Source organism: Macaca mulatta, chromosome 12, assembly GCF_049350105.2.
Source record: "Macaca mulatta isolate MMU2019108-1 chromosome 12, T2T-MMU8v2.0, whole genome shotgun sequence".
NCBI classification, from domain to species: domain Eukaryota; kingdom Metazoa; phylum Chordata; class Mammalia; order Primates; family Cercopithecidae; genus Macaca; species Macaca mulatta.
Genome location: NC_133417.1, coordinates 77974020 through 78262377, shown reverse-complemented (window position 1 = coordinate 78262377; position 288358 = coordinate 77974020). Strand labels below are relative to the sequence as shown.

General features: G+C 40.2%; 3 protein-coding genes across 11 annotated transcripts in view; 1 reads left to right on the top strand and 2 right to left on the bottom strand.

Annotated features, from left to right (window-relative positions):
• The window catches only part of CDCA7 (cell division cycle associated 7), a 14758-nt gene extending 2105 nt beyond the window's left edge, over positions 1-12653 (bottom strand). The window contains exons 1-9 of one of the 2 annotated variants that reach the window (XM_001086843.4): positions 12275-12434; positions 8429-8554; positions 7775-8011; positions 3766-4002; positions 3331-3408; positions 2190-2384; positions 1583-1723; positions 742-891; positions 1-45 (exon numbers count right to left, since the gene is read on the bottom strand). The exon at positions 1-45 is cut by the window's left edge and continues 92 nt beyond it. In XM_001086843.4, coding sequence (XP_001086843.1) covers positions 1-45; positions 742-891; positions 1583-1723; positions 2190-2384; positions 3331-3408; positions 3766-4002; positions 7775-8011; positions 8429-8554; positions 12275-12295 — 1230 coding nt within the window. In that variant the 5' untranslated portion in view covers positions 12296-12434. Of the gene's footprint in view, positions 46-741; positions 892-1582; positions 1724-2189; positions 2385-3330; positions 3409-3765; positions 4003-7774; positions 8012-8428; positions 8555-12274 lie in introns of both variants that reach the window. The other variant, XM_015110388.3, reaches the window with a different exon arrangement.
• A 78833-nt stretch (positions 12654-91486) lies between these two features.
• On the bottom strand, positions 91487-285741 carry MAP3K20 (mitogen-activated protein kinase kinase kinase 20). 5 transcript variants are annotated; one of them, XM_001086798.5, is made up of 20 exons: positions 285588-285741; positions 269661-269853; positions 188420-188507; positions 178512-178613; positions 173406-173471; positions 169827-169855; positions 169574-169711; positions 162590-162676; positions 156815-156889; positions 150784-150890; positions 143627-143762; positions 130801-130845; positions 128299-128329; positions 128062-128201; positions 121857-121919; positions 120783-120875; positions 100512-100628; positions 98158-98232; positions 95440-95590; positions 91487-92980 (listed from the first exon to the last, which is right to left on the bottom strand). In XM_001086798.5, exons 2-20 carry the CDS (start codon positions 269817-269819, stop codon positions 92280-92282), a joined length of 2403 nt encoding a protein of 800 aa, XP_001086798.4. In that variant the 5' UTR covers positions 269820-269853; positions 285588-285741; the 3' UTR covers positions 91487-92279. The 5 variants fall into 5 exon arrangements, with proteins under 5 accessions (XP_001086798.4, XP_014965870.2, XP_014965871.2 ...); XM_015110384.3 differs by lacking the exon at positions 285588-285741 and adding an exon at positions 270026-270369; XM_015110385.3 differs by lacking the exons at positions 269661-269853; positions 285588-285741 and adding an exon at positions 269384-269587.
• Positions 284246-286983, top strand: LOC114671358 (uncharacterized). Of its 4 annotated transcripts, none has more exons than XM_077957214.1 (3): positions 284248-284409; positions 284676-284762; positions 285034-286607. In XM_077957214.1, exon 3 carries the CDS (start codon positions 285049-285051, stop codon positions 285982-285984), a length of 936 nt encoding a protein of 311 aa, XP_077813340.1. In that variant the 5' UTR covers positions 284248-284409; positions 284676-284762; positions 285034-285048; the 3' UTR covers positions 285985-286607. The 4 variants fall into 4 exon arrangements, with proteins under 4 accessions (XP_028686676.1, XP_077813340.1, XP_077813338.1 ...); XM_077957212.1 differs by having other exon boundaries at positions 284251-284409; positions 284981-286983; XM_028830843.2 differs by having other exon boundaries at positions 284246-284409; positions 284676-286983.
• The last annotated feature ends 1375 nt before the right edge of the window (positions 286984-288358 follow it).

Genomic DNA, 288358 nt, shown 5'->3' with positions numbered 1-288358 from the left:
GAAACTGCAGTTGCAGATTCCTCGACAAGGCGGGCAACGCCAGTTCTGAAGGAGGATTGTCAAACGGCACAATTCAGTTAAACCTTACCTCCCCACCAACTTATCTACATTACATTTAACCCCTTCTTTACGGTTAAAAATTTATATGATTAATATGCATTAGTCATGCCTGATGCTTCCTTCCAGCAGTGGAAGTTACAAGCAGCTACCAGGAATAAATGGAGCAGCAACTTCCCAGGGACAGTTCAGACCTGAGTATGGTGGAAGCGGCTCATGCCTATGCAGCACCATCACTCTGAATTCATTTGTGTTCTGAATTAAGAGCACCCTGGAATGGGGGTGGTGCCTCAAACCTGTAATCCCGGCACTTTAGGAGGCTGAGGCGGGTGGATCACGAGGTCAAGAGATCAAGACCATCCTGGCCAACGTGGTGAAACCCCGTCTCTACTAAAAATACAAAAATTAGCTGGGTATGGTGGCTTGCACCTATAGTCCCAGCTACTTGGCAGGCTGAGGCAGGATAATCGCTTGAACCCAGGAGGCAGAGGTTGCAGTGAGCTGAGATCACAACACTGCACTCCAGCCTGGCAACAGAATGCGACTCCATCTAAAAAAAAAAAAAAAAAAAGAGCATCCCGTAACAGAAAGGGCTCCACCCCTTCACCAATGCCTTTTTCTGGCCTCATCACAGTTTGTGATTGACCTTCAAGCCCACAGGACCAACCCCTGGCAGGCACCTACCGGATCCAGTAGAGCATCCCTGACCTCTTCACCATAACGGTTTCGAAGGCAGGGGCCGCAGAACTGGCCTCGAACGCCCCAGCAGTCTGGGTTTCTGCAGTTTGTTTTGGTATCAATAGTCTTCTGACGGCATTGATGACAAGTAGAGCCCTACAAATAAGCAATTAAGAAAAAACAAAAAACAAAAAGCCACTGCTTTTTAACAGAGAAAATGGCATATTTACAGAATGTCCCTCTTCGTAGTATAGTCTTACATTTTGTCTGTCAATCTCTGTATACACATGTACATGCCAGGGTATGAAAAATAACTCAACCAGGTGCAGTGGCTCACACCTGTAATCCCAGCATTCTGGGAGGCTGAGGAGAGTGGATCGCTTGAGCCAAGGAGTTTGAGACCAGCCTGGGCAACATGGCAAAACCCCATCTCCACTAAAAACATAAAACTTGGCCTGGTGTGGTAAAACCACTTTCCTTTAAGAAAAGGTCTTATTAAAAAATAACCTACCCAAATCCATTTTTATCTTCGGTGCACCACCACACCCCAGCACCTAGCTATGTATACACACATAATAGATATGCAATAAATATATGTTGAATGAATTGATTTCTAAATTAGGAGAAAAGATTTACCACGACTACAGACTTACTAAGCAGATAATTCCACTGTGAAAGAGGGCTAAATCCCAGGGATACTTAAAACTTTTCCTTCCTTGTGTGAAAAAAACATATAGGCACAGATTTCACATGCTAAGCCCTTTAGACCCTGGGCAACACTTAGGGACAGAAGCTCTCTTCCTCTCACAGATGTTTACATTCTCAGGTGTAATTGAGAGGCTCTCACCAGTGAACGGTTATATATCTTCTCTCGAGAGTTGCTGCAGATGTTCTCCAACTCTTCCTCTGTAATTTCTTCCACTGGGCGAATTATATGCGGAAGGGTCATGGATGATCTGGAGCGACGACTTCTGGGCAGGTCATCTTCCTGCATCACGAAGAATACAAAACACAGAGCTTAAAAACTGAAAAACTGATTGAAAGAGATTCAAAACTGAGAACTAGAGATTCAAATATGAAACAGAGATTCAAAACTGGCTCTCCCCAGCTCTGAATCTCAGATACTTGACTTGTAATTTCTTCTCACGAACTTCAACCTGGAAATCTCTCCTAGAGCTAATGGTAGAAAAACTGGCCATATGCTTACTGTAGCCATAACTGGACATTTTGGAAACGATGCCTGCAATTAAGAAGAGATGAAGAAAACCCAATTCTCACCTGCTAATAAAATTACCAAGTAAGCTTATGTGACGTTTACAATTGTGAATGGTTAGAGAAAAACATTTACTATGGAACTCCTGGTGTTGAGGATGTGTGTGTACCTGCGCTGTGTACGATGCCAGGCCTACTGAAGATGAGAATCAGAAGAGCAAGTACCAATGCAAAGAACTCACGTTCATGTAGCCATCCATGGTCTTCCTCTTTCTCACCAACATGTACTTATCCTCTTCCTCCTCCTCCTCCATGGGTAGAGCGTCAAGGGACCCGAGGATCCGGGACCTTGACCTGGTAAGAGGACGAGCTCTCCGTTCGGGGTTTCTCCTGGAAGCAACACCCGGGAATGTACGCCTTCGCGGTCTCCTCGATTGCTAAACAAAGCACGCATAAGGGAATCCATTTATTCCACAATAAAGAGAAGTAGTACTTTGGGGAATTCATACCTTCTCCTTAAGGATGTTTTAAGTAAAGAGAGCTCTATTTTTTCATTTTCTTTGTCATTTACATCATGCATGGCAAAATGAGCCTAAAACCTATATGGCTATCTTTATTTTGCTTTTGTAACACCAAGCCCAGTTTCTTTCAACTTGAGAGATGAGCTATTTATTCTTTTACTTAATGAAGATGTAAGAAATGATCTTCTCTTCTAAAAAAAAATGTTTTCTCTGATGTCTCTTGACCCTGTAGAAACACATTCAGTTTCTACATTGCACAATAGAGGGATATCTGTATGGTTTCCCTCTTTCCATCTTTCCTTTCCTCAGGGGAAGGCAGGAAAAAGAAATCTTTTCTATCACAGCAGACACACCAAATCTCCCTGAGTTGTAGAATTCTTCAGAATGCAATTGTATGATACCCAGCTATGACTTGATAAGAAATTGTGATTTTCTTATTCTATTTTCATTCTCCAATTTTAAAAACATCTATTGCACATCTACCATGTAGGAGGAATGTGCTCACACTGGAGAAGAGAAAAAAATTTTTGATCTCCATTACCTGCCCATGAGGGCAGGTAATTAGTCTAGTTGACTAATTAGTCTAGTTGACTAATTACCTAGTGAGGGGCTTAGTCTAGTTGGGAAGGAAAGAAATAACCAATCAAAAGGGGTTTAGTGCCACAGGAGCACAGCAAGGAGAGACCAAACTACCCAGGATTCAAGGAGGATCATCCAGAGATCTGTCAGGGGGTTTCCTCTAGGTCCCCTTCGTTTGTCTAGAAGGCCACACAAATAAAGAAATTAGATTTTTAAATACAACACAGATCTACCTTACGTGTGCCAAAAACACTACTGTATATAAACAAGGACTGGGACTTACTGAGTCGGAGCCTGGGAGGGGATGTCTTCCAGGGAACGAGCCAGGGAAGCTTTCTAATTCAGACATGAGTTTTGCAAGCTAAAAAGGGAGAAAATTAAACTGATATCATTGGCTTAGAATAACTGCTGAAAATGAGCAACTAACTTCTTGAAAATACTGAAGTACATCTCCTGGTTTGAAATCTGAAAGTAAGTTGACACATTCAAAGTTTCTGATTTCCCCTATACACTTAACCAGGCCTTTAACAGATTACAAAAAAGGAGTTCAGGGAAGGAAACACATTTTGAGGCACACATTGAAGACTTCACAGGTAAACAAAAGTAACTTTTTATTCATGTAACAGAAAAAAATAACTTTTTTGTGTGATAGAACAGATTTAAGCAATGAGTCGCTTAGAGAGGAAAAATTAATTCTAACACAAAGTCAGATACCTACCATTGCTTTGTTTTGCTTTATATTTAAAGCCCTTTTCTCCAAAAAATTCATGCCACTTTCATCTTCTGAATCGGAGTTGGAATCAGTCACAGAATTCTCTGAGGGCTGGGGGGACTCTGCTTTTTTGTTGGTTGCTCCCCTAGTACTTCGTGCTGGAAACTTCATCGCCACCCTGAGAGGTCCAGAGTGCCTGCACTGGCTGCGGGTCCTACAGCCTTCCCGAACTGACTGCAGCCTCTAATCACAACAATGGAGTCATTAGGACTTGATCAGCAGACAAGCTTCATCAGTATGACTACAAAGTCCCTTCTGAACGAGACACTTGTCTGAAATGAATTTTAACTGAACATTGACACCTCTGGGTAACAAAATCAGGAACTACAAAGAGTACAACAATCAACAGAATGCAGTTTAATTCCATGCAGCCTATCTGGACCACACTGCTATAAGCTATTTTCACAGTCCCTAGGCCTGTGGGTCTGAGCCTTTTTTTTAAATGTTAAAATTCCTACCACCTACTTTTCATTTCTTTAAAAACAGATCTTTATGTATTTTAAAAGAATTCTGACAAGAACAAATGTGTTCTCCTGGCTGGGTGCAGTGGCTCACATCTGTAATCCCAGCACTTTGGGAGGCCAAGGCGGGTGAAACACTCGAGCCCAGGAGTTCGAGACCAGCCTGGGCAACATGGTGAAACCCCATCTCTGCCAAAAAAAATACAAAAATTAGCTGGGCATGGTGGCGCACGCCTGTGGTCCCAGCTACTTGGAAGGCTGAGGTGGGAGAATGGCTTGAACCCAAGTGGCAGAGGCTCAGTGAGCCGTGTTCGTGCTACTGTACGCCAGGCCTGGGTGACAGAGCCAGACCCTGTCTTGAGGGAAAAAAAAAAAAAGGGGGGGAAAAAAATGTGTTCCCCTATAAATATGGCCTCAATGTTGATGGCAATATTAAATTATATTAACATATCTCAATTTTCTACTTTACAAAATCATATAATAAAATATACGTAAGATTTATCATGTTAACCATTTCTAAGTGCACAGGTCAATGGCATTAAATACATGCACATTGTTGTGCAGCCATCACCACCATCCATCTCCAGAATGTTATCATCTTCTCCAACTAGAACTCCCTCATACCCATTAAACAGTAATTCCCCATTCCCTCTTTCCCTCCGCCCCTGGCAACCATCATCCTATTTTCTGTCTATAAATTTGACTTCTCTAGGTACTTCTCTAATCTACTTTCAGAAGCTCAAAATAAAAATATTTCCAGATTCCAAAAGTAATATAGGTTTTCATCATTAAAAATTTATCCAAATTAGCCATAGGGTAATATAAATCAAAATCACAATGAGAGGCCAGGCGCAGTGGCTCACGCCTATAATCCCAGTGCTTTGGGAGGCCGGGGCAGGCAGATCACCTGACATCAGGAGTTGGACACCAGCCTGGCCAGCATGGTGAAACCCCATCTCTACTAAAAATACAAAAATTAGCCAGGCACAGTGACACACGCCTGTAATCCCAGTTACTTGGGAGGCTGAGGCAAGAAAATCGCTTGAACCCAGGAGGCGGAGGTTGCGGTGAGCTGAGATCATGCCACTGCACTCCAGTCTGGGCTACAGAGCAAGACTCCGTCTCCAAAAAAAACAAAAACAAAAACAATAACAAAACAACAACAACAAAAAAACCCACACACAAAACATAATGAGACACCAACCACTTCATAGTAGAGCTAAAAAGCAAAAGAAGGCCGGGTATGGTGGCTCACATCTGTAATCCCAGCACTTTGGGAGGCTGAGATGGGCAGATCACCTGAGGTCAGGAGTTCGAGACCAGCCTGGCCAAGACGGCAAAACCCCGTCTCTACTAAAAATATAAAAAATTAGTCGGGTGTGGTGGCACGCGCCTGTAGTCCCAGCTACTTGGAGGCTGAGACACAAGAATCGCTTGAACCCAGGAGGCGGAGATTGTGGTGAGCCAAAATTGTGCCACTGTACTCCAGCCTGGGTGACAGAGTGAGACTCTGTCTCAAAAAAAAAAAAAAAAAAAGCAAAAGGAAAATTAAAAAAACTATTAGCAAAAATTTGGAGAAATTGTAACCCTCACACACTGCTGGTAGGAATGTAAACTGGTATAGCCACTTTGTCTATTTCTCAAAAGGTTAAACAGTTACTACATGAACCACAATTCTACTCCTATGTACATACCTAAGAGTATATATCTACACAAAAACTTGTACACGAATGTTCACAGTAGCATTATTCATAATAGCCAAAAAAGTGCAAACAACCCACTTATCCATCAACTGATGAATGGGTAAATCAAATGTGGTTGATTTACACAACAGAATATTCTGCAATAAAATGAACTAACACATGCCACAACATAATAAACCTTGAAATCATTATCCTAAGTGAAAGAAGCCAGTCGCAAAAGACCACATATCATGATTCAATTTATATGAAATATCCACAACAGGCTAATCTATGACAGCAGAAAGCAGACTGATGGTTGCCAGGAGCTAGAGGTGTTGGGAAGGAATAAGGAGTGACTGTTAATGGGTACAGAGTCATTTTTCGGGGTCATAAAGGTACTCCAAAATTGACTGTGGTAATGGTTGCAGGTAAAAAAAAAAGAGAGAAGAAAAAATATCACCCATAAAGTCCCTGAATTTCACCTATAAAGACCCAGTTTTAACACTAAAATATTTATTAAGGCCAGCAAAGTGGCTCATGGCTGTAATCCCAGTACTTTTGGAGGCCAAGACGGAAGGATTGCTTGGGCCCAAGAGTTCGAGAACAGCCTGAGCAACAAAGTGAGCCCACATCTCTACAAAAAATTTTTTAAAGTTCCCAGGCAGGGTGGCACATGCCTGTAATCTCAGTTACTGGGTAGGCTGAGGAGGGAGAATCACTTAAGCCCAGGAGGTGGAGGCTGCAGTGAGCCATGATCGCACCACTTACTCCAGCCTGATTGACAGTGCAAGACCCTGTCTCAAAAAAGTCTTACATGCCCACAAACAGCTTTTTGTACTTTTAGTGTCCACGGATTTAGAGAGTACAAAACAACAAAAACCTTTCATGAGTTCCTACCAATTATAATGAATTGGCATTTTACTAATCATGACAGTATCTTCAAAGAACTGAAACACTGCCCAGAAATTATTCAGGCTATTGACAATGTTTGTGTCACACGCAGATCTGCAGACTGGCCCCTCTGCAACAAACTCCAGTAAGCACTGATTTGGACCAAAACACTCCTTGGCCAGGTAGACTGCCACTTGTATCAATGTTACTCAAACCATGATCCTCAGGCAGTGGATCCATGTCAGACCAGTGAGTTGAAGAGCATGCACCTGATTATCAGTAAATGCACTGCTTCCTTTGTCGAGAAAGTCTTTGGAATGAGAGAATGTGCATAGAATTAAACAGTACGCTCAGAAAGAGTGGGACCAAGGCACAGCACAACAGTGGCAGCAGCAGTTAAAGGAAGGTAGCGTGCATAGGAAAAGCCAACCAAGGAGCAAAAGTAGCAGCAGGCAGGGCCCTCAATGTCATTATCTGCAATGGCGCTCCTGCACATAAGTTATCACAGGTTTTCAAGATGCAGCCACAGATCTACTATGAGACCAACATTTATCAAAGGTCTGCTCTATGACAGGCACTAGGGCTGGGCACTTGAACTTAAATGCAAATGTAGATAATATTTAGGACTAGTGTGCTTCCTGATTAGGCTGGATTTTTGTGGTAATGAAAATCTGGAGATTGGCCAATTTTATCTTACCAGTTTCCAAATTTTCAGAGCCTACAAAATGTTCATGATTTATAAGTCCAGCTACATTAGTAAACACTGCTCTAAGACATGAAGAAAATACTCAAAATTTTAAAAAGGTCAACAAAGGCTGTTGGCATGACTAAAATCAAAATCGTAAGAAAAAATTTTTTAAAAATATGTCATGCCTCTAAATGTATCTTACTTCTTGAAACTGGTGAAATTCTCAAACTCACCATTCCATCTTGTATCTCACTCTCTGAGAAACCGCAAAAGGATTCATCGTCAGAGTCGGCATGAAAAATACTGGCCAGTTCGTTAGTGACATCTGGCCTTGGTTTCTGTAAAAATCCACAATGGTCTAATACATCTTGCACCTCACTTTCTGAAAAGCCGCAGAAAGATTCATTATCAGAGTCCTCATAAAAAACATTTGCCAGTTCTTCACTGATATCTGACCTGAATTTAGGTTTCTGTAAAATAAATAAATAAATGTGGTTGTGCATTTTTTTTCTTTTTCAAGAACCAATTTTCCATAAACCGTGCAGAGAGCAAATCACATTTACAAGTGCACTACAAGAGAACAGCTTTTGTTACAAAGAAAAATGGTTCAGAGGTTTACAAATGATTTCTGAGTTGTTATGGCAAATCATCATGCATGTTAGGTTAGGCGACATTTCAAAAGGATAGAATAAGTAGCTAATCTACCTCCAACAATTACTACCTAGAACCACAGCAAAAAGTGAAATGAAATTATAGTGCATACTGTATTTTCATAACGGCTGTATAGAAATGTAGGCAAAAAGCAAGCAGTTTTAATCACGCACAAAGCATCTGGGGCATTTTGAGCACTGCAGACTCAATTCTGTTTATTCTCAGGCAGCACTTACCGTGTTTGCAAAATTATCGGAAGCAAAGCTGTCACAACTGTCATCAGAGGATGACGAGGTTTCCATGGAAATCAACTTCACATATCTGAATTTCTTTAAGTTCTTCTTTACTCTGAGATCTTTCTGCTGCAAATGGAAATAGCAACCCTATTAAGCATGATGCTTACTTTATTTAACTAAAGACATCATTTTTTTGGTTTAGTAGGTTCAAAGAGCACAGAGTAGATATGTCCATTTATCATACCCTACATAGAAAAGGAAGTTTGTCAACTGCTACAAAAAACCTTTTCTTTCTTCTTTTTGTAAGAAGCAGGATCTCGCTCTGTCATCCAGGCTAAAGCGCAGTGGTGAGATCATGGCTTACTGCAACCTGGAACTCCTGAGCTCAAGCAAGCCTCCTGTCTCAGCCTCCTGAGTAGACAGGACTACAGGCATGTGCCACCATGCCCAGCTAACTTATTTTATTTTTTTAGAGATGGGGTCTTGCTATGTTGCCCAGGTTGGCCTCAAACTCCTGGACTCAAGCGATCCTCTCACCTGAGCCTCCCAAAGTGCTTGGATTACAGGCATTAGCCACTGTACCTGGACCCAAAAATCTTTAAAACCAGGTCAAATTCTTTTTTTTTTTTTTTTTTTTTTTGGAGACAGAGGCTCGCTCTGTTGCCCAGACTGGGGTGCAGTGGTGCGATCTTGGCTCACTGCAAGCTCCGCCTCCTGGATTCATGCCATTCTCCTGCCTCAGCCCTCCGAGTAGCTGGGACTACAGGCGAGTAGCTGGGACTACAGGCGTCCGCCACCACGCCCAGCTAATTTTTTGTATTTTTAGTAGAAACGGAGTTTCACCGTGTTAGCCAGGATGGTCTCGATCTCCTGACCTAGAGATCCGCCCGCCTCAGCCTCCCAAAGTGCTGGGATTACCGGGGTGAGCCACCGCGCCCGGCCAAAACCAGGTCAAATTCTAAGAAGGGATCCCTTGGCAGGAAAATTATAAAGACATTTATCAATTTTTTCAAACATCTGTAGAGCTACCTCTCAACCCACCTTTATAAGCCCCTAATCTTCAGCTCTTAGCATTATACTGAGCTCCACAGGAGTTTTTAATGCTAAACTCCTAAAACCCAACCTGTTTTTTTTTTTTAAATTAAACTATACTTCTAAAAGGAAATTTCAAAAGTACAAAATGGCAGAAAGATTTTCTCCCTCAGCCAAAATCAAGCTAATGAGGTATTTTTTGTAAGCTTTGGGCTATGTACTGTGATGCTAATTTCACAAACTACAAAAACTGGGCAGGACCTCTACTTCAAGATGGCAGGCTTCCAAGCAGGCCCCATTCCAATCAAGAGGGCTATCCTGATTTCCACACAAGTCTTTAAAAAGCAAATACATCACACCCTTCAACAGATGGTACAAGGAGCCAAGTTAAAGGTCAAACAGCACTCCAAATGCAGGTGGGATACCTGATTCCATTTTAGCACTCTATTACTTGAGGCTGTCATTCAGCTCTTTCTGCTGTCCCTTTGCTATACAAGACTTAAGTTTTTAAAAGTCCTTTTATAAAGTGCAAATTACTTATATAGAAATGCTTCATTCATTCATAAATACTGAACAGCCTGGCACCGCTCTCAGAAAATGCAATTGGCATCTATCTTGTGTAAAAAAGGATAGCGGTTTGTCATTTCTTAACATTTAACGAGATTTCTTAAGTGTTGCTTTAGGTCCTGTATTTTTATTCTCTTAAATGGGGCCATGGAATAGCAGAAGTGATTCCTTATACTGAAAACTTTGAAAGGGCAAGCTCTGCTACAGATTCTACAAAATATGCTAAGATGTAAGATGTCAGGTGACCAGAACGCTGTTGCCCTCCTTCTTTGCCTAACATTATGCATTTCAGTCTCTTGAAAATACATGAGGGCACTCCCAACATCCCTATACCCCTAAGTAAACTCTGTTCAATCATCTTAGGAAGTTTTTGTCTTTTGCCTTTTTAACAAGGCAGGACAATGTGTAAAGGGTAGAGCTACTAAATATAAAGGTTAGGTGTGTGTGTAGGAGGGTGGCGCACACCTGTAATCCCAGCGCTTTGGGAAGCCAAGGTGGGAGGATCACTGGAGCCCACGAGTTTGAGACCAGCCTGGGGAACATGGTGAATCTCCGTTTCTACTAAAAATACAAAAATCAGCCGAGTGTGGCGGTGCGCACATGTAGTCCCAGTTACTTGGGAGGCTGAGGTGGGAAGACTGCTTGAGGCCGGTAGGCTGCAGTGAGCCGTGATTGTGCCACTGCACTCCAGCCTGGGACACAATGAATGTTGGGAACTGAAAAGGATCTCAGATCCCATTTTCCAGATAAGGAAATTGAAGGCCCCAGGAAGGTGTAATAGACTGCAAGATCACAGGGGCAGAAACAGCAGTACTCCTCGCATTACTGCAGGAATTACCATCTTTTATTCATCAATCTACCTGCAAGCAGTCAGAGGCCCCAGACAGCCTCAAAGGCGGCGTTCTATTGGGTGCTGTCCGAGAAATACATGCTGAGTTTTAACAAGTCAGCACAAGCCAAGAGTTATTTACCAGGCAAATGTATCTTTGGAGGAAAAGCCACAAAAGAGCAGCAAGGCAAACAGTCAAGATGGAGATGAACTTCTTTGGCAGGTAATAACTAATACCATTTATAGTAGTTTTTCGTGCCAGGCACTATGTTAAGTACGCTTTCAGGTCAGGTTTAATTCTTTGCAACATAGGTGCTATCGTTATTCTCACTTAGCCAATGAGGAAACTGAGGCTCAGGAAGGCGAAATGGATTACTGAAGTCCCATGGTGACTCAAATTTGAACCCAGGTACGTCAGGTTCCAAGACCAGCTACACATGGTTTTCTACATCCGAAAAGCCAATGCTCAGCTCCACCGGGGCGGCCACTCAGCCCTGAAACCACGCCTCATCGCACCCACCCCCGCGAACCTGTCCTCCCCCGCGTGGGTCCCAAACCCCTGATACTTATTTTAAACGTGTCATTGTCTTCCGTTTCACCCAACCCCCACTCTTCTACCCTCTCCAGGAGCCCGACCCTACGTTCTGGCTTCCGTTAGAGCAAAAAGTAACGTTCCATTCAGAGCAACGTCCTGCAGCTAAGAGTAAGGCTAGAGGGTTGGGGGTTGGGGGTTGGGGGTGGGGGTGGAGGAAGTGGGAAACGAGCAAATGGTCGGCGAACGGTTTGGCCCACCAAGCCCTTTAAATGCACTTAACCACCGCCCGGTACTACCGTCGCTTCCCACTGCGTGCGCAAGCCAAGTTCTAAGAGACCGGTTCGAAAGACCTTAACGATCCAACGCACTGGCCCTCAGCGGTTAGAAACGGACGCGGCTTTTGCCGGGAGGGGTGCGCGCCCAAGGGCCACCCACTTAGCGTGGGTATAGACGCGGCGAGCCACGCACTGGCTCCGAGTTGTGTGCGGAAAAAGGATGGGCCGCCGCAGGACAAACTCCTAGGGGGCAAGCAGGCCGGCTCTGCCCGGCAGGCACAATCGGGACCGGCCAGCCCTCCCGGCCGGTGTACGGCCTTTGGCGGGCGCACGTGCCTAGGGCTTTCCAGCGCTGCCAGCCGTCCTGCAAACGACTCAAGTCTCCACGCCGCCCGCACTTCGGATGCGCACGCCGCGCAGGAACGTCCCCATGGCCCTCAGTTATTATAGGTGCACTAAATCGGGGGCTTGCCCAAGCGGGCAACGCCTAGGCAGGCCACCAGTTGAAAGGCAGCGCTAGGCTGCGGAGTTGGAGAGGGTCGGCCCGCGCCCGCCTGCGTCCAGCACCCACCGCGCCCGCCCCTCGGGTTAGCCCGCCCAGCCCTCACCGGCACGCGGCGAGCGTCCATGCTGGTGGCGGGTGCCCAGGTCGGCGCTTGGAGCAGGGAGAGCGGAGCAGCAGCGCGGTCAGCGGTCCCACAGCAGGAGGAGCAGCATCAGCGCGGCCTGCAGGCGGGGCACGCCGACCCGGGCCCGGAGGGGCGGGGCTCGGGCTGTCTTTCCCGCGTTGGGACACAGGTCCTGAAAGCTGTGGTAACGGCCAGACTCGGCGCAAGATTAGGTGATCCCCTGGAAAAAACATGACCTCCCTATATATTCTGACCTAAAAGGATAGCCTTGGCTACTCCTAAAATCCCTTTGAGAAAGGGGCGCTTTAGGGGCTACAGAGACCACTCTCCTTACGCAGCTGTACGGTCCTGAGCGAGTGGCGCGAAAATGGTTCGTATTGCCCCGGGGTTTTCTGGCTGATTTGCATGAATTCTCGTAGTGGCGGAGGAAAAGTGGAGTCTCGGGGGTAAAGGAGAGCAGTGCGAGGGTGGCGCGGGTCACGCACCATGGCTTTTACCACTTTCATTGCTGCATGCGGTTTACAAGATTTAAAAACTCATAGAATCCAGCACGAACTCCACTCTTCATAATCCAATTCACCGCCCCTGGATGTAACCTCTTATCTGGGAACCACACCATTATCTGAAGCAATAAAAATAGTTAAATCCTGATCTTTCTTTCCAAAAAGCACAGGAAGCCGACTTGTTTTATATTAGACTTGTGGTTTTCAAAGTAGAAGAAAAGCCGCAGCCGCTTGATGAAGACATCTATAATATAGTTAACCTTTAACGATTATCTGTTGGGGATAGAAACTAAAGATTTAACAATTGTGGCTTGATGACCTTTTCTGTCTTCAGAATTGAGAACTACCCTGAGTCAGTGCGAACGGGAAACACTTTTCATTGCCCTTTTAACCAAACTTAGCATTACAACGAAATAATGAAATAAAGTGAGGCTTTTTGTGTGTGTGAAGAGCAAAAAACTTGCTTCTAGAAGAAAAAGTAAATTTAGTTTCTTTAGAAGACACTAATTATACTCTCAACATTTAAAACAAGCGCTTGAAATAAAAACATTCGCATTTCCCACCTCATTTCAAAACTTTTCTCTGGGGAATAATTAATTCCTTCGCAGTAGGAGTGTGCATGGACATACTGTGTTCCTTTCTGGGTATACTGAATACAAAAATTGAGCAAGTAAATAATGCCCGAGGACGATGGATTGGAAGGAGTCTTCCTGCCTTTCTTAAATACACCTACCCAGTGATTACTCTGCCACTGTGCGAGGGACAAATAGCTCAAGGTCTAGAAGGTGAGTGCCAGGAGGAGAGGCTATTGGTGGGTGGTGAAATTACAGAATTACAGAGCCCTCAGTAAGTATTTGTTGAATGAATAAACATTTGGGAATGTAATTTTGTGCCACTAAAACTAAATATATGAGAATTTGGAATTACTAGACCCATGAAGCAGGGGAAGATTAAGTCACTTTGTGAAAGGCTCTGATAGGGAAATTTTTAGTCTTCTTCCTGGGGGCACAAGAAAATAATTTGGTGTATGTGTGTTTTAAGGATAAGATCTCTGGTCTATTCCTCTTTTTAGTAATCAGGAAAATGCAAATTAAAACAAGTGTTACTAGAAAGGAGTCTCGATCTAGACCCCAAGAGAGGGTTCTTGGATCTTGCGCAAGAAAGAATTCAGGACAAGTCCGTAAAGCGAAAAAGCAAGTTTATTAAGAAAGTAAAGAAATAAAAGAATGGCTACACCATAGACAGAGCCGCCTGAGGGCTGCTGGTTGCCCATTTTTATGGTTATTTCTTGATTATATGCTAAACAAGGGGTGGATTCATGCCTCCCCTTTTTAGACCATATAGGGGAACTTCCTGATGTTACCATGGCATTTGTAAACTGACATGATGCTGGTGGGAGTGTAGCAGTGAAGACGACCAGAGGTCACTCTCCTCACCATCTTGGTTTTGGCTAGCTTCTTTACTGCAGCCTGTTTTATCAGCAAGGTCTTTATGACCTGTCTGCTGACCTCCTACCTCATCCTGTAACATAGATAACATAGAATGCCTTAACCTCCTGGGAATGCAGCCCAGCAGGTCTCAAGGCTTATTTTACCCAGCTCCTATTCAAGATGGAGTTGCTCTGGTTCAAATGCCTGTAACACAGGAGATACAATTTCACTCAGACTGGCAAAACTTAAAGAGCCTGATGAGACCAGATACTGTTAAGAATATGAGAAACTCCCACAATGATGTTAGTAATGTAAATGTTTAACTTTTCAGAACAATTTGGGAATAGAGGCATACCTCATTTTATTGCACTATGCTTAAAATTAAAGGTTTGTGGCAACCCTACGTATAGCAAGCCTATCAGTGCCATGTTTCCAAAAGCGCATGCTCATTTAGTGTCATTTGGTAATTCTTGCAATATTTCACCTTTTTCATTATTTTTATATCCATAGTGGTGATCTATAATCAGTGATCTTTGCTATTACTGTTGTCATAATTTTGAGGAGTCACAAATTGTACCCATATAAGATGACAGACTTCATCAATAAATGTTGTATGTGCTCTGACTGCTCCACTGACCAACCATCCTGTCTCTCTATCTCTCCTTATCCCCCCCCCCCAGTCACTGAGATAGAACAATATTGAAATTAGGCCAGTTAATAACTCTACAATGGTCTCTAAGTATTGAAATGAAAAGAAGAGTCACATATCTCTCACTTTAAATCAAAAGCTAGAAATGATTACGCTTAGTGAGGAAGGCATGTTGAAAGCAGAGATAAGAAGAAAGCTAGACCTCTTGTGCCAAACAACCAAGTTGTGAATGCAAAAGAAAAGTTCCTGAAGGAAATTAAAAGTGCTACTCCAGTGAACACACCAACGATAAGAAAGCAAAACAGCCTTGTTGCCGACATGCAGAACATTTAAGTGGTCTGGAGAGATCAAACCAGCCACAACATTCCCTTAAGCTAAAACCTAATCCACAGTAAAGCCCTAACTCTCTTCAAACTCTGTGAAGACTGAGAGAGGTGAGGAAACTGCAGAAGAAAAGTTGAAAGCTAGCAGAGGTCGATTCACAAGGTTTAAGGGAAAAAGCCATCTCTATAACATAAAAGTACAAGGTGAAGTAGCAAATTATTCAGAAGACCTGGCTAAGATAATTGATGAAGGTGGCTACACTAAACAAAAGATATTCGAAGTAGACAAAACAGCTTTCTGTTGGAAGAAGATGCCATCCAGGCTTTCATAGCTAGAGAGAAGTCAATGTCTGACTTTAAAGCTTCAAAGGACAGGCGGACCCTCTTGTTAGGAATGAATGCAGCTGGTAACCTTAAGTTGAAGCCATTGATCATTTACCATTCCAAATTCTTAATTCCTTAAGAATTATGCGACATCTACTCTGCCTGTGTTCTATAAACAGAACAACAAAGCCTGAATGACAGCACATCTGTTTACAGCGTAGTTTGCTGAATATTTTAAGCCCACTGTTGAGACCTGCTCAGAAGAAAAGATTCTTTTCAAAATATTACTGCTCATTGACAGTGCCCCTATTCACCCAAGAGCTCTAACGGAGATTGATGAATGTTTTCTTGCCTGGTAACACAGCATCCACTCTGCAGTTTGTGGATCAGGCAGTAATTTTAACTTTGAAGTCTTATTATTTAAGAAATACATTTCATGGCCGGGCGCAGTGGCTCACACCTGTAATCCCAACACTTTAGGAGGCCAAGACAGGAGGATCACGAGGTCAGGAGATCGAGCAAGTAAATAATGCCTGAGGACACAGGCATCCTGGCTAACAGGGTGAAACCTGTCTCCACTAAAAATACAAAAAATTAGCCGGGTGTGGTGGCGGGCACCTGTAGTCCTAGCTACTCGGGAGGCTGGGGCAGGAGAATGGCGTGAACCCAGAAGGCAGAGCTTGCAGTGAGGCGAGATCGCGCTACTGCACTCCAGCCTGGGCGACAGAGCCAGATTCCGTCTCAAAAAAAAAAAAAAAAAAATAGAAATATATTTCATAAGTCTATAGCTGCTGTAGATAGTGATTCCTCTGATGGATCTGAACAGAGTCCATTGAAAACCTTCTGAAAAGGATTCATCATTCTAGATACTGTTAAGAAACTTGTGATTCAAGAAGTTTACATTCTAGTAGGAGAGCAGAAGTAAACAACAACAAAAAAAATAGTTTCAGGTGTGCTAACTTCTGCAAAGAAAAATAAAAGCAAGGTGAAAGCTAAAGACAGGACAAGGGGATAGAAAATGAAAGAGGTACAAATTTAAATAAGAGAAACAGGAAAGGCTTCTCTGAGAAGGTGACACCTGATGAGGAACATGAACAAAGTCAGGAAGGAAGCTACAGGAAGAAGAGGAAAGTGCTGGTTTCAGGCACAGTGCACAGCTGGCCCAAAGGCTGTAAGGCAGTGCACAGCAAGGCACACTACAGAAAGCCAGGCAAAGAGGGAGAGAGCCCAGATCACGTGGGACCTTCTTGGCTATAGGAAGAACTTTGAATTTATTCCAGATATAATGGGAAGTCATTGAAGGATTCTGAGAAAAAGAAAGACCCAATCCGACCCCATGGACTGTGTGGGTCGTAAACTGAAGGAGAGCCAAGAGTGAAAGCTGGGGGATACCTATGGGCTCCTGTAGAAGAAAATGATGGCTTGGACTGGGATAGCTGTGGGGTCAGATGAAGTCAGATTTAAGATATACTATTATTATAAAAGTTAGAGCTAATTGGACTTGAGGGATGGATGGTTCATTCATATTAGCATTATGTACCACAGTAAAATACTGCAGTCAGCATGCCCCTCAGAAGGGAAATGGATACATGAACAGTGGTATATTTGTACAATGGAATCTGAACAGTAGTTCAAATGAATGGCATAGCTTACTGGCATCATTGTAGAGAAATCTTAACAGTGTTCAATGAAAAAGCAAATAGCAAAAGTATCTGTAAAGTGTACCCTTTATGCAAATTTTAGAAACACAAAACATACCTAAGTTGTGAGAGTATGAAAACCTAGACAAGCAGAAGAGGACAGAAGTTAACTTAAGGTGGAAAAGATGGAGGAAAGAGGCAAGGGTGGGGCCTTTGATTCTATTATTAATGCTTCTTTTCTTTTTCTTTTTTTTTTAAAGGCTAGGTCTTGCTATGTTGCCCAGGCTGGAGTGCAGTGGTGTGATCATAGCACATTACAGCCTCCGACTCCTGGCCTCAAGTGATCTTCCCACTTCAGCCTCCCACATAGCTGGGACTATGGGTTGCGCACCACCACCCAGCTATCACTAATGCTGTTAAATTAAGTTTAGCCTAAAGCCGCCTCCTTACATATTTTAAGTTCAGCCTAAAGGCTTCTCCATACATAATGAACTGTAACCCAACTGGATGTATAAACAGACTAACCCACTCTTGTACCAACCACCAAGTTTTGGCCAATCAAGGGTGACCAACTGTTTAAGCTGTACTCAAATAAGGCAAACCCTGAGCTGTAACCAATCCAGCTGTTTGTGTAATTCACTTCTGTTTTCTGTACCTCACTTTTCTTTTTCTGTTCATAAATCTTTTTCCACCATGAAGCTGCTCTAGAGCCTCTCTGAACCTACTCTGGTTCAGGGGATCCCCGATTTGCAATTCTTTGCTCCATTAAACTGCTAAATTTAATTTGTCTAAGGTCAGTGCTTTAACAGTGCTTTCTTGAAAAATAAAAACCATGAGAAGCAAATATGGCAAATTGTTAAATGTGGCAAATGCCAGTGATTAGTACATGGGTGTCTTTTACACGTTTACTTCCTGTGCTTTTTTTTTCTTTTCTTTTTTTTTTTTTTGTAACTGAAACATTTAATAATTTAAAAATGTTTAAGTTTTGGAGAGTTTGTTCTGCCAATCAATATCAATATATTTGTTGTATTAAATATGCAGTTCCTATAAATAGGAATGCAAGTTTGTCTTGCAATTTTAGGTGCCTCATAAAGGTTTTAAGTCATTGTATTAATCACACACTGGTAAATATTTTCATTTTAAATGAAAGACACAAAATGAATAAGCATGGAAAAATCAGTGTTCAGGGAAAGATGATGGCACAGGCCACAGCAAAAGGTAAAAGGAAATGACATTTTATAAGCATGTACTTATACAGACAGTATTTGATATGAGGGTTGTTAATACAACAGGTACTTAGTAAATACTTATTATATTTATAAGTATTATTTGTATGAGTTAATTTAATTATTGTTTAAGTTCCAGGGTAAATGTGCAGGATGTAATGTGCAGGTTTGTTACACAGGAAAATCTGTGCCATGGGTGGTTTGCTGCACCTAGCAACCCATCACCTAAGCATTAAGCCCAGCATGCATTAGCTATTTTTCCAACTAAAGTGGTTGTAGGTGGAATTTTATTTTTACATTTTTTCTTTTTTGAGACAGGGTCTCACTTTCACCTAGGCTGGAGTGCAGTGGCATGATCATGGCTCACTGCAGCCTCAACTTCCTGGGCTCAGGCAGTCCACCTACATCAGCCTCCCAAGTAGCTGGGACCACAGATGTAGGCCACCACCTCTGGCTAATTTTTCTATTTTTTGTAGAGATGGGGGTTTTGTCATGTTGCTCAGACTGGTCTCGAACTCCTGGGCTCAAACAATTTGCCTGCCCTGGCCCCTCAAAGTGCTGGGATTTCAAGCATGAGCCACCGTCCCCAGCCCTGGAATTTTAAATCTTCAAAATATTCTAAAATATCAATCTCCTGTTAAAGAGCTTTGCATTCCCTGGGCTACTACAAACTTTAAGAATTCTGTGTTTCCCTATACCTTTTATTCCCCTTGCACAAAGAATTCCATTTCCTATCATTAAGTTTGAAACTTGACCGTGAGGTTCAGAGCACTTGTATAATGAGGTAAGCTAAAGTCAAACTTTAACTCAGAATGATTGGTTTTCAGACAAAGAATGCAACCGCTAATAGCATGTATCATTTTTAGATGAGATTTCAAAACAATGCTTATGTTTCATGTGCTGCTCTCAGTCCCACACACCCATCTCTCAGGCAGTATAACATGAACCCAAACACCCCTGTAAACCAGAGACCTTCAATAGACCGGATACCCCTGGAGACAAAGGGCTGGAGCAATTTCACTGTGTTTGTGGATATAGACAGGTTGCAGTCTGTCAGGTCACAAATCTCTCTTTTAAATAACCCCTAATTACAGATTTACCTCTCCAGTGCCTGCTTTCAGAATGCATAAAGGCAATATAGCTAAAAGGCCTAAAGTTAGGCTTCAATTGATGAAAGCCACTCTGTTGGAGGGCCCAGCCCATTATCACCCTGGCTGTTTGATTCACAAATGCTGGCTCTCCAAGCCATATTGATATGTTTGTTTTTCATTGTACATCAACATTGTTTTAAGTAGATCAGTTTGCTGACATCTGACACCTGATTAGAAAAAGGAATATGGAAAAATGAATGCAAATCTGACCATTTTTGGCAAGAAGAAATATTTGTTTTTCTGTGGATGAACATTGTCTATTGTGAAATATATTAACTGCTAGTGTTAAAACATCATTGAACACTTTGCACAAGAGAAAGTCAAGCTTTGATTACTGAATCAGTCAGTTCCAACACTATGGAAGCTGAATTACAGCCAAAACCTAATTCGGCTTACTTCTTACACAATTTCCCTGTCACTTGTTCACCTTTCCATAATTTCTTTTTTCCATTTGGCAAAGTTTTTGTCTGTTTTTATGCAATAATTTTTCATTTGTTTTTAGTTTGATCATTTTTCTCTCTGGAAACACCCAAAAAAAGGTGTTAAAAGTCTCTGTTCATTGCGTAGGCAACTTATTCTAAATTGTCCTAGTTGTGAATTATATAAATCATTTATTTCTTCTTCAGATCTGTTCCTTTTAAGCAACTCTTTGGAAAGAGAATTGCTGCAGAGAGAAGAACTTCATTAACTAAAAGGAGACTTAGGGCTCATTTGTAGGTTGTTTAATTTCTGAAGTAAACCAATGCAAGATATTGGTAGGGGGTCCCAGGGAAGAGACTAATCTGTATATTGTCCTATCAACCTAGAATTCAAAACTAGTCCCCCAGCAGGCCTCAAAAGTTAAACATAGGGCCAGGCCAAGTGGCTCATGCCTGTAATCCCAACACTTCGGTAGGCTAGGTGGGTGGATCACCTGAGGTCAAGAGTTCGAGACCAGCCTGGCCAACATGGTGAAACCCCATCTCTACTAAAAATACGAAAAATTAGCTGGGCGTGGTGGCACGCACCTGTAATCCCAGCTACTCAGGAGGCTGAGGCAGGAGAACCACTTGAATCCAGGAGGTAGAGGTTGCAGTGAGCTGAGATAGCACCACTACACTCCAACTTTAACCTTGGAGACAGAGTGAGACCTTGTCTAAAGAAAAAAAAAATGAATAAAATATTGATCCTTTGAACATGGATAAAACTTAAAAATATTACACTGGGTGAAATAAGCCAAGCACAAAAGGATAAATATTACATTATTTCACTCATATGAGGTAATTGGAATAGGCAAATTCATAGAAACAGGCCAGGCAGGTTGACTCACACCTGTAATCCTGGCACTTTGGGAGGCTGAGGTGGGTGGATTACTTGAAGTCAGGTGCCGCAAAGAAGAACTGGCACTGAGACAAAGGATTTCTCAGCAAGGCAAATTTACTTTGGCAAAAGGGTGCTGCCTGCATCAGTCATGATCACAAGAGCGCACAGAACAAAGAAGAGTAGGGGTTTTTATTCCTAATGCAGATTCTAGCTCTGTGTCTTTCCCCCATTGGCTGGGGTTGGACTGCACAGTCTAAACTAGTCCTGATTGGTTAAATATTCAAACTTTCTTAGATAAGGGAGGCGTGTGATAGAGGAGAGAGGGAGAGGAGGAAGGGGTCACCTCCGGGGGACTAAAAAGCTAACCTATTCCCACATAAGGAAAGGAATGTGGACTGGGGCTTATCATATCTAGGCATATTTAGACAGGTCAATTCCCAGCAAAAGCAGGGGTGGTGGGGGGGGGCGTAGTACTTGGAATTTAGAGAATAAAGAATAGGGGAATTTGGCAAACAGTTTGAAGAGGAACATAGCTGTGTCTAACATCAGGAGTTTGAGACCAGCCTGGCCAACATGGTGAAACTCTGTCTCTACTAAAAATACAAAAAAATTAGCTGGGCATGGTGGTGCACACCTATAGTTCCAGCTACTCCAGAGGCTGAGGCATGAGAACTGCTTGGACCCAGGAGGTGGAGGTTGTAGTGAGCCAAGATCACACCACTGCACTCCAGCCCAGGTGACAGAGCACGACTGTCTCAATAAAAAAATAAAAAAATCGTAGAAACAGAAAGTGGAATACCTGTTACCTGGGACTGGGTGGAAAGTGAATGGGAAATTATTGCTTAATGGATACAAAGTTTCTGCTTGAGATGATGAAAAAGTTCTGCAAATAGATGGTGGTATGGTTGCACAACTCTGTGAATGTACTTAATGTCACTGAATTGTACACTTTAATTTAATTTTTTTTTTTCTCAAGACAGAGTCTTGCTCTCTCACCCAGGCTGGAGTGCAGTGGCACAATCTCAGCTCACTACAACCTCCATTTCCCAGGTCCAAGCAATTCTCCTGCTTTAGCCTCTCAAGTAGCTGGGATTACAGGTGTGTGCCACCACACCTGACTAATTTTTGTATTTTTAGTAGAGACAGGGTTTCACCATGTTGGTCAGGCTGGTCTCGAACTCCTGACCTGATCCACCCACCTCGGCCTCCCAAAGTGCTGGGATTATAGGCATGAGCCAGCATGCCTGGCCTGAATTGTACACTTTAGAATGGTTAACATCTACTATGTGCCCATAAAAATTAAAAAACTAAAAAGTAAAAAGTGTTTAATAAGAATGGTTAAAATGGTAAGTTATATGTTCTGTGAGGTATTTTTTGTTTTTGTTTTTTGTTTTTTGAGACAGAGTCTCACTCTGTTGCCCAGGCTGGAGTGCAGTGGTGGGATCTCGGCTCACTGCAACCTCTGCCTCCTGGGTTCAAGCAATTCTCCTACCTTAACCTCCCGAGTAGCTGGGATTACAGGCTCGCACCACCACACCCTGCTAATTTTTGCTTTTTCAGTAGAGATGAGGTTTCACCATGTTGGCCAGCCTTGTCTCAAACTCCTGACCTCAAGTGATCCACCCATCTCAGCCTCCCAAAGTGCTGGGATTACAGGCATGAGCCACCGTGCTCAGTCTGTTCTGTTTTGTATGTTTTATCACATTTTTTTTTTAAATAAAAACCTACCAGAAGTCTTGATTCCATGAGGTTTCTTTTTTTTCTTTCCTTTTTCTTTTTTCTTTTTTTTTTTTTTTTTTGACATGGAGTTTCATTCTTGTTGCCCAGGCTGAATGAAGTACAGTGGTACAATCTTGGCTCACTGCAACCTCCACCTCCCAGGTTCAAGCGATTATCCTGCCTCAGCCACCTGCGTAGCCGGGATTATAGGCGCCTGCCAACAAGCCCAGCTAATTTTTTGTATTTTTAGTAGAGATGGGGTTTCATCATGTTGGCCAGGCTTGACTTGAACTCCTGACGTCAGGCGATCCACCCGCCTCAGCGTCCCAAAGTGCTGGGATTACAGGCCTGAGCCACCGTGCCCGTTCTTTTTTTTTTTTTTTTTTTTTTTTTTTTTTTTTTTTTTTTTTTTCCGAGACAGGTTCTGGTTCTGTCACCCAGGCTAGAGTGCACTGGTGCAATCTTGGCTCACTGCAACCTCCACCTCCCGGGTTCAAGTGATTCTCCTGCCTCAGCCTCCTGAGTAGCAAGGACTACAAGCATGTGCCACCACACCTGGCTTATTTTCATCTTTTTGGTAGAGATGGGATTTCACCATGTTGCCCAGGTTGGTCTCTAATTCCTAGGCTCAAGCACTCCACCTACCTCGGCCTCCCAAGTGGTGGCTCATGCCTGAATGAGCCACCACACCTTACAGATTCCATGAGGTTTCATGGGGTCAGGTTAAAGGTATTGAGAACAAAGAGGAGAATCACATTCTCATGCCAGCCACTCCCAGCTTTCCAGAGAGGAGAAGAGATTACTGTTGGAAATGTGATAGAATTATTAACAACTTATAAAGAAATCATAGTTCACAGCTCCTTTTTGCTTTAATAGTGTGTAAAGATTGCATTTTTTTTTTTTTTTTTTTTTGAGACAGTCTTGCTTTGTCACCCAGGCTGGAGTGCAGTGGCACGATCTTGGCTCACTGCAACCTCCACCTCCTGGGTTCAAGTTATTCTCCTGCCTCAGCCTCCTGAGTAGCTGGGACTACAGGCATGTGCCACCACACCCGGTTACTTTTTTGTGTTTTTAGTAGAGACGGGGTTTCACCATGTTAGCCAGGATGGTCCCGATCGCTTGACCTTGTGATCTGCACAAGGTCGGCCTCCCAAAGTGCTGGGATTACAGGCGTGAACCACTGCACCTGGCCAACATTGCAGTTTTTTAAAATAGCGATAAAAATGTTTCACTATTATGACACATAATCTCTATACCCATAAAGATGTATTCACTTCTTGGGCCATCAGGAAGAAATGTGATGAAAACATTCAGAATTGTCAACTGGCCCACATGCACAGAGATCCAACCCTGGGAGAACTAGCATCCCTGTCCCTTGGTGGGTGTCACCTAGCATGAGGGAAATAAGCTATAGGATACTCAGGCTGAGTTAGGTTCCTCCTGGAACACCTAGGAATATCTGGCCCAAAGAAAGATGGTTTGTTTGTTTCAGACAGAGTCCCATTCTTTCGCCCAGGCTGGAGTGCAGTGGCAAGATCTCAGCTCACTGCAACCTCCGCCTCCTGGGTTCAAGCAATTCTGCCTCAATCTCCCAGGTAGCTGGGATTACAGTGACATGATCTTGGCTCACTGTAACCTCTGCCTCCTGGGTTCAAGTGATTCTCCTGCCTCATCCTCCCAAGTAGATATGATTACAGGTGCCTGCCACCACACCTGGCTGATTTTTTGTATTTTTAGTAGATACGGGGCTTCGCCATGTTGGCCACACTGGTCTCGAACTCCTGACCTCAGGTGATCCATCAGCTTCGGCCTCCTAAAGTGCTGGGATTACAGGCATGGGCCACCGCGCCTGGCCAGAAAGGTTTTGAAGTGGCACACAATGATCTGCTCAAATGGTCTCCCAATGGGCTGGGTGGAACTTATCCCTCCTGGGGTTGTAACTAAGAATGGGCTGCTCCCTTGGGGATTAAATGAAAGAATTGTAAAAATGGGGGGAAGGCTTTTTCTGTCTCAGCAAGACTAGAAACTGCAATTACAAGTGTCATCAAACAGACCCTCATTGATGACTGAGGGCGTGATGAGGTGACATGAGTAATAACAGCAAGGCACTTTGCCCATGACGACCACCAGGCAGTGGAGCAGAAAAGAGGCACTAACAGGTTTCACAAGGACAATCTAATGGCAAGCAAGGAGATCACAGGTGTCTCTTGAGCTAGAATTTGAAAGGCTTAAGGAGTTTGGGTTTCATCCTGAAGGCAATAGGGTTATGAGCAAAGGAACAATATAATACAATTTGCATTTTAGAAAAATAACTTTGGCAGCCAGAGAAGACTGTCCTGTAAGAGGGCAAGAATGGAGGCTGGGAAAACAGAAAGCGATTCCAGCAATCCAGACAAGAAATGATGAGGGCCTAAATTAACCTTCTTTGGATGGGATTAAAGGGGCGGCAGAACATGAAACTGGACATAAGAGATATTAAGAAAGTCAGAGGGAACGAGAATATAACCAGTGGGAGAAGAGTACAAAATGGCACAATTAACAGAGATTTAGAGTGGTGTCATAAAAGAAAAAGAATCTCACTCATGTCCTCGAGAAACAAGCCAATGAACTACATTCCTAATGCCACATGAGTTTGGAGATATATTTTTTTAAATGTGTGAAAAACTGAAAACCATGTATATGATTCCAATAATCGAATCAAAGTTAGAAGTAAAAGGACAACATTGGTCTTCAACTGGAATGATATAATTACTAGGGTGATCAAGTATAAGGAAGACCCCGTGTTAGTGGATTTACTCTGTCTGTACTGTTCGCTCCACGCCCAGTGCTTTGCTAACATAAATTCACTTAAGGCAGGAGAAAACAGGATCTAGTTTTCTAGAGGCAAGACTCAGTGAGCTGAGCTCATCCCTACAGTACTTTAATTCTTAGAAATTTATTTATTTTTATTTATTTATTTTTTGAGATGGAGTTTCGCTCTTGTTGCTCAGGCTGGAGTGCAGTGGCACGATCTCGGCTCACCACAACCTTGGCTTCCCAGGTTCAAGTGATTCTCCTGCCTCAGCCTCCCAAGTAGCTGGGATTACAGGCATGCATCACCATGCCCAGCTGATTTTTTTGTATTTTTAGTAGAGACAGAGTTTCTCCATGTTGGCCAGGCTGGTCTCGAACTCCTGACCTCAGATGATCCGCCTACCTTGGCCTCCCAAAGTGCTGGGATTACAGGCGTGAGCCACTGCACTCGGCCTAGTAATTTATCTTTTAATTTCCTCATTCATTTAATAGGTACTTGATATACTTTACCCTTTTTTTTTTTTTTTTTTTTTTGAGATGGAGTCTCAGTCTGTCTCCCAGGCTGGAGTACAATGGCACAATCTCGCATCACTGCAACCTCCATCTCCTGGGTTCAAGCGATTCTCCTGCATCAGCCTCCCGAATAGCTGGGATTACAGGCATCCACCACCACGCCCAGCTAATTTTTGTATTTTTAGCAGAGACTGGGGTTCACCATGTTGGTCAGGCTGGTCTCGAACTCCTGACCTCAGGTGATCCACCCACCTTGGCCTCCCAAAGTGCTGGGATTACAGGTGCAAGCCACCACGTCCGACTACTTTACTCTTTAATTAACATACTTCAATACATATTTAAATAATAAATACTTAAATAATATGTCAGCAGTGTTGACATAAGTACCATTTAGTCCATAGGTTGTATGGCAAGAAGGAATTGGAGCAGAACTTGGATGTTGTCAAGAGGTTATGTACTCTGAGACTGAAAAACATACTTTATTATTGCCCCATGATATCATCTCTCGATACAGTACCTGGCTTTGATTTTAGGAGACTTTTTTCTTTCTTACTTTTTTTTTTTTTTTTTTTGGAGACACAGTTTCACTCTGTTGCCCAGGCTGGAGTGCAGTGGCATAATCTCGGCTCACTGCAACCTCTGCCTCCCAGGTTCAAGCAATTCTCCTGCCTCAGTCTCCCAAGTAGCTGGGACTGCAGGCATGTGCCACCATGCCCAGTTAATTTTTGTATTTTTACTAGAGACTAAGTTTTGCCATGTTGCCCAGGCTGGTCTCGAACTCCTAACCTCAAGTGATCTGCCCACCTCGGCCTCCCAGAGTGCTGGGATTACAAGCATGAGTGACCACACCTGGCCTAGGAGCCTTTTTTCTTTTGGAACAGGAGCGTGAGCTTATAATTAGAAAAGTATATTTGAATTATATTGGCCTAGGGCTACTTTGGAACTATAGAATGAGAAAACATGTGTTTATCAGACTTGATAATAATAGCTAAAATATATTGAGCACTGCATTCATGCCAGAGATGTACTCATTTTATCCTAATGCCAATTTGTGAGGTAGCCTTGGATTATTACTTAGGAATAAGTACACTGAGACACAGCGAGATTAACTTGTCCAAGTTCGTAAAACATGTGATAAGTGGCAGAGCTACTTTTCTAGCTCAGGCGGAGTCTACATTCTTTACCATTGTACTGAGCGGGACAGCATCTGAATACCCATCCCTGGCAGCTTAAGCACTGCATTTGACACCATGTGGTACTGCTCCCCTACTTCCAGTCACCAAAGATTGGACGCCTGATGACATAGGCACTGCTGATTCAGAAACACACACACACATGCATAACGTGAACTAAGCCAGTCATTTTCCTTCTCTTGGCTTCATTAATCTCTTCTAATACCAAGAGATAATGCTGGTCAATGGTAAGATTAAAGGTAAAACCATGCCCTGGTTTTATGGCAGACCAAAACCTGCTGTGAGCCAACTTATGAGGAAGCAGAAAAGGCACAGTGGCCAGGAAAGAGGCTGGGTTGCTTAGGACAGCATTAAGAACTACTCAAAACCTGGGAAAATTAGGAGCTGTAACAACTGTTTCCATCAGTCATGAATCCTAGTTGGAAACTGGTAAGGCCTAGCTGTTCTAGTGATTGTCTTTCAGAGTGAGGGTCTGAAAGATCTCGTCCAGTTTGTCACCAGTGTTATGAGGGCATCTCTAGCATTCCCTGCCATGCTGTTTCTGTTTGGACATCTCTTTTTTAGGTGAGAGACTGGAAGCCTGGCTATGGTGTTACATGAGTATCCTAGGGCTGCCATAGCAAATTCCTGTCAACTTAGTGGCTTAAACGATAGCAATTTATTCTCTCAGAGTTCTGGAAACCAGAAATCTGAAGTCAAGGTGTTGGCAGGGCTGTGCTCCCTCCACGGGCTCTAGAAGAGATTCCACCCCTTTCCTTTTCCAGCTTCTATGGCTGATCACATGCCTTGACTGGTGGCTGCTTACTCCAGTTTCTGCCTCTGTATTCACAGAGCCTTCTCCTCTGTGTCTGTGTCTTCTCCTCCTGTGTCTCTTATAAGGACATATGTCATTGGATTTGGGGCCCACCTTGGTAATACAGGATGATCTCATCTCAGGGTCCTTAATTTAATTAATCTGTAAAAACTCCTCCAAATAAGGCCACATTCACAGCAGCTTAGCATTAAGACATGGACATATATATTTTCAGGGGCTGCTATTCCACCTATTCCAGGTCGTGGGTGTGGTGTGGTGCCACTGTTTTTCTAAAAGCCTAAGGAAAGACAAAGGAGAGTGATACACTTTCAGGTTTCTGTCAGTGTTTCTTTTGTGTAATGAACTCTATGGGTTGGGGCCCATGAAATTCTGGAAGGATTGCTAGAGAAAGTATCCGCCCACAATATTCTGCATGTTTTATGTCTGAAGCATGGGGAAAGCCTTTACAAACAATTTGATTAACTCTTGCCAGGGTTAATTTTGGGGACTCCCAGAAAGATAAAATAATAAGAAAAAAAGCTGAAATCCTGCCATTTGACCAGTGAAAGCTACTGATCTAGTGGACTTAGAAACCTCCCTGAGGTTTCTATCCAAATACAATAGGGAACAATTGTGGCACCATCCCTACCCCCATCAGCAAAAGTCAAGAAGCCTAAACTTCCACTCAAGAGATACCATAACAAGGTATCCCAACACCCAACCCCAAAGGGTTGTTGTCAGAGAGGGACAAGCAGATAGCTGAGAGTTTCATCTCTGCTGGCCAGTAAGAGGGACCTTCCCCTCTCCATGGTGTCAGTGGAGACCATGTAGGGAGCCTGGACTTCCAGCCCCTTCCAGCACTAATGAGGCACCCTTTGCCATTCCTGCCAGGGTGGTATCAGAGGGTCTAGTGAAGAGTCAGAACTTTGACCACTGTCTAGCAGTAATTAGGTCACTCCCACCAAGGTGTCAGTGGAGACCACATGGGGAACTGAGGCAGAAGGAGCCTGCTCCCTTCAGGTCTCAATGGTGGCCAAGTAGAGAACATGGACGTGTACCTCTACCTGTCGTAAAGAGGCATCATCATCACACATATCTCCCCTACCACAATAGTGTCAGAAAAAGCCATCTAAAACAAAAAGTTTAGATAAAATCGAGAGTCTCAGAACATAATACAAAATGTCTAGGTTCCAATGAAAAATTACTCATCATGCCAAAAACTAGAAAGATCTCTGTCTTAGCTTAGGCTGCCATAACAAAATACCATAGACTGGGTAGGTTAAATAACAGGAATTTATTTCTCACAGTTCTGGAGACTGGAAGTCCAAGATCAGGGTGCCAGCAGGGTCTAGTGAGGGTCCTCTCCTTGGATTCCTGTGTCCTCACACAGCCTTTCTTTGGTGCACAAGGGTGGAGAGAGGGAGAGAGGAAGCAAGCTGTCTAATATCTCTTCTTTTAAGAGTGCCAGCCCCGGCCGGGCGCGGTGGCTCAAGCCTGTAATCCCAGCACTTTGGGAGTCCGAGGCGGGCGGATCACAAGGTCAGGAGATCGAGACCACAGTGAAACCCCGTCTCTAAAAATACAAAAAATTAGCGGGGCGCGGTGACGGGTGCCTGTAGTCCTAGCTACTCAGGAGGCTGAGGCAGGAGAATGGCGTGAACCCAGGAGGCGGAGCTTGCAGTGAGCCGAGATCGCGCCACTGCACTCCAGCCTGGGCAACAGCGTGAGACTCCGTCTCAAAAAAAAAAAAAAAAAAAAAAAAAAAAAGAGTGCCAGCCCCATAATAAGAATTCCACACTTATGACCCCCCAAAGTCCCCATCTCCCAAGCATTATCACACTGGGGCTTAGGACTTCAACATATAAATTTGTCGGGAACACAGTTTGGTCCATAGCAACCTCAAACCAGTGAAAAAAGACAATCAATATATGCCAGCACCAAAATGAGAGAGACATTAGCATTATTTCACAAAATTTTAAAGCAGCCATGATAAAAAATGTTTCAGCCAGACATGGTGGCATGCACCTGAAGTCCCAACTACTTGGGAGGCTGAGGTAGAACTGCTTGAGCCCAAGAGTTCAAGACCAGCCTGGGCAACACAGTCAGACCCCCTCTCAAAAAACAAAACAGTTGGCTCATGCCTGTAATCCCAGCACTGGAGGAGGCCAAGGGGGGAGGACTGCTTGAGCCCAGCAGTTCAAGACTAGTTTAGGCAACATAGAAAGACCTTGTCTCTATAAACAATTAAAAAATTAGCTGGGTATAGTAGTGCATGCCTATGGTCACAGCTACTGGGGAGGCTGAGGTGGGAGGATTGCTTCAGCCTGGGCATTTGAGGCTGTGGTGAGCTATGATGCCACTGCAATCCATCCTAGACAACAGAGAAAGACCTCATCTCGAAGAAGAGGAAGAAGGAGAAGGAGGAGGAGGAGGACAATGACCCAACTGAAATATTAAAATTTAAAATTTAAAAATACAATAACTGAAATTAAAAGGTAACTGAAATTAACAGCAGAAAGGAGTGAACTGGAAGATAATGCAATAGAAATTAATATGAATAGCAGAGAGAACATAGCCTAAAAAAAAGAAAGAAAGTCAAACAGGGACCTGTGGATTATAATAAAGTATCTAATATTAGTATCATTAGAATCCTATAAGCACAAGCAAAAGATGATTGAGAAAGTACTCAACAAAATAATGGCTAAAAGCTTTCCAAATTTGTCAAGGGGCATAAATTCATAGATTTAAGAAGCTGGGCATGGCTGGGCATCTTGACCCATACCTGTAATTCCAGTGCTTTGGGAGGCCAAGGCAGGAGGAGCACTTGAGGCCAGGAGTTCAAGACCAGCCTGGGCAACATAGTGAGGCCCATTCTCAAAAAATCAAAAAATGGCATTATGGCACATGCCTGTAGTCCCAGTTACTTGGGAAACTGAGGCAGAAGGATCACTTAAGCCCAGGAGTTTGAGGCTACAGTGAACTATGATTGCACCATTGCACTCCAACCTGGGCAAAACACGAGAACCTATCTCCAAAAAAAATAAAATAAGGTAAGACAAAATTAGACTTAAAAAATTAAATATATTTTTTAAAAAGCTTAACAAACCCCAAAAAAGATAAACTCAAAAAACCATACCAAGGATCAGGCATGGTGGCTCATGCTCATAATCCCAGCACTTTTGGAGGCTGAGGCAGGAAAATCCCAGGAGTTTGAGACCAGCGTGGGCAACATAAAGAGACTCTGTCTGTAAAAAACAAACAAACCATAATGAGATATATAATAATTAAACTAAAGGCAAAGAAAAATCTTGAAAGCAGTCAAAGTAAAATAATACCTTATCAATAAGGGAAACAATTAAAATGATAGTGTACTTCTTATCAGAAAGCATGGAGGCCAGAAGGAAGTGGCACGATATTTTTTCAGTGCTAAAAAAGAAAACTGTTGATATGGTTTGGGTGGGGACACAGCTGAACCATAGCATCTTGAATTCCCACATGTTGTGGGAGGGACCTGATGGGAGGTAATTGAATCATGGGGGCAAGTCTTTCCCGTGCTGTTCTCACGATAGTGAATAAGTCTCACAAGACCTGATGGTTTTAAAAAGAGGAATTCCCCTGCACAAGCTTTCTCTCTTTGCCTGCTGCCATCCATGTAAGACGTGACTTGCTTCTCCTTGCCTTCTGCCATCATTGTGAGGCTTCCCCAGCCACGTGGAACTGTAAGTCCAATTAAACCTCATTATTTTATAAATCGCCAGTGTCAGGTATATCTTTATCAGCAGTGTGAAAATGGACTAATACAACTGTCAACTCAGAACTTTATACCCAGCGAAACCATATCTTTCAGAAATGAAGAAGAAACCAAAACATTCTCTGATTAGAAAAAAAAAAAAAAAAACAGAAAAATTTGTAGTCAACAGACCTACTCTCAAAAGAATGGCTAAAAAACGTTCTCTGAACAGAAAGGAAATGACAAAAGAGGAAACTTTGAGACATCAAGAAGGAAGAAATAACATATTAAGGAAAAGTAAGGATAAATAAGGCTTTTCTTCTCTTAAGTTTTGTAAATTATGTTTGATGATCGAAGCAAAATTTACAACAATGGCTGATGTAGTTCCAAATGTATGCAAAGGATATACTTAAGACAATTATATTACAAGCAGGGGAGGGCAAAGGGATATAAAGATGTAAGGTTTTATACTGTCCTTGAACTAGTAAAATGAAAACACTAGTAGACTGTGATAAGTTATGTATTCATAATGTAATATCTAAAGCAAATACTTAAAAAGCTACACAAAGAGATACACTCAAAAACACATTAGGGCCGGGCGCGGTGGCTCAAGCCTGTAATCCCAGCACTTTGGGAGGCCGAGACGGGCGGATCACGAGGTCGGGAGATCGAGACCATCCTGGTTAACACGGTGAAACCCCGTCTCTACTAAAAAATACAAAAAACTAGCCGGGCGAGGTGGCGGGCGCCTGTAGTCCCAGCTACTCAGGAGGCTGAGGCAGGAGAATGGCGTGAACCCGGGAGGCGGAGCTTGCAGTGAGCTGAGATCCGGCCACTGCACTCCAGCCTGGGTGACAGAGCGAGACTCCGTCTCAAAAAAAAAAAAAAAAAAAAAAAAAAAACCACATTAGAAGTCTAAAAAACACATGGAAGTCTAAAAAATGTTCAAGCAACCCACAGGAAGGCACATAAATAGAGAAATGAACAAAAAGAAAAGAGAAAAACAGAAAATAAAATAATGAAATGGCTGACACATTGTTTCTCAGCCTTTTGGCTAGATCAAGTATAAAATGGCAGACTTAATCCATTATGTTTAATTAATTAATTAATTTTTTGAGACAGCATCTCTCTCTCTCTGTTGCCCAGACTGGAGTGCAGTGGTGCAATCACAGCTCACTGCAGACTCAACTTCCTGGGCTCAAGCAATCCTTCCACCTCAGCCTCCAAATTAGCTGGACCACAGGTGTGCACCCCCATATCCAGCTAATTTTTTATTTTTTGTAGAGATGGGGTCTCACTGTGTTGCCCAGGATGGTCTGGAACTCCTAGGCTCATGCAATCCTCCTGTCTCAGCCTCCCAAAGTGCTGGGATTACAGGTGTAAGCCACTGCACCTGGCCAGAGTTAATCTTTAGCATATTAAGAATTACATTAATATAAATGGTCTAAATATATCAACTAAAGGACAGAGATTGCAGAGTGGATTTTTTAAAAATATGACCCAAGTATATGCTATCTATAAAAAGTGTATTTCATATATAATAATGTTAGATGAAAAAGATATTATACAAGCATTAATTTTAAAATATAAGAGTGCTACATCAGTATCAAATAAAGCAGAACTCAGAGTAAAGAAAATTAACAAAGATAGAGAGGGACATTTTATAATGGCAAATCAGTCACTCTACCAATAAAACACAGTAATCTTTTTTGTTTAGACAAGGTCTCACTCTGTCGTCCAGGCTGGAGTTCAGTGGCATGATCTCAACTCACTACAACCTTCACCTTCTAGGCTCAAGTGATCTTCCCACCTCAGCCTCCCAAGTAGCTGGGACCACAGGCGTGTGCCACCATACCCAGCTAATTTTTGTATTTTGTGTAGAAACGGAGTTTTGCCATATTGCCCAGGCTGGTCTTGAACTCCTGAGCTCAAGTGATTCACCTACCTTGGCCTCCAAATTGCTGAGATTACCCATGTGAGCCACCATGCCCAGCAAAATATAGTAATCTTAAATATGTATATGGCTAAGAATAGAGCTGTAAAATGTGAGAAACAAAAACTGATAGAACTTAAAGGAGAAATAAATACATCCATAATTATAGCTGGAGACTTCAACACTCCTCTCAACAAGTAATAAAACAAGTAGACAGAAAACAAAGATATGGAAGAACTCAACATCATCAACCAATAAGAGCTAAGTAACTTTTATAGAATACCTCGCTGAATAACAGCATTATACACTCTCTTCTCAAGTGCTTAGCAAACATAAGCAGATACATCATATCATAGGTCAGAGCAACAATCCCTAAGAAAGTTGCGAAATAAAGAAATAAAAGGCATACAGGTCAAAAAGGAAGAAATAAAATTGTTTCTATTTGCAGATGACATGATTATTTATGTATAAAGTCTTAAGAAATCTATAAAAAAAGCCCCAAAACCTTTCTAGAATGAATATTTACAGCAAGATTGCAGGAAACAAGTTAATATAAAAAAATCAATTGTATTTCTATATATTAACAATTAGTACGTGGACATTGAAATTAAAAATACATTACTGGCCAGGTGTGGTGGCTCATACCTGTAATCCCAGCACATTGGAAGGCTGAGGTGGCAGGATCACCTGAGTTCAAGGCTGCAGTGAGCTATAATCACACCATCACTCTCCAGCTTGGGCGAAAGAATGAGACCCTGACTCTTAAAAATAAATAAATAAACAAATAAACAAACAAATAAATAAATAAATAATAAATAAATAAATAATACATTACCATTTACAATAGTACCAATAAAAAAGAAATAGGTGTAAGTCTAACAAAATGTGTACAGGACTTACATGTTGAAAACTACACAACGTTGTTGAGAGAAATTTAAAAATATATAAACAAATGAAAAGAAATACTGTGTTATTGGGTTAGAGATCCAATATACTAAAGATATCATTCTCAAGTTGATATACAGTTTAATACAATTCCTAGCCAAATACCAGCAAAGATTTGTAGGTATAGAAAATAAAAATCAGGCTAGGTGCGGTCACTCAAGCCAGTAATCCCAGCACTTTGGGAGGCCAAGGCAGGTAGATCACATGAGGTCAGGTGCCAAGACCAGCCTGGGCAACATAGTGAAATCCTGCCTCTATTAAAAATACAAAATTAGCCTGGCAGGCTGGCACGGGCCTGTAGTCCCAGCTACTCAGGAGACTGAGGCAGGAGAATCACTTGAACCCGAGAGGCAGAGGTTGCAGTAAGCCAAGATCACACCACTGCAATCCAGCCTGGGTGACAGAGGGAGACTCTGTATCCAAAAAAAAAAAAAAAAAGGAAGGAAGGAAGGAGGGAGGGAGGGAGGGAAAGGGGGAAGGAAGGAGGGAAGGAAGGAGGGAGGGAAGGGGGAAAGGGAGGAAGGAAGGAAGGAAAGTAGAATAGCTAAAACAATTTTTAAAAAGAATAAATGGGGCTGGGCCTGGTGGTTCAAGCCTATAAACCCAGCACTTTGGGAAGCTGAGGCAGGTGGATCACTTGAGGACAGGAGTTCGAGACCAGCCCGGCCAAAATGATGAAACCCCACCTCTACTAAAAATACAAAAAATTAGCCGGGTGTGCAGTGGCGCATCTGTAATCCCAGCTTGTTTGGTGGCTGAGTCGGGTGAATCGCTGGAACCCGGGAGGTAGAGGTTGCAGTAACTGAGATCATGGCCACTGCACTCCAGCCTGAGAGAAACAGCAAGACTCCGTCTCAGAAACAAACAAAAAGAATAAATGGAGAGAAATTGGTCTATCCAATTTTAAACTTACCATATAGCTATAGTAATCAGAATCAGAGTGTGGTATGATGAAGGGATAGACATATACATCAACGGAATTTCTGTTAAGAACCCAGAAATAGACAACCACAAATATACCTAATTGATATTTGACAAAGCTGCAAAAGCAATTCAATAAAGGAAAGACAGCCTTTTCAACAAGCAGTGCTGGAGAATTGTGCATCCATAGGCAAAAAACATGAACCTCAACCCACTTTTCACACCTTATTTGTATAAGGTCTCACTATGTTGCCTAGGCTGGTCTTGAACTTCTGGTGTCAACAATCCTCCCACCTCAGACTCCCAAAGTGCTCAGATTACTGGTTAGGCCACCATGCCTGGCCCTATAATATTCTCGAAATGGAAATGTTATAGAAATTGAGATGAGACTAGTGGTTGCCAGGAGTTAAGGAAGGCATAGAGGCAGGAGGAAAGTGGACGTGGTTATAAAAAGGCAACATGACAGATCCTTGTGGTGTTGGAAATATTCTGTGTCTTCAGTATGTCAATGTCAATATCCTGGTCATGAAGAGTTTTGCAAAATGTTACCACTGGGGAAAACTGGGTAAAGGGTACATGGGACCTCTATTACTTTTTACAATTACACATAAATCTATAATTTCCTCAACATAAAAAGTTTAATTTAAAAATGAGGCTAAGCATAAAAACACTGAACAGTTGTCTATTAAAGCCTAAAGATTCTGTCCATAAAGCAGCCCAATTTTATTTTTGCAAAGACAAATTAAATCAATATCATAAGAAGAAAAAAAACTTGTGAGATTCTGCTTCAGAAATGATGTAGAAACTTCTATGGGGCCACACTCCTGGACAAGCTCTAAAAAACAATTACCTGAAGGCACTTGACTAAAAGTAGGCAGAAACTGCAGAGAAGGTTGTAGTTGGAAGAAGGGAATGCCTTTTCACTTGAAGGCAGTCCTTAGTCCATACCAGACAGTTTGGCTAAAACTTCAGTAGAAATTTACAGTCTTGGCCAGGTGCGGTGGCTCACGCCCGTAATCCCAGCATTTTGGGAGGCTGAGACTGGCGGATCACCTGAGGTCAGGAGTTCGAGACCAGCCTGGCCATGGTGAAACCCCGTCTGCACTAAAAACACAAAAAATTAGCCAGGCATAGTGGTGCGCACCTGTAATCCCAGCTACTCGGGAGGCTGAGGCAGGAGAATCGCTTGAACCCAGGAGGCGGAAGTTGCAGTGAGCCAAGATCGCACCATTGCGCTACAGCCTGGGCAACAAGAGCGAAACTCCGTCTCAAACAAAACAAAACAAAACAAAAAAAATACAAAAAATTAGCCGGGCGTGGTAGCAGATTCCTGTAATCCTGTAATCCCAGCTACTCATGAGGCTGAGGCAGAAGAATTGCTTGAACCTTGGAGGTGGAGGTTGCAGTGAGCCAAGATCTCACCATTGCACTGCAGCCTGGGGGACAAGAGCAAAACTTCGTCTCAAAAAAAAAAAAAAAAAAAAAAAAGGAAAAGAAAAGAAATTTACAGTCTTACTGGCTTGAAGAAACAGATGACAGAATTCAAAGTGGCCACAGCAACTGGAAACTGAGGGAAAAACCTCAGAAAGGAGACAGCCACAGAGGAGTGGCCTCCAATTCTACAAAAAACCCTGCATGTAAGAATTCTGCAAAAAACCCTGCATATAAGAATTCTGCACACAACAGTGGCTCCCCTGGAGACAGTGAAAAGCCCCAGAGGCACAGGGTGCCACCTTTTACATTTCAGCTGGGCAGCAAGGTGGGTGGGCACAGTGGATGCTCACCCCTCTGCCACAGTTACAGCATTACAGGCCAAGCAGGAAGACGTCATGGCTTATGGTGTGAAAGAATCTTGATGGTTTTTACTCTAAATTTTCTAAAGTTTTCACAAATGCAATATTTTTACTTAATACTTTAAGCATATATGACACTATGACACTTTGGTTTTATTCCTCCCTTCATAATGTTTTTCTCTTAAGCCTTTTTTTTTTTTTTTTTTGCAATGACTTCCTGTTTGAAAGCATACTTTTGCTGCTTGCTGTGTTTTGGCCAGCCAGTCTCTTCTGATGGCTCTGGTGTCTCTAGCTGCATGTGTGGCCTCAGGACAGTAAAGATCTGGGTCTGGGTTTAGGGTGTGTTAGAGCCAGAATCACAGATCACAGCTTTGTGAGGGTGGACAGAGCCCTGGCAGTTCTGGCTTATAGCCAAGGTGCTGGGCATACAGGCACCCATTAAAAAGTGGATACATTTGGGGAAAGAAAAAAAAAAGAAAGAAAAAAGAATTCTGCATATAAACTCTGCTCAAATCTCTGGCTGATCTCTAAACCACATATGCAGAACATATCCAAAGAGTTCAGCCATGGATAAAAGAGCTACACAAAGATTTCAGCTGCTGCCAACTGCAAGGAAGTTTGTGTTTAGAGTCTGAGGCAGGACTAATTAACTTCCTGTTAAAACAGTCAAGACTATTTGATAGAATAGAACAGAATCTGAAATCTCTACAATGTATCATTTACAATGCCATGAATAAAATCCAAAATTACTAGACATAGGAAGAAAAAGAAATTGTAATTCATAAGCAATCATTGCAGGCTGACTAGAAGATTTCCCACATACTGAGTTAGCAAAGATTTTTAAAACAGCTATTGAAACTGTGTTCAAGAGCATAAAGGAAAATATCCTATAATTAATTTTAAAAAATAGGATATATAAACACAGAGATCACAAATATTTCAAAAAATCAAACAAATTCTAGAGCTGAGGCTGGGCATGGTGGCTCATGCCTATAATCCCAGCACTTTGGGAGGTGAAAGAGGAAAGATCACTTGAGCCTAGGAGTTCCAGACCAGTCTGGGCATTAGAGTGAGACCCTGTCTCTATTTAAAAAAAAGAAAAGAAAAGAAAAGAAAGAGAGAGAAAGAGAGAGAGAGAAAGAAAGAAAGAAGAAGAAGAGAAAGAAAGAGAGAAAGAAAGAAAGAAAGAGAGAAAGAAAGAAAGAAAGAAAGAAAGACGGAAAGAAAGAAGAAATTCTAGAGCTAAAAAATAAAAAACCAAAACAAAATATGTAATGGATGGTCTTAATAGAAGACTAGAGAGGGTATAAGAATCAGTCAACATAAAGACAGATCATTAGAAATTATGAAATTTCAGGAACAGAGAGAAAAAAGATCGGGGAGTGAAAAAGAAAGACAATAGAATTGGGGCTTAGTGACCTATGGGACAATATAAACATTTCTAACATATGAGTAATTACAGTCCTGGGAGGAAAGAATGGAATAGAAAAAATATTTGTGGAAATAACAGCTGAAAAACTTTCAAGTTTGTAGATTCAAGAAGCTCAGTGAACCCCAAGCAGAACAAATACAAAGTAAACCACATCTATAGTGTCTTTGTAAATTTTCTAAAAAGCAAGGATGAAAGAAAAATCTTAAAAACAAATTTTAAAAATCAATACATTATAAACAGGGGATTACAATACAAATGACCACTGACTTCTCATCAAAAGTATTTGTTTTTTAAGTGTTTCAAAGTGAGTGTCTTAGGTGTAATTCAATTTTAGCATACCACCAGCCAAAAACCAACCAAACAAACAAAAAACAGTTGGACATGTGTCCATGATGCCAAGCCCTTGACATAATTATTGGGAATTTATTATTTGGTCACATCCTTCAAAATAGATCAAAGAGCAAATTATTTCACAGTAGACTGACAAAAACCTAGTTGCTTAAGCAAATAAAACTGTGCCTTCAGTATATAAATAAGTATTAGCACCAGGTTGTCATATCAGCTCTTGAAAACCCAGGGTAGAAAGGATTGGTAGCAGAGAGTTTAGAAAAAAGATAGCTGATTAAATTGGATTATCATCCTGGCATCCCCTTCTTCTAATCTTTAGCCAGTGCTGTCTCCCTGGGGGCTTATTTTCTTTATATTCTTTGGATAACAGAAGTGTTAGTTTTCAGGTAATATTGACCTGATCCAGGACTAGAGTCAGATGACTTAAAAGAAAATTTTATAAGTCTCTTCAGGATCAAGATCAATGATTAAAAAAAAAAAAGAAAGGTAACAATAGAGATTTCTGAAATTGAAGTTTTCATCAGAGACATTCAAACAAATGAACTTATAGAGCTATTTTAAAGCTATCTTCACAATGGTTAGAAATAGAAAGCAAAAAATCAAATATAAAACATAAATCAGAAGTGGAATTGAGTATGTTATAGTGAATCTTACAAAATTTAACAACCTATAAGGATAAAAACATCTCAGGGGACCAAAGATAGAACCTCTTAGAATGGCTGTATTCTCAACAACCTTTCACATTAAAGTTGTAAAACCTGATTCTAACAATGGCACTGGACTGAAGGTGTTAAGCTTTTGAATTCTCAAATCTGTATTTCTTATTCTGTCTTTTCTTCCTGACTCTAGATTGACATTCACCACTGTCTCATGGTCAGAGGAAGTATGTTACTGAACAGTATTTTCCTAACTTCAGTCATTCCAGCACGGTTGTCTCATGTTTTGCCATAAGTGTACAATCCTTGTACTATTATTTACTAGTTTTCTTTAAGTTGACTCACATTTTTTACTTGTATGTAATTGAAAACCGTAGCTGCAATGAGAAAAGCAGTGCAATTAGTCATCAATAAAATTATAGAGAAATAAATGTAATATAAAACATAATTATTATGTTCTAATTAGATGTTGTTGTCTTCCAAAGTCTGACACCTGTTCTGTCTTAGATAAAACAAAAAGTATCCGATGTTAAATAACATTAACATCAGACTGAGCCTTTCTGCTTGATACAATTAGAAAGATTTTTACAGGATTAAATGAAAACTGAAAACGTAAAAAAGAAGAGAGGGAGAAGAGAAAAATGAGCATGGTCCAAAGTTGCACTCAAATATCAACAGAAAAAAAATTCTAATGTAGTATTAACAAGAATGGAGGCATGACTAGAATTGAACAGTTAAAAATATTTATACATATTCCTTGAGTCATGCTCTGTCTTCACCTCCATGTTCCCTTTGATTATTCTTTGAATAGAGAATATCATATTTGCAATGAAAGGAAGTAAATTAAAATAATCAGAACAGTGGCACTTATAAAATTCTGCAAAATGCAATAAAAAGTGCTTATATTTGGTAGAAATTCTTCTGGATAAGTTCGATTTTTTTGTTTGTCTGACAATGTACAGAATCTAATTTTCTCGAAGGGGAATTAACTATATTTACTGTGCTTTCAGATAAGTTTAATACTTCCTTTTACATTTTGAATAAGGTATATAACCATTGCAGACTTAATAAGGTTAAACTAACAACTGCTGGCAAAATTTAAACAGTTGACTTCAGATTGATCTTTATTCTACATAAATAATTTAAAAGTCATTTTATAAAGGTTATTCAACAAGAGAATTAAACGAAATCTATCAAGATTTTATTTTATTTTATTTTTTATTTTTCTTTCTCTTTTTTTGAGATGGAGTCTCACTGTGTCGCCCAGGCTGGAGTGCAATGGCGCGATCTGGGCTCACTGCAAGCTCTGCCTCCCGGGTTCACACCATTCTCCTGCCTCAGCCACGCGAATAGCAGGCACCCTCCACCACGCCTGGCTAATTTTTTGTATTTTTAGTATTTTTAGTAGAGACGGGGTTTCACCGTGTCAGCCAGGATGGTCTTGATCTTCTGGCCTCGTGGTCCACCCGCCTCAGCCTCCCAAAGTGCTGGGATTACAGGCATGAGCCACCGCACCCAGCCTAAGATTTTATTTTATTAAATACAATCTACCGAGAGGGAGGGAGAGGGAGAGGGAGAGAGACAGAGAAAGAGAGAGAGAGAAAAAAACATAAAACAACTTATTTCCAAAAGTTTACTGTGGCATATAGGGTGAAATGGAGAATTGTAATTGTTTTAAAATCTGAAATTATTTTTGTATTGTTCTAGTATAATGATATTTTAATATGAAATCCCAATTAAAATATACTGTTATTATCTCATTATAAAAAGAGAGAGAGAGCGAACTGAGGGTTCTGGTGTTGATAATCTCAGAGTAGCTAGTACTATGATAACTCTCCCACAGAAAATAATGATAAATTCTGGACAAAATGTGACCAACTATTTGAAGACACTGGAGAGGGACCGAAAGCAGGCAGAAATTAGAAGGGATTTCAAAGTTAAATTAGGGGAACCAAACTAATTTGATGGGATCTACATTTATCCATATTTTTCTATGTCTTTGCAGCCTGGGGCAGTTAGAACTCAAGCAGAAGTATGCAGTCTTATTTGCTGGAGGTGTCAAAGACTGGGATTTCAGAGCTGCAAGAGTGGCTAGAAGTCTAAAGTGAAATCTGAGAAAAAAGCCATGAAAGAGGGAGTCCCCAAATCTGCATATAAATTCCTGTCAACTAGTTGGCTGACCCCCAACCTGTGCATGTACAGAGATCATTTCAAGGGGCCCACTGGAAAGCAATAGTTGAAAGGATGAGAGAACTGAGTAGATATGCCAGCTACTATCTACTGCAGGAGAGAAAGAGTTTGAGTGCTGCATAGTTACAAGACTCAGTAAACACCGTGGTCTTTGAATAGGCTCACACTGAAAAATCATAAAATCAAGACTGCACAAGGTTAAGGTGATCTGCCAGTAACTTAATTATCTGCAGAACAAATATCAACACTCTTCAGAGAAATCTAATAGAAATCAGAGTCTACAAAATATCACCCAAGATGTCCATTATAAATATGAAATTACTAGACATGTAGAAAAACAGGAAAATTTGACCCAGACTCAAGAATAAATAAATTTGAATAAATAAAATAGTCCCCCTCCTTATCCTTGAAGGATATGTTCCCAGACCCACAGTAGTACCTAAAACCATGAATAGTACCTGCTATGGTTTGAATATGTTACCCAAAGTTCATATGTTAGAACCTTAATCCCCTGTGCAGCAGTCTTGAGAGGTGGGTCATTAAGAAAGTAATTAGGTTGTGAGAGCTCTGCTATCACGAATAAATAGTGCTGGAATGGGAGTGGGATCCTGATAGAAAGAGTAAGTTTGGCCTGATTTTCTGTTTCACTTGCTTGCTCACCATGTGATGCCTTCCACCTTGGAATGACTCTTGTCAGATGCCAGTGCCATGCTCTTGGACATTCCAGCCTCCAGAACCATGAGCCAAATAAACTTCTGTTCCTTATAAATTACCCAGTCTGTGGTATTCTGTGATAGCAGCAGAAAATGAACTAAGACAATACTTAATGTTATATATATACTCTTTTTCCTATATATAAATACCTATGATAAAGTTGAATTTATACATTAAACACATTACTCTTGTGCTTTAGGCTCATTATTAAGTAAAATAAGGACTACTTGAATGTAAGCACTGCAATACCATGACAATAGACCTGATAACCAAGACCTCTAGTAGTAGGTAGTATATATAGTGTGGATATGCTGGACAAAAGGATGATTCATTTCCCAGGCAGAATGGAGTGAGATGGTGCAAAATTTCATCAAGCCTTTGAGAATGGCATGCAATTTAAAACTTATATTGTTTATTTCTGAAATTTCCCATTTAATATTTCCAATCTTAGTTGACTGCAGGTAGCTGAAACTGTGGAAAGTGGAACTGCAGAGGAGAAGGGACAATGGTAATGGCTGAAATTTTGCCAGATTTAGTGAGACATACCACTTTACAGATATACAAAGCTGAGCAAACCCAAGCAGAATAGACACAAAGAAAACCACATTTAATCACAGTATAGTCAAACTACTGAAATCAAAGAGAAAAATAATTTCTTTCTTTTTTTTTTTTGTTTTTTGTTTTTGTTTTTGTTTTTGAGATGGAGCCTCGCTCTGTCGCTCAGGCTGGAGTGCAGTGACTTGATCTCAGCTCACTGCAACCCCCGCCTCCCAGAGTCAAGCAATTCTCCTGCCTCAGCCTCCCGAGTAGCTGGGATTACAGGTTCACACCACCACGCCCAGATAACTTTTGTATTTTTAGTAGAGACGGGGTTTCACCAATTGGCCAGGTTAGTCTCAAACTCCCGATCTCAGGTGATCTGCCCACCTCGGCCTCCCAAAGTGCTGGGATTACAGGTGTGAGCCACTGCACGTGGCTGAGAAAAAGAATTTCTTGAAAGCAGCCAGAGGAAAAGGAAAACACATTACATACAGGGGAATGACATTAAGAAGGACTGCCAGCTTCTCACCTGAAGCAATGGAGGCCAGAAGGTGATGAAACAACATCTTTAAAATGCTAGGGGAAAAAATTTCTGCCAAAAACTCAATATGGAGTGAAGGTATCATAAAAAATGGGGCATAAGGTAAGACGTTTTGAAATATCAGGGTGATAAAACTCATCAACAGTAGACATATAGTACAAAAAAATAAAGAGTTTGTCTGGCTGAAAGAAAAGACATTATATGAAATTTGGATCTACTGAGCGGAACAAAGAGAATAAGAAATGATAAATGTGCAAATAAATAGAAAAGGCTAACTCTCTTCTTTCATTCTTTCTTTCTTTAGAGACAAAGTCTCACTCTGTCACCCAGGCTGGAGTACAGTGGTGCCATTATAGCTCACTGCAGCCTTGAACTTCTTAGATCAAGTGATTCTCCTGCCTCTGCCTCCCAAAGAGCTGGGACTACTGGCACACACCACCAGCCCTGGCTAATTTTTTTTTTTATTTTGTAGACACAGGATCTGGCTATGTTGCCCAGGCTGGTCTCAAACTACTGGCCTCAAGTGATCCTCTTTTCTCAGCCTACCAAAGTGCTGGGATTATAGGCATGAGACACCATACCCTGACTTTTTTTCTTTCTTAATTTCTTTTAGAAAGCAACTGATTGCTGAAAGCAAATAATATTGTATTATGGGATTTTAACATATATAAAAAGCATATATGACAACAATAACAAAATAATGAGGAAAGTAAACAAAATTATACTATTACCAGGTTCTCAATTTTATGTGAAGTGGTGCAATATTAACTCAGAATGTACTAATAAATTAAGAATCCATATTGTAATCCCTAAAGCAAGTATGAAAATAATACAAGAGGTATAGTTAAAAAGCCAGTAGAACAACTAAGATTGAGTACTAAAAATATGTGATTTACCAGAAATAAGGATGGGAAGGAGAAACAAAGGAACAAAAAATATTTGAGACTATTGGAACTTCTACAAAACAGTAGAATTTAATTCAACATACTGATAATTATATCAGATGTAAATGTATTAAACACATCCATTAAAAGGCTGTGACTGTAGACTGAATGAAAAAGGAAGACCCAGGCCAGGCACAGTGGCTCATGCCTGTAATCCCAGCACTTTCAGAGGCCAAGGAGGGTGGATCGCCTGAGGTCAGAAGTTTGAGACCAGCCTGGTCAACATGGTAAAACCCTGTTTCTACTAAAAATACAAAAATTAGCCGGGCGTGGTGGTGTGTGCCTGTAGCCCCAGCTTCTCAGGAGGCTAGGTCAGGAGAATCGCTTGAACCCGGGAGGTGGAGGTCACAGTGAGCCGAGATTGCACCACTGCACTCCAGCCTGGGTGACAGAGTCAGACTCCATCTCAGAAAAAAAGGAAGACCCACTGTGTGCTGCCTAAAAGAGGCTCACTTTAAATGGAAAGGCATAGGTTGAAAATAAAAGGATAAGGAAAGATATACCAGGTAGACAGTAAGTATAAAAAAGTAAGAGAGGCTATGTTAATGCCAGACGAATTAGGCTTCAAAACCAGAAAGTATTATCAGAAACAAACAGACACATTTTATAATGATAAAAGGGTTAAGTCACCAGGAGGATCTATCAGTCCTAAATGGCAACATAGAGAAGCCCTGTCTCTACAAAAAATTTTAAAATTAACCAAGTATAGTAGTACACACCTATAGTTGCAGCTGCTCGGGAGGCTGAGGTAGGAGGATTATATGAACCCAGAATTCAAGGCTGCACTGAGCCATGATGATGCCACTGCACTCCAGCCTGGGCAAGAGAGTGAGACCCTGTCTCAAAAAAAAGTAAACAAACCAACAGAATTTGAAGAATTTGAAAATCACAATCAAGAAACTTTAATTACTCAATTGATATTTATAACACATTTCACCCAGTAACTATAGAATAGCAAAATATACATTATTTTCAAGTGCAAATGGAACATTCATCTAGATATACCATACCATGTGTTAGGTCAGAAATAAATCTTAATAAATTTCAAAAGAAATTCTAATTGTGCATAATATATTTCTTAACCACAGGGAATTAAATTAGAAATCAATACCATTAAGATATCTAGAAAAGGCTCAAATATTTGGAAATTAAACAGCACACAATTAAATAATCCATGAGTCATAAATTATAAGGGAAAAAATATTTTCTGAATGATGATAAAAGTACATTAGAGGACCTGGTGCGGTGGCTCACACCTGTAATCCCAGCACTTTGGGAGGCTGAGGTGGGAGGATCACCTGAGGTCAGGAATTCGAGACCAGCCTGGCTAACATGGCAAAACCCATCTCTACTAAAAATACAAAATTTAGTCAGGTATTGTGGTGGGTGCCTGTAATTCAAGGAGAATCACTTGAACTGGGGAGGTAGAGGTTGCAGTGAGCCGAGATTGTGCCATTGCACTCCAGCCTGGGCAACAGAGTGAGACTCTGTCTCAAAAAAAAAAAAGAAAGAAAAAGAAAAACAGTACATTGGAAAAGGCAAAATGAAACTATGGTGATAAAAATCAGAATAGTGATTGCCAATGGAATATGGGGATTAAGTCAAAGATGGCACGAGGGATGACGTTCTTGAATTAGCAAAGGTGTGACTTTAACTGTTTTTGAGGACAGATTGTCTGAACCAATAGGCAATGATGCCACTGTGTGCTATTAGTGCCATTATTATTATTATTATTACTATTTTTTGAGACGAAATCTCGCTCTTGTCTCCCAGGCTGGAGTGCAATGGCAAAAGGCGTGATCTCGGCTCACTGCAACCTCCGCCTCCCGGGTTCAAGCTATTCTCCTGCCTCAGCCTCCCGAGTAGCTGGGATTACAGGTGCCTGCCACCACACCTGGCTAATTTTTGTATTTTTAATAGAGACAGTGTTTCACCTTGCTGGCCAGGCTGGTCTTGAACTCCTGGCCTCAGGTGATCTGCCCACCTCGGCCTCCCAAAGTGCTGGATTACAAGCGTGAGCCACGTGCCCAGCCTATTACTGCCATTATTATGTCTCCAGCCAAGACTTTTCCTCTGAATGCCAAATTCATATGTTTAATAAGCAACTTGATGTCACTTTGAATGTAACGTATCAATAATGGGACTCGTGATTCCCTCCTTACATCTACTTGTCTCCAAATCTTTTCCACTGCAATAAATGGCATTATCATTTACCCAGTTGCTTAAGCCAAAGACCTAAGCAGAGTCTTGCTCTGTCGCCCAGGCTGGAGTGCAGTGGCACAATCTCGGCTCACTGCAAACTCTACCTCCCGGGTTCACACCATTCTCCTGCCTCAGCCTCCTGAGTAGGTGGGACTACAGGCGCCCACCACCACCCCTGGCTAATTTTTTGTGTTTTTAGTAGAGACGGGGTTTCACTGTGTTAGCCACGATGGTCTTGATTTCTTGACCTCGTGATCCACCTGCCTCGGCCTCCCAAAGTGCTAGGGTTACAGGCGTGAGCCCTCGCCCCTGGCCAATTTCTCTCTGTTTCTTATGTTTCACATCTAATCTGTCACCAAATACTGTTGATTCTGCTTCTAAGGTACAGTAGTTTCTCTTTATCCTCAGTTTTGCTTTCCATAGTCTTAGTGACCCACAGTTAACCTCAATTTGAAAATATTAAATAGAAAAATTCCAGAAAGAAATAATTTATACATTTTGGGGGGCCTGGCATTTAATTTTTTTTTTTTTTTTTTTTTTTTGAGATGGAGTCTAGTTCTGTCGCCCAGGCTGGAGTGCAGTGGCGGGATCTCGGCTCACTGCAAGCTCCGCCTCCCGGGATCACGCCATTCTCCTGCCTCAGCCTCCGGAGTAGCTGGGACTACAGGCGCCCGCCACCACACCGGGGTAATTTTTTTGTATTTTTAGTAGAGAGAGGGTTTCACCATGTTAGCCAGGATGGTCTCGATCTCCTGACCTCATGATCTGCCCGCCTTGGCCACCCAAAGTGCTGGGATTACAGGCGTGAGCCACCGCGCCCGGCCGGCAATAAATATCTTAATTTTTGTTTCATTTTTATGATGACAAATAATTTTCAAGTTTATTTTCTTGCTTGTTTGTTTGTTTAAATACAAAGTTAAACTACAAACAGGTACGATCAAGACATTGTATCTCACATTTACACTCCCATCAGATCCTCTTCCAATTCACTGACCACTGACTAGGCTAGTGGGGGGTGGGGACGAAGGCTTTTTTAGGTAGCACGGTGGTGAGGCCTGGGGTGGGGCTGGGGGGAATCAAAAAGGAGGACAGGCTCTCATACCTGTCTCCATTCACATTTACCTGGGACCAGGGTAGGCAGAAGATACCAGGTCATGGCTCCGGAGCCCTGTCCCCCTGGACTGCAGGGACAGTGAGTGAGAATCAGTCTAAATTGTGTGCCATTCTGAGTAGCATGAGGAAATCTTGTGCTGTCTTATTCCATCCCACCTAGCACATGAATCATCCTTTGGTGCATATATATCCACACTATGTATGCTACCCACCCGTGAGCCACTTAGTAGCCATCTCAGTTATCAGCTCAATCATCAGGTCAACTGGACGTATTGTAGTGCTTGTGTTCAAGTAACCCTTATTTACTTAATAATGGCTCCAAAGTGCAAGAGTACTGGTGCTGGCATATTATATAATAGTTCTATTTTATTATTTGTTATTATTGTTAATCACTTACTATGCCTAATTTATAATTAAACTTTATTATAGGCATGTCTTAAAAAAAGCATATATAGAGTTTGATACTATCTGCATTTGCAGGTATCCACAGAGGAACTTGGAATGTATCCCCTGAGGATGAGGAAGGACTATGAATATGGCAAATCCATCTACATCTTTTCTCTGCTACTATCATTCTAGTGTAAACCATTATCACTCTGAGTGCTCCAGTGACTTCATAAGCCAGAGCAGATTTTTAGAAAAGTAACTTGGTTTGTGTTGCATTCCTGTTCAAAAAGTCCTTTATCAGGTTTCCAGTGCCCCAGGTACTATGTGATCCGGCCTCTGCTCACCTCCCCCATCTCATACCAATGCCCCACCTGATTAATGTGATCAGCACAGGAACATCTCAAAACCACCTTGAGGCCTTTGTGCATGCTATTCTGTCTGTGTGAAATGATCTTTGTGCTCTGATTCTTTCTCAGCCTTAAGTCTTTCTAAGTTTAAATGTTACCTCCCTTAGGTCCTATATTATTTTCAGAGTGGTCTCCCCTAAATCATATTATATTCTCTATCAGTGCTGTGGATCGAATGTGTTCTCCAAAGTTCACGTGTTGGAAACTTAATCCCCAATGCAGCAGTGTTGAGAGGTGGGAGCTTTAAGAAGTGATTAGGTCCTGAGAGCTCTGCCCTCACACATGGATTAACGGTGATGTTGCAGGAGTGGGTTAGTTACTGTGGGAATGGGCTCTGGATAAAAGGATGAGTTTGGTCTCCTTTTATCTCTTGCTCTCTCTCACTCTCTTTTACTCTGTGATGCCTTTTACCATGTTATGCAACAGGAAGGCTCCCACCAGATATGGCCCCTTGATCTTGGACTTCCCAGCCTCCAGGACTGTGAGCCAAATAAATTTATGTTCATTATAAATTACTCAGTCTCAGGCATTCTGTTATAACAAAACAAAGTGGGCCAGGTGTGGTGGCTCATGCCTTTAATTCCAGCCCTTTGGGAGGCCAAGTTGAGAGAATCGCTTGAGCCCAGGAGTTCAAGACCAGCCTGGGCAACATAGTGAGACCCTGTCTCTGAAAAAATCCAAACAAAACCATAATAGACTGAGACACTCGGCATTCTATTTATTTTCACCACAGTTCCTCTCATAATCTGAAATTTTTATAGTTATGTGTTTATAACATCTCGCCTACAATACCCAACACACACACACACACACACACACACACACACACACACACACCCCTACCTAGAATGTAAACTCAGGAAAGCAAAGACCCTGTCCAATTCATAGCTTTCATATCGGTGTGGTGGCCTGTGTATCCTGAATGTTGAATGAATTCAGTTAAGGAATACCAGGGGATGCCAAGACAGCCAACTGAGAGTTTCCTGGTTGTACTATTTGTAACAGTCTTCTTTTTGTTAAAACCTACTAACTGTTCTTTTGTTTTAGTTAAAAAAAAAAATGCTGGGTTTGTTACTCTCATTTTTGACAGCTATAAAAAGGAGAAATTAATCCACACAATCTCACACAATCTGGGAGGAAAAATAAACTTCTGTACTAGGCCTCTCAAGGCTCTTTCAGACAGACAGAGAAACAAAGATGGACAAAGAACGGAGATGGACTAAGAAGGTGAATCATCTCCCTGCCTCTTGTCTCACTCCCACCACCACAACCCACCTACCCAGCCCAGACTTTCCCTAGCCTTGATTACACGCATGTGACTGTATAGTTCCCTTGTTTGCAATTCCTCAATGACTTTTCATCAAATATTGAATACAAACTCAAGAATTTCAGCCCAGGCCATTTATTAATCTTTAGTTCTTTGTTCTTGCCAGTGACTCAGCCTGCTTTTCTTTTCTTCTTAAAATTCCACCATCCATAATCCTCCATTGCTTCAATTTCTTTTTTTCCTTTCCCAAGGCTGGCTATGGAATGGGTCACATTTCCCTAGCAACCCATGTAGGGTAGATGTAGAGGATCGAAAAATGCTACCCCAAAATGTGTCACTTTGACATAAAGATTATTTTGAGCTGGAAACAAATGAGAATCAACAGATGTGAAACTGCCATTGCAAAATTGTAGCTGAGGCAATGAAAGAGGTCTGATCTAACCAACTCATCTGCCTTCTAACCTCCAAGCTGTCCTTGTTCATTCCTGGGTATAAACTGAACTAACTTTGAGAATAAATTAGTCTATGGTTTAAAACAAAGACGATAAAAGCCCTTTCCCAAAACAAATCTCTTTCTTGCCTGGGGACTAGACTGCCTTTGTAGGACTAACAAATTAGCTGCAAGATTAGAAATTATGGTTTAGGATTCATGCAGATGAAGGCTACAAGATTCCATTCCTCCCTAAACTGCTCCTAAGATCAGTCCTTGAGATATTTTGCAGACCCTGCACTTGATGGGTCAGCTGGCACCACCCAGATCAATTAACTGGCTCATCTGATCTTGTGTTCCCCACCCAGGACTGACTCAGCACAAGAGAACAGCTTCAAGAGAACCTACGATTTTATCTCCTACCTATCTAACCAATCAGCACTCCTGGCTCACTGTCTCCCCCCAACCCCACCCACCAAATTGTCCTTAAAAACTCTGATCCCCAGCGGGGCGCAGTGGGTCATGCCTATAATCCTAACACTTTGGGAGGCTGAGGCAGGTAGATCACTTGAGGTCAGGAGTTGGAGATCAGCCTGGCCAACATGGTGAAACCCCATCTCTACTAAAAATACAAAAAAATCAGCTGGGTGTGGTGGTGCATGCCTGTAATCTCAGCTACTCAGGAGGCTGAGGCAGGAGAATTGCTTGAACCCGGGAGGTGAAGGTTGCAGTGAGCCAAGATTATGCCACTGCACTCTAGCCTGGGTGACAGAGCAAGACTCTGTCTCAAAATAAACAAACAAACACCTCTGATCCCCAAATGCTGGGGAGTCTGATTTGAGTAATAATAAAACTCAGGCCTCCTGAACAGCCAGCTCTGCATGAATTACTCTTTCTCTATTGCAATTCCCCCGTCTTGAGAAATCAGCTCTGTCTAGGCAGCAGGCAAGGTGAACCCACTGGGCAGTTATGAAATGGGAGAGTTCCCTGATCCCCTCACAGGACTTGTGACAGGGGTGTGGCTTCTTTGCTTGGCTGCCACACACTCAAACCCCTTACGGGATGGGGAGCATGCAGACAGGCAGGTGCAGGAGCTGGGGCAAGCATTTTTGGGCTCCGGCCCCATGGTAGCATCTAGAGCTTTGTTACAGTTAATGCTTTTTTAGCAGTTGCTATCCACAGATGACTGTTAAACCAGCTCAATGGAGAGTCAGAGTGACAGCCTTTTACATCCTGCCATCTTGGTAGCTGGGGCCTTGTCCAGTGTCCAGGAAAAATCAGGTCACTCGGACTTGAAGGTTGGTGAATGCAAGGATTTTATCGAGTGATGGAGGTGGCTCTCAGTGGGGTGGATGGGGATCTGGAAAGAGGATGGAGTGGGAAGATGGTCTTCCCCTGGAGTTCAGATGTCCCCCCACCAATATCCTCTCCAACTGTCCCCAGCCAAACTCCTCTTGACATTCAGATGCTCTTTCTCTTCTCCCCTTCTCTGTCACACTGCTCTGTCACTCTTCTGGTCTTCTGTACCTGCTCGTGGAACTTGGGATTTATATAGGCACAGGATAGGGGCGTGGTGAGCCAGAGTGGTCTTGGAAAAGGCAACATTTGAACTGAAAACAGGAATGTCTGTTCCCCTTTTAGGGCCGTGGGTTTCCAGGCTTGAGGGTGGAGCCTTTGTTGGGGAACCACCCTCTTCTACTCAGTATTTCCCTGCCTCCCATCCATATCAGTTACAGAGGCTGAAAGAAGCCTTTTGGAACTTTACTTATCCAAGCAAAAGCAGACACTTCTGAAAAATGAGGATTTCCATAAATCCCCTCTCCCAGGGAGGTTTTAAGACATTGTGTCACTCACAGACAATTGCTGTCTTGTTTAACATTATTCAGTTTTATGGCCATGAAGACCACAGAGAGTTGATGTTAAAATGGATCTGCACAAACAAACCTTGCCCCATCAGTTTCCTCCATGTATTTGCCTTCTCACAATGTGTCACGCCTGGAAACTCCAAGTCCTTTTCCTTTGTCTTGGTACTTCTGTAACCACCCAGTGGGTCCACCTTCCTGCTGCCTAGACAGAGACAATTTCTCAAGACATGGAAATTGCAATAGAGAAAGAGTAATTCATGCACAGCTGGCTGTGTGGAAGACCATAGTTTTATTATTACCCAAATCAGTCTCCCCTCACAGGACTTGTGACAGGGGTATGGCTTATTTGCTTGGCTGCCACGCACTCAGCCCCTGGCTAACTTCACACAAAGTAGGCTAGAAACAGCAGCCAAAGAGAAACAATAGGTACTTTTTGTCTTGAGTGGGTGATTGCATTTTGACAACTTCCTTCCAAGGAAATGCTTACCTCAAAAAGCTTTTGCTTCAAAAAAGAAACGTCCTCTGAGAAGGCTTATTTGTTTTAATTGACAAATTGAAGCCTGGCCCACATAGCGAAGCCCCATCTCTACTAAAAATAAAATTAGCCAGGCGTGGTGGCGTACGCCTATAGTCCCAGCTCTCGGGAGGCTGAGGCATGAGAATTGCTTGAATCTGGGAGGTGGTGGTTGCAGTGAGCCAAGATCATGCCACTGCACTCCAGCCTGGGCGACAGAGCCAGACTTTGTCTCAAAAAAAACAAAAACAAAAACAAAAAACTGTAATTGTACTTATTCATGGGGTAGCATTTGATGTTTTGACACATATATCTGTTGTCTAATGATCAAATCAGAATATTTACCTTATCTATCGCCTCATGCATTCACATTTCTTTGTGGTGAGAGCACTCAAAAGCCTGAGCATTGAGTGATTTTTTAAATCACTCATTTTAGACTTAGGGGATCCTTTCCTGAGCTCCCTTAAAGAGTATTTTGTCTCCTAGACTGTTCTGACTCCAGTCACTAAGACTCTTGAAAACAGGGACCAAGTATTCCGATGCCTAGCACAAGAATGGGAATGGAGTGCTGATTCTGAGCACAAACTCTGACCTGAGGTGGCTGCATGGGGCACTGAGAATGGCTGTGATCCTGGAAGGTGGAAGAGCACAGCAGCCACCTAGCAGCTTCTGCTTGATAAGAATTACTTATGGTCACAAATGTGCATTTGCCTTGTCCTGCTGAGCCTTCATCCTCACCGAGAACCATTTAGGTTTCTTGTGTACCATAACAACTCTGTAGACTTTAGGCTTTCCTGCAAGAACTCTTGTTATCCCCCAGGACTCTAGTAAGATGGTCTTCACTGCAGCTTTCAGCACCTGTACCTCTGTGAGGCCCAGCGCCTAATCGAGATGGCCTGGGGAACTCCAGGGTTTCTAGATGACACCCATCAGCTCCCCACACCTCACCCACCATGAATGAGAAGACAGATGAATTCTCCTAGTGCTTTATGGCTGAGTTCGGTTCATCAGTCTCCCACTTTCAGGCAAACGCCTTCTGAAGCTCCCACTGCCTCTGCCTTCAATTCCACATCCCTTTGCATTGATCTCATTCATCAACCAGCAGGTTACCAGGGATTTGTAATTATCCTCAAGAATTTTAGATCCCATGCAAATGACCCACCCAACAGCTTGCCTTCAGACTTCCTTAATGTGATTCTAAAGATTCTAAAGATGGCCAAATTCCTATCACACCTGAGAACAGTTCCATTTGCATAATGGTCAACTCTAATGACACCACTCAACCTCAGTCTCCTGGCCCTCCGCTTCACTTCCTCTAGGGCTGCTTTATAGTTAAAGAAAACCTGCTGTCCTTTGACCTCTGTGTCTTGTTTCCCAGTAAGTACAGGAGAGTCCATAGAGCTTTAAACTCTCATCTCTGGCCTGGACCTTGGGATACAAGGCTTCAATCTCTCTCCAACCACTAGCCCTTTACCCTCTATGCTGCTGTGCCGTTCCCCCACAACCTCTACCCAAGCCTTCTCTGGCAGCTGAGAGCTGTTGGAAAAAAATTACATGGCATTGGAGGCTAATATTACACTCAATTTATGATGTCTAATTTAGGCTGGATTCTCAATACTTCTGTTCAGTGCTTTATAGGATTTCAGGTCAGTTCTGTCCAAAGACAAAATTACAACAGGTTTAGTTGAAGATCTAATTGGCTTTTGTTTGTGATTCGTGAATCAAGGCAGGTTCCATTCTATAAAACAGAATGAGAGCTCCCACGGGGCAATGGCAGAACAGTCGGTTTTGTAAGGTGGGAACAAGGAAGGAAACAGAACAATTTAAAAAAAAAAGTTGATTGGTTAACTTCAGGTTACTTTTTTGTAAAGATTAAGGCAAAGAGGACCTCCTGAATATGCTGATTCAGATAGGCTGGAATGTCCTGCTTCCAGAGAAAAATCTGTTTTTGAATCTACCTGCTACCTTGGTTTCAGTTTGATTATGTGACATTTAGCATGAGTGACTCCATTTTGGTCTGGTCTGGTCTGTTGAGGCCTACTGCAGGAACCTATGTTCTGGGAACTATAGCTTCAGCAAAGGTCTTGGTATTTGTCAATAATGTAAATTATCATTGGACTCACCCTAGACTTGCTCTGGGGATGGACCTGCAGACTGTTCTAAGAGGCCCTCCAGATGATGCTGGGGCAGCTGTTTGAGACTGGTGTAGACCTCCTCCTCTGAGGACTTCCTTGTTCTTCTTTCATCTGTCTTCATTTTCTCTCTTGTTTCACATAATATTTCCCCTTCTGGAAAATTTATCCTAAAGAAATAATTGAAGGAAAAATAAATCTTGGGGCCCCAGAATCACTAAGGTACAGGTAAAAAGTCAAGGTGGGAACTGCTTAGGGCAAACCTGCCTCCCATTCTATTCAAAGTCATCCCTCTGCTCATTGAGATAGATGCATATCTGATTGCCTTCTTTGGAAAGGCTAATCAGAAACTCAAAAGACTGCAACCATTTTTCTCTCACCTACCTGTGACCTGGAAGCCTCCCTCCTTGCTTCAATTTGTCCTGCATTTGTGGATGGAACCAATGTACATCTTACATATATTGATTGATGTCTCATGTGTCCCTAAAATGTATAAAACCAAGCTGTGGCCTGAGCACATTGGGCACATTTCATCAGGTCCTCCTGAGGCTGTGTCACAGGTGCACCTCCTCAACCTTGGCAAAATAAGCTTTCTAAATTAACTGAGACCTGTCTCACATATTCAGGGTTCACATAACCTAAAATGAGGACAGTTTTATACTTACACATAGATGTTTATTACAGTATTATTTATAACTGGGAAAAACTAGAAAGAAGCCCAATGTCCATGAAATTATTAAGAAAGGACAATGAAGGCTGGGCATGCACCTGTAGTCCCAGCTACTTGGGAGGCCAGGCTTGAGCTCAGGAATTTAAGGATGCAGTGAGCTGTGATCACACCACTGTACTCTGCCTGGGCAACAAGTCAGACACTGTGCCCCTCAAAAGAAAAAAAGGACAATGGACTATAAGTAGCAACTGAAATGATGCTTATTAATGTAAACCAAAAATAAAATTAGAAGGCCCCCCAACCATCTGAATGGACTTCCTCCTCAACCAGGGCTCTTGAAATGTAACCTCAGAGACTGTTTCAGGCTATGATGTGAAGTGGGGGATCAAACATGCCTCATTATACCTCTCCAGCATTAACTCAACACAGACTTTAAGTCTGAAAAGAAACACTTTGCAACCTATTCTCTGAAGCCTGCTAGCTAAAAGCTTCATCTGCATGATAAAACTTTGGTCTCCACAACTTTTTTTTTTTTTTTTTTTGAGACAGAGTGTCACTCTGTCGCCCAGGCTGGAGTACAGTGGTGTGATCTCAGCTCACTGCATCCTCTGCCTCCCAGGCTCAAGCAATTCTCCTGTCTCAGTCACCCGAGTAGTTGGGATTACAGGCATGCACCCACCACGCCTGGCTAATTTTTATACTTTTAGTAGAGACAGGTTTTCACCATGTTGGCCAGCCTGGTCTCGAACTCCTGACCTCAGGTGATCTGCCCGCCTCAGCCTCCCAAAATGCTGGGATTATAGGCATGAGCCACCGTGCCCAGCCGCCACATCTTATCACAACCCAGACATTCTTTTCTATTGATTCCAGGTCTTTAGACAAACTCAATCAATTGTCAACCAGAAAACGTTTAAATTTACCTATAGCCTGGAAGCCCTCCACCCTGCTTCGAATTGTCCCACCTTTCTGAACCAAACCAATGTATTTCTTGAATGTATTTGATTGATGTCTCATGCCTCCCTAAAATGTATAAAACCAAGCTGTGCCCTGACCTTGGGCACATGTTCTCAGGCCCTCCTGAGGCCATGGTCACTCATATTTGACTCAGAATAAATCTCTTCAAATATTTTACAGAGTTTGACTCTTTTGGTCAACATTACGTATTTAATCACACAGGGAAATGATTATACTACTATACTAAATAAAAAATTTTTAAAGGAAATATAAAATTGTACATAAAGGCTGGTTTAAGGCTGGGCGCAGTGGCTCACACTTGTAATCCCAGAACTTTGGGAGGCCAAGGCAGGCAGATCACAAGGTCAAGAGATCGAGACTATCCTGGCCGACATGGTGAAACCTTGTCTCTGCTAAAAATACAAAAATTAGCTGGGTGTGGTGGCACATGCCTGTAGTCCCAGTTACTTGGGAGGCTGAGGCAGGAGAATCACTTGAATCTGGGAGGTGGAGGTTGCAATGAGCCGAGATTGCACCACTGCAGTTCAGCCTGGTGACAGAGTGAGACTCCATCTCAAAGAAAGAGGCTGGTTTAAAATGTTGGTTTTAATACCAGCAGTTAGCTATGTTCCATCTCAAACCCCTCTAAAACCACAATAACAGGGGTTTCCTTTGTTATTTTTGAATTTTTGGTAGCCATGGGTGTGTTGCTATGTTTTACAGGCTGGTATCAAACTCCAGGCCTCAAGTAATCCTCCAGCCTTGGCCTCCCAAAGTACTGGGATTACAGGCAGGAACCACTGCATCCAGCCCATTTGTTTCTAAAGTAGAAAATCACAAGAGCAATGAGGGTAGGAGAGGAGACAATTATGAGAGGTGAAGCCAGCTGGACTTCCTGGGATGAATGGGGACTTGGAGAACTTTTCTGTCTAGCTAAAGGATTGTAAATGCACCAATCAGCACTCTGTAAAAAAGGACCAATTAGCACTCTGTGTCTAGCTAAAGGATTGTAAATGCACCACTCAGCACTCTGTATCTAGCTAAAGGATTGTAAACGCACCAATCAGCACTCTGTAAAATGGACCAATCAGCTCTCTGTAAAACGGACCAATCAGCAGGATGTGGGCGGGGCCAAATAAGGGAATAAAAGCTGGCCACCAGGGTCAGCAGCGGCAACCCGCTTGGATTGCCTTCCACTCTGTGGAAGCTTTGTTCTTTTGCTCTTCACAGTAAATCTTGCTGCTGCTCACTCTGGGTCCACATTGCCTTTATGAACTATAATACTCACCACGAGGGGCCGTGGCTTCATTCCTGAAGTCATCGAGATCACAAACCCACCAGGAGAAACAACTCCAGATGCACCAACTTTTTTTTTTTTTTTTTTTTTTTTTTTTGAGATGGAGTCTCACTGTGTCACCCGGGCTGGAGTGCAGTGGCCGGATCTCAGCTCACTGCAAGCTCCGCCTCCTGGGTTTACGCCATTCTCCTGTCTCAGCCTCCTGAGTAGCTGGGACTACAGGCGCCCGCCACCTCGCCCAGCTAGTTTTTTGTATTTTTAGTAGAGACGGGGTTTCACCGCGTTAGCCAGGATGGTCTCGATCTCCTGACCTCGTGATCCGCCCGTCTCGGCCTCCCAAAGTGCTGGGATTACAGGCTTGAACCACCGCGCCCGGCCTGCACCAACTTTAAGAGCTGTAACACTGCGAAGGTCTGTGGTTTCACTCCTGAAGTCAATGAGACCACGAACCTACTGGAAGGAAGAAACTCCAGACACATCTGAACATCTGAAGGAACAAACTCCAGACACACCATCTTTTTTTTTTTTTTTTTTGAGACAGAGTCTTGCTCTGTCGCCCAGGCTGAGTGCAGTGGCCGGATCTCAGCTCACTGCAAGCTCCGCCTCCCGGGTTTACGCCATTCTCCTGCCTCAGCCTCCCGAGTAGCTGGGACTACAGGCGCCCGCCACCTCGCCCGGCTAGTTGTTTGCATTTTTTAGTGGAGACGGGGTTTCACCATGTTAGCCCATGTTAGGATGGTCTCAATCTCCTGACCTTGTGATCCGCCCGTCTCGGCCTCCCAAAGTGCTGGGATTACAGGCTTGAGCCACCGCGCCCGGCCCGACACACCATCTTTAAGAGCTGTAACACTCACCGTGAAGGTCTGCAGCTTCATTCTTGAAGTCAGCGAGACCAAGAACTCACCAACATTAAATTCCGGACGCAATAACACCAGCATTTTAGAAGCTGGAAAATGGTGGAATGGTGAACACCTTGAGATGAATTCCCTAGCCAGCAGTGAGGAAACACTGGCTTACAGAGCAGAATCCCCCCTCCACCCGCAGGAATTTGCAACATCGTGTACCTTTCTGAGTAGTGGCATAGGTGAGTTACAAACAGAGGGAATGATTGAAATTAGGTTTTTTTTTTTGAGACAGGGTCTTGCTCTGTCGCCCAGGCTGGAGTGCAGTGGTGCAATCTTGGCTCACTGCAGCCTCTTGCCTCCTGGGCTCAAGCAATCCTCCCATCTCAGCCTCCTGAGATGAGTGCCACCATGCCTGGCCCATTTATTGTATATTTTATAGAGAGGGAATTTCACCACATTGTTCAGACTAGTGAGAGAGTAGAAAGGAAGAAACTGGTCAGGCAGTTAGGGTGGGTCCTCGGTTGAATTCTTTAAACAAAAGAACAGCCTGCAGGTACAGATAAGGGAACTTGCAAAGAGGGGCTTGCCTAAGACATGCCCACAGCTGAACAGATAAGAAAGGCTACACAGGTGACTTTCCCAGTCATGCCTGCAATGGAAAATTCCATCCCCTGACACATGCACAGTAAGGGGAACAAAGCAATATGGAATAGCTCAAGCTAAGAGCCCACATGCACACTAGGAGGATGGGGTGGAGCTAGCAGAAATTTGCATCTTATGCAAGTGAGACATCTAGTCCTCTTCAGTTTCTTATAAAAGCCTTTGCATTTAACTGTAAAAACAGCAACCCTCTTCCAGGCTCCCTCTCCACAGCAGAGAGCTTTCTTCTTTCACTTATTAAACTTTCGCTCCAACTTCACCCTTTGAGTCCAGGCTCCTTACTTTTCTTAGTTGTGAAACAAAGAAATGCAGGTGATACCTGGCAATGAGAAACTGCTACATTGAGGTGCATTGGCAAAACAGTAACATTGTGGTGCACTGGCAAAACTGTAACATTTGAGTGCATTGGCAGGGAAAGGAAACATTGAAAGGGTGAGTAGAATGGACCTCCAAATCTTTACTTTTGTTTGGGGACTTCTTGCCCTCAGTTTTTTTAACTAAACAAAACACTGGGCCCGTCAGCCAGTTAAAAGCTTTTAGAGTGGCTGCCATCCTTACAAGACTCAGGGGACAGGCTTGCTGGAGAGGACTTTCTCAGTCCCCTATTGCCCTCACATGGTGGGACTGTTGGCTCTGTTCCAATCCAGTTTCCTTTGGAAGGAGGTCATGGGGCAACTGAAGGCATCTAGCCAAGGCTATAGGCCCCTGGACAACCTCTGGCCCCCGACAGCCCATCAGGGTGTCAGCACCAGTACTTCCAGACTTCTCTATTGAGAAATTCTATATAAAGAAATTCTCTATTGAATTTCTTTATTTTCTTTTCACAGCTATCATATCTCCTATTCCTTCTTTATATGCTACGTTGAGGGAATTTTTACAGCCTGGGGAGATAATCTTGTTGGGTAAAGTTAGCAAGTGCCTTAGTAACCAAGAATGTAAATTTTAAAAAATTGCTGCTTCTGTGATTTCCTTGAGATGGAGGGATTTCAAGATTTCAGTCTAAACTTTCACCTAGTAAGGGCCTTTTTGTCCCCCAGTGATAGGCATTCCTGGCACTGTATGTGAGGATATTTCACCCCAAGTGAATACCCTCTGTTCCATTTTTTTTCCCCATGTAAGAGCTCAGCACTCCCCAGTGAATTTAAGCACCTCCTCTATAGGACAAGTTAATTTTTTCCTGCTAGTAGGCATGTTCTGGGGACATCCTGTTAAGCCCCAAACTTTTCTTTCTAACATCTGCTTGGAAAGAATTTGGAGTCAGTTTTTTTCTGACATTTTAAGCACTCCAGTGCCACCTACTGGGGTGGGATTCTTCTCCATGGGGAGCCTTGTCAGCCCTTTGCCCAGAACCTCTAGTTCCCTGATTCCTTTCCCTCTTACATCCCTCTCTCAGTGATCAGACCCCATGCCCTATTTGTAAGCAGAAAATCTCCCCTTTCAGCAGCTGGGAGGAAGCCATCTTGGCAAGATAGATTTTAGCCTCAGTGCTATCCCTATCAGAGGGAGGACAGCCATTCGATTCTTACATTCTTTTGAGACATCTTTTCTGCATCCAGCTACATTGGCATCTAAGTGAGAAATGGATCTTATGTTTAGAAGTCAATTGGTCCCATTCTCTAGGAATTCATAACTTTGCCTGGGCAGTAGTAAGAGGATGTATGGATACAGTTAAGACACTCCCTCCATTAAAGGATCTCGCCCAAATTCATCTACTGTGCAATCTCTCCTGGGCCCCTGGGGTACCCTGGGAGCCTTATGGGCCATGTGGGTCTGGGAAACCAACAGGGTGGAGAGCTAGGGCTTCATACAGGTAAACGTGACTACTCTTGCCGACTAGCTCCTCTAGATCCATGGGTGAAGGTCATGCTTGCATCCATGGGTGGTATCTACATGGTTGCCGGTACCCTGAGGAGATGGGATGAAAGAGAAGTGGGGGATCCTTTCTATCTTTGTCTCAACTATGGGTCACTCTGAAAGGAGGAGTAAGACTAAAGGACTCCTCCTCTCCTCTTTTCTTTTTTTTTTCTTTCAGGCTCAATTCACTTTATTTTTCTTGTATAGAAACCCTATGTTGTAGCCATAGCTGGAGCCTGGGTCCTCTGCACAGAGACTCTGGTGTGGGTCTTGACGAAGTGGTCAGTGTATTCCTGATAGGGAGACTTGGTGAATATACTCTCCTTCCAGGGGTCGGGGGTCAGGTAGCTGGAGGTCTTAGAGATGGCATCAAAGGTGGCCTTGGCAAAATTGCCCAGGGTGGCAGTGCAGACCCTGGCTGAGATGTAGCAGTCATCGATACCAGTCATCATGAGTAGCTTCTAGGGGCCAAGACAATGCCAGTGCCCCTGGGCACAGGGATGAGGAACACCAGCACAGAGCCACAGCAGCCTGTCACCTTGCAAGGGAGGGTGTGGGGTTTGCTGATCTTGTTCCCCCAGTAGCCTCTGCATGCAGGGACAATGGAGAGCTTGGTCAGGATGATAGCCCCATGGATGGCAGTGGCCACCTCCTTGGAGCACTTAACACTGAGACTGACGTGGCCACTGTAGTCCCCAGTGGCAACAAATGCCGTGAACCTGGTGTGCTGGTTGGCATGGGTCTTCTTCTGCACCAGCCTAATTTTCTTTCTTTTTTTTTTTTTTTTTTTTTTTTTTTTTTTTTTTTTTGAGACGGAGTCTCGCTCTGTCACCCAGGCTGGAGTGCAGTGGCCGGATCTCAGCTCACTGCAAGCTCCGCCTCCCGGGTTCACGCCATTCTCCGGCCTCAGCCTCCCAAGTAGCTGGGACTACAGGCGCCCGCCACCTCGCCCGGCTAGTTTTTTTTTGTATTTCTTAATAGAGACGGGGTTTCACCGTGTTAGCCAGGATGGTCTCGATCTCCTGACCTCGTGATCCGCCCGTCTCGGCCTCCCAAAGTGCTGGGATTACAGGCTTGAGCCACCGCGCCCAGCCACCAGCCTAATTTTCAAAACCTTGTCCTTGAGAGTGGCCCCCAGGAAAAAGTCAATGATCTCAGATTCCTTGATGGGCAGGGAGAAGAGATAGATCTCCTCCAGGGACTTGATCTTCATGTCCTTGACTAGGTGGCCCAGCTTGGTGACGGTCATCCACTCCTTATACTCTGCCTTGCCTCCGCAACCTCCATGGTGTTGGGCCTGGCCCTGTCCATGGCCGCAACCCTGGCCCCGGATGCCACTGCCAAAACCTCTGCGGAAGCCACCATGATTCCCCATCCCAGGGCCCCTGGGGCCTCCGGCCTTCACCCCTCTTGCGCCGGCATCATCTGCCATTTGGTGTTTTCTTGGAGAGGTCTCTCCCCTCTTTTCTAGATGGGCAACAACCCATCTTCAAGCCTGCACTCGCCTTGAGCGTAGCCTGGATGTAAGCCGGTGTAACCTCAGATCCTGAAGTTTGCTTTGGGCAAGCCCCAACTTCACACATATATAGAGATCTTCCAACTATTTAACCCAACTATTTAAACTCTCCTGGAAGGATGTTATGTTACTCTTAAACCCTACACTGCTTCTGAGAAACAGGCAGCCCTACAGGTAGCAGAGAAATTTGGAGATGAATAGCATATTTCCTCTAGTCATTCAAAAAAGAAAGCCAGTCAAAAGGGGAAAGAGAGTGAGAAAGAGACAAAATCCCCATTCTCAGTAGGAAGAGAGGCAGTGCCCCTTGAAACCTCTAATTGGAACGCTAGTGATCCCATAGATGAGTGGAAAAGAAAATACTTTCAGATGTGTATATTAGAGGGCTTACAGAGGACCAGAGCCAAACCTTTTAACTACTCTAAGCTATCCATGATAAATCAAAAACTAGATGAAAATCCTTCAGCCTTTTTAGAAAGGCTGAGAGAAGCCTTGGTAAAACACACCTATCTCCTAATTCAATTGAGGGACAGCAAATCTTGAAAGACAGATTTACTCAGGCAGCCCCAGATATCAGAAGGAAATTGCAGAAACAGGCTATTGGATCACATGGCACCACAGAAAACCTCCCAAGGGTACCTGCCTTGGTCTTTTATAATAGGGACCAGGAGGAGGCCCAGGAAAAGGAGAGGAAACACAAGAAAAAGGCAGAGAGAGGGATACCTTGGAATGGAATGCAGGCCTGGGACTCCATAAGTCTGTTGTTCCAGCCAGCCTGGTAAGCTGGTCAGTAACAAATTTCGCTGCAGGACTCCATCTTGTTTTACGTCCTTCGGACTGTGACCTGTAACCACGTGGCAGTACTTTGTTTTAGTCTCTGCCATTTTACAATGGTGGCCTGAGTTCAATCCTGGCTTGAGGAATGAGTACTTTTGGGTTAATATCTGTGTGACTTTCGCCATTTCCTGATTCTCTTCTCCTCTATGAACAACATGTACCTTTTTCCTTAAATCTTCCTTTCCCTCAGTTACCTTTAAAGGTTCTATATTTTGTAAGAACTGCTTATCCCACTTTGAAAATACCGCATACACTTGTGGTTAAATCATAATCTTAATTGAGGCTTGTTGTTTTCACCTGTGAGGTTACTTTTGGTAAAACTCAAAAGGCAGAAATATTAACCACTTGGTGTGGCTAAAGTTGGGTAACAAGGGATTTAACAGGATTTTCTTAAAGAGCACTCAGCTGAATTAAAAGTGGATATCTAAGTTACAGGTATATTTAAAAGGCCTTTGTTTTTCTCTTCTTGGATCTTGTTTTTCTGAAAAAGAGTTTTTTTCAGTCACCTGAATTCTTTTTCTCCATTTTGTCTGCCATCCTTTTTTTTTTTTTTTTTTTTTTTTGAGATAAAGTCTCACTCTGTCACCTAGGCTGCAGTGCAGAAGCATGATCTCAGCTCACTGCAACCTCCACTTCTTTGGTTCAAGCAATTCTCCTGCCTCAGCCTCCCGAGTAGCTGGGATTACAGGCACTCACCACCACACCCAGCCGATTTTTGTAGTTTTAGTAGAGATGAGGTTTTATCATGTTGGCCAGGCTGGTCTTGAACTCCTGACCTCAGGTGATCTGCCCACCTTGGCCTCCCAAGGTGCTGCTATTACAGGCATGAGCCACTGCAACCAGCTTCTTGCCACTCTTAATGCACACACGAGAGGCCCCAAGATAACTTCTGGTGTCCTGGGGCTCCATGGGAAAAACAGAAAAACAGAAAATGTCCCATAGATTCCATTTTGGGAGAAACCTCTGTTTTCCTCCTGGAGCCCCAGGAATTAGAGGCAAATAATCCCTCTCAAAATCTGTTTCTGTCCTCCAGCTATGCCTGTTTATTAGGCCCTAAAAACTGCAAGTTTCCTAGCCCTGCTCTTACAGGGGCCCACCTGGAGGCCAATAATCCAATTTAAAAATTTCTGAAGGAATATCTTATAACTGCTAGATCTGCTTCTGTTTCTTGGTGTAGTTATATATGTGTTGCATGTGATGTCTACAAAAATAGCCATAATTAATTGGCTTAAAGAAAAATAAGTGCTTAGATCAAATTTTTTTCAAAGAAAAAGTGAAAGCTATAATGCTTCTTCATTCACGTAACTTTAATCTTTGAGAAATAAAAACAGTCTTAAGGATTATTGGTAAAATACAAATGTGTTCAAAATGTAAATAGATGGTCTAAGTTATGCAGGTCAGATATTAGGTTCAGATTTTATCTGTGCCTAGTACATCATTAAAATAATTTACCAGGTTCCACATTAAAATTTAAAATTGCTAAGAGTTACTATTATAATATGTAATTGAGACTGCTGAAAATAGATTTACATGCAAGGTGTGTAAAAATAGTAAAATGTGTTTTTAGTAAAAGATTATAAGAAGTCATGGAAATATATTTTTGCCTAGGGTTAAGGGATTGTTTTGAATCAGATAAGATAAAGCTGAAGGTTTAAACAGGTTGTGGGGATACAGTAGAAATTCTGTGTGGACATTGGCTAAAGTTAAAAAGGTATTATTAAATTTTTCTGTAAATTAAGCATTGAAATAAAAGCCCAACAAGGTTTTCTTTCTTTCTTTTTTTTTTTTTTTTTTGAGACAGAGTCTTGCTCTGTTGCCCAGGCTGGAGTGCAGTGGCACAATCTCGGCTCACTGGAACCTCTGCCTCCCAGGTTCAAGCGATTCTCTTGCCTCAGCCTCCTGAGCAGCTAGGACTACAGGTGCTCACCACCAGGTTCAGTTATTTTTTTGTATTTTTAGTAGAGACGGGGTTTCAGCATGTTGGCCAGGATGGTCTCAGTCTCTTGACCTCATGATCCACATGCCTCAGCCTCCTAAAGTGCTGGGATTACAGGCGTGAGCCACCATGCCAAGCCAAAGTTTTCTTAAGAAGCTAATCTGCTCTGGGCTGGGTGCGGTGGCTCATGCCTGTAATCCCAGCATTTTGGGAGGCCGAGGCAGGTGGATCACCAGGTCAGGAGATTGAGACCATCCTGGCTAACATGGTGAAACCCTGTGTCTACTAAAAATACAAAAAATTAGCTGGGCGTGGTGGCATGCACCTGTAGTCCCAGCTACTCGGCAGGCTGAGGCAGGAAAATGGGTGAGCCCAGGAGGCGGAGCTTGCAGTGAGCCGAGATCTCACCACTGCACTCCAGCCTGGGTGACAGAGCGAGACTCCGTCTCAAAAAAAAAAAAAAAAAAAAAAAAGAAACTAATCTCCTTTTTAGCAAAGTTTGTAAAGGGTAATTAAAAAGTTTATAAGAGTCTCACCTCATGGTTAAACTGATTAAGATTAGATGAAATTGTAAGTTTTCACTTACAAAATGGGTTAACAATAAATGTGCTCTCAAATGCAAGTTTCTAATCAGTTTGTAGATTTTGACATTGGAATAAAGGAAAAATGCTCAGGACTCATGAAGAGCTGAAATGTTTATGAATATCAAGCAAAACAATAGTTAAAAAAGGACTTTTCAAAGTTTTTGCTCAAAATGTTGCTGATCCTTGTTTTGTTTTTCAGAGTGAGGGAAACTTATCTTAAGCTATTTACAGTTTTTGATAATTACAAAAGGCATACTCCTGTAAGCAAGGGTGAAATTAGGGTTTGAACACGATTTTCATGTAATAGCAAAGGCTTATGAAAGGTTTTTGCCTTTTAAAATTTTTGAGCCATTATTTTGGCAAATAAATAACTTATAGTAATCTGGAATTCTATTTCATAACATCAAGTGTTTTAAATCTCTAACCTATTTAAGAGGCTTCTCAAAATCAGTTTTGGGAATTTTGTCAATTTTGAATTTCAGTTTCAAAATTGTCTTTCCTGACCCCTAGCTTTTAGATGCTACAGAGGCCGCCTGAAGCATCCAGAAGAGAGGTAAACAGGGTTATCTAACATGTTTAGGTACGTGGGGTTGCCAAAATGATGTTTAATCTTCTTCAGGTTATATTTTAGTGAATATTAATATACATTCAAAAATTGTAAAGGATTTCAAAAATTCTAATGTCTGAGTGTATACCATCAATCATAATTAAGGTTTTTATGTTAAGTTTTTATGTTAAGTTATTGTAAACCATAGAAATAACCAAATTTCTTTGTCAATTGTGTTCTTGACTGTAACTACCCTGGACATTTCATCATTCATAGATAATTGTTATCTTGTTTTAATCCTTTTCAAAGATTGGTTCATAATCAGCTATAGGACTTTGACAGGTGTTCTCAAATGCAAGTTTCTAATCAGTTTGTAGATTATGACACTGGAATAAAGGAAAAGTGCTCAGGACTCATGAAGAGCTGAAATGTTCATGAACATCAAGCAAAACAATAGTTAAAAAAGGGCTTTTTAAAGTTTTTGCTCAAAATGTTGCTGATCCTTGTTTTGTTTTTCAGAGTCAAGGAAACTTATCTTAAGCTATTTACAGTGTTTCATAATTACATAAAGCATACTCCTGTAAACAAAATTTGGAGCATGCTTGCTTCTTTCTGCCTGACTTCTCCAGAATTTGGAAACTGTGAGTATTCTTAACTTATGGCAATAAAGTGGTTTGCATCAGTGCAATAAGAATCCATTTTCTTTTACAACAGGACACAATTGCAGAAACTAGTTGTTTTACCAAGGCTTTGACTGGAAGGCTATGCTTCCCTTTAAGGAATGAAGCTTGACTTACAGAGCCAATAAAAGCCCCTTGGGGAAACTGGCCTCATACCTTGTCTATACAGCCTCTGTACAGGGTTCCTAACCTGTGGTGAGTAAAGAGTGTCACTTTCTAACAGGCCCAGGAACCCCATATTTTTGGGACCTTAAGAAGGGAAGAATTCACCCAACTCAGGTATTTGAGGGCACAAACCCATGGCTGGGCTTGGTGTTAAAAACTCCTATCTGAAATTCCACAAGTCCCATCAAAGCCAATTTAAAAAACCTGTGTAAAAATAATTATTCTTATTGCACTTTATGTAAATAATCAGACCAAGTATAAAACTAAAGTTTCTATCATGATTTGTTTTTAACAAAAATTAGGACTGGAAAGAGAAAAATTATGTTTCAAAACTTCTTATAAGTTTGTCATTAAATTCTAATTTCATTAGTTGGTTTAACGTTCTTGCCTACATTTTAGACTAACTTGCTTATTCATGTAAACCAACCAGCATCTCAGAAGAAACAAAAAGGGATGGTTAATGTAAAAATCTGGATCAATATGGGCCAGGCGCAGTGGCTCATGTCTGTAATCCCAGCACTTTGGGAGGCCAACGCGGGCAGATCACGAGGTCAGGAGATTGAGGCCATCCTGGCTAACAGGGTGAAACCCTGTCTCTACTAAAAATACAAAAAATTAGCCAGCTGTGGTGGCGGGCGCCTGTAGTCCCAGCTATTCGGGAGGCTGAGGCAGGAGAATGGCATGAACCCAGGAGGCAGAGCTTGCAATGAGCTGAGAGCGTGCCACTGCACTCCAGCCTGGGCAACAGAGCGAGACTCCATCTCAAAAAAAAAAAAAAAAAATCTGGATCAATATTTTAGTTCTGGGTAATTATCCTGCAAATCCTGCAAGGTGATGGGAGTAAATAGGGTGTCCCTTACTCAGAGGTTTCTTTGTTTGGGAAAATAAAACTAACGAAGTTAACCAAAGCCAAACCCCATGCACCTAAATCTTAGCAAGCATAACTATAGCCACTACTTATTTGGGCGTGTTGGCAGCTTTGGGATTTTTAAGCTGTTCTTACCTCGCCCACACCTTGTTTCATTTTAATATATGTCCTCTAATAACCCAAATTGTTTCTTCTTACCTAAAGGCTATCAAGCTCCAAATGGTAATGCAAATGAAATCACATATGGACACGCCTTTCTTCCAAGGACTCTCAGACCAGCCCTAGGAGGAATCGTAGCTGCTGTTCCCCACACAAAATTGCTCTGCAGCAGGAAGTAGCCAGAAGGATTGTCGCCCCATCTCCCTAACAGCACTTAGGGTCTCCACTCCTGAGGGGGAAATGAAAGAGTAGAAAGAAAGAAAACAATTAGGCAGGCAGTTAGATGGGGGTCCTCAGTTGAATTATTTCAAACAATAGAACAGCCTGCAAGCACAGATAAGGGAACTTGCATAGGAGGGTTTGCCTAAGATATGCCCACAGTCATACAGATAAGAAAGCCTACACAGGTGACTTGCCCAGACATGCCTGATATGGAAAATTCTGTCCCCTGACACATGCGCAGTGAGGGGAACAAAGCAATATGGAGTGACTCAAGCTAAGGACCTACATGCACACTAGGAGGACAGGGTGGAGCTAGCAGAAGTTTGTGCCTTATGCCAATGAGATGGCAAGCCCTCATCAGTTTCTTATAAAAGCCTTTGCATTCAACTGTTAAAATGGCTACCCTCTTATGCACCCCCTCTCCATGGCAGAGAGCTTTCTTTTTTCGCTTATTAAACGTTCACTCCAACCTCATCCTTTGTGACCACGCTTCTTAAATTTCTTGGTCATGAGAGAAAAAACTCTGAGTGATACCTCACAACAAGAGACTACTACGTTGTGGTGCATTGGTAAAACTGTAAAACTTGTCTTGAACTACTGCACTCAAGTGATCTACCTGCCTTGGCCTTCTAATGTGCTAGGATTACAGGTGTGAACCACCATGTTTGGCCTGAAATTAGTTTTTTCTTTTTTTTTTTTTTCTGAGATGGAGTCTCACTCTGTCACCCAGGCCAGAGTGCAGTGGCATGATCTAGGCTCACTGCAAGCTCTGTCTCCCGAGTTCACACCATTCTCCTGCCTCAGCCTCCCAGCTGGGACTACAGGCGCCCGCCACCACACCTGGCTAATTTTTTGTATTTTTAGTAGAGACGGGGTTTCACCATGTTAGCCAGGATGGTCTCGATCTCCTGACCTCGTGATCCGCCCGCCTCCCTCTCCTAAAGTGCTGGGATTACAGGCGTGACCCACCGCGCCTGGCCCTGGAATTACTTTTAAGGAGAAAATGGAGCCCCAAGTCCCTCCTACTCTGCTGCTGCTGATTGGCTGCCCCTCATTCACAAGACTAGAGGTCTGTCATCTTTACAAGATAAGATAAAGGGTCTCTGAAGTAAGGCACTCCACACTTGAAAAGAGGTGATTAATGACAGTTCACTTTTCAAATATCAAAGCTCCAGCTTCTACCCAGTTTGGCTTCCAGACTTCTAGCCACCAGACAAGTATTTTTCGGGCAGGAAAAAAGGAAAAGTATCTTTTGGGTACTTCTCTGATAATTCCAAGAAAGAGATCTGATCCGGGATTCCTCAGGAAAATAGGCCCTCTCTCTAGAGGTGACCACACACTACTGGGTCATGAAATAAATGTAGTATATTGTGTCCATACAATAGAAAAAAAATGTATCAGATTGTATCACAATAATAAAGGGAAGTATTGGTGAACTATTGTGAAAAGTGTAGTGAAGCTTTTCTAAGATGCACCCACACACATTCACATATACAGGGTTATCATGTAAAATAAATTTCTTACTGTTGACTTGATCAAAACATTTTGAAAGCGACTGCTCTGTGGTGAGATAAAAATTGATAAGCCACACTCATGTGTTGAGAGCTTCCATCAGCTTCTCTTCCTCAGTCTAAAAGATGACATTGGAGGATTGCATGGAATATAAAAAACAGAAACAGAAAAAAAAAAAACCCACAAAAAAATGGAGAAAAAGCAACTTGGAGAAAACAGAGACTCCTGAGGGAAAAAAATAAACATTAAAAAAAAGGCAGGGCTCAATGGTTCACACCTGTAATGCCAGGACTTTGGGAGGCTGAGGGGGGTGGATCACCTGATGTCAGGAGTTTGAGACCAGCCTGGCCAACATGGTGAAACCCAGTCTCTACTAAAAATACAAAAATTAGCTGGGCGTGGTGGTGGGCACCTGTAATCCCAGCTACTCAGGAGGCTGAGGCAGGAGAATCGCTTGAACCGAGGAGGTGGAGGTTGCAGTGAGCTAAGATGGCGCCATTGCACTCCAGCCAGGGCGACGAGAGCAAACCTCCATCTCAAAAAAAAAATTCAAAAAAGAAAAGAGACTGCAGCTGGGCATGGTGGCTTATGCCTGTAATTCCAGTACTTTAGGAGACTGAGGCAGGAGGATTGCTTGAGCCCAGGAGCTCGAGACCAGCCTGGACCACATGGCGAGACCCCATCTCTATTTTTTTTTTTTTAAAAAGACTGCATCCATATGCTCAGAGAGATAAGATGATATTAAACAAGAATATTAAAGAAGGGATATTCAGAAAACAACAAAAGAAAAGCTTTTCAAAATAAAAAAATAGAATTGTGGAAATGAAAACTGCAATGGAAGAGTTGGAAGACAGATGTAGGGAAATTTTGATCACTTCAGTATCCATTTCTAGCACCACACTCTGTACAAATGAAACCATAATGAAAGATTTGTTAAATGACTAAATAGACTAATAACCGTAACTCAGAAAGGGTAAGTTATTTGCCCAAGGTCACAGAGATAATTTGCAGAGCTAGGAATGGAACCCAGGTCACCTGGCTAAGAAATGTCTCTAACACCCTAGAATAATGCAATCAATGTATCACAATATTTAAATGTATTTTACATGATTAAGCACATGTTTTGTTTGCGTTTTGATATGTGGTAGTGAGAAAAGAGTGGGCTGAACTGAGTGTGGCATTCATGGTTTTATCCTGAATCATCATCACTTCAGTCATGTCGATAGTGTCAGGGGCTCTGTGCCTGTCTTAGTCAGTGGCCTATAAACAACAGAAACTTGTTTCTTGGAATCCAGGAGGCTGGAAGTCCAAGGTTAGGTGCCAGCATGGTTGGGTTCTGGTAGTACCCTCTTCAGTATTGTATCCTCTCATGGAACTAACAGGGCAAGAGGGCCCTCTGGGGTTCCTTTTTTTTTTTTTTTTTTCCTGAGATAGAGTCTTGTTCTGTTGCCCAGGCTGAAGTGCAGTGTGCAGTGGTATGATCTCGGCTCACTGCAACCTCCGCCTCCTGGGTTCAAGCAATTCTCCTGCCTCAGCCTCCTGAGTAGCTAGGATTGCAGGTGCACACCACCATATTCAGCTAATTTTTTATATTTTAGTAGAGACGGGATTTCACCATGTTGCCCAGGCTGGTCTCGAACTCCCGAGCTCAGGCAATCCACTTGTGCTAAGTGCTGGGATTACAGGCCTGGCACCAATCCCATTCATAAGGTAGCCACCCTCATGACCTAATTAGTTCCCAAAGGCCCCACCTCCTAATACCATCACATTGGAGGTTAGGATTTCAACATATGAGTTTTGGGGGTGCCACAAACATTGAGTCTGTTAGTACCTATGATTTTTGTGGAGTTATTGGATATTCAAATGATATTATCAGTGACTCTGCTGAGGAGAGAGCTACTGTGTAGTAAGAAAAGACCAATCTACAGAAGCAGACTATTTTAACACTTGATTACGTATTCTGTATTAAAATAAAATGTTAGGATATAAATGCTGGACCATGAGTTTTACAGAAGTTTTGAGAAAAACAAATCAAACTCTCTGTGAGCCTGGATACTCAGAAAAGCCCAGAAAGTCATTCGGGTGGTGTTGCCTACACCGGTAAACTAAAGAAGAGGCAGATGGACATTTGGCTGTCCCTGCAGTTTTCAGTTAGAACATTCTGGTCCTTTCCAGCTGGGTCTAACATCAGGCCTATTCTGTTTTTCTGCACAAGATGTTTACACATGGTTAAATATAATCTCTGCAGACTGTTATTAACTTTAGACATATAAAACGCCTCCTACATAACCTCCAACCTGTCACAAGCAAGGGTGTGATTCCTGGAGCTCTGGAAGTTTATTATAATCAAAAATTAGAGCTCACACCTGTAATCCCAGCACTTTGGGAGACTGAGGTGGGGGCATTGCTTGAGGCTGGGAGCCTGAGACCAGCTTGGGCAACATAAGGAGACCCCATCTCTACAAAAAATTTAAAACTTAGCTGGGCATGGTGATCTATGCCTGTAGTCCTAGCTACTCGGGATGCTGAGTGGAGAGGATCACTTGAGCCTAGGAGTTTGAGGTTGCAGTGAGCTGATATTGCACCACCGCACTCCAGCCTGGGCAATAGAGCAAGAGACTGTCTCCAAAACAAACAAACAAAATGGAAAAACAATTAAAGAGAATTTTTCCACATCATATGTTGCCCATTACAAAAGATTTCTGCTGATCTCTATCTTCTTCAGGGGAGCATGGCTATTTTCTTTCAATTTATTGCTATGACATGTCAGGAGGTCTTTCTAGCTCAGATTTTTTTTCCCTCTCTATTACCAAATAAAGCAATTTGTCTTATTTCGGCTCAGAATAATAATGGTAATTAGGTCATAAGGCATATCGCTGTGGAAGTAAAAATTCGAAGGAGTATCTTTGAAGCATGTTACCAGGATACTTTGGAGTTGGGTTTGTGGAAAACATGAGCTTAAATTAAGGTAAAGATTTGATCCTCAGCAGTGCTGCTTGAACCTGATAACGAAACTGTCACTGAATGCCGGTGCACACAGAGGTCCTTGTTTTGAGTGACTGCGCACAGGAGGAAGGGGAGGAACAATGAGCTGAAAACTTTGCCAGGTTCAATCAGCTCAGCAAGTTTCTAGCTAATGGACAGGGAATCATTTTGATGTGTTCCCTGGGGAGTTGGCTTCTGTTGATCTTCCTCAAGTACTTCCGTATACGTGGGGACATCTACTGGGGGAGGCTGGAATAAAGAAGAAGAAACCCAAGATTAAAAAACAATAAGAGACTCTACATTCAAACACATCTGAGAGGACTGAGACTCGATTGGGTATGCAATCAACTAGTTATTACTCTATGGGAAACCCCCAAACCAAGTTTCTCTGTGAGACAGAATAATGTTCTGCCACTCAACTTCCAGTAATGACCGTCATGCAGAAATCACCTTGGAGATTGTCTATGTATGGCCTGTTCTCTTGCCTATGACATTGGCATGCATACTTAGTGATTTTCTAACAATGGGTATCATGAAATGGAATCATGCATGTAGGCAGTTTGCCATTCTGATGGACTGATGGAGTTGCAAATGTTAAGTGGAGTATATTTCACTTTTATAATAATAATAATAATAATAGCTACTTACTATATGATGAGCTTTCACTGGTCTAAGAAATGTATCTCATGAGATAGGATAGGTACTATTATTATCTTATACTGTTGAGGAAACTGAAACTCAGTAGGGTTAAAGTGGTGAGTTGGATCAGGCTGATTTGAGAGACCCTGGGCTCTAGCCCAAAGAGTTTTAGATATGGACTTAGAAGACAATCATTAGAAAAAAAAGAGAGAGAAAGAAAAAGAAAAAGAAAGACAGATGTCTTGAAGAGTCTCAAAATGAACACTGCCCAAGAAGTATTTTATTGACTTAATTAAGGGAAAATATCTTTAAGAATATGGGTGGTTTATAAATTAGAAGTGTAAGCAGGACAAAAGCTAAATTATTCAGGAATTAGCAGTAATATTTGTGATTTGGTAGTCGTTTAATCAGCTGCTAAATGACTAAAAGCAGCTGAACTAAATACAGGTTTTAGTTATTTAAAATTGAAAGGGTATTGTCTTAAGAGATATACACATCTTTTTTTTTTTGAAATGGATTTTTGTCTTGTTGCCCAGGCTGGAGTGCAATGGTGAGATCTTGGCTCACTGCAACCTCCGCTTCCCAGGTTCAAGCGATTCTCCTGCCTCAGCCTCCTGAACTGCCTTGGTCTCCTGAAGTGCTGGGATTACAGGCGTGAGCCAGCACGCCTGGCCAATACAGACATCTTAATCATTTCAACAGCAAATGAGTGCAGGCTGTTCCTTTTCTCTGGCAAGGCTGTGTGAAAGGAAAGTCTGCCTCCCTGAGTTTTTTTTTTTTCTTTCTTTTTTATTGGGACAAGGTCTCACTATGTTGCTCAGGCTGGTCTCAAACTCCTGGGCTCACTCAATCCTCCCACCTCAACCTCCCAAAGTGTTGGGATTACAGGCATAAGCCACCATACCTGGCCCTTTTTTTTGAGAGGTTAACACTTAACGTTCTCAGGTGGGAGAATGGGTAAGAATCTCTTGTTGTTTGACCCACAGAGAAGAATTATTAGAGTGGCTTCTGTGGGTTGAAAGCTCACACTGGTGAGACACTTTGTTCAGAGTTTTACACTCATTGTCCCTGACACTCATAACTCTCCTGTGAAGTAAATATCCTTGTCCCCATTTCACAGATTGGGAAAGTGTGTCCTACTCCACATAGCTCCTAAGTGATGTGTTAAAATGCAGGGTTGCCTTAATCCCAAAGATGAAATTGTCAGCTCACATCTGATAGGACAAAAACTCAGAGATTTTTTTTTACTAGCAGTGGTACAGATTCGTGCTAGGGCTTATTGGATACCTCCTTGAAAATGCCTGGCTAGAATTAGGGGTGCTGACAATAAAGACTCTCATGGATAACTGTTGTGATTTCTTCAGAGGGTAGGGAGATACCAAAAAAATCCACTAGGCCAAGGAGGTAGAAAGCTCTCTTTCGTAGGTTTATCTAAAGATATTAGATTATAATATTAACAGAAATACAGTTTTTTTTTTCTTTCTTTTTTTTTTTTTTTTTTTTTTTGTAGAGATGGAGTCTCATTTTGTTGCCTAGGCTGGTCTGGAACTCTTGGCCTAAAGCAATCCTCCTGTCTCAGCCTCCCAAAGTGTTGAGATTACAGGTGTGAGCCACAACATTCAGCCAGAAATACATTTTTTAACTAAAAAAAGACAAGCGATTCATGCTCATTTTTTGACATATTAGACAAATAGGCAAAACAAGAAAAAATACACAGCTGCTCTCTCACTACACAGAGATAAACAAAATTAATATTTTATTGTGTATCCTTCCAGACTTTTGTTTTCTCTCTCTTTCACACACACACACACTTTTTTTTTTTTTAACTTGACTAAAAATTAATAATGTAATAATACCAGATTGGAATCTTGGGGATCCATTAAAAATTTACAGAATTTTATTCAATTTGCCAAGCCACTATAGTGTTTAACGTTTAGGAACATGTAAACTTGTACAACAAAGTCCTTGATATACAATCCTTTTACAGTAGCCAAAGCCTGAAGACAATAGGTATATTTATTTTGGGAGTAAGCTTACTAGATTATAATATTTTAAGGAATTTTAATATTGATCCACTACAAATGCAGTTACTACCCATAAGGCAATTTTTTTTTCTTTTTGAGTCGGAGTCCAGCTCTGTCGCCCAGGCTGGAGTGCAGCGGCATGATCTTGGCTCACTGCAACCTCTGCATAAGGCAATTTAAAAACCAAACGAAGAAAAGGGTTGGGGAGAATGGTTTAAACAAAGAAGATTAACAAAAAGAGTACAGCTGTAATCCCAGCACTTTGGGAGGCCGAGACGGGCGGATCACAAGGTCAGGAGATCGAGACCATCCTGGCTAACACGGCGAAACCCCGTCTCTACTAAAAACACAAAAAATTAGCCGGGCGAGGTGGCGGCGCCTGTGGTCCCAGCTACTCGGGAGGCTGAGGCAGGAGAATGGCGGGAACCCGGGAGGCGGAGCTTGCAGTGAGCTGAGATCTGGCCACTGCACTCCAGCCTGGGCGACAGAGCGAGACTCCGTCTCAAAAAAAAAAAAAAAAAAAAAGAGTAAAGCAAAAATGCTTATTTTCTAGTGAAAGCTGGTTTAGAGCCTTACTATTTCTGTCTCAGGCCTGACCATTTTATTTTTAATTTTAAGATATAATAATATACTAGTAACAACAACAGTAAATACCATAATAACAGCTACATTATTATGACAGGAGCCAGGTGAATGGAGCACTTTACATACATACACTTTATTCTTTTAAAGATACTTATCTTACTTTTATTTTGGAGCAAATCCAAAATAATTACTAAGTGAATTATTAGTGAAATAATTACTAAGCATAGTGAAATAATTACTGAGCATTCTTCTTTCTCAGGTAAGAAGATAAAATATCATCAGAACAAACTTAAAGAAAAAAAAAAAAAAAGCTTGGCATGGTGGCTCATGCCTGTGATCCCAGCACTTTGGCAGGCCAAAGCGGCCAAATTGCTTGAGTTCAGGAATTTGCGACAAGCCTGGGCAACATGGTGAAACCGTGTCTCTATAAAAAATATAAAAATTAGCTGAGCGTAGTGGTGCCCATCTGTAGCCCCAGCTACTTGGGAGGCTGAGGTAAGAGGATTGCTTGAGCCCAGGAGGTTGAGGCTTGAGCCCAGGAGGTTGAGGCTGCAGTGAGCTGTGAAGGCACCACTACGCTCCAGCCTGGGTGACAGAGTGAAACCCTGTCTCAAAAATAAATAAATCAATAAAAATACAAAATAATGCCCCGCCCCTGCCAAAGACCCCCATTTTGTCAGAGAAACTGTTCACTATGGTAAAGGAGCCAGTACCTTCAGTGGTGGGTCTGAAAACCAGCTGAGCTAATGTTGGCTTCTCCTTCCCTTCAACCCAGCTCTGACTCTGTTAAACGTCAAACTCTGGAAGTGCAGAAAGGATTGGGATTATTTTCCTTCCCTTGTCTATTAATGGTAATGTTTTTGTTTCCACATGCTGCAGCAAACTCAGGAATGGCAATTTTAAGAAGAGAGTGTGTGCCAGTCATGATTGCTTTTCTTCGTTGTTTTTGTTCTTAATCATTTGTTTTTAAACTAGAATCAGGTTGGGCACAGTGGTTCACACCTGTAATCCCAGCACTTTGGCAGGCCAAGGTGGGCGGATCATTTGAGGTCAGGAGTTCCAGACCAGCCTGGCCAACATGGCAAAACCCCGATTCTACTAAAAATACAAAAATTAGCCAGGCATGGTGGCATGCGCCTGTAGTCCCAGCTACTCGGAAGGCTGAGAGATGAGAATCGCTTGAACCAGGAAGGTGGAGGCTGCAGTGAGCTGAGATCACATTACTGTACTCTAGCCTGGGTGACAGAGCGAGACTCAGTCTCAAAACAAAACAAAACAAAAAACTAGAATCAGTGTTTAGTCAGTCACTCTTTCCAACCTTGATATGACATCAACTTTAGGGAGCTCAGAACAAGTTTATCTTTTAACTAAGCTTTATTCAATAAAATAACTTGTTAATAAAACTTGAGATATCCATCCCACTATAACAGAGTGATTGGTAGCAGGGCTGGGGGAAATAGCTATCTTTTGAGAAATTCTCTTTTAAGATATGTATAAAATCAAAAGGGGAAATGTTCCTGTCTTTATAAAACACAAACTAATGGAGTTCATGCTAATTTCCACAAAAAGTGCTATCTTTTTGTGGCAGCAGGACCTAGCACAGTCTGATTACGGCCCCACAGGTTGAATAGGATGCTCATTGTTATCTTTCTGTAGCTATAAATGGAATCAGTCTTGCAAGGATGATGTAAATGGGACCACAATGATCTGGATAAAAGACTAAACTTTGGTTCTTCTGCATTAAAATTTGGACAGCACTCTAGATTTTTCTAATACCACCAGGGAAATCTTTTCACCTCTGTAGAACAGAGAGAACGGTGTTTAACTAAGGTGTAATGTTGCCTGTTATGGGGGCCAGCCTCTGTGCCCGGCTGTGAAGCGCTAAGTAAAGAAAAGGTTTGTTACATTTGATGGTTTTCCTGTTTGCTTCAGAAACCTGTCACGGTAGAAATAATGGATTGAGGGGAGAACAGGAAGTGTGTTTTCTTTCAGGGAACTTGGCTGAGGAAAACATAACTCATGGCAGAACACTATAAAACACAAAGGTTTCCACTCGCATGTAAACTGTCTTTTACTGAGAACCAAATTGCCACAGTCACAATAGCAAGCAAAATGAACTGTCTTTAAGGACAACAAAAAGCTCTCAAGATAATGACTGACAAGTATCATTAATTCGTGATCCCAATAATAGGCACAATGGCCTAATTCAGGTCGAAAGTGCACACCCTCCAGGATCACGGGCAGCCATTCAGCTTGAAAAGCTGCCTAGCTCAAGAAACTTCAAGACGAAGACATGGGAAAAACAAAATGGCAAATAAAACAAAGATAAAGACAATCAAGGATTTGGGGAGTCTAATTAAACATCGCACAAGATCATGTTTTTAAAGCACTTGGCACAGAGATAGCTATAAAGTATAGTTAAATGTATTACTATTACTGAGAACTGAGGAAAGAAAAAAGGCAGGAAAAAGATGTCAGAAAGTGATGACAGTTAGGTAACCCGGGCAGGTAGGTGTTTAAAGGCTCTGGGAGTGGAGTTGAGGAGAGAATACAGGTCTAAAACTCCAGTCCTGGCTCTGTCTCCCTCTTGTGTGGTCTTGGACACTTGAGTTTACTACCACTTAATAGAGGATCTAACATTCTGGGCACTTGGGGTGAATTAGTTACAGTCCCTGTCTTTTTTTTTTTTTTTTTTTTTTTTTTTTGAGACGGAGTCTCGCTCCGCTGCCCAGGCTGGAGTGCAATGGCCAGATCTCAGCTCACTGCAAGCTCTGCCTCCCGGGTTTACACCATTCTCCTGCCTCAGCCTCCCGAGTAGCATGTGCCACTTCGCCCGGCTAGTTTTTTGTATTTTTTAGTAGAGACAGGGTTTCACCGTGTTAGCCAGGATGGTCTCGATCTCCTGACCTAGCGATCCGCCCGCCCGGCCTCCCAAAGTGCTGGGATTACAGGCTTGAGCCACCGCGCCCGGCCCGTCCCTGTCTTAAGTATTAGTTCACAGGGTTGTTTACCGTGCCTATCTTGATCATCTTACTGGTCACTTTCTGATGTCTTTTTCCTGTTTTTTTCTTCTCTCCCATTTTCAGTAGCAGTAATAATTGTAACTATGATTTAATTGTAGCTTATTTTAGGCCCTGTGGGTACTGTCTAAAAATCAGTAGGGTTGACCTAAATCAGCATTTCTCAAACTTGAGTAATGTATGGCATCCTTTTAAGGGAAAAGAATTATGAGATTCTCCTAGTATTACTCAATGACTTTGGTTGTGATGTTACTTAAAAGAAAACCGCTGCTCCAAAAAGCAGAAACCCCTTACCTGAGAGTTGTCATTCAGCTATACATCTCTCACAGATTTACAAAGTGAATAGAAACAAAATCAAACTGAATAGCATTAATTGGATATGAAGTATGATGATTTTTAGAGCAAAAGTGTTGTTCCCATCATGAATACAGTGCCTTCACCTACACAGTTCTGTCATCATTTTTCTCTGTTCCAATTACCGGGAAACCAAACTACTACATGCAGTGAACTTTGGCATAAATGCATTTCATGTGTATTTAAAATTTCCCCTTGTATTTTTAGCCCACCAAGATTAATATCAGTACTATTTGGCATTAAGAAAAACCCAGACTCAAACACTTAACTTGCATGGCAGTGTATAGTTTTGAGGTGGCCACACGGATGCTCCAGAATACATTCATACTAATTTTTTAGATTGTTCTGGAAATATGAACACAAAACTTAAAACATTTCTTAAAGAATGTGTGACCTTTAAAACACGTCTGAAGAACACTGAACAAAGTGATCCTTAAAATTCTACAAACTCTATTTCTTACCCTCTCTTTTTTTTTTTTTCCCTTTGAAACAGAGTCTTGCTTTGTTATCCAGGCTGCAGTGCAGAGGCGTGACCTTGACTCACTGCAATCTCTGCCTCCTGGGTTCAAGCAATTCTCATACGTCAGCCTCCCAAGAAGCTGGTGTTTCAGGCACGTGCCACCATGCATGGCTAATTTTGTATTTTTAGTAGAGATGTAGTTTTGCCATGTTGGCCAGGCCGGTCTCGAATTCTTGCCTCAAGCAATCCACCCACCTTGGCCTGCCAAAGTGCTGGGATTACAGACATGAGCTACCGTCCTTGGCCTAATTCTTACTTTTAAAAAGTCTTAGCCAGGCATGGTAACACACATCTGTAATCCCAGCTACTCAGGAGGCTGAAGCAGGATAATTGCTGAAACCCAGGAGTTGGAGGTTGCAGTGAGTCAAGATTGTGCTGCAGCACTCCAGCCTGGATGACAGAACAAAACTCCATCTCAAATTAAAAAAAAAAAAAAAAAAAAAAAAGTCTGTTGGCCAGGCACGGTGGCTCATGCCTGTAATCCCAGCACTTTGGGAGGCCAAAGCATGTGGATTACTTCAGCCTAGGAGTTCAAGACCAGCCTGGACAATGGTGAAACCCCATCTCTACAAAAAACACAAAAATTAGCCAGGTTTGGTGGTAAGTGCTCAGAGTCCTAGCTACTGGGGAGACTGAGGTGGGAGGATCACTTGAGTCTGGGAGGTGGAGGCTGCAGTGAGCCATTATGGCGCCACTGCACTCCAGCCTGGGTGACAGAGTGAGATCCTGTGTAGAAAAAAAAAAAGGAAAAAGTCTGTCCTTGATGATAACTTACACATAGTAGGTACTCAGTTTAATACTGGTTTAAATTGATTACACTTTGGTATATAAAATTATCCGATCCAATCTTTCTTAAAAAGCAGAGATTTTTATCTGCATAATTTTCCTGGTACAGTTCTTATAAGTGCCACATAAAAATAGACTTATTAAATTCAGCAAATTTGTTGAAATATGTCCTTGTAGCAAACAGTGTAGACTAATCACTAGAGAATAACAATGTGCTGGAAAGGTTATGCCTTTACTCTGTTCTAAGAGAATTATTGCACCTGCAGGCCCTTGCCGCCTAAATAGCCATGCTTTATATCATTTGCTATTCTCGTACTCTTCTCTTTATGGGCCACAGCTGACAAGATCAGGAATGGACACCTACCCAACATAGGGTCTGCTGAGCAACCCGCAACCTCTGCAGTCTGTTTAAAAAATATGAGCTGAGCCAAATAGACTCTCTTGGCACTTTGAGACAAGAAATATGGAAGGCTTGAAGGTTTTACTGGTTAAAGGTGGGAGCTGCAGCTAAAAGTTCAGGAAGTAGCAGCTAGGATGGGAAGCCTGTGGCTGCAAGCTGAAGGAGGGAGAGCAGTGAAGATCAGACGGTGGTGGCTGGAAAGCAGCAGCTCTGTGGGGGTAGCGGAGTCACATTAATGGCAGAGCACAAGCGCAAGGATCTGCCCCTAGAGCCACCTCACATTCTGAACCATCTCCAGCTCCAGTCTTTATGGGGTTCTCCCCTATTACAGTTCCATTTCTTGGACTGCCTTGGGCAAATAGCTAACTTCTCTATGTCTCAGTTTCCTCAACTGTAACATGGAGATGATAATAGACTCTACCTCATAGGGTTGGTGTGAAGATTAAATAAGGAAAGGGTTTAGAACCAGGCTTGGCACATACATAATGAATACTCACTCAATACATGTTAACTCTAATCATAATCATTACTTCCATGATGTGTTTTATATTACGCTACAGAAAATTCTGTTGTGTTTGAACTAGATAGAATGAGACTCTTTCTTATAGAAAAACTTCAGTAAAACAGGCAGGAGAAGCTGGGCGTGGCAGCTCACGCCTGTAATTCCAGCACTTTGGGAGGCCAAGGTGGAAGGATCACTTGCATCCAGGAGTTTGAGACCCCAGCCTGGGCAACATCTCATCTCTACAAAAGATTAAAAATAAAATATCCAGGTGTAGTGGTGTGTACCTGTAGCCTCAGCTTCACAGGAGGCTGAGGAGGGGGGATTGCTTGAATCTGGGAGGTCAAGGCTGTAGTCAATTCTGATTGTGCCACTGCGCTCAGCCTGGGTGACAGAGTGAGACCCTGTCTCAAAAAACCAACATAACCAAGCAGATGTTGTTGATTTCCTTTTGAGTTTCCTTGGAACTTCATCTATATTGGTAAAGAAGAATGGGACTTCTGAAAATTGCCTAATGTCTTAGTCAGTTTGAGCTGTTTTAACAAATTACCATAGACTGGGTGACTTGTCTTAAAACAAATTTGTTTCTCACAGTTCTGGAGGCTGGGAAGTCAGATCAGACATGGTTGGGTTCTGGTTAGGGCCCTCTTCTGGGCGGCAGGCTGCCATCTTCTTGCTGTATCCTCATGTAGAAGAGGAGAGGCGAGGAGGGGAGGGGAGGGGAGAGGAGGGGAGGGGAGGGGAGAGGAACCAAGCTCTCTCATCTCTCATGACTCTCCTTATGGGGTACTAATTCCATCATGAGGGCTCCACCCTCATAAGCTAATTACTCCAAAAGCCCCTGATATGATTTGGCTCTGTGTCCCCACCCAAATCTCATCTGGATTTGTTATCCTTACATGTCAGGGGAGGGACTGGGTGGGAGGTGATTGCATCATGGGGACGGTTCTCCCATGCTGTTCTCACGATAGTGAGTGAGTTCTCATGAGAGCTGATGGTTTTAAAGTGTGGCACTTCCTCGTTCTTGCTTACATTCCCTCCTGCTGCTTTGTGAAGAAGGTGCCTGCTTCCCCATTGCCTTCCGCCATGATTGTAAGTTCCCTGAGACCTCTTAGCCATGCTTCCTGTTAAGCCTGCAGAACTCTGAGCCAATTAAACCTCTTTTGCTTTATAATTACCCAGTCTCAGGTAGTGCTTTATAGCAGTGTGAGAATGGACTAATACAGGCCCCATCTTCAAATGTTGTCACATTGGAGATTAGGGTTTTAACATATGAATTTGCTGGAGGACAAACATCCAGTTTGTAACAACCAGCTAGCATTGGATTAATAGAGCTCTTATTTTTGGTAAACTTATTTTGAGCCTTTGATAAAATAAGATAAGTGATTTGCATAATGGCTCAAATTTAAGGAAAGATCATCATTGAGTATGTTATATTAAATGCAGGAGCTAGTGATTGTTAGACAAAGACAAAGAATAATAGAGTAGGCTAAGTCCCGAGATCTTCAAGTTCAGAGCCTCAGGTCCCTCAGGCAAGGATGAAGTGCAAAGGGGAAGGGGGAGTGGAAAATGGAGAGGAATGTAGAAAGAACCAAAGAACGGCAAAGGAGTGGGGAACGAATGACTCCTGTCCCACAAAATAAATGATTTTTCTTTTGCCATTTTATGTTTCAATCTCTTTCTTTCCAAGTTTCCAATTTGGTCGATAGGGAAATAATTCTCTTTACCTCTGAGGCTTGTTTCTGAATTAGCAATGGAAACTAGAGAGAATGCAGGGCCGATACCTAACACCCAGTGGGTGTCAGCTAATATTTGCTTGACTGAATTGAACATTAAAACTTATTTTAAAGACAACTTTGTTAGAAATGTTTATTCCATAAAGCATGCAACCTCTCTATAGCACCATGAAATCCAGAGGAAACCAACACAGGCCTGGTGAAGGAAAGAAGAAATGTAATTGCCTTAATGTCTTGCTTTTAGAAGCATTTACTCATCTACTAATTCATGAAGACTCTTCCACTGTTTATGGAAACTCAAGAACATTCAACTGTACCATAACAAAAGCATTAACTTACAGCTGATAGACCTCATGAACACTATTTTTACTGGAGATCAAACACTTCACAAAGCATAAGCTTCAATGAGAACAGAGAAGAGAAGAGCCAGAGCTGGGTGGCCTTGAGCTCTGCCTTTGCCCATAGCTGACTGAGTGATGGGGCAGGTGCTTCAGAACCCCACAGGCTTTGGTTTCTTTATCTGCAAAATGAGCACCCTGAACTTCTGTAAATGGTCTTCAAGAAGCCTTCCTGCTCTAACACTCAGTTGAACTATGCTCACGTCCAGATTTTAGATTGGGAAAATGTGAAACACGCAGAAACAGCAAAGCTTAGAAAAGAAGACACCAAATTACAATGGGGAGGCCAGATATTTAACTGGTGCCTGTGGTTGCAAGCCTGTGAGATGACAGCCCCCGCCCTCAATAATTCTCACTTCCTGATGTTTGTACCCTTGTGCAGTCCTCCCACATTGAGTAGGTTGACCTGTGTGTACCTGTCTATACACTAGGATCTTATGGAAATGGCTGGGTGTGACTTCTGGGGCTAGGTCATGATAAATATTGTGGTTTTTACCTTATCTTCCTGATCACTCTTTCTGTGGGAATCCAGCCATCATGTCATGAGGATCCTTAAAGATACAGAAAGGTCCACATAGTGAGGAGCTGAGGCCTCCTAGAAACACCAGCACCCTCTGAGAGGACCATTTTAGAAGCAGATTCTCCAGCCCCAGTCAAGCCTTCAGATGAATGAGGCTCCAGTCAATGTCTTGATTGACAGTCACTTCATTAAAATCCCAAGCCAGAACCAGCCAGCTAAGCCACTCCTGAATTCCTGACCTACAGGAACTCTGTGAGATAGTAAATGCTTGTTCTTATTTTAAACCACTAAGTTCTGGGGTGATTTGTTACATAGTATTACATAGCTATTGTGATGTTTGTAAGAAAAATACAGTTGCTCTTGTTGAGTGTTTATATAACGTGCATTGGGTATTTCACCTTCCTTCTTTTTATTTTTTATTTATTATTTTTTTTTTTTTGAGATGGAGTTTTGCTCTTGTTGCCCAGGCTGAAGAGCAATGGTGCGATCTCGGCTCACTGCAACCTCTGCCTCCTGGGTTCAAGTGATTTTCCTGCCTCAGCCTCCTGAATAGCTGGGATAACAGGTGCCCGCCACCATGACTAATTTTTGTATTTTTAGTAGAGATGGGGTTTTACCATGTTGGCCAGGCTGGTCTCGAACTCCTGACCTCAGGTGATCCACCTGCCTCAGCCTCCCAAAGTGCTGGGATTACAAGTGTGAGCCACTGCGCCCGGCCTCACCTTCATTCTTCAATTTAGTCATTCATTCGAAAATTTATTGAGGACTTACTCTGAGCCAGGTGATAGAAATTCAGTAATAAAGTTTCCTACCTTCAAGAAGCTTATAATCTGGGAAGCTAGGGGTTGGGTGGGTGGTAGTCAACTATAAACACCTATAACAGATGCCACTCGTATTCTTGCTTTAACATCGCTTTTTCTGTTTCTGCCAGTGTTTTGAGTACATAAACTTTGGCTGGGACTTCAGTGGCTGAAGAGATGCTCATCAGTTACTGCCACATGATTGTTTTTAGTTTTAATAAGAGTGATCAATACCATCAGCTCCCCCTTTAAATGCTAATGAATGCTTTAACACAGCAGATGCAGACATACAGTACACTGCAGATTAAAATTAGGCACAAAATTAAATTGCTTACACATAGCAAAGAAGCCAGTTTGGACATCTTGATAATCAGCCACTACCAGCTGACAAATCTTGAATTGTCCCCACACCAACACAAAGCCTCCCCTAGTCTCAGTCAGAAGAGGCATCATCTGGCAACTAATGAGGGTGCTGGTGTCTTTGGGTAAGAGAAAGGAAAGGAAAACTGCCAGGTCAGACTTTCAGTAAAGCTTTGTGTACTTTTAGAAGTAGACACAGCAGGACCGTAGAGGGCACTCGGATCACGAACAATTTATATTCATTAAAGAGACAGAACTTTGGGCCTCTGAAAAGGAAAGCCAAATAGTGAGATTCTATGAATGTCCAAAAGGACATTCACATGTCTATGTGTGAATTTCTCACATATCTGTGTGCGAATTTCACAGTAATTGGGAAATTAAATTGACATAATGACATTCATTGCATGAAATGCTTTCTTGACAAAAACATCTCTCAATATTTATATAATTTGGATCAAAATATTTTATCTATAAGTAGAGTCACACACGACTGTGTGAACATACATAGTATTTCTATTCTTTTTTATTCGTGTGACAGGTGTTTAATGAGAACTTGTATTTATAGTGCTATGCTAGGTGTCAAAATTCAAAATGGAAAATGAGCACAGTTCACTATGATACAAGGGGCTTCTTAGGAAAAATAGACTGGCCTTTCCCTTGGTGTCCTTGGCATACCCAGAATCTGCTCTCAGTAATACACCCCAAAACTTAATCAGCGTCTCAGAGTTGTACTTAGAGGCCAACTCACATTAGCAAAGCTCACAGGAGACTGATGTATAAAATTAGAATGGTAATTATGCCAACATTAGACCTAACTCCTAGCTGGATTGGAGACTTCTGTTAAGGTCACTTAATGAACATGAAATTAGAACAATAATTTAGATGATTTGATGTGTGTTAGCCTGATTAATAAGGTAATCAATCCATTCAGCAAATAGATTGAGTATCAACTATGTATTGGAGACAGATTATCAACTATATATTGGAGATACACAGGGGATCGAGATAGGCACAATCCTGCTTTCATGAAGCCAGTAGTCCAGTGAGGCGTACAGATGAGCAAATCTTGAGAGATTTATTACAATAGAGGGGGATAAATATGGTTGAGTAACCGAAAGTTTCTATGTGAGCTACAAGGGTGGGCCTAACTCAGACATGGGGATCTGGAAAGGTTTCCTGGAGGTGGTAATGTCTCAGTAGAGAGCTGAAAGGTGACTTAAGCAGACAATACAGGGGCAGCTGGTTCGGGGGTCGGGGGAGAGAAGGAGCACAAAGTTTTGAAGACAAAGGAGGGTTTGGCAGCTAATTCAGTGTGGCTGCAGTGTGATCTGTGGTTGCTTCACTGTTGGGGTGATGCAAAAGAGGTTCACAGGAGCGGGGTTATAGGACCATCTCGACACCAGGTACATATTTCTCAGGCTGAATGGATTCTCACATCACTTTGGGAGGGATTATGCTGGATAATATTATCTAGTTTACAGGGCCACCACCTGAGACTGGGCAGGTCGTGCCCTGCCTGAAGGTCTCGCTTGCCCAGCATGGCTAACCTTTTCCTTTATGGGTCGCCTTCTTCTAGGCTTCCACTGATGACCAGCTTTGGCTGTTCCAACTCACCACAGCCTGTAAAAGACTCATGCTCTCTTTGGATTGCTTCGTACCTGCAGCATGTTTTCATGCCTGGGAGGTATTGTAGCCATTTCATCAATGAACTCTCAGAGCTTAGTCTTACTTCCCTTATTGTCAAGGTCTTGGGCAGCGCTGCACTGTACTCACAGAGCACCTGCAAAGGAGTGGATTTGTCAGGGTGAAGTAACAGTGCCAGAGAGTGTGTGATAAAGGGCCTCGGAGAGGAGCAGAATGGAGAAGTGGCTGGAGCTGTTGGGGGAGGTCTCCAGGGAGGCAGGACTTCAGCAGGACCCCGAAAGCTGAGTAAGTTTCGTCAGGGTGGTAGGCAAGGAGTTTCTCTGGTAGACTTGAGTAATGGGACATAGATTATAGAAACTTAATCCTCATTTTAGTGTGGAATGAACTATGAGGTTATAAGTCTTCATTCTTCATATAAGTCTGTGGGTTCGGTCATGTAATATTTGGTCAGCTGGTACACTAAAGCCTTGACAGTTTTGACCATACATTTGGCACTTTTTCCACTTTAGCATCTAATAAACCAGTTCCAGTAACAGCAGATAGTAAGAAGCTGAGTCCAGGTCTTGCGCTCTGATTTCCCCAGGGCACCCCAGCTTCACTGTAGTTTCTCAGATCCAATGATGGCAAGAGAGTTGATACGCCTCCTAAGTGCAGTCTCTGTAATTTAAAATTTCAGGGAGGTTACATCCTGAACAAGGTGGCACAGCTACATCATGACATCTTAAAACCGAGTAGTTTCTGAGAACCAGAGTTGTAGAAACATACCACATCTGTACGAACTTGTTGAAGTGTAAAGATAGATTGTAGAGAAGGTACTTAAAAAGCTTATGAAATATAAAATATTTTGGTACAACTGAATTGGAAAAGTGGCAGTTAAGTAAGAATGCCTTGAGGTGTATCCAGGATGTTTTGACCCTGCCATTTTGAACTACTGGGGATTCTGACCCTACTGTTTTGATCCTGGAGACATTTTGACTTTACTTATACATAAAACATTTTGATCTGAATTATATAAATATTGAGAAATGTTTTTGTCAAGAAAGCATTTCATGGATTGAATGTCATTATGTCAATTTAATTTCCCGATTAGTTTCCTATCCAACATAATGCTGTTTCCCATTTGTATATTATTATTGTTTTGAGACAAGGTCCCACTCTGTCACCCAGGCTGGAGTGCAGTACCATGATCTTGGCTCACTGCAGCCTCAGCCTCCTGGGCTTAAGGGATCCTCCCACCTCAGCCTCCCCAGTAGCTGGGACTACAAACATGTAGCTAATTTTTGTACATTTCGTAGACACCAGGTCTCATTATGCTGCCCATGTTTCAAACTCCTGGGCTTATGGGATCCTCCTGTCTCAGTCTCCCAATGTGCTGGGATAACAGGTGTGAGCCACTACACCTGGCCACATTTTTTATTGTACTGGTTTTTTCCCATGGGATCAATTCTTTTCGATTTAAATTTTACAATGAAGATGTTGCATATCAATTTTTTGTTGTTATTCATACTGCATGTTACCAATTATAGCTTCTGCCACTGTGAGTTTCCCTTTATAGTTACTATAAATTAGGTAAGAACCTCATTTTCCCAGGTCAGATTTTACTGTTCTGAATTTTACTGTAAATAGCTTTAAATATTACATTTTAATTTTTATTATTTTTATGAGCTATGTTCATTATAAATTGGCTGAAAACAATGGATAATTATATTTCTTTCTAAAGTAGTCCTTGATTAAAAAAAAAAATCCCCAGTTCTCCTATACAGTTTTGGAATTATCGAATTAATTCAGCCTAGGTCCATTGTATTGCTAATGCGGTGATTGTGCAAAGATCTAACCATCCTGCTTTCTCTGGGCTTTGCCTGGAATAAAGACCGCCTCTATGGTAGCAACCAATATAGACTTGGTGCTTCCAAACTAGCTCTGAAGCCTATTTAGGGAAAATCTCCACATTTAGAGGTGCCCTGTCCAAGATATACTCCTTCGATTTGTTTCTACTGTAATTTTTTTCTCCTAATCCTAATATCCCTTTCTTTCCTTTTTCCTTTCTTCTTCTTCTTTTTTTTTTGGTCTTAACCTCACCCCTTGCAACTAATACAGTTTCTCATTGTTGGCTACTGATTTATTTTTATGGGGAAAAAAAAAGTCCTGTTAATCCCTGCTTTGCTCTTGACTTACGTTCATCTTTCAACCTGGCAAGTGACTTTTGGTGAATAAACATCATTAGGAAAAAAAAAAAAAAGAGAACATCCAACTTATTATTTCTTTACAGTCAAGAAGCAGACTGCAGATGTTCTTACTTTGATTTTGACTGGGAGCATTGATGCTGACAAGTATTTTTCCGTGAGATATTACGAAGTGGTCAGTTTTGTGGGCTGGTGGAATAACCTCTTTGCAGTCACTGACTGCACTAAATAGGGCCGAGATCATTGAGTTACTTTATTATCAGCCTGGATTCCCTACCCCATAACCGAAAGCAAGATGGAAGAAAGTAGCATGAAACTAGCAATGATTTTTATAGCGCCTTTTAAACCAGACTCTTCAATAATTCCCCAGAATGCAAATTTTGTTTCACAATTAAGGCCATACTTTCCACTCCTTTCAGAGTGACTCAGTCAAGACTGTTCATCTATTTATCCAAAAATTCTAATCACAGAAAATATTTTATTGCTTATTTAGAAACAGCATGATACTAAGATAGCATGTTTTGCATTAGTCTACTTTTCTTTAAATTTAAATGAAGGACAAAATGGAAAAATAATTGAAAACAGGCTATGCTTGATAGCTTCATGAGAAAGGATCCTGGTGGAACTGAAAACCTTAGAAGTTGGTTACACATGATGGAAAAGAGGCCCTCACGAACTGATTACACCATTCCCATTGCTTTGCTTGTAAATGCATTTGGCACACAATAAAACTTTTAGAAAATCAAGTTGTTGAATCAATGTTTAGGTGATGACAACTTCCCTTGTAAATAAAGGTCACTTCCTATAACTTTGACTTTAGTATCGATTGATTGATCGAGACAGGGTCTTGGTCTGTTGCCCAGGCTGCAGTGCAGTCACGTCTTACTTACAGCCTTGACCTGCCAGGCTTAAGTGATCTTCCTGCCTCAGTCTCCTGAGTGGCTGGGACTACAAGCATATGCCACCATGCTCAACTAATTTTTGTATTTTTTTGTAGAGATGGTGTCTCCCTGTCTGACCCAGATAGGCTGGTGACCCAGGCTGGCCTTGAACTCCTGGGCTCAAGCAATCCTCCTGGCTTAGTCTCCCAAAGTGTTGGGATTACAGGTGTGAGCCACCATGCCCCGCCCACCTTGACTTTAATGCTACCGAAATACAGTTTTCCCCACCAGGCCTCAAGTAATGTATCACACACAGCAGGGCAGCTACCCTGAGAACATATGCATGTACTCAGATGACCAGCTTCTTTTAAAAAAGAATTCAAACCCACAGAATTAGAAGAGTGTCCTTTGGATTTCTACAGAGCACTGAGAATCCTATGTAGGGTTTAAGTGAATGCTAAACAGGGTTACTGAATGTTGCACAGAATCTCAGAATATTGAAAGTAACATTTATTGATTTGACATATAATAAGTTTGTTGTTACCTGACTTTTTGGTTTGTAAAACATGAAGCATTTCACAAGTTGGATCCCACCATTTCTGCCCTAAGCTGCAGACAGTCTCCTGGCACCCCCACCGGTTTACCTCTTTGCCCGCAGCTGCTCAGAGCTGTCTTGCTGCAAGGCTGATATTTACTGTCTGACTCCAACAAGGATGTTGGTAATTTTAAATTTTTCTGGCTTTTAGCTTGTGACGTTATTATCTTGCTCTGTGTCTGTTTTCTTTTAGATTTTAGATTTCTGACATCCCAAGAGGCCTTTATGGAGTGTTGTTTTATCCTCTTTGCTCCTTCTTTGTTGAAATTTAGAAAATAATATTTGAAAGCAGTCCCTGGGAACTTAGGGAGAGAAAGAACCACAAATCCAGGCAATTTAAATCTTTGGTTTCTGATAAATTGTATATGAATGAGATATGCATCATAATCAACATTAAATTCAGTAACTTTTTTTATTACTGAAAAATGACAAGCCAGATCAGTTCAACTCTGACCATCATAAAAACACAAGTATCTTACTAAAATAAATACTAAATACTAACCAGCAGGGCTGAGCCAAAGGGTGAGATGAGTGAGGTACCTGTCTTGGGCACAAAATTTAAGGGGACATCAAAAAAAAAAAAAAGGGGGAGAAAGAAAGAAAACCAAAAAGAAACAACAAAAAACCCCAAACCAAAAAACTCGATAATCAAGCTAAATGATATTTTAATGCAATATTTTAAAAAATAAAACAAATGAAAAAAAATTATGATGAACAAAATATAAATGTTAAAGACAAGACCAATAACAGTGCCTTGCCAGGCCATATTGCATCCTCAGTCAAAAGGAAAAATCAGTAACACTCATTCTGTCATTACCTAAAAATTTGATTTTTTTTGTTGACCTTATTTGCCTTACCCTCATCCTGGCCCTGCTAACCAGAATATCAGTGGTTAGGGTAAAAAGATGGCATAACCTTTCCTCTAAGAATGTTCACTCAAGGGAGAAAATACGTGTAGTGATTTTCAAGCCTAGTTATGATCACTGGGTAACCAATATCCATAATTTTGACCCTGGTTTGGCTATAGTCTCAATTAGAAGGTATTTCCCAATCCCAAAAATGGAAGTGTTGTCTTTTTGTTAATTCAATATGAAGGGATCATATTACCAAAAACCATTACATTTCTTTCTTTCTTTCTTTCTTTCTTTTTTTAACCTGCTTAGAAAAACTCATGTAGTTCAATTCATCAAAAGTTTCTCCATCCACGGTGGTCCCCTCTGGCTCTCTCTTTATTGGTTTTGGCGGGGGAGGGCCTGTGGGGCTTTTTCCGGTATTCCACTTTTGTCCAGCCCCCTTCGCTGACTTTGCTCTCCTCTTCACTGGCTCTTGAGTCAGTCTCAGGGTGCAAAGGCATCCCTGGTATGGTGTTGGGTTGATGGAGGTCCCTAGGGCTTCTCTTGAAGTCAGGCGACTGGTGAGGATTGAGTGGTGACTGAGAAACCCTGTAGAACTTTCCAGGATATCTTCCTCTTGAAGGAGTGGAATGCTGACTTTTTCCACTGTATCTTCCTCTAGGAGAAGAATTGAGTGATATACTACCACGTCCATATTTGTTCCTGCTTCTGTCTGAGTATCGACCCCTCTCTGAAGAGGTGTCAGTATTGCCACTGGAAAAGCCACTGTCCCTAGAGCTGAGATGCAGGGAAGAGAAGTTTTTGGTCAGTCCATACTGAGTAGGAGAGGAGCTTCTGGACTGGTTCACAGGTGTAATCTGTTGATACTTAATGGGCACCTGGGTCCGTCTCACAGCAGCAGCATAGGAATCCTGGCCATCAAGGTATGAGAAGAATGGTGACCCCAGAATAGGATTGCTCTGGGAACGCTGTAAAGAAGTGTTGGATGCAATCTGCCGCATCCTCAGAGTATCTAACCACTGGCAATCAGCACCTGCGGGAGAAATGGAAATGAGCATCTTTGAAGCCACAGTAAAGCTGCATGCCTAATTCATACGCCTGTCTTAGGATAATTCAAGGCTGTTTGGGATGCTCTAAGCTTTACCATTCATAGAAATTCTAGGCTACGTATAAGGACATTTCCTTTATTACAAATACTTTAAAAAATAAGGACATTTACACTTAGTCAATCTATGCTATGTGCTTGGCATTGTTCCATGGGCTTTCCTTACACTATCTGATTTAATCCTCTCGATAATCTTCTTAGGTAAACACTAATAGTCTTATTCTATAAATGAGGAAGCTTGGGAGGTCAAATAACTTGCCCAAGATCACTCAGTCAATAATACCAAGTCCTTCTGCATCTAAATCCCATCTTCTTCCTACATAGTTGTGTTCTCACTTCTAGAAAGTATGTCCAGGTGGCAGGGGCAAGTTTAGTAAACAAAAGGTTTTCTTTGCAACCTGCACTTTTAAAACCTCAAGGACCCTAAATGCAGATAAAATAAATGAGGTTCCGAAGGTTGAGACAGCTAGAGATTGTTTGAAAGAAAGACCGTTCATGTGTCCAGAGGAGAGATCCTGAGGCTCGGGAATAAGAAGTATTTTCAGCACAAAAAAATGAAGCTGCGTTGGCAAGTAGGAAGAAGTTAAGATAAAAGAAAATGGTGAATTGACAAGGACCATTTAGTAAGCTATATTTCAGTGAATAAGCAAGTTCCTCACACCTGAGATCTTTTCTGCTCCCCCGAGCCCGAGCCTGAACAATGTTGCTGGAGTTCCTGGGTGGTCCTCCCAGCCTCAGCTTCCTCGGCTACTCCACCCTCTGCTCGCGCAGATGACGCGTGTGGAGGGTATCAGAGCATGCATGTCTCTGTCTCCCTCACTGCCTGCGCACAGGTGACCCATACCTCTGAGGTGAGTGACTTGCCCAGACAATTCCAGAGACTCCTCCCAGGCTTCAATGCATCACAACGCCTTCTTTTGTTGTTGTTATTGTATGTATGTGTGTATTTTATTGTGGTAACAACCACATTTTTCCATCCTAGCTTTTTTTTTTTTTTTTGAGACAGAGTCTCACTCTGTCGCCCAGGCTGGAGAGCAGTGGCCGGATCTCAGCTCACTGCAAGCTCCGCCTCCCGGGTTTACGCCATTCTCCCGCCTCAGCCTCCTGAGTAGCTGGGACTACAGGCGCCCGCCACCTCGCCCGGCTAGTTTTTTGTATTTTTAGTAGAGACGGGGTTTCACCGTGTTAGTCAGGATGGTCTCGATTTCCTGACCTTCTGATCCGCCCGCCTCGGCCTCCCAAAGTGCTAGGATTACAGGCGTGAGCCACCGCGCCCGGCCCATCCTAGCCATTTTTAAGTCTATAGTTCAGTACTGTTAGTATATTCACATTGTTGTGCAACAGATCTCTATAATTGTTTCATCTTGCAACACTGAAACTCTAGACCCACTAATCTCTACCTTCCTCTTTGCCCTTTTCCCTTCCCTTCTCCCCTGCCCCCGACTCCCACTTGTTAACTATCTTCTCCTTCCTGTTTCTATGACTTTGACTACAGTAGATACTTCACATGAGCAGTATCATACAGAATCACAATGCCTTCTTTCCCTCCCATTGACTTCTCTGGAATTTTGGCTTCCAATAGAACCCTGATTTTGCTCAGTCTCCAACCCCCTCCATGTAGCCATGTGATCGGGAGAGTTGACCGCATTCTGGCTCCAGGGATCGACTTTAATTAGTTTAAGTCAGATGTGCTCATGCTATGTTTAGGGACGGACAAGTTGCTCTATTCTGGCCAAAGCAGAATTGGTGAGGGATAGTCTGTTGGGGGGTTCTAGAAAAGTTTTCCTTACTCCTATATATAAGAACAGGTAGGGACCTAACCCGTTATTTCCTCTGGGCATTGCCATATCTTTGTGTGATGACTGTAAACAGGAGAGGAGCCGAGGGCAAAGGCAGCCTATTGAGCATGGCAGGGCGGAAAGAAGGGAAGGTTCATTCCACTATCTGAATATGGTTGAGCCGGCTTATCTTACTGCACCTGGAGCCTGCCCTGCCTCTGAACTTCTTGTTATGGAAGATAATAAATTTTATTACAGTTTAAATCAGTGGTTTAAGGACTTTAGAGTTGTTCTTAATCACCGGGAAGGCTCCTTAAAATGCAGATTGCAGGTCCTACCCCCAGAGTTCTGGTTCAGTAAGTCTAGGTTTGGGCCTGAGGATCTGGATTTCTAGTAAGTTCACAGGTGATCCCGATGCTGCTGGTCCTGGGGCCACACTTGGGAAACTATTGGAGTAAGGCAGTTGAAACTGGGTTTTCTGCTACTTAAAGCTCAAAGATAGATCTTAACTGATTGAGGTGGTATCCTCTGAGTCTTCAGATCATCTAAAAATGTCATAATTAAGTTTCTGGAATCTAGCACACATCTAATACGGGAACACTAACTTACTTGAGTCAGACCTACTTCCGGGGTTGCCGTCTGAATTGGTGAATAATGTCTGAATGGCAAGTTGGACTGCTTTCACTTCATCCTGAGGTTTTGTTCTACTCCACTGAATCGAATGGACATGTTTAGTGCTTTTTGGAGTTCTAACATCACTCTGGTTAAAAAAAAAAAAAAAAAAAAAAAAAAAAAAAGACACATATAACCAAATAGACAAACACATATAAAATAGGAAAGAAAGACATCCAGGTTATTATATCACTTCAATTTCACTTCTTAGAACACTATCATAATGCACTAGGAAAATATTCTGAACGGTTGGCCCAAATATGCTCATTTGATGAAAAGAAAATGTTTAACCACTTTATTTCTTAGTGGGTTATAGCACTTATTCCTCAATGAATTATAACATATATTTCTTAGTAAACTATAGTAGCTAAAAATATGGTTGTCTTCTCCCAGAATTTATTATATTTGACAAATCTCAACTTACCTCTTTGTTTAATAAGAAATAAAAATTTACCTCTTCTATTTATAGTATTTGAAGGCAGATATTTTGTTGAATAAATGAAAATGTGACCACCATGTTTGCCTCAGAGTGAATTCAGATCATCAAGGGAACTGAGTGAATGCGGTGGGGTGAATCACCTACATGGAGGGGGAACGGTCTCAGATGCAAAAGTGAGACAGGATCAAAAAGTAAGAAATGGGGACCAGGAAGAGGACACTAGGTCAAGACACATCACTTTCTTGTCCTGAAATCTCCCTCCTCACTAGCTGTCACCGATCAGTGTCAATTAAAGAGTCTCCAGGTTCAATACAGTTAGGGAAATCTGTTTTTAAAAACTCTGAAGTGAAAAACCCAGACAAAAGTGGCATATCCTCATGGGGTCTAAAAAAGGAGGAGGAGGGAGCGAGAAGAAGAAAAAGAACTGGGTGTGCTGTCTCCAAAACTGTCTAAGGCAGGCAGAGATAGAATCTGGTTGTTCTAATTGTCCGATTACTAACAAGAGGGCTTTTCCTGAGTAGTGAGGACCAGTTAACAGACTTTAGAATAGTCTGGATTCCAACTTCCTCAAGACCAACCAGCCTCTTTTGTTTGGGTTTTGTACCTCACAAGCAATGCTTTGACAAATAATGTAACTTCTTCTCAGATGCCTGACAACCTGTGCACCCCAGCAGGTAAGGATAAATAACTGCTGTAAAACTTTTTGGCTTCCAGCCTGGCCAGAGGTTTTTTGTTTGTTTGTTTGTTTGTTTGTTTGTTTTTTTGAGACAGAGTTTTGCTCTTGTCTCCCACGCTGGAGTGCAATGGCGCAATCTTGGCTCACTGCAACCTCCACCTCCTGGGTTCAAGCAATTCTCCTGCCTCAGTCTCCTGAGTAGCTGGGATTATAGGCATGCACCACCATGCCCAGCTCATTTTTGTATTATTAGTAGAGATGAGGTTTTACCATGTTGACCAGGCTAGTATCGAACTCCTGACCTCAGGTGATCCACCTGCCTCAGCCTCCCAAAGTGCTGGGATTACAGACATGAGCCACCATGCCTGGCCCAGAGTTTGTATTTCTAATACTGAAAAGCCAAATCCTGGCAGCCCAGGAAACCATCAAAATGCCACACTCACAAAGTCCTCTTTGAGGTGGACTTCATCTTACTGCAGCCACTGGGAGCTAACAGGGTAGCCAGGGAAGAGCAGAAAGTGTTTTTTTATAGTCAGAAAACATGGAAGTGACTTCAACAATTCTGTCAGTGAGTACCTCATACCTCAGGCCTTCCTTTCATCTCTCTGAGCCTGTTTTTCCTATCTGCAAAATGAGGATAATAATATCTTTCAGTTTTTTGTTTTTTTTTTTTTTAATCCTGGAGACGGGGTCTCACTGTGCCACCCAGGCTAGAGTACAGTGGTGTGATCTCGGCTCACTGCAGCCTCAACCTCCTAGGCTCAAGCAATCCCCCCACCTCAACCTCCCGAGTAGCCAGGGCCACAGACATGTGCCACCACACCCAGCTGCTTTTTGTAGTTTTCGTAGAGATAGGGTTTCATAATGTTGCCCAGGCTGGTCTCAAACTCTTGGGCTCAAGTGATCTGCCCACCTCAGCCTCCCAAAGTGCTGAGATTACAGGTGTGAGCCACTGCGCCAGGCCGATATTTTTCAGTATTGATTTACATGAAGTTAGTGTGATCAAACTGGTATAAGCACCTCTAACAGTGCCTGGTTCATGGTAGATCCTTAATAAATGTTTCTTGAATGAATGAATTGGATGAATGAATGAAATGCATGTCCCTTTGGTGGTGGGTGCACACTAATATCTCCAGGAGTGCCAAGACTGTACTATAACTGTTGCCTTCCACCCACTCCCACTAGGTTTATGTACCTTGTAAGGTGTATGTCCCACCAGCCACAAAGATCTTGTTGATTTTAAAAAAATTAGTATTAAGTATTAGTATCCCCAATACCAAACATCTGACATGGTATACAGAAGGTGTTCAGTCCATAACTAATGAATGAATGAAGCACTACCTCAGTCTCTATCTGGGTAAGTTTATCCTGTTCTCTTTTCTTCCCAACATGTTGTTAGATAAATTATATTGATCCCATGGTCATGATGGTTGGTTTATCTCCCAATACATTCCAATAAATTATATGCTCTGAGGTAACAGATAAATTTATATTCATTCACTGTTGGTGGGGCCACCAGCCTCTTGCCCCCAGAGCTTACCTCATATGTGACAGTGCACTCCACAGTCTGATTTTTTGCTATTCCTACAATCCACTTCTCCATTACAAATGGTGGCTGAAAAACAAAAGTTAGGATGGTGTAGTACCATAACACAGTCAGCTCTACTATCGTATGTTTCTTTGAGGCCAGTTGTGCCATACACAATTAGCAAATAGGGGCATAACATCAGATGATCATGAAAGCCTTGTCGGTTCTCATGTGATCACTCACAACATGCTAATGTTTGGAGTTTTGCTTTTCATAAGACATCCTTTTGTATATTTGTAAACAGCTAGTCACAGCCTCCCACAATCTTCTTTTCCGATACAACATTTGCTATCACTCAGTCCTATCATTATGTCATTGATTCATGCTAAAGTTTGAAGCATCCGTTGGAAAACTTTCCCACAATTAAGAGAAATCCATAGCAATATAAGAAGACCCAGAAGTGCTTTCCTTGAGTAAAGCCGTGGCTGGTTCAGTGGCTTCAACAATCCCTCTGCTTTCCATAACATCACACTATCCAGCCAAACTGCACATACACGTGAAGAAACCGTGGTTATGTTTTCCCACTATATTAAAACAAAGGATTAGTGAGGAAGCCTGTGCCTTTGATCCTATTTTAATTATGATGAAAACGGCCTCAGAACTCTCCTCCCATCCCCCTTTCAGTTCAGGTTTAAGGCTGCAAAGGAATGACTGACCGTGAGCTGGGTTCAAAGAAAATGTGATAGAGATTTAGCTGGGCCAGGTTTTCTTTGAGACTGAGTCTCACTCTGTTGCCCAGGCTGGAGTGTAGTGGCGCAGTCTTGGCTCACTGCAAACTCTTCCTCCCGGGTTCAAGTGATTCTCAAGCCTCGGCCTCTCAAGTAGCTGGGATTACAGGAGCATGCCACCACACCTGGCTCATTTTTTGTATTTTTAATAGAGACTGGGTTTCACCATGCTGTCCAGGCTGTTCTCCAACTCCTGGTCTCAAGTGATCTGCTCCCCTCAGCCTCCCAAAGTGCAGGGATTACAGGTATGAGCCACCGCACCCAACCTGGGCTAGTTTTTTGTTGTTGTTGTGTGTTTGTTTTAAATTAGGATTGTTATTGTTTCTGTTGATGTTTAAAAATTCTATAACTTTTGATTGGTCTGTTCCAGTTCTAGTTTTCCTATAAGCCTGTTAATGTTGCTGTGTGATTTCGTATGTATGGCATGATAGCAGAAACATTTATATTCAGTTTTACAACTCCACGGCATGGGTGGGGAAGAAAGAAAATATATTTCCAGTCTTCAAGACAACATATTATGTCCCAGCAAAATAAGAAAAAGGTAAAACCAAGTCATAACCCTTATAGATAAATAATGCCATGGAAATAACTCCTAGATACACAGTGGAATCCAACAATGAATATCAAATCAATCTGCTTGATGTCCACTTGTAAATTAAAATGACTTGGTTGTTTAGCATTCTGATGCCTATGAAGAGAACACATTTACAATGTCTTCTCTCTAATGCAATGTGTTTTCTCTAATGCATGTCTTTGAAGAACCATTTTAGTTCCCTACTTATGTTTGTACCTGGGTTCTTTGCTACAAGCCCCACTTTCTTCACTGAAACCAAAGACCTGGTTAATAGTGTATCACAGTTAACGGATTATGTGAGGCCAGGGTGACTGTCCTGTTGACTTCATGGTTATTCACCTGAAGTTGTTGACCTTCTACAATTGAAGTCTCATATGTATTTTTCCAGTATGATTGGGACAGAATTGAATTTTTTTTCCATTTTGAGGAGCGAGCTAAGCATTTCCACAAGTCTTTCTTCAGTGTTTTCCTCAGCATGCTTCCCATTGGCCCTGGAGTAGTAGCATGCTTTCTAGTCACTCCAGGAATTCATAGTGTGGACTTAAGGAAGCCATTAAGACTTTAATGTGTGCCTCATAATGAACCTCATCTCAGTCCTTCAGGGAATTGACCTCAACCAAGAAAGTCTCTCTCAACCAAGAAAGTATAAGTTTTCCAAAGTTAAAAAGTACTCAAAATTTGAAGTAAATATTTTCATCATTCACATTTTCCTTCCTTTAATAAATGACAGAGTAAGCATAAAGAACTATAGAAGAAAAAAATTTAAAAAAAATTAAATGATACCTTTTTGCAGTGCTTTTTAGTTCACACAGCATAAGTGGAATTTTAACAAAAACCTATTATGATCTCAATCTGCTAAATAAAATGTGCCTTTCAACAGCCAGCTCGAGGCTGAGCTGATGTGAGCATGGACAAGCACAAAAGCACACTGCTGGGGTATTTTAATGTCTTTGTTTGATATCTCTGAATTCAAAAGAGCTTTTAAGCCGTAAATAGAACCCTACCTTTGTCATCTTTAAAATCTCCGCATCAGGTAGGTTAGTGTTGAATGTCACATCTTTTATGTAGGTTATTGCAATTTCATCCCCATCCATCTCCATATACATTTTCCACTTACAATCCTGGAATTAAAAACAAAATTATATAATTTGAGAAAGTGAAACAATTTTTTTTTAGTGTCAATGTTTCATAACACATAAAATATTCTAAATGAAGTATTATTGGAGTGGCTTTTTTTTTTTTTCTTTTTCAGTAAAAGGACATGAAATTAGATTCCTATGTATATCTAAGTAAGCCCCAGTTAGTGCAGCCTAGAGACATAATGTGTCAGTTTTAAGTGTTCTATTATAGGACTTACAAACTCAAAATCCTGAAGGGACCAGGCAGATAATAAAAAGGAGTAAAGCCAGGCAGTTTCCTTATAAAGCTTTAAGTGGCAACCTTTTAAAATAGACTCATTTAATTTACATATTAAACATTGTAGGAACATTTTTTCATTACCACAAAGAAATGTGGTTTTCTACTTTTCTTGAAATATAAGGCCCTCTTGATCCACCTTTAATCTTCCTAGATTGATAATGATGTGGGTTCAAGAAACTCTCACTTGCCTCTTAAGAAGGAAAACAACAATGCAAATGTGTTGATAAATGATAATGGACAACTAGGGAGTTATGGGGTGGGTGAGGGACTCCGGGAAACCAAAGAACAGTTCCCCTAAAGGCACAGCTACTTCGTGACTTCTGTTGATTGTTCCCATGTGGAAATATGAGCCCAGTTTTGCTAGGTCCTTTAATAGTTCATGAACAGCTGAGAATTAGGATCCTTATGTAAAACTCTTGATTTTTAAACAATGGTATGTTAATTAAATTTTTAATAAAATCACCATATAATGGAAAAGTGCTTTACACCATTCATTAACAGGAAAATGCAAATTAAAACCACAATGAGGTACCACTATACACCCATCAGAATGGCTGACTGATAACATCAAATGTTGGCTAAGATTTAGAGTTACTGGAACTCTCATATTAATATTAATACATTGTTGGTGGGAAATGGTACAATTGCTTCAGAAAAATTTTGATAATTTATTATAAAACCAAATATATGCCTATCCTATGACCCAGAAATTCTACTCCTAGGTATTTACCCAAGAGAAATGAAAAAAGTCTTGCCTAGGTATGTTCTTAGCAGCTTTATCATGTTAACTAGGAAACTTGAAACAAGCCAAGCATCCATCAAAATGAGAATGGATAAACTGTGATATATTCATAGAATGGAATACTACTTAGCAATACAAAGGAAGACATTACTGATGCATGCAACAACTTGGATAAATCTCAAAAACATTATAGTGAGTGAAAGAAGTATATAGAAAAAAAGAACAACCTAATGATTCCATTTATATGATATTCTAGAACAGACAAAACTAATTAATGGTAGAAAAATTCAGAAGGGTGCTTGCTTCTGCAGATGGGGACTTACAAGGGGTATAAGGAAACTTTCTGGGGGTAGCAGTGCTCTATTGATAGAGGTTTGGGTTACACAGGTACATGCATTGGTCAAAACTCAATGAATGTACATTTTAAATCTGTGTATTTCTCTTTTTAATTAATTTTATAGTGATTATTAAAACAGTTTTTTTGAGAAGGGGTCTTGCTCTGTTACCTAGGCTGGAGTATGAGTAGCATGATCTCCACTCACTGCAGTCTTGACCTGCCAAGCTCAAGCGATTTTCCTACTTCAGTCTCCTAAGTAGTTGGGACCACAAGCACGTGCCATCATGCTCAGCTAACATTTTCTTATTTTTAATTTTTTGTAGAGCTGGGGTTTCACTATGTTGTTGCTCAAGCTCGTCTCAAATTCCTGGGCTCAAGTGAACCTCCCACTTCAGCCTCCCAAAGTGCTGGGATTACAGGTATAAGCCACTGCACCTGAACTGCATTTCTTATTCTAGCACACTGAAATATTTAGGAGGAAGTATACTGATGTCTGCAAATTAATTTGAAATGTATCAGAAAATCAAGATTGATGGATGGCTAGAGGGAGGGGTAGATGGATAAACCAAGTATATGTGATAAGCCAAGTATAGTAAAATGTTAATGGTTGAATGGGGGCTATGAGGGTTCACTGTAAAATTCTTTCAACTTTGCTGTATAAATAATTTAATAATAAAAATGGGGATAAACAAAGGAAAATAAACTCATGTCTTTGTACCAAATTTGACCCCTGGACCATAAATGCACATTCTGTCTGTCTGTCCATCTACCTATTTTTTAAAATTTCCTTTTTAGAGATAGTATGTCGCTGTGTTGCCCAAAATGGTCTTGAACACTTGGTCTCAAGCAATCCTCCCACCTCAGCCTCCCAAGTAGCTGGGATAGAGGCATGAGCCATTGCTCCTGGCTCTGTGTTTATTGAAGAATGAAGAATCCTGAGGATTAAGGCTAATGTACCAAGCACCTTACATGCTGAAACGGGAAAATGCCCTCATAAATAAGAGTGGACCTGGAATGTTTCCTAGAGCAAGCTCAGACATAATTCTTATGGAAAGGCATCAACAAAGAGGCTGTTGAAAGCCCGTTGGCTTCAACAGGAAGCTGGGGGTGCCTGATGTTTTAGGAAAGCCTCTAGATGAATTGCAAACCAAGCAGGGCCCACGTCTGACCCTCTTTGCCCAGCCACATTCACAAAATGGAGAGCCAATTAGTGAAGGAAAAGGTCTATTCAATAAAATGAAAACCTGGCTCTTGGCTAACGTAAGTCAAATTAGTTTCTCAGAATTGACAAATCTCTCAGTATTTCTTTGTTTTGGAGCCACTGCTACCCAGGCAACGTGGGTTCTGAGATAACTGGGCAGGATAATGACTGTTTGGTGTCATGATTGCTCTTCTCTGAAATAGCAAGAACCTTCTCAAGGCAGCAGCTGGGATAAAAAGCCTTAGAAGAGATGAGTTTACTTAGTTCAGTTTCTTTTGCCTGTCAAGTTTGGGAATTAAGTTAGTCAAAAGCACAGTCAAAAGACCTTGAATGGCATGAAAATGCCTGAACTTCGCCTGCTTCACTCTCATCTCCTAACCAGAGAGCTCCCCCATGACTTCAAGCTATAAATCAGACCCTCCTTGGCACACTGTCAGAACAGCTCTGTGTGAAGAAGCGGCTGACAGGAGGGGAACTCACATTTGTGGAGCGCTTACTATGCTCTAGGCATGTCGCTGGGCACTTACACCATGCTATTTTATTGGATAGCCATCAGAACCCTGAAAGTCAGGCCTATTTTCCCTTTAGATGAATGAGAAAAATGAGGCTCAGACAGATTAAATAACTTTCCTAGGGTTTCATGACCAATATGTGGTTGACATCAGCACAAGGCTGCATGACTCCAAAGCCGGAGGAGATACTAATGGGGACAGACAAGCAGGAGAGGTAGCAGGTGAACCTGCTGGATGGTTTTGTCCAGCTCCATAAATGGGTCCAGCCATGGACAACAGGCAGGCGGAAGAAGGACCAGAGAAGATTTCGCTGATACAACCCAGAAAGCTGGTGGCCATCATTCTCCCTGCAGCAACTGCTTCCCTGCTCCCCAAAGTCCAACTTGGAGAAACACTGATGCAAATAATAGGGTTAGAGACCTTTTATTTTTAAATTCTCTTTTTCTCTTCTACTAAAGAAAGACTTTTACCTGAACCATAAAAGAAAGTAGCTACAGAAGGAATAAAACTATAATCAAGGAAGTCATAAGACAAGGAGGCCATCATGCATTTCACTAAAAAGTAGGTTCTGCTTGTTACAAAGCTGGGTAAGAGAGAAAGAGAATATGCTCCAACACGCAGGGCCCATGTAAATCATAAAGTTAATTTGACAATGGCCTGACCTAACTCCAGGTATCTTCAGGGCATCTATGATGTCATCGTTGCCTAGTTAACAAAAGTAATCCACAAATAAAGTAATGGAATTCCTTATATTCTGCTCAGTTTCAAATTAGCCTAAGGTATCCTTAATGTTTTTGCCATTTTGTGAGTCATAAATTGTCAATGACGATTGTCCACAACTCTGGGATTCAAATGGTTATTGAATTGGACTGGACACGCTGCAGACATTGAGATGCCATGTAACCAGTTCTTAACTGATCAACCACGGAAAAGGCTATCATTACAAATAAAATGAATTAAGTCATCAATAACATCACTAAAAATAACAATTCCACAAGTTTATGAGCCTAATATAGGGTTTTACTTACATATTTGCAACCTTTTCAGTACCTTGGCTGTGACAGGGACCAGGTATTGGGCACAGTAGACTCTGATGTTTTTTTTATTTTTTTATTTTTGAGACGGTGTCTCACTCTGTTGCCCAGGCTGGAGTGCAGTGGTGCAATCTCGGCTCACTGCAAGCTCCATCTCCTGGGTTCACACCATTCTCCTGCCTCAGCCTCCCGAGTAGCTGGGACTACAGGCGCCCGCCACCATGCCTGGCTAATTTTTTGTATTTTTAGTAGAGACAGGGTTTCACCATGTTAGCCAGGATGGTCTCTATCTCCCGACCTCGTGATCCACCCGCCTTGGCCTCCCAAAGTGCTGGGATTACAGGCGTGAGCCACCGTGCCTGGCCCAGTGGACTCTGATTTTAAAACCATTCACCATTTTTTTTTTTTTTTTGGAGACAGGTTCTTACTCTGTCACCTAGGCTGGAGAGCAGTGGTGCAATCTGAGCTCACTGCAGCATCAATCTCCCGGGCTCAAGCGATCTTCCCACATCAGCCTGCCAAGTAGCTGGGACCACAGGCATGCGTCTCCATGCCTGGCTAATTTTGCCTTCATTCTTTGTAGAGATGAAGTTTCACTATGTTGTCCAGGCTGGTCTGGAACTCCTGGGCTCAAGTGGTCCTCCTGCCTCAGCCTCACAAATTGCTGGGATTACAGGCATGAGCAGCTGCACCTGGCCCAGGTAAACTATTGATTTTGGCTTGGGGTGAGTGTTAGAAATGTGGGTACTGATTTTTGAATTAGAAATATTCAAGGATCACTTTGAATGTCTGTGAACAACTCTCAAAAGCAAACAGCTCTCTATTCTGAGGTCCTATGGGAACTGCAAAATACTCTTTTTTCAAAACCATCTCACCCTGGTAGTCTGAGATGCACCTGTTATTCACTCCTCTTACTAAGGTGTTAATGATTCCTATTAAAATGGAAACGGCACGGGAAAAGGCCATACCTTAAGTCATTACCAGCGGAAAATTGTGGGGCAAGGTGGGGCAAGATCACAAGTTTAAAGTTTGACTACCTGGGCCTGAATCCCGGTTTTGTCCCTTTTACCCCCAACCATAGCCAACTTATGTAACCTTTCTGAACCTCAGCGTCTTTACTCAGAAGTGGATTGTTGTGTCGTGTGAAGATTAAATAAGATAATGTAAATGCAGTTCCCAGCATTGTGCCAGAACCGAATTAGGAGCTCAAAAAGGAATAATTATCATTATTACCAATATGGTCACCAACACAGCTCCAATTAGTTTACTAGATTAGCTGGTTTGTCATCTAGCAGCCATAAAAGGGAATGGGACAGAGAACAAGGTAGCTTTGATGGGCGGAAGGTGTAAAGAGTGGGCTAGGAGAGGGACCCTGCTGGAGTGGGCAGGCTGGGTCAGCGCATCTCACTTGGGCAGGAGTCTGGGCATGCAGGGGGCTGGGAATCACTCGGATACCAGGGAGTGATCAGAGATGAAAAAGAGAAGATGCAGCCCAAGCGGCAACTTAACAATGGCCAGTTTCATGAAATGAATCAAAGAAGGAATAAATTCATATCTTCTTACATAGATGGATCATATAACACCAATTCTGACCTTCCCTGCTTTCACATATTCTGATTCAGCACTACTAAGAAGCAGCACCAGATGTCTGGAGGCATTACATATGACTGGCAGCCAGAGAGCCTTATCTTGGATGAGGAAACCAAAGCACAGAGAGATGAGGTAATTTGACTGAGGTCACACAGGTAGCAAGTGGTGAGGCACAAGTGATTGATGTGCATTTGCAGGGAGTGCTAATTACTCTTCAGCAGGAAAAGGGGACTAGCCCAGGAGCAGAGCTGGGCACTGGGAAGTGCTTTTGCTAGGGCTTCCAGTAGCAAAAAGTAGTTACCCGGAACTTTGCACTAGCTAGAAAATCTGCCTCTAAATGCAAATCTACAAGAAACAAATGGAATTTTGTTGGGGAGAGGGGAATGTTTGCATTTGACATGAATGAAAAATACAACAAGTCTAGTGGGTGCCCAGAATACGCATGTTTATCTGCTGAAATACCTGGGTAATTTTAGGAGCAAGTGTGTGGCTAATGGAGGATGAGAAAGCATTCCATCTGAACTGCTTAAGGATCGCCAATTATGTGAAAAAATTTTCTGAATTAAGACTACTGGCCAACTAAAACAGAAACTCTTACACTGTGAAGATAAAATCCTAAACACTTGGTTAATGCTAAATTAAGTATCTCTTTGTGAGAAATCACTATTCCACTCTCTGCAAGCTGTTTAAAATTTTTTAGAGTTCCAAGCTAGTACAAGTCATGCCAAACATCACAGACAAGTCATCTCCCACAAGGAAGAAAAAAGAGAATGAAGGAATGAAGAAAAGGGGGGAAGAGGTGAGGGAATAAAAAGAAATAAGATAGAGGTAAATTTTCCAAATAGGAAAAGAGATTAAAAGGTAGCACAAAAAACTAGAGTTTAAAGTTCTGGGCAATTCAGAGACAATAATCTCAATCTCTCTCTCTCTATTTTTCCCTATCAAAATGTAATTGCATTCATCAACATTATAGATAAACTGTTAAACAATCAAGACCAAGATCATTCAGGATATTTCAGAAAGAAACAGACTCCCAAAATTTGCCTTTCAGGCTTTTATAGATCACCTTTACCTGATGTTACAGACATTTAAAAAATTTTAAATATATTTTCTTATTGAGGCATAATTTGCATATAATAAAATGCACAGATTTTTAAGTGTACGGTTCAATACATTTTGACAAATGTATATATCTGTGTAACCACCTGAATAAGCAAGTTATTTCTGGTACCCCAGAACCTTCCCTCATGCCTATTCCCAGATAAGCTGCCTACATAACTGGGACACTGTTCCTGCTTCTATCACCATAGATTAAAGTTGACTGTTCTGGAATATCACAAAATTAGAATTTTACAGCAGGTACTTGTATATGTCTGGCATAATGTTTTTGAGATTTGTCTATGTTAATTAATCCTCACAGCCTTACCCTGTTATAGAGAGCACTGCCCCCATTTTACAGATAAGGGGACTGAGGCTCAGAAAATGGAGAGATTTGTAGCCAGGTCATTTGGCTTCGTAGGATGGGAATTCCAGTCCAGACATGCCAAGTCTAAGCTGAGAGGTTAATTTTCAAAATCCACCCCCACCCCCTAAAACCATGAATGGAGAAAAAGTAAAATCAACCAAGAATGCTCAGGGTTTCAGCCAAAAAGGCCTGTCTTGAGGAAGCAATTTAAAATATAAAATACAGAGGTCGGAATAAACTTTTTAAGATTCAAGGGAAGACTGGAAGAGCCAGTCTCATAGCAGGCAACTGACTGTTGTGAAATCTAAGAAGTAATGCAAGATGAAATAAGAATACGATAAAAATTTTGTTCATGCTGGTATTAAAAGTAGTAAGATGTTGACGATTTAGGTCTCTGAAGGCTCCTTTATATGAGTTGCTATTATCTAGCTCAGCTGCTGAAACCTGCAGTTTTAAAGGCAGGAGAGTGGAACATCCTGTGATAGCACCTGGGTTATTTATCATTAAGTATAACCCTGCTACACTATATTTTATTATGCTGCCTTTAAAAAAGATAATACAAGTATGGTTAATTTGCTTCTCTTCTTTATCTGTACAGTGTCATGACCCACCATGGCTTTGTCCCATGAGATTTGTTTTTTTAACCAAAAAGAAATCCACAAGAAACTCTCCCTAAAAATTCCATTAATAACCTCTTTCAGCGCGTATAGGTTGCAGGGTCTGGAACTAAGAATGTTTTAATCTCTTCAGCAAAACAATGTCTCATAATGATGTACAGGACTATTGCTGTACTGATGAAGAATCATACATAATTCAGCACCTTTCACTTGGCACCACTGTGATATCCTCATTAGCCGTGGCTCACAGTGTCTGTCAGATGGTGTCCATGCGAACGCAGGCATTATATTGTCTTTGAGATGTGCAGCTGCTTCCATGACACTGCCAGTATATAAAAACATGACGCCAGTTTGTTTTATTTAGTGCTAAACCTTCCAGTTTGTAAAAACAAGGCTGACACAGAGCCTGACATGAGGCAGTGAAAATAATTAGCTCTCATTTTCTCAGCCTCCTATTTCCTTCTCCCTGCTGTGTTCTCTTTCCACTAAACCACCACATGTCAGTCGAAATGGGAGGCAATTAGTGGGCTCATTTCAGTCCCCACAACTGTGCTGAAAAGAAAGTATTTATGATGGCACAATGAACAGCTGAAAGATTAAATAACATTTGCCTTTTGAAAAGAAAATGACTTCTAGCTAAATGGGCAATTTTTGATTATTCTCAAACAAGCTTAGAGTAGTTGGTTTTTAAAATACAAGAAAGGAAAATGAGTCATTTTTAGGTGAAAGAATCAAATAAAACTTGACACAGTAATGCAAATAACTGATGTTTTATTGCAAAATATGTAAATGCGTTATACCCTTAACAATGGCTTGTGTCTAAGGTCAGGGCAGATTGGTGCCAAGTAGACACCAGTGGAGATAAGGTTGTTATATTGCCTTTTTGGGAGTTGTTATCTGAGTTATGTATGAAAAAGGGGCTTTAAGGATGATGTTAAAATAAAGTGAAACAAATCAAGTGAGACATACTTTCATATGATGCATTACACACTTGACGATCTAAAATGGTTCAGATGTTAGTTGACATGTTTGGAAAGGGCTTTTTTTCCTTAACTGTATTTGAAATTGGAAAGTACTAGGTCTTCATGATGGAAAAAAAGAATAGTAAGTCTTGCTATTGATTTTTGAATAATTAAGAATCTATTCCGTGTCAGACTGGGTTTCTTAAGGAATATAGAAGTTGATCTCACTCATCTAAGCACTGCTTTAACATTTTTAAATGCTGGGAAATCTATGCAAATAAACTTTTATCCAGGATACTCAAAATATAAAAACATCTGTTCTACCTGATAAGTTCTTCTCCTGCCACCCCATGACTTTAGGGGTGACTGGAAGAAATATGATTTTCAAAGCAACAGTAACCTAGTCAATAGGCATTGTTTACCAGTTAAGCTATTACCAATTCAAATCCTAATGTCCAGGATTGATATGGTTGTCCTACGTCCTTGATTTTCCAACATAGTGCTTCTTCATTTTACTTCAAATAGTCTGTCCCTTTTATAGTCGATTATTCTCAACACCTAATTTTTGGTTTAGAAAACAAGCCACTGTGAGTACTGAGATCTCTTGCTGCAGAACTTACAGTGATCCTCAGAAGCTTTTTGAAAACTTGCTTCTAAAAGCAAAGATCTCTCTCCTACAGACAACTGTGCCTGTCATCATGGAGTCACAACTATGACTGTTTCCATGTTTTTTAAAGACAGTCACAAATTTACATTTTGTTTTTCTGTTTCCAGACTATATTCTTACTTTTTACAAAACTGAATCCCAATTTTTGATTCATGCATGATGGTCAGTATGAGACAATATGACAAAATGAGACAACGGTGACCCAGAGACCTAAGCCAACTAACAACGGATTCATTAGGAGACTGGAGCTCTCTCTGAGTTAAAGACACTTCTTATGATGGTTGGTAACCAGCAATAATGTGCTTGTAATTTACTCAAACCTGTGTTTTATCATGTACATCGCTATTTTAAAAGGAATTTGTAGTCTTGATTAAGAAGACTAAGAGGGACCCTACGGTGTGCTGGAGCCAGCTCTCATGAGCTGATTGCTTACAGCCATTCCCAGTTTCAAAGCCAGCGATGCCAGATTGGTAACTTGAAATCTGCCATCTTCACACCATGGAGATCTACACATGCTCCAAACCAGGGCTTCCTCCCATTGTGAGACACTTCCTGGCATGCTAGCGTGTATGTAGGACTGTCAATCCATTCAGCAGGTATGCACTGAGCACTTCGCCCAGCTCTGCTCTAGCTCTCTAGCTCTCTAGGTGGCTGGCCAACCCGTTTGACAGAGTACATTGCCACTCTCTGGAATTAGAAATCAGCAGCGAGTTATGCAGTTGTAAAATTCTGAGCTGCATTTGCTTCTTTGCTCAATTAAAACTTGTGATTCTTTCTCATTTAAAAAAAAAAACACTTTATTGAGATATGATTGACATGTGAAAAGCTCTACCTATTTAATGTATATAACCTGATGAGTTTGGAGATACATCTACAAGACAGAGTAGGGACGGGGCTCAGCCCCACCCCACCTCCACCAGTGTATTTTTTCCCATACATCCTCACTGACCGTGAGACCTTGTAAACTGTGAGGAAACTGAGAAGCAGCATTCCACGTCAGTCTCACTCAAGGGAGTTAACCCTATCACCCGCATGCACACAGAACCAAGAAAATGACCCATCCTAACCCCTTGCCTCATTATATTACTCAAATCCCCGTCCCAGGAGCTTATCTGCCATTTTTTGATCATGCGATGCATGTATTAACATGATTTCTCACTTTGCCTGCACACCCCATGCTCTGTCCTGCACATGTAATGACGTTCGTATACCTCATGCTTATTCATGTCACCCTTCTTAAAACACTGCAAGACCTGCCTTCAGAGAGCCAGTCGGAGAACTCTTGCTCCCATGCTGTCTCCTTGGGCTCCAGCATAGGCCCCAATAAAGCCCTGTCTGGGAAACTTTCTCACTCTCATGTTAATTTCTGTTGCATGAGAACTCAAGAACAGGTAGGTAATGTATGCACCTATGAGACCATCACCACAACCTATGCCATAAACATTTATCTATCACCTCCAAAAGTTTCCTCCTGCCCTCTTATTTATTACTTATTATTTTTACAAGAATGCTTAACATGAGATCAAATTTACAAATTTTAAGTATATAACAACCTGCTGTTAATTATAGATACTATGCTGTACAGTAGATCTCTAGAACTTATTCATCTTAGATACTTAGGCACACAAATACATGTGTGCATACATGTATTTTTTTCTCTCAACAAATAGATGATCATGGAAATAAACTTCCCTATACTTAATTTTTTTTTTTTTTTTTTTTTTGAGACGGAGTCTCGCTGTGTCACCCAGGCTGGAGTGCAGTGGCGCGATCTCGGCTCACTGCAAGCTCCGCCTCCCGGGTTTACGCCATTCTCCTGCCTCAGCCTCCGAGTAGCTGGGACTACAGGCGCCCGCCACCACGCCCGGCTAGTTTTTTGTATTTTTAGTAGAGACGAGGTTTCACCATGTTAGCCAGGATGGTCTCGATCTCCTGACTTCGTGATCCACCCGCCTCGGCCTCCCAAAGTACTGGGATTACAGGCTTGAGCCACCGCGCCCGGCCTCCCTATACTTAATTTTTAATAAACGTAAGATATATCAAAGTAAAGCGCTGCTTTTAGCTGTCCTGAAATTTCCAAAAAGTGTTGGCTGTACTTAGAAAATCCTTTTCTTTGTGCCCTGTTATTTTATTCATGTTTATCTGTCCATTTATAAAAATTGCACAATAGGGAAAAAAAGCCCTATTTGACAGTTTTTGATATTTATGGTGCTCTGAGAAAGGGCCTGGAGATTCAATTAAGTTTATTAAATGCAACATTTTATAAGCAATGTAATAAGGACTTAAAAGCACAATACAAGTGGGAAGCATTTGTAAAAGGCAGAATTTTTAACCTACAGATGACATGGCTGGAAAAGCAGAACTATTCATCGAATTTCTTCCGCTGGGGAGTGGCGGAAGAGGCCAGGTGTTAACAATGACAAGGGTGGAAGGCGGCTGAGGGAGTCAGCTGGGCAGGAAAGTGCTCTATTGATAAGCTACCACTTTGTGGGTATCAGTAATTCTGCTTCTACCTCTTCCAAAGATTCCTCTCATTTCTCTTCCTACTTTTCTTGCCTCTTTGAAATAGGAAATTGAAAGCGATGGTCATCTGGGAAGGAGTGGCTCTACTCCGGAAGCCTGGTCTTTCTTTAAGGAGTAGGTGCCGGTGTGTTCGGAGACTTGGGAGGGGCAGCGTGTTGTTTCCGTTACTTTTCCCCTAACCTCAGTCTCCTATCTATGTCAGGTAATCAATTTAGACCCACGGGAACCGAGCTTCAATCAGGTTTCCTTTGCCTCATTGGGGAGAGGAGGAAATAAGGACGCAAGGAACACAGTCTGTGACGGTTGAGCGGTTGAGCATTCGTAAGGAATGGACGACTCCCCAAAGAGTTGCTTCCTAACTCTGCTTTTAAATTTTTATGACACACGAAGTCTCAAAAAGATCTTGGTGAGAAAACTGCTGGGTGATTTGATAGTTTATCTCTTGGCAATTTGAGAATCAATATTCCTGCGTGGTGAGCTGGTAAGAGATATAATGATAAAATCTAGGCAGCTGAATATTTTAATAAAAAGGGGTGGTTGCCACCCTGGGGAGTGCATGAAGTCGCCCGAGATTCTGGAAGCCACTTTCCTTTTGTGCCAAGTCAAAGGCCTTAGATTGTAAAACACGGGGCACTTTGATTGCAAAAACAGAAATAGTGGTAATGTAGAATTAACTGACCCCCAAATGCCTTTTCATTACCAGTATACTTATTTTGGGGGACAATGGTATCTTCCAAAATGAGGCAGTGTGACACAGTAGTTAGACCCTCAGACTGAATCTGCGCCTTACTAAGTTGGAGCCTCTGGTGAGGAGCTTCACCTACGTGCCTCAGTTTCCTCATGAAGAGGATGATACGGAGATAATGTTCCCTGTCATATTGAGTTGTAACAATTACACAAAAATGCCCTTTGCAAAGTGCTCACCAGAAGTATGAAGTGATAATAATTATCCCTAGCATGGGAAACATTCAAGCAGAGAAAGACACTGTTTCTGCCAGTTTGATTGTCGTAACTTCCAGGTTGTCTCCACATATGACGTCATCTAAATTGTTATTATTATTATTATTTGAGATGAGTCTTTCTCTGTTGCCCAGCCAGGCTGGAGTGCAGTGGTGTGATCCTGGCTCACTGCAACCTCTGCCTCCTGGGTTTAAGCGATTCTGCTGCCCCAGCCTCCCTAGTAGCTGGGACTACAGGCGCCGTCCACCACGCCCAGCTAATTTTTATACTTTTAGTAGAGATGGGGTTTCACCATGTTGGCTAGGCTGGTCTCGATCTCCTAACCTCAAGTGATCTGCTCGCCTTGGCCTCCCAAAGTGTTGGGATTACAGGCATGAGCCACTGTGCCTGGTCTATGTCATTTAAATCAATAATTAACTTTACTCTTTAGGAGCAGGTCAAGTAAATGGGGGTAAAACTTGTTTCGCTTATTAATTTAAATTGCCAGTGAAGCCTTTGGTCTCATCATGATGTTTTCCCTGCTAGGTTGTTTCAGAAAAAGCACATTTCACTTGTGGGAGAATTCTTATAAGCGTCAGTGGGGCTGGAGCCTGGTCAGGTCCTGGCTCTTTGGAGGGATGTGGTTGTGAAGACTAAGCGCATGGGCAAGATGGCCCTGCAGCCACTCCTGACTATGATAGCAGGCACAGGCACTCAAACGCGGATCACCTTTCAGGGTTCTGCAAATCAACCTCATTTTGTGCCATCATCCATCTGGTTGTAAAATGAAGCTAAGAAAAATAACTTAATCTGAATTCTTAGGACAAAGGTGGACGGGGTTTTTCCTTTACCTATTTGTGTATAAGGTAATATTTTCCTGGCTTGCTCTTAGTAGGCTTAAAGTTGTGGAAATGACATAATTTTAAGGGGTAGTCAGTGGGTGGTCCTTCTCAAATGCAAAGGGAAAATGTAGCCACTATTTTCATGATAAAGTCACTGTCATACCTTATTCTCAATGGCTGCCATTACAACACATTTTTCATTTTGCTTGTAAAAGAAAAGGTGAAATCCAGCAAATGCCTCTGCTATGCAAACTCTTCGGTTTGGAGAGAATTTGCAAAGCTCCAGTTTTCTCTTGGAAAGCTTATTCTGGTCATGGAGGTGGGGATGGACTTAAAGTTTTCACCTTTCCCGTGAAGATGGTTTTATGAGAACTTGATTAATTGGGACTTGAAGGAAGCCTTTTTTTCTGGGTTCTATCTTTAAGGCCCAAGGCAACAAGGTTTTTGTGTGGGGAACTGAAATTTCAATTCAAAGCACATTAATCAGAAAATATTTCATAATGCTAAGACATAGGCTGGCATAGCTGGTATACTTTAGAACAGGACAGTAATTTATTCTAGGATTGCTTTATATAGGTTTACAGATGGCTTAAATGTTGTGGCTCAGGTGTGAGATCTAGCACGTATTTACTACAAAGACAATAATAAAGATGTAATTTCTGGTCTTAGCTCTGTCTTTGCCTCACCCCAGGCAAGTCATACACTTCCTCTTGTTATCTCTTTCTGAATCAGCAGTGATCATACTATGAGTTATGCATCCCACCCAAATGCCAACAGGAGAAAGGAGATGACATTTATAGAATACCTGAGCTCTTTAGAATGTATTCTCTAAGCAAAAGCCTTAAGCATTATATTCTGGAAATTATTCTGCAACTGCCCACCAACCTCTTCAAGCCCCAATAAAATACTCATCCTTCTAAAATAGCTTTTCTTTTTTTTTTTTTAAGTTAAAAATTTATTGACATTCTGAAAATATAATCATTGCAAAAAACTATTTAATATTGCTTTTAATTTATCACAGGAGTTACTTCCCAAAAATGTTAATCACAGCTGGATTGAAAGAGTCTTTGGGAAATGTGGCAATGTTGTTTATATAAGTATACCACATTATAAGTCTACTGGAGATCCAAAGGGATTTGCGTTTGTGGAATTTGAAACAAAAGAACAAGCAGCAAAGGCAATTGAGGTAGGTCCAGATCCTGAAGTCAGAACAGGCAAGAGGAAGAGAAGCAGCTCTGAAGATGCAGAGTCCCTTCCTGAATTAGTTCCCAAAGATTCCTGTCCTCCTCCAGAAGGGTAAAAGGCAGGGACTTCAGCCACTTCTATTTATACTATTCTTAACTCCTGAAATCCAAAATAGCTTTTCCTGGCCGAGCGCGGTGGCTCAAGCCTGTAATCCCAGCACTTTGGGAGGCCGAGACAGGCGGATCACGAGGTCAGGAGATCGAGACCATCCTGGCTAACGTGGTGAAACCCCGTCTCTACTAAAAAATACAAAAAAACTAGCCGGGCGAGGTGGCGGGCGCCTGTAGTCCCAGCTACTCGGGAGGCTGAGGCGGGAGAATGGCGTAAACCCGGGAGGCGGAGCTTGCAGTGAGCTGAGATCCGGCCACTGCACTCCAGCCTGGGCGACAGAGTGAGACTCCGTCTCAAAAAAAAAAAAAAGCTTTTCCTGTTGAACCTCACCCATTCCAGTCACTTCTTTATACTTTTAGCACCTTAGCATCATATTCACATTGCATATTTCACTTTTGATCCACCACTTTATAACATCATCTCTCTAGTTGCCCACACTAGAAACCTCGGCACCCTCCTGGCCCCTCCCTCCGACTTGCTGTGTCTCCAGCTAGTGACAGAATCTAATCCGTTTCAGTGTGTCCTGGGACCCATGGCACTGGCACAGGCTCAGCGCTTTGACATTTTTCACCTGGTTGTCTCCACTGCCCACTCACAGATCTTTGTCACTCTAGCCTGGCCCCTTTCCAATTCATCCTTCTCTGTGCTTCTGAAAGATCTGTTAAAAACATACATCTGATCCTATCTGCTCTTTTCTTAAAATCCTTAAAACTCCTTGGCTTAGCACATAAGACAGTGCTTTTTCTGGATGCTAGCTCCCTTTCTGGGCACTCCCTTTGGCATCCCCCTGTTCCATGGTAAGTCTTTCCAGAGGGAGGATGCTTGAGTTGAGTCATGAAGTCCCCTCAAAATTATTCCAAGAAGAGCTCCCTGTGTTTTCCTGGCTTCGTGCTTTTGAGCTTTTGCACACATGGTTTCTTCTGCCTTCAATGTCCTCTCCTTACCTAGTCATTCTTAGTGGCTTTAACATTTAGCTTAAGCAACACGTCTACCAAGAAGACTTCAAGGACCCTCCCTCACCCCTTTCCCATCTGTTGTAGATCCTCATCCAGTGATCTCCCACAGAACTATGTAAATGGCTTTGTAAAAACTCATCATTCTGTACCATAGCCATTCATGAATTTTGTCTGCTGCTCATGATAAGCTGTAGATTCCGTAAAGGCTGGGATTGTACTTTTTGATTTTATATAAAAATCTAGCGTCTACCTTAGAGCCAGGCACAAAGCAGGTCCTCAGTAAATGCCTGCCAAATGAATAGATAAAATTATTACTCTGGGCTGGATGCGGTGGCTCCCAGCTGTAATCCTAGCACTTTGGGAGGCTGAGTCGGGCAGATCACGAAGTCAGGAGCTCAAGACCAGCCTGACCAACATGGTGAAACCCTGTCTCTACTGAAAATACAAAAATTAGCCAGGTGTGGTGGCATGCCCCTATAATCCCAGCTACTCAGGAGGCTGAGGCAGGAGAATTGCTTGAACCTGGAAGGCAGAGGTTGCAGTGAGCCAAGATTGTACCACTGCACTCCAGTCTAGGCAACAGAGTGAGGCTCTGTCTAAAAAAAAGGATTACTCTGGATGGGTGACCAAGGAACAGCAGAGGATCAAAAGCTGCAGCAACTTTAGGGCTTATAGATAATCTATGACTCAAGAAGTCTACATCATTATGGCCAAAAACAGACCATTGTATTCAGTCTCAAATATTATCCAAAGCTCCTTATTTTTACTAAAACATAGATTTTTCAGTTTTCCATATTATTAAATTATTTCTTTTTAAATTGAAAATATTTTCTTGGCCATGCACAGTTGCTTACACCTGTAATCCCAGCACTTCAGGAGGCCGAGGTGGTGGATCACCTGAGGTTGGGAGTTTGAGACCAGCCTGGCCAACAAGAGAAACCCCTTCTCTACTAAAAATACAAAATTAGGCCGGGTGCGGTGGCTCACGCCTGTAATCCCAGCACTTTGGGAGGCCGAGGCGGGCGGATCACGAGGTCAGGAGATCGAGACCATCCTGGCTAACACAGTGAAACCCCGTCTCTACTAAAAATACAAAAATATTAGCCGGGCGTAGTGGCGGGCGCCTGTAGTCCCAGCTACTCGGGAGGCTGAGGCAGGAGAATGGCGTGAACCTGGGAGGTGGAGCTTGCAGTGAGCTGAGATCACGCCACTGCACTCCAGCCTGGGCGGCAGAGCGAGACTCCGTCTCAAAAAAAAAAAACAAGATTAAAAAAAAAAAAATACAAAATTAGCTGGGTGTGGTGGTGCATGCCTGTAATCCAAGCTACTCAGGAGGGTGAGGCAGGAGAATCATTTGAACAAGGGAGTCAGAAGTTGTGGTGAGCCAAGATCGCACCATTGCACTCCAGCCTGGGCAACAAGAGCAAAACTCCGTCTCAAAAAAAAGAAAAAAATTTTTTTTTCTTGGTTGAGATGTCTTTTCACAAGTCTTTTCCAAGGAAAAATTTTCTCTCTTACCACCTACAAGCCATAACAAAGCTTAAAGATAACTCATAAATTCATTGTCACGGAATCAAGAAAACCAGAACAGGCAAATTGAAATGTGCAATTTGTTTACCATCAGATGAACTTAGGGGTGCCCACAGCTGCAGAATCTCAGGGTTAGAAGGACTTCTGATGTTGTTGGAGACAGAAGGACTTACTTTCCTGTCCCCTTTCCAGGCTCCTTCTAACAACAGGAATGAATTGACAGTGATCCATTGACAGAGGGAAAAGTATTCATATGTAAGAAACCTGGGTCCAGAGCAGCTCTCACTCAACCAAATTCTGTGGCCAAAACAAGCGAGGTAAGGATTTTCATTCAGCAGGTAAAGAAACACCTGCAGTGATGCAGGCAAGACACACTCTTGCTTAGGTGTCTAGAAAGGGCATCTTTAAAAAACAATTAATGTTTATGTGTATATACTAGGTGTATATATTTTTGGTGTATATGTGATTTTTTTTTTTTTCTTGAGATGATGTCTCACTCTGTTGCCCAGGCTAGAGTGCAGTGGCACAATTTTGGCTTTCTGCAGCCTTGACTTCCTGAGCTCAAGTGATCCTTCCCACTTTAGCCCTTCCAAATAGCTAGGACTACAGGCATACACTACAACATCCAGCTACTTTTTGTATTTTTTATAGAGATGGGGCTCCACCATCTTGCCCAGGCTGGTCTCGAACTCCTAGGCTCAAGCATTCCACCAGCCTCAGCCTCCCAAAGTGCTGGGACTACAGGTGTGATCCACTGCACCCAGTCCACGTGATGCTTTGATACAAGCATACGATAGGTAACAATCACATCAGGATAACTGAGGGCATCCTTGACCTCATTTCTTTGTGTTAGGGACATCCCAATTATACTCTTTTAGTTATTTTAAAATACGTATTAAATTATTGCTTACTGTAGTCATCCTGTTGTTCTATCAAATAATAGATCTTATTCATTCTGTCTATGTTTTTACCCATTAACCATCCCAGCATCCTCCTGCCCTCCCCTGCGATGCTTCCAAGCCTCTAGTAATCATCATTCTACTATCTCCATGAGTTCAAGTGTCTTAATTTTTAGCTCCCGTCTTTCTGTGACTGGCTTATTTCACTTAACATAAGATCCTCCAGTTCCACCCATGTTGTTGCAAATGATAAGGTTTCATTCTATTTTATGGCTGAACAGTATGCCACTGTGTATATGTACTCCATTTTCTTTATCTATTCATCTGTTGATAAGCGCTTAGGTTTGCTTCCAAATGTTGGATATTGTGCACAGTGCTGCAGTAAACAGGAGTACAGATATCTCCTCAATATATTGATTTCCGCTCTTTTGGTTATATACCTAGCAGTGGGATTGCTGGATCATTTACATTCCCACCTTGTACGAAGGTTCTCCTTTCTCCACATCCTCACCAGCATTCATTATTGCCTGTCTTTTGGATATAAGCCATTCTAAGTGGGGTGAGATGACATCTCACTGTGGTTTTGATTTGCATTTCCCTGATAATTACTGACATTGAGCCATTTTCCATATACCTGTTGGCCATTTGTATGTCTTCTTTTGAGAAATCCCTATGAAGATATTTTGCCCATTTTTAACTGGATTATTAGAAATAGCATCTTTTGAAGACCCAGGAAAAACTCAACCCCTCACAACAATTTCCAGTCATTCCCAGGCACTGGTTCCCAGGAATGGCCTGGAGCAAGCACGGTTTCACTGAGGAAAGGCCAGGGCCAGCTGAGCCTACCACAGCAATCGGTAGGCTCACACAGCTTGTGAGGTGCATTTATAAGGTCCCTTGGCTTCCCTGAAGGGAAGGCTTCCATAAGAGCTTGGGTTCTGGGACCAGAGCAACCTGCATTCAAATCTTTATTCTGCTATTTGCTAGCCATGTAAGTTATTTAACCTGTCTGAGCCTCAGTTTCCTCATTCGCAAAATAAGGGAAAGTAGTTTTCACACTTCAGTACTGTTTGCCTGGTACACAATAAGTGGTCAGCTAACAGAAGTTATCATTATTATCATTAGCTATTTATGATCATCGAAAGTAACAGAAACCTACTGTAATTCTAATTCGTAGGCTACCTAGGCCAAATAATTTTTCCAGACTTTCAAAATGACATAAACTGAAAGGCTGATTGAAGAAGTTTTGCTCAAATGCCCTGCCACCCTATTTAGAGCAGATAATTTGTGTCTCCACATGGCCTGCAGTTCCATTCTTAGTTTTTATTCTCGGTATTATAAGGCTGCTTTCTCTTACGAAACAGGAATCAGGAAGCTGCGGCATGAGCGGTATACACAGTCTGGTATCCACGCCCCCCTTCCCTGTCCATGCTTTACTGTGAATTATCCTGATGTTTGGGTGGCCTCACATGGGCGTCTTCAGCTGACTGAGAAAGTAAGATTCCTAGACTGGATTACAGAGGCAGCTGGCAGCCTTTCAGCTAAATTCTATTTTATAAAGTCTATAAATTTACTCAGAATCCAGTTACCAGCTGGTAGGGGGTGTATAAAACCATGGAGTTACAGAAGAGAAAAAAGAGTAATTCGATTGAGATTTATCCAAAGGATTTAAAATGTGATTTACCTGTGGGCCAGTTCCTGGTTTCAAGTGAAAACCAAAAACCAGTTCCAGGTTCACTAATTTTTCCTCATTTTCTTCCGGTTCACCTCCTGAGTCCTAAAACAGGAAACCAAGCACCAATTATCCTAGATGTTGTCTTTACTTCTCATGTAAAGAAGATGATAGCTTAGCACTAGTTTTTTTTTTTTTTTTTTTTTTTTTTTCCTATTCTAATCCATTAACTTTTGGTTATTTTGGATTAAGCTACAAATGATAATTACATCAAGCAAGAGAAATGACATATTATGCCTTTTAGAACTTTGCCAAATGATTTATTTCATGCAGTTCAAATTGAATGTCACTGTCTCACATTTATCACAATGCATCTTGCATTGTGCAATTTTACCCTAGAAATGCACTTAGCACCTCGAGATGCATTGTGAGATTTCAGCTTGAGAGGTTCACAACACATAGGGCATTTACAAGCTATTCCTGAAGAGGAATTACGCAGTGGATGGAGGACGCAAATGTGGATGGAGGATGAAGCAGAGGAACAAAACAAATCTTTGAGGGCTTAGAGATGAAAAACTATAGCTGTTAGTGAATAAGTAAAGTTCTGTATATGAATTGCAAGTATTTGCTGATTTTAAACAAATTATGCCATATTCCTTTAGAGTAGATTCAAAATGTTAAGTATACTAATATGTTATTCAAACAGTAAACCTCCCATCCCCTATGAAAGTGATGATTGAGCGCTCCAGGGTATGAATTCTCTCAGTGACTTACATGTTGAAAAGTATCCAGGCCCAGGTGGGAGGCCACAGGACCTCACCTACAATGTTGGCACTTAGAACTCCTAGCCACTAAAGTGAGGTGTGTTGTTCTTATCATGAACAAATTGTTAATATTTCAACTTGTGGGGAACAAGGGTGTTCAATTTATACACATCCCTTGCTTCAAAGGGCCTTTTGTTAGACAGATGTGATGAAATTTCACTTCAAACAACCATTTCCGACATTGGCAAATTTAGGTGTGGATGCAGCAGGTGCATGTGTCAATAAAGGTAGCATTAGTGTCCGTAAGAAAAACCTCACTTACCTTAATTAGCGGTGGGAAGTGAAACAAGTTTATGTAATCATGGGTTAATTTCTCAATGGCTGACTGTTAAAAAAAAATCATACGACTTTATTAATGATCCAACAATACCAAGAGAAGATTAAAATCATTGGGTACAAACAAAAACATTCCTTATTTACCTAGTTCATAAAATATCTTGGGGGCATTAATATCCAACGTCTATTGAGAATAAATCTCATTGTCCAAAGCAGTGTAGGTGGTTTGTAATTATTTAAAGGACCAGAAATTTTTAAAAATTATTTTTTCTTTTGGAGACCGGGTCTCATTCTACCATGCAGGCTGGAGTGCAGTAACACTATCATAACTCACTGCAGCCTTGAACCCCTGAGCTCAAGAGATTCTTCCATCTCAGCCTCCCAAGTGGCTGGGACTCAGGCATACAGCACCACACCAGCTAATTTATTTTATTTTATTTTTTGTAGAGATGGGGTCTTACTCTGTTGCCCGGGCTGGTCTTGAAATCCTGGCCTCCTGCCTTGACCTCTCAAAGTACTGGGATTACAGGGATGAGGCCAAGAAAAGGAAGACATTTTAAAGATGTTGAACCTCAGACTAAGCAATAAATAAAACCATTTTTCAAACACCGGCAGAGTATAGTACTGAGAAGTGGATGTTCTAGGGTACAGAATGCAGGTGCCACTCTGAGTAACGGTGAGAAAAGCAACATAGCACATGAGTATAACACCAGACTTTCAGGAAGGCTAGAATCTCACTAAAAGGTTGATTGCATTATAAGAACATTTCTATGGATATGTGTCCAACATCACCTCTGCCAATGAAACACAAAGAAATCTGAAAGGAAAGGAAGACAATTTATGATGATGTTTTGGATACTCAGCAGGCACAGTTCAGATTTTCTAAGAACTGATTGCGGAGAGAGTAAAAAAGTACCAACCTGAGAAAATTAGATGCATTTTATTTTAAAGCAAAATAAAAACTGTTGACAGCTGACAATGTAATGAACACGTATTGGGTGTTCAATCCTACTTCTTACACTCAGCTCCTTCACACGAGGGCTTGCAGGCTCAGAGAAGAAGGGAGCCATGGTCAGGCTTAAAGGGAGGGACAAACACACAGCAAAAGAATGGGTCGGGGCTGGGTGTGGTGGCTCACATCTGTAATCCCAGCACTTTGGGACGCTGAGGTGGGCGGATCATGAGGTCAGAGGTTCGAGACCAGCCTGACCAACATGGTGAAGCCCCATCTCTACTAAAAATACAAAAATTAGCCAGGTGTGGTAGTCCGCGCCTATAATTCCACCTACTCAGGAGGCTGAGGCAGGAGAATCGCTTGAAACCGGGAGGTGGAGGTTGCAGTGAGCCAAGATTGCACCATTGCACTTCAGCCTGCACAGCAGAGTAAGACTCCAGCTAAAAAAAAAAAAAAAAAAAAAAAAAAAAAAAGAATGGATGGATATACTACTCCACTGTCCAGTTTGATCACCTACCATTCCATTTAAGGACTGAGAGACTCTTGGAGAAAGTACACAACAATTGTGCCTTCCTCAGTGAAAGCGCAAAGAATAAAGGATACATTCTTACCATCAGGCTGTGTGTGAGAAACACTTGAGACAGGGACCCGGAGGACTCCTCCAGTGTGGATATACTCATCCCCAAAGGCCCAGCTTGGAGCATTACTTATCTTGATTGCCCTGAGAGTCTATGCAGGGCCCTCCTAGAGTAAGTGCACACAACCCTTTCCCTTTATCTTTCCCTCTCATATAAACTTGTTGGAAATCCCCACGCTCTGGCTGAGTTTAGAGGTCACCTGTTGGCTGAGCCCCTACTGGGCAGCCATTCTTACATATAGCTCCAGCCTTGGCAGTAAGCGGGAGGGTCCGCATTCCACACTTTGGAGACTGCCCTTCTGTGAATGATTGTCTTTGGAAGCTCATGCAGACGCACTCAGGAGTTTGAGGGCAGTGTTAGGTCCCCCAACAGATGCAGGCTACTCCTTCATTTGGAGCTCTGGGCAGACCCTCTGCAGATGTCATAAAAAGAGGACATCACACTGACCCCACTCTTAGTGGGTCAAATAGTTTTTGTTTTTACTTTTAAGTGGCTGCTTCCAATAGGGCTTTTTCTCTCTGCATGTTCCTTGGCTTCTCTGCAGGCTCAGACCCCTGTCCCTACCTTTTTTTTTGAGATAGGGTCTCACTCTATTGCCCAGGCTGTAGTGCAGTGGTGTAATCACGGTTCATGGCAGCCTCAACCTCTTGGACTCAAGCAATCCTCCCACCTCAACCTCCCAAGTAACTGGGACCACCACAGGCGTGCACCACATGCCTGGCTAATTTTTGCATTTTTTGCAGAGGCAAGATTTTGCCATGTTGCCCAGTCTGGTCTTGAACTTCTGGGCTCAAGTGAGTTGCCCACCTTGATCCCCCAAAGTGCTGGGATTACAGGCATGAGCCACAGTGCCTGGCCCTTAGACCCTTTTGACCACTGATTCTATCTTAAAGCTTTTCCAACCTTTGGCTTTTGTAACAGCATTATCTCCTCATTTCCTACTTTGTGGACACACATTCCTGCCTTCCTCTTCACCTTCCTGGCCAAATACATCCTTTCTGCCAAAGACAGAAAGCTTCCTAGCTGGAAGAAGACTACTCTTGAGCAGGGTGTAGAGGTGGCTGTGCTGTCCTTTGTTTTATTATTACTTTTTAATGAGGTGAAATTCACATGCCATAAAATTAACCAGTACCTCTATCTAGTTCCAAAACATTTTCATCATCCCCAAAGGGGACTCTACTCCCATTAGGCAGTCAATAACCATTGCCTCCTCCCCCCAGCAGCTGGCAATCACTGATCGCTTTCTGTCTATGGATTCACCTATTCAAGATGTCTCATACAATATGTGACTTTTGTGTCTGGCTTCTTTCATTTAGCATCATGTTCAAGGCTCATCTATGCTGCGGCACATATCAGTGTGGAGTCCTAATAAGTTAAGTAAGCTACAACAAGGAGGGGGTCCCAGGTGGGGGATAACAATTGTTCTGAGAGACGGCTAATCACACACAATCACAACACCTGTTCCCAAATACCTCATTCTGCAAGTAACCCCAGCAGCATGACCTTGTCTGCACACCCTATCTGCATGTAGCCCCTCCAGTATGATCTCATAAAACTTCCCTCAAGCCCCTGCCTCTTGGCAGACAGCCCCTTCTCTGCTGAGGTGCCCATTGCACCCTTGCAACACATCTTCATACTTTGTGTAAGAAATCTGCCTTTCTTTACCTATGACTGTCTTGGTAAATTATATTACTGCCTGCGACAGCGGCCCCAGCCAGTCTGCCCACATCAATCAGTACTTCATTGTACTTTCCTTCTTGAGCCTGAGAACAGCCCTCTTACCTGTGGCATCTTCCTCTTCTCTCCATGCGCATTTTTGTTACACTGCAGTGCTTATTATTGTCTACATTTATACCCTCCTGTTTTTTCAAAACCCAGCCTTGCCTTTTTAATCCATTTTAAAACTTCCAGAAGCAAAGTGCAAACATGTCCATTCTCAATACTCCCGACAGCTGGTCATATTCCAGCTTTTCCCCCCAGCCTGAAGTTGTAAGCTGTCCAGGATCTGGCCCCACCTTCTTTCCACTTCAGGTTCCATGCATTCTACTCATCACTCGTGTTCTGTAGACAGCTGTTTAAGCTACTCAGATCGGGACTCATCTTTTCTGTTCCTCCACATTCTCTTCCATTTCTCTTAACTCTTTGTTCTCTCTGTCTAGATTAATGTTCTTTCCTTTCCTGGTCTACATTCCAAAATCTGTCATTCCTCCAAGATCCGGCTCAAGGGCTACCCACTCTGTGAAGTTTTCCCTTTCCATCTCCCACCATGGCCTCTCCCAAGTCTGGGTAATGAATCGCTCCTTTCCTCCCAATTGCCAAGGAGATGCTGTATGCATTCCTTAACCACAGGTTTCTTTGACTCTTCATAGGCCCAGTCTCACAATTAGTAGCCATTCACTGAATTTGCTGAACAATAAACAATAAGTCTGGACTTTGCTTGCCTAAATGATACCTCTCGGCATGAAAGGGGTACTTAGGTTTATCCAGGGCCACCCTTGGAAAGATGTATATCACTGAGGGCATCTGGTGAGGTATCCCAGCTCACCACCCCATCTTCTGAACTGATCCTTAAGAAATACTGGTCCTTAGCCGGGTGCGGTGGCTCACGCCTGTAATCCCAGCACTTTGGGAGGCCGAGGCGGGCGGATCACAAGGTCAGGAGATTGAGACCACGGTGAAACCCCGTCTCTATTAAAAAATACAAAAAATTAGCCGGGCGCGGTGGCGGGCGCCTATAGTTCCAGCTACTCGGGAGGCTGAGGCAGGAGAATGACGTGAACCCGGGAGGCGGAGCTTGCAGTGAGCGGAGATCGAGCCACTGCACTCCAGCCTGGGGGACAGAGCGAGACTCCATCTCAAAACAAACAAACAAACAAACAAACAAAAAGAAATACTGGTCCTTTTCAAAGATGGCAGGTGGGAAGGGGAGGTGGGAGCATCTTATTTGGTATCTGCCAAATAGGACAAGATTTACAAAATTTCTTTTTTGGAGCTCTGAAACATCTCTGTACTGCAGAAAATACTTTTTCCTACTGTGGCCCACCTAAGCCAGCATAGCTTTTAGGATGGACTTGCCCACACCCCAAGGCTGGGATTACATTCTTTGCCAGTCTTCGAGAAATACGCTATGCATGGGTTTTCCTGCCCTTCTTCTAGGAGGGAGAAGACAGCAAGGTCCTCTTTCTGTTGTGGAGATGTTCTCTGGTGGGTGAGTGCTAAGCTGTTATGCAAAGGGTGCTGAGAGTCTGTAAGGATGTTTCTTCCTGGACCTAGGGTCCACAGAATGAAATGAATGGGCTCTCTTTGGGTCTTAATGGGGATTTCTCTAGAAAGGTCAGTGTGGGTAGCTCTGAGATAGGGAGTAGTTGGCATGCTGGTAGAGCCTTTGTGAAGGTGTGGATTTGGACAGGAGGCTGCTTTTTCTAAATTTTCTCCTTTATTCTGTGTCTCTTCTTTCTAACCTATACATACTCGTCCATCTACCCACACTGGAATGGGGGTGCGGGTTTGAGGAGCAAACTTGATTTTATTCTAAGATGTCTCTTGAAATAAGATTAATCACAATGACCACACAATGCCAGCAATTGTTATTCAGTTTAAGTTGCTAAGCTGAAAAAACAAAAACAAACAAACAAAAAACCATGACCACGACCACCACAGCAAACACAGAGGTTTAGCTTTGAAACTACTTAACACTTAAGTTTTGGGGGAAATGGTAGAATTTCCTAAGTGGGGATTAAAACACATACAAGGTGGCGTCTGTTCCAGGTCATAATGACAAAAATTACAAATGCCTTTAGGTTACTGCATTGGCTTACGTTTCCCTCTGGCCATGCAGAAATTCCGGGGTCCTTAGGGATTCCTGATGGACTTTTGTCTCTAGAATTAAACTGAGTCACTTCCTGCTGTTCCGGGTGGATGGCTGTTTTCCAGGCACCACGCTGCCTTTGTGGTATTTTTTACAGCTGTCTTTTACCATTATCTCATAAGCAGTATCTGTTTTCTCCACCAGATTAGAGACTTCCTGAGGACGGGAGGTGATATTCAGGTATCTCCCTGTGACTCCTACTATACCACGTATGCATCTTTATGCTGTTGGATTATGAGGAAGGAATAGGGGTGCTTGGGGGCGGCCACTGATTATCAACTGATGTAAGCATTTCAGCACAGTAATGACTGGCATAGCACCGTTTCCATCTGCAGCCCCTAATGTTTGATCTGCTGCATAGTAGGTGCTCAGTAAAGATCTGTTGATGGAGGTCAGGCATGGTGGCTCACGCCTGTAATCCCAGCACTTTGGGAGGCTGAGGTGGATGGATCATTTGAAGTCAGGAGCTCGAGACTAGCCTGGAAAACATGGTGAAACCCCGTCTCTACTAAAAATACAAAAATTAGCTGGGTGTGGTGGCACGCTTCCATAAACCCAGCCACTTGGGAGGCTGAGGCAGGAGAATCACTTGAACCCAGGAGGTGGAGGGTGCAGTGAGCCGAGATCACGCCTTTGCACTCCAGCCTGGGCAACAGAGCAAGACTCTGTCTCAAAAAAAAAAAAAAAAAAAAAAGATTTGCTGATGGAATGTTCTCCCTTTCTGAGGTACCTTGAAGTGAATGATATGCCCCTTGGAGACAATGCCCATGTCTTTCAGGTCTTCTTCCTCCAGCAGCAGTAGCCGCTTCCCTGTAATGTTGTTTTCTTTGAACAAGCTTGCATATACGCTCATCTCTGCTGAAGAGTCACCTGAAGGAAGTGATTAGAAAGCAGTATAAAATTAGATGAAATCACATCCAAAACAAAGTTAACTCCATGAATTAAGAAGGTAACTTATTCCACTTGCCTTTTCTGACGAGCTGCTGAACCCAACAATACTGTGAAAGAGAGGACACATATGGTTTTGAAGATTCACACATGGTCAGTGGCCGGTCTTCACAGTAAACATAGAGTTTTCAATAGATCAAAATAGCTTTAATTCCTGGCTCAACCACAGAGGTAAAATAGAAGACTTTCTCTTTGTAGTTTTAAAACCTCAAGCTTTCAAATGGGAGATATCCCTCTCTTCGGGGGTCTTGGACAGTTAAAAGACCATTGGTTTCCTCCTTCTTTGGGAGATATTTTTAAATCCTTTCAAGAGGGTTCTTACTTATAGTGATTCTTCCATTTATGTGCCAGTGGCCCCCTGGATTGCTGAGGGGCACCGGTTTACTCAGGAATTCTATGAGTTCTACGGACCACACAGCAGTGGACGGAAAGAATCTTCTGTTCTAGGCCAGGTTGTGAAGTAGCCACGTGGCCCCGGCCAAGTCAAAGTATGGAGCTTCCTATGTAGAATGAGGAGACTGGACCCAGTGACCCTTAGTCCCTGTATATCACACGGCCTGGGTTTATTGGTGGCCTCTCACAGTACCTTGGTGAGGGGAGAAGGATGGGAGGGCAGACTCAGTCCCTCTGATTCTCTGGGGGAGTCCTCAACTCTGGAATTTTATTTAAGTGGCCTGGAAACCACTCAACCTCAGAGCAAAGACTAAAAATAGCTGTTAGAACTCAGTGCTTTTTAAAAAATTCTTTTCAAATGAGAGGGAAACTTTGCAGCAAGGGATAAAGAGATTACATCCAGGCTTGTGAATAAAGGAGACCCTGAGTCCTCTTTCCTTGTTAAGCAAGGCTGGCAGGAAAGTGAGGCTCACTGGGGCTCAGTGAATGGGAAGAAATAGTGGCAACTGGTGCCAAGTTTCCTTACCCTATGGAAGCCAAAGAGGTTAGCTAATGTTGAAAGCAGGTGCACTTCAAAAGAATACAAAGGGCAGAGAGGGAAATGCCTGGGCCCAAAACCAGTTTGAGCTAGGTAAACAGATCTTTTGAGGAGTTTCCAGTAGCTAGTCTGTACTTCGTGGCACCTGGTCTGTTCCCTGGGCTGGAGCCCAAACCCACTAAGGCTCACATTACATCTTTTGTTTTTTTCATTTTAATTTAGCGATACCCTGAGCTTGTTAAATAGACCTGGATAGGCATAAGTCCCTGAGTTTTATAGAACTTAAAACAATTTTTTTTTTTTTTGAGATGGAGCCTTGCTCTGTTGCCCAGGCTGGAGTGCAGTGGTGCGATCTTGGCTCACTGCAACCTCCACCTTCCGTGTTCAAGTGATTGTCTTGCCTCGGCTTCCCAAGTAGCTGGGATTATAGGCATGCGCCACCACACCTGGCTCATTTTTGTATTTTTAGAAGAGATGGGGTTTCACCATGTTGGCCAGGCTGGTCTTGAACTCCTGACCTCAAGTGATCCTTCTGCCTCAGCCTCCCAAAGTGCTGGGATTACAGGCTACCTCGCCCAGCCTAGTCCCCGAGTTTTCTTATCAGGAATTTTCTTACCTGTTTTGTCCCTAAGAAAATAGATATGGTGATGTAACAGACTAAGTTGGATTGTTTCTCAGGGTTTCTATCAAGAATGCAGAGTGCAGGACTTCCTTTGGATTTCAATAGTCTGAGTGCAGCCTCTCAAAAACATAGAGCTTATCTGGCTAAAGCTATCGGGAATGTCTGGGCGTGCTTGTGTCTATTCCCGCATGGGAGGCCAGAGTGAGGCTGGCAAATATGATGCCTCGTTTTCAAACAGGCCTGAGGTAGAAGGAAAGCCAGTTCAGTGGTGTCCCAGTTCAGTTCAGTCCAGCACTGCCTTGACCAGATCCTCCTCTACCACGGCTCAAGGCCATCCCTGTTCTTTTAAAAAGATTTAAGATCACTTTTTTCTTAAGTATGTTCATTTGTTTTCCCGAGCTGCCACTTTAATTTCCTCATTGGTATTTGTTATTGTATTCTGGAATACTTTCAGAGCAAATAGGAAGGTAGAACCCACTTAGAAGAGTTGCAGATACTTGCTTTACTCTTGAGGCCTTATTTTCAATCATTATTGCATTAAAAACAGAAAAAAGGCCAGGTGCAGTGGCTCACACCTGTAATCCCAGCACTTTGGGTGGCGAGGCGGGCAGATCACTTGAGGTCAGGAGTTTGAGACCAGCCTGACCAACATGGTGAAACCCCGTCTCTACTAAAAATACAGAAATTAGCCAGGCATGCTAGTGGGCACCTATAGTCTTAGCTACTCAGGAGGCTGAGGCAGGAGAATCGCTTGAACCTCAGGAGGTGGAGGTTGCAGTGAGCTGAGACTGTACCACTGCACTCCAGCCCGGGCGACAGAGCAAGACTCTGTCTCAAAAAAAAAAAAGAATTTGTCAACTTCTCCTAGTTAGACTTTCCTAAGGCCCAATCTCTTTACCTAAAAACTTAGGGATAAATTTATGAAATACCTGCCCAAGTCAAATAAGGCATGAATACAAAGAGCTTACCACATCGTCTTCTGTCCATGCACCAATCTCAAAGGAAGGCAGCAGCTGCATGGGAAATATGCATGAAACGAAAAAAAGGTAATATTATCATTGTCTTTTTGGTTCATCCTCTTGTCTCACTGTTTTAGCTCTCAGCTGCTGCTCTGGCTTGGTTCCTCCTGCAGGTTGGGTTGAATGGAAAACAGTTTTCCTGACCTTAAGAGGCAGTTCTCAGTGCTCCAGTAATGTTCACCAATCTCTCAGTAACAATTCATGTACTTTGGGAGCTGTTTCATATTCCTCTGTTGGTACCTGGTTTTTACATCCCACAATAAGGCCTCAGCAGTCAAGACATTTCTGACATTTTCTCAGAGACCCAGAGTCTTCCTCAGAGTTCTCAGCCAACATGAGGACTATTGGATTAACAATGAAAATTCCAAAGCAACCACTTAGTAACCAGATGATGTATTATGCCTATTCTCAAGAGGAATTTCTAAGTGTTTAAAGATCTCATTTGCACAATATTTTAAAAACCAGATGTTAGCACCCATGGATGAAGAAGGACATGGGAAATTGGTATGGTCCTAAGAAACCCAGGCTGTAGAGTTGCTCTAACTAAAACAGATTAAAATACCGCCCTGTGAGGTTCACAAGTGCAAACGAAGATATCTCCAGAGGACTTCAGCCTGCACCATTTTCAGAGCCAAAGAGCTACTTACTCTCTTCAATATATGCCCCATGGCCATCTAAATAATAAATGCTTATATAATTTTTAGAAGTCTGTGTGTCCTATAGGTCAAATTAGAGTTTGGTACACCTATTAGCTTTAACTAGCCTAACTTGACCCCCCAAAATGAATTGCTCATGACATAATATGGCAAAGCATCACTCATCTTCTGTTACAAATAATATTTTCTTGTGAGTTTCAAAAAAAGAAGTTGAGTTTGGTTGCTTTTACTGTTAGTATAAAAATCAGAGGGTAAGTGAGTTAACCTTTCTAACTTACAGGTATTTTGTACCCACATGCTCAAAATTCTGCTAGAAAAGGCACAGCCCCTGCTTTCAAGGAGCTTTTAATTTAACTGGGGCTAATACAGGTATAAATTATACCTGGGGGACTCCAAGGCCATGTGAATCTTGGTTTACTTAATGCCTAACAGAGGGCCTGGCATACAATATCTGGTGAATTTTTGTTGAGTCATTTTAAAGAATGAATAAAATTAAAGGGTGCATTTACTGCAATGCTAAGTTCTCTAGTATAGAGTTCAATGTCTATGGGTATACCATAGACAGATGTATTCACAAAGGGGTTCGTAAAAGAAGATGGGAGAATGGAGGGCAGCACGGCTTGAGCTGGGTCCTGCAACGCAAGAAGAGAGGTGATTCCGGGTAAAGAGAAGCAACAAGGCAAAACCTGGCATGGCAGGAGAGGGAGGTACAGGAGGGAAGGATGGGAATGGAAGGCAATGAGTTCATGTTGGAGGAAAAAAGGGAAATGAGGCAGACAGAGTGGGGAGGCAAGCGGAAAAACCCACTACTGAAATGGACATGAATGTGCAGGGTTTCCGTATTTATAGACAAGTTGCCAGGACATAAAGTATACACTGAAATCAATCCTGTTCTGAGTATACTCTGCTACCTGCATGTGCCTCCCTTCCCTCCAGGGTTGCTTCTGCCCTCTCGGAAACACTTGAGGTGGGTAGGAATCATCACACACAGTCACCTGCTTTCATAATGGGGAAAGGAGAAAGACTTGAGGAACAGAATCTAAAGCTGAACTGGATCAAAGAAAATATATGACAATTTTGTCTCTTCACAGGGCAGCTGGACACAGCTGCAGAATCATGCCATTCCCTTCTCCCATCACAGAAGCAAATGTGAAATATGGAACTTTTTTGGTTCGTTCAAGAAACAACAGTCTGAGTTACAGAAATATTTTCCTGCATCATGGCTCACTTTCATAGAAACTGGGATGGGGGGAGGGGATGTGTAGTGTTATTTTTATAAAATTCCCAAATGTTGTGCTAAACAAAATTGAGAAATAAGTATTTTTTGAATAGAATAGAAGTTGTAAATGAAATAACTAATCACAACCAGAATCTTTGGTTTTAATGTCAAAAGGAGAGGGGGTTGGTTGCACACTGAGGATGGTTCTCCAATACGATGCATAGGGAAAGGCGCTGGCTTCATTCAGCTGGATGCTCACTCCAGCAGGATTCTTTGCACAATGCTTGCAAAGATCAGTGAGAGGAAGGCTGGAGCCAGGCATTGCTTCATGACGGTTTGAATTTGGCAAGACAGGGGATAAGAGTTAATGATCTCCAGCCACAGAGTGGCTTACCATTTCCTTTATGTTTTCTGTACCTTGTTAACATATCAGTGTATCTGCTGTAAGATGAGTTCTAAGCCTTTCTTTCTTTGGGGAATAAAAAAAATCCACCCCATGACTGTCTCATCACTTTACAAATTTATTATTTACACTCCCACTGACTTTAGGAGAGAAAAGCTAACACTTGAGTCCATGCGTGTGGCAACAATTCCTTCAAAGGACGTTGGGAATCCAATCTAACGGGGATCTTATATACACAGCAACACATAACAAAGGGATTTACTGTCAAAACGTTTATTGCAAAATGGAGTCTTAGAACAAAGGAAAGCAAAGCAAAGTTCACATCAAAATGAAATGTATGACACCAACTTGGATTTCTGAATACACTGTGGACTTTGTGCTGGAATATCAAATTCCAACTATAAAATCAGTAACTGAATAGTCTTACCACACAAGAGTAAAATTTAATCTTCCATACAAACATTATACAAGATATTTGGCATAGGACTTGCTCAGAATAACATTGCAACAGAATAATTGAGAAAAAGTTTTTGTTAAAAAAACAATAAAGTGATAATGCCATCTATTCAAAGCTCACACTCAAAGAATATAAATATTTTCTATTATTTAGTACAAAAATTTTAAGAGTGCAAAAGCAGTATGTGCAGTGTATCATTTCTGACATTAATAGATATACTATTCTGCACACAATATAAAATAGTTAATGTAGGTGCTTGGAACTCTAGTTTGGAGTAAATAATCACATGCCAGGAAACTCCTCACAGGCAACAGAGTGCAAACAAAGGTGGAGTCTGAGAAAACATGGCTAGTCTTCTAGATGTCCTGATAGACACTCATTTTTCATCAGAGAAATGCTGTATCTAGAGCTGTCAGGCTACGCTACAATCGAGAGAAGAGAATAGATTTGTATGTCTGGCAATGCTTAACACCTAAACAGGAAAACAGTCTTACTCAAAAGCAGCAAAAGGTGCCTGATTATAGAAAATGTATGCTCTATTATATATGTGGTATGATGAAACTCTGCTACTTTCAAAAGGCTGCAATAAGTCTAGTACAATAAAATTTTTTAAGTATTAATATTTAACTCAGAATAAGTTTTAAAACCGTCTTTCATAAAACTCTTACCATTCAAATGAAAACTGAAAAATAAAGTTATATGCACAGTAATTCTGGGAGAAGTCACTCTGGATCACTCCTAAACACTCCCCCACCCCCAATTCCTTGATTTTTAATGGGGATCAAGTTTGACTACCCTAGCTAGTGTTTAAAAGTCTAACAAATTCACTGTATGTTAAAAATCACTGGTTAAAAACCCACCCTCAACATTTCCAGAGCATCAAAAACAGTGAGCTATATGCTTTCAACTCCTTTTCACTGGTTATGTAAAATAGTCAAATGTAATTTTGCTTTCAAAAATGATGGGTAGAAAAAGGAGGCTTTAAGTTAGCCTGTAGAATTGCAGCTACCTCAATGAGATTTTTTTTTTCTTCTATTTATTGTGGAATCAGTGTAATGGGAGAGTGACCTGCCCCGGTGGATTTGGCTGTTTCATCAAGTTGCCACCAGCATTCCTAAGGAGAAAGAAACCATTTCCCCGTAGGGAAATGCTGCTTTAAGATAAAGCCACGAAACTCACAAAATTCAGGTTGTACGTTGCTGTAATTCTAAAAATACATTTTTTTTTTGACTTGGGTGATTTCGTTTAGGAGAAAAATAATTAGACACGAAACTCTAAAGCTTCTGGATTTGATAAGTTTGTCAGTGGGGAAGGGACAATGCTACTGGGTTTTATTTATTTATTTATTTATTTTGAGATGAAGTCTCACTCTGTCATCCAGGCTGGAGTATAGTGGTGCGATCTCAGCTCACTGCAACCTCTGCCTCCCGGTTCAAGTGATTCTCCTGCCTCAGCCTCCCTAGTAGCTGGGGTTACAGGCATGTGCCACCACACCCAGCTAATTTTTGTATTTTTAGTCGCAACAGGGTTTTACCATGTTGGCCAGGCTTGTCTTGAACCCCTGACCTCAGGTGATCTGCCCACCTCGGCCTCCCAAAGTGCTGGGATTATAAGTGTGAGCCACGGCGCCCAGCCCCTTTTGGATGGAAGACTTTACGAAGCAAACTGTCCCTGGCATTCACAATGTTACTATTCCTGGCACTGGGCACCAAATGCCATCCCAGTTGCTGTGACAACCAAAAATGTGCCCTAGCCCCAACACTCTCAAACACCATTAGGTGACAGCAGTACCCCAGTTGAGAATGACTAGGAGGGTCTCATCAAATTCTACAAGATAACTTTATGAATTAAGAAAAAAAGATGAAAGGTGAGACATTTTCAGTTGCATGTCCCTGATAATTACTACAACAATTGAGAGATTTAATTCTCATTTTGAATTTTTACGTTTCTGTTTCTTTTAACCCTTTTCTTTCTAAATGTACATTTTTGTAAATCAAGTAATTAGAACTAAATCCAATACTGATAATGGCCATTTCAAAAACTGGTCTGAAAAGTGAATTAGAAGCTGTATAATTAATATCATCATTAGAAATTCTGCATATGGCTAATAAACATTCCTTTTAAAAATTAATAGAGTCTAAAGTCTTCCAAATGATCTTTACAGATAGAGTGAGAACACTATAAAATTCTGATTATATGATTGAGATTTCAGGGATGTTTTAACATGTTCAAACCACTAGAAGGACATTGATTTGGAACAGAAAGTAATAGAGCCAATGTCACGTGGTAATGATCAATAGTCCGGTTCTACGAGAACAATTTTAAGCTCTTCACCGAGGCCAATTCTGCTGTATTCGAAATCCTTGCAGGTTCTTGGTGGTAGAGTATTGACCTGTAACCATCTCTGGAATACTGGTGAGGAAAATAGCAGCAGTAAAGAAATGAGGAAAATATTACCTAATTAATGATAAAGTTAGGTCCAGTATAGAGTCCTGTTATTTTTCTCTTTGGCCCTATTTGGCTGCTTTTATTAATGCAACAGAACTTTATGTATAATCATATGGATTTATTAAGAAAAAAAATCCATTTCATTCAGTTCATATGTTCTAAATGTATTGCTGCTCATTCTTAAATGAGAAGCGAGGTTTACATTCTTACATAAAGTGCAGAGATCCCGAAGTTAGCCCCAGAGATCCCCTTGCCTTTTTCAGCCTTGCTCAAATGTTACATTATCAGTGGCACCTTTCCTGATCATACTTTAAAAACCTCAGCATTCACCCATGGGCCTTATCCTCCTTCCCGGCTTCATTTTTTGGCGTATACTTATCAAATGTGAACATGTGATGCATTTGCTTTATTTATCATCAATCTTTACTCACTGGCATGTAAGCTCTGTGAGTGCAAAGATTTTCACCTAGCTATCATCCAGAACAGTGTCTGGCACAGAGAAGGAGCTCAATGAATATGTGTTGAATGAATGACTATATCTTTGCCTTGTAAACCCCATGCTATTGGCTCTCTCCTCAGGTGGCTGACCACTGCAGCCCAGGGCATGCCGGAAAGACAGGAGTTCCAAGCCCTCCCTTCTACTCTACTCCAAGCTTTTCTGCTTGGGTGCATTGACTCAAGTCAGGTAGTACTTCTCTATGTCTGAGCACAGACAGGCTGTGTTCCTGTATTTGTATACGTGTGTGAATAGACAGAGAAACTAGTAGCATGAGTATGTGGGGGAATCCATCTTTTAGGGAAAGCTTTGTCTGCTCTTTCTGCGTTTAGTCTCACCTCAGACCAGGTTAACCTGGCCAGGGCTCATAGTTTTCAAAGAGCAACAGAAGAAATCTATTTAGCTTACATTCTAAGAATGTTCTCTCTATCTTTCCTGAAAGCTATCCACTTTTAATTTCATCTCATACTACAGAGAAAATATTATTTGAAACTGATAGTTTTCCGGAAGGTTACTGAAATCACTTATTTTTCAGTGTCTTCACTGGCACCATTCATAGTAGCTAACATTAACTAGCCACTTTCCATGAGCCTGGTGCTGTGTTAAGTGCTTTACATATATTATTTCTTTTCATCCGCACAATGATCCTTTCAAGTAGGTACTATTACTATTCCCATGTGGAAGATCAGCAAACAGACACACAGAGATTAAATAATTTGCCCAAGGTTGTCAAGCAACTGGGCCCAGGATTCTGAGTGACAGTCCGACTCTGATCTCTTTCTTCATCACTATGCCACCTAGGCTGCTGTACACCTCACACCCAGAACATTCTATTAGTTATTTCTCCCCAAATGAAGCTGGCACAGCATACTGATCATTATGCGGTATTTTTCAGCTCTCAAGGGGTATTAGAAACATGTCACGCTTCAAATTCTAAGAGGCTTTTAATGATCAAATATAGTTAGAAATACTATTAGGTCATATCTATGATGATGTCGTTTCTTAAAACTTCCATAAAAAGAACAACCAAAAATGTTTTGGTTTAATAGTCAAATAATGACACTCCTTTCTAATTTAGATTGAAACAAATCTTAGTTCTTTTGCCTCTTAATATATATAATTAAAAGTGTTTTATAATTTAAACAAGCTTTGACAAATAGGTGATAAAATTCTGAGAATATCCCTGGCTAGCCAGGTTTTCAGAGCACTGCCTGTATCTACTTCTAAAACACCAACATTATTAAGCAGGGTTAAAACAAAAAACAACTCTGGTAGGCTAAACTTGATATGGAAAGGACTTATGTTTTTGCCTAAGTGAGGATAACTTATCTTTACTATTTCTTTCATAATATTTAATTTCTTCTTTAAAATAGCTGAGCATATGTTTAGAATCCAGGATTATTATGCCCCTCTAAAAAACAAACGACCACGCATACACCACTTGCTGGAAAATCCAGGAGAGGCATGAATTAACCCCCTGGAAGCATCCCCTTAAGACCACGTCTTTCTCTTTGTATAAAGCACAAGCACAGCCTTAAATGACAGTGTGTTGTTAAGAAACTTCCATGGCCAGCAGTGGTATGAAAGTTTGCAGCTGTTGGTTTCAAATCAGAGTATTTTTCCTTCAAATACACTACTGAGAACACTGCTCAGGCTTTACTTTGAGCAGCTGTGCTATTTAGTACTAAAAATTCTCAGCGTTTAGGTATTTCTGAAGAGCATTTTGTTATAACCTTCTTTCATCTCAGTATTTTTGTTGTTGGATTTTGTACTATCAATTCTTTCTTTCTTTCTTTTGGTTTTTGAGACAGGGTCTTGTTCTCTTGCCCAGGCTAGGTGCCATCATGACTCACTGCAGCCCTGACTGATGGCTAGGTCTCAAGCAATCTTCCTGCCTTGTCCTCCCAAGTATCTGGGACTACAGGTGTGTGTTACCATGCCAGCTAATTTTTTAATTATTAGTAGAGATGAGGTCTTACTATGTTGCTCAGGCCAACCATTTCTGATATTATAGTGTACTGCTATAAGAAAAAAAAAGTAAGTCACAGAATACTATGTGTCAAAGAACAATTAGGAGTTAAGAGTGCTTGTTCAATATGTACGTTTTTAAAAACGATTTGAATAAAGGAAATAAAGTAAAATACAAACTAAAAGGTACTCATTAAAAAAGAAAAAGCCAGAATGTCATTACTTTAAAAGTCCTATATTGTATATAGAATTACAAATTTCTATAATCAGGCACCACATTTGCTGATTCATAAATATACTTCTTTGGCTTAATTCTCCCCCCATTTTTCTGTAAGCAAAAATAAATCAAAAGTAGAATTGATAAGAAATTACGGTCATGTAAATGTGATTGGCCTAAAATGCAGTGCTTGGTTTTCTGCCTCCTTACTTGTTTTTGTACAGACTGAGATAAACAAATTACTTTTGTGTTTTCCAAACGTTTTTAATTTTATTACTTTGCTTTCTGCTTTCATTCACTATTATCCATGTCATTATCCTCCTCCTCACCGTCATCATCATCATCATCGTCACCTTCTGACAAGTCAAAATCACTGAACCCCAGAGCCATGTTGACTTTCTTCCCCCTTCTCTTAGATGTGGTTTTGGAAGAATTCTGCTTGGCTTGCATGTTTATCTGCATCCCAGAATGCATCACAGCTCCTGCTTTGTTCATTGAGAAGATATCCCCAAAGCCCATCAGCATCATGGCCTGCAGACTTGGGTTCATGCCATGGCCCTCCCCGTTACTTGTTGCTGTGATCTGACATGACATCTCTGCACTGTTTGACTCCTCTGTTTTAGATTCAAAGTAAGACTCCTCAGACATTCTTGCAGCAAGAGGCAAGAGAAGCTATCAAAAGGGAAGAAAGGACAGAAGTAAAAAGAGAAATTAGGACCAATTTAAATCAGGAAAATAGATACCACAAAATTAGTTGGCACTACACAGGAGGTAAATGATTAGTGAAATAAATGAATGTAGGGAATTATGTGAGAATGTATTTAATGGCAGATTTGGCTCAAGCATATTTGCCATAATGACTGACAGGATAAATCACAACCAAAAGTTTGCAAAGCACCACAGCAAGCCAAATTTCAAATGGAAAAGAAGTTGCAAGTTTTAAGCCCTCATTTTGCTTAAAACCAAATAGTTTTTAGGATTTATCTTAACTTTTCCCAATTTCACTTTCACAAGAAAACATTTAGTTAACCATTATATTTTTTACAAAAGAAATTAAGCAGAGATTCATTCTCAAATGAAAAATTAAGAAACTTTATACCCAAAAGATAAGCTCAGAGGAAGCACAAAAAACAGTTCAGCAGTCAATACAGTTCTAGGGAAATGTGGGTTGTTGACTACCTTTTTATCTGGATTAGTGCTCTGAATATACACTAAAATTTAGTCTAGAATTCACTTGCTTCCACTTATTTATTTATTGTAGCCAGAACTGCTGTAATACTATTGATTCAAATTATCAAATAATTCACTTGTGAACAAATTCTAGATGCTGTCTCTCACATTTAAGTTAGACGTAAGTATGTAAACACATGAAAACTGGGAAGAAAGGAGGAAAACAGTGTTAATTTAGATTGTTCTAATATGCTCTAATATTCAAGTTTTCCTCTTTCGACAGAACTTTTTTCTTAAGATGTCACCGCTCACAGTGGTCACAGACATTTATCTTCTACTTTATGTAATTATTTTGAACAGCCAACTTATTCCCATAAATGTTTGGGCATATCCATTTCAGGGGTAAAACTGTTAGGATATGAAAAATGTTACTGCCTCTTCTTTTGAGAAACAAGCAAATCAAGGCTTATGTTTTTGGCATAGTTTCAATATGGATACATTTATGATAAATAATGTACAAATAATATACTGGGATGACCTCTATATTCTGGTACCTAATATTCAGGATCAATTTCCTAATTTTTTTTGTTTTTTTGAGACAGAGTCTCGCACTTTTTCCCGGGCTGGAGTGCAGTGGCACTATCCTGGCTCACTGCAAGCTCCGCCTTCCAGGTTCAAGCAATTCTCCTGCCTCAGCCTCCCGAGTTGCTGGGATTACAGGCGCCCGCCACCACACCCAGCTAATTTTTTGTATTTTTAGTGGAGACAGGGTTTCACTATGTTGTCCAGGTTGGTCTCGAACGTGTGACCTCGTGATCCACCTGCCTCAGCCTCCCAAAGTGTTGGGATTACAGGCATGAGCCACCGTGCCCGGCCTTAATTTCCTAATTTTTAAACTGAAGTTGGAGCTGAGTTTTTAAAAAGTAGCTCGCTCTTTTGGGAAAAACCCTCCTGGAGTCGTTAGTTCAATAACTTTAATTTCATATCATTCAACTGAAAAGTATCCATTATATGGAAGAAAATAATTGATTTAGATCCTTAAACACTGGAAACAGGATGTTATTTCCCTGGCAGTCAAACTTCTCAGCTTCTGAAATTTGTTTTCAATTGTAAGATATTCTCAGGAACTCTTTGTGGCTCATTGTATTATTTTGAGGGTCATTCCTCATATTAGGTTTGACTCTAAAGATCTCTATAAATGTTTCTCAGATAAGCTTGTATTCTTTTTTTTTTTTTTTTTTTTTGAGACAGAGTCTCGCTCTGTCGCCCAGACTGGAGTGCAGTGGCGCGATCTCGGCTCACTGCAAGCTCCGCCTCCCGGGTTCACGCCATTCTCCTGCCTCAGCCTCCGGAGTAGCTGGGACTACAGGCGCCCGCCACCATGCCCGGCTAATTTCTTTTTTTGTATTTTTAGTAGAGATGGGGTTTCACCGGGTTAGCCAGGATGGTCTCGATCTCCTGACCTCGTGATCCGCCCGCCTCGGCCTCCCAAAGTGCTGGGATTACAGGCTTGAGCCACCGCGCCCGGCCTTAGCTTGTATTCTTAAAATAAATAAAATGCTTACATCAAGCTTCAACTATAATTAGAAAATAAACATTATCCATATTTATGCATAAAGGATTAATCTCCCCAAATATCCTTAACTAATGTTTTAGTTTTAGGAAAGAAAATAGTGCCCTTGAAATTAATCGAATGATACAATTTTTTATGAAGTTATATAAATGTTAAACTTACATAATTAAGATAAGGCCACATACAGGAAGTCTAAACCTCCAGCCACTTCCTTTTTAAAAGGTTTATTTCATCTTTCTCTAAGAAATCTCAGTTAAAGCTAAACAGAAACTGATGTGAGGACAAAAGAAAATATCTACTTACAAAATATCTGAACATAAACTTTCTTTCCTTCAGAAATACCAGCTCTAAGCAGAAGAGACATTAAAAGCAAGTACTGTAAAGAAAGAAAACTTATCTCCCATAAGGAAAAAAAGAAGAAAATCTCATTGAGATTGTGCTACAGGCTGTCCATTGTTAGATGGTGGTCCCCAGAGCAGTTCCTTCACAGAAAGTTTCATGGGGTTAAAAACTCAAGCAGGCAACCTACCGAGCACACAGAGCTTTACTGCAGAGCGTTTTATTATTTATTATGAAACTATGTTACTAAGAGCAATAATTATGTGCAAGGCAGCCCGTTTCTTAGCAAAACTGATGCCAATAAACTAAAGAAAGGTTCTGAAGCATATGTGAATGGCTCAAGTTTTTTCTTACAATACTACATTTAGAAAGAGTCAAGCCATGCAACGCTTTTACGGCTTTAGATTTCAATGCATTTTAAAACAAAACAAAACCTTGCAGACTTCAGAAGCTGTGCTCTAGGGACAAGGTCACATTTTTGCTCCTGTCCCTCATGAGCTCTGGGAGAAGCACTGCTCCGGTGCAGATCCCTAGAGCGAGGCTCTCAGAGGCTGCCTGCTGACACCACGTCAGCCAGAACAGGAAACTTCCCTCATCGTTTTCTCACCAGCCAAGTCAAATTCACAGATAAAAGTGGCACTTTAAAAATGTTCCATGGTAGTGTTATGGATAGCAATTTGGTTCATTTTGGAATTCCCTGGAGAACCAAAGTCCTTTTTTTCCAAATTGAATCTGATAGTAAACATTTAGCTTCATTGTATTTTCCTTGTTTGGATATCACGTTGCTTCTCCACACAAGTTGGGAAGGAGACAGACTATTTTATTCCTTAGACATTGGAAAATACTTTCCAATTGGGCACTGGCTGCTTAATGAAGATTAAGACTTTTAAAAACAGGAAAGCTTTTTGAAGACCACAAAATGAACGGCATTCCAGTATTTTTTGGCATAATCACCATAGCAACTATCAAAAATGAATTTAAAATATATGTTTACTTTTAATCTACTATTACTTGGGTAATTTTAATTGAACAAATATTGCCCATTAAAAACCCTGGGAAAAAACAATTATAAATGTATACTTAATTCCTGAAAATGTTATGCCATTTAAAATAGGAAAGAATGCTGAAATTTGATTAGACTTTAATAATATCATATTAGCATGTAAGCTCAAGGTTACTGTATAACCAGTGAAATGCTTAAAAAGAATTTTTATATTCCTCTAAATACAAGACTTGGGAGAAAACAAGATACTGCCTAGGTGTAATAAATACTGAAAGCTTGTCCAGAGAGAATCTTTTTCCAATATTTTGCTGCCCCTGATCATAACACTAAATTGAGTACGAAATATTAATGCTTCTCATTTGCATGTCATCATGGTTAGCTCCATTTTAGAAGGAAAACATGGTTAAGTTCTGACACATCAAAGACTCTGTTAGTCAGTGAGCTGCTGGAGTTACAGTTATTAACTGAGCGACTAGAAGGAGTTAATCAGCACCGAGGTGCATGTTCTGAGATTGAGCAGATGGTGTGAAAATACATCGGATTTTATTATTGTAATTCTAATATACAAACACACTGACAGAATAACAGTTCTTAAGGAAGGAGCCAGAAATAGGATAAGCTTTTCTTTTAAATCTCTGGCATTTTATTAATTGAAATTAGGTATGAACGCCGCTTGAGTCCACACGCCGGCCCTTTGATACACAGGCGCGAGGCAGGAAATGAGGAGGGGCAGCGGGAGGCAGGGGAAGAGGTGCCATGCTGCCATGCTCAGCCGCGCAGCCTACAAGCAGCATGTGGAAAGACGGCGAAGGGGGAGGGTACTCACCGGGGTGTTGGACTGCTCTGTCAGCTTTTGCTCCCACATCTTTAAACGTCTTTCTCGTTCTTTAAGCTCCTGCTCCTTAAAGCTGAGATCACGCTCTAGTTTCTTTAGCCTTTCAAGAGTTGCCTCAATTTCGCACCTGCACAGGGATAGCTGGTGTAAGTCTCAACTTTACTTAAGAGACATCAAGCGCTTAGTGGGTCCATCAGAATGCTAATCAAAGTAAAAGACAAATGCCGGTGCTTTAAAATCAACCAGGAAGCTGCCGGAGGAGAAGGAATCTTTCATGTCCTTAAATATCAAGAGGTAGTTTCTAGCTTGAAAATATAAGCTCAAAATATTTCAACAAGGCGTTGAAGAGCCACTGGGGTGCAGCATAAGCAATGGAGCGGGTGTCCTGGTACAACCATTTAGTAAATGCTTACATTTATCTAGCTCTTTACAGTTTGTAAGTGCTGTTATCCATGATCTCATCTTATTCCCATAACAGTCCCAAGAAACAGGTATTAATCTCATAGTATAGGTGGGAAAATGATATTCAAGTTAGGTGTTAACACACCATCAGTAAGTGGTTGAGATGACACTTTAGGCTACTCATTGGCTGAGTAACCCAAGCAATCAATTGACTAACCTGACTCAGTTTCCTTGGTTGTAAGGGGTGGTGGTTATAGAACATTAGGGTTCCCCTACCTGCCTGATCCTTAGACTTACATAGGCAACTTGTTTTTTAAAAAACCACACACCAGAACCCAACAAAACATGGATTTCTAGGACCCTTCCTTAGAGCTCATGAGTCAGTAGGCCTGGGTGGGACCCTGGAATTTTCATTATTTTATAAAAGACCCGAGTAATTTTTACAATCAGGCAAATGTAGAAAACCCTGGGCCAGATGAACTCTAAGGTTCCTTTTAATTCTCATCATTTTTAAAGGAAGTTATCTCCCTTAGCGTCTATAGGCCAACCAACCTCACCACTTGGAACCACATGCTATGTTACAGAAATTTGTCCTTCACAGAAAGTGGAACTGGTACCATGGCTCAGCACAAACGGTTTTCTCCTTTAGGGCTGTCGCAATGTTTAAGTCTCAATTTATGTTTTCAGAACTGGAAGTTCTTTCCCTTGAGTTTCTGAAAAGCCTGTAAGTAAGCAACAATACTGAGAGAATGAGGGAGAGGGAGAGGGAAGTCAAGGCTAGAGAAGGCACTGGAGAGGAGGATGCAGAAGATGGGAACTGGGTGACTATTGCAGAATAGCTGCTGGGTGCTGCCAGCTGCTGCTTCCAGGTGCCGCTGAGGCAGTCCTGTGTTGCGACGGCATAATCATGATTGAGATGTTGACTATGGAAGGTAGAAGCCCCCACATCTAAGTTAATGAATATATGTAACCAAAGTCTGCCTTTTTCTTTCTAGGGAGAATAACAGTAAGTAAACAGCTTACTCTTATTGGAACATTCCAATGCTCTTACAGATACTAACCAAATGAATGAAAACAAAAAGTTCTGGACATTCACTGGCAAAATCCAACTCTGCACAGGTATGGAGGTGGGTCTGGATTTGGCTCAACACTTTACTTCCCTACTTGTCCGAAATGCACCTCAGAGCAAGGGAGGCAGCAATCAGGTATAAGAAGCCTCTGCTGCGACGCCCACAAATATCAACACCCATCCCTTTTACTGGTGCCATTTGAAAAATCATAAAAGGCTGTAAGTCATATTACAGTCCCTAAAGAAGGCAGTGATTCAGCCATCTTTCAGAATTATGACTGTACCATAAAATCCAAATTTTATCCCTGATATTTCGGATAAAAATATTATGACTATGCACATAAACGAAGTTTTTATTTTTCAATGGAAGACTGAGGGGAAAAAATCAGCGTGAAAAACCTTAGGGTAAATTTTTGTCATAAAAAAAGAAGAGTGAGCCATCTTCAGTTGGTGAAGCGGTCAGTAGGCAGCAAGGGGGTGGTGGGAGCTGGTCGGGCTCAGTGTGCGATGGCAGAGGCCTGGGCCAGCGTCTACACGGCGCTTCTGCCAACCCAGTCCCCACGCCCCTGCCAGTGAGAATAATCTCACTGATGTTCTTTTAGACCAGGGTAAATGGTCACTACATTCTATTTCACTTGTAATTTAAGCCAAAGATGCATCTCAAGTTCCAGCTCTGGGAGCCTACTGCGATTGTGAGCACTTCTGGAAAACGGATCAAGAGTTAAATGGACGGGAAGCTGTGACACAGAAACTAACACCGAGTAAATCTCCGTCCTCAATCTGTCTCCTCAGGCCCAGCTTTCCAACAGCACTCCCGACACTGCCGAGTCTGAAATCGTGTGGGAGGTTATATGCCATTAGAGATGTGACCCCAACCCGGGGACGACATAAAAACAGCTGCTTCCTTGGTTTTTTTGGTGCATTGTTTTGTATCAAATGCATTTGTTGATATATTTATATAACCTTCTTGTTCTAAAAATATACTTTAAATGTCTTAGTTGATGAAAATTATGGTCTTCTCGTAAGCCAAATCCAATCAAGGTCAATGTCAACTAGTATCAATTTTCCATATGCCAAAAACAGGCAATGAACTGTAATTATCTTCTTTCATCAGACAGAAACTTACTTTGAAATAAAAGGTCAATTTGTAAAAAGAGTGATATAGCGTATATATTACATGATAAATGTATAATCTGTTTATTAAATGTAGTGTTATATATTACATGATTTGTGCTAACATTGCACAAATTGCAAAGGTTACATGTTTTGATCTCTGGGTTTTTGTTTTTAAGAAGGCATGTCACGGTGAGAGTACTTTGGTCACCACGGGAAACACAACCAACCAAGTGTTTTGCCAAGAGACACAGATCTGAAAGCTCATCACAACACTGCATGCCTCGTTCAGTGCAGGTTGCCACAGATCTACAGACAATTACCATGGTTAATGAAAATCCAAAACAGGACCCACAGGATGACACATTTTCTGTTCTTAATGCTTATTGCCATTATTGCTAGTAAGTCAATGGGAGGAGAAACAAGCTGAAGGTCTGATGAATAAGGAAAAGTCTGACACTAGATTTTGTTCCTATCATTTATTAGGTCAAAGGAAAGAACATAGTCTATGTGGTTTTTAATAATGTAGTTTTAAAAAGAGTTTTCAGAATAACCATTCAGTTTTCTAAAAATACAAGTTGCATCTGGTCTATGTGTAGAGGAAGCTCTACCAGAAAATAATCATTTGCCAGAAACACCACAGCAGGATTGGAATCAGGCTTCACTGTGATCACTGTGACTCTAATTTACTAAAACACTCTTTGGACACTAGTCATGTGGTTTCAGACACTAGATAAAAGTTGGGGGGGAAGAGGAAGTAGTTCGAATGTGTTGTCTTTTGAAATGTTGAGATTATCTGAAAAAAACATAATTCTTTTCAGGAGTTTACATATTGAGTTAGACACCTTAATAACCTAAAATGATCATGCCCTATAATATTTCTCTTAGCTAAAAAGGAATTCAGTCAAGTGAATATTGCATACTAATGAGAAGACAGCATGACAATGGCCACAAGTCTAGTAACCGTACTGTACAGCATGGGTGCAAGGGCAGGCTGTGTTACCAGACCACCCAGGTTCTGTTACTGTATTCTGTCCTGGGTTCTGTTCTCAGTACTGTATGATTTTGAGCAAGTTACTCAATTTACCTTTGCATCTGTGATATAATTTAGGGTTGCTATGGGGATTAAAAAAGAAAATCTAAATGAAGTACAAGCATCTGGTAAAAACCTAATAAGTGACAACTGTGTTTATTATTATTAAAATTACTATTATAGTCCTCTCTGTTTTTAACCAATTGCCTACTTCAGTGAAAACAGCTCTGCTGCTTCTCAAACTGTGGTTTACTGGTTTGGGTCAGGATATATATTCTCTCTCCAGCTCTCAGAACAGGATTAACAGTTCTTGAAAGATGAGGAGGCCCCCTAGGCAACTGTATTCCTTTTACTAAAATACGTCACTGTATTTTACCTCCTTTTTCCCCCATTGTCAATCATCAGTTTCATTTCCCTCACTTTCACCTTCAAGCATTTTAAAAATTCAATTTATCATGCAACTAGTCCATGTTTAATGTGGAAGAAGTAGGAAATAAAGATATACAAATAAAAAACACTCTGTATAATTCCATTACCCACTGATAACACTGACTTTTTGATACTTTTCTCTGTGTACATATACACAATAATATATTTTATAAAAAATAGAATCATTCTAAACAAACTAGACTGTAGGCTCTACTTTGAAATCATTTATCAGACCTGTGATTTTAGGAATGACCTTATTTCTGTGTATGGAGATATAATCATTTTTAATTTATTTTTATTCTCTATTGTACTTTATACCATTTCTGGTTTACCCTTCTCAATGATGCTTTGCTGAAGAAGTGTCCCTACATTTTTGCACAGCTTTCTCATTTCTTTTCTTTTCTTTTTTTTTTTTTGAATAGGATCTCACTCTGTAGCCCAGGTTGGAGTGTAGCGGCCTGATCTCGGCTCAATGCAGCCTCGACCTCCCCAGCTCAAGCGATCCTGCCACCTCAGCCTTCCGAGTAGCTGGGACCACAGGTTAGAGTAACAATGCCCAGCTAATTTTTTTTATTGTGAGTGGAGATGAGGTCTCTCTATGTTGCCCAGGCTAGTCTCAAACTTCTGGGCTCAAGCAATCTTTCACCTCGGCCTCTCAAAGTGTTGGGATTACACGTGTGAGCCACCACGCCTGGCCTTGTTGACATACTTTAAAAGACTCCCTATCTTGGTATTAAAATCTTACTAATCCCTTCGATAATAGATCGAATAGCATTTTCTCCAGAATCCTTTTACCATGTCCTTGGACTAGATCAGATTTCATGGTTATCTGCTCTCTAGTATATTTCTCTGTCATGATACTTGTCAAAATAGAAATGAGATCGTTTTGAATATATTTAATAGTTTAACATTGGACACTTGGGCTGGAGAGCTCCATGTGCCCTGGGACTCTTGTGCTCATTGCTACAGCCCAGTACCAGAATGGCACCAGTTGTTCTCACACCAGCAGAAGTTCAATGAATGGATAATGAATGAATGAATGAATGAATGAATGAATGAATGAATATAAGAAGTACTTTTGTCATGGCAAACAAATTAACTTACATATTTATATTCTCTTGTATAATATCACAATCTCTTTTTATATTATTACCACCATGGTAATTTTCTCTCTTGCTTCCCCAAATATTTACTAAGCAAATGCTGTGTTCAAGGCACATTTTGATGCTGTGAGTGATGAGCAAACGTGATTGTCTGCCTCTCTCACATTTCAGCCCGTGAGACACACATTAAACAACTAACTGCCAAATTACTTCTTAATTCCAATAGCGGTAAAGCCTATGAAGGAGATGCTGTCAGAGCACATAAAGTGGAACCTGATCTGGCCTGGGGTCAGGAAGCCTTTCCCTGCAGATGTATTATTCAACTGCTATGTGAATGATGAACAGGAGTTAAGGTGGGGTGTGACGGCAGGCGTGGTTCACAGCTGAAATGGGATAAGTTTTAAAGAGAGGAAACTGTGCTTGTAAAGACCCTGAATGGGGAGAAATATGCATTGGTTGAGGGACTGAAAGCCAGAAATTAAGGGAAGAATGATCCTAAGCTGACGCTGGTGAGGCCAGAGTACTGAGGGTCTTGTGAGTCTTGGTAAGTATTCTGGTCCTTTTTTTTTTTTTTTTTTTGAGACCAGGTCTTGCTCTGTCACCCAGGCTGGTCTTGAACTTCTGGGCTCAAGTGATCCACCCGCCTTGGCCTCCCAAAGTGCTGGGATTACAGGCGTGAGCCACTGTGCCAAGTATTCTGGTCTTTGTCTTAAGAGCAATGGGAACTCATATATGGATTTTAAAGGAGAGGAGAGTGATCTGATGACATGTATACTCATCTCTTACTGCAAAAAACAAATATTACTTACATGTTTTGTTTTGTTGATTATCTCAGCCCAGGAAAAAAGTCTGTTATACCTAGACTTGAGCTCACTGTATAATTTTTGTATCCCTAAATAAAAATTCATTTACCTCACTGGCCCTAGATAGATATTTCAAAGGAATAAAAACAAATAAGGTTATTGTAAAACAACAAACAGCCCAAAGAAGTATCTAGCAACAGGAGTAAACAACGCAGTAATTTTCAAAGTGCATGCAGTATTCATTTGGCATCAGCAGATGGCGTAAGGCGTCATGTTACTGCCCACGGCTATCAGGAGCAGAGATGAAGTTACCTAAATCTCTGCTGAGTCAGGCGGGGAATAATGTTAGCTTCCAAACATGCTATTTATATTCATACATCATGTGACCTGGCTCAAATGTTTCATCCTGGGTTTACTCTTCCACTCATACAATTTTCTCATTATTAAGTTTATTCAACAAGCTTTGAAAGTATTTATGACATCCAAAGTTTTCTTTTAAGAGTATTTTTTATAGTCTCCCTGTCCCCCTCCACTAGCAGACACAGTGCTCTGCAAATTTCAAGGTAAACAGTGTTCCTGTTTCTTACGGAACAGAGAACAAAGCTTCCTAACAAAGCATAAACACAGAGAAATGTCTGGTAACCATCTTTTGTCTCAGAAGATATGATTTCAATGTTTTTTTTTTTTTTTTTTGAGACAGAGTTTCACTCTTGTTGCTCAGGCTGGAGCGCAATGGCGAGATCTCGGCTCACTGCAACCTCTGCCTCCAGGTTCAAGTGATTCTCCTGCCTCAGCCTCCTGAGTAGCTGGGATTACAGGCATGTGCTACCACACCCGGCTAATTTTTTGTATTTTTAGTAGAGACGGGGGTTTCTCCATGTTGGTCAGGGTGGTCTCGAACTCCTGACCTCAGGAGATCCACCCACCTCGGCCTCCCAAAGAGCTGGGATTACAGGCGTGAGCCACTGTGCCCGGCCTCAATAAGGCAACAAGCTTGGAGAAACACTATTTCTTGCTTACTTATGAAATTCAGGACTTATAAGATTTCCAAAATCATAAAAAAACCTTTTTTATTTCTCCCCTAAACTATGCTCAGAAATCAGGACTGTCATTCAGATCTCTGGTTCTCTTCTTCATTGAGACGAGTGATGGTCTTTCAAAGCCAGACGCTGTGGCCTGGTGTCGGGGCTACCCACCTCCACTCCGCCTTGTTGTGCAGGAATGAGTTACACTTGTCAGGAAGGCTTGTGTCATTTGACATGGACTCCAGGATTGAAATGATTTGCTTGAATGATGGCCGTTTCTGAAGAAGAGAAAATCAGTAATCATTTGTTGGGACTTAAGAAAGGAGATATTTAAGAGAAAACGTAGATACTACAAGCATAGTAATAAACTCAACCCACCATAACAAAATAAAACATGATGCAATGTCCTGATGTAGTTATTTTACACTCATCAGGTCACTCAGGTTTAGGGAACTGTATTCTTTATTCTCAGTGAACTATTCACATGGAGAGATTCAGATGCTGTTTTTCTATCATGTGGCCTAAGGTTGGGATAATTCATGTTTTTCTCCAGGAAGGGAGAACACTAATTCTCTCTTTTAGTTATGATTAAGAACTCCTAAAAGGAAACAGTGAAGTCCTTTAAAAAACCTACGTGATAAAGCTGGTAAAAAGTTAACGGTAGACTGTGTGTGGTGGGCATGTTAGTGTTCACTGTAAAATTCTTTCCACTTTTCTTTGTTTGAAAATTTTTATGATAAAGTGTTGGGGGGAAATCTACCTATCAATCTATTGGAACTAATAGAATTTTCCAAATTGGTTTGTCAGAAAAAAAAATTCAGGTACTATGCTGATCACCTGGGTGAGGAAATAATCTGTACACCAAACCTCCATGACACACAATTTACCTACATAACAAACTTGGCCATGTGCCCCTGACCCTAAAAGTAAAGTTAAAAAAAAAAAAAGAAAAAAAATCCCCCAATTTTAAAGCTGTCATAACTTCACTGTTCTCAATATTTATTTTCGGTTATAATTGGCTTTAGTGCTAAGACACTGTAAGGTATTGTTCACTAGAAATGAGCATTAAGTGTGTTTCTTCAGCTAGCAGTAACTAGAACTATTCTAGTCTGTCTCTTTAGACTCTAGCCAAGGTTGAGACAAAAGGTTAAAACAAAAATAGAGAAAGATAATAAAAAGGATGATGCACATTCTCTCTTCATCATGCCTCATAATTACACCATTACTGAACAAATTATAGTTGCAGCAATTAAAACATGCATTTTAATTTAAGAGCACAAAAACAAGAAGAAACAATGTTGACGTGGCTTGCTCTCAGGATTTAAGTGCTTCCTACATTACTAAGAAAAGCAATTTTTCCATTTCTCAGAAATATAAAAACCTAGGATATACATTGAGTTCTGCCATTATTATTCTCTTTCAAGGGCACTTGTGTGCATGTGTGTGTCTGTGTCTTTCCTTGAAAAGGGCATACATAGATAAATGTTACTGATATATATTAAGCCTTCTAATAAGCAAAGAGGAAAATGCCTTAAGTAGGAAGCTTGAAAAGTGTTCTATTTATCTTCTTTAACTTTGTCCTCCTCTTAATTTCTCCCAGCACGTATCGGGTTTTAAAATGATTTTTTTGTTTGTTTGTTTGTTTTGAGACGGAGTCTCACTCTGTGGCCCAGGCTGGAGTGCAGTGGCATGATCTTGGCTCACTGCAAGCTCTGCCTCCCGGGTTCAAGCCATTCTCCTGCCTCAGCCTCCCGAGTAGTTGGGACTACAGGCAACCACCACCATGCCCGGCTAATTTTTTTTTTTTTTTTTTTTTTTTTTTGTATTTTTAGTAGAGACGGGGTTTCACCATGTTAGCCAGGATGGTCTTGATCTCCTGACCTCGTGATCTGCCCGCCTCGGCCTCCCAAAGTGCTGGGATTACGGCATGAGCCACCACACCCGGCCTTTTTTTTTTTTAAGACAGAGTCTTGCTCTGTTGCCCAGGCTGGAATGCAGTGGTGTGATCATAGGTCACTGCAGCCTCAACCACCAGGGCTCAACCAATCCTCCTGCCTCAGCCTCCCAAGTAGTGGGGACTAAAGGTGTTTGCCACCATGGCTGGCTAATTTTTTAGTTTTTTGTTCAGAGGGGTCTCGCATTCTTGCCCAAGCTGGTCTCAAACTCCTTGTCCCAAGTGATCTTCCTGCCTCAGCCTCCAAAGTGATGGGATTATAGGCATGAGCCATTGTGCCTGGCCAGAAAAATGTTTTAAATCATTTGCATAAGAGCTAATTATATAATAAAGGATTTTCATTTTGCAAGGAAAAGCAGTAGGAGGAGCTAATGAATTTTTAAAGAATAATTTCCCTACATTTAATCATTCTTAAAATAAGGTAGAAACTCTTCTGTAATTGGATGACCAGCATCCCTAGAAAAAATTTGATTTTATAGTCAGCACCTACTCTTGGATAGAGGTTATCAAAGTGAACATTTAAGAGGTGATAACAATATAGATTTTTTGTGGTAATACTATTCTATGAATATTGTGGTTACAGAATACATATTTGGTCTAGGATCTCATATAAATTCCTCTGAAGGGGATTACGTTCCTTTTAGTCATTATTTTGCTTATTCAAAAAAATTAAAATAAAAACTGGGACCATTTATGAAGCATCTACATACATTATTTCTGTATTTGTTATCTTCATTTTATAGGTAAGGACAAGTCTCAGAAGAGCAGGAAGTGCCCAGCATCACACAGGAAGTTACAGAACCAAGGGCTCTGTTCCTAAACTCTTCAACATCTTTTATCACGTAAGGGTAAGACACTACTTCCTATTGAATTTATGACTTCAACTTATTATTATTATTATTTTTGGAGAAGGAGTCTTGCTCTGACACCCAGGCAGGAGTGCAGTGGTGCGATCTCGGTTCAGTGCAACCTCCGGCTCCTGGATTCAAGTGATTCTCCTGCCTCAGCCTCCCAAGTAGCTGGGATTACAGGTGCGTGCTACCACGCCCAGGTAATTTTTTGTATTTTAGTAGAGACGGGGTTTCACTGTGTTGCCTGGCTAGTGTCGAACCCCCGAGCTCAGGCAATCCACCTGCCTCGGCCTCCCAAAGTGCTAGAATTACAGACGTGAGCCACCGCACCAGGCCAACTTATTTTTCTCCCTATTTGGAAATGTCATTTTAGGACCTGAACCAATACCCACCTTTCCTTTCTTTCTCCTTCTCTTCAATAAAATATTTTGAGCACCTGTTGTAAGCCACTAGAAGGACTTGACATTTACGTAATATCAGCTTCCTCTTGCATACATCACCACCTCCGCCCCGACCCTCATTGCAAAAGAACACCAGTTCTACAGGTGGGCTGAATATTTTAATCTAGATGTCAATACTCTAAAAATCTAAGGACTTTAAAAAAAAGAAAGTACTTTAATTAACTATTGCTGTACATATGTGCATAGGACTGGCACTAACTTCTGGTTGAACTGCTACATATTTCTAGCCAGAAAATGATGTACCTCTCAGGAAATGTACTGTGGTCTGGCTACTTCAGGCAACAACAAATTGGGCATCCACTTTCCAAACTGATGTAATGTGCGATAGGGAAACACATGTAACAATTACCTCTACACCCTTATAAAGCTTCAGTACATCTAGGAAGAAAATATATCTTTAAAAATACAGCTGTACCAGGTAAGGCCCAGACTGTGGTTTAGGAAAAGAAGTGCTAAGCCTGAGGTGGGATAAATAGAATAATCAAGGAAGATTTGATGATGAAATATTCAGAGGAGAAAGAAAAGAACGAAGACAACAGGTTTGGGAATGAAAGTATGTAAGTGTGTCTAGAGGAGATCAGCAATGAGAGAGTTGGAAATGTGGGCTGTGGCCAGGTATTTAACCAAATCAAATACAGGGGACATGTCATTGTTTAATCAGAATAAAATGTCACGGATTTAGAAACTAAAAATCAATCTTAAACTTCCTTTATACTTCATGTGGCTGGAACGCAGGATTTCTTTGGTCCTAAAGAAGGGTTAGCTTACCACATATAAAAGACATACCTGCATGGTTTCAACACTGGGCCTAATGTTCTTGTTGTGTAAGGCGCTTACAGTATAATTTAATCAATGTACCATAAATGTACATTCTTAGAATTTTAATTAATGTGGTATTGAGCACCCAATTAAGAAATTCAAAACTTGCTTTGCATACTGAAATATAATCACAATTATAGAGATCTAGTAGCAATAATCAAATTCAATGCAAATAATTTCAGGCAAAATTTCTATTTATGCATCACAGAGAAACATATGTCCAAAATGACTTACACATCACAATGGACATATAACTAGTAAGAAGGACAGGGAAGGGGTAGTATGATACCATTTTAACAGTATAAAATAAATGTTTTAAAGCAAGCTTGAAAATACCTGCTTATAGTTTCTACTGAATTAGTTGCAAAGTATAGGCATTTCTCTTAATGCTTAAAAATCCCTATTCTGCAAAATCATGTACTAAAAATTATAAGGCCTAAATCGGAGTAGGGCAGACCATTTAAAAACCATGCAACTGTGTCATCAAATACTAATAAAAAGAACAACAATCCTAAATAAAATACTAACACAGTTTAAAAACACGATTCTTTAGTAAAAATAATACTAGGAATATCTAGGGCTCTACTTAAAAAAAGGGCAAGGGAAGTCTAAAGAATAGGAGTGAAAGCAAAGATTTTGCAACATGTACACAGCAGTTTGTTGCTGGGAGAACCAGCAACAAATTCTTCCAAGTTAAGCTAAGCCAAGTCAAGAAGGAGCATGTGGAGTGAATAGGTTTCATAGCACTGGTCACTTGCTGCCTTGTTGGCTGCATTATTACACTTTGTGCTCAGTGCGGAACAATGTGTTGGGAAACATTATGAACAATCAACATGAATTCTGTGTTATACTAACATAGTCCCCAGTCTCCACTGTCACCAACTGCTTCTGAGTTATTCCCACTAAAGAAACATATTGTAGAAGAACAGACAATATTTTATGGCCATTCTTCTTGGGGGTCAGATTGGAACAGGGTTTAAATTCAGTAAGAAATTTGATTCTTTAGTCTTTCTTTTTAGTCTCTGTTTAAAAGATCAGTTGTAATACTTCTATTTCCACAAAAAACTGGACAGATTTAAACCATAAAATTGTTGTTCCTTTGAGTGTAACTGCTTTCTTATTCTAATGTTTAATCTGTGAGAATATTTTTTATTTTTAACTCATTATAGAAAATTCCAAAATACACAAAAGTAGAGATAACAATATCATGAACCTCTATATATTATCACCCAGCTTCAAAAATTATCATGGCCAATCCTGTCTAATCTATACCATCATCCATTTCCCTTCACTTTATTTTGAAGCAAATCCAAGACTAGCCTATCATTTCATCTGTAAATATTTCCATATGTATGTGAGAGTCTTTTAAAATCATCTTTGCAGGGAAAGGATATGAGCCCTTCATGCTCAAATGTGATAAGCGCATGAAAGCCTAAGCCTTGGAATTTCTCCAACTCTAATGTGGAGCTCAAACACATCACTGAAGCTGGACAGGGAGTACATATCAAGATGCTCTAGAAGTGCTACTTTTGTCTGCTCTTTGGCTAGAAAAGCAAAACAGTGCACTGGTTAAGAGCAGGGACTGTGCCAGACCTAGTTCATGTCCAGCCCTACTACCTGGGTTCATGTCCAGCTCTACTGCCTACTAGCTGTGTGGCCTTGAGCTCATGATGTAACCTCTGTATGTCTTGGTTCTTCCTCTGTTAAATGAGGATAATTGAGGCATGTATTTCATAGAGACATTCTGAGGAACAAATGAGTTAACATACATAAAGTGTTTGAAACAGTGCCTGGCATATTATAAGTACTGTGTCTCAGCCATCTCAATAGCATACAGGTGCAAAAGTTATTACTAAAAATTAAAAACAAAATAATAAAATTATTTTTACTGAATCCAGAATGTCAAAGCGTGCTATAAGAATGAGTTAATAATAAGTCTCTAGAGATCAAGATTAAGCAGATGTCAACAGAAAACCTTAACAGTTAATCTGGGGCTCACAGAGGCATCAATCCAGCTTTGCTTTGTAATGAATTTTATTACCTTAAGTTTTAAAAACTGAAAGCCAAGCAAGAGAAATTTCAGAATTCTAAACAATAACAAAAATACATATGTATACCTTGGCATCAGCTTCCCAACACTGATGTAACAGTTCAGCAAAACTTCTGGGGCAACTGCTTGGAATGGTTAATCTCTACAATAGAGACAGGGAAAGAAAACAAAATAAAGCACAGGGATTTATTCATTCATGTCAGCAAACACTATTTGAAGGGTCATAATACAGTTAATTTAAGAACATAATCAAGGCATGAAGTTTAAAGCTTCCATTGATTAATATGTGACAGGTGACAATTTATGTTTAGATTTGTAATCTCTAAAGACTCATACTTATTCTTGAAAGGGAACTGTAGTGAACGGAGAAGTCAGGTTCAGTACAACTAATGCAACAAAACATAAAATATCTAAACAGAACTCTAGTAGGAGGGGGCAAGTCGGAACTTAAATACTAAATATAAAACCACACATCACTGTGCTTTTATAGGCAACTTACGATATATGTAAATAGGCCAGGTAACTAGAAACTAGTTTAGCTTTGGCAGCAGGTATACAACTCTGAAAATATCTGAGCACAGATCACAGAGATAATTTAAAAAACTGTTCATTTCTCAGTGGTAAATAAGACATTCTGAATGTGTGACTGATTATGGCTTTGTTTTGGTCAAACCCATATACTTTAAGGACCCGATATAACAAAAATTATAACATGAGGATGGTCCTGTTCTAACATCCTACAGTGGTGCTTCTCACAGAACTCGTGGTGCCTCTATTCCACAGAAGCATTTGTGTTTGTTTTAGAGACTGGTAGGTTGCAACCGACTTCTAAGTATAACAGGTCAGGAATGCTAGACAATTCAATATACCACAAAATCCTGCATAACCAAGAACTCCCTTGTATCCCACAAAATTTCAAATGCCCCATTTACATTCATGTAAGTAAAACAAGCAAACAATGAGGTTTGTAATTTTCTGGGCCTGGAATCTAACTCTAACTTACAAATAAACACAAAGTATTTTTTTGAACAGTTTTAAGATACACTGAACTTTGCAGAATGCATCTACCAAATGAAATAAATCAAAGGCTTATTAATTCTTGCATGATTCATAACTTTATCAAGATTTCTGACAAATATCAACAACAACAGTGCTATTCCCAGCACTGGAGTCGTTAATACAACCCAACTCCATCTGGATGCATTTGTAGCTGCTGAGTTCTATTTATCCCCTAAAACTGTTCCATCATCTCCTCTGGTGTGGTCATGCTTGAGCATTTGTACACTGGAAAACATCTTTCATTTATTTCTCTTTTATATTACAGTTAAAGCATTATGTTAACTTACAATATGATGTCTGTAGGTAGTTGTATTACCTTTGAATTTCACCGCAAGGGAGTGTAAGGGGTTGTTAACATAGTTAGTACAAAATGAGCATTGGGTGTGATGGAGTTGAGAACTGCTGTACTAAGAAGTGTTAAGACTTATTCCACAGTTTTGTTTGCCAAAGAAGTTTTGCAAATAAAAACTTGAAACTGAATTTAGCTGGATTTGGGGGAGGCTATGAGGAACTAGAAACATAGTTGCCCTGACAAGAAAACTGACAAACTGTATTTTGAATTACAGATAATCCTAACATCAAAGCAAAGCAAAGTTGAAAAACAAAACAACTCTCTCGGAACTAAAGGCCGCGCTAAGCACTTTTAAACTTCTAGTCTTGTGATTTCACAGAATAGAACAAGATGTATTAAACTGTACTATTATTTTACTGTAATGTAAACTGCAGACCTTTTGATGAAGGTAAAAAAAAAAATTCAGGTGTTTACTTTTTTAAATATAAAATGGTTGGGAGGTGGGAACTAATAAAAATAGACTATAATTCCAATTATGCACTTGAATGTACTCTGTAACTAAAAATAATGAGTTTTCGTCAATGGTAACATTTTTCAATACAACTTTGTCTCAGCATTTTCCTGAGAACTGAATGTGAGCTGGCTGAATACGGAGGATGATCATTTCTGTGATCTTTTCTTACTGAAAAACTGTTCAGATACCACATCGAAGTCATTACACAAGGAGACACAATTATTTTACATAATCTGACGTGGTCAAATATCGGTTAAATCTAGACTCAGACACTTCATGCAATGGATTATTTTGGTGCATTAAAAAGTACTTCAAAATAGAATTCAAAGTATTTAAGTCCTGATTACATAACTGTGGGCATTCCTAATATATGAAAACATTCTGAAATAACCAGATCTTAGCACCAGGTTTGCAATACTACTTAAAACTTCAATATTTTTAAATAAAAGTTTCAAATTAAAATATTTCCCAATCACTAAACTAAGCATGACATTTTTTAAGGACCATATTCATTTTTGCACCATTTTCTACATAAGACGTAAAATTTTTTTTAACTCAAGTTTTTATCTTTTTCTAAAGTATAATCAAAAACAGTGGATTTTTATGAACATTTCTATGTTAGTCAAATAGTTTTGTTAGTTAGAACACCTTATATGTCAGAATTTAAGTATTTATAAAAATAGAAATTATGCTACCAGAACATTCTGAATGATCACTGATTGAGTTCCATGGAAATGACAAAAGCAAATATACCTATCTGTTTCATTTAAAAAATGTATGAGTAATGCCCTCTTAATTTCATGCCGTCTACAAAGGTTCATTGTTTACTTTGTAAAGTTTAGCAGTGCTTTATGAATCTAGTTTTAATAGGATTTAATATTAGAAAAATGATTGCTTAAACATCTCATTTTATTATTAAGGGATTAGAAGCAAAGATCTTCAGATATAATTTTTAGAAAGTATTGATTTTTCTATAGATGCAAAAAGTAATCTTAAATGGTGAAAATGAGTAAGGTCTATTGTCTGGGTAAGAGCAATGCACCAATCTCAATTCCCTGGTCTTGACCGTATACTACAGACATGTAAGATTTCACCAGTGAGAGAAGCTGGGTGAAGAGTACACAAATTTCTTTAGTTTTTGTTAATTTAAAAAACTTTTTTGGCTGGACACGGTGGCTCATGCCTATAAATCCCAGCACTTTGGGAGGCTGAGGCAGGTGGATCACTTGAGGTCAGGAGTTCAAGACCAGCCTGGCCAATATGGTGAAACCCCGTTTCTACTAAAAATAAAAAAAACTGTTTTGAGTCAGGGTGTCACTCTGTCACTCAGGCTGGAGTGCAGCGGTGTGATAATGGTGGCAGCCTTGACCTCCTGGACTCAAGGGATCCTCCTACCTCAGTCTCCCCAGTAGGTGGGACTACAGGTATGCACAACCACACCCAGGTAATTTTTTGATTCTTTGTAATATTTTTGAAAACTCGTGTGAATCTATAATTATTTCAAAATAAAAAGTTAAAAGAAGACAACTCTAATACTTGGATATAGGTATTATAGATGACTAGATAACACTTAAAATGTCTTCCTGAACACTTGAACATGTCATTCTTTATTTAAATGAGGCCTGTTAAAAATACGACTTTCTCTTTTCAACCCATAACCCAAAATATTCAATAGTAAAAATAAAGTAAAATAATTAGAAGTTGAAGGGATTTGGTACATTATATTTCTTTAAGTCAAAGCCTCAATTTTGTAATGAAATGAAATAAACCCTTGTGAATTATCTTAATGCTATGTCAACAGAATTTATTTTGGAAATGGTTACCTCCATTTGTGAGGTGAAATGAAGATACCTTCTTGAATGATGATATTGAAAATTACATTGAAACTTAATTTCCGTATTTTTGACAAATAAATATTGTACAGAATGAGAACAGCAGATAAATATCCTTGTAATACCCAATTTTACTGAAATTCATTAGAAAGTTGAGAAAATGTATTTCACCATGTAGGCTTTTTTCAACTTACCATAATAGTTAATGAATACAGTGTGGGAAGTATTTGAGTAGTCTTCATCAGTTATTAGCTGATCATCAGAACACACCATGAATAAAATAGTAAAGTCTACTTTCTGGGCTCTCCGGGGAGAAAAAAGATTGCTTCTGCATGTACAGTATTGAAGAGGTTCTGAAGGTTATTCATGGGTGATTCCAATCCTCAAGTCAACTATCCAGGCAGCTTCTAAATTCATTTTTTTCTTCAGCTTTAAAAATCCTTCACAGATACTCCAATGTTTTAAAGAGTACTTTAAAATTTTTATCTATTCTGCCACCCTTTAGATACATTATTATTTAAAAATATTAATTATTCTGTCTTATACATATTTGGAGGGTCCAGTTAGCTTTAAAAAAAAAAAACACACACAAAAAAAACCTTTCTCCTAGTTTATCTTGGAATAGTGCAGAGGGAAAAGATTACACTGGATGTTTTGGTTCCAGAGTCTACACAAGGTCAGTAATTTTCTTTGCTTTCATTTGTAAACCCAGAACCAGATCTCTAATCATCTCACTGGCAAAAGAAATAGAACAGAAACATGTGTGTCCTCATATTATGACAATATAAGTTATCCTGTGTGTAAGATCTTATTTAATAGCACATGAGTAATTACTATCACTTTTAATTAAAACAGAACAGCTCCTGTGAAACAATGAGTAAGGCATATTCTTGCATATAACTCCTTTTCATTTCTTAAATTGGCAGCTCTTTCCCATCAGTTTCAGCTATCATCAACATTTCATCCACTCCCAATGAATCAGGAGGAAAAATTATATGGTAACTTTGGATTATGTGATCTAAAAGATGGAAACTTGGTTTCTCCTAGTCAATAGCAGCTTTTTGATTAATCTAGTTTATTCCTGCACTCACCTGGGAAGCAGATCAATCTAACTCTTTTAGAGCATTAAAAAGGGAATATTTTTATATATTCACCTTTTTGCAAATTATTTTATTTAAGGTTGCAGTCTTACCCTTTGTGGAGAGCACAGATAAGATTTGGAAATGAAGAAGTTTTGTGAAATAAAGTAGTTTTGCATTGCAAAGACAACTGCTTGCTTCCATTACATGATCTAAGTTCTCATAATACCTTGATATTGGAGGCTTCATCCTTATGCTGAGAATTTCCATGGCTGTGCGTTTCAGTCACAATTTTAAACCTTTCAAAATGTAGTTGCTCTCTTTGATATGAATGTACCATGTTCTCTGATGTAGGCTCATAGGTCCAACTAACTGAAAGCCTCAATTTGTGGGAAGAAGAGAAGCGAGGCTGGGGACACAGCACAAACGGTGTTTACGCCACTGAAGTTCTTTTGAAATGGAAAGGCTCTGCATGAAGAAGCGAGCAGTTATGCCACTGCCTCGCCAATTCCAGTGAGGAGCTCATCTTCAATGTAGTGTTCAACGTAGGTGGCAAAACTGTAATTTTTCCCTTTTTTGAAACTATTTTTTCTTCTTTTATTTTTGAAATTCTCATCTAAGCGACAGTTTCTTGTACTATAGTGACTCCTGCTGGGAGGGGTAAGTTGAAGTAGCTGAAGGTCTCTTACAGATATATCAACTCCCGGCCAGTAAAAAAGATGTCCTAAACGCAGGAGATGGAGTTAAACTGTTCCCCTACCTTGGACGCAATGGCTTCTTTCATCACTAAGAACAAACCCCTAGGTTTTACAATTGAGACTGAGAAACTAGTACAGTACTTGTACAATTTTTGATCTACAGCATCACGACGTGAAGCTGCAACAATTAGATGTAAAGGGTCCATTCATGAGGAATAACATCACTTTGACCCTTTGTGTTAGCTCCTACTGCTAATCTTTCCATAAGCGTGAACTTACTTTCAATTTGAAGAAGATGAAAAAGTCTTTTGCAAAACCCCAATACTGTTTTCTGATCTATGTACCTGAATGGAGAAACGTAGTCTTACCTCGTTTTTTTCCACTACAAGCCAAGCTACTTGTAATCCTTCCAAACCTTTAAAGGGGACCTCCCTTGTTAGCATCTCCCAGAGAACCTGGAACAAAAAGAAAATGGAATTTTTATTCTTGTACTTTATATTTTTTGGTACATATTACTGAAACTTTATCTAACATGTAATTGTATCTAATTACCAGACACAACCAACCCCATCTGTAGAAACTTGGGCAAAACAATTATGCTCATGCACACAACTTCTTCCATATATTAAATACTTTTTATGTTCTTTTTTATAAAGAAAAAACCTGGTTTAGAAATTAGGACATCTAGAGCCAGACTTAAAATTTTATGAAACCAATGGGCCTGACTGATTTAATGTCATCTCATAAATTATTAGAATTTTTATGTTCTCACAAATTAGATTTTGTATTTTGTTAGTTAAAACTCTTTCTACCTTCAATTTCTGATATATTTGTCTAGGAAATAATAACTGGGAATTCAACAGTATTTTAAAAGGATCAATAATGGTCTCATCAAAAATAACTGAACCCCAAATCCAAATCACTGGCTAACCCACCCACCCCACATTGGTAGACACTTGCAAAATTGTCATATTTAGATTTTACATGTTACCTTTTAGATTTTGGAGAAATCTCCCTCAAAATGAGTCGGTCTAAGGGATCTATTTTCATCTACCTACAATATAATCTATTATACCGTACTCTAAGATGTAATAAACACTTTCTATACACATAAGCTGACTGTGAATGTGAGCTGATGTGTGTGTTCATCTTTGTGCAGTTCTTGAGATCAGTATGATTATTAAATCTGAGTGGAATGCCCAAAGAAAGCAAACGGATGCTAGGAATACTGCTGAACTGGGTTCTCTTGAAACACTGAGTAATGGAGATTTGTATACTACATTACTTTTCCCTATTTATACAAATGGAGTTCAAAAATGTGAGTCTACCAATACTCTGTAAAGTGCAAAAACAATTCTAATTTTATCAGTAATAGTCCTGATAATAAAAACCACTACAAGTTATTGAGTACTTATTATATTCCAGATACCCTTTTCACATATTACCATGATTAACAGCAATCCTATTGGATACATATTACCTTCATTTTATAGGTAAGGAAACTATTTAAAAAGTTAAAAAAAAACCTTACCCAAAGACACTCAGTTATCCAGTGACAGAGCCAGAATACGAACCTGCTGGCTCGCCCTGAAGGTCAGGCTCTTGACCCCGTTTAATTTGAGTGAAGGGCAAGTGGCAGTACTAGAGAGAATGCGACAGGCCCTGTCTTAGGTATGGCGCCCTGGCAGAAGCAGGAAGAGAACCAGTGGCTTCGACTCAGATTTCCCTTGTTCTAAAAACAAAAGCTCATTTCTAATAGGAATGTAGATGGAGCACACATACTCTAGTCAAGCAAATCATAGAAACCTTTCACTCCATATCCACTGTTTCCTCAGCCAGGGCTCGGTCTCATTCGAACCATAACATAGTAAATGAATTCTGGCTAATACAAAGGTAATTAGCAGGAAAATCAGGGAAATTGGCAGATGCTGCTCAAGCAGGAGAAAAAAATTCACTGAAGCCTCTTTGGGCTTTTAATCAAGTGTGTAAGGTACTCCTTTAGAGGAGCTACTGAATAATTCTATTTGAGTCACATAAGTGATTAGGAAAAGGTAAGGGGCATCCCATAAGGGGACAATTCTAGTGAACACCACACGTAAAGGAAGGGTGAGAGCCAGAACAGGTATGCAATCACCCTGACCTACACAGGGAGGGAGGCCGGGCAGCAAGAGGGCTGAGCAGGAAATGGAGCCCCTCAATTGGCTGCAATTACCACTCCACAGGGGGCTAGGGCTGGGGAGGGGAAAGGATATGAAGGGCAAGTAAATTAATGGATGTGGCATTCCTGAGGAGAATGGGAACAGGGAGTTAGCCTCCAATAAATCAAATGCTCCAGACCCCTAAACGCGCGGATGAGCGGTGCCTCTTTCCTTCTGAGTCTGGCCTGCAGGTATGATGCACGTGTGCACACATGCACACACTGAATTTTGTGGAGTAAATTGCAAAACCAAGAGTTTTGGGGGATAACACCAGAAAAACATTTACGTCATTCTTGATTCCAAAATATTCTGCTGGAAAATGTCCAAAATCTAATAAAATTTAAGTTATATTTCTCTGAGAGTTCTAACTGTGAAAAATAAAGAAAAAAACAAGCCAGTTTCATTTGACTCCCTCTGTGTCTCTGAAGAGCTATGACAGCTGAGGGAGTTAGTAAAAGTGTCTGAGGTGGCGTCATTAGCTGCTATGTCCTGAAGCCCAAATGAGGTCTTTAGTTTTATTCCAGTATCAGCACATCTCATGATTTCCTTTTATTAATTCCCTGGATTCGGGAATGTATCAAAAAGTAGGTGGTATAAGACACCAGCTTTTTTTTTTTACACTAAACAAAATGACATTTGGCATACAAAAGTAACTTTATTGAAGAAGTCACTTGAAGGTTTAAAAATATATTAAATGATGCCTAAAAATACCAGTTATGGGGATTCAGGCCAAATATTATTGTGATCTTTCACCTTAAAAATATTTTCCGACTCATTTTATATTGAGACGTCCTCACATTTAAACTATGCTCACAAGGAAAATTTCTATTTTCAGTTTACAGAATAGAAACTTGGAAAAGACTGCGTACTTTTTCTGCCCTTTGTTTTCCAAACAATAGAAAGCCATCACCTGAGCCCAGCTTGTTCTGGAACAGTGCTCACAGACAAGCCAGGCAGCCATGCTGTCTCTTCAGCCACTCTGTTTTCAAGGCTGGTTTTGGCTGAGAGGCTTCTGAGAAGGTAATCCTTTCTGCATTGTCATTAGAACAGCTTTTTTTTTTTTTTTTTTTTTTTTTTTTTTAAGAATATCTAGGCCTTGTGTTCTCAGAAGAATTATTCTTTCAGTGATTTTTGCTTTTCCTTTTTTTGTGGATAATGTACTAAACACTCTTCCTGGTTCAGTCCTCCAAGAGAAGTTCTCATAAGAGGGTAGAAAAATTTCATTTCTTATAAAATGGAGGGAAACCATTGCCTGCCTAGCAAAGTTTACCAGCGTAAGAGCAAGGATCATAAAATCCACTTCTGGCATTCACAGCACATTTATTTTAAGGCAGTACAAGGTTAGTGAGTCTTGCCATTTGTTAAGAAGCAACAAAGGTTTATCAACCTGGGGAGGGCTGGTAGTTTTAGAAGTAGTAGGGGCTAAATTCTTACAGCAGTCTAAAAAATTAGAAAAACAAAAACCAAAAATGTATTGCAGTTTTTTGGGTGGATTTCAAAAAAACAACTTTTTTTTAAATGGTCTTATTCATCTGTGCGTGACTGCTGTGTGCAGAGGGGGTTTCAATGAACAGAACAGACTCCCAGTGAACAATGGGATATTTAATGCAAACAAATGCTCCTACTGACAAAGGAGTCTTGGCTACTCACCTATTTTTGAAAAGACATAAAAAATTCAAAATAACCACATTTTGAATTAAAATAGGTATAATTTTCCAAGTTTATGGACCACAAACTTCTAAAACTAAAATGGTCCCAGCCTTAACAACTATCCTCACCTGCTCTTTTCTATAACATTTACTTTGAACACATAATGCTTTCTTCATTAAAAAAAAAAAAATCTGTGATTGTTTAAATAAAAAGTCGCTGGAAAGCATACCTTGTATTTTTTCTTTCACTAACGGTGTTTATTTAGAACAAACAGAATGAGAAGAGGTCAGAATTAAATACTAGGTTGGTGCAAAAGTAATTGCAGTTTTTGCCATTACTTTTAAATGGCAAAACTTCAATTGCTTTTGCACCAACATATACAGTCCTGAGTTCTTCTTTATAATTAAATTAGCATCTGTATACTTTTCTGAATGGATTTACTGACACAACTATCTGAGAGGCAAACCAGCATTCCAAGCAAACCTTTCTCTTCAAGATAGTCACACAGCAGAAGCTGTTTTAAAACAGACTTGCTGAAGTAGCATTTCTGTTTCCACCAGGTAAGGGAAGGCTGTAGCCTGAATGCAGAATTGATATTCCACGTCCCATGATGGGGCGGACAGGTTCTGCAGAGCAACATCCAGTGTGTAAATACAGAGCAACACTGGAAATGCTCAGCGGCTGGTGGTTGAGTTTATTTCAGTAAGTGAAATTACTCGATAGGATGGTTTGTTAAGCGTTTGTTAAATCCCTCCAAAACCAAACCAAACCAAACCAAGCAAAGGTAGGGTCAGCACACAAGCAGAGAGAAAAGCTAATCCACAAAGAGACGTGTTCAAGCCCTTCTACTGAAATGTGGTGCATAGTTTCTTAAGTGAAGAGATTTTTAATAAAAAACACTGAAAATGTGCAGCTCCAGAAAGGTTGACTCAAACTATGTTTAAGAAATGGGGTCAATGTGGAATGTATGAAGAGATTTTAAAATGATACAGGAAAAAAATCCTAAGCTCTGCAAACAGAAGTCACCTCTTAACATCTTTTACAGTTTGTGTGTGAAAAGGAATTTGTGCTTGGCTACTGGTACTAAGATTGTACTTCATCTCAGGAAAAGGAGAGGGGTGCATTTCACACCAAAGCCCTGGCAACTGTAAGGCTTTGAAAGAAGGCAGCATAAAGTTTGTTTTCATACATGAAATAATATTGAGACCAAAAGTTCACTCTATGTATAGTTGTGTCTTAAGGTCAAAAATTTTTGAGATAAGGAAATTCGAAGACTTGGGGGAGAATTTTAAAAGTAAAAGCACTGTATGTGTGTGGACTCATAAGTGCAAAAATGAACCTCAAAAGTCTTCTAGTTCATATAAATGTGCCAAACAATTTAAAAGCTATAACCATCTACAGTAACTATAACAAATATATATAACATACCTATATATAGAACACCAACATACATGTTTATATACATTTATACACACATGCACATGAAAGGAGTGGGAGTGCTGGGCTCCTACTGAGCCACTCTGTACCGTCAGCTGGAACAGTGACTAAACAAGCCATGTTCCTAAGCCATGCTGCTCATCTTCCCAAGCCGTCTTGCTCCGTAGAGGTGCCTGCAACGATGGCCTGCTGCAGAATACAGAGTGGCTTTTTCATGTTTGATGGGTTGTAAGAAACAAAAAACCAACTATGGCATCTATGAAGACTATGCAACAGAGACTGTAAGTGGCCCGCAAAGCCAAAAAAATATATTATCCGGTCCTTTCTAGAAAAACTTTGCTTTTTCCTATTTCTACAGGACAAAATGAGACGCCATTCCCAACAAGCAGGATAAGAAAAATTTAAATTACCCTCAGATGGTGTGTGACTCAAATAAACGTTTGGTTATAAATGAAGGAATGTACTTTCACAAGAGAAAACAATCTTACAGAGTCTTCAATTGCTACAAATACCCCATTTTCAGAATATCCCACAGATGAATGTATGGTGGTTAGAATGTAGTAACATTTGACATAGGAGACTAGTTTTAGAAGCTAGTCTCCTCTGAAACTTATATTTTGTTTTTTCTTTTTTTCAATGAGAAATATTTGATCACTGTCTGTAATAGCTTATAGTCTTCATTCTTAAGAAACATCCAGAATCAAGGGATATCAGGTATTAATGTTTTTTCTTTTTTTGGGTATCAGGTATTAAGCCTGATATTATTGTTGCCTTCTGACCTTTAAAATTCTAGCCTTCAGCCAAAAACATATATTTCATTCTTGAAGTGATTTTTGTCAATAGCTAACAAAATTAATCTTTATTAACTTGGTATACGTAGGATGTGATATGATTTAGAAAGAGCTAGTCACTGAAACAAGTTCAAAACCTGTGAAGCCAGCATTAAATACCTAGAGACTGAATAAAGAAAAAAAAACAGGTCTGACAACGTGAATCTCCTCTTGTGTCACTGGCTACCACCTGCGGTAAGAAAACACAAAGTTCAGGACGAAGAGACATGCTGATTTGGACCCAAAACAGACTGCTTCTTTACCCAGTACTATGAAAATGCCCTTTTAGGAAGTAATAGTATAAATAGCAGGGCAGTATAATAGTATAAATAGCAGGGCAGTATGAGATGTAAAGATAGGGAATTCCAAAACTATTCTGGACTTTTTAAAGAATACATAACATTTTAGGGAAAAGTTTATCCTCAACAAAAGGCAACAAATGAATTCCTTCCTCCAGCAAAGAACTCTCCCACTCCTCACTTCCTTCTCTCTGATAATGCAGGTATAACCTGTTCCTCAGGAAATGGCCCATCTCCAAATTCCTCCTCCAGGAGCTTCTGCTCCTTAACTGATTCATTCCTGTGGTCTCCATTCCTTGAGCACTCCACCCCCACATTAGTCAATTCTCTATGTGGTTCTGCTGTGATTCTTATGTAATGTCTTAGAGTCATGCTTCAGATAGTCACTGCTACTCTAAGACTGGCAGCAGACATGGACAAGGTCATCTGGTAAGTGCTAAGTGCATTTTCTTCTGGACTTTCAGAAATTGATGAATCAGTTTAATAGTTGAGACTCAAAAGTTTCCTGGTAATTAACTCGCTTGGCAGATCTATTGGTGATTTTATACTGTTTAAGTAATCCATTACAATGAAGTCCTGTTCCAAATGATCCACATTTCCATTGAAATTACAGAGATAGTCTACAGTCACATTACCACCCTGCAAAAAATAATTCTCAGGCAAAGTGGAGCCCAACACTATCTCGGGTTCCATTTAATTTGTTGCTTGTAAGTGGTGTTGGTTTCTTCTCAACACAGGACAAAATAACTCTGATGATTAAAAATGATTAAACATTTTGGCAACTAGGAAGCGTTCTCCAGTGGTGCTGCTTCAGGCATTCCACCAGCAGTACAGTCTCAAATAAAAATAAAACCATGTTAAACTGTATCTCTCCTCTTCTCTAGAGTGTTTGCTTTTTGTATTTCCTTTAGTAAACAAGAAATGAGAAATGAACTCACCACACCGTAGGAATATGTGTCACAAGTTTCTGACACAGGGAGACTTTGGATAACTTCTGGAGCCATCCATGGGAAAGTTCCAACCAAGGACATGTGTGTTGTATGGTTATGGAACCGAGAGGCACCAAAGTCACAAATCTGAGGAGACAGGAATCAGTATCAACTTTCTACTTATTGGCTAATTAAGGAATTATTAGTTACAAAAATCTACATCTGAAATTAACAATTTTTAAAGTGAAAGAAGTAGTCCTACCTTCAATACTCCATCAGCAGCTATAACAACTAAAAAAGAAAAAAGGATAAATTATGACAATCATCTAATTGGTTTGAGCTGTTTTCTACTGAAAAAACCATAAACTTCTATTTCTGTCTTCAATATGGGATTACGAAAGGTGAAATCAATGTATTTACAGCATTGAGGATTCTGCAAAAGGGGGCTGACATTAAAACAAAAACTTAATTCCATCAGGTACTGATTAAAAAGGCTTCTGAGACATTTATTTTATCTAAATGCAGTACTGTCCAATAAGAAAGGCACAAATTAGTAGTAGTTAGGAGAACCAAATTTTTACCTGGGTTCTGCCCGTATACTGCCAATGTGACACTGAGGTAGTCATTAGCTTTACTACTTCGTATTATATGTAGGGTTTCCTCCCAACTGAGTGATTTTTGTTAAAGGTGGAGAGAATATCATTCATTCACTTGCTCATACATTCATTCATTTAATAAATATTTGCTGAGGCTACTGTGGGTAAGGCCACGTACTATGCTGTGGAACAGGACTGTGAGCAAGTCTGGCACTGTCTTTGCTCTCAGGGGGTTTATATTCTTATCAGAGAGACAATTAAATAAACATCTACAACAAAGTGGGATAGATTCCATGATGAGAGAAACAAACAAACTATAGAGCCAAAGAACAATGATATCTATGTCAAGGGAGGTCAGATGAAGTTTCCTGTAAGAAATGATGCTTATGCTAAAACCTGAAAAACACAGGAGCTAACCAGAAAGAGGAGAGCTGAGGGAGGAAAGTAGTTTCCTAGGCAGAAGAGAGAGTCTATGCAAAAACTCAGGAGCAGACAAAAAAGGCATGGCAATTTTGGAAGGTAGGGGCCAGGTCAAGAAAAGCCCTTGTGAGAAAGAGAAAGCCAACGAACAATTTTATGTGGAGGAATGAAATGAGCAAAGGTGCAGAGGGGAGACTATGTCAGAGAAGAATAGACCTGGAGGCAAGGGGATCACTTTGCACTCAAGGTTTTATGGTCCAGGAGACAGATGAGGACGCCTGTACTAAGGCAGTGGCAAAGGACAGGAGAAAAGTTGACCGAGTCAAAAAATGTTTGCGATGTAGGATCACCTAGGCTTGATGAATGGCTGGTTATTGGGGGAGAAGGAAGAGAACTCAAGGATAAAATCAGATAAAGAACCAATACAGATTAATGGTTAGAATAGGAGCTCTGGATTTAAACAGTAACTACTATTTATCTCATTTCTGGCTTGGGCAAACAGTACTGCCACTTGGTAAAGGAAATGCAGGGATGATTTTTTGGGGGTAGCGAGAAAATGAAAAGATTAATTTGGATATAATATATTTTAGGGTCTTAACAAATATCTATGTGGATGTGTCTAATCAGCAGATAGATATATAGTTTTGAAGTTGAGATCTGTTTTTGAGTGTTAACATGCAAATAGGGCTTTTATGGGAGTGCAGGGATCAGAGCATAAGAGGAGATGAGTCCAAGGATAAAGTTCTGAAGAACTGTTTCAGATGTTTCTTTTGTAAACCGTGCAGTGCCTTGAACATGATAGATGATCAATATTTACGAGTTACCGATGATTTTACCAAGGAGGGAAAATGAGCTTTGTATGATATAACATTTGAAAATTGCCTCAGGGTAAACCTGATACTATAAGTATTAAGCTATAAACTTTTATAAATAGAAATGTAAATATTATTAATTTTATATTCAGCTTTCTCATTATAAGATTAACAAGTGCTCATTAGAAAAACTGCCACTATAAAAATACATAACACCACTTTGGGAGGCCAAGACGGGTGGATCACGGGGTCAGGAGATCGAGACCATCCTGGCTAACCCAGTGAAACCCCGTCTCTACTAAAAAATACAAAAAATTAGCCGGGCGAGGTGGTGGGCGCCTGTAGTCCCAGCTACTCGGGAGGCTGAGGCAGGAGAATGGCGTAAACCCGGGAGGCGGAGCTTGCAGTGAGCAGAGATCCGGCCACTGCACTCCAGCCTGGGCGACAGAGCGAGACTCCGTCTCAAAAAAAAAACAAAAAAAAACCATAACACAGAAAGTGAAACTCTGGTTACCTTTCCAAGAGAAAAAGAATTGCTATAAGTTAGTTCTGTATTCTTTCAATATGAGTGTATGTGTTTTTCTATTTAGTAACTGTAACACATATAACTGTAACTTTTTAAAATGGGGACATTCTCCATTGTTATATAGTCTTCATAATGATAGCATGGATACATCCATAATTTAGTTAGTCATTCCTCTTTTGTAGAAGATTTAAGATATACTGAAGTCCAACAATATAGTTAAATTGAAAGTCTGAGCATGAACTGAAAATTTACAAATTCATAAAACTGATATTTTCTACTATAGTCTAGATTATTTCCTAATGACTTCCTGTTAGCTGACCATATATCAAAAGTGCTTAGTTCCAGGAAGCTTATGTCTAAGAAGAACCAAAGAATGTGTGATAGCCTAGAAGAGGAAAGGACAATCAGACAGGGTTAAATTGGTGGGCCAACCTGGACTACTGATGAGTGGCAGGTCCCGATAACTTCCCTCCCCACCCCCATCTCTTCACCCCCTGCTAAACACACACACACTCACACACACAAACGTCACAGTCCTGGGGCATGTGCAAGGGTACCTGATCGATTCATTCCCTGGTCCTCTTCCACTACTTGTCATCACTACCTGTTCTAAGGATCACACTATTAGCATATACTCATTTTAATTAAAGATCTCCTAAAAATAGAGAGTTCTCTTCCTCCTTGCTGAAAGGGAGCATTTAGAAAGCATGTAAATAATTAATTGATACGAGGGTATTCAAAATAGTAGCAAACTCTGGTGTTTAGCTAGTTCTATAACCCTACTGCCTTTCTCAGATAACTCTGAAGTGACATAGCGGAAGAAGCATTCTGTTACCACTCCTACTTGAAGGTAATGTCTAATCCTGCAAGTTATTTTAAAATGCTCACCCTCCAAATTATAAAATACAGGGCTATAAATAAACTTTAGAAAGTACAGAAGAAGAGAAAGAAGAAAAAGAGAGCCTTTACTTTCCAAACTTCCAAACATGTGGCTCATTTTGCACCCTACTCCAGGTAATACAGGCAGGACTGGCACAAACAATTTACACCATGCAATTCAGACGCAATAAGAACAAAATTCAAAATTGATAGTGCACAAAGCCACCTAAAAATAGAAGACTAAAAATATATGACTGCACACTTTGACACAGCAGTATCTCTTTTAGAAAATGGTTCTAGGGAAATAATTAGGGATGTCTTGAAAAATTTGGCTGAAATAGTAAGCCCAACATTTCTTATCAGAGAAAAAATGTAAACAATTCAAATGTCCACATTCTGGGCTATATTTATACAGTGAAATGCTGTGCAGCTTTCTCAAATAATATCAAGGATTTTGTTATTTATTGACAGTAGAAAGGCTTCCATGGTATCAGCAGTGAGTCCAATAGTAGGTTACAAAAGATATGTAAAAGCATGATGCTCATTTCTACATGCAAGTGTATATAATTTGTAATAAAATAGATAAAATAAAAACATAGCTACATTACCGTTTCTTGACTTGAGGTCTCTGTGAATCACCTTGACAGGAGCCTCCATATGTAAATAGTGCATTCCTTTTCACACAAGAAGAAAGAAAGGCCTATTAATATTTTTCAACATTACATCAGTATTACCTTTCATAGTTTTTCAAAGAACTCAAGAGCAGAAACTAATTCACATGTCTTATTCTTCCATGACTGATAAAATGAGAAGAGAATATATCTACATTAGTAACATGTATATGTGAAGTCAAATTTATAAACTTTAATCTCTTAGAGATTAGGAATTTGACTGTGGGTAAAGCTAACTTCTTAAAATACCTAATAAGGACACCTTAATTTTCTGCAGTCTGCGTGAAAATAGTACAGTAACCACTGAAAGGAGTGCTCCATGACTAAGGTATTCCACTACAAACTACCTTCTAAATCTGCCAAAGTTCTGAGTAAAATTTGCGGTTTTCATCTGGTTGTCTGCGGTTACCCAGCTGCAGATTCTGATGTCCAGTTACCAAAGTTCCGGATGTCTATGGTTACCCAGCTGCAGCTTGGCTTATTTTCTCAGTACCCATTCCAACAAGACCTGGGAGTGGATGTGGAGTAGCAGTGGGGAGAACTGGGAGGGTTAGTTATGGTTAGTAAATAATTTTATGATCTTCAGATAAAAAAGTATACAGTAGTTACAAAATATTTCATTCCTTTCACAAGGATAAATCTTTGAGATAATCTGTATTTCAACATACTCCAAAATTCTTTCCATCATATTTAGGATGTAAATCCAATTACTTCAGTATATTGGGTATATATAAACTTTTCAGAGTTTTATTATTTTGAGTCAAAAATTATACTTTAAAGACATATTTTATGGTTACCACCTTAGCAGTTTTTGACCCTTTCTGTATTTATGTACTGTCTACCCCTTTAGAATAAAAAAAGGATGATTTTCTACTAAAATATATCTTCTTTATTTCTCAAGTTGTCTTTTCTAAATAATGGCAGAAACAGCCTCCCCCTCACCTCCAAATTAAACAGGTTTCTTTTTAAAATGAACAATACATTGAAAATAATTTAATAAGAGGCTTTGGCTTTTTAAAGTGTATAGAACATTTTAATTTTATAGAGGTTAATTTTAAAATCTCTTCTTCTTCTACTATTTTAATTATTGTATATTGAAGCATCGTGAAAGGACAAAGAAAATAAAAAAATTTAAACTCTTGCCTTTTAATGATATCACCGAATGATATTACTGAAAAGAGTCAAGTTAACACAAGTATTAGTAATTATGTGATCTTAGATAAGATGTAACTGGGATAAAGGAAATTTCTCTTCTGATACGAAGTTCTACATCCCTCAAACTGCAAAAATTCAATAGCTACAACTTGGGTAGCATTTAATAATCTATATGACTGGATTTCACAGTTACCTCTGTCTTGCTTTAGAATCAAATTCCTTAATAATTTTTCAGGTAGGAACTGTATAATTACTATTACTGGTAGAGATAGTTTCTACACTTGCTGACAAGTAAGGATTTCAAAAAACAAGACTCAAATACAAAAGCTTTAAATATAGGCACTTTTCTTCCTCATGGCAGATTATCATAAGCAAAAAGTACCATAAAGTTTTTGTGTACAGTGCATAGTACACATTTAAATAATATTTCATATAAACAATAGTCATCACACTCACATAAAATTCTATTTAATGTTTTTGTAGATCCATCTATAATTCTGCCTTATTTTTATTGCAAACAATTAAGAAGGCTGAAAAATACTTTCATCAGGTGTACATTCAGGGTTTCCTAGAAAAAGAGTTGGCAGGTATATGGCCGGGCGCGGTGGCTCAAGCCTGTAATCCCAGCACTTTGGGAGGCCGAGATGGGCGGATCACGAGGTCAGGAGATCGAGACCATCCTGGCTAACACGGTGAAACCCCGTCTCTACTAAAAATACAAAAAACTAGCCGGGCGAGGTGGCGGGCGCCTGTAGTCCCAGCTACTCTGGAGGCTGAGGCAGGAGAATGGCGTAAACCCGGGAGGCGGAGCTTGCGGTGAGCTGAGATCCGGAGGCTGCACTCCAGCCTGGGTGACAGAGCTAGACTCCATCTCAAAAAAAAAAAAAAAAAAAAAAAAAAGAAAAAAAGAAAAAGAAAAAGAGTTGGCAGGTATAACTGAGGAGACTTTTGGGGAGAATTGGAATGAGTGGTGACCATTTTGAGACTGGATTGGAGTTTATCTGCTTTTGTTCCTTTTAAGCATTGCTGATTGACTTGCAGCGATTTCAGATATACTTGCTGGTCCACCCTCCATTTATCCTCACATCCAGAAAGAAGAGAATCTTTTTTGCTTTGAGGAGATATTGTCTCAACAGCAATGATGCTGAGCAATGCCTATTTCAAAATACATGAATCAACCTTTACTTAAAATAAACTATTCATTTTTTGATTTCTCAACATATCATTGCTCCAGTGGATTCAACCATAGGTCAACCCAAAAGGTACATAGCTGAATTTGAAACAGAATCTACAAAAATCAAGCCTTCCTACTTAATCTCTTAAATTCTTAAGTTCTACACACAGCTTTATCAGAGAAAGCTGAAGTCATTCCTAAAGCCCTGATTTGTTTTTTTTTGGGCCATCTTTAAAGGATTTTTAAAATGTTAAGTATTACTTGTGTCCATAAACATACAAGCCTCTTCTCTGCCTCACTCTTCTCACCTGAGGTGAAACACATTAGCCAGACAGGCAAAAGGGATTTTATTAATCTGCAGTTTTGGACACCATCGGGGGCCCAATCCCATTCTCTCCTTCCCTATTTTTTTTTTTTTTTTTTTTTTTTTGAGAAGGAGTCTCACTCTGCCACCCAGGCTGGAGTGCAATGGCCCAATCTTGGCTCACCACAACCTCTGCCTCCCGGGTTCAAGTGATTGTTCTGTCTTAGCCTCCCGAGTAGCTGGGATTACAGGCATGCGCCACCACCATGCCCAGCTAATTTTGTATTTTTAGTAGAAATGGGGTTTCTCCATGATAGTCAGGCTGGTCTCAAACTCCTGACCTCAGGTGATCCGCCTTCCCTGGCTTCCCAAAGTGCTGAGATTACAGGCGTGAGCCACCGCGCCTGGCCTCTCCTTCCTTATTTTTAACTCTGGTGCCAGTTTGCTATCTAATTCTTTTTTTTTTTTTTTTTTTTCTATACTGAATCTCACTCTGGCTGGAGTGCAGTGGCTTGATGTTGGCTCACTGCAAACCTCTGGGGCTTGAGCGATTCTCGTGCCTCAGCCTCCCAAGTTGTTGACTACAGGCGAGTAGTGCATCACCACGCCCAGCTAATTTTTTGTATTTTTAGTAGAGACAGAGTTTCGCCTTGTTGGCCAGGCTGACCTCAAATTCCTGGCCTCAAGAGACCCACCCACCTCGGCCTCCCAAAGTGCTGGGATTATAGGCGTGAGCCACTGCACCAGGTCCAGTTTGCTACCTAATTCTATTCCTTCTCTTCCTTGCCTTCTGATGCAGAGCACTAGCACTCTCGAGAAAACACCAAGAATGACTCAGCTGATGTGGAGCCAAGAGACTTACCCCTCACTCGGGATGATGTGGCATGTGCTTAAGGGGGTGCAGGGAGAAGAGGTTCCCAGACTGGGAACCAGGGATGCTTAAGTAGAGCACAGCAGGAAGCAGAGTGACTGATGTTAGCTGATTTGTTTGCTGTCTATCTATTCTAAGTGCCAATAAGTAGTGGCATGGTTGTAACTGGCTGAGCACCCTAAATGCAAATGTATGTAAGGTGATATGCTGTAAGTTAAGGACTACCTACATATGCATTTACATTATTGAAGGGTATTTCCACAATGTTGCAGGCAGCTCCTAATCAAGGCACATCACCTTGCTTACAGAGAGCTGGTCCTTGTGTTCTACTGACAAGAAGAGAAGTCTCTACGATGTTACATGAAAATATCTTTAAGAATATGAAGGTTTCCGCATGATTTGAGATGCCCGATGCATCAATACACAATTAAGCAAATTAACATAGCTAAAGTCTCAGGTACACTACCCTAAACACAGAGCTTATTATTTTTATAATGTAATGAGGCATCATTCAGCAGCAGCATCCAGCATGAAACTCAAATTTTTTTTCAGTTTCCCTATTTGAAGAATTTGGTAGGTGTTGATGAAACTTAAAATAGACAATTCCCCAAAGGAAACACTACTACTTTTGGAAGTCACACAGTGAAATCAACGCATGAGTTGCTTCCCTTACTGAGTGCTAAATCACGTTCTATTTGCTTTGTAAAGAGATGCTTGTAGAGAATGGAGTAGTAAAATGTAAAGGAGTTAATTGCCCCAGGAAAATTCAGACACACTTTGTAGGGGTTGCTAGAATACAAATATAACTATCAGTGTTCATTATTTAGATGAAGTTGTTTCCAAAGCAACTCTGACAGTTATAAATAAAGCCCAGAAATGTTCAGTCAGGAAAATGGAAAAAAAAAAGATAAAAATAAATGAAGTTTGAATTGCTTTAGAAAGCATTCGTCTATGCAGGAATGTATGAGAAAAAAGACCTTGTTTAGGGGTTTGGTGTATTAAAAATATTTAATTTCCAACAGCGATGCCTAAGTAAGTTTACATTAAATGTAAAATAAAATCTGAATTGCTTTTAGATGGCAGGACAAATAAAAATTATTTTTTGCAAGTGGTTTCTATTTTTAGCATATTATATACACAAAATGAGTAGAACTAATTCTACAATAAATGTTTTCTGGATACTGAGTCTAAGTAGAGACTTTCAGAACAACAGAATTATGATTTTTCCATTTAATGTGTCAAGCACGCTAGTCAATTATAATATCACAAAACATGACAAACATGTCTGCCCTGAAGCTACAACTAGATTTCATGGATAGAAATAAAGTAGAGAAAAGAGAAAGAGAAAAGGAATTCAGGAGTGGAAAAGGCAATGACCCAAAATGTTATCTGTACAATCAGCTTTGGAATTCTTACTACTTTTGGTCTGAAAAAAGAACATCTAAAGACAGAATAAAACATTTTCTGATGGTAAGTCCCCATTTCAGGAGGGGAAAATGCACCCCACCAATTCTGTAAGAATATACCAAATATTATTACCTTTGGCTACATCAGTGGCCCAGGTCATAATGTGATCCATATCCATCTCCTCACTTCTATTACTGTTAATGTAATCATAGAGTGATCCCAGAGAAGCATATTCTATTTTAAAAGGAAAGATAAGCATATAATTAAAATCAAGGTACATTTCAGAAATAAGGCTTTATATTTTCATTGAGAAAATACATTAAAGAATTTACCAAAAGATATCAAAAGTATATAAAAAATTATTCCATGCTATGGTTTCTAAAAGTTAATGTCATCCTGAAAAATATCTGTCAAACACAAGACCAGTAACATACAATGAATAGTAAACTTCAGTTGAGAATCAAAAGCCATTTAGCTGGAACTGAGAAACACGAAGAGGTGTTGGAAGAATAAATTTGAAACAAAGGTATGTATGTAAATAGATATTTCTTTAAAAATTGTTATTCTTATGAGATAGATATTAAATGCATAAATCAGAGAGCTTATATGACAATGCAAACAAATCAATCATTGCCGCATAAGGACTTGGAAGAGTTCTCAAAATTTAAGCACAAAAGGTCAAAAAAGTGAGAAAAATCCTTTAAAAATGAAGTATAAATTACATACCATAAACTCACCTGCAATAAGTATATTATTGGATGATTTTTAGCAAATTCATAAAGTTGGGCAACCACCACCACAATCCAGTCTTAGAACCTTTCCATCATTACAAACAGTTCTCTTGTGCCGGTTTGCAGTTAATCATCACTCTCACCCCAGCCCTACAATCTGCTTCTTCTCTCTACCAATGTGTCTTTTCTGGATAGTTCATATAAACAGAATCATACAAATTGTTCCTTGTGTCTGACATCATTCCCTCAGCATAATGTCTTTTTTCTTTCTATTTTTTTGGAGTCAGGGTCTCGTTCTGTTGCCCAGGTTGGACTGCAGTGGTGTGATCACAGCTTATTGCAGTCTTGACCTTGGCTCACTGTGGCCTCCACCTCCCAGGCTCAAGCAATCCTCCCACCTCAGCCTCCCAAGTAGCTGGGACTACAGGCACACACCACCATGCTGAGGCTGATTTTTTTTTTTTTTTTTCAGTAGAGATGAGGTCTTGCTATGTAGTCTAGGCTAATCTCAAACTCCTGAGCTCAAGCAATCCTACCTGTCTCAGCCTCCCAAAGTGCTGGGATCATAGGCTTAAGCCACTGTGCCTGGCCGCATAATGTTTTCTAAGTTCACTCAAATGGTAAGCGTACAAGAAGACTTCATTCAGTTTTATTGCTGAATACTATTCTGTTGTACAGATATACTACATTTGATTTATTCAGTCCCCAGTTGATAGATATTTGGATTGTTCCCAGTTTTTGGCTATTACGAATAATACTCCTATGAACATTTGTGTAGATGTCTATGTATGTAAATATGTTAATTTTTCTTGGGTAGATTTCAGGACTGATATTGCAGGGCCATATGGTAAGTTTATGTCTAACTTTTAAAGAAACTATCAATCTGTTTTCCAAAGAGGCTGTACTATTTTTATATTCCTGCCAGCAATGTATGAGGGTTTCAGTTTCTCCACATCCTCACCAACATTTGATATTGTCTTTTTTTTTTTTTTTGAGAAAAGGGTCTTGCTATGGTGCCCAGGCTAACCTCAAACTTCAAACTCCTGTTGTCAAGCAGTCCTTCCCTGCCACCCTCTGCCTCACAAGTAGCTGGGATTACAGGTGCATGTGACTGTGCCCAGGAGTACTGTCTGTTGTTTTGATTATGGCCATTGTAGTGGGTATAACACTAGTGGTATCTCACAGAGCTTTTAATTTGCATTTCCCTAGTGACTGACGAAGTTGGGCATCTTTTTATGTGCCTATTAGCCCCTTTTATATATTTTTAAGCAAAATGACTATTAAAATCTTTTGTCCATTTTTACGTTGGGTTGTTTTATTGAGTTCTAATATTTTTTTTTAGTTTTAGATACAAGTCCTCTGTCATATATATGATTTGCAAATATTTTTTCCCAGTTTGTCATTTGTCTTTTCATTCACTTAAGATCATCTTTCAAAGAGCAGAAATTGTTAATTTTTATAAATTCCAATTTATCAACTTTCTTTTATGGCTGTGCTTTTGGTATCATTTGTAAGAACTCTCTGCCTAACCCTCTCTGCATGAAGATTTTCTCCTATTTTTCTTTTAAGAGTTTATAGTTTAACCCTTATACTTAGGCTTATGATCCATTTTGAGTTCATTTTTATGTGTGGTCTGAGGTGTGGCTCTAATTTTTCTTTGGCATATGAATTTATTTTTGAGACAAGGTCTCACTCTGTTGCCTAGGCTTGAGTGCAGTGGCACACTCTTGGCTCACCGCAAGCCTCAACCTCCTGGGCTCAAGCAATCCTCCCACCTCAGCCTCTCTAGTAGCTGGGACTACAGGTGCACATCACCACGCTAGCTAATTTTTTTTGTACAGACGGGATTTTGCCATGTTGCTCAGGCTGGTCTTGAACTCCTGGGCTCTAGTGATCCTCTCGCCTCAGCCTTCCCCAGTGCTGGAATTACAGGCGTGAGCCACTGCACCTGGCCCTGGCATACGAATTTCTAATTGTCTCAACGATCAAAGACTGTCTTTCACCTACTTAACTGTCTTGGCATCTTTGATGAAAATCAATTGCCAATCAATGTAAGGCTTTTTCCCTAGACTTTTAACTGTGTTCCTTTGGTCTACATCCCTGTAGATATTATGCCAATATTGTATTAGGTTGATTACTACAGATTTGTAAGTTTTGAAATGAGGCAATCTAAGTCCTCAAAGTTGGTTCTTTCTCAAAATTGGTTTGACTATTTTGCATTACCACATACATTTTAGGATTGGCTTATTAATTTCTAAAAAAAAGTCTGCTGGGATTTGGATAGGAATTGCGTGGAATTTATAGATCATTATGGGGAGAAGTGCCCTCTTGACAACATCAAATCTTCCAAACCATAAATATGTAAATGTCTATAATATAGTCAAAGATGTTGAAATTAAATTGGTGTCTATCATTTCTTACCTTTAACCAATAAACATTATTTTTCTTTAAAGGAGATAAAAGTACTACTCATTAAATATAGTGAAAATAAACATCATTAATTAAACACTATGTCTCGCTAACCTCTTTACATCCATTAACACTCTGTAGTAAAAATAACATTGGTTTTTGCTATGGCTTTGTATTTCTTTAAAATATTAACTAAAATAGATTTCTGATTTGGGAAATATGATAACCAGTGCCATTTGGTTTTAAAAAGAATTGTATCTTAATCACCAAGTAAAGACAGCAAGAAAACAATGACGTGGTCACTTGAAGATTCTCTCAGTCTACTGTTCACCATCTAGTCAGACACCCTTAAACTGATTCCAGCAAAATGTCTAAGAAATTCATCGATCAGCCTCCAAAGCACATCAGAGAAAGTGCTAATACAGTGAACAGTAAAAAAAACAATGGCAGCAGAACATCTTATTTAAACTTTTGAGATGATAAAACAGTACAGAAGTGGGAACCGTTTGGAATTTTTTTTCTTGTTTTGGTTAAGATCATTAATACTTTATAAACTTCATACATATGGCCCACTGTAAGGTTTAAAGAATAAAAGGTTTAATAGAATAAGCAAGAGAATGCCATAAAACCCTTGAAATAAGAAACACTGCTAATTTTTACAAACACAAAGTTCCTCACGTTTCAATCAAGTTTAGTCAGCCCTCATTATTCATAAGGACAAGTAGGCCAGTTTACAGACAAGCGGCACCCTACGAATGGCTCTTAGGCACGACACAGTTCTTAAGATAAACATGTTTACACTTGAAACAGTCATGTGCATATTACAAAGATGGCAACTGTAGTCCTGTAAAATTATACCTAAGAAAAGAACGAGTCAACTTATATTCAGGAACTTCTAAAATCCCTCATATTTTAAGATGCTCTCTCCATTACTTTATTTGAACAACAAAACACTGTTTAGGGAAAAATATATAAGTCTGAGATGATCTCAATCAAAGCCAGTTTTTCAAAGCTTATAAAGGTCACCTATAAGAATAAGACAAAAGGGAGGGAGGGAATAAGGGAAGGGTAACAAAATTTAACACAGAGCCAATTATTCCTGGAACTATAACTCAATTCCAACTGCGGGATGTCACTGAAAACGAGCCTTCTAAAGATCACTTTGAAAAGCAGTCAGTTACGATTATAAATATACCATACGGGACTAAAATATTCAACAATCCTAATGTTATGCCATTGGGTACTTGTAGCTTGAGATAAATATCCAGAGATAGTATTATACAGAGATTCCCCAAACCATGATACTTCAAACATCTTATACTATAGTTAAGACACTACTCCAAAAACCACGTTAACTTTAAAAAGTCATTCTAATGATGATGAAGACATGGAATACCATTTGACCCAGCAATCCCATTACTGGGTATATACCCAAAGGAGTATAAATCATTCTACTATAAAGACATACACACACGTATGTTTATTGCAGCACTATTCACAATAACAATGACTTGGAATCAACCCAAATGCCCATCAATGACAGACTGGATAAAGAAAATGTGGCACATACACACCATGGAATACTATGCAGTCACAAAAAGGATGAGTTAATGTCCTTTGCAGGGACATGGATGAAACTGGAAACCATCATTCTCAGCAAACTAACATAGGAACAGAAAACCAAACACCACATGTTCTCACTCATAAGTGGGAGTTGAACAATGAGAACACATGGACACAGAGAGGGGAATATCACACACCGGGGCTTGTGGGGGGGGGTTTATTTAATGCTAGGGAAGGGAGAGCATTAGGAAAAATACCTAATGTAGATGATGGGTTGATGGGTGCAGCAACCACCATGGCACGTGTATACCTATGTAACAAACCTGCACGTTCTGCACAGGTATCCCAGAACTTAAAGTATAATAAAAAAGATACATCATTAAATAAAATGGTTTCATGACTGAAGTTGCAAGAAAGGCAATATTATTACCTTTATTTCATATAAAATATCATCTTTAGGTATGTGGATAGCTAAACTAACATATTAACTATTTTAAATAAGCATTCAATTCTTTCTTTTTTTTTTTTTTTTTTTTTTTTTTTTTTGAGACGGAGTCTCACGCTGTTGCCCAGGCTGGAGTGCAGTGGCGCGATCTCGGCTCACTGCAAGCTCCGCCTCCCGGGTTCCCGCCATTCTCCTGCCTCAGCCTCCTGAGTAGCTGGGACTACAGGCGCCCGCCACCGCGCCCGGCTAATTTTTTGTATTTTTAGTAGAGACGGGGTTTCACTGTGGTCTCGATCTCCTGACCTTGTGATCCGCCCGCCTCGGCCTCCCAAAGTGCTGGGATTACAGGCTTGAGCCACCGCGCCCGGCCAATTCTTTCATCCTTTTGGTTTTCCCACTGGAAATTGTGGACTCACTATATACACATATGGTCACATGCCTTTCAAGCCACTTCTCTGAAGAAAGTAGTTTACTGGATTTTAGTATAAAGCATTTGTTTCTTTTTTTTTAAAGTCATTAAGAACCACATTAAGCAAACATTTCCTTTTCATTTATAAGATGATTCTTCCCTTTGAGTTTTACGGTGACAATAGCTGGCTTCGATAAATGTAAACATAATATCAGTTTTGTTGGAACAAAACCATTACCATGAAATCTCTTTGTAATGTCACCAAGACCAAGCTTAATTTAGATGATAACTAATAGAATAAATAAATTTACGCAAATGTCTGAAACGTGTTACAACAAAATGTGACACGTGTCTCTAATTGACTAATAAAAAAAGACCAGCACAATATCAAAACATGCAAATTAGATGTATTTGTGCTTAAAATAAATCAAGATCAAGTTAAGGGAAATGAGATTGGGCACTTAAAAATTAGTATGTTTTCCTTGGCTGGGTTGAATGAGAATTTGGGCCTGCTGAGAAATGATGCAGAACTAGTCTCCTCTCTTAGAGAAGTAACAGAGGCTAACGCAGAACAGGTAACTTAAGAGGTGAGATCAGCCCCTGACAACAAAGAGCAACTTCCAGGCATCTGGGATCCTAAATCACTTCTCTCTGGAACCCTGGGACCCAGTCTGCCACCCTTTTTTTACTCTTAGATTACCAGATACTTTGGGTGTCGGTTCCTCTCCAATCTGGCTTGCTGCAAAAGAGCTACATGGTCTGGTACCTAACAACTCCTTCCTTCATCTCCCAGGAACTCCCCCTGCCCTCATGTATTTATGTTTTACACACACACACACACACACACACACACACACACACACACAGAGAAATAAAATAATGGGAGTAGTACAGAATGAAGAGGTTTCCAAAGATCAAAGAAAAGATGATCCAGGCCGGGCGTGGTGGCTCACACCTGTAATCCCAGCACTTTGGGAGGCTGAGGTAGGCAGATCATGAGGTCAGAGATCGAGACCATCCTGGCCAACATGGTGAAGCCCCGTCTCTACTAAAAACACAAAAATTAGCCGGGCGTGGTGGCGCACACCTGTAGTCCCAACTACTCAGGAGGCTGAGGCAGGAGAATTGCTTGAACCCAGGAGGTGGAGGTTGCAGTGAGCCCAGTTCGTACCACTGCTGCCTGGCAACAGAGCAAGACTCCGTCTCAAAAAAAAAAAAAAAAAAAAGAAAAGAAAAAGAAAAAAAGAAAAGATGATCCATTATTGTTTCTTTTGGCTTTGGAGTCTGAGTTTCTTGTCACCCCATTTCTTTGTAGATCTGGGAGAAAGATGTTCATTTCCCTTCGATGGGAAATAAATTGGCAGCTGCCTCTTAGTCTCTTCCCCAGGTCCCCTGATTAGCAGGTTTTATATGTCTGTGATAAAAAGTTTCAGCAAACACACATGCACAACTATATACATACATACATACTCTCACCCAGAGATCATGTATTCTAGTCCCTTCATTCACATGAGAAAACAGACAGAGAGAGATCATCAGTGACCCATCTATGAAGCTCTGGCAGAATCAAGACAAGATCTCACATCTCACAATTCCCATTCCATTGCTCATTCCATTCCACCACTCTGATAAATAATTCTTTCAAGCCCTCAGCATGAATGACAACAGCTGCCTGCTGCAACAACCTTTTCTATTTAAAAACAAAAAAACAAAAAAACAAAAAAACTACCTCAAATTGAATGGATTCAAGCCATCCAAGCTTCCTCCTTCAGAGCCTCCACCATTTGATAAATACGATGAGGTTCACAGAGGGGTATCTGGCTGGGGCTGGGTGATCAAGGTCAGTTTTCCTGCCTATCTTTGCTTCTCTCTTAACCGCCTCATACTAAGACTTATTTGTGCTCATTTCCAGTGGCAGAGTAAGTGTCATCATCACTAATCCATGTGATCTCTTCACTCCCAAACTGGGCTCAGTTGTCATATTTTCTACTACCCACGCACAGAGCATAGCCATAGATGGTAGGTTGAAAGGCTCACATAAATAGCACTTAGTTAATTAAAACTAATATCTCTAGGAACAAAGATAATCATATCAAATCAATACATTCAAAACACTAAAACTCATCTAACAGGTCTCTTTAATAATCAATCTCATAGGTCAATAAGAGCTATAAATTCACAATCTACTACTAGCTCATAATCTGAAACTTGTGTTGTTTTAATTCTTATGTTTAATGTTAACAGTTGCTTTCTTACTGGCTCTACAGAGAGAGAGATATGGATCCATAAAAAAACAATCAATTTAACTAAATAATTTGGTAGTTGCAAGTATGAGTAGAGAATGCTAAAGGGATGAATGAAATAAAGGACTGGTTAGTGTGATACAAATGCTGAATGAAAGCGAACTTCTTGGATTATTTCTCCCTCTTTTAGATGAGGTGACCTAGGGGAAATATGCTGGCTAAGAATGTTTCATATCTTCCTACTCAGAGTAAACTCTTGGAAAAATAATTTCATATCACCACTCAAGTCCCCTTTTTTCCATTCACCCTCACCTCAAGAAACTAGAACACTTCATGAATAGCTCATTAGTTGGCCAAAAATATTTTCAAAAAGCATTAAACATCAAGAGTATATAACAAGAAACAGAATTTCTAATCTCTTGGGAGTATCACACTTTCTTAGGGAGGAATAATATCAGCCACAAACGAGGATCAGAACACTGGATTCAGATTTTAAAAGTAAATATAACTAGTGAAAAAAAAAGTAGATACAATAGACACAGAAAAAAGGAGCCACATGGTATATGGGTTGACAAAGAAAGGTTTAACTTTAAATCAGAAATCTGACTTAAGCCGGGCGCGGTGGCTCAAGCCTGTAATCCCAGCACTTTGGGAGGCCGAGACGGGTGGATCACGAGGTCAGGAGATCAAGACCATCCTGGCTAACACGGTGAAACCCCGTCTCTACTAAAAAATACAAAAAAAAAACTAGCCGGGCGAGGTGGTGGGTGCCTGTAGTCCCAGCTACACAGGAGGCTGAGGCAGAAGAATGGCGTAAACCTGGGAGGCAGAGCTTGCAGTGAGCTGAGATCCGGCCACTGCACTCCAGCCCGGGCGACAGAGCGAGACTCCGTCTCAAAAAAATAAATAAATAAATAAAAAGAAATCTGACTTAAAACGTGAGGTATGGTTACCTCCCCCCTCACCAACAATATACTCCATTCTTGGGTATTTACATTTATAGGAAATATAGATTCAAGATAAAAATTGCTACATGCCCCATTTCAGTCACAGATCTAAAGGCAGTGAATTGGGGAAAAAAGTCCCTCCACTTAAGAACTTAGGTTAAAATGCTACTAAGAGTAAAAGCATGTTAAACTACCTGCTGCCAGAAGATGGAATAACAGCAACCATGTCTCTCTGAGTTTAAGAACCAGTCAGCTCACAGCTTTCCAGAACCTAGCTTGCATAGAAGAGGAGCTTCTGTGGAGAATCAGCTTGAGGAATTTATAGTGCTTTGGTTCTACCACTAGCTAGGTGACCATGGGAAAGTTGCTTAAGTTAGAGATGTACTTTCTTACTAGTAAAATAGAAATTATTTTATCTATGTCATAGGATTACTGTAAGTATTAGATGAGATAATTTATAGAAAGTACTTAATACAATCCTTTTTGTTGAGGGGTGTTTTGTTGTTATTTTCTATAAAGACAATCCAGGTTCTCACCTCTATTGTGGGAGAAGATATGGCTAATATTTTAAGGTTTTCTTGTTTGACTTTGTTTTAATCAAAGAATTGCCAAGATAGAGATCAAAGTTATTTGTTGTAAAACCGAGTTATTGTAGACCTACAAGCTATTCAGTGGATTATACAAATATGAGCATAAAGTATTAAAGATATGTGTCTCTCTGTATTTTCATGTGGCAAAACTTTCTATGTGCTCCTTTTTAGAAAGGGTATGTCTGTCAGTTATAAACTGCTGCTCCAAATTATATGATAATTTAGATCAAGGTCATTACCAACTTAGTTGACCAAACCTGAAAAATATTGTTCTCATGTCAGAGACCTTGAAGAAAGAATGCTCTAATGGGATTAAAATGCCTTGCAAAGAATTACAACATGAATAGCTCAAGAAATCTTAATTTATAAAAGGTCACAGAGTTACAAAAAACATCTCTCATTTCAGCTAATTAAATGAAATTTTAGTTAAACGGCACCTTGAAATATTGGTATTGCAGCTGCAAGTGCATTTAAATAGCATTTACGCAGATATAATTAGCACAATTAAACATGGGTAGAAGTGGAAACACTATTCTTAATTATATTGATATAATCAGTTTTATTAATGCTTTATAGCAACAAAAGTGACATCTGACAGTAACACACAATTCATGATTGAACCTAATATTAAGCATTTTAGCATATTAAGGAATCTAAAGCTAGGTAACTGGAAAAAGAAAGAAGTCAAATACTGAGTTCTTACCTGTGACAATGCCATAGTTGGGAGGTTCAAGAATTACTCCATAAAACTGGATGATGTTTCTGTGACTGAGGACACTGAGTATTTCTGCCTGTACGAAAAATAAAATGCAAAGTTGCATAAAATTTCACATTTATAATAGTAGAATAAAACAGGCTTCCTACTCATTTTTTTTTTTTTTTGAGCTAGGATCTTGCTCTGTTGCCCAGGCTAGAGTGCAGTGGTGTGATCTTGGCTCACTGCAGCCTTGGCCTCCTGGGCTCAAGTAATTCTCCTGCCTCAGTCTCCCAAGTAGCTGGGACTACAGGCACATACCACTACACTCAGCTAATTAAATTTATTATTTATTTTTTTTTAGAGATGGGGTCTATGTTGTCCAGGCTGATCTCGAACTCTTGGGCTCAAGCAATCCTCCCACCTTGGCCTGCCAAAGTGCTGGGATTACAGGTGTGAGCTACCACGCCTGGTCTTAGTTTTCTTTTACGTACATTTACAAAGATGTATATGTGCCCAACCAGTATGTAATTCTGCTAAAGTTGTCTTTCTTGAAAGTTTAAACATTTCTACTGAAGCTTTCTGAAAATTTAGAAAGAAAATGGGGTTGAAGAAGCGATAAGAGAGGTGTTTACTCCAAGCCCACCTGACTGATAATGGAGGAGAATGACTGAAGAGATACCCCATTTATTTACAGTGAAGGTCCTCTTCCTAATAGTCAACTATATATATTTTGCAAAATGTCTGTTCTGAGAGGCTACAGCCAGACTGAACTTCTGTTGGTTAGATGAGTCAAAATTAAGTTAGGGATTTTAAAATGTTAATGGAATCGATTCAGATAATACCCACTTATTTATCTAATCATTTATTCAAAATATATTATTGTTCTCCTTCTGTATGCAAGGTACTACAAACTTATAGGTAGATTCTTGACTTTCAGTGGTGATTTGATAGGAGGCCATATTTATACTTTTTTTTTTTTTGAGACAGAGTCTTGCTCTGTCGCCCAGGCTGGGGTGCAGTGGCCGGATCTCAGCTCACTGCAAGCTCCGCCTCCCGGGTTTAGACCATTCTCCTGCCTCAGCCTCCCGAGTAGCTGGGACTACAGGCGCCCGCCACCTCACCCGGCTAGTTTTTTGTATTTTTTAGTAGAGACGGGGTTTCACCGTGTTAGCCAGGATGGTCTCGATCTCCTGACCTCGTGATCCGCCTGTCTCGGCCTCCCAAAGTGCTGGGATTACAGGCTTGAGCCACCGCGCCCGGCCATATTTATACATTTTGAAACATGTTAAATACTACAAAGCGGTACTGAAGAATGACGTGGTAAAAATAAGTTGTATTTATTAAACTTAATTTTTAAGACAAAAAAACCAGATACTATAGTGTATATCCGCTAATGTCAATAGAAAGATGATCACTACATAAATCATATATTCATCAACATTTTATGACTTTTGTGGAGATAAAATGTGGCTAATCAAGAATTAGAAATATAATGAGGTATAAAATTACATAAGTTAAATATAGAAAATATTTAGTATTTTTCAATGAAAGGTATATTATTGGCAATAAGTAGACAGGAGATTTATAAGTCCCCACCCCAGAAAGAGGATCATCAAGAAGAATGTCAGCAGTTAATGAAAATGGAGACACTTTGGTCAGAAAGGGACTCCCCTCTGGGAATGTGTAAACTATGAGTAGTGTTATTTGCTATGAATTTTTTTCATAGGATAAGAGTTGGGGTTTCATTAAAAACAGCCGTGAAACTGGTTTTGAAGATGGTGTAACTAGGTGGAAAACAGAAGTTTGAGGGTTGGCATAGAGTCAATATGAAATTGAGATAAAGAATATCACTGATTGTGAGAGACACTTATCAAGCTTGATTTGACAGTGTTTTCTTTTAGTAATACGTGTGTGGAAGGGGGCTATCACTGCTTAATCAAACAATTCCTTAACACTTATTGAGCGCCTAGTGTGTATAGAGGGGTCTGTGTTCATCAAGCAACCTTCTTCTCATAGTTTAGTTTCTCAAGTAGGAAGAAGATATATTATTTGTGCAACACAACTATTCATCCACATGGCAACTCTACTTCTTATGAAGAAATAATAAATAAGGTTTATTGTAAAAATAGAATGTATGTGCAGTTTGGAAATCACAAAGCCCCATCTTTAAGTGGTAGACCAACTGTTTGTGAATAAAGCATTAGAGTTCAATGTGAGTAAAGCAATAGAGTTAATGTTTGAACCAGTATTTGTCAAACTGAGGCAGTGTTATCCTTTGGAATATTCTTTGGGGCACCTGAATTGTGTCATCATTAAAAATGTTTGTATCAATAAAGAATAAATACAAGAATATTCTGAATCCTTGGATGACTACTTCACAATGCAGCATGATGGGATTTTCAGTGTTCCAGCTGGTTTCCATGTTTATATTTAAGATATTACCAAGTGATATCTTGAAGAAATAGGATTGATCATTTCAGGTTCCAGTAAGCATGTCTAACAGCTGTTAGGCTGGCAAATGCTAATGTCAAAATAACAATCATTATCCTATATCCCCTTGTTGTGCTCATATTTTTTGCAAAAAAATTTGCAGTATAATTTCCAAGTAAATCATATTTTCATGAAATAAGATTTTAGGTTCTTATATAATAAACTAAGAATCTGATTTAACATCATAAAAACAACATGTTCCTTTAGAATGCTGTACTGATTTAATGGAAATGGGCCAACAGTAAACAGAGGCAGACTGAATAAGTAAGTGATATGTTTGTAATAAATGAAGGTCAAATGACATCATGATGTTAGCAGTTCAAATAAGCTCCAATAAAAACAAGTGTGAGGTTAACCAAATTATTAAAACCTGTTTGTTGCAATCAACCTCTGACAGCAAGCAGATACACTCTCTGGATTTTGCCTTTATAGGTACCTGCTCGCAAGAGTTCATGAAAAAAAACTGTTGCAATAAATGTGTAGTAAATAATTTCTCACTGAATTGCTGTTTTTCCTTTGTTTTCCAGATTTATATTCTGGGATAATCTAGCAAATGAGCTGCACATCAAAATAATGGATTATTGGTTTAAAAATGCATTCACTGTTAAAAAGAAAACATGATAATGATGAAAGCTAAAATAATGGCCCATCATACAAAAGTATATCTTTTTACACTATTAAAACCAACATAAGCCATTTATTTTCAGTAAATATAATTGGATAACAATTGTTAAAGCTGTACTGATTTTATTTTTGTTTAATTGAAAAATTGATTTTGAATTTACCTGTATATGAGAGTTATAAGGAGTTTTTTTTTTTTTTTTTTTTTGAGACGGAGTCTCGCTCTGTCGCCCAGGCTGGAGTGCAGTGGCCGCATCTCAGCTCACTGCAAGCTCCGCCTCCCGGGTCTACGCCTCCTGCCTCAGCCTCCCGAGTAGCTGGGACTACAGGCGCCTGCCACCTCACCCGGCTAGTTTTTTGTATTTTTTAGTAGAGATGGGGTTTCACCGTATTAGCCAGGCTGGTCTCGATCTCCTGACCTTGTGATCCGCCCGTCTCGGCCTCCCAAAGTGCTGGGATTACAGGCTTGAGCCACCGCGCCCGGCCTATAAGGAGTTATTAATTCTTAGTTTTATGTTTGTGTTTATTTAAGTTACACAGAAATAATTTCAGTCAACATGCGAAATCTGGAAGACTAAAATTTTCTATATAAAAGATCTACACATTTCTCAGTGTGCAAAATGCTATTCTAAGGAGTCAAACAGATATTCGGACCCAATGTCCAAAGCAGCACTATTCAAAATAAACAAAAGGTAAAAACAACCAAAGTGTTTATCAACTGATAAATAAAATACACTATTTCAGTTGTAAACACGAATTAAGTTTGGATATGCGCTGCAACATGAATGGGTCTTGAAAATATCATGCTAAGTAAAATACACCAGGCACAAAAGGGCAGATACTGTATGATTCTACTTTTATGAACTATCTTGAATGAACACATTCAGCAATAAAGAAAGCAGATTAGAGGTTGTAACCAGGGGCTGATGGGAAGAGAAAATGAGGGGTTATTGCTTAATGGGTACAGCGTTTCTGTTTGGGGTGATGAAAATTTTTGTAAATAGTGGTGATGGTGCACAACACTGTGACTACAATAAATGCCACTGGCCAGGCACAGGGGCTCATGCCTGTAATCCCAGCATTTTGGGAGGCTGAGGCAGGAGAACAGAAGCACTTGAACTCAGGGGTTTGAGATCAGTTTGGGCAACATAGTGAGACCTTGTCTCTACTAAAAATAAAAAATTAGCCAGGTGTGGTGGCACATGCCTGTGGTCCCAGCTACTCAGGAAGCTGAAGCAGTAGGATGGCTTGAGCCCAGGAGGTCAAAGCTGCAGTGAGCTGTGACTGTGCCACTGCAATCCAGCCTGGGCAACAGAGCAAGACCCTGTCTAAATAAACAAATAAATGCCAGTGAATTATACACTTAAATAGGTTGAAATGGCAAATTTTATGCTATGTATATTTTACCACAATAAAAAAGTTTTTAAAATGGTATTCTAAACTTTTGCAGAAATGAATGATCAGAGTCTACATATTCAATAATCACCTTAAAGTTATACAAACTATGGTCTAAATATTCTTCAGATAAATATGTAATTTTCCAAACTAGGACTTGGAGGATCTAAGAAAAGACTGGGACAGACTGCAACAATATATATTTATATTTAGACAGAGTCTCACTCTGTCGCCCAAGCTGGAGTGTAGTGGCACAATCTCCGCTCACTGCAACATCTGCATCCCAGGTTCAAGTGATTCTCCTGCCTCAGCCTCCTGAGTACCTGGAATTACAGGCACGTACCACCATGCCCAGCTAATTTTTGTACTTTTTTTTTTTTTTAGTAAATACAGGGTTTCACCACGTTGGCCAGGCTGGTCTCAAACTCCTGACCTCAAATGATCCGCCTGCCTTGGCCTCTCAAAGTGCCAATTTAACTCAGGCTCTAAGATTCTCCAAAAAATAAAGGGTCCCAATCTGACACATAAACGGAGGAATCAAGGTCTATTCATAAAAATGTCTAATAGTCATGTCCTTATTAGGGTACTAAAATGTCTCTACAGATTATTGTTTGCCTGCTCTTACTGTTTCCAGCTGGGGCCAGTTCCTTTCTCCCTTCCTCTTTCCTTTATTGGAAAAATTACAGAAGTTTTAGTTTGTTAATTAACCTGGGAGGTCGTGAGTATTTTGTTGTTAGTTTTATCAGCATTTCTATAAGTTTACAGGGGAAAACGAGCTATTAGCTCAGTTTGCCATGTTTCCAGACATCGACTAACACACAGGTTCCAAACGACTGATTCAGAGATATTAAAAGAAGTTAAATATCATAGTTTTAATTATCTTCTTTAAAGTATTTCCAACAGTTTAAAAATATCTCCATCTTCAGAAGGACTCTTTTCCTTCGATTCAAAACTTTTTTTCAACCTAATCCCAAATTTTATTTTGTTTATTTAATTTTGGAGAGCTGCCATAGACTCCTTAAAGATTCTGTGTCTTTAAAGCTTGTTTTGCAAACATCGACAAATGGGACTAATTAAACTGAAGAGCTTGTGCACAGCAAAAGAAACTATCAACAGAGTAAACAGACAGTCTACAGAATGGGAGAAAATATTTGCAAACTATGCATCTCACAATCACACAGGTCTAATGTCCAGAATCTATAAGGAACTTTAAAAAGTTTACAAGCAAAAAACCACCCCGTTAAAAAGTAGGCAAAGGACATGCACACTTTTCAAAAGAAGACATACATGCAGCCAACAAGCATATGGAAAAATGCCCAACATCTCTAATCATTAGAGAAATGCAAATCAAAACCACAATGAGATACCATCTCACACCAGTTAGAATGGCTATTACTAAAAAATCCCAGCACTTTGGGAGGCCGAGGTGGGCAGATTATGAGGGCAGGAGTTCGAGACCAGCCTGGACAACATGGTGAAAGCCTGTCTCTACTAAAAATACAAAAATTAGCTGGACATGGTGGTGGGCACCTGTAATCCCAGCTACTCCAGAGGCTGAGGCAGGAGAACCGTTTAAACCCGGGAGGCGGAGGTTGCAGTGAGCCGAGATTGCGCCACTGCACTCCAGCCTTGCGACAGAGCTAGACTCCGCCTCAGAAAAAAAAAAAAAAAGTCAGGAAATAACAGATGCTGGTAAAGCTGTACAGAAAAAGGAATGCTCATACACTGCTGGTGGGAATGCAAATTAGTTTAGCCATTATGAAAGGCAGTTTGGTGACTTCTCAAAGAACTTAAAACAGAACTACCATTCAATCTAGCAATTCCATTACTTACATTCCATTACTGGGTAATGGAATACAATGGGGGAACCCAAGGGAATATAAATCATTTTACCATAAGGACACATGTTCGTCACAGCACTATTCACAATAGCAAAGACATGGAATCAACCTAAATGCCCATCAAAGGAAGACCGGATAAACAAAATGCGGTACATATATACCATGGAATACTATGCAGCCATAAAAAAGAACAATATCATGTCCTTTGCAGAAACATGGATAGAGCTAGGAATACTATGCAGCCATAAAAAAGAACAAGATTGTGTCCTTTGCAGTGACGTGGATGGAGCTAGGAATACTACGCAGTCATAAAAAAGAACAAGATCATGTCCTTTGCAGAAACATGGATGGAGCTGGAGGCCATTATCCTAAGTGAGCAAAGGCAGGAAATAGAAAACCAAATAAATACAACATGTTCTCACTTAAGAGTAGGAGCTAAACACTGAGTACACATGGACACAAAGTAGGAAACAATAGACACAGGGGTCTACTTGAAGGTGGAGGGTGGGAGGAGGGTGAGGACTGAAAAACTACCTATAGGGTACTATGTTTATTACCTGGGTGATAAAATAATCTGTACACCAGTCCGCCTGTGACAGACAATGTACCCATGTAACACACCTGCACGTGTACCCCTAAACCTAAAAGTTAAAAAACTTGTTTTATACCCTTTGTATTTCATTGATATACTCTATATGTATTTATTTGATAAATATTGTAAAAATAAAACTCAGTTCACTTTTTGTGAAAGAAAGCAAAGATACCAACAACAACCTGTTGATGGGTATAGAATGAAAGCAATCGTTTATGAAGCCCCACATCATAAGGCCGGCAGGCTCCATTTACATCTTATACTCAGAACAGGCTTTTCTCTCTGATTGTCAACAGCTACTTCCCTCCACCTAGCAGCAGGATTGTGTATCAGTGGGGTCCATGCCTCTGCATGTGATGTGGCACTGACACAAGGTATACACTTCTTTTGCCCACGAATGTCAACTACTCCTTCAAGTCCTCTAGTGGGTGTGTGGTATTTAAGCACATAACTCCACAGACCTTGATCTCTAGGTCCTCATCTTTTTTTTTGTTTGTTTGGAGATGGAGTTTCATTCTTGTTGCCCAGGCTGGAGTGCAATGGCACGATCTCGGCTCACTGCAACCTCCGCCTCCTGGGTTCAAGTGATTCTCCTACCTCAGCCTCCTGAGTAGCTGGGATTACAGGTGCCCACCACCATGCCTGGCTAAGTTTTGTATTTTTAGTAGAGACGGTGTTTTGCCATGTTGGTCAGGCTGGTCTCAAACTCCTGACCTCAGATGAGCTGCCTGCCTCGGCCTCTCAAAGCGCTGGGATTACAGGTGTGAGCCACCATGCCTGGCCGGTCCTCACCAATTGTAAGAGTCTATCATTTTATCAGAGTGTGGTAGTAAGAGAAAGAAAAGTAGTTCATCTAATCACTCAGCTGAAGCCATCTCCTCACTGCACTCTACATCCAAGGCCCAAGGCTCTCTCCAAAAACTGTATCTCCAAAATACCAATATGATCCAGGGTCACTGTATGTCCCCAAAGTTCAAGAATATAGGAGATGATCCTACATTTTTTAAAAATAAAAATTATGTGTATAGAAAAAAGGCAAGGAAGAAAGAAAACATTACTGTGGTCATCTATTTCTAAGTGGCAGAAAGAAGAGGGATCATACTTTTTTGTCTATTTCCCAAATTCTTTACAATAAGTCTATGTAACTTTTATAATCAGAAAAAGCAGTACAGGCATGTTATATGTAATATATATAAGACCATATGAATATGAAATTTAAAATATTTATTTGCATGGAAAGATTCTCCCTAGGATCGGGTCAGGAAGAAGTGAAGCTCTTTCCTTACCTTCCCAGGACTATGGTAGGCATATAAAAACTTGTTTAGCTAACCACTGACCTGTGATTTTCTCCTGATACGGCTCTGGAACAAACTAGGGTTCACTCGGGTTACTCTTACAGAAGGCCATAGGTTCTGAGAGGCCATGAGACCAAAGACGTGGATACTGGAAATCGCATGGGCTCCAGATGAACTTCAACCTACTCAGTATGCATGTGGTTCAGCATTTTATTACATAATGCTCCTCTCCCTTCTCGTGTCTGCGCCTATGGTCTGCTACCCTTTAGAAGAGTCTTTCCTACTTTGCTCCTCTTGTAAAATGCTAGTATAATACCACATGAATGAGAAAAGTCAGATACCTTATATACAGGAAGCACTCAGTAACATTTAAAGGATGAATGAGCAGTATTTGATGATACTGATATTCAGTGTGTTTAAATAATTATGGAGAGCCTATGTCAGCAAATGTTAACCCTGAACCATATAGTGAGAAGAGTAAAATGCCGGAAGGTATGAATTTGCTTCAGTATTCATTCTATTCTTTTACATGTTTAAGGGTTACTTAGGGTACATTTCATAAGAACAACAGTCAATCAATTATATAATTGCAGTAGGAGGCACAGTTGAGACTTATGTTCACTAGTTCATTGTGGATTTAAACTTCAAGAATGAGGATTTGGACAGCTGCACTTTGCCTCTTTGTAGGCTCTGTTGTCCAAGACAATTACATGAGCACGATTTCTTGAGAATCCTTTGCTGCTTTGCATTCTTCAAGCATGCCCTTGCTTTTGCATTGTACTTTTTCTTTGCCTTGTACTTAAATGTAGGATTTAAGATTAAGCAAGGATGAAAAGCTTGCTTAACATTAAACCCTCTATTTCCAATTTTCTACCCAATACATTTTGCCATGTATTTCCCAAATCACCTCTAGAGATGAGACAGCCTTTTGCCAAGTCCACATTCCATACCCATTATTCAGCCTGAAAGCTATGGTAGGTGCTCCTTTGCTGTGTGCTGATAGATGGACCCCTGGTTCTCAGTAGTGGGGCCACATTGCACACAAGCTCCATTCCTAGGCCAGGGCCAGTATCATAAATATCCACAACAGATGAGCCAGGGTCCCCTCAGTGAAGCATACCTCTTATCTTTATCACTACAGAGTCCAGAACTATGCAGCAGAAGGTGAACGCAAGGAGAAATTACTGATTTAGAAACTCCTAAAACAGTATTTACAAATCTATAAGGTCAAAACAGCTAGCTATTTCAGGAAAGATGTAGGGAGAACTTCTCTTGCCTGCTAATTGTTTCAGGTTCCGATTATAAAGAAAACAAAGGAAAGTTTTCAATCTCAGTTATCAAAAGTATAACAGTTTCAGGATCCCAGGATCTTGACTGAGTCAAAAACAAAAAAAACAAAATGCTGCTTAATTCAATGCATGTTTACCCCAAGAGTATCATAACCAGGGGCTTTTTTTAATAAAAAGAAAAAACTTCATTCTTACATGTATGACAAGATGGAAAACCAGCCTTTCTACATCCAAAACTGCTGTGCTACAAGAACAACTTTAAAAGCAGGCTTGGAGGATTTTCAATCCTGTATATAATCACCAGAGAGTCATACACAGGTCATGCCCTTCGAGTCAGTTTGGGCTTAACAAGACCCATTCAGTCACAGTCACATAAAAAGCAGCAAACTTCACAATTCCATAGGTTCTTTTTCAAATGATGCTCTTCAGGTATTCAGGGCAACAAAGAAGGATAAATGGACTGAATTCAGATCCATAATAGAATACCTATATTCTGAATGATGTTTGACATCATGAAGACTTTTCTTTGGAAGAGAAACAGTTAAAAATGCTATGAAAAAAAAAAATACACCAGTCATTTCCCCACTCTTCTTAAACAACTGAGATGGAGTCATGGGGGATATTTATTACAAACATCACCAGTGCTGGGAAGTCTCCTATTGCTCAATGGTTTTCCTGGTGTGATGCAGCCAACTCACGCGTGCAGTCACTTGGGAGGAGCCTGGGCTTCCCTCCAGGGATCTAGAGCTGCTCTCTAGTTAAGTACATACCCAACTAAGGGCAGACTCACCTGGCAGGATAGGAGGGTGGCAAAAACTGAATGAAACAGAGTGAAGATTTAAGACCAGGGATTCAAGAGCTATTTCCAAATCACAAAAAGGCAAAGAGATTTCACATTCTTTGTGCTCACACCAGAATGTCACTGATAACATGAAAAAGTAAGGCCAGGTGTGGTGGCTCACCCCTGTAGTTCCAGCACTTTGGGAGGCCAAGGCAGGCAGATAACTTGAGCTCAAGAGTTCGAGACCAGTCTGGGCAACATAGTGAGACCCTATCTCTACAAAAAATGCAGAAATTAGCCAGGCGTAGTGGCATGCGCCTGTAGTCCCAGCTACTCAGGAGACTGAGGTAGGAGGATCACTTGCACCTAGGAGGTCAAGGCTACAGTGAGCTGAGACCGTGCCACTGCACTCCAGCCTGGGCAACAAAGGTCCAGTCTCAATTAAAACAAAGAAAGAAAGGAAGAAAAAGTAAAATATATTGAAACAACTTGTACTCAGTTTGGGTGACAAAAGCACAAACAAGAATTCAGTCAGCTTTCCATCAAACAACTTATGTAACTTGGTCAAAGCAATTACACAGAAATTATCCAGAAAGAAAATCCCCAAATGAGGCTTCAAATCGGAACTAATGAAGGATTAGGCATCTAAGGAATTGAACAGCAATATAACTTAATCAAATATTGGACTAGGTGAGTAAAAATTTAATTCTGTTCCAAAATGGATGACCCTAAAGCGACCTGGTCACTCTGGGCCTTTTTTCCTTCCTACAAAATGTCTTGGTTGCACAAAGTTATCATTCAGATCCCTTCATGCTTTACATTTCTATCCATTTTTGTGAAAAAATTAATGTATTATTAACACTACACAGAGTAGGTGCTCAATAAATATGTGACAAATAGATTGGAGGTAATTAACCATGTTGTATTAGGACATCCTCTGGAGTCACGCAGGCTTTGTTATAATGATGGCTCTGCCACTTATCAGTGAGGTGACTTTGAGGAAGTAATTTAACCTGAGCCTCAGTTTTCTCATCTGTGAAAGGCAGACAGTAATCCTACTCCAGTGCCCAGCAAATGCCAGGTTGCTCCACCAATGCTAAGTCCTTTCTCTGACATCTTTCCCCTTCCTTTATAATGAATGATCATTCAGAGGCAAGTCAAGCTTATACGTAAATTCCTATGTCTTCCGTCAATGGATTTCATTTACATATTTTGCTTGTTTTAATTAGCCTCATGTATTTATTATATGACTGTCCTTGTTTACTTATGTTTTTACCTAAAAACATATATTTTAGGTAAAATAGATAGCACTTTGACATTTCCAAAGTATTTATCTTACCTGACTCTCACAAATGAGATATTATGTTGTATTTAAGTGTTGAGAAAATTGGGTCTTTGATTTGATTTTCTCAAGCTTACTTGTCTAGTAAATGTCAGTAATAAAGTCTGATGCCAGGTCGCCTAACTCTGCCTCTTTTTGTATATTTTCTTCCCCCTTTCTCCCTTCAAAAAAAGTCCAGTAAAGTCATAGGTCCTTCTAAACATTTTTTATTAACACTTTCCCCTGCTGAAAGAGACTTCAACTTGAAGACCCCTCTATAATACCAGCTAACGTGTATTGAGTATCTACTATGAGCTAGGACAAAAACTTCATGTAGATTGAACCCTTAAATTCTCACAGCAAACCATGAGTTAGGGCTTACTATTAATCACTCTTTCACGGGGGAAGAAACCTAGGTAAGGAAAAACTTTAAAACTTGCCCAAGGGTACAAGAAATGGCAAAGCCAGCTTTTTAATACAGGTAGTATGATCTCAAAGCCCTGCTTATAATCAGTAAACCATACCACTCCACTTCACAAACCTAATTTGAATACAGAATAAAATGAACAAGGAAAAATTAACAGGTCTAGAAAATTCCAAAGCTCTCTTTACTTACAGAAGCGTGAGAAACAACTCATCAGCTTCTCTTAGGGCCTCAGCTGCTGTCCCCACTCTAAGATTTCCAAGCCTTCCTGACACTCAACTGTGCAGGATCAGGTCAAGAACCAGCATCAACCAAATTTATAGCTAATAAAACCAGTTAATTGCACAGCAGGAGGCACTCTCTCTCTCTATGCAAAAATTACACGGTTAGAAATTTTGAGCGACTCTCACAATCTGATTAGATAAGTGCTTTATACTCTCCAGTGAAACAGAGTTTGATTATTTACATCCCATAAGAGAAATGTTTGCCACATTTATTATGGAAATCTACAAAATCATTTAAAAGAATTTAGCAAATTTAATTTTAAAATAGTCTGAAAGTCCTTTAACATCTTTTAGACTCCAATTAGACTGTGTCTTGAACACTTGGATTCTTCAGCTACATTAATGTTTTACTATTTTGGGGTTCCGTCAGCATAAACAATAACTAAAGGCATATGTGTGATAGCTGGCAGACATTTTTAGTTTTATTAATTGCAAAAAAAAAAAAAAAAAAGAAAAAGGTACCAACCAAACCCCAACTAATACATAGTAAAGATAATCTGGAATGATAGAATATTAAGAATGGAAGGGATTTGAAGTCTTCCAGTCTTTTCCTTTCTAGTCCTAACTACTATCCTACTTTAAGGCAGCTCCACACTTAAAGGCAAAAGATCATTTCTCCCCTAATGGCTTGATGAACAGATTGCCTCCATTTGAATGAACTATCTCATACTTAATAACCATCACTCCAGCCATCATCTTTCCTTTCACTAACAAAGGAGTCAAAAGGGACACCCAAATTTTCAACTGCACAGAGGTTGGTGCCCCTAACCCCTGCATTGTTCAACGGTTGAGTGTATTTTTATAGTATATCTCAAATTGCATTTTTTAACAGAAGATTCCAGGGGTCCACAGATTCATAGATCCTTGATGGCCCATGAAATAAAAACTCAAAGAAACACTGGCCTAATCGAAGGGTTACCTCTTGGTTTCCCATCTGTACATACAAATACTATTTCCTTGACTTTGTCTACTCCAGGAACTTTCACCAGCATTCTACTTTAGCTCCTTATGACCATCTCTTAGGTATTGGTACCAACAGTGGCCTGTTAGGAACCAGGTTGCACAGCAGGAGGTGAGCAGCTGGCAAGCGAGCATTCCTGCCTGAGCTCCGCCTCCTGTCAGATCAGAGGCAGCATGAGATTCTCAGAGGAGCGCAAACCCTATTGTAAACTGCACATGCAAGCGATCTAGGTTGCACGGTCTTTATGAGAAATTAATGCCTGATGATCTGAGGTGAAACAGTTTTATCCTGAAACCATCCCCCACCACCTGCCCCATCTGTGGAAAAATTGTCTTCCACAAAACCAGTCCCTGATGCCAAAAAGGTTGAGGACCGCTGTCTTAGACCCTTTCGTTACCCAGCCACCTCCCTTAGAAACCCTTCTCCGACCTCGATCTCTTATGCTTACGCCCATGAAACCAGCTCTTCGGCTGACCAGGTTGAGGCTTCTAGTCCCTCAATTCCTTTCTAATAAATGGGGTTCTACTAAAAGAAACAGAGATCCAAAATAACAGTACTTTAAACAAGATAGTTTTACAACAAATCAGTCTTGAAATAACAAAATGTCTCAAAATACAAAGGCTGCAAGAATCCCAATATGGCAGCTCAACAATTTATTATTCTACCATCCTTAGCACTGGCTTACATCCTCGAGGTTGTGTGATGGGCCCAGTGTAACCCCTGAAGTTCCAAACCGTTAAATTTACATCCCAGGCAGCAACGAGGAAAGTACAACAGGGTGTCCTCTTAGGTTGGCTTCTTTTAGAGAGCTTTCTCAGCAATCTCATTCAGAAAGTTCTGCCTGTATCTCATAAATGAGTTATATTTTCAGGAAGGGCTGGGAAATGTAGTTTTAAGCTGGGTATAGTGGCACATCTAACAATACAGGAATCCTAAGGAAGACCAGGAGAATATTATTGGGTAGGCAGCTAATAATTAATGCCATATCTATCAAGCTATCAGAGATCAAGGTTCCATTCAATGGAAGAGTCATTAGGGTAACACAAAACATTTTGCACTCTTTGGTCAAATCTTCCCAAAACATTCTTGCCAAAATGCTAAAGTTCCAGTCTCCATTCTACCAATCTCTAAGTATGGAAAAAAATCCAATAATTACCTTTCTATGCCCCTCAGTACTTTCAGGTAAGCTTTTCTGACAGATCTGTACTGAGATAATTAACATGGTATAGTTATAATCTGTACATGTATTGAAAGCTAAAGGATGAAAGCAATAATTTTGAGTTTCTCCAGTTAGTTTCCTCTTTCATTCTCCATTCAACATTCACCCAACAAATATTTATGAAGTATATATGATGTGCCAGGCACTATTTTCTGGCACTAAGGACAGTGGTGAACAAGATAGCAAAACCTTTGTCCTCATGGAGCCTACTATCTAGTTGGAGAAGATGGACAATAATGATGTCAAGAAATACACAAGATAATTTTCATGAGTAAGCTACATCACACCTTACCTCTTCTCATGTCTTCTAGTCCTCTTGTTTTCATCCTCAACAGATTACTATGAATACTCTCACATTAGGGAAACAGGTAGAACTTCCCTCAGCACTCCTACCTTACACCTACGCCTTTCTCTCTGTCTCAGAGAAAAATGTACCCCTTCTCTTCCCCAGATTTTACTCTGACAGGTCTTCTTCATACCGCCCCGTCTTCTCTCAGGACATTGCTCTCCATCAACGTTCTTTCTGAAATCTCCCATCTCTTTCTAGTTCCATCCTCTAGGACTAAGAAAATGTTTTTCATCTCCCCAAAAAACCAACTTTTATTGACCCCTGCTTCTCAAACTACTTTCCTAAACACCAAAACTTCTTGAAATAATACTTTACACCAAGTTCCATTTCTTTACTTTCTATTGGCACCCTAATCCTGTTATATTTGGTTGGATTTTTACACTATTGCTAAAGTTTCCCTAAGTAACTTGGAATTCTGATCTTTTCTTTCAAATATCCTATATAGGTTATAGTTTGAGTTTTAAAATTAAATGTAACCATGCCTCTCTTTAACATTCTGATATTGTCCTTAGTATCTACATTATTTTATATACTGATACGAATTAAAACAAGGATGGCAGAGTACATCCAGAGTGCTGGAAGTCAAATAAAAATAAATAAACTCCTACTCTCAAGGGCTTACCCACCATCATGGGAAAAATAAAAGTACATATTAACAAGATGCCACATAACCATCAGAAATACAAAACACGTGAAGGATCGGTATAAAAATTAGGGAAGTTGGGAGATAATGGACAGTATCAACTAGACCATGAAGAATGGATTAGGCTGGGTGCTGTGGCTCACACCTGTAATCCCAGCACTTTGGGAGGCTGAGGCAGATGGATCACCTGAGGTCAGGAGTTAGAGACCAGCCTGGCCAACATGGTGAAACCCTCTCTCTACTAAAAATACAAAAATTAGCCAGACATGGTGGCGCACGCCTATAGTCCAAGCTACTCGGGAGGCTGAGGCAGGAGAATTGCTTGAATCTGGGAGGTGGAGGTTGCAGTGAGCGGAGATCACAGCACTGCACTTCAGCCTGGGCAAGAGAAAAAGACTCCGTTTCCAAAAAAAAAGAGAATGGATTCCATATGGGTTCACAGCTGGGACAGGCTGCATGCCTGAGAAGCAGCAGCACTTTAGTTTGGCTGGAATGTGGTGTAGCGATAGGGTAACAGGCAGGTAATGGAATTGTTAATACACAGCAGTGTGACTGCTAACTTATGCCAAGCTGATTTTTATGTCAAATTTCAGTGAGAGTGACTCCTAAAAAGCCAGAAAACCAACAGTCGACTCTCTGTATCTGTGGGTTCCATATCTGTGGATTCAACCGACCACAGATCTAAAATATTAGAAAAAATTTAAAAATAACAATACAACAATAAAAAATAACACAAGTAAAAATACGTGATAAGAATTATTTACAGAGCATTTACATTGTAATAGGTATTATGAGTAATCTAGAGATGATTTATACAGGAGGATAAATGTAGGTTATGTGCAAATACTACATCATTTTATACAAAGGACTTAGGCATCCACAGATTTTGGTATCTATATGAAGTCCTAGGACAAATCTTCTGCAGATACCGTGAAACGACTAATTCTCAGGTTTACTTCAAAGAAATCTTCCAGGATCAGCAAGGCCTACAGAGGTAAAAGAATCACTACTTTCCCATAAGTTAGAACCTAAAGGTCATCTGCTCCAATTGTCTAATGAAGTAACCCTCTTAGTAATATTCTAAGAAACAGGCATCCTACTGACTGAACATTTCCAGTAACAGATGAACACCAGGGAAACAGTGATGCATTGTTGGAAATTTGGAAATGATCAACCTAAAGCAGTGTCAGCAGAGATATGTCAAGTCATCCTAAACTGAAAGACCCTTCCAGGCCAGGAGGATGGAGAATAACTTGATACACACATATTTAACAAAATTGTGTGAGTATTCAGAGGTAGTCACAGACGGTCAGTTACAAAGACTTAGAGAAAAGTTAAAGAGATAATAAGCCCTAACGGGGGAGGGGTGAAAATGGGAGGCGTAACAACTTCTCCAGTAAGGCGGGCCTCCTGTTGAAGGGTAGGTAAATCGATTATCAGCTGAGTGTGGTATCAGAACATATTCAAATCCTATTACCAATGCTCTTGCTCTGAATTCACATTCATAAAGCAATCTTTTATAAGTTTGTTTCCCATACACCTTATCTAAAAATAGAAAATTTAGAGATTAGCAAGATGGTTTAATTAGTCTCAATCAAATTATGTGTGATTTAGCATCCTTGAGAGTCCATTCAACTCTGAACTCTTAAGATTAAATTTCCAAATGCATAAATCAGAAGCCACTTCAACAGGGACCTACTTGGGCAGCTACCAGCATTCCCTAGAGTGTGCCTTCACTATATTCTTGGGAGTCTCAGGTCTCCTACAGTAGAAAACTATTTTTCAAGATGGCCTATTCTACTTCTACTATGTCAAATTACTAGAGTTGACCTATGGAACTTGTGGTGAGAGTCTTGATCTTATTTGCTATATCTATTTCAGCTCCAATTTTTATCTCCTTATTTCTAAATAGCATCTCACCCCAAATTCTGATTTTTCTCTGCTTGAAGATTCAGCGGGGTGTCCTTAATCTGTCACTCTACTTAACACCTTACTATCTTTGAGCAGAAAGATTTCTTTCAAAGAACCCCTTTAAGAGCATTTGATAAGTGGTACTTAACAACGCTGTAACTGGTCCATTCTTCCATGCCTGTTGAATGAAGCAGTGTTTGTGTAACAGATACCATTTATTTCATACAACAAAGCTTAGGACCTAAGGGAGATCAGAGACAACAGGCTTCAATCTGTATTTTGGGTTCTCTGGGTAGAACTCTTCCCATGTAACAGCCTGTAATCATCACTAAAAGTCCCAGACAAAATAATTCAAGATTTTCTGCATAATACTGCTTACCAACTACACATGACCTTCAAGAGACAAGAATCGTTCTGCATGTAAACAAATATAAACCTGGTGATGACTGATGCAATATACCAATCTACATCAGAGCAACATTCTGGCAGCCTGAGACATTTATTAACAAAATACACAGAAGGCCACTGCTGAATTGAGCTGAGATGTCATGGTCCAAAAGTGAGCCCAGAGATGAAGAAAATAAATTAGAACATCAACATGTTTTCCAGGAGATAAAAAATCATGGGCTATGAAGCATGAGAGTATAGACCCTGTTAAGAGCCTATAGAAAGGTATATAAAATTTGAGACAGATGAGGCAGACCACATAGTTTATTATAATTCTTTTACAATGAATGAATGCAATAACTATGGAGTTTCAGAAGTTGTGAGTACACTCTGACTCATACATTACAATAGCTAACACCTATGGAGCACTTCCTGTGTATCAACACTGGCTCATCACTTTACATACATTAGCTCATTTAGTCCACAGGAGGTATACCACTATTATTCCAGTTCGTCACTAAGAAAGTAAGGAATAGAGAAGTTAAGTAACTTGGTCAGATAGCTGAGAAGCAGTGAAGCCAAAATTCAAACTAGGCAATCTGGCTGCAAAGCCTATGAATTGAATCATGACATATGAATATAAATTCTCAGAATCACATAGATGTACATGCCTGCACATTTCTATAATATTACATATAAATAGACAAATTCACCTATTACTAGACATATTTCTAGGCCTTTGTATACAGTAAATGTTCTAACATATTTAGTAATAGTTGATCTGAGTATGGAAGCAACTCTAAGATCATAATCAAGACACCTACAACCATGGCCGGGTGCAGTGGCTCAAGCCTGTAATCCCAGCACTTTGGGAGGCCGAGACGGGTGGATCACGAGGTCAGGAGATGAAGACCATCCTGGCTAACACGGTGAAACCCCGTCTCTACTAAAAAATACAAAAATTTTTTAGTAGAGGTGGCGGATGCCTGTAGTCCCAGCTGTTCGGAAGGCTGAGGCAGGAGAATGGCATAAACCTGGGAGGCGGAGCTTGCAGTGAGCTGAGATCTGGCCACTGCACTCCAGCCTGGGCGACAGAGCAAGACTCCATCTCAAAAAAAAAAAAAAAAAAAAGACACCTACATCCTAGGCTTGCTTCTGATACTGAACGGCTGTGTGACTTGAGGCGTCAGCTTACCTACTGATAAAATGTCAAAATGTGGAAGTAAAAGGGACAGATGGAATGATCTAGTCTCTTCAAGTCTAACATTCTGACTTAAATCTAATTTAACTGGTATAGGGTGGGGTTCAGGTATGGGTGCTTTTTAGAAGCTTTCCAGCTTCCAAGGTGAGTCTAATATGTAGCCAGGATTTAGGCCTACAGCCTAGAGAGTAGTTCTGTGGCAAGCGAAACTGTAGTCTAGTTGCCTTGGAGTCTGAAAACCCTGGAGCTAAATTTCAGCTCTATCATGTATGAGTTGTGTGGTCCCCCAAGTCTCTCAACTAAGTGTGTTCTTTATGTGTAAAACAAAACCAGTATCCACTTAACACAGTTACAAGGACCAAACTCCCATGTAAACTACATGCTAGGCACATGGTTTTCCTCAATAAATGGTAGCTGCTAGAAATTGTACCTACATTAAAACAATATTTTTGGCTAGGTGTGGTGGCTCACGCCTGTAATCCCAGCACTTTGGGAGGCCAAGGCGGGCGGATCACAAGGTCAGGAGTTCAAGACCAGCCTGACCAACACGGTGAAATCCCGTCTCTGCTAAAAATATGAAAATTAGCCAGGTGTGGTGGTATGTGCCTGTAATCCCAGCTACCCAGGAGGCTGAAGCAGGAGAATTACTTGAACCTGGGAGGCAGAGGTTGCAGTGAGCCAAGATCACCCATTGCACTCCAGCCTGGGTGACAGAGCAAGATTTTGTCTCAAAGAAAAAAAAAATTTTCTTAAGGGTATGCAGAACTGAACTCGGATACACAGAACATCAGTCAGAACAATCAATTGCTGGAAAACAGATCCACAGACTGACAGCAATAGCACTCTCTATTTTATGAGAGGCCGAAACGACTCTGTGTAGGACACTGACCACAAACCAAAGAGAATCTAGAGAATAGAGCATTGGAAAAGTGTTAGAACACATGTCATCCTGCATAGTCACGTTAGGCCACAACTGGTGAAAGAATCTAAATTCAAAGACCAAAATATACTGAGATGACCACAAGCTGTTAGTAAGCCTTGTTCTGCAAGCTTCCAAATAAATCTCTTAAGTCACCCTGCTATTTTTAAAAATAAATTGTCATGTTGACAGAAATTGAACATCTCTTCTCTTTTCCACTTACAGGATATGGAATCTGGCATACCATCTTTAGATTCACAATTACCGCATTTGCAGAACAAATCTGAATTTGATGGGGGCAATTCTTGTGTTTCTATTTTCTGTTCATTCACAGATTTCTGTGTCAGAGATCACAGAAGACACCACTACACTACTCTTCTTTTTCAAAACTACTGCCTGTGGGCATTAGCCATCATTCATCATATCTTCTCTATATACTCCCTAAATGAGATTTCTGTTGTACTGGTTTAATCAAATGGGCCCCAAAATATGTACTGTATTCTCCATTCAAATATGGAAGTCAATAGTCACTTGAAGTCAACAGGAAGCATATTTTTGAGTTATTTTTCCAGTAGTGAACATGGATGGCAGTGATCTCTGAACTGTAAAATGAAAGTATCATCTCTCAACCCTCAAAAGGCTGTTGGGAGAATGCGCGGAGATGACGGAGGCAGAAAGCAGTGGATTCTTCCTAAGGCAGTACTCCTCAGTACTCAGCACTCAGGTAGGAATGCAAGGACTCGAGTTTAGGTCCTGGTCTTTTACCACCTCCCACGTGTGCTACTGAGCAAGGTTCTTAGCCTTTCTAAACAGTACCAATCGGGGAATGAGGATAATGAGACTTGCACTGGCTAGATCATAAGAGTTTTTTTTTTAAATAAACTTTTTTATTTTGGAGCAATTTTAGATTCAGAGAAAAATATAGTAGTGTTCCCGTATACCTCTCACCCATTGTTAACATTTTATGTTACCATATATAGTACATTACTATTAACTAAGCTCCAGACTTTGGACTTCACCAGTTTCTCTACTAATGCCCTCTCTGCATTTCAGGATCCAATCCAAGGTGCCACACTGCATTTAGTTGTCATGTTTCTTTAGTCTCCTCTGGTCTCATATTCACAGAGTTTTTACAAGAATCAAATAAATATAAGAACACTTTGTATAGTGAAAAGTACCATGAGAATACACTTTACTATTCTTATGCATTAAATGAGTATATGCATGTAAAGCACCAGGAAAACAGCCTGTCACATATTAAGCTCCAAATATTGATTTCAGCACTATCATTATAAATATTTCTACCTATCCTACACTGTGATCAATCCTATATGTCTACAACAGATGCCTGGGGTTCAAAATTCCTTCTATGACCACAGATTTTATTTTCAGTGTAAGAAGTCAGCTTTATAGAATTAGCCTTTGACCAGATTTTCGTAAACACCTGGCTCAGTCTGGGAGAGCAGGAAACAGAAGAAGAGGCAGAGTGAAGGCAGAGGTATTAACGGAACCTCAGGACCCACTTAGGTTTCCCTTCATCATCGAACATCAATCTCACACAGTCAAAGAAGAGAAGAACTCTGCCAAATTTGGCAAACCGCGAAATTCAAGAAGGGACATTCCACAGAGATCAGCAAAGTAACAAATACCCACACGTTTCCTGTTAAACAATCTGCACACCACTTCCAGGCACTGTCAGGAGGCTGGAGCGACCTGGGGTGGAAGGAGGCAGGGAAGGGATGCTTTTCTTTATCCCGCAGTGGACCAGCTGGTTAATTCTGCCCCTTTTGGTCTTTCCTGCTGTCCTAGACTGAGCAAGGTGTTTATGAAGGTCTGCTCAAGGGCCAATTCTACAAAGCGTGACCAGGACCCATTCTACTCACACCACTCATCCTAAGGATATCAGGAGATAGTGGAATAAATTCCAAGTCCCTTTAGAATAGTAAAATAAAGAACATGTTCTGGCACTTAACCTAGACTGAAAGCCATGAAACAGCCTACCTCTCATAGCACAAAATTTTACCAGAAAGTGGTAAGAAGAAGGTTTTCTAACCCAAGAGCAAGGGAGAATGCTAAGAGATTTCAGTAGAGAGGCCAAAAACATGTCCACTTAAGGGTATGTTTGTTAAACCCGTTAAAATTATGTAGTGTTAGCTAACAAAGACAGACAAGAACCTGTGTGAGGGGGAATAGGGGAGGATAAGGGGGCAGAGAGCTGGGTAGAGGCATAAGAAACAGTGAATCCCTTCCAGCTTGCAGGATTAGCCTCACAAAAACCATACTAACAAAAATCAAGAAAATTTATTTTTGAGTCTTTTTGTGAGGCCATTTATGGATAATGCTTCTTGGTCAAAGTCAGATTTTCAGAGAGGTCAGGATACAAGCATATTAACAAATAAAATCAGATAACTTTTTGACAATGCTTCTTGGCCAAATTCATATTTTAAAAAGGCTGGAGTGGCTAGGCGCAGTGGCTCACGCCTGTAATCCCAGCACTTTGGGAGGCTGAGGTGGGTAGATCACGAGGTCAGGAGATCGAGACCATCTTGGCCAACATGGTGAAACACCGTCTCTACTAAAAATAGAAAAATTAGCTGGGTGTGGTGGCACACGCCTGTAGTCCCAGATACTCGGGAGACTAAGGCAGGAGAATCACTTGAACCCGGGAGGCAGAGGTTGCAGTGAGCTGAGATCATGCTGCTGCACTCCAGCCTGGCAAAAGAGTGAGACTCCGTCTCAAAAAAAAAAAAAAGGCTGGAGTTTGTTGGTATACTATTTTGAGTCAAAATTAAAAACAGTATACACTGTGGCAGATGCTGCTGGTTGCATTCCATTTTGTTTAGAATAGCAATATGCCCCCCCCAAAATTTCATTTCCCAACCCCACTTGAAGCTAAATGTGGCCATATGACATATCCTGGCTAATAAGATGTAAGAAGTTATTATCTACATAAAAAAAAATAAAGTTAGATCCCTTCTTCGAAACAGACAAAAATTAAAATGAATCACACACATGAATGTATGAGCTAAAACTATAAAACTCTTCAAAGAAATTTAGAAGTAAATCTTCATGACCTTAGGCAAAGCCTTCTTAGATATGACAACAAAAGCACAAGCAACAAAAGTTAAACTGAATGTCACCAAAATGACGAACATTTGTACTTCAATAGATACCATCAAGAAAGTGAAAAAACAACCCACAGAATAGGGCAATAAATATTCATAAATCGTATACATGATAAGGGACTGGTATGTGGAATATACACAAATTCTTACAACTCAATAATAAAAAGATAAATAACTGAATTAGAAACAGGCCAAGAATCCAAATAGGTATCCAAAGAAGATATATACAAATGGCTAATAAGTATAAGAAAAGATGCTGACCATCACTATTCATTAGGGAACTGCAAATCAAAACCAGAACTAGAAACCATTTCACACCCACTAGGATGGTTATAATTAAAAAGATGGAGAATAACAAGTGTTGGCAACGGTGTAGAGAAGTTAGAACCCACATACCCTTCTGGGGTGAATGCAAAATGAAACAGCTTGGAAAACCCTCTGACAGTTACTCAAAGAATTAAAGAGTTACCATGTGACTCATCAATTCTACTCTTAGGTATATATACTCAAGCGAATTGAGAATACACATCTGCAAAAAACTTGTATACAAAGGCCACATGGTTTTAAATTCTATTTATATGAAATGCCCAGAATAGGCAAATCTCTGGAGACAGAAAGTAGACTAGTGGGTGTCTTGGGTTGGGGACTTGAGGGGAACTGGGAAATGATGCTTAATGAATATGGGTTTCTTTTGGAGGTGATAAAAATATTCTAAAATTGATTGTGGTGATGATTTCATAACCGTGAATATATTATAAAACACTTAACTGTGTATGTTACATGGATGAATTATATGGTAAGTGAATTATACTTCAATTCACATTCAGTATTACATATATGAATAAAATAGCTTGCATGTACACTATGTATGTGCATGTATGCATGTATACAAACACACACATTTGGTTATTGATTGGTGCTTCTGGAGAATCCCTCTAAAAGGCAACAGACTTGACTGGCTTGTTCCTTTGCCTTAAAAAACAACAACAAAGGCCGGGTGTGGTGGCTCAAGCCTGTAATCCCAGCACTTTGGGAGGTCAAGACGGGCAGATCACGAGGTCAGAAGATTGAGACCATCCTGGTTAACGCGTTGAAACCCTGTCTCTACTAAAAAAATACAAAAAACTAGCCGGGCGAGGTGGCGGGCGCCTGTAGTCCCAGCTACTCGGGAGGCTGAGGCGGGAGAATGGCATAAACCCAGGAGGCGGAGCTTGCAGTGAGCTGAGATCTGGCCACTGCAACTCCAGCCTGGGCGACAGAGTGAGACTCCGTCTCAAAAAAAATAAAACAACAACAACAACAACAACAACAAACCCTGAAACTTTGTTTCTTCTGAGGTAAAACTTATGTATAATAAAATACACAGACCTTAAGTGAATAAAGTAGAGTCTTGAAAACATATGCACCTATGTATGACCTTGATCAAGGTACAGAATATTTCCATCTTTCCATGTATCTACCCTTCAGTACCCAATCCTCATGGGCTCTGTTCTGCTTTCACCATCATAGATAATTTTGCCTTTTATTGAACTTCACATAAGTGGAATCATGATGTAGTCTTTTTTGCCTTTTGTGCTCAACATTTTGTTTTTGAGATTCATCTCTGGGGTTATATATATCAGTAGTTCACTCTTTTTATTGCTAATTAGTATTCCATTTTATCAATAGTCTTTATCTATTTTCCTGTTAATATTTGAGTTGTTCTCAATTGTTGGCTATTATAAACAGTTGCTACAAATATTCTTACACTAGTCTTTTTTGGATATATGTTTTCATTCCACTTGGGTAAACACCTATAAGTTGAATTGCTGACTCATAGGGTAGGTGTTTAATTTTTGAAGAAACAGCAAAGAGCATCCCAAAGAGGTGATACCATTTCACACTCCTCCCAAAGACATATGAGAATGTGCTGACTCACATTCTCAGCAACACTGGGTGTTTTGGATTTTTAAAATTTTAGCCATTCTAGTCTGGGTGTAATGGGTCTCACTGTGGTTTTCATTCGACATCCTTAACCACTGTCATTGAACACTTTCACACATGCTTATTGATTATTCACATAACATTTTGTGAGATGACTATTCTAATCCTCTACCTATTTTTGAAAATTGTCATATTTGTAATATTGACTTGCAGGAGTTCTTTAAATATTCTGGAAGCAAGTGCTTTGACAGATAAATCTCATTATAAATATATTCTCACAGTCAGTGGATTGCATCTTTATTTTTCCAACAATTTCTTTGCATAAGCACAAAATTTGGATTTGATGAAGCTCTGGTCACCATTTTTTGGTTTCTTTTTTTTGAGACAGAGTCTTGCTCTGTTACCCAGGCTGGAGTTTTATTTTTAGCACCTGTTATGGTTTGTCTAAGGAATATCTGGCAATCAAAGGTCGTAAGAGATTACCTTCGCTTTCTTATAGAAGCACTATAGTTTTAGCTTTTACATTTAGGTTTACCCTGGATCTTGAATTAATTTTTGCACCTCATATAAAGAAGTCAAGGTTCACTTTTTTTCATATGCATATCCTACTGCTCCAGAACTATTTATTAATAAGATTTTTCTTTTCTGCATTTAATTACATTGGCATGTTTGTTAAAACTCAATGGATTATAATATGTCTGGGTCTAAACCTGAAATTCTGTTGCATCTATATTTTTGTCTTTATATCAATACTATACTGTTTTGATTGCTAGAGCTTTGGATTAAGTCTTGAAATCAGGTAATGTGAATCCTCCAACTTGGTTTTTCTACAAATCAATTTTTGGAGGAGAGTAACATTTTAACACTGAGTCTTACAATTGGACTTATGGAAAACGCATGTCTCTCCATTTATTTAGATCTTTTTTGCTTGAGATAGGGTCTTGCTCTGTCACCCAGGCCAGAGTGCAGTGGCAAGATCAGGGCTCACTGTAGCTTTGAACTCCCAGGTTCAATGACTCCTCCCACCTCAGCCTCCCCAGTAGCTGTGATTACAGGTACATGTACCCACCCCCAGCTAATTTTTGTATTTCTTGTCTTTCTTTTCTTTTTTCCTTTTTTTTTTTTTGTAGAGACAGGGTTTCAGCCTGTTGCACAGGCTGGTCTTGAATACCTGGGCTCATGTGATCTGCCTGCCTTGGCCTCCCAAAATGGTGGAATCCATTTTGATTATACATGCCTATCATTTGATTATACACGCCTATCGTTTAGGTCTTTCAAAGTTTCTCTCAGAAATGTCTTGTAGTTTTCAGCATAGAGGTTTTGTATGTCTTTTGTTGAATTTATTTCAATGTATTTTTTGTGCTTAATGCTAATGTAAATAAATTTTTTTTTACATTTTGTCTTTAAAATTTTTGCTGCTGGTATATAGAAATATAATAAACTTGTTTCCTGTAACTTTGTCAAATAAATTGATCAGTCCTAGTATTTGTTTTGTAGATTTTTAAAGATTTTTAATGTAAACAATCATTTACTCTGCAAATAAAGACAGTTTTACTTCTTCCTCTCCAATCTCAATACCTTTTGTTTCTTTCTCTTGTCTTGCTGCACTGACCAGGATCTCTACAAAACAGTGAACAGAAATCATGAGAGCAGATATCCTTGTCTTACTCCTAATCTTAGGGAGAAAAGCATTCAATATTTCACCATTGAGTTAAAATGTTAGGTGTAGGTTTTTTGGCAGATCCCTTTAAAAGACTGACAATTATAAAAACCTATTTTATGATCTATCTTGGAGAACACTCCATGTGCACCTGAAGGTAACGTATATTTTGTAGTTATTAAGTATAATGTCTCAGTTGCTTAGGGGGGGATATTTAAAATTTACAAATGTAATTGTGAATTTGTCTATTTCTTTTTCTAGTTCTATCAGTTTTGCTTCATGTATTTTGAAGCTCTGTTATTAGGATAAATATTCATTTATGATTGTTACATCTTTTAAGAAATTGACTTTTTAAAAATCATTATTAAATAATTTTCTTTATCTTTGGTAATACTTTTGGTTCCTGAAGTACATACTTTGTCTGATATTAATAGAGCCATTACACCTTTATTATGCTATTTGCATACCTCTTTTTCCATTTCATGTTTTTACTTTTTTTTACTTTTTTTTTTTTTTTTTTGAGGCGGAGTCTCGCTCTGTCGCCCAGGCTGAAGTGCAACAGATCTGTGTCTTATATTTAAAATATACCTCTTGTAGATAGCATATAGTTGGGTCTTGTTTTATTTTTTTGTTTTTTGTTTGTTTGCTTTTGAGACAGGTTCTGGCTCTGTTGTCCAGGCTGGAGTGCAATGGTGTGATCACAGCTCACTGCCACCTCGAACTCCTGGGCTCAAGTGATCCTGCCCTGCTCCCAAATTGCTGGGATTATAGATGTGAGCCAATGTGCCTGGCTGGATCTTGCTTTTTCATCCAGCCTAGCAATCTCTGCCATTTAATTGGAGTGCTTAATTCATTTATATTTAATGTAGTTATGTATATTATTAGGCTTAAGTTTACTATCTTGATTTTTAAAAATTCATTCCCTCTGTTTTTTGTTCCTCTGTTTCTCCTTTCCTGTCTTTGTTTTAACAATTTTTTTCTTAGTATATCGTTTTCATTCATTCATTGGCTTTGTAGCTATACCTCTTTTGTTTTGTTTTGTTTTTTTGTGGGGGTAGTTAGTGGTTGCTCTAAGAATTCAACATATATCTTTGTCACAGTCTACTTAGATTTAATGTTGTGCTACACATAAAAAGTAAGATGTTTGCTTACTTCCCCATCCTTTGTGTCATTGTGTTATATATTTTAATGTACATACATTATACAACCCATAATATAACATTGCAACTTTCGTTTTAGCTGTTGGTTGTCGTTTGAAGAAATGAACAGAATGTTTTAAATGATCATTTGTATTTACCCTCATATTAACGTAACTTTATCATTTCTTGTAGTGAAAATCTGCTGGCAATAAATTATCTCAGCCTTCATTTACCTAAAAATGTCTCTATTTCATCTTCAGTTTTGAAGAGTATTTTAAGCGGGTATTGATCTCTAAATTGGCAGTTATCTTTTTTCTTTTGGCATTTTACAGGTGTCATTCCACTGCCATTTGGCCTCCCTTGTTTCTGGTGAGAAGTAACTGGTATTGCTTCCTTTATGTAATGTGCCTTTTTTTTTTTTTTTTTTTTTCTGGCTCTTTTTGACATTTCTCTTTTCATCATTGATTTTTAGCAGTTTAACTATGATGTGACTGAGTGTGGTGTTTTTGGTTTTCATTTTTAATTTATCCTGCTTGGGATTTTCTGAGCTTGTTGGAACTATAAGTGTATGGTTTTCATCAAAGTTGGGGAACTTGAAGTCATCATTTCTTCACATATTTTTCTATCCATCCCCCTACTCTCTCCTTTCTTTCTGTGATTCATTTAATGTACATTAGATTAATATTGCCTCATGTGTAACTGAGTGTTCAATTAAAAAATTTTTTTGTGTGGTCTTCAGATTTGGTAAGTTATATTAATCTGTCTTCACATATACTGACCTTTTCTTTTGCTCAATCTGCTGTTAAGCCCCATCCAGTACAATTTACATTTAAAGAGACTGTAGCTTTACAGTTCTAGAATTTTCAGTTTCCATCTTCCTACTGAATTACTGATTCTGCTCTCTCATTCTAACCATGGTTTCCTTTAAGTTCTTGAACATGTTTATAAAAGCTGCTTTGTAGTCTTTTGTCTGCTAATTACAACTTCTCATGTCTAATAAGTTTTTACTTCACATGTCTAATTTCTCTAATAATACTACACAAGAATATAATTTAGTATAAAAGTAAACGTGAAGTAAACAAATATTACTTAAATACAAAATACAAATGTTATTAAAAGGAAAGTGGTAGCTCTACATGTATTCACATAAAAAAGTGCCTCAGTATACTAAGTTAAAAAACTAAGTTGCGAGGTGATTTACAACTTATACATTGAGACACCTTTTTATGATACATATGTATAAAATATCATAATCTAGAGTTTTTAAAAGTTTTTACTTTGAGATAATTATACACATGCAATTATAAGAAATAATAGAGAGAACCTATATATTTTTCAACCAGTTTCCCCCAGTAGAAACAGACATTTACAGAACCCACCAACTTTCTTCAGATTTCACCAGTTTTATATGCACTCGTGTGTGTGCGTGTGTGTGTTAGCTCTACATAATTTTATCATACACGTACATTCAAGTGATTCCTACCATAGTCAAGATACAGGACAATTCCATCACAAGGTTCCCTCATGCCACCCTCTTCATATGATCCATTTTTATGGGGGGAATAGTATTAGCAATAGTTATAAATACAGAGAAAAAAAATACATCTGGGCTGGATGCAGTGGCTCACACCTGTAATCCCAGCACTTTGGGAGGCTGAGGTGGGTGGATCACCTGAGGTCAGGAGTTCGAGAACAGCCAGACCAAAATGAAGAAATCCCGTCTCTACTAAAAATACAAAATGAGCCGGGTGTGGTGGCGCATGCCTGTAATCCCAGCTACTTGGGAGGCTGAGGCAGGAGAATCGCTTGAACCCAGGAAGCAGAGAGGTTGTGGTGAGCTGAGATTGTGCCCCTGCATACCAGCCTGGGCAAAAAGAGTGAAATTCCGTCTCAAAAAAAAAAAAAAAAAATCTGGAAAGCTACTCACAAACTAAACTAATGATTTTAAATTATAGGATTGTGGCTGGGTGTGGTGGCTCATACCTGCAATCCCAGCACTTTGGGAGGCTGAGGTGGGTGGATCACAAGGTCAGGAGTTCGAGACCAGCCCGGCCAACATGGCAAAATCCCATCTCTACTAAAAATACAAAAATTCGCTGGGCGTGGTGGCATGAGCCTGGTAATCTCAGCTACTCGGGAGGCTGAAGCAGGGAAATCGCTTGAACTCAGGAGGTGGAGGTTGCAGTGAGCTGAGTTTGCGCCACTGCACTCCTGCCTGGGCAACAAGAGTGAAACTCCATCTAATTAATAAATAAATAAAGTATAGGATTGCAGGGAAGGAAAACTGCTTTTTTACTTTCTATACTGCTGAAATTTCTTGTTTTACACTGAACATGTATTACCTTTTTAACATAAAAATTTTAAATCTGGGAAGTAAATATAACATGGAAATATGTGGGTATAAGTATAGTAGGGCCACAGTAAACAAATGGCTAAGAATAGAAACTTTAAAAAGAAACATGATACTGAGTGTGTAAAATAAAATATTTAGGAATCTACTTTTCTTTTATTAGTTTACTAACTATATCCACATTGGTTCCTTTACTTACATAAGCACTGGTCAGTTTTTATTTTTGGAAGAGATTCTACCAAGCAAGAAAAAACTTAAAAATTCATAGAAAACTAAAAAGCTAAAATAAACGAAGTTATTTTACTTATAAGTAAGTTAAGAATTAGGGGGAAAGTAGGCACTTAATAAATGTCATTTTGTAAGACTTTTCTGAAGAGTATAATTTTAATGTTGTTTTTAAATCATATTACAGCATTACATTGATCCTTTTATCCTTGGTCCAAACAAGCACTGTTAGATAGCATATGGTATAGATTCAGAATAACTCAGAGAAGAACTTTCTAATAGTCAGTTTCCCAAAGGTAAAAGGGACTGGCCCAGGAGGCTATTGAGTTCTCCTTTATAAGCAATCAGAATTCAAACAGGAGGTAAATGCCCATTTGTGGCAGTAATGTTTCAGAGGACATTAAGGCATCAGAAATATGGTCAATTAAGGTCCTTTCCAAAGCTGAGATTCTATTGTGGATAGAACACACACTGGGTCCAAAGCCAGAAAAACCTAAGATTAAGTGCTGTACTTCTCCAGTGTGCTTCTGGGAATCATATGCACTTGCTTCATCATTTGCAAGGCAATAATGTAAGTAACAGGCTTTATAAATGGCAAAGCACCGAGTAACATTATATACTGTCATTTGAGGATACCGAGTTCAAACCTTAACAAAAGTTTCTTAAGCCAGCCATTAAGCAGAACTTCTGAATGGTGAGGATAATTCAGCCCACTTCCAGACAGCCTGTGGACTTTTAACAACAGATACAGAATTTGCAGTGTCTGAAATGACTTAGCTACAATCTTGATCTAGAACAGTGATTCATGTGGTACTATGGCCCTAGCTGACAGAAGCACTAGATGAAGAAGGCAAACAAAATTACCTTTTGGTGCTAATGTTAAAGTGTTATCAAATAAATGGCTCTCATTCAGGAATATCAGACCTCTCTCGTCACAAGCAACCAGTAGGCAGTTGAGTATCATTTAAAAAGCAACAGACACAGAGGGAACCTAACAGGGTGTAAGAGCTCCAAACCAGCAAACGAAAGACCTGGGCCCTTGAACTGAATCTATTGCTACCCAACGTCACCTTTCTGAACTTCAAATTACTGATTGTTAAAATGAGGGCTTGGAGCTGTTGGACTAAAATAGCTATTAAAATTTCAGTTGTGTATTGTATTCAATTTCTAAGAGAACAGTAGTTTTATGTGAAAACCTACCTGTTAAGCAAAAAACCTGCACCACACTGTTGATCCTTCATCATCTTTCAAATCTTCCCCATATTATAATGCCATGACTGTGTACAAAACATCCAAACCTTGACATATCCATAATTAGGAGTTCAAAACACACAAAATAGAAAAAGTGCATATTTCATAATCATGGATGCTTTCAGATTTTAAATATCCCTTTGAAATCACAAATATTTGCCAGGCACGGTAGCTCACGCCTGTAATCCCAGCACTTTGGGAGGCCAAGGCAGGTGAAACATGAGGTCAGGAATTCAAGATCACCTTGGCTAACATAATGAAACCCCGTCTCTACTAAAAATACAAAAATAAAAATAAAAATAAAAATAAAAAAATAGCTGGGCGTGGTGGCAGGCACCTGTAGTCCCAGCTACTTGGGAGGCTGAGGCAGGAGAATTGCTTGAACCTGGGAGGCAGAGGTTGCAGTGAGCCAAGATCGCGCCACTGCACACTCCAGCCTGGGTGACACAGCGAGATTCTGTCTCAAAAAAGAAAAAAAAATCACAAACATTTATTAATCTATGTATCTTTTCAAATAAGCTACTTACCTGGAATAAATGAGGATGGTTAAAATAGAAAGAAATTGCTAGGTAATTGTTCAAACAGATTTTTGTAGCTTGGTTGGTTGAAGAACACTTTTACTTTCTGTTACTTAAAATCTTGCTGCCCACGTGTCAACAGCACTAGCATCAAGAAATTTTATGTGAGTTACAATTAGAGCCAGTACTTTAAAAACTGTAAAATAAAATTTCCTTCCATTTCTGCTCACAGATTCCCATTTCTTTTTTCGGACGCACAAATTCTCAAAAGAATATTTTATAAAATACATTAAGAGCAACATATCTATTCACAGAAAAAAGGAAAAAGAGAGAGAGGGAGAAAAGAGACAAAACAAAACACACACACTTTTTACTCATATATGATTACATACTAGACAATTTCTCTTACTCATAAAATTACTCAACCAGAAAAAAAAAATCTTCTCAGGCTGACATTATGGATGTCAGCTTGAGATGCTTTTGTCTTCTGCATTCATATTTATATGCTTGCCTTCCCAAACAGAGAGCATAGGGTATTTATAATTCTCTTCTGTACACATCTACACTACATCGTATCTCTCAATAACAAGGTGACTACCAAGGTAAAAAAGATCTAATAAGCCATAATCACTATTATTCTTTAGTTGAGGTGTTTTGGCAGATTCCCAGTCTAGATCCTGACAGTAAATGGGGAATTTTACATATATAAATTTTAAGGTAAGTCATTGTGACATTTAACAATTTTTAAACAGATTAAAGAGCTTAATCGAATCTAACACTTTAACACTCGCCAGCTACAAACACAGGAAAGCATGTTTTCCCACATAAAGTTCACAAACACAGCCATCGATCCTTTTCAGGTCGGGAGAGAAATTGAGAAGACCAATGTTCCAGAAATTTTCACTGCTACTCTCCCTAAAAAGTGGTGCTTCTTGCAAGAAAAGGATAGAACAAAGATCTTAATGTTGCAGGTTTGAAAGACAACCACATCAAAACCAGGTATAGTGGTCCTAACCTAAGCAGCTGGCAAACTGCAGGACGGATGTGGGCACTCTTCTGCCTAATAAAATCTGAATCAAACACTTTGCATCTGATTCTCTATGTGAGCTTTTATGCAAACTTCTAAAGTGCAAGGAATCCTGGGGTGGAAGAGCTATTCTGAGAGATTTCACATAGTTCATGTAATTAGGGAAACCACTTCCTTTGATTGTAAGTGTTCAAAACAGCTGAATTTCTCCTATCAAAGGCACTCTGTGATTTGGGTCACCTCTTTTACTTTCTCTTTCATGTTCCTCAGGATGAGAGGTGAAGCCGGAGAGCACATTATTTAGGGAAAAAAAGATCTTGCTTTTTGTTTTAGGGATTGAACTTGCACTATTCAAAAGACTGTCATTTAGAATCTTCCTTTCGTTCTCACCCTCTGCTTCTTTCCTTCTCTATCGAGGCTCTTCAGGCACTACAGAGAACACAATCCAAAATGCCAATTTAAAGCTGATGGAAAACTGTCAGATTGTGTGTAAAAGAATTCTAATTTTCATGTTTGGGTTTAAAACATAATTAGAGCTGTAATCTGTAGGCTCTTGATCTCCATATTATGCATTTTCTGTTGTTATGACAGTGAATAAGTCCGAAAGAGAGAAAGAAACATGAACGAACAGGAAAAAGGAGCCCCACACCCCAAAAATCACCCTGTTCTTTCCCTATATTCCTGGGGTATCCTTTTTTCCCTAAAAGTGGAATACAGGCTATTCAACAAGGTGGCCCATGCTGCTTTTGTTACAGCTAATTTTAGCACTGATGTTGTTAAGGTATTCAGTACAACTTATTCTACAACACCTTGGTCAAGGTAGCACACAAGTTTGTCAATGAATATCTAAACTAAAAAGCGGTGAAAAATAATTCACTATTGCCCAACCACTTTGATGTTCACATTTCTACTGAGGGTTTAAAGCAAGTCTAATAATAATCTATATGCTACAATCTCTAAGATTTTAGTTAATTTAAATTCAGTTAATTAAAATTATAGATGGTTAATAAAAACTGGCGATACTCAGTTGTCACTCATATCAAGGAAAAGGGTTTTGAAGCATATGAAAAGATGTGATAAAATTGTCTAGAGTGATAATGATATCTCCTGCATTCATTATATTTGGCATTTACAATTCAGAGAAATATAACTGGGCAGAAATTATCCCCATTTTGAGAAACCCAGTCCCAGAGAGGCTGGCTGATTTCCCAAACAGCAAAGGAGGAAAAGATCTAAAACTTTAAACAGAGACGAATAGGGTATGATCGCCTTCATTCAGGATTCTAAAATCTTCCCATCACAGTATGAAAATCACATTAACTTTTCTGGCAAATATATCACATTTTAACTCATAATAAGCCCCAAATATAAAATGTCCTTCTGTTAAGCCACATCTTCCTCATCCTCTATCAATCCTTAGCTTTCCAGAGTCTCCATGCAGCACTTTCATTTCCATCTGTTAACGCACTGCTCTAATCTGTTGAAATCTTTTCAGGTTCTTATTCTTATTGCACCTTTTAACATGTCAATTACTCTTCCGACTGTCATAGGAACTCAGAGACAATCACATGCTACCTAAATTATTAATGGAAGTGTTGAATAGGACATTGAATAAAATTATTTAATTTAACGCTACAAGAATTAAATGCTCTTTATGTACCTGTAAAAGTGTTTACAAATCACCTAATTTGTATATGGAAATTTTACTTAATATTTTTATTTCAGGACCAGATAAACTTTGCCATCCAAATAGTAATACATCCTCTTTGCTTCTATCAGAATTATAACCCCTAGTATATTTTTTAGCCAAAATGTATTGAACACTTACTATATGCCAAGCATTGTCCTGAGGCAGGTCCTGTTATCCTCACTTTAGAAATGAGGAGACCAAGGCATAAAGATGTTAAAGAACTTGCCTGAGGACTAAGCTAGTCATGTGGCTGAGCTAGGGATTTCAACATGGGTCTGACGCCAGAACCCACACTTGAAACCACTGCCTCTGTTCTGAAGACATTTACAGGTTTCTTTCTCCCAGTTTGACTGTAAGATCCCTGTGGGTCTCCAACTTCCAGCACAGTTCTGGCATACATTAAGTACTTAATATATTAGCATTAAGTTGAAACTACAGCACAATAAGGATGGAAAGGGCTCTGTAGCCTAAATAAAAGTAAAAAGAGCATCATAGCTGCCTGCAAATATCTGAAGGCTGCCACATAGAGGAAGTATCAGTTCCAATGTATGCAGCTGCAGAGGATAGTACTAAAACCAACGGGCAGCATTAAAGTAAAGCAACTTCTAACTAAGACCAACTAAGTCAGCAGTAATGGGCTGGGGGCAGTGGCTCACACCTGTAATCCCAGCGCGTTGGGAGGAGGATGAGACGGGTGGATCACTTGAGGTCAGGAGTTCAAGACCAGCCTGGCCAACATGGCGAAACCCCGTCTCCGCAAAAAAAAAAAATATATATATATATATATATATATATATACACACACACACACACACATACACACACACATACATACATACATACATATCTATGCACACGCACACACACACAGTTTAGCCAGGAGTGGTGGCATGCGCCTGTGGTTCTAGCTACTAGAGAGGCTAAGCTGGAGAACTGCTTGAACCTGGGAGGTGGAGCTTGCGGTGAGCCAAGATCACGCTACCGCATTCCAGTATGGAGGACAGAGAGAGATTCTGTCTCAAAAAAAAAAACAAACAAAACAAAAGACAGCTATTGAAAACAAGAAGGATGTCTTAATATAAGATTCCTACCACCAGAGGTATTTAAAATATGCAGATTACCAGATGATGTAGAAAATAATCCCATACTGAGAATCTCTGGTTAGGGTAAATCAGTGGTTCTCAAATCCCAGTCCACTGATCTGCTACATCAGGCATGAATGTTTTTTTTGTTTATTTGTTTTTTTGAGATGGAGTCTCACTCTGCCCAGGCTGGAGTGCTGTGGCGTGATCTCGGCTCACTGCAAGCTCCGCCTCCCGGGTTCATGCCATTCTCCTGCCTCAGCCTCCCGAGTAGCTGGGACTACAGGCGCCCGCTAGCTCACCCCGCTAATTTTTTGTATTTTTTTTAGTAGAGATGGGGTTTCACCGTGTTAGCCAGGATGGTCTCGATCTCCTGACCTCATGATCCGCCTGCATGAATGTTTAAAAGAAAAAAAATTTAAATGCACACACATACACAGGAGCCTAGGCTCTACCCTGGAACTACTGAATCAGAGTGCTTGTAGTGGGCTATGCGTGTTTTAACAAGCCCACCAGGTCATTTTGAAGCATAGCCAAAATTAGAAAGGTTGGTCTTGTGAGTTCCTGTTCAACTTAAACATACTATAGTGTTATACAGCATACCTTCATACCTCTCTGAAGGTGTGCTCTGTAACTCTCTGAAGGTATGCTCTCAACTATCTCTTAATTTATCATTGTATTTAAAGTTCTAATGTATGACAGATGCCACAGTCCCCAAATGACTCTCACTCTCTAAATCAAACTCTGGCATCTACTCTCATTTCACTGTCTCCTTTCAGTTACAGTTATTGTGAGAAAGCTTCTTCCAAGAACTTAGTGTTAATTTGGAAACTGTAGTTTCCAAACTGTGCATCATCTCTACATGTCACCCAATCTGCTTTCAGATCTTATACACTTTTTATCACCATGGATAAAAACACTGATACAAGCTTCTTTAGGTAAAGGACTCAGATGTTTACATTGCTTTGCTACTAAACTATCTTCTAAAATTTTGGAATTAAATAAAAATACACATTCTTCACCATACTTCCCATTTTAAAATATGTAAAATTTAGGAAACTATTTAGAAAGATTACTCCCTAAATTTTACATCTATCACCAACTTAAGTAGAGAATCATTGAAGGACTGTGAAGGAGTGAGCCACATTTTAAAATCAATAAATATTTTTGAGTACCTACTGTATGTAAAGTACTGTTGAGGGCATGGAAGTGGAAGAGAGACAAAGAAACGCTCAGTATATATTTCTAACATTTAGTTAATACTATGTGCTAGGCACTGTGCTAAAACTTCTTGTGTGTTCCCTTTTAATTCCCTTAACAAGCTACCAAGGTTAACTTCATTTTGCAGATGAAGAAAGAAAGTGGTTATGTAACGGGCCCTGGGTCACAAAGCTAACAAGTGGTACAGCTGAGATGGATTCAAATTCAACAACCACTTCTAAGCATGCACTCCTAGTTACTACACGATACTGAACCTGTCCCTTTAACACCACACTACATATCTGACAGGGGAGGGGAAACGCTTACAAAAAGCAACCAAAGACAAATGCTTGGCAGAGGTAGAAAACAGAGAAAAACTTGAACTCTCCTGGGTGGAGGCAAGGAGGGGCTATGGCTTTGAAGGAGGGGTATTTTAATGACAGTAAGTGTCTCAGGGGCAGGGAAAGGGTAGAAATGCATTTCAGCTGGAGTCCGAAAAGCACACTGCTCATTCGGAGAGGATTCTGCCCTCTCTTGAAGCTGATATGCAGCCTGCATGGGGTGCAAGGGGTGGGGAGGCAGCTGGAGGAGAAGACGAAAGCTTTGTTGGGGGTGACTTTTGTAAAGGGCCTTAATGCCATATTAAGGATTAGAATTTTTCTATAGGTAATGGAGAAGCAGCAAAAGTTTCCAGTGCAGAAATGACATGATCTGATCTGTTTTTTCTTCTTTTTTAATTTGAGGTCCATATGACAGATGAATCAGAAAGGGGGAATAACCAGAGGCTGAAAGGAGTGATAAGTACGACTTGAATTAAGGGCAGGAGAGATGGGGACAAGAAAGCATCAATTCAAAAACATCTATGATCAACAAAACCTTCAAGGCTGAGAATACAGCTAGATAAACACTCATTTCCTCAGGGAGTTCCCTGACCTTCCATTCCAGGGACCTTGTTTTTGGTAAGAGATGAGAATTTCTCTGGGGAGAGTTAGGGATGAAATCAGGAATGTCTCTAGAAAATCAAAGAATCAGACATTTAGTCCTGGATGCAAACCACGAAATCACATCAAACCAGTTAGCTGCCAACCTTGCCTCTGCTTCTATCACATCACATTTGTTCTTAAAACGTGCTCCCTTCCGAAATCTCTGCTTTGTCATCAACCCCAAGGCAACCTAAAGTTCAGAGTACTGAGTGCACCTGAGTAGACCCTCAGAGAACTTGCCTCCTACCATTCCACTGCCATATTTCTATATTTCTACACATGATTTTCTGAATTTTATTCAGCTTTGATTAAAATACTTTCTTCTACAAATATCTAATTTACCACATAATTTCCTAGCTGAAATAAAGAACCCTGCCCAGCCCTTTGGCTTATGAAACAGACAACATAAAATAACTGTTATTAATTGGTACTCATTTTCAAACGTTTTCCTTTTTATTTGACAATTTTGAAAACAACTACTTGTATATATGACTGGTTTCATGGTTCCTATCTCCGGGCAGTTGATTTTTCACTCCACCTCAAAAATGAAATCGTTGAATTCCTAAGCAACTCTTTCCCCATCTCCATCACACTGGGTATCCATGGCAACATGTCCTGAGGAACTGGTATACTGTGGCATTTCATTGTTTAATGGAGCACCTAATGTCAATTACTGTAAATATAACTTTATATGTGTCTATATTACTTAATCTCCTTTGTATTCTATAAGGCATATATGACAGTCTCTAATTCCCTGGAGACAATGCATTATCCCCTCTAGTGAGTAAAAGCCACAGCAGAAAAACAAAATGAGAGTATGCACAGGATGATTTAAGATCCTTGGACTGCCTCTGTTGCAGTGATTTTTCACCATGTTAAAAGACACAGCCAAGGGTTTTTATCCAGGCAGACAAAAACTGTGCAAATGCCATTACTCCATGAGGTACTTACAATCCCTAATAAATCGCATGCACATTGTTTTCATACGGGCTGATAAACAAGTCACAGTCTGTTTTTAGAAGCATCTTACTTGTTTTAGTCATAGTCACATGTTTCAGTAGAATTTTGGTAGATCCTAAAACCTTGTTACATTATGAATCCTGGTGCAGTTGAAGTTTTTGTTTTGCACTTACATGGTATAGATCAATCATCAGCAAGAATTTCCCACTGTCTCACTGCTGGTCTCATTTTATCTACCAGACAATGTCCTGAGAACAGAATCGCAAAGTCTGTTCCATACAGAACACTTTCAGAGCTTGGTGCTCAGCACTGTCCCAGACTGATCACACCGTAACATGTTGGTTCTCTGTTAACCAGCACACTTCGGACGGGATCCAACACATTCTCGTATCATATTTAATTCTGTACTTTAGTGAACGTGCATTTAAAATCTAAAGCTGGAAAGATTTTAATCTTTCTATTTTTTAACTCTCTCATTTTACAGATGAAGACATCAGAGAGGGAAGCAACCAATTCCAGAGTCTAGGATAAAAATGTGAGTATCCCTGTCTCCTTGACAGCATAAAAATACTGACACATTCTTATTACCCTTTTTGTTTCTGGTTTTTGAGAATAACAAACATTAATGGATATTATCTCAGGGCGGTTCTTCATTAAGCAAATCTATATTGTCTATAAAGCTGCTTTATTTAAGAAATGGACATTTTTCCATGTCCGTAAATATGGGTCTAGACAATTGTTTTCCATACTAGCTTAATTTTCATTGAATGAGAATACCAACATTTATTTACCCACTTTTTTATTGTTGAAAATTTAGGTTGTTTCAAATGTTTCATGACAGTAAAAACATTTAAGTGAACATCTCTGCACATTCATCAGACGCACTTGTTTGATCATAACCTTAGGATATATTCTGAGTTGTGAAATGCTGAGGTCAAAAGTAAGCACATTTTGACGCATAGTGCAATTCCGCACTTTGGAAGTATATCAACTTATGCTGCCTCAATTTTAGAGGTTCCTTAAACAAATTTAGAGAGTGTCAGTTTTCTAAGCCCTCACTAATAGTGAGTATCTGCATTCATTTTTATCTTTATCAACAGTAAACAGTCTACCCTTTTGTGAAATATCTCTTCATGTCCTTTTTCTATTTTTATAATAGTATGTTTGGCCCTAAGTTCTTGACTCCACTTTAGTTAAGTGAGCTTCAATTATAATTTCTGATTATGTGTAATTTTAGAAAAGGCAATTCCAACTTGATTTTAATAGGTCAAGTATAGATAAAACATCCGGTAGAGTTTCATTTCTAAATACCACATCCCTTAATGAAAGCACTTATGAAAGCACAAATGCAACAGTTACAAACACAAGACTTACCTAGTCAGACCAGGACTCAGATCCCAGCTCTGCTCCTATTTGCTGCATGATCTTTGGCAAGTTATTGAATTCTCTCTGTCTCAGTTTCTTCAGATGTAAAATAGTGATAATGCTGTTGTATTATTTACTATGCTAAGCTCTTGCATGCATTATTTCATTTCATTCTTACCACAATCCTGTGAGGTAAGCACTATCGTATCTCATCAAATCTAAGATGCCTTTGGTTTAAAATATTATGCACCACTAAGAAAAAATGCTGCATGTAAGATGCATGTTTCTTTTGGTATCATTGACACTGAGGTTGTATTACAATTGGTGGCATCTTACAGTTTCCATTGGCAGCATTTTTTCTTAGTGGTGCATAATATTTTAAACCAAAGGCATCTTAGATTTGATGAGATATGACAGTACTTACCTCACAGGATTGTGGTAAGAATGAAATGAAATAATGCATGCAAGAGCTTAGCATAGTAAATACTCCAAAAAAACTGTTAGTAAGCATTCATACAGTGTTACATATTTCTACAACTTTGATTTAAATGTTTAAGATTTCTAAAATTGGCTAGGCGCGGTGGCTCATGCCTGTAATCCCAGCACTTTGGGAGGCTGAGGAGGGCGGATCATGAGGTCAGGAGATCGAGACCATCCTGGCCAACATGATGAAACCCTGTCTCTACTAAAAATACAAAAATAAATTAGCTAGGCATGGTGGCAGGTGCCTGTAATCTCAGCTATTCGGGAGGCTGAGGCAGGAGAATTGCTTGAACCCAGGAGGCAGTGGCTGCAGTGAGCCTAGATTGCGCCATTGCACTCCAGCCTGGGCAACAAGAGTAAAACTCTGCCTCAAAAAAAAAAAAAGATTTCTAAAATTGATCTGAAAAATGTTTTTGGTTCCTTGAAGGAGCATATTTCATATAAAATCGTTGAAATATTTTAATTTTAAAATTACCACAGCAAAAATAGGTTCTTATTTAATGTAATTTAAAGGGAATCTAGTTTGAACAGGAAGTGATCTATTATTTTGTACTTTCAGGAAAGAATCAGCTCAACAATGTACTAAAACCATGAGATTAAGCAAAGTCTCCAAACAGCTAATGGAGAATTAATGCAAAGAACAGCATGGAAACTTTTCATTCAAGTCAATTTAGGCTGGACTCAGTGGCTCAAACCTGTAATCCCAGCACTTTGGGAGGCTGAGATAAGTGGATTACTTGAGGTCAGGAGTTTGAGACCACCTGGCCAACATGATGAACCCTCCTCTCTACTAAAAATACAAAAATTAGCTGGGGGTGGTGGTGCACACCTGTAGTCCCAGCTATTCAGGAGGCTGAGGCATGAGAATCACTTGAACCCAGCAGGCAGAGGTTGTAGTGAGCCGAGATCATGCCACTGAATTCCAGCCTGAGCAACAGAGTGGACTCTATCTCAAATACATAAATAAATAAATAAATAAATAAGTCAACTTAACCATAATGTTTTCCCATATGCTGCTGTGATTGGATCTTTTACAGATGCATAAACTCAAATCAATGTCATTTCTTGGAAACTGCAATTAGAAAACTATCATTGGAAATACTGGAGAAGGCATGAAGGAGGAGTGTGAGATGAACCTTGTGTCAGAGGTAAATAAATTATTGAAATCATTTCAAGAATTTTCATAATCTTTTGCATCAACATGAAATTGTACTCAGTGAGGGAAGGCTTCAACTGGTATGAGATATGAGAAAAAAATAGGTATGCTTCATTTGACAGAGGGACAGTTCAAAGAATGTGTGTGTGCATGGGAGTTACGAAGGTCTAGATTCTACCACTTACTAACTATATGACTTTGGACATATATGTTCACTTTTCTCCATCTCTTCACCTGCGTCCTGGCAATAATTCCTAACCCACCGGGGTGTTACCTATGCACACAGGGCACTCAGCCCAATGCCTGACAAATGGGAAAAGTTCAATAAGGAATTGCAGGTATTCTTAATATTGGAATGCGTGAATTACGGGGCTTCAGCCTTTATGTCTTACTTTTTTTTTTTTTTTGTCCTAACGTAGGATAAATTTTACTGATGTATTCCCAACCAATATACACATTTTTGGAGTACCTTCTTTCTAATTCCCACACCCATCTCACTTGAGAATAAGGCAATTTTTAAAAAGGCTTCTCCAAGAAAGAAGAAAGGTTGGGTTTGTTTACTGTAAATGTAATACATTTTAACTTTTTCTCATATCTTACACCAGTTGTTTCCCATATCTTTATTTTCTGCCAGAAACTCTTCAAAATGAAAACGTGCTTGTTGTAAGCTGGGATCCTATATTTGAAAGATGCTGCTGATTCTAAAGATCACCTTTTTAACAGAATCCTCAAAAAACAAAATTTCTGTTTCTGAATAAATTATTTATCAAGTTATTTTCAATCTTTCTCTCATTATGAATAGCAGAGCAAATCTTAAGAGAAGGAGAGAGTGGTAAATCCTTAATTACATTATTTAAATATTCACAGAATTCTTAAATAAAGAGGAAATGGAGCGGGCCAATGGGAACCCAACCTCCTTAGACTTTGCAGTCAGTATCTACACATCCATCTTTTTATTCTTTCTTAGATTCGTCGTAATTAGAAATGGTCACTGGGTGGTCTCCTTCAATGGAAATTTGCTTTCTTGTTCCTTGTTTTATTTATTTTGTGATCAGAATCCTAATGTTTATTGAGTGGTCATAATGCTAGTCCCTACTTCCTGTTATATGTTTGAAGAAAACCACAATACCAACTCAGATAGGATTGTGGTTTGGTGGGGAACTTAAATGTCCATTCTAAAACCACATGGCCAGCACAGAAGTTAACAACATTCACAGGCTCTATTTCAGTTTCTAAAATCCAGGGAACACACACCTTCTTGATGTTGCAGAAACCAATGTCAGAGTTAAACGTGTGGATGCTGCCTACAGAATGTTTGGCTTGCTTTTCGAAGCAAGCTTTATTGCCTAGAATAGTCTGTAAGAGCATGCTGCAATCCAAGCAGTTCTCACTCCCCTTCCCTCTAGACTGATAATAAAAATAAGAAATGCATATTCTTTTTGTAAAGAAACATTCATTGGTCAGGCATGGTGGCTCACGCCTGTAATCCCAGCACTTTGGGAGGCCGAGGTGGGATCACCTGAGGTCAGGAGTTTGAGACCAGCCTGGCCAACATGGTGAAACCCCATCTCTACTAAAAATACAAAAATTAGCCAGGTATGATGGTGCACCCCTGTAGTCCCAGCTACTTGGAAGGCTGAGGCACAAGAATCGCTTGAACCTGGGAGGCGGAGGTCGCAGTGAGCCGAGATCACGCCACTGCATTCCAGCCTGGGTGACAGAGTGAGACTCTGCCTCAAAAAAAAAAAAAAAAAAAAAGAAAAGAAAAAAAAGAAACATTCATCATTACTTTGTTACCTTGACACCACCCTTACCCCAATATCACCACTAGAATACCACAGAATCATCTCTTTCTTGCCCAATGTCATTCTTTTTTCCGCCGCAACTATATAATATGAAACTCTAAAATTCTCTACTCTGTCTACTTTATATAAATCCTATGTAAGTGCCACAGGCAAAAACATTACACAAAGTATTTTTAAAATATATACATTTAGAGACAATGCCTCATCCTTTGGATTAAACATGTTATAGTCCCATAAAGAAATTTAATTATATTGCTCGAAAGCATTTGTTTTTAATCATTCTAGTAGTATAATTTTTCTGCTCACTTATAATGTACAGATTACTGCAAAACAGAATTCAAGAGTATATATCCTTCAATTAAAAAATTAAAAGGACGCCAGGCACAGTGGCTCACGCCATAATCCCAGCACTTTGGGAGGCCAAGGCAGGCAAATCATGAGGTCAGGAGATTGAGACCATTCTGGCTAACACAGTGAAACCCCATCTTTACTAAAAATATAAAAAATTAGCCGGGCGTGGTGGTGGGCACCTGCAGTCCCAGCTACTTGGGAGGCTGAGACAGGAGAATGGTGTGAACTGGGGAGGCAGAGCTTGCAGTGAGCCGAGATCGTGCCACTGCACTCCAGCCTGGGTGACAGAGCAAGACTCCGTCTCAAAAAAAAAAAAAAAATTTAAAAGGAAATAAAGAAAAGAAAGCCTACTGAGAAAACTCCTCTCAGGAATAAAATTTATCTTCTCTTTCAATCCCCAGGGTACTGACATTTTTTAGTGTTTGACAAGAAATGCTAGTACATTCAATAAAGATTTATTTAAAAAAAACACATCTAAAATTTAACTTCACTTCCAATTTTCAAACTGTGAGGTGGAGACTGCTAAGCAGAAAAACACAAGTAAGTGAGGTTGCTCTAAGGATAATCTGAGATCCTTATTTTGCTGTGATGAGAGTGCTCACCAAGCTAAAAAGCTGTAAAATAATAGACATTCTTTTAGGTGTAGTCCAGGATTCACTGATATACAGTAATGCTCTGAAGACTGAAACACGTACACAAGAACATATTACATAGATAAAGTGCTTTCTTTTAGAAGATAAGAGATTCTATAAGGGATATATTTAATGGTGGATTCAACATACCTGTCTTCTTTAAAATATGGGAGACAAAATGGTACACCCATTCCTTCTCAGAATGACTAGTACTTTATAAAATGTGCAAGTTGTGGATTAACTGCCTCTCAGTTCCACATCCACACCTTACCCTCCTATGTGGTACTTCAGCTGGACCCTATAAAAACATCTCTCTTTTGTCAGTTGGTAAAATTTTTCTTTTCCTTTTCTTTATTTTCTTTAGAGACAGGGTCTCACTGTCCCCCAGGCTGGAGTGCAGTGGTGCAATCATAGCTCACTATAGCCTGGAATTGCTGGGCTCAAGTGATCCTCCTGCCTCAGACTCCCAAAGTGCTGGAATTACAAGTCTGAGCCACCATGCCCAACCAGTTGTTGCAACTTTAAGTTTTTTTAATAGAGGCACGGGAGGGTTGCAGCAGAGGAAGGAGCATCTTTCTTGTGTGTTGCTGCTTTCTCTTCCTCTTGACAGTCTGGCTGCCAGCAGTGTGCAGGAGATTCAGTTGAGCTCACCCTTCAGCAAGTTTCCTGGACACTCCAGCAGCTGGATTCCCATGAACAAGTTCTGGCATGTCACACCCTAATGGGCAGTTTCCTGCTCACCAGCTCTGGCCACAGGCAACCCAGAACTTCTCATGGAACAATTCCAACCTGAGGCACTACGTCAAACCTCACCAGCACCCTAGCAGGTGGCTTCTTGTGAACCAGCTCCCACCCATGGAACCCCAACCAACCCCCACTGCCCCATCATCCATTCGCAGCTGCAGCCTTTTCAATGAGGTCTCAGTCACAGCCTGGGGAGTGGGCCCTCTTCCAACCTGCTCCTTCCTTGGATGCACTTCATCGGGCCTGGAGCTTGTAGCTGTTCTCTGCCTTTGCTATCCCCATATTCTTGAGAGTCTCTTTTACCCCGTTCAGTAGTCAACCACCTTTTACTAGGCAACAGTTCTCTATACTAATTTTCCTAACTGAACTCTAATACAGAGTTGGCACCAAGTGTGGTTCCTGGTTACAGACCCTCAAAAATATTAATAGAACTTTGGGATTAGTATGGTCATGTCCTCTGACTGGAAGACAATACCAATCCTTGTCAATGGGATATGGGATGCTGGTAATCCATGGGATAAAGTCACATCAAAATTAAGCTAACACCTGTGATCAACTGCAATGAAGTGCCAACGGAAACAAGGTCTGGGAGTCAAAGAGGCTGCTGTCCTTGACTGCTATGGCAGTAATGATGAATATAAAGATTGCAGGGTACAATGAATTCTTTTGAGTGCAATGAAGCATCTACCAAAAGAAAATAAGTTTAGGTGTTTTTAACCCCCAGCCCAAGTTTAAGAACCAGAGAGCTTCCACACTAGCTCTAAAAAAATCCTTTATTTCCTGTAGCCACAGAGCTACTATTTCCAGAAATTTAAAAAAAAAAAAAATGCATTGGGTGTGTTGCTGAATTACAACATCAGTTGAATTTACAACCACAGTTTCTCACATGAAAGTTAGTGTACTGATTAAGAAAGAATGGGACCTGAAACCTGGAAACGGGAACATCTGGTTGAATTCAAGATGAAACAAACAATTTCAAACCCCAAAGAAACTCTGAGGTTCCCTTGACCATGGAAGTTGCTTGCCCTCTTATGTCTCAAGAGTCTAGCTTTCAGCCGGGCGCAGTGGCTCAAGCCTGTAATCCCAGCACTTTGGGAGGCCGAGACGGGCGGATCACGAGGTCAGGAGATCGAGACCATCCTGGCTAACACGGTGAAACCCTGTCTCTACTAAAAAATACAAAAAAACTAGCCGGGCGAGGTGGTGGGCGCCTGTAGTCCCAGCTACTCGGGAGGCTGAGGTGGGAGAATGGCGTAAACCCGGGAGACGGAGCTTGTAGTGAGCTGAGATCCGGCCACTGCACTCCAGCCTGGGCCGCAGAGCAAGACTCCATCTCAAAAAAAAAAAAAAAAAAAAAAAAAAAAAAAAAGAGTCTAGCTTTCTTTTCCTGGAAAATTTTGCTGAGTAGCCTCACCTGGAGTAGATGTCTTTATAAGGGGATGCTCATTCTCCTCAAGATCTCTCATAACCACTCAGTTCCTAAATCTCAATATGCTTCACAGTACACAGCATCACCCAGAAGGAAAGGGCTTATAGACTCAGAAACCTACAAGACCCTTGTTAATATCTAGTGGCAGAACTCTGGGAATATGTGTGCGGGTAGGTACCCATGGTGTGAGCTAAAGAACGCTGGGAAATATACAGCACATCTGGCTGCTTTCACGGATATAGATGCACCTACTAGAGTTTCTGGACTGAATGTCAATGGGTTAGCTCATGAAGCTAGAAGTCTCTGACAGCTTACTTGGTTGGTTGACTGAAACCTGTAATGAGGTTGAAATGCCAGAACTTCCCTGGCATGATATGGAGGATGGAATCCAAAGGCTTAAGGGGATAGGAATGTAGTGGATTTATCATGTGTGAACTACATACCCAACCCCCTCAACTACATCTCCTGAAAAGAACCAGAGACACTCCTTGCACTAAGACATTGAAAACTACATAAGTGAGGGGAGCGCTGCATCTCTGATAAAACTCTGTGGTTATTTTCCTTTGCAGACCAGTGAGACCACAGGAGATGTCATGACTGAGATGAGCTTCCTGGTTTCTTTGGAGATGGTGGGATACAGGAGGAGCAGAAAAAGTAGCAGCATTGAGTGCCAAAGACAAGATCGGTGCATTTACTATTAAAGGGATCAGGGACATATTAATTAAAGTGCTTTGGCCCACAGGAATCTCTGGTGGTAGCTAATTTATCCTGCAGTCCCTAGGAATGAAATCAGTGTGCAGCTTACTACAATACTGTATAATCTATATAACAACAACAACAACAACAAAACTGTAGGTCTGGTGGCCGTTACATCACCACAATGGAGAGTCACAGAATCACACGCAGTTCTAGGCCTAAAACAGTTTATTGACCCATAACTCTTTGATTGAAGGGAAGGCCCGGTTTCCTTCAAAAATAACCCTGCAGTGCTGCCACAGGCATATGCCGTAAATCCTCCTCCAAGCCTTCACCAAAGAGGCCTGCTACCATTACTAGATGGGCAGTGCACAGGGGGAAAGGACATACTCAGATATTTCAGGGATTACTAAACACTAGCTCTGAACCAACACCAAGTTTCCCCACAAGTTGACTAAGAAAGAAAAAACACGAGCTCAATTTATAAATGGTTCTGCATGATACATTGGTACCAGCTGAATGAAAGTCTATGTCCACAGCTTACATTCCCAGTTAGGGGTGACCCCCAAAGAACAGCTTTTAAGGAAAATCCTCTCAGAGGGAAGAACTTTGGCAGTACATTTGGTGATTCACTTTGTCTGTAATCAGAAATGGCCAGAAATAAGAGTCTACACTATTACATGAGGCTAGATGGGTGATTGCTTATAGTTTATCTGAATGATCAGGGACTTGAATAGAAGATTATAAGATTGGTGACGAAGAATTTGAAGGAAGAGGATGTGATGGACCTCTCACATTGGGCACAGACCTCAATAATCAAATGAATACAATTATATGCTCTGTGGATGTCATTCAGCCTCCTTCCCAACCACCCCAAGGCTTGCCCAATGGGGCCATGAACAAAGTGGCCATGAGGGCAAGGATGGAGACTAAATGTGGGCTTAGTAACATGGACTTCCCCTTATCAAGGCTGAACTGTCTGTTGCCACTGCTGAGTATCGAATCTGCCAACACGGAGATAGACACTGAGCCCCTGACAGTCCCCCATTCCCAGGAGACGATGGGTGGGGAGCATCCATCCTCACTGGAATAGACATGTATCCTAGATAAGAATTTGCTCTCTGGCCGGGCGTGCTGGCTCACACCTGTAATCCCAGCACTTTGGGAGGCCAGGGCGGGCGGGTCATGAGGTCAGGAGATGGAGACCATCCTGGCTAACACGGTGAAACCCTGTCTCTACTGAAAAATACAAAAAAATTAGCCAGGCGTGGTGGTGGGCACCTGTAGTCGTAGCTACTTGGGAGGCTGAGGCAGGAGAATGGCGTGAACCCGGGAGGTGGAGCTTGCAGTGAGCCGAGATTGCCTGCTGCACTCCAGCCCGGGTAACAGAGCAAGACTCCGTCTCAAAAAAAAAAAAAAAAGATTTTGCTTTCCCTGCCTGTAATGTTTCTGACAATATCTTCATTAGTTGCCTCACGGAATGCCTTATTCACCATTATAGTTTTCCATACTGCATTGCTTCTGACAAAGGAAACCACTTCACAGCAAGGGAATAAAGCAATGGACTCATACTCATGGAATTAAGTAGTCTCACTCCATATTCCTCCAATCAGAATCAGCTCACCTAAAAGAAATGTGTAATGACTCACTGGAAGATTCAGTTATGGCATCAAACGAGAGATAACACCCTGAAAGCATTTCTGATTTACAGGATGAAGTAAGTATATGCTTTGAATCAGGGACCACTGGCAACCCTGTAACAGAATACACGGATTTGGTAATCAAGGAAGACAAGTGAGAGTGACTCCTGGCTGGGTACAGTGGCTCATGCCTGTAATCCCAGCACTTTGGGAGGCTGAGGCGGGCGGATTACGAGGTCAGGAGATCGAGACCATCCTGGCCAACACGGTGAAACCTGGCTCTACTAAAATATAAAAATAATTAGTCAGCCATGGTGGCACGCACCTGTAATCCCAGCCACTCAGGAGGCTGAGGCAGGGGAATTGCTTGAACCCGGGAGGCAGAGGTTGTAGTGAGCCGAGATCATGCCACTGCACTCCAGCCTAGGCAACAGAGCAAGACTCCGTCTCAAAAAAAAAAAAAAAAAAGTGAGAGTGATTCCTATCACTGTTATACCTAATAACTCACAGAATTAATGATCCCCATCCCAGTACCCCCGAGCTCTGCTAGTTTGGAGATCTTAGTCCCCAAGGATGGAATGCTTTCACCTTATTGCATGTGGGGACATAATAATTATTCCATTTAATTGGGATACGAGACTGCCACTGGCTATTTTAGGTTCTGAACCAACCAGCAGAAAAAGAGGATACTCTACTGACTGGAGTGATTAATCCCAATTACCAAGGGAATACTGGGTTGTTGTTAAATAATGGGGGCAAGGAAGTCTATGTCTGAAACCCAGGGGGTTCATGGGGTGACTCCTAGTACTTCTATGCCCAAGAATAGAGTTTCATGAAACAATATGACAATCAATAAAAGGCAGGACTGCTGAGGACTCAGAACCTTCAGGAATGAAAGTTCAGGTCACCCCATCAGGTAAAGCTGCCCAGCCAGCTAAGGTTTTGGCTAAGTGAAAAAAATACAGAATGACACGTGGAGAAGGATGTCAGAGATCATCACTAGTTACAGAAATGCGGACTACAGCAGCTTTGGGGATTTTCCCTTTGTTCTTTTTTTAAAAGATAATTATAGTACATTGAAACCATTTTCTTTCAAAAAAGAAAGGAAGAGGAGAGAAGGCAGGAAGGCAGGGAGTGAGGGGGCTTTGCTTGTTCTTTGTGTATATGTGTAGACACGTGTGTGTATATATATATATTTTTGATATTTAAAATATATTTTCCTTTTTTGTACTTTTAAGTTTTATTTTAAAAAATTGACAAATAATAATTGTACTTATTTATGGGGTACCTATTGACATTTCAATACACGTAGTGTATAGTAATCAGACCAGGTATTAGCATATCCATCATCTCAAACATTTATTGTTTTCTTGTGTTGGGAACATTCAGTATCCCTTTCTAGCTATTTGAAACTATATAATGTATTTTAAAATATATTTTCTTCATACCATCAAATATTCAGAGAGTTAAGTTTTCCTCCCTCTTGATTGTCTTTCTCTCTTTTTTATTTATTTACTTTTATTATACTTTATGTCCTAGGGTACATGTGCACAACGTGCAGGTTACATATGTATACATGTGCCATGTTGGTGTGCTGCACCCATTAACTTGTCATTTACATTAGGTATATCTCCTAATGCTATCCCTCCCCCTTCCCCCACCCCACAACAGGGCCTGGTGTGTGATGTTCCCTTTCCTGTGTCCAGGTGATCTCATTGTTCAGTTCCCACCTATGAGTGAGAACACGCGGTGTTTGGTTTTCTGTTCTTGCGATAGTTTGCTGAGAATGATGGTTTCCAGCTGCATCCATGTCCCTACAAAGGACACGAACTCATCCTTTTTTATGGCTGCATAGTATTCCATGGTGTATATGTGCCACATTTTCTTAATCCAGTCTGTCACTGATGGACATCTGGGTGGGTTCCAAGTCTTTGCTCTTGTGAATAGTGTCGCAATAAACATACGTGTGCATGTGTCTTTATAGCAGCATGATTTATAATCCTTTAGGTATATACCCAGTAATGGGATGGCTGGGTCAAATGGTATTTCTAGTTCTAGATCCTTGAGGAATCGCCACACTGTCTTCCACAATGGTTGAACTAGTTTACAGTCCCACCAACAGTGTAAAAGTGTTCCTATTTCTCCACATCCTCTCCAGCACCTGTTGTTTCCTGACTTTTTAAGGATTGCCATTCTAACTGGTGTGAGATGGTATCTCATTGTGGTTTTGATTTGCATTTCTCTGATGGCTAGTGATGATGAGCATTTTTTCATGTGTCTGTTGGCTGTATGCATGTCTTCTTTTGAGAAGTGTCTGTTCATTTCCTTTGCCCACTTTTTGATGGGGTTGTTTTTTTCTTGTAAGTCAAAAGAACAAAGCTGGAGGTATCACACTACCTGACTTCAAACTATACTACAAGGCTACAGTAACCAAAACAGCATGGTACTGGTACCAAAACAGAGATATAGACCAATGGAACAGAACAGAGCCCTCAGAAATAATACCACACATCTACAACCATCTGATCTTTGACAAACCTGACAAAAACAAGAAATGGGGAAAGGATTCCCTATTTAATAAATGGTGCTGGGAAAACTGGCTAGCCATAAGTAGAAAGCTGAAACTGGATCCCTTCCTTACTCCTTATACAAAAATTAATTCAAGACGGATTAGAGACTTAAATGTTAGACCTAAAACCATAAAAACCCTAGAAGAAAACCTAGGCAATACCATTCAGGACATAGGCATGGGCAAGGACTTCATGTGTAAAACACCAAAAGCAATGGCAACAAAAGCCAAAATTGACAAATGGGATCTAATTAAACTAAAGAGCTTCTGCACAGCCAAAGAAACTACTGTCAGAGTGAACAGGCAACCTACAGAATGGGAGAAAATTTTTGCAATCTACTCATCTGACAAAGGGCTAATATTCAGAACCGACACTTGTGTATATTAATCATTTCTCTCTGATCTCTCCTTATTCCCCTTGTTATTTTATATACAAATTGTTAGAGGCTAACTTTATGATTTAGTCTTTAGGTAACAGAACATTCAGTGTACTGTAATGAAATCTGAGGAGAAATTAATAAAGCAGGCAATGGACACAGTGACTGTAGGGACTGCATCTCATTTTGGGGAAAGGGTGAGAACTTGTTCATTTGTACAAAGGGCAGCTGACCTTCATCATAGGTGAAAAAAGAGAACTGTTTCATTATTACATGGAAGTTCAAGTGTGTGTAGATGGTGTATATAGAAGCTGAGTAACCAAACAGATGAACTGTGCCAGTTAACAATTTATTGCCTCTCAGCACCAAATCCATCGTGTTTTGCGCTGCCTCGTGATTCTGGAGCTATGCCCTGTAAATACTTTTCCTCTGCCAGCTGGCACAGTGTTAACCTGTGTCAATACAGGGCACTGGAGGGACCGCTGCAAGGCACAATGGAGGAAGAGACCTGTTTCCTATGTGCTTTTCCTTCCTCCAGTGGCCATGGTGGCCAGCAGCATGCGAAAGCGCAGTGGTACTGACCCTCAAGTGGGTTTCACTGGTCACCAGCCAGAAGACTCTTGTGGGCCAGCTTCAGCCTTCCAGCACCCCAGCAAGTGGCTTCCTGCACACCAGCTCTGCCCCATGGCACACCCGAGATTGTCACTGGACCCCCAGCAGATGGCTTCTTGTAAACCAGTTCCAGCCTGTGACACCACCCAGTCAGCTGCAAATACACCTTCTCCAATAAGGGCTAACTTCCAGCCTGAGTGGGGCCCTCCTCCAAGTCTGTTCCTCCCTTAAGTGATCTCCCTCAGTGCTAGAGGTAGCAGCTGTTCCCTACGTTTGCTAGTCCTATATTCTTTACAGTCTTTTAAACATTAACTATCTTTTACTAGTTAATAATTTTAATATTGAAGTTTCCCTATTCAAATTACTGGTGTGGTTTCTGACTCTGATTGATACAATCTACTGTTTTCATACTGAAGCATCTACTATATCATGGTATTATCCATTTGACAGAATATACAATTGACAAACTGTACACTTCTAAACTTAATTATAGCTACTCCTAGACCCATTAATTTGATAACATTTTAAGAAAATGACAAGATAAAGTTGTAATTCCTTGAATGAAAGAAGACAGTCATAAATCAAGTTCAACATACAAGATGATGTAAATACAAAAAATGATGGTTAACTATTATGACTATTACTAACTTCCAAGTTAAACCTGGCCATTAAGGAATCTCTCACCTTCAAATAATTCAGGAAATCTTCTTCCCAAATACATTCTCTAATCCATGCTTTACTTTATGCTGTAAGATCATGGTACTCAGAACATGGCCTTGTGGTGAACACCAAAGGAGAATGTATGGGTGTGCTTGTGTATCTACACACAGGCTTGTGACTCCAAGTGCTCATGTTCTCAGGCATCAAAATTAGACGCACAGTCACCCCAAGAAACCAAAACGTAAAATATTTATATGTTACAGTTTTTACCTGCTGCCTTTCTAAATTGTTCCTCTATCACAAACTTAAAACACACAGACAAAAATCTAGAAACAATTTCAAAAAATTAACAGGTCCATAAACTCCGTAGGTTAGGTCTTGCTCCCTGAACTAGATCCATTAATGTTAGTGACTAAATTCACATCTCATTCTTTCTGACACATCTATTTACAGTAGGACTTTTATCTTCTTAAATATAAACAATACAACAAACTAAGAAAATAACCTGACTTGACTGGAAGAAAATGGAATTACAAAGAGAAAAGAGATGAAACGTAATTAACCTTAAGGTCTACCAAATGACTGAATTTCTCTTTTTTTTTTTTTTTTTTTTGAGACGGAGTCTGGCTCTGTTGCCCGGGCTGGAGTGCAGTGGCCGGATCTCAGCTCACTACAAGCTCCGCCCCCCGGGTTTATGCCATTCTCCTGCCTTAGCCTCCCGAGTAGCTGGGACTACAGGCGCCCGCCGCCTCGCCCGGCTAGTTTTTTGTATTTTTTAGTAGAGACGGGGTTTCACCGTGTTCGCCAGGATGGTCTCGATCTCCTGACCTAGTGATCCGCCCGTCTCGGCCTCCCAAAGTGCTGGGATTACAGGCTTGAGCCACCGCGCCCGGCCTGAATTTCTCTTTTTGTAAAATGATGGGAGCAATAGCAGCTGGCTCAGGTAGTATGCTTTCAGGTCCAGAATTTTCTAATACAACTGTATAAAGAACAGAAAACCCCTTGGGGGTAAATCTCCTGCCATATCAGAGATTTAGACACCGTACTCACATCTTTCCATTTGCCATCCCCCTCAAGCATCTATCACCCCTTCCCATCTTCCTAACTTTGATGAATGATAGGCAGGAAAGAATGACATCATGAATTCATCACGAATGAATCACATCATCTGACACAGGGAAGGCCTATATATAACTTAGGAGGAAAAAGGAGAGTGTCTCTGTGCTAAGTGCCAGAAGTGATTAACAAAACTTTCTGTAGCCAAAAATGATTTTTATGCTTGCCTTATTCAGATGTATTTTCTAGATTAGTGCTCCTTTAGAGTATCCTCACATTTGTTCTATTCTATACTGTGTAATCTTGAAAATTTCTAATCAATTCTTTTTGTGCAATTAAAAATAAAATGCAGTATAATTTTATTTATTTATTTATTTTTGAGACGGAGTCTCGCCCTGTCGCCCAGGCTGGAGTGCAGTGGCGCGATCTCCACTCACTGCAAGCTCCGCCTCCTGGGTTCAAGCCATTCTCCTGCCTCAGCCTCCAGTATAGCTGGGACTACATGCGCCCGCCACCTCGCCCAGCTAATTTTTGTATTTTTTTAGTAGAGACGGGGTTTCACCGTGTTAGCCAGGATGGTCTCGATCTCCTGACCTCGTGATCCGCCCGTCTCGGCCTCCCAAAGTGCTGGGATTACAGGCGTGAGCCACCGCGCCCGGCCGCAGTATAATTTTATTAGAAAAATGTAGGCCAGGCGTGGTGGCTCATGCCTGTAATTCCAACAATTTGGGAGGTCAAGGCAGGAAGATCACTTGGGCCCAGGAGTTTGAGACCAGCCTGGGCAACATAAGGAGACTCCATCTCTACAAATAAAAAATAAGTAAAATTAGCCAGGTGTGATGGTGCACATTTGTGGTCCCAGCTATTCAGGATGCTAAGGTAGCAAGATCTCATGAACCCAGAAGGTTGAGGCTGCATTGAGCCGTGACTGTGCCACTGCACTCCAGCCTAGGCAACGGAGTGAGATGGTGTCTCAAAAATAATAATAAATAAATGAGGAAGTTTAAAACTACATATCCCCGCTTCAAAAAAGAAACTTCTGGCATTCTTAAGAGACTCACCTTAAACACTCCTCATTCTTTCAGATTTGCTTCACGGATAAAATTTAAGAATACCAATTCTTGTATTTATTTTATTGATTGCATTGTTAAATGCTAATTAAAATTATATACTACATGACATAAAATCATAAAATAATAGAACTGATCTTTACTATTTTAGAACTGATACCTCCAGATAAGCCTTGCCTTCACCAATGAAGTCCCCATCAATGAAATCCCTACTGCTGCCACTATTCAAGAACAATGATCCAGTTTGCTTCTTTTTCAAGGGAGCTAGGAATCTGGATTTTTTATGTAAAATCATATGATTTTTAAATGCTCAAATGAATTCACAATATTTACTGGGTAAGACAGATTATAGGCAAAGAAGGGAAGTGCAGGCATGCCATTTTGAAGGTTCTAAGCTTCTAGCAATAAGTAGCTGAAGGGAAGTGCAGCTGAAGGTCATCAAGAAGGTAATGGTTGAAAGAAGTCTGCAGTTGGCTTAGAGGTTATTAGGGTGGATAGCAAATTCACTTGATGATGGTCAGAGACAGGATGCAGACGGTAACCAAGGCAGGTGATAAAGACAGGCAAGGTGGGATTGTTTGCCAGATGAAGAAATGAGCCTGCAGCCAAAGCAATTTAAGTAGTCCTGTGGAAAAACAAAGACAGTGATGAGGGGCGGCAGCAAATGAAAAAATGAAACTAACGTTTCTGTGGCTAATGAACTGATTCAGTCAAAGATGACATACTCATTTCGATTTTGAAGTTGTATAAACTCAGCTTTAGGGAGCACAGGGAAATGCTGGCCAAAGGACACAAGATTTTGGTTAGGAGGAGTAAGTTCAAGAGATCTATTGTATGTCATGGTGATACAGTTTGTAACAATATATTGTATACTTGAAAATTGCTAAGAGAGTACATTGTAAGTGTTCTCACCAACAGATCTATCATAAGTATGTCAGATAATGCATATGTTAAATAGCTTGATTTAGTCATTCCAAACATCATGTTGTATGGCATGAATGTATACCATTTTACTTGTCAATTCAAAATATATAATAGGCCAGGCACAGTGGTTCACACCTGTAATTCCAGCTCTTTGGGATGCTGAGATGGGAGGATTGCTTGAGCTCAGGAGTTTGAGACTGGTCTGGGAAACATGGCAAAACCCTTTCCCTACAAATTTTTTTTTTTTTTAATTAGACTCTCTCTCCTGCTCTGCCCTGGTAAGACATGCTTGCTTCGCCTTCACCTTGTGCCATGACTGCAAGTTTCCTGAAGCCTCCCAGCCATGCTTCCGGTTAAGCCTGCGGAACTGGGCCAAAATTAATACTAATAAAAGGCAAAGCACAGACCAAAGCTAAGAATCCTCACAGAGTCCACTGCACCCCCCACCACCTCCACCAGAGCAGGCGCTGGTATCCACAGCTGAGAGACCTATAGGCAGTTCACATCACAGCACTCTGTGTGTCCTGGAGCCTGGTAGACATGCTGGGTGGCTAGACCCAGAAGAGACACAACAATCACTGCAGTTCGGCTCCCAGGAAGCCACATCCATAGGAAAAGGGGGAGAGAACTAGATCAAGAGAACACCCCATGGGACAAAATAATCTGAACAACAGCCTTCAGCCCAAGACCTTCCCTCTGACAGAGCCTACCCAAGTGACAAGGAACCAGAAACCCAACTCTGGTAATATGACAAAACAAGGCTCTTCAATACCCCCTCAAAAAATCACACTAGTTCACCAGCAATACACCCAAACCAAAAAGAAATCCATTACCTGAAAAAGAATTAAGGACATTAGTTATTAAGCTAATCAGGGAGGAACCAGAGAAAGGCGATGCCCAATGCAAGGAAATCCAAAATATGATACAAGAAGTGAAGGGATAAATATTTAAGGAAATAGATAACTTAGAGAAAAAAAATAATTAAAAATTCAGGAAATTTTGGACACACTTTTAGAAATGTCAAATGCTCTGGAAAGTCTCAGCAATAGAATCAAACAAGTAGAAGATAGAAATTCAGAGCTCGAAGACAAGGTCTTCCAATTAACCCAATCCAACAAAGGCAAAGACAAAAGAATAAGAAAATATGAACAAACCCTCCAAGAAGTCTGGGATTATGTTGAATGACCAAACCTTAGAATAATCGGTGTTCCTGAGGAAGAAGAGAATTCTAAAAGCTTGGAAAACATATTTGGGAGAATAATCGAGGAAAACTTCCTTCACCTTGCTAGAGACCTAGACATCCAAATACAGGAAGCACAAAGAACATATGGGAAACTCACTGCAAGAAGATCTTTGCCTAGGCGCACTGTCATCAGGTTATCCAAAGTTAAGACGAAGGAAAGAATCTTAAGAACTGTGAGACAGAAGCACTACGTAACCTATAAAGGAATACCTATCAGATTAACAGAAGATTTCTCAGGAGAAACCCTACAACCTAGAAGAAGAGACTGGAGCCCCCTATCTTCAGCCTCCTCAAACAAAACAATTACCAGCCAAGAATTTTGTCTCCAGTGAAGCTAAGCATCATATATGAAGGAAAGATACAATCTTTTTCAGACAAACAAATTCTGAGAGAATTCGCCATTACCAAGCCACTACTACAAGAACTGCTAAAAGGAGCTCTAAATCTTGAAACAAATCCTAGAAACACATCAAGACAGAACCTCTTTAAAGCATAAATCACACAGGACCTATAAAACAAAAATACAAATTAAAAAGCAAAAACAAAAAAACCAAAGTATACAGGCAACAAAGGGCATGATGAATGCAATAGTACCTCACACTTCAATACTAACATTGAATGAATGTAAATGGCCTAAATGCTCCACTTAAAAGATAAAGAACGCAGAATGGCTAAGAACTCACCAACCAACCATCTGCTGTCTTCAGAAGACTCACCTAGCCCATAAGGACTCACAGAAAGTAAAGGTGTGGAAAAAGGCATTTCATGTAAATGGACACCAAAAGCAAGCAGGGGTAGCTATTCTTGTATCAGACAGAACAAACTTTAAAGCAACAGCAGTTAAAAGAGACAAAGAGGGACATTAGATAATGGTAAAAGGCCTTGTCCAACAGGAAAATATCACAATTCTAAACATATATGCACCTAACACTGGAGCACCCAAATTTATAAAGCAAATACTAATAGACCAAAGAAATGAGACAGACAGAAACACAGTAATAATGGGGGACTTCAATACTCCACTGACAGCACTAGAGAGGTCATCAAGACAGAAAGTCAACAAAGAAACAATGGATTTACACTATACCTCAGAATAAATGGAATTAACAGATATATACAGAATATTTCATCCAACAGCCCTCCAAAACACACATTCTATTCAACAGTGCATGGAACTTTCTCCAAAATAGACCATATGATAGGTCATAAAACCAACCTCAATAAATTTAAGAAAACTGAAATTATATCAAGCACTCTCTCAGACCACAGCGGAATAAAACTAGAAATCAATTCCAAAGAGGACCTTCAAAACCATGCAAATACATGGAAATTAAATAAGCTGCTCCTGAATGAGCACTGGGTCAAAAATGAAATCAAGATGGAAATTTAAAAGTTTTTCAAACTGAATGACAATAATGACACAACCTACCAAAACCTTTGGGATACAGCAAAGGCAGTGCTAAGAGGAAAGTTCATAGCCCTAAATGCCTACATCAAAAAGACTGAAAGAGCACAAACTGACATTCTAAGGTCACACCTCAAGGAACTAGAGAAGCAAGAACAAACCAAACCCAAACCTAGCAGAAGAAAGGAAATAACCAAGATCAGAGCAGAACTACATGAAATTGAAATAAACAAACAAAAAAATACAAAAGATAAATGAAACAAAAAGCTGGTCCTTTGAAAAGGTAAATAAAATTGATAGACCATTGGCAAGATTAACCAAGCAAAGAAGAGAAAAAAATCCAAATAACCCCACTAAGAAACAAAACAGGAGATACTACAACTGACACCACTGAAATACAAAAGATCATTCAAGGCTACTATGAACACCTTTATGCACATAAACTAGAAAGAGATGGATAAATTCCTGGAAAAATACAACCCTCCTAGCTTAAATCAGGAATAATTAGATACCCTGAACAGACCAATAACTAGCAGAGAGACTGAAATGGTAATTTAAAAATTGCCAACAAAAAAACATCCAGGACCAGATGGATTCACAGCAGAATTGTACCAGACATTCAAAGAAGAACTGGTACCAATCCTTTTGACCACTATTCCACAAGACAGAGAAAGAAGGAACCCTCCTTAATTCATTCTATGAAGCCAGCATCACCCTAATACCAAAACCAGGAAAAAATATAACAAAATAAGAAAACTACAGACTGATATCGTTGATGAACACAGATGCTAAACTCCTTAACGAAATAATTGCTAACCAAATCCAACAACATATCAAAAAGATAATCCACCATGATCAAGTGAGTTTCACAACAGGGATGTAGGAATGGTTTAACATACACAAGTCAATAAATGTGATACACCATATAAACAAAATTAAAGAAAAAAGTCACATGGTCATTTCAATAGATGCAGAAAAAGCATTCAACAAAATTCAGCATCCCTTTATGATTAAAACTCTCAGCAAAATCAGCATACAAGGGACATACTTTAATGTAATAAAAGCCATCTATGACAAAACCACAGCCAACATAATACTGAATGGGGAAAAGTTTAAAGCATTCCCTCTGAGAACTGGAACAAGACAAGAATACCCACTCTTGCCACTCCTCTTCAAAATAGTACTGGAAGTCCTAGCCAGATCAATCAGACAAGAGAAAGAAATAAAGGGCATCCAAATCGGTGAAGAGGAAGTCAAACTGTCACTGCTGACTATATGACTGTTTACTACCTTGAAAACTCTAAGGACTCCTCCAGAAAGCTCCTAGAACTGACAAAAGATTCAGCAAAGTTTCCGGATACAAGATTAATATACACAAATCAGTAGCTCTTCTATACACCAACAGCGACCAAGCAGAGAATCAAATCAAGAACTCAACCTCTTTTACAATAGCTGCAAATAGAATAAAATACTTAGGAATATACCTAATGAAGAAGTCAAAAGACCTCTACAAGGAAAACTACAAAACACTGCCAAAAGAAATCATCGATGACACAAACAAATGGAAACACATCTCATGCTCACGGATGGGTAGAATCAGTATTGTGAAAATGACCATAATGCCAAAAGCAATCTACAAATTCAATGCAATCCCCATCAAAATACAACCATTATTCTTCACAGAATTAGAAAAAACAATTCTAAAATTCACATGAAACCAAAAAAGAGCATGCATAGCCAAAGCAAGACTAAGCAGAAAGAATAAATCTGGAGGCATCACACTACCTGATTTCAAACTATACTATAAAGCTATAGTCACCAAAACAGCATGATACTGGTCCAAAAATAGGCACATAGACTAATGGAACAGAATAGAGGACCCAGAAATAAATCTAAATACTTACAGCCAACTGATCTTCGACAAAGCAAACAAAAACATAAAGTGGGGAAAGGACACCTTTTTCAACAAATGGAGATGGGATAATTGGCTAGCCACATGTAGGAGAATGAAACTGGATCCTCATCTCTCACCTTATACAAAAATCAACTCAAGATGGATTAAGGACTTAAACCTAAGACCTGAAACTATAAAAATTCTAGACAGTAACACTGGAAAAACGCTTCTAGACATTGGCTTAGGCAAGGATTTCATGACCAAGAATCCAAAAGCAAATGCAATAAAAACAAAGATAAATAGTTGGGACTTAATTAAACTAAAGAACTTTTGTACGGCAAAAGGAACAGTCAGCAGAGTAAACAGACAACCCACAGAATGGGAGAAAATCTTCACAATCTATACATATGACAAAGGACTAATATCCAGAGTCTACAACAAACTCAAATCAATAAGAAAAAAATAACCCCATCAAAAAGTGGGCTAAGGACATGAATAGACAATTCTCAAAAGAAGATATACAAATGGCCAACAAACATATGAAAAAATGCTCAACATCACTAATGACCAGGGAAATGCAAATCAAAACCACCGTGTGATACTGCCTCACTCCTGCAAGAATGGCCATAATAAAAAAATAAAAAAACAGTAGATGTTGGCGTGGATGCAGTGATCAGGGAACACTTCTACACTGCTGATAGGAATGTAAACTAGTACAGCCACTGTGGAAAACAGTGTGGAAACTCCTTAAAGAACTAAAAGTAGAACTACCATTTGATCCATCAATCCCATTACTGGGTATCTACCCAAAGGAAAATAAGTCATTATTTGAAAAAGATACCTACGCATGCATGTTTATAGCAGCATTGGGTCAAAAACAATTGCAAAATCATGGAACCAACCCAAATGCCCATCAATCAATGAGTGGATAAAGAAACTGTGGTGTATATATATGATGGAATACTACACAGCCATAAAAAGGAATGAATTAACAGCATTTGCAGTGACCTGGATGAGAATAGAGACTATTATTCTAAGTGAAGTAACTCAGGAATGGAAAACCAAACATCATATATTCTCATTGATATGTGGGAGCTAAGTTATGAGGATGCAAAGGCATAAGAATGATACAATGGACTTTGGGGACTTGGGGGAAAGAGTGGGAGGGGGCAAGGGATAGAAGACTACAAATACGATGCAGTCTATACCGCTCTGGTGACAGCTGCACCAAAATCTCACAAATCACCACTAAAGAACTTGCTCTTATAACCAAATACCACCTGTACCCCAATAACTTATGGAAAAAATAAAAATAAAAATATAAAAAATAAATTTTTTTTTAAAATTTAGCTGGGTGTGGTGGCATGTGCCTGTAGTCCCAGCTGCTCAGGAAGCTAAGGTGGAAGGAACATCTGAGCCCAGGAGGTTGGGGCTGCAGTGAGCCATGATCGCACCACTGCACTCCAGCCTGGGTGACAAAGCGAGACCCTGTCTCAAAAAAAAAAAAAAAAAAAATATATATATATATATATATATATATTTATATGTATAACATGTATTATATATATTTTATCTATTATGTATATATTAAAAGTTGTATTAAAATAACTGTTTCTTTTTAAAGTTAAAAATATAATTTTACTTATTTCCTACTTATTACTAACTTGACTTAATAATATCTTAAAAGGAAGAAGATCATTAAACATTCCTTTGGGGGAGACAAATACATCACGTCCCATCCCCCAACTAGGTTGCCTAATCTACTAGGAAGGATGAGAAAGACATTTACTACAGTAAATGGGAACACACACTGAAAGAAGGTTTTCATTTTTAAAAAAATTACAAGCCCTAAAGTACGTTTCTGGAAACATATCATATTAGCATTTTATGACTGTAGACAATTCAGCTATGTGAACTGAAAGAATTGTACAAATGGGCTCAAGAAAAGGAGAAATTTAGGAAAAGTTTTTGTTTGTAGACACAAATAGCTCGCCTTTCTACTTGGCTCCAGTGCCCTTCCTTCCACAGAGCAGAGAAGGTCACCATACACTCTCTTTTCTAAACTCTCTGAATGAAAGAGTTAATGGGGAATCTATCTCCCTCTCTCTGCAGACCCTGCTAAGATAAACAGGTGTGAAATACTTCTCTCTTTATACACAGTTCTTAAAAAGGAAAATTTCTTCTTACTCAACTTGACAAATGTCTGTGGGTAGACATTCCAGAGCCTTTATGGGTTTACTAAAACAAACAGAAAAAAAAAACCTACCATAATAAAAGGAAAGACATATTTCAAATACCACCCAAGTATTGGTTTCATGTACTGGTGACAAGTACTGGTTTTCACCTACAGAGCAAATACAGTTTTCTCCCCTTTATAATTACCAGATGTGGAGAGAGCTATAAACAAAGGCAAAACCCTAAAGCATTATTGCTTAGTAACCAAAAGTTTTATTTGTATTCTTAAAGAATACTAAAGGAAGGTGCCTAGTGCCCAGATAAATTCAAGTTACATTTAACTTAAAATGTCTGCAGTAATTCTTCAGCTACCAATTACGACCTGGAGAAACTCTGAAGTAGAATTCTTGTTTACTTATACCACATATCTGCTGAGCTTCATGATAGCAAATAAATTGGGAGAAAGAAAAACGTAAGTAAGGAGATTAAAATTCTGGGCCATCAATGACATTCTAGGAGAGTTGAAGCAGAAAATATCAAAAGCATATGAGTGTACTTTCAAGGTACTTTGCATGATTGAAAACTCAACAGAGGGGTGAATTGCCAATCTGTACAAAACAGACCAATTATAAAGATGTTTTTACTGTCTCTGTCCCACAAGTAAGATTCCATGCCTTTGGTTAGTTTTGTTGTTTTGTTCTGATTATAAGAATAGAATGTGCTCACTGTTGCTGATTTGCATTGCCATACACAACTCTTAATACATATGCATATACACTTTTCCAATTATTTGCTTACAACAAATTCCTAAAAGTGAGGATGATAGGTCAAAGGTATTTCATTTCAAAACTTGTCAATCTTTCAAACTGTCTTCTGGAAGGCTTATCATTTTAGACTTCCACCAAGAAAGTGTTATGCCCATCATCCCATTCCCTCACCAGCCATAAGTGTTTCAGTCCTTCTCATTTCTACCAATCTTATACATGGAAAAATACCTCCAAATTGTTCTATGATGCAATCACAATGATCCAATATAACAATGATTCCTAAGTGAGAGATTTCAATTTCCAGAGGACAAGAAAGGGGACAGAATGTGTGTAGTTAAAAAGATATTTTTTAAAATCCCAGTTTATAACACAAAATAAAGTAAGTAAATGACAAAACATTGTTGTCTGGCGAGAAAAATTTTTTAAAAAGGATGAGAAACCACCATAGAGAACAAACATTTTAAAAGTTTGGGAAACATTACACTCTAGGATGATGTAAATAGCTAGTTATCTATAAGTCTTAAAAAGCAAGTTATGCTGAAATAGTGCTAACAAGCCACAGGGGAGAGGAGAAATCTCAAATATGTTCTGACTGTCTGCTGCTGAAATCACAGCACTAACTGCCACAGGTACACGCACTGAGAGCTGAGTAGCAGCCAGGCAGGGTGCTGGGTATACTTACTCAGATTACCTCATGTGGTCCTCACAATAGCCTTATGAAGTGAACTCTATTATTATCTGCGTTTTATAAAAGAGGAAACGAAGGCTTGGTGCAGTCACTTTCCCATAAATCTAATAAGCAGTGGAGACAGCATCCAAATCTACACCTGTCTCACGCTAAAGCCCAGGCTCTTAAACACGAAGCCACATTGCTTCCTAGGAATTTATGCCTCCATCTGCAGCCCAAGGCAGAAGACGTTATTTAAAACACACATTTTATTTTAAAACATGTAAACAGGCCAGGCATGGTGGCTCACACCTGTAATACCAGTACATTGGGAGCCCAAGGCGGGCATTTCACCTGAGGTCAGTTCGAGACCAACCTGGTCAACATAGGGAAACCCTGTCTCTACAAAAATACAAAAATTGGCCAGGCTTGGTGGTCCTTGCCTGTAGTTGCAGCTACTCAGGAGGCTGAGGTACAAGGATGGTTTGAGCCTGGGAGGCAGAGGCTGCAGTGTACCAAGATCTGTACTCCAGCCTGGGTGACAGAGCCAGACCCTGTCTCAAACAAAAACAAAAACAAAAACAAAAGCAAACACAAACAAACAAAAAAACCAACCAACCAAACAAAAAACATATACATGAAAACCCATTCTATAGTTTTCATGAATATTTTCACTGCCATCTTTGTCAATAGATTGATTTCCCATTAAGGACATGCTGGCAAGAAGTTTTTACTGGTTTTAGGTTTCCCAGTTTCTCAATAATTATCTTGTCCTCAGACATTTATCTGCACAGAGTCACTGACTAATTCCAGATTACACAAATCGCCCTACCAGAAGTTAAGGTGAGTCTGTGGAAAATCCCTTCTGTCATTAAACAGATTTTCACAGGAAATACGCTCCTCTCCAGGTCCAACTCCTGAGGTCAGAGGAGGCCTAAGGCTACCCTTCCTCCCCTGGCAGCCAGGTCATGACCACCCGCCCTGAATACTCCAGGACTAGGCTCTGAGTGCCCTTATCCCTGTACAGGTCAGCACAGGACAACCGGCTCCTGCTGCCCCCTCACCTCTCATGCCAGTTCCTACAGGACTGCATGTATTCTAGCTGGACCCTCCTCCCATCTCTCCTCAACTCCTGAAACGCTTGCACAAAGCCCCTCTATCCTGAACCTCTTCTCTAAACCTTCCCTTGCCTCCTCTGTCTGGAGCCTGTCCCTCCCCGGCAGCCCTTGCAATAGCTGCTGTTCTGTCTCTTGGCCCTTTCTCTGCAGAGCCTGGTGAGGAGCCCCTCATTAGCACCTCCAGACAGTACTCTTTCCTACCACCTCCCAAGAGTTGAATCTTCTGTCATGAGATTGCATCATTCATGAACCTTCATTGTTGCCATCATGTACAAATCCCTAGTTCACTCCCCTATTTCTAATTCTGGACTCTCTGTTCTGTTCCACTAGTCTGTCTATACACAAATACCACACTATCTTGACTACTGTAGCTTCATGGTAAGGAATTAAATAAGTTTGTAGTACAAGTTCTCCATCATTACTCTCCGTTTTCATTTTTCATTACTCCAGGTCCTCTTCACTGCCATATGTTTACAATCTGCTTATCAATTTCTACAAAAAAAATTTAAAAACTGGCTGTGTTATGATTTGGGATTATATTGAATCTTCAAATCAATTTTGGGGGAACTGATATCTGAATAAAAATATTCCAACCCATAAATGTAGGATATATTTCCTTTTTAAATGTATTCACTAATTTCTCACAGCAATGTCAATGTCTTATAGTTTTCAGTGTAAAGATCTTACACAGACTTTTGTTAAATTTATCCTTCAGCATTTCATTTTTCTATAAATAGAACTCTGTTTTAAAAATTATAGTACACAACATAAAACTTACCAATTAAACCATTTTAAGCACATAATTCAGGGGCGTTAATCACATTCACAATGTTGTGCAACTCTCATCATTATTTATTACCAGAATGTTTCCATCATCTCAAATAAAAATTCTATACCTATCAAACAATAATTCCCCACTCTCCCTCTCCCTCTCCCAGCCCCTGGTAATCTCTATTCTACTTTTTGTCTCTGAATATTGCCTATTCTAGGTACCTCATATAAGTGGTATTGTACAATATTGGTCCTTTTGTGTTAGGCCTATTTTTACTTAGCATACATTTTCAAGATTCATCAATGTTGTAGCATAGATCAGAACTGTATTCCTTCTTAAGGTTGAATAATAAATATTGTTTATCTGTTCATCTGTTGATGGACATTTAGGTTGCTTCCAAGTATTTCATATTTTTATTGCATTGTAAATGGTATTTAGATGGCAGATTCTAATTGTTCACTGTTTGTATCAAAAAAGAACTCGACCTGCTCACAAACCTGTTCCTCTCTTGATTTCCCTTACCCCATGCACACCCTTCCATCTCCTCAGTGCAAAACCTCTGAGACGTCCTTGATTATTTTCACAGCCCATGTCCAATCAGTGAGCAAATCTGGTTAACTCGACCCCAAATTCAACCACTTCTCACTGCCTCCACTGCAACCTTCCTGGCCTGAGACACAAGCATCTCTCACTGAGATTACTGCAATAGAGCTATCACTGGTCCCCTGTCTCTGTCCTATGTAGTCTCTTTTCAACAGAGTTTCCAGAGTGGCCATGTGAAAATGTAAATCAAATCATTTCATATCATTACTCAAAAGCATTCAACTGCTCACCATTTCCTTCCAATTTAGGTCGGAAGCTCTTATAATTGCCTGCATGGTCCAAGACCATTTGGCCTCATTGCCTCTCTGGCCTAACCTCCTGTTTCTCCTCCCTCACGCACTCCACTGCAGCTACCATGGCCGCCTTACTATTTCTCCAACACATCACGCATGCTCCCACCTGCCATGGGCCTGTCTCTGGAATGTTTTATCCCACATGCATGGTTCCCTCCCTTAATTCCTTCATGTTTTTACTCAATGTCACCTTCTCAGTGAGGCCTACCCTGACCAACTCATTGAAATTTAAACCCTGGCCCCTCTGGCACTCCGGATCTCCCTTACTCTGTCCTATTTTCCCCTTATATTAATTAAAATAAACTTTTAATTCTGGAATAATTCTAGGTTCACAGAAAGGTTGCAAAGATGGTACAGACAGTTCCTCTTGCCTTGTTTCCCCTCATGTTAACATGCTGCATCACCAGGGTATATTTGTCAAAGCTAAGAAGCCAACACTGATACATGACTATGAACTCAACTCCAGGCTTTATTGACATTTCACTATTTTTTCCACCAACATCTTTCTTTTTCTGTTCTAGAATCCAATTCGGGATACCACATTGTGTACAATCATCACATCTCCTTATCTCTCATGGTCTGTGACAGTTTCTCAGCCTTTCCTTGTTTCCCAAAACCTCAAAGACTTGAGGAGCACTGGGGCCAGGTATTTTGTAGACTGTCTATCAGCTTTGGTTTGCCTGATATTTTCCTCATGACTAGACTGGGGTTATGAGTTTAGGGGAAGAAAACCTCCGGGGTAAAATGCTTTTCTCACCATATCATATGTGGGATACACGTTATCAACCTGACTAATCACTAGTAGTGTTAGCCCTCATCACTTGGTTAAGGAGGCGTCTGTCAGGTTAGCCTACTGTAAAGTTACTAAGTATTCCTGTTCTATACTTGAATCTTTGGAAATGAATCACTAAATTCAGTCCCTAGCCCTGGCAGGTATAGGTCTTATATTTTCTTATGTGTTGACATACCATTTATTTTCTTATTCCCCACATTTCAAGGTAAACTCTAAAAAACATGAATCCTTGTATCTTTTATTTACCAATGTAGTTCCAGTATCTAGAGTAGTACCTACCGTGTAATAAATACTCAATATTTGTTGGATGGCTGAATTATAGAAAAGAAAGTTACTTCAGAATCTGTTCAGGTCACAATTTCCTAGGGTCAAGTATGCACCTCCCCACCTAGAAAAATATGTGCTCAGGAAGCAAATCAGGTATGTTTTGTACTTCAAGGTATTATCCACATATAAAGTTACCTCTTTCAGTGGTATCTGCAGTTTTATTGGGAAACAGCCTTAAAGAATAAAGTTACAAGATAAGATTTGAGGTGTTAGCAGTAGGCTTGAATTTATGTAAAGTGCTTAGAATAGTAGCTGTAAATAACAGGAACTAAAGAAACATTAATTTTCTTCTATTTCCTCACCTTACATTTAGGTGAGAGCAATTTCGGAGATACAGAGGGCCTTCCTGGAACTTCAAAACATGTTTATTTTATCTGCTAATAATCTTAAATCCTTTTTGAAACAAGTCCAGAGTATAACTTTTTAACACTCTATACTCCCAAGTCCATTTAATATTAATTAATTTGATCTCTTCTTAAAATCTGCTCTTGGTCTGGTCAACACTTGAGGTCAGTATATCCAGAATCAGGATTTCCCACAGAGCCTCACTGGTCTGAGAGAGGTGTCCTGTCCTTACTACAATCCCCAGGCTTCTTTGCACAGAAGGTTTTTCCCATGGAAGAATGCAAGCCACACTTAGAGGCCTAGGCTTTACTGTGTAGTTAAAAAGACATCCTGAGGTTTTAGGGAGACAAAGTCCCTCACTTTCACAACTTTAAAGATTTGTTCAGCAGCGGATGCTCACTAAACTTTGCATTATATTTTAAAATACCCACCAAGTGATTGAAATAAAAATGAGTATATATTTCTTTTTCTTTCCTTTTTTTTTCTTTTTTTGAGATGGAGTTTTGCTCTTGCTGTCCAGGCTAGATTGCAACGGTGCGATCTCGGCTCACTGCAACCTCTAATTCCCGGTTTCAAGTGATTCTCCTCCCTCAGCCTCCCGAGTATCTGGGATTACAGGCACCAGCTAATTTTTGTATTTTTAGTAGAGATGGGATTTCAACATGTTGGCCAGGCTGGTCTCGAACTCCTGACCTCAGGTGATCTGCCCGCCTATGAGTATATGTTTCTTAAGGTAGATTCTATGTTCCAATAATGGAAGCAATTCAGTTTCCCACTAAAGGAAGCACTGCTCGGCATGTTTTTAAAATGCCGTGAGATCAGCTGATTTTGTACATTACTTGCTGAATATGATCTCTGGAAAGCAGGGCTGCCATACAGTCTCCTCCCTCTTTAACAAACATTTTCATACTTACCAGTGCTGCTTCTCTAATGCAACGAATTCTGCCAAGCATTATTTTCCTGAAGAACAGTATCAGGGATAAGAGTAATATTTTCAAGTCATTAAAATCCTGGCAGTCTCATTTCATTTAGGACACCTTAATTTTTCTCAGGTCATGAATCAGTGAACATCTGATATTAGCAGGGCTAAGAAAAAGCATCTTGGATTCCTTTTGGGAAATATGTTCAAAAATAAACCAGATAAGAACCATGGCCAGGAAAATATCCTTTCTAGCTGCTATAGAACGGAACGCTTCATTCAAAGACAAAGTAATTTACTAAGAACTCAAAAAATCAGCCAAACACGGAGAAGAAAAGGCTATAAAGTAGGCTAGGAATGGCAAGCTTTATTCTTTTCTGAAGATTCAGCAGTAGTGAAACCTTTCTGTAAATCTTACAAAGAAGAGAAAGTTGAGATGTGATCACTATGTTTATTATTCTGTTCACTTATATCCTATCCATTATTGATTGCTTATTGTGGACCAGGTACTGTGTAGAGTCCAGAAAGTGCAAAGATCAATAAGGTACAGATGCCATCCTCTAGAAGCTGATACATGGAAGAACATAAGATTCGTTGTATACAGCCCCAGAGGCAGGGACCAGGATCAATGGCTGGAAGTTACATTATAAAGGACTTTCTTTTTTTTTTTTTTTTTTTTTTTGAGACGGAGTCTGGAGTGCAGTGGCGGGATCTCAGCTCACTACAAGCTCCGCCTCCCGGGTTCACGCCATTCTCCTGCCTCAGCCTCCCGAGTAGTTGGGACTACAGGCGCCCGCCACCGCGCCCGGCTAGTTTTTTGTATTTTTTAGTAGAGACGGGGTTTCACCGTGTTAGCCAGGATGGTCTCGATCTCCTGACCTCGTGGTCCGCCCGTCTCGGCCTCCCAAAGTGCTGGGATTACAGGCTTGAGCCACCGCGCCCGGCCATAAAGGACTTTCTAAGAAACCGTTCCAAACTAGAGCAGCCTGCATCTCATATGTCATCAATGGCAGTGTTCAAACAGAAACTGGATGTCCTAACGGGAGTACAAGTCAAGCATCAGTGAAAAAAAATTGATAACATGGCTTCTATTTTTGGGTAATTTCATGTCAGTGACTTCCTGTCTCCACTACAGAACAGAGAAGAAAATTCTAGGTACTTTTAAAATATTCAAGTGAGATAATTCTATTTTTGAAGACTAAGAGCCAGTCATACCAATTCTGAAACTATCTGAAATACTTACGGGCTGCTTTTTCTCTCCTCCAATTTTTCAATTTCTCAATTCTCTATATTAGGCTTTGAGTTTCTCAGGAATTGAATTCATGCTGTATACTATTTTTCTTCTAACAGCAAGAGCTGAGCTTTGTATAACATCAGCTACTCAGGCTATAACATTTTTACTGAAATACATTAATTGGTTTTACTTCAGCATAACATTTTGAGCATGGCTATAGAACAAATATTAACTAACTGAAATGTTTATTGCTCAATATGCTGAGATCAATAAGACTTTAATGAAAAGGTGAAATAACAGTTGCAATGTTTCTCATAAGGCAAACCGAAAATAACCTCCACATACAGGTAAATACGTAATCTAACAAAGCTTTGAAAGGATTTTTTAAATTTTAAAAGACTAAGAAGCAAAAATGAGAAGGATTAGGGGCTTTGGCTTGCAAATAAAACATTTTTATAGTCATACTAATCATCTAAAAAAATCAGTTGTGTTTTCTTAGTGTAACTACATTTCACATAACATGGTAAGAACATTAGTTATAATTCAGGTAATTTTCTAAACTCCTCTTGGTCCCAGGAGAAGCCTTTCTGGTGGCTCTTCCTCACTGACCTCTCTCCTAAGGTTTGAGTTATCTTCAGACATATCAGTAAAACATGTTACTCGTTTAATACATTTATTTGCTCAACATGTGTCCAATTTCCTCTACTGCCTTTATAGCAGTTCACCTTGGAGTGTCTCAGATTACAAGCTCCCAGTAACAGAAATGTCTGGTAGAAAAGAGCAGAGTGATGGATGGCTGTTCAATATACACTTCTGGATGATGACTATGTTAATTATCAAATAAAACGATCCATTATTTTAAATTGCTTACTCTCTAATTCAAAATGATGATTTATATACATAGCACAATGTTAAAGCACTGCACAGTGACATGTTTAAAATTCCTTAAGCAGAAATGGCATGCCTGTCTAAAAGGCACAAAAGCAAGGGCATTTATAAAAACCAGACATCAGGAACCCTAGAGCAAGGGCAATACCTAAGAGTTTGTTACTATGTAGGTGAATGCAAGTATGTTACTGTACTCACAGTGACACGGTAAAGACACACCAGTTCTACCCTCTTCACAGCTCAAAGCAGAGTAAATGAAAATGTAGGTATGTCAATATGAGATACCTTTCCTAGATGAACAAGAATGAGAGGGATGTCCACTGCGACACAATACCAGGTAACAAGGAACAAATACTTCAATGTTCACTAGGAGCAAAGCACAATGGCAGGTGTTGTGTGGCTGGCAAGGAAGACCCACGTGAACAATGCTGTTTATATTAGGCAGGCTGCTTAATTTCCCTGAGCCTTAGTTTCCATCGAATGCAGATTATAATCGTATAAAGTGACTGTGAAGAAGAAGAGGGCAATGGTATAAAGCCCTTCACCAAATTCAGGCTCACAGCGGTAGCCGTACGTGGTAGAGTGATCATGACCTGTTTGGTGACAGCGTCAGCTACGAAGACAGTCCTGCCCTCAGAGAGCTCACTACAGGACATCAAACACACCACACATGTACTTGCTCGTGGTATTCACACTGAGCCTTGCCAGATTGTCTTTGCTGCTAACTGTATTTGTGGCATCTGATCCCTTCTCAGCATGAGGCCTAGATATCAACTAATTAACATTTTCACAAAAGATGACATCTAGCTGCTGTTCTGACTGTGGGGTACAGTTGTGAAGATGCAAGTGATAGTTAACAGTTATCCAAGTCTTCCTATGAGTCAAGCACTCTTCTACATACATTTCACATGCACGATCTCACTCAGTCCTCTCGATAAGTCTATGATGTGGGTACTATTATTAGCCCTGCTTTTCAGATGAGAAGACATAGCATGTTCACACGAAAAATTCAGTGACAATTTCTCACTGGAATGCAGAGTCACAGGCAGTTTTAACCATCGGTCAAATTAGTACTATGGGTATTACGTGGTATAAATTCAGAAGAGAAAAAGAAAATATGCTTGTATGACTGAGAATGCTTCATAGAGAAGGAAATAATTATAGCTGAAGAATGGGTAGGATCTGCCCAGACAGGGAAGACAAAGGTATTACAAGTAAAGGAAAGAATGTGAACAAGGCTATAGAAATTTAAAAAGTAATACAGAAGAACAGTTGGACAGGAGTGGAGAGATCGTGTCAGAAAATTTAAAAAGACAAAATGAAACAGCTGAGTGAGAGGGCTTGCACCTGTAATCTCAGCCACTTGGGAGACTGAGCTGGGAGGATGGCTTGAGCCCAGGAGTTCGAGGCTAGAGTGAGCTCACTATACTCCAGCCTGGGGGACAGAGGGAGACCCTGTCTCAAAAAAAACAAAAAACACAAAAAACAAAAACAAACAAACAAAAAACAACAGAAGGAAGGAAGGAGGGAGGGAGGGAAGGCAAAAAAGGCTGGAAAGTCAGATTAGTACCAGTGTGAGAAGGGGTTGGAATTTGACAGTATTTGCCTGAGGTTTCATGTACATTTGCCATTCCTAAGTCAGCCTTTGGTTCATTATGTGCATAGGTGGTCATCTACATGGGTGAAGTTAAGAGCCTAAAGGCCTCTAAGAGTGAAAACCTCTCCGCCACTTTTTGACAAGGTACCCAAAATTCCAAACTGAAGTTATACTGTCTATATTTAGCATATGATTGACTAGGTACAATATAAGTAGTGGTTCTCAAACTCTAGTGGACATCAGAAACAACTAGAAAGCTGGTTAAAACACAGATTGCTGGGCGCTACCTCCCAGTTTCTGACTCATTTGGCATGGGGTGAGGCCCAAGAATTTGTATTTCTAACAATTTCCCAGGTGATGCTTAATGCTGCTGGTCCAGGGACCACACTTGGAGAACCACTGACCTAAAAGGATAAAATCCAGAATGAGTAAATTCTAACTGTGGAGAGAAAAATTTTATATGAGATTATTTATTTTAATAACTCACAAAGGAACTCCTGAGTGAAGGGGAAGAGACTAGGCATGTGGAGATGCTATAACAAATATTCTTCAGCCATAAATGGGTACATTTGAAAGTACAGGTTGAGTATCTCTTTCCCAAAATGCCTGGGACCAGAAGTATTTGGATTTTATCAGATTTTGGAATATTTGCATATATACAATGAGGTATCTTGGGGATGGGACCCAAGGCTAAACATGAAATCATTTATGTTTCATCTATGTCTTATACCTGGAGGTAATTTCATACAATACTTTAAATAATGCTGGGCATGAAACAAAGTTTTGACTGTGACCTGTCACGTGAGGTCAGGTGTGAAATTTTCCACTTGTGGTGTCACATCTACTCTCAAAAAGTTTGAGATTTTGGAGCCTTTTGAATTTCAGATTTTCAGATTAGGGATGCTCAACTTGTACCAACTTAAAACATTAGCTCTGGTATAGTTAAGAAAGCTCTCTCCATGCTTAAAAATACCAGTGGCCACTCTTGAGCACCACTTTGGACAAGTTATTACAGAAACTATGCCAGAACTCAATAGCAGTTGTCAAATATCTAAGATACTTAATTTTTATTTGCATTGGTCCCATCAATACACTTAAATATTGAGAGGATTTACAAGGAAAGTAAATGTGGCATTATTCTTATTACTGTGTTTGGGGCAGGGGGAAATATTTAAAATAGCACTTACAATTAAAACAAATGTAAAGAATTTATTAATAAAAAGCAATAGAACTGCATAGAAAAGAAGCATCTCCTTCCCATGAGCTAATAAAGTGATAACATTTAGCCTTCCATAAATCACTAAACAATCCCACATTAACTGAGTATAATAAAAGCTTTTTATTTTTTGCTCTTGGTTCTCTGTCAATTTCAACATTACATTTCCTATTTCAAACAGATATTTTTCCCTTTATATAAAAATTATTGATAGTTCCTGTTATTATAACCAGTTTGACACACTGATCTTCTCTCCTTATCTATAAATATTTATAATGTGGAATACATTTGAAACTTGAATTTATCTGGCTTCCAACATTTCTAAAGCAGTGAAATTTGGTAGGATGCTTTTACTTTTAAAATAAGGGTAATGGTGTCTTACAAAAGCCAAGACAGATGAAGAAAAGGCCTTGTATATTACCTCTTAAGGATTCTATTTCCTTTTGATTCTTTTGAGAAAATAAAAAGGAATTGTGTTTCTTTCGTATCTCATACTTAAATGTGGTTTCCTAATATCAATTGAATATCAACAGATTGCAAGTTAACATAAAGGCTGTCAGGTTCCCATCTTTTCCAGACAGAAAAAAAATACTATGTACAGACATATCTTGTTCAATGTATTATCAAATATACCACAAGAGCACAATTAAGTTGCTGTGATTAATTATGTTTTTTTGTTTTTGTTTTGTTTTTGAGACGGAGTCTCACTCTGTCACCCAGGCTGGAGTGCACTGGCGCCATCTCAGCTCACTACAACCTCCGCTTCCTGGGTTCAAGCAATTCTCCTGCCTCAGCCTCCTGAGTAGCTGGGACTACAGGCGCCCACCACCAGGCCTGGCTAATTTTTGTATTTTCAGTAGAGACGGGGTTTCGATCTCTTGACCTCGTGATCCACCCGCCTCGGCCTCCCAAATTGTTGGGATTACAGGCATGAGCCACTGCGCCAGGCCAATTAATTGTTTTCAAAAGTTAACATTCAAGCTGATGAACTCTGTCATGTTGGAGTGTTCTCCTCTGGGCAGTAGATGTAAATAGGACATTGCGGTCACAATGTCTTTCAGTGCCACTTCTACTCGTCCCTCAAATTTCTGCCTAAGCAGTTCAATTTGATCCCAGCTCATCTGGAATTCATCAAAAAGATACAACAGTGGCTTCCTTTCTTACCTTTGGTGTATATGCTTAAGATCATATGATTTTCTCCTATTGCAAACACTTTTAAAAACAGAAATAAATAGTACACTGTAAGTAAATCTGCAAATAATGTAAACAAGCTAAACTGAGGTCTTGCACTGCTATGGAAAAGCAATATGAAAGTAAACATTAAACACTTTACAGCTGCATATTGAGAGTGGAAAATTAGTGTTGTGTGATATGCTAAAGAGGTTTACAAAACTCAATTCACTAGATTGGCCAGGCGTGGTGGCTCACGCCTGTAATCCCAGCACTTTGGGAGGCCGAGGTGGGCGGATCACGAGGTCAGGAGATCGAGACCATCCTGGTTAACACGGTGAAATCCTGTTTCTACTAAAACTACAAAAAATTACCGAGGCATGGTAGCAAGTGCCTGTAGTCCCAGCTACTCGGGAGGCTGAGGCAGGAGAATCGCTTGAACCCGGGAGGCAAAGGCTGCAGTGAGCAGAGATCGTACCACTGTACTCCAGCCTGGGCAACAGAGCAAGACCCCATGTCAAAAAAAAAAAAAAAAAAAAAAGAGAGAAAGTGATATAGATTGAAAGTGATATAGATTGTCACAGTTATATGTCTTTAAATTGAATTTTTCTGATTACAAAAGTAAATAAGTGGGTCATGTGGTATTTACATTTCTCAAAACTTGAGGTAAATTCTACCCCAGAAGAAAACAAAACTGCAAACACATACTGAACTCTAGTAAAAATATACACAATGAAGTGTTTAAGAAGGAGCATATTGATGCCTGCAACTTATTTGAAATATATCAAAAATGAATTAATAAATGGAAGGTTAGACAGCTGCATACACATCTTATAAAGCAAGTATTTATATTAATGATAGGCACTAGATGGTAGGTATGCAAATATTTACAAAACTTTTTCACCTTTATGTTTGAAATTTTTCACGATAAAATGCTGCAGGGAAATGTAAAATCATCATAGGAAAATATGAAAAACAAAGTACAGTATAGGAAAAATAAAAGCACTATACAGACATAAAACCTACACCTGGGATCATATTGTATATAATGTTTTGTAACTTCCTTTCACCACTTAGCACTATACAATGAGCATTTTCCTTGCTTTCTAAATGTTCTTCCAAATGGAAGAGAAATCAATTACATGCTGCAACATACTTTGTAACTTCCAATTCTTCCTTGTTATACATCTGAGAAGAATCCTATAATTATACCCATCTTTCTGCACATCTCTGATTATTTCCTTAGGATAAAGTCCCAGAGTAAGATTCCTGGCCCAAAGAAGTAAACATTTTAAGATTCTTGATACATTTTGCTAAACTCTTCTCCAGAAAGGTTTACCAATTTACATTCCTAATAGCAGTGTATCACAGATGCTAGCTAACCAGACCCATGAGTTTACATTTCAAATTAAATGCTTTCATAAATAAAATTTCTCTATAATTTCTGCCAAAAAGACAATGTTCTTTTTAAAAAAGTCTAAAGTAAACAATCCTAGTACCCAAATCTTGGCTCCTAAATAATATACTCCAAAATCAGGTCTATTGACTCAGGGCTTCTTGAAAACATGGCTGACTCCAGGAATGAGACAGGAAGTAAATGACCCTAGTACATCTTTTTGTGCCTGAAGTAAGAAAATCATCAAAAAATGTTGGTGACATGTCAAAAGGACACAAGAGTCAGCTGGAAAGAGCTCTTATTTGCGAAATTTGGGATAAGTTAAGCATGAAAATGAATAACACTAATGGATTATAACATTCTGAATTCCAAAAAGTCTTTAAGTATACAATCAAACAATAACTACACAAATGGATGGATGAATAAAGGATGAAAGGAAAAAAGAAGGGCAAACTCACTTATGCTAGAACTTTTTACTTTCTGCACAGTAAACCATCATAATACTATTTGATCCAAACAAGAATCATCAATGGATGCTAAAATCATTAGTAAATGTTTGCTGAGGAAAGATGTTTACTTAGCTTCAAAGTATCTACCAATAGCTTAATTATTAATTACAAAGGAAAAATAGGTACTTTCTTTTACTGTGGAGAAATTGGGTAAACCCCTCTTAACTAAGGATTCAAAACTAACATCACCAATAATGAGACTAACCAACATCACAAGACACCCATTAAGACACACCAAGGACACATGACCTATGTAGTTTTCCTCCCAAAACTACATAAACTCTGACTAGGCTGGGGGCTGGAGGAGGAAATCACCCCCCCAAATGAGAGACATTCTACAAAACAATTGTCCTATACTCTTCCAAAATGTCTACATCTTAAAAGACAGAGAAAGGCAGAGAAACGGTTCTGGATTAAGCCAGGCTAAACAGACATGTTGATGACATGCAATATATGATCCTGGATTGGATCCTGGGTTGGAAAAATTGCCATCAAAAGCTCGCATTGCAAAAGTTGGCAAAATGTGAATATAGACTGTATAACAAATAACATTACTGTTATCATTGTTAAATTTTTTGAATTTGTTAATTGTACTGTGGTTGTGTTTTGGGAGATGCTGAAGTATTTAGGGATAAAGGTACATGGCATCTATAATGTACTCTCATGGTTCAGCAAAAATCATACTATATATGAATACATGTAAATCAATAATAAATAGAGAAAAAGCAAATGTAAAACGTTACTAAATGGTGAGTCTAGGGGAAGAATATAATGTACTAGAGTTCATGGTAGTATTCTTTTAATTGTTCTCTAGATTTAAAAATTTTTTTAAAAAATGTTTTAAAGAGCGACAGAGATTTTAAGTAAATACAGTCTTTCTTTTTTGTTTTTAAATAAAGTAATATTATAACCACTAAAACAGAGAAAAGTAGTACATACTCATCACACTAGAGGTCTGCAAATAAAGTGAAAGTAAACAGTCTTCCTTTCTCCACTCACATAAACAAAGTTAGAGTTTGGTATATATTTTCTCCACATTTTGCTAAGTTTATAGAACATATATTTAGTCTAATATTAAGTAATTCTTAAAGAGTCACATGAAAAGAGCAGCAAACATTTTATTAAGTGTTCCATTGTCTCTAAAACTCATTGGCAAAAAACAACCAAGTGACGTGGAACTGGATCTATAAATTTGGAAAAAATCCAGGGCTTATTACCTTTATCTTATCACTTAGAAAACACCTAGCCAGAAGCCAACACACATTTCATAAAGTATAAAATTATTTACATAAGAAATGTATATTTCCTTGTTAGTAACTGTCAACTCCTCGCCATAACTTTTTACGTCTTAAACTCATGTTGTTTTAGTACAAATGGGGATCCTTTGCCATAATTTACTGTGTCTCTTTATCACTCATAATCACTGACTAAGCCCCAAAGCAAAAGTGGAGGTTTTGTTTTTCCTACTTAAAGGTGTATGAGTTATGCTCTTACAGTTTACTGGAATCAACTGAATTTCTGAATTATCTACATTCATGTTAAATACCTGCACAAAAGCAGGATTTGGCAGTTTCCAATTCCTGCTTTCACTCCTGTACTTTCCTATGTCATTTTCCTGGCTCTCCCAAGAATAGAAGAAAAGGTATTATGTAGGTATACTTGGGTAGGGGGGAGTGGAGTAAATGGGTTACAATTAATATTTTCCTATCAAAATCTGTTTCATGTCTCATAAAATCTTTCTCACACCGAACAATCATATAAGAACATGTTCCTTTCACTAAAGTTGTATAATCTAAAGCTTAAAATATTAGCATATATATAAATAACTGACTATAAATGGATGGAGCAGGTTTAGTTTTCTCTTCATACCTGGTCAATTAGAGGTTTCAAAGTTAGAAACTAAAGAATAGGGTTCTAGCCTCCTGGATTTCATTTGCCCCTCCTGGGGCAGCTTAATACATTTCACGATCTATAAAACGCAATCTATAAAGCTCTATTTCCCAATCTATAAAATGGGGACAATAATGCTTCCTATAAAGGACTTAATGAATTGATCAGCTAAAAGGGCTAGATTCAGTGAAAGGTAAGACATGGATTTCGTACTTGGCTACTATAAAAAATTTTTGCTGATTGAGAAATGGGGGCAAGGGAAAGTGACTTTCTTATATCCAGTACCCTTCTGTTTTGTGTACGGATGGGCTTTAAAAGCTCTCATTTCTTAATACCTTCCAAAAACCTATAGATACACCAAGGTAGAGATATCTCAGTCCTTCTAACCTGACTTCAACAATTGGAAACACAGCTGGTGATCACACAATTACATAGCACTGCTGGGAGGAAACCCACAAAGTGCTACCATTTGGGTTTCCTTCTCTAATCAATTGCTATGGTTCACTGGCAGCAATTAACGAAAAAAATGAAATCATTCAGGGAGATTAAAGGATATTTATGGGAAAGTTCACTTTAAAAAGATATTGAACAATAATTAGCCAAAACAGGACATAAATAGAAATGACCAAAACCAGCTCCAGAGGGTCGCTACTGAAGTTATCAATGCTGCTGAGTCCCTGCAGGTCAGCTCTGCAATTAGTTTTATTCTCATGGTACCAAACTGAATGTGACAACCATGTTATATCTCATTCCTGATAAGGATGAAAGTTCTAAGAGCTCTGAGCTCATCTAGGACCAGCATAAATCCCAGGCTCCGAAAGCCAAGACCCTTTTCTGATTTTACTAGCAGGGCAGCTCTCTGTCTGGCACCTATTACTTCTATATAATACAAAGCCCATCACTGTTAGCCTTAAGTAGAGGTGAAATCCAAGAAACAGGTACTGCATATTTCAGTTAAAAAAAAATATGCCTTTTATCTTTTAAAAGACAATTGCTGATGACCAGAAGTTCAAGCAGAGAAAATGGAAAGGGTATAAAAACTTTACACATTACTCTTTACCGACCCCTCTTGGCTGCCCTAGGGAAGAGAAACGTTTGAACCCTGGGAAGGTCTGAAATCTCACCTCTGCCTCCAGGAGAGCTCAGAGAACATTCGGTCTTTCACGCCCTGGAAAGAAATCCTCTTACTTCAGCTGACCCCTAGTAGAACTCAACCCTAAAGCACACGCTGCAATAATTTCTATTTATGGGGCTCCCAGAATGGAAATTGGGAACGGCCTCATGGATCAGCCCCAAAGGCCTTGCAAGATCCGTTGCAACCCTGTGACCCTCTAACTCGAGGTTGAGAAAGTTTACATAAGTGGTATCGTGACTGTTTCTGTCAGCTGGAAAAGACCTTACCTCTTTCTCTATTTTGAGGAGCTTCTTTACAGCCACCTCCTTGTCCTGTGATATCCATTTGGCTCGATAAACACTCCCGAAACTTCCTCCACCGCAGTTTTCAAAAAACTGCAAGTCATCAAATTTAATTTGCACAAAGGAGGCACCGAGAGACGACATCTCATAATGACAAAGTATTATACTTCCACAAAATCTGCAGAAAGAGAGAAAAAGAAAAGCTGAATTACAAATATATTAGGCTAAATCCTCTGAATCCTACTTTAGATAATATATCACGAATGAGTCCTGTGAAACTTCCAGAAAGTCATGGTGACTTAGGAAGAAGAAAAGCAAGATTATAAACAAATCGAAATGAAAACACTCACCCTGGCAGCCCACGCAAAATTCAACAATAACCTGCCCAGACTTTGAAACCCAGCTGTCCACGGAGAAATGGCTCAGATTTCCCCCTGACAAAACCTGTAGCAGCACTACCCATCCCGAGGAGCTCTGCCGAAAGGCTACTGTGTCACCAGGTCTCCTATCAGGAAGCCCTGACAGGCGGGAAGCATGCTTTCCACAGCAAGCTTGCATAGCTCCCCTGGCATCTAAGGCATGCCACCTCTCCACGCTGCGCTCACTTCACACAAAATATACACAGCCTAAGCCGCTGAGCATCCTGGTACACGGACAGCCAAAGGGTTGCAAACCGAACACACAATCAATGTTTAGACTCCAAAAACAAACTTTCAACTTAGGGATAACAGAAAAGCTGGTCAAGTGTTTGCCAGAAGTGGCTCCCTGGACTGTATATTGTAACAAAACTTAAAGAGTAGAAAAATTTGCCCTTGATTACAATATATTAAGTCATCCAAAGAATACTGCCAAGGACGTTAAAAAATATTATGCTTGTTTCCAGAGAAACGTATTACCCCTCCCAGAGATTATTCTAGTGATCTTTCCTACGGTCTAAAGAGTTTTACTATTCTCCAGGTAAGTGGCCATTCTTAACACCCTATGCCAAACCATAGATTAATGAGACTTACAAACACAAAAACTGAACTAAAATTGGGCTAAAATTTTGAACCTACATAAAAACTTTAAAAATGGTGGATAAAAAAGTTGGTGCACGTATTCTTGCAAAAAGCATACACCAGAACCTTATGAGGGAGCAAAAAGACAAATCTATATTTCTAGGACATTCTACAAAACATCTGGTCTAGGCTCCTCATAATTGTGAATGTCATGAAAGGTTTTTTTGTTTTCTGTTTTGTTTTGCAGAGAAACTTCTAGCATAAGGAAAACTTAAAGAAACACAATGACTAGGCTGGGTGTGGTGGCTCATATCTGTAATCCCAGTACTTTGGGAGGCCAAGGCAGGTGGATCAGTTGAGGTCAGGAGTTCGAGACCAGCCTGGCCAACATGGCAAATCCCTGTCTCTTAGCCAGGTGTGGTGGCAGGCACCTGTAATTCCAGCTACTTGGGAGGCTGAGACACAAGAATTGCCTGAACCCAGGAGGCGGAGGTTGCAGTGAGCTGAGATGGTGCCACTGCACTCCAGCCTAGGCAAAGAGCAAAACTCCATCTCAAAAAAAAAAAAAAAAAAGAAAGAAAGAAACACAATGACTAAATATAATTTATGATCACTGGATTCTGAATTAAAAAACTATAGAAAATATTATTAGGATATTAGGGAAATCTAAATATTAACTATACATTAGATGATATTAATTCATCCATGGCAAATAATGGTATTTTTGTTTTATAGATGGATGTCCTTGGATGTATTGCTTGGGAAATGCATGTAGACATTTTAAAGTATGATGTCTATAATTTACTTTAAAATGGTTCAGTCCTCATCCCTGTTCTCCGACACACACACCCAAAAAAGTACATGGGAATAGAGAGAGGGAGAGAGAAAGCAAGTGTGCCAAAATGTTAAGAACTAGCCCATCTAGGTGACAAGTATCTGGGCATTTTACTACTCTTTCCATTCTTCTGTTGAGGTTTTTTTTTTTTTTTTTCAAAATAAAAAGGTAGAAGGGGTTGGTTTGTATCCATATAAACTGGCAACATTTCTCCATAAAAAGCCTGGGACTCTGCTGAGTAAAGTGCACAGGCAGCTCAAGGATCTTAGCACGCAGCTGGCTAGCCATCCCATTTCAGGAAAATCAGGTCACTGAAGAATGCTCATTTCTCACACGAAGTCAAACGCTACTCTACTTTGGGGAGAAGGCGAGAAAGAGGAAAGGTTATTTGTTCATCCTCTAAAGTTTAGAAGATACACTCCACATAAAAATATGAGTGAAGGAAAGATCACAGTATCCAAATATAGTCTATAAACATATATGAATCAATAGTTTACATTACCAACATTTTGTAATTCCTATTTAGTTAAACATGGAAAAGAACAAAATTTGGATAAAATTTGGGGATGTTGCCAAGGTAAGTATATAGAGTATGCAAGCTAAAAAGTTTGCTCAACCAAATGTCAAACACCATTTGCAAGCATTACAGACACTAGGTTTACATTTTTGTTAATTATTTTTATAAAAGCATTACAATGAAATTGAACTACAAAACTTATCATAAGAAATAGAAGCTTCTTGCTTCCCCATTCCCCATACCCAATTCCCACTCTCTAGACACAACTAATTTCAACTCCTTTAGCATTTTCTTCTGGCACTGAACTCTGTATTTCTAAAGAATGTGCTTACATTACTATTTCTTGATTTTCCATTTCAGATATTATCTATTAACCTCTCCTGTGGAAGACAAGAATTTAGTTCTCATATATCACCCTCTACCTCCATGCATACAAACATGGCACACTTGCCCAAACCTCCCAGCTTCCAACCACACTGTAACATTTGGTTAATAGTGTTTACAGTAACCCAACAAAGTAAACATTATTCCCAGCAGTGCCATGGAGGATTCAATAATTACATTGCCTTTCTTGTATAACTTTTTGATTCTCTTAGAATTATTAGTTGCCCTGTTTTTGCTTTTTTACTGTTGTTTGCTTAGCTTTTTACACTCCTAACACATCCACCTCATTAATCTCTCCCAGAAGCTGCAAAACTTCTCTCAATAAAATTAAGACAAGTAATTTCTCTCTTTTTTTTTTTTTTACTCTTTGGTTCTATATATTTTTTAGAGACACTCCTTCTTGACCCTTCATCCTGATTCAGTCTGGCTGGAATGGTTGCTCTCTAGGCCTGACTTGGACTGGGACTCCTGTTGGCTACCATCCTAAGAATTTCCTTCATCTTTTTCGTCTGTGAGAACCTTGTCTTTGGATTTTCTGTCTTCCCTTTCTTGTTCTGTTCCCTTGTTTTGACAACACATATCTCTCATTAGCTACCTGAATAGAGCACACAGAATAGAATTTTGTGAGAATCTGTGTATCTTAAAATGTCTTGATTGGTAGCCTGGTTGGGCATACAATTCTAGGTAGGAAACAATTTTCCATATAATTTTGAAAGTATTACTTCATTTTCTCCTAGTTTCTAATGTGGCTACTGAGCAGTCGGATGTTACTGATTATTAACCATTTTTATATTATTTTTTCCTCTCTGAAAGCTTTTAGGATCCTCTATTGATCCCAGGAATCCTGAATTTTAGTTGGATATGTTTAGGAATGAGTCTTTTTCATTCACTGGTAGGACACTCAGTGAACTCTTTCAATCTGTAACTCAAGTGTTCTAATTCCAGGAAAGTTTCTTGTGTTATTCATTTACCACTTATAGCCACTTTGACTTGATGTCATCTCATTTCCCATACACACGAAGAACTGCCTGCATTTCCCAATATACACTGACCTCTCACATCTCCACACTTCTACACAGACTAGTGTCTCTGCTTCAAACACTCTTCTCTGCCCAGTGAACTTCTATCCCTGACCACCTCTCTGAGTCTCCCGAGCACAGTTAAATGCTCCCTCTTCTGTGCCACAGCACCTTTCTTCACCCATTGATGTTTCCCACTTAATTCCCACCAGACTATAAATTCCCTAAAGTCAAAACTCAGTTCTGTTTACATCTGGACCCTAGCACCTACTACACAGCCAGGTACACAGTTATGCAGCTTCTCCATTAAAAACGCATTTGTTGAATAGTGAGTAAATAGTTTCTGGTTATTCTTCCATTATACCTTTTGTAGCTGGAAAGATTTCAACCAAGTCATGTAAGACGTAAGGTGTGTAATTTTTACAAGTACCCCAGCGGGTTCTGAAGCAAATCCTGATGTGGAAATGCTGCCTAGGCTTCTTGGAAGACTGAGGAGAGTGTATTTGGGACCTCCAGTACTGGGTCCCTCTGAATTCCAGGGTCAGGGAAGAAGGAGGAGGAGAGAAATTCTTTCCAAAACAAAGGTAGAGGTCTGAAGCAGGATAAGATCAATATGAATCCATCTAAGCCTTACGCTGCGGAACAAGCCCAGGGAATACGGATGAACTGAGGTAGGATCAGTCACAACTGACACTGACCTAAGGGTCACAGAAAAAGGCTGACCTCTGAGAAGCACACTTCTCCAGGATGTCACCACTTGACAGGAGGCAACTAGCCACATTCTTCACAGAATCACTGCTACTCTGTGATACACCGTGCCATGTGGGAACTGGCTATTTGTGAATGGAACTATCCATTACTTGAATGTGAATGGAACTAATAGTGAATGGAACTATTCATTACTTGAATGTTTTATTGAAACCATAAAAAATTAAGTTCCAACTGAATACCAAAGAAACTAGTAATCTAGGGTGTATGAGTACAGGTTTAACTCCAGTGAGCTTGGCAAAGCATCATGGATGTAGCTGAAAAACTTGGTTGAGATTTCCACTCCCACATACGTGAAAGTTAGACCATATATACATATTTTTCCCCTTGAGTTTTCTCTCCTTTAAGAATCATTTTTCCAAGGGGATCAATTTATGACCAGAAGAATGAAAAATCTGAGTGGCTAGTTATTTATACATAGAGCATGTTGGGGAAGACTGCTACTTGATAAAATTATGTTCTAATTTTTCAAATGTATTCTGCACTGAATGAATATACCAGAATTCAATAAAAAGTCATCTATATAAATTTATTTACAAGGTATATCAAGTCAAATCCAACATTTTCATCTCACTGTATTAAAATAATTGTTTTTGCCGGGTACAGTGGCTCACGCCTGTAATCCCAGCACTTCGGAAGGCCGAGACAGGTGGATCACTTGAGGTCAGGAGTTCGAGACCAGCCTGGCCAACATGGTGAAACCCTGTCTCTATTAAAAATGCAAAAATTAGCCAGGCATGGTGGTATGTGCCTGTAATCCCAGCTACTCAGGAGACTGAGGCAGGAGAATCACTTGAACCCGGGAGGCAGAGGTTACAGTGAGCTAAGATCGCGCCACTGCACTCCAGCCTGGACAACAGAGCAAGGCTTTGTCTCCAAAAAAAAAAAAAAAAAAAAAAAACAGAATTGCTTTTACAAAAAAGGCAATTTTGTAGCATTCTAACTGTTGTTTTATAAACTTTCAAAGCTGTTTTAAATGTTAAATGTTAAGTATCTACCACACAACACTGAAGGGTTAGAGCAGACATGTCACAAAAATCAAAGTAAAATAAGGCATCATAACTCTGTAAATGTTGAAAATCAATCATTTGGTGGTTGAATCCAATCATTTCACTATTTGAGTAGAATGTCAAAAAAATTTTAATTTAAAATTTTGCTTAAATTTCAAAAAAAATTTAACTATTAAATGGCTGAAAGCATATATAGCAGCATCAGCTAATTATCAAAAGTGGAACTATATGAAAATAGGAAATCTTAAAGAATTATTTTACTTTTTAAAGTTTTCAATCTTCTAGTCCAAAAAAGTAGACTTAAGTTTCTCTATTCACAGACCTATTTTGCTTGATTTTTTAGATCCATGTTGACCTCAAATAAGTCATTTATCTTTTCACTGTTACTTTTGCCCAGTTAAAAACAAAAATGACCCTATTATAGTTCTAACGTTAAAAAGCAAGGTTTTAGAATTAGATTGACATGAGTTTGAACTCTCCCTCCACCTCTCAGTAAGGTAACTTTAACAAATCACTTTCTCTCAGACTGTGGCTTTTCCAGATGCATAAATAAAACATTTCAGATCTTTTCCATTCAATGTCACAAAACTGACAGCCCCAAAGTTAGCAAGTTTGCACAGTATTTGACTTCATTGATACATTTCACTTCCAAATAAGAGATATTTCAACAGGGAAGTAGCATGATTCAGGTGAAAGACCCCTACTAGAGAGATCTACCAGCAGATCTGTTAGTAGCTACTTGGGCAAGGCACCATGCCCCTCTGACCTCACTCTTCTCACTGGCAATAATATCAGTGCTGTGAAAGTGCACACATGAGCGCAGTGCCCAGCATACGGTATACATGCAATTAATGGAAATTATGGTTTTCTCATTATTTTAATAACCCTTGATGTCATATTTAGCCATCTATTCTTTCAGCTTTTATGGTCAGGTATGCTCTCCTCAATAGCTTTCCTCTCCCCATCTTCAGAATTGTTTTATATTATAGCTCTTAGTTTTGCAAAGCAATTATTAATAAATAAATGTGCTATTGATCCCTAAATCCTTTTCCTCTCTGCATATGTTCTAATTCTTTCTCACTCCTCTGTTTAACTGCCATTTTTGTTTTTGGTGATTTCTGAAAGATCTTATTAGTTAAGTAATTATAATTTATTTTAAACTTTTTTTACAATGTGAATATTTAAATTGCTAAAACACAGTATTTTCTTTTTTGCACTTTTTGGATATCAGCATTGCTAAGATCTATTTATTCAATGATAGCACTCACTTTGGTAGGGTGCTGGAGCGTCCTCTCCTTCCCCGGTGACCACTAGCTTCTTTCAGACCTTATCGGCTGCATAGTCAATGGCCATCTAACCCAGGAAAGCTATAACCTGCTTATCCAATACCTGCAAGTGACGATTTTTTTAAGAAATTAAATCTACTTTGGCTGGGCACAGTGGCTCACACCTGCAATCCCAGCATTTTGGGAGGCCGAGGCTGGAGGATCACTTGAGCCTAGCCGAGCAACACAGGGAGATCTCATTTCTAAAAGTAAAAATAAAAATAAAAATCTACTTTATGAAAGGATTAACTTTACTAGAAAAAAGGTCTTTGAACTTTCTCTGGATGTTTCTATCTTGTGGTTTTATATGGGCCTGTATTTCTGAATTTAGATCCTTCCTCTTTTTCCTGTCCCTAATTCATACTTCCCTTTCCCCCTTCTTCAAAAAGTAAGGTTGCCAGTTTACTTTTTATACAATATAGGAAGAAAAACTTAACTTGTTTTATCATGACCTGGATATGACAAAAAAGATACTCTTTGAAAAGAGCTTTCAATATTCAGCAAATTATTTTGCCAAACTTGCTGCCTTGATATTTATGCTAATATTATTTCAGCCTCTTTAACAGAGATCAGTGAATAAATTAATAAAATGTGCTTTATCATCATGTGTATTAAAAGAACACCACTTGGAATCACTGTTCTGCAATTTTTGTTCCCCTGAGTCTTATCTTCAAAAAACTGAGGAAAGCTCTGGTTTAGTGTATTTATCCGTAACACCAAGGTCAAAGAGTCAAAGATTCTATTCCTCAACAGGACTGCTGTTCTACTATTTTTTTTTTTAATAACTAAAAAAGATAAAAGCTGACTGGGTACAGTGGCTCACACTTGTAATCCCAGCACTCTGGAAGGCTGAGGCAGGAGGATCGCTTGAGCCCAGGAGGTCGAGGCTGCAGTGAGCTATGACTCCAGCCTGGGTGACAGTGAGACTCTGTCTCAAAAAATAAAAAAATAAAAAAATAAAAGTTGAAGACTAGGTATATGAATAGAACCAAAAAGTACTGTGTCTACCATAGATATTTCCCTTCTTCCTCCAAGACTGCTCCTAGAAAAATAGTTTATCTTTTTAAAAATATATATATATACTTTAAGTTCTAGGGTTACATATGCACAACGTGCAGGTTTGTTACATATGTATACATGTGCCATGCTGGTGTGCTGCACCCATTAACTTGTCATTTACATTAGGTATATCTCCTAATGCTATTCCTTCCCCCTCCCACCACCCCATGACAGACCCCAGTGTGTGATGTTCCCCATCCTGTGTCCAAGTCTTCTCATTGCTCAATTCCCACCTGTGAGTGAGAACATGCAGTGTTTGTTTTTCTGTTCTTGTGATAGTTTGCTGAGAATGATGGTTTCCAGCTGCATCCATGTCCCTACAAAGGACATGAACTCATCTTTTTTTATGGCTGCATAGTATTCCATGGTGTATATGTGCCACATTTTCTTAATCCAGTCTATCATTGATGGACATTTGGGTTGATTTCAAGTCTTTGCTATTGTGAATAGTGCAGCAATAAACATATGTGTGCATGTGTCTTTATAGCAGCATTATTTATAATCCTTTGGGTATATATCCAGTAATGGGATGGCTGGGTCAAATGGAATTTCTAGTTCAAAATATAGTGTATCTTATACAGAGTAGGTTGGGTTCAGTAAATAGGACTTTAGGTATGGATATCTGAGAGAACTCAACTTTAAATAAGAATCTAAAAAATAGAATAGCCATTGTTTCATGTTTTCCCCCTCCTCTATCTTTACCGTAAGAGTAATGTAACTCTCTAGTTAGAGCAATGGTAAGAATAAAAATAAGCTAAACATTCTTATTGAAATAAAGTAATTTAATATTTCAATTAATAAAAATCAACTTCCACAACACACTTCCTTACCAAAAACATTGTTACCAGAAGTAAAAGATGGGAGGCACAGGAATGTAGTTGGTTGGAGCACTTATGCCACAGAAATGCTGCGTGGAAACATGTCTGTGCTCAAACAGAAGCCCAACTAGGAAACATGAATTGGATACAACCTACGGCCACAGCATGGGCCGCTGCGTGGGCTTGCTGTGTTGAGTAACTGGGAGCTTCTTGTGGCATGAGGAGAATGGGGCCAGAGTTGAATAAAGTGAGGGTGCACGGAGAGCGGGGATTTCTAGGGCTTGGCTAGAAGAGGAATTCACAGGTGTCAGGACTGAGGATGGGGAGAAAGTCATAGCCCATGAGTACACAAGGCTCACTTCAATTCGCCACCTACCACCTATCCTGCTCCCACCCTAGGTCTTGCTGCTACTCAGCTCTTGTTTGTACCCCAAACTGTTTTCTGTCAAATAGAAAGTATATCAGACCATCCTGGCTGCTGACAGACAGGTACAGCTTTGGACTGAGTACCTGGAATGAACACTCCCTGAGAAGGGTGAATGCAAGGGTTAAAACATGGTAACCCCAACGTAAGATGGAGGGTGAAAGGAAAGGGGATGGTAAAACTAGGGAATACTAAGACCTTATATTATGTTTTGATGATCAAGAGGCAAGGCTATCTGTGGATGAAAGTTACAGAAAGAATTCCTTGTTCTTTGGGAGGCCAAAGTGGGAGTATCGCTTGAGGTCAGGCATTTAAGACCAACTTGGGCAGCATAGTGAGATTCCATCTCTACAAAAAATAAATAAATAAAAATTAGCCAGGTGTGGTGGTTCATTCCTGTAGTCCCTGCTACTTGAGAGTCTGAGGCGGGACGATAGTTTGGGCCCAGGAGTTCAAGGTTGCCATAAGCTATGATTGTGCCACTGCACAAAGTGAGACCCTGTCTCAAAAAAAAAAAAAAAAAAAAAAAAAAGAGGATTTCTGGTTTAGAGTTGGCCAACAAGAAAATCTGCCACCCTCTTTAGTAGCCAGTGACCCACCACCAAGAGAGTTCAATGAGACGTGGGGTGTGGAGTGGGAGACTCGCATCAGCTAGGAAAGCAGAATGAATCCACTTTAAGACCCACTCCAACCCTGTGAGTTGATGACTAATCTACTATAAAGTATAGACGGTCTCCTTCCTTTTCTGAGGGAGGCAGTTATGAACCCGACACCAAACATCATGGAGAAGCACAGTGAACCACATCAGTGATGGAAATAATGGAAATGATTTGGCCATCTTCTTCAATTTCTCCTCCCAAACTGGGTGGGAAGCTAAGAGCCACATTCCAGGTTTCTATCCTAAAACTTTCCTCTTCCTTCCCCCGCATTCCCAGAGCAAAGAGGTTTCTTTGTCTTGAAAGCCAGTGTATAATCACCTAACATCAAAACTCTTTGGATGATGATCTACCCTATTCTTTTATCAGCAAAATGGAATTGCACCACCCCATGCAGTATTGGGCTGCACAGCTTAATGGTGCAGGACTCTTTATTAGGACCAATCCCATGTTCCTCGTGTGCTTATTCCCATATGTGGTATTACACAGTATTGTGCAGGTGGTGATATGAATAAACAGCTGTCCTACAGCATCAATTTCACTTTAACACTATGGGGAATAAGCCAGGCAAGGTGGCACATACCCTTAACCCCAGCTACTGGGAAAGTTCAGGTGGGAGGATTGCTAGAGCACAGGAGTTCAAGGCCAGCCTGGACAACATAGCAAGACTCTGTTTCTAAAGAAAAAAAGATCTGGGGGAATAAATATGTATCTGTTTGTATCAATCTGTTCAATTTAAGTAAAACAGAGAAGGACAGAAGAGAATGCAAAATCCACATAAATTTTTAAGATTAAATACAAAATTTTAAAGCAAGTACTTGCTTGCATTGGGTTATCTGTGGCTATATGGACAAATTCTTGAAGGAAAACATTGATTTTTCCCCACAACAGAGTACTTTGGTAGAAAAGTTTAATAAGTAAAGATTTACTACATGATGTGCAGACAGAAGTTCTTTACTTTTCTTTTTGGTTTTCTTAAATGGAAGCCCGGAGATGAATCCAGAAAGAACGGTGTTGGGCCTTGCTCAAAATCAGCTATAAGAATGGTTCCAAGTGGTTCTAAAGCATACTTTAGAAACCCTAAGCAGGAGAGTAGTTATGAAAACCTACCTACCCACTACATAAGTATGACTTGGGAACGGGACAGGGTACCAAAGGCAAGCCTTCGCTGGAAGAGCTGAGTGTTATGGTAGGAATGAGCCCACCAAAATTCATGTTGAAATTTAATTACTTCGTTGCTAATGTAACAGTACTGGGAAGCAGAACCTTTAAGAGGTGATTAGGTCATAAATGGATTCTCACTGTTAGCCTGGGAGTAGGTTAATTACCTCAGGAGTTCACTTTTTCTCTTTGTCTTTCATGGCTTGCTTTCGCCTTCCACCCTTCCACAATGGGTGATTCTCGCCAGATGCCAGAGCCATGTTCCTGGACTTTCCAGGCTCCAGAACCATAAACCAAATAAATTACCCTTGTTCCTTGTAAATTACCCAGGCTGTGATAGACTGCTCTGGCAGCAGAAAACAGACTAGGGCAGTGGGCAAGCAGCTCTGTGTATAACTGGAAAAATGTGGTAAAACATCCTTCTTTACCACACTGATACAGTGGCTGAATTTTCATGCACTGTCACGAGCATTTCTATGTGCTTTCTCATAAAGTCATGCACCACATAACTATGTTTTAGTCAACAATGGACTGCATCCATCCTGGCTAACATGGTGAAACCCCGTCTCTACTAAAAATACAAAAAACTAGCCGGGCGAGGTGGCGGGCGCCTGTAGTCCCAGCTACTCGGGAGGCTGAGGCAGGAGAATGGCGTAAACCCGGGAAGCGGAGCTTGCAGTGAGCTGAGATCCAGCCACTGCACTCCAGCCTGGGCGACAGAGCGAGACTCCGTCTCAAAAAAAAAAAAAAAAAAAAAAAAAACAAAAAAAAAAAACAATGGACTGCATATATAACAGCGATCCCCTACGATTATAATAAAGCTGAAAAATTCCTATTGCTGAGTGATGGCACAGTTTTCTAACATCATAGCACAATGCATTACTCATGTGTTTGTGGTGACACTGGTGTAAACAAACTTATTACGCTGCCAGCTGTATATAGGTATGGTACATACAATTATGTACAGTGCACAATGCTTGATAAGGACAATAAATGTTACTCATTTATGTATTTACTATACTTTTTAATCCTCATTTTAGAGTATACTCTTTCCACTTAAAAAAAAAAAAAAGTTAACTGAGATAGGTCCTTCAGGAGGTGTCCAGAAGAAGGCATTGTTATCATAGGAGATGGCAGTTCCATACACATTACCGCCCCTTAAGACCTTTCAGTGAGACAAGATGTGGAGGTAGAAAGCAGTGATACTGACGATCCTAACCCTGTGTGGGGCTAGGCTGATGTGTGTGTCTCTTAGTTTTTAACAAAGGTTAAGGAGCAAAACAATTTTTTAAATTTAAAAATAGAAAAAAAATCCGACAGACTAAGGATATCAAGAATTTTTGTATAGCTGTACAATGTGGTTGTGTTTTAAGCTAAGTGTTATTTCAAAAGATTCAAAAAGTTAAAAAAAAAAAGTTTAAAGTTTATAAAGCAAAAAAGTTACAGCAAGCTAAGGTTAATTTATTATTGAAGAAAAATGTTTAAATAAATCTAGTAGAGCCTAAGTGTATAGTGTTTATAAAGTCTACAGTAGTGTACAGTGATGTCCTGGGCCTTCACATTCCCTCCCCACTCACTCACTGACTTGCCCAGAACAACTTCCAGTCCTGCAAGCTCCATTCATGGTAAGTGCCCCATACAGGTGTACCACTTTTTATCTTTGATACCGTATATTTTATACTGTATTTTTACTGTGCCTTTTCTATTTTTCGATAGAAATACTTACTATTGTGTTACAATTGCCTATTCAGTACAGTAGCATGCTGCATAGGTCTGTAGCCTAGCAGCAACAGGCTATCTCACACAGCCTACGTGTGTAGTAGGCTATAGCATCTAGGTTTGCGTAAGTGCACTCTGCAGTGTTTACACAACTACATCACCTAACAATGCAGTTCTCTCAGAACGTATACCCATCGTTAATGGACACATGACTGTACTTATCCTTAGAAGCAGGTACTACTGTCTCTAACTTATATGAGTGAGAAAACTGAGGATCAAGGGTATGAAAGTAGCTCAAGCCAACTACCTTACAGGTGACACAACTTGTGTCAAATTCAGGCCTGACTCCAAAGTCCTATCATTGTTTTCTACCATATCGTGACTTTTTGTTAATAACATTCTGCCTCCTCTTCCTAATTTGCCTTTTGTTTTCCCTATTTAAACTAACTCTTTTCTTATTACAGTAATTACTGGATTGCTTACCATCCACCTAAAGTTCAATTTGAGGCTTTAATTTCCTATTACAATTGAAGACACTGGGGTTAAGGTGTCAAATGTGTGGCTGCTTTGTTCTCACAGATTCTACTGTGCTGGGATTACTTAACAGCTATTAGGGTGTAATCGATGCTTCAGCTTTCCGTAGGAGGGTCTGACATAAGAGCATCCATGTATCCATCAAATCAAGCTAAGCTCTAGCATTCATAGTCCTCTTACCTTACCAGGTACAATTTTCTGGTCACAGCTGGAACTCTGCTTATTTGTGTCTACTGAGTCAAAGTTAATAGCTGCCAAAAGACTAGCCTAAATCTTCCTTGCAGTAAGACCAAAAGGGGCCTTAACTGTTCATATTACATTTAGATAGACAAGACACTCACCCTGTCAATCTGTCCTGGGTAGAATAAAATGGAAAACAAGTGATCTAAATTCATTTTTATTTCCAACGTCTCAGGATACAGACATAGAGCTATCTTATTCCAAGAAGCACTATATCCCTACAACACCTTTTTCCAGTTTAAGAAAAACAAACAAACAAACAAAAAACATTGATTCATCTCTTCTGAATCTACCAATTTCTAAAATAAACTGTCCATTTTGCTCTTTCACTCCACACCAATAGCTTCACCTTACATCTGACTTCTTTTCATGAAACATCATTATAATTTCTTCAGTGTTTTCTCTGATGACTGGATTATTCACTCCACACCCCTCATACCTCCTATTTATAATTTTGTAGCCCTGTCGAAGTCAGTTTCACTGCTCATTCCTGATAGGCTCTGAGCCAATATATTGCCAATAACACTCACTCTTGTGCTAAGTTAAAATACACAGTGCAACTTTGCCAAGTTTCCTTATTTGGCAAGAAGGCCCCTTAGTTCCCAAGATCTTTGACCATCCATTTTTAGATCCAAGTCCGCATGTTTAATATTTGGATATTTTTCTCTCTTTCCCTCTCTTTACTGTGTCCTTATATATTCCCTAAAAGAATAAGAAAAACAGATCAATCATTTATTTGCTTTTTTAGACAAGAAAGTCCTTGCAATTGCATCATGGTCATTTACTCTGGAATTATTATCACTAAATTTTTTTATTTAAACAACAATATTTTGCAGTTAAAAAACTCCCCCAAATAATCTCAAAAAGTTATAGGAATTAAATTGTGAAAGATTAAAATAAACATTGCAGGGGTCCAAAAGACTATTTTTATCTTAATTCTCTATTCCCAAACTAAATTCGTATTCATTTACAGTCTCCTAAATCTCTCACTATAGTAGCAGGAATTTAAAACAAAGACTCTACAAATGACCATAAACATAATTAAAATGCAGCCATCACTTTTTTTTTTTTTTTTTTGAAAATTGAAAAACAAGTGAAATTTCACTGTGGAGAGAGGCCTACTACAAGGAGGACATTAGCCTTGAATCACTTGTTTATTTTTGTCTTTAAACGTGTTTGGAGGTTTGGATCCACTAAATCCTAGCTGTTAATTTCAAGGAAGGTCAGGGAAACAAGAAGTCTCTCCTAAAACAGCTTTGGGGTTAAAGTAGGTACTGTTTTCAACAATCTTAATTCAAATATCCTCAAATTCACTCTGTAAGACGATTCTCACACACCATTATTAATGAGCTGCTTACTGTACTATACTTGGAATGGGCCCCTAAATTGTGTTGCTTTCATTATTACAGAAACTAACAAAAATAGTAATTAAGTTCCCCATAAACAGTGCTTATGCGCGATCTCAAAGCGCATCAGAAACATTAACATTTTCGGCGATCTAACAGAGATAATCTTTTTAAAAATTTTTTTTAGGCAATCGGATGTTATCTAGCCAGTCCTGAATTAAAGTTTTCTGAAAGCTGTCATGGGCAAGCGAGGCCAGGCGAGGCGGCGGCCTGGGTAAGTACTTCTGGGCCTGGTGCAGGTCTGGGAGCCCACAAAAAGACGGCTGCCTGAGGGTCGCCAAAGGGGACAACCCGGGCTCCGGTGGGAGGAAAGGGGGAAGCCCGAGAGGGCGGGCGCGCCACGCTGCCCAAGCCCGGCGAAGGAAGGGCGGGGAGCGGCGGCTCTGGGTGGCTCTGGATACATTTACGCATGTTTGTAAAACTAATCTTTAGTGTTCATTGTTCCTGCTGGTTATTCGCATGGCCTAATTACGTGAGGAAAACAGAATGAAAGAAAATGGATGGAAAGCAACACCGCTAGCGGCCGAGTTCTTAGAAAAGCAGAAGTTCGTCGTCCCTCCTCGCACGCACAGCGAGTGCTGGGAAGTGGCCTGCATCCTGCCCTGATTTGGGGGCCTCGCGGTTCCCCTCCCGACAGTGCCCCAACCACCCGCTGCTTGGCCGGCTCTCCTGTTTGCAGAGCCCCTGCCCGTGCCGCACGCCCAGGGCCGCGGAATCCCGAGCCGCTCCGGCCTGCGCCCCGCGCCTCCAGGCACCAACTTCTCCGTGGGACTGGCCCGAACTTTCCCGAACCGCACTTGGCGGCGCCGCGGCCGAGGTCCCGCGAGGACTCCTCCGGCGCGGCGAATGCTCGCTCCGGCCGCCGCCGCCGCCGCGCGGGTCCTGGGTCAGGGAGAGGAGCCCCAAGTAGCATCCAGAGGCCGCCTGGACTCCCGGGCCCCGGCGGAACCTCGGCCCCAAGACGCGAGGACGACTCGCGAGCGCGGCGGGCCTCGCCCCCTCCCTCCCCGCCCTCCGCGGGCTCCAGCCTGGACCCTACCTGGCTCCCAGGCCGGGCGCGAGCAGCAGCCGGGGGCGCGGAGGCCCCGCGCGCGACGAGGGCGACGGGGGTTGGAACGACAGCGGCCCGCGCGGCTCCCACGCTTCCGCCGGAGTCAGGAGTTGAACATTCCGCCTCTCTGCCCGGCGCCAATGAGGAAGACAGTCACGGCAACAGCACCACCTACCTCCCGGCGCGGAACGGCCGGGCAGCCCTCCCCTCACACGCGCGGGCGAGCGGGGCGTGGGGAAGGCGCTTGGGCCTCCCTGGCCTGCGCCCGGGGGCACCATCCGCCCCGCGCCCCGGCATCCGCCGAGGCCCCCAGGCACACCTGCCCTGCTGTCGGGGGAGAGCTGTGGGGGTGTTCCCCCTGGCCACCATCTTTTTGACGAGTTAACACCACCTGCTACTCCTTCAACTCAGTCTTCAACAAACAGGCGCGGGGGACGCAAAGAAATAGAGGCTGTTTTGTGCCCTGCAAGAGTTAATTCTCTAGTTGGGAAAGGGACAAACGTAGAGATTTCTGGGAACACAGGTCTGAAGGCTGCCTCCCTAGAAAGATCAGTAGGTACCTCTGGAATTTTGAGGAGGGGCCGTGGTCCGCTGCTGTAGTTGGTAACTTTAACAGAGCAGAGTTCAGATGAGGAACCAGAGTCCATTACAGGCCTAAGCCAAAGGTAGAGGTGGGCGTTGGGAAGAAAAGAAATTTCTGATTGGGGAGGATGGTTTTGTGAAGGAAAAGTGCGAGGAGGTGGCAAGGCATAGGCAACATTATCCAGGAGTTTGGATTTGAATTTTATTATCCATGGACACCGGGGAGCAGTGAAAAATTAGAATCAAAGGGGTGAAATGGGTGTTTGTGTTTTTGTTTAAACTGTAATTTTGAGAGAGTAGCCCACAGTAGTTGTAGGTTGGGTTGCTAGGATGGGACCAGGATGAGTGGTAGATATTGTCACCACCCGGTTGTGGGATCATGAGGACCTGAGTTAGGGTGTAGGAAATGGAATTAAAAAAAAGAAATGGGCTAGGTGTGGTGCTTGTAATCCCAGCACTTTGGGAGATCAAGCTGAGGGGATCACTTGAGACCTGACTGGGTAACATAGTGAGACCTCATCTCTAAAAAAATCAAAAACTTAGCCCGGTGTGGTGCCACGCATCTATAGTCCCAGCTACTTGGGAGGCTGAGGTGGGAGAATCGCTTGAGCTGGGGAAGTCGAGTCTGAAGTGAAACACAATCGCATCACTGCACTCCAGCCTGGATGAGAGCGAGACTCTGTCTTTAAAAAAAAAAAAAAACAAGAAGAAATGGAATTGAGAGAAATATTAAATATTTCAGCAAGAGGGCACAGAAATTGGTAACCCACAAGATTTAGAAGAGAAGCGGCAAGATTTAGAAGAGAAGAAGAGGAGAGATGATGCCAAGATTTCAGACCTGGATGACTGGAAGAATGATGGTGTCATTGACAGAAATAGGAATACGTGAAAGGGAAGCTGGCTTCATGTTGAGTTTGAGGTCATAGAAGTAAAAACAGGTAGAGATGCAGCAACTGAAATATGAAACTGAAATTCAGAAAAGAGGTCAAGAGTGAAATAGAAAATTTGTAAGTCATTCAATAGGTTAAAGATACGAAAACGGAGAGATGGGTGAATAGAGGTTAAAAAGCAATTTATTAGTCTGGTATTCAAATTAATTTGCCCTTTGATAAGGACTGGAGATTTTAGCATTAATAAATTGTATTTTGATAACTGAGAAATTAGAATTGATGAAAATTGCCGGCCGGGCGCGGTGGCTCAAGCCTGTAATCCCAGCACTTTGGGAGGCCGAGGCGGGTGGATCACGAGGTCAGGAGATCGAGACTATCCTGGCTAACATGGTGAAACCCCGTCTCTACTAAAAATACAAAAAAAAAACTAGCCGGGCGTGGTGGCGGGCGCCTGTAGTCTCAGCTACTCGGGAGGCTGAGGCGGGAGAATGGCGTGAACCCGGGAGGCGGAGCTTGCAGTGAGCCGAGATCACGCCACTGCACTCCAGCCTGGGAGACACAGCGAGACTCCGTCTCAAAAAAAAAAAAAAAGAAAAAAAAAAAAGAAAATTGCCATGCTAAAAAAATTTGTAATGCAGGTCTAATAAAATAATTCAAATAATTCCATCCTATCCATTCAAGGAAAAACTAAGGCTCTTTAGCATAGACCCCAGGCGTAGGAAGACTCCAGTTATTTTACCTTACCTTCAGAAGCACTTGTTTGTGATGGAAAGGACACTAGACTGAGAGTCAGAGAACCTGACTTCTGATTTTAGAGCCACTGGTTATCAGCTAGAGTGCTTTGCAGGAAAGGCCACAGTTTCCTCCTCTACAAAATAAGAGGGACTAATTAGAAGTTAGTTACAGGTCCCAGCTTTAAAACCATGAATGTATTGCTTTAAATTTGGAGCACATGGCTTAAGAGCATTAATATTTTTAGCCACATTGCCCTTGCTTCCCATCCCTTTTCCTTCATTCTGTTTTCCTCACATAATTAGGCCAAGAGAATAACCAGCAGGAACAAGAAACACTAAAGATTAGTCTCAGAAGTATGCTTAAATGATAATCTAGTAGACATTTACTTGTCTTCCCAAATAGGTTGCAAGCCCTTTGAGGTCACATCTTCTATTCTGTGGTATCGGCATATGTATTGTCCATAGCTGAAATAAATATATAATGATTGCATGATAAACTGATTGCCTCAAGTTTGGTTTTTCTTTTGTCAAGCTGCCTATTTCCTGTTGATTA

What these genes read in the sequence shown, in the direction of transcription:
- LOC114671358 (XM_028830843.2), top strand. Translation starts at nt 285,049, where the DNA reads ATGGAAAGCAACACCGCTAGCGGCCGAGTTCTTAGAAAAGCAGAAGTT.
- MAP3K20 (XM_001086798.5), bottom strand. Translation starts at nt 269,819, where the DNA reads ATGTCGTCTCTCGGTGCCTCCTTTGTGCAAATTAAATTTGATGACTTG. An exon ending in TCAGCAGCTCGTCAGAAAAG is followed by an intron (nt 128,202 to 128,298) that starts GCAAGTGGAATA and finishes CACTTCCTTCAG; the next exon opens with GTGACTCTTCAGCAGAGATG. An exon ending in AACCAGGAACTGGCCCACAG is followed by an intron (nt 100,629 to 120,782) that starts GTAAATCACATT and finishes TTTTAATTCCAG; the next exon opens with GATTGTAAGTGGAAAATGTA.